The sequence below is a fragment of the Bubalus kerabau genome, chromosome 5 (genome assembly GCF_029407905.1).
Source record: "Bubalus kerabau isolate K-KA32 ecotype Philippines breed swamp buffalo chromosome 5, PCC_UOA_SB_1v2, whole genome shotgun sequence".
NCBI classification, from domain to species: Eukaryota; Metazoa; Chordata; class Mammalia; order Artiodactyla; family Bovidae; genus Bubalus; species Bubalus kerabau.
In genome coordinates, this window is record NC_073628.1 from 48,082,416 (window position 1) to 48,370,773 (window position 288,358).

A 288,358-nucleotide genomic window follows, 5' to 3' on the forward strand; every position below is an offset into this window, starting at 1 on the left:
TGTTCTTTTTTTTTTAACTTTACAATATTGTATTGGTTTTGCCATATATCAACATGACTCCGCCACAGGTATACACATGTTCTATGATAGATCTGATATTGTAGACTGAGAGTACCTGGGTGGTTCTTCTAGCATTAGCTGGATTTCCTCCTCCTCTCGTTTGGGCAAGGACATTTTTTAATTTTGAACAAGAAAATAAGAAACTCTCACTTTTGGGGGCCCTCAGTTGGGACAAAGAGCTTGACTTGGTCCATGTTATTGATCATCTTCAATTAGACTAGCATAGGCTTTTTCATAGCTTTAGGCAGCATTTCAAGCAAGATCTGCAAAGCTTTCTGAAGTCTAGATTCAGAACTGATACAGAAATCACATCTGCCACTTTCTTTTGGCCAAACCAAGTCTTGAGGACAGCTGGAGAATGGGGTGGAGCAATATATTCCAGTTCTTAGTGGAAGGAGTTTTAAAATCACATTTCAAAGGATTTCAATTATGAAAGGTTGTGGAGAATTTTAGCCATTCTTTTAATCCACCACAGAGTCCTTAATAGATGAAAATTTTCCAGAGTTCCTTCCTGACCAATATTTTAATTGAAATACTAAAGCTAAATTAGTATTCTGATAATTAGAAAAGACATCCAAAAATTATTTTATTAATTGGTCACTGAAAAATATGTTAGACTCTGGTGCAATTTTAATGGCTGGTTGTCACTATATCATATGTAAATGAATATAAACACCTCTGCCTCCAGAACCACATATGTTTGGTGGGTCATATCTGGATTTAAAACCAGTTATTAAACACAATAGTTTGAAAGAATAGTTATCATACTTTTCTGACTGTAAAAACTGTGTCTTTGGTGGAATAATTGGAAATTTGCAAAAGACACACTTTCACAAAGTTCTGTAGCTCTCATTAAATACATTAATAAGTTTTTAATTTTAATTTATATAACTATATAAAGATTCTTATGTATTTTATTTCACTGATTATATGAAGATATATTTATTAGACTTCAATGTTAATAAAATACATCACTCTAGAAGCTATTTAGGTTATTCTTTTTTATGTTCTGTGTTAACAGTTTTTTTATCTATACCTATTTATTTTGTTTCTATAATTTCAGTTTTTACTATCTCTACTTCATTCTCTTGTCTAATTGATTAATACTTTTTAATTAATAATTTTAAGAACTAATATTTAATAGTGGAGATCCTTCTATTTTTCTGATTTTATTTAATTTTTTTTCTGCATCGTGAGGCATGTGGGATCTTAGTTCACTAACCAGGGATGGAACCCATGCCTTCAGCTTTGAAAGCACAGAGGCTTAAATGTTGGAATTTTAGCTTATCCTTTTTTTGCAGATTTTGAAATCTCATTTTTCTCTTTTGGCCCATTAGTATTATGAGAATATTAAGGTTTTAATGGGAACACACACACATCAGAGTAACATCATACATAATAATCTCTATCTTCATATTTCAATTTACCAGTATGTCTTGGTGATCTTTCCATATCATTATAGACAAGCAGATTATGTTTCTTTTATTTACTGATATTTTTCAACATATGTGTGTACCAAAATGCATTTAACCAGTCTTACACTGATGCATATCTTTAGGTTTTATGGAACAAAACAAAGAGACATATGAAATCTCATCATTACCACACAGTGCAAGTTATACCCTCACATGGAACCTAAATTGTAACTGTAAGCACCATCACACTGAGAAAAGTATAAAAGACAAGGAGAAAAATAATTCAATACACCAAAATGTAGCAACTACAGTTCTTAGTTCTTACTTCTGTAGCTGATAGTGGAGCAAAATATTTATACAGATCTAGCTTGTGTTCTTCTTACCCTGGGCTGTTACCTCAGGGATTTTTCCTAAATGAAGTGAATTCAAACCTTCATCCCTAAAGAATCCAAATATTCAGTGAGGCTGTATTTTTGAGGGTTGCGAGTTTCCTAGTGACTATTTTTACTGAAAATAAAAGAGGAAATAAAGAAGAAATCTGGTTTTCCCAGGTGGCATTAGTGGTAAAGAATCCGCTTGCCAAAGCAGGAGACACAAGAGACCTGGGTTCAATTCCTGAGTCAGGAAGACACTCTAGAAGAGGAAATGGCAACCCACTCCAGTATTCTTGTCCGGAAAATCCCATAGACAGGAGAACTTGGCTGGCTACAGGCCATGGGGTTGCAAAAAGTCAGATGAGACTGAGTGTCTAAGCACAGACACAGAGCAGAAGCCCAGTGTCCCATCTGACTCCTAGATGTACGCGTTTATTCCTCCAGTGAAGCTGGTAGCCCACTTCCTATTGACACTCAAAATCGACTACTCTGACCACCTGTCTGCCCAAGTATAGTAACATGAAGAACAGAGAATAAAAAGACGGTAGAATCTGGATCTGCTGCAAAATTATATTAATCCAAGCCATACAAAACAGGAAGCCATATAGGTAAGGTAGTAAATGGGCCAAAGCTTATACAGTTATATTGACATGAAAATGGCTTTGTTTCTCTGAATCTTTACAATCCTGCTGCAGGCCTGGTTCTTACCATGTCTGCTTTTAGAGACATGAGATAAATTATTCCTTAAATGTTTGCAAAAAGCTGTTGTAATTCTTCACCTGTGACTTGAATTCAGAGGTCAAAGCTTAATACCTAATATCCATTGTGTAAATTCTTGACTGCAAGCACAAAAAGATAGTCCACCCCATAATAATGTTGATGACAATTGCCCCCTGAATGACTAAATGTTATAGCCAGTTAATCTCCCATGCCTTGACTTGTCTTCAACTCACACTTCATTCAAGTCGATACTGGTAATAGTTTGTGTAATAGTAATGGATCCGGTCCCATCACTTCATGGGAAATAGATGGGGAAACAGTGGAAACAGTGTCAGACTTTATTTTTTTGGGCTCCAAAATCACTGCAGATAGTGACTGCAGCCATGAAATTAAAAGACGCTTACTCCTGGGAAGGAAAGTTATGACCTTTCCTAGATAGCATATTCAAAAGCAGAGACATTACTTTGCCAACAAAGGTTCGTTTAGTCAAGGCTATGGTTTTTCCAGTGGTCATGTATGGATGTGAGAGTTGGACTATGAAGAAAGCTGAGTGCCGAAGAATTGATGGTTTTGAACTGTGGTGTTGGAGAAGACGCTTGAGAGTCCCTTGGACTGCAAGGAGATCCAACCAGTCCATTCTGAAGGAGATCAGCCCTGGGATTTCTTTGGAAGGAATGATGCTAAAGCTGAAACTCCAGTACTTCGGCCACCTCATGCGAAGAGCTGACTCATTGGAAAAGACTCTGATGCTGGGAGGGATTGGGGGCCGGAAGAGAAGGGGATGACAGAGGGTGAGATGGCTGAGAGGATGAGATGGCTGGATGGAATCACTGACTCAATGGACGTGAGTCTGGGTGAACTCCAGGAGTTGGTGATGGACAGGAAGGCCTGGCGTGCTGCGATTCATGGGGTCGCAAAGAGTCGGACACGACTGAGCGACTGAACTGAATGCTAAGGCAAACTTAGACAGTACATTAAAAACAGAGACATCATTTTGCCAGCCAAAATCTATATAGTCAAAGCTACGGTTTCTCCAGTAATCATGTACAAATGAGAGTTGGACCATAAAGAAGGCTGAGTGCCAAAGAATTGATGCTTCCGAACTGTGGTGTTGGAGAAGACTCTTGAGAGCTCCTTGGGCAGCAAGGAGATCAAACCAGTTGCTCCCAAAGAAATCAACTCTGAATATTCATTGGAAGGACTGATGATGAAGCTGAAGCTCCAACACTTTGACTACCTGATGCAAAGAGGTGACTCACTGGAAATGACCCTGATACTGGGAAAGGTTGAGGGCAAGAGAAGAAGGGAGCAACAGAGGATGAGATGGTCTGATGACATTACCCACTTGATGGACATGAGTTTGAGCAAACTCAAGGAGATAGTGATGGATAGGGAATCCTGGCGAGCTGCAGTTTCTGGGGTTCCTAAGAGCTACACATGACTTAGCAACTGAACCACAACAAATGACTAGCCAAGAATTGCCTGTGGTCCATTTTTCCTTTTCAAAAAGATCATCCCTGTTCCTATCAAAATGAGAATAACTAAATTTTAGAATACTTTGAGGATTTGTTTCCTGAGACCAATTGAGTTTTAATGACTGTTTTAGATAGGGTACAGGTAGGAAACAGAAAACAAGCATATTTCAAAGGGTTTTTATATGATCTATGATTTTATATATCTGTATAATTCTTATTTATTATTTATTTCACTATTCCAACTAGGTCTAGAAGTGATCACAATAACAGTTCCTTATATAAATTAAAATCCTTCAATGTTTTCACACTTGGCATGATGCTAGATTTGGGAATAAGACATTGTGTATATGTATGTGTGTGTGTATATATATATATACATACATATACACATCACTAATATACTGTAATCTTAAGAAATTTACCCATTCATTTATACTGAGATACATATTTAGTGGTATATTTTATTCAATTAAATGCTCTATGTATTTGCTTGATTTTAACAGTTTTGTTTAAAGTACATGTATTTATTTATCTGACTTTTACATTGAGAAGCAATGTAAAAGTCACTAGGGCTTCTCTGGTGGCTGAAATGGTGAAGAGTCTGCCTTCAGTGCAGGAGGCCTGAGTTCGATCCCTGGGTCAGGAAGATCCTCTGGAGAAGGGAATGGCAACCCACTCCAGTATTCTTGCCTGGGAAGTCCCATGGACAGAGGAGCCTGGCAGGCTACAGACTATGTGTTCACAAAAAGTCGGACATAACGGAATGACTAATTTTTTTTTTCCACGTGATTATACTATATACCATAAATTGATTAATGTTACATCATTCTTATTTTCCAAGAACAGTATAGATTTATATTTACCATCTTCTTTGACTAAATACTGAACTGGAACATTTTGCTCATTCGTTAGTTAGTTGATTTCAAGGGTTTTGATTTATTATGAATTTATGCTTTTACTACATCTTTGGTCCACAGATTTATACTTTGGAAATTTAAGAAAATAAGAAATGGAAATATAAGTTGTCTTACAGCATCATTTCATGAGAAATAGATGGGGAAACAGTGGAAACAGTGTCAGACTTTATTTTTTTGGGGGGCTCCAAAATCACTGCAGATGGTGACTGTAGCCATGAAATTAAAAGACACTTACTCCTTGGAAGAAAAGTTATGACCAACCTAGATAGCATATTCAAAAGCAGAGACATTACTTTGCCAACAAAGGTCCGTCTAGTCAAGGCTATGGTTTTTCCTGTGGTCATGTATGGATGTGAGAGTTGGACTGTGAAGAAGGCTGAGCACTGAAGAATTGATGGTTTTGAACTGTGGTGTTGGAGAAGACTCTTGAGAGTCCCTTGGACTGTGAGGAGATCCAACCAGTCCATTCTAAAGGAGATCAGCCCTGGGTGTTCTTTGGAAGGAATGATGCTAAAGCTGAAACTCCAGTACTTTGGCCACCTCATGCGAAGAGTTGACTCATCGGAAGAGACTCTGATGCTGGGAGGGATTGGGGGCAGGAGGAAAAGGGGACGACAGAGGGCGAGATGGCTGGATGGCATCACCGACTCGATGGACGTGAGTTTGAGTGAACTCCGGGAGTTGGTGAGGGACAGGGAGGCCTGGGGTGCTGCAATTCATGGGGTCACAGAGTCGGACACGACTGAGTGACTGAACTGAACTGAACTGAGAGCTAGATTATTATTTTATTTTATATAAGTTTCAGGAAGAATTAATAAACTCTTTCCACCAGGTGTAACTCAGTTGATACTCTCCTACACTCTCCTAATATATAATTTTAACCACCACCATAGTCTTTAGAAAAGGTACTAAAGAAAATATTCAAATATATATTTCATAATTTTGTGTATTAAATCTGTGATTCCATGTATATATAAAAGTGTTATATAGGCAAATATATAAATTGAATATGTTTCAATAAAGTATATACACATGTTTTTATATATTGGCATGTGTATATATCTTCTGTTGTCTCGCACACTCTTCTGCAATAACTGGTTTTATTTCCCTTTTTATTTGCTGTAATCTTTTTTATGTACATCCATATTATGTTATGTTGTGCATAAAATTTCAGTAAAACTGCATTTTACTTTTTTATGTTGTTCTCCATTACCAAATGTTCCTTTTATTTCTATATATCTTTTTCTGCCTTAAATTAAACCTCAAATTTGAATGAATATTTTACAAGGAGATTTTTAGAGACGATTTTTATGCAATTTGTGTTATATGACACCATTTTGAGTATCACATTTCCTCCCTATCCCACAGATAACTTATCAAGAGACACTTAAGATTCATATTCCTTTTCTGTTTACTTTAGTGTGTCCTGTTTCTTTGGAATATGTAACAATAATGATACATTATAGGATGAGGACACATAGGATTCAGATTGTTTCTTTCAAATTCATCTCTCCCAAGAGTGTGTGAATTTTAAGAGAGCAAGAACTCTATTTACTCTGTCCAGAAGGCAGATGTCTCTAGCTCTGTGCCTGACACATAATTGATATTTAATAACTATAAAATGAATGAAGTGAGGCCAGAATCATATTTAAAAGCTAGATAACTTTTAGCATTTAATCCTTCAGTGGGCTATTTTGATGTAAGTATGGTATTTAATTCCTTAGTTTAGCATCTAGAAAATCATACCTTCTACTCATTATTGAATAAAGTCCAAATAATTTTCATTGTATGGACTCTAAGGCCTTTACATAGTCTGGCCCTTACATGCTACTTCATGTCATATGTTACTACTTTCCTCCTCTACCTCTAGGCATTAATTACCTACCACCTCCAGTTCATTAAATATTCCATTCTCCCTCCAAACATAGAATATTTGCATACACTTTGTCTTCTGCAAGTAAGCAATCATAATTGCTAGTCACTAAGCCATGTCTGACTCTTTAAAACACCATGGACTGTAGTCCACCAGGATCCTCTCTTCATGGAAATTTCCAGGCAAGAATAGTGGAGTGGGTTGCCATCTCCTCCAGGGGATCTTTTGGAACCAGGGATACAACCCTTATTCTCCAACCCATGTCCCCCATGCCTTCTGCATTGAAGGAAAGTTTTCGCTCCAGGGAAGTCCCAGGATCCTCTGTCCATGGGATTCTTCAGGCAAGTATACTGGAATGGGTTGCCATTCTCTTCATCAGAGGACCTTCCCCACCCAAAGATCAAACCCGTGTCTCTTATGTCTCCTACGTTGGCAAGCAGGTTCTTTACCACTAGTGCCACCAGCAAAGCCCAAACTCCTCTTCATAGTTGTCTGTTGTTGTTCAGTCAGTCAGTCAACACGACTCTTTGTGACCCCATTTATTGCAGCCTGCCAAGCTTCCCTGTCCATCACCATCTCCTGGAGTTTGCTCAAATTCATGTCCATTGAGTCATGGATACCATCCAACCATCCTCTGCCATCCCCTTCTCCTCCTGCCTTCAATCTTTCCTAGCATCAGTCTTTTCCAGTGAGTCTGCTCTTTGCATTAGGTGGCCAAAGTATTGTAGCTTCACAGTCAGCATTAATCCTTCCAGTGAATATTCAGAGTTGATTTCCTTTAGGATTGACTGGTTTGATCTTCTTGTTGTCCAAGAGAGTCTCAAGAGTCTTCTCCAACACCACAGTTTGGAAGCATCAATGCTTTGGTGCTCAGCCATCTTCACGGTCCAACTATCATATCCGTACATGATTACTGGAAAAACCATAGCTTTAACTAGATGGACCTGAAAGAGTCATTTCCTAGGCAGATTGATAAGAACTTTAGGGGTCCCCAAGGAGAGAGGGGTCTGGAATTCTCAAGGAGGAAGAAAGGACAAACTTTTTTTCATCTACATTCCTTAGGATTATATAACAATAATGTATCCTGCCAAGGACAGTCTCTGGATTAAACCTTCTGGCTAATCCTGTTATCTTAAAATGTAAATTATGGAAGTAGGTCTGGTGAGGTCTTTACAAGGATTCAGATCAGATAAGATCAGATCAGTTGCTCAGTCGTGCCCAAATCTTTGCGACCCCATGAATCTCAGCATGCCTGGCCTCCCTGTCCATCACCAACTCCGGGAGTTCACTGAGACTCATGTCCATCGAGTCAGTGATGTCATCCAGCCATCTCGCCCTCTGTCGTCCCCTTTTCCTCCTGCCCCCAATCCCTCCCAGCATCAGAGTCTTTTCCAATGAGTCAACTCTTGGCATGAGGTGGCCAAAGTACTGGAGTTTCAGCTTTAGCATCATTCCTTCCAAAGAAATCCCAGGGCTGATCTCCTTCAGAATGGACTGGTTGGATCTCTTGCAGCCCAAGAGACTCTCAAGAGTCTTCTCCAACACCACAGTTCAACAGCATCAATTCTTCGGCGCTCAGCCTTCTACACAGTCCAACTCTCATATCCATACATGACCACAGGAAAAACCATAGCCTTGACTAGATAGACCTTTGTTGACAAAGTAATGTCTCTGCTTTTGAATATGCTATCTAGGTTGGTCATAACTTTCCTTCCAAGGAGTAAGCGTCTTTTAATTTCATGGCTGCAGTCACCATCTGTAGTGATTTTGGAGCCCAGAAAAATAAAGTCTGACACTGTTTCCACTGTTTCCCCATCTATTTCCCATGAAGTGGTGGGACTAGATGCCATGATCTTCGTTTTCTGAATGTTGAGCTTTAAGCCAACTTTTTCACTCTCTACTTTCACCTTCATGAAGAGGCTTTTTAGTTCCTCTTCACTTTCTGCCATAAGGGTGGTGTCATCTTCATATCTGAGGTTATTGATATTTCTCCCGGCAATCTTGATTCCAGGTTGTGTTTCTTCCAGTCCAGCATATCTCATGATGTACTCTGCATATAAGTTAAATAAACAGGGTGACAATATACAGCCTTGACGAACTCCTTTTCCTATTTGGAACCAGTCTATTGTTCCATGTCTAGTTCTAACTGTTGCTTCCTGACCTGCATACAAATTTCTCAAGAGGCAGATCAGGTGTTCTGGTATTTCCATCTCTTTCAGAATTTCCCACAGTTTATTGTGATCCACACAGTCAAAGGCTTTGGCATAGTCAATAAAGCAGAAATAGATGCTTTTCTGGAACTCTCTTGCTTTTTCCATGATCCAGTGGATGTTGGCAATTTGATCTCTGGTTCCTCTGCCTTTTCTCAAACCAGCTTGAACATCTGGAAGTTCACGGTTCACATATTGCTGAAGCCTGGCTTGGAGAATTTTGAGCATTGCTTTACTAGCATGTGAGATGAGTGCAATTGTGCGGTAGTTTGAGCATTCTTTGGCATTTCCTTTCTTTGGGATTGGAATGAAAACTGACCTTTTCCAGTCCTGTGGCCCCTGCTGAGTTTTACAAATTTGCTGGCATACTGAGTGCAGCACTTTCACAGCATCATCTTTCAGGATTTGAAATAGCTCAACTGGAATTCCATCACCTCCACTAGCTTTGTTCATAGTGATGCTTTCTAAGGCCCACTTGACTTCACATTCCAGGATGTCTGGCTCTAGGTCAGTGATCACACCATCATGATTATCTGGGTCGTGAAGATCTTTTTTGTACAGTTTTTCTGTGTATTCTTGCCATCTCTTCTTAATATCTTCTGCTTCTGTTAGGTCCATACCATTTCTGTCCTTTACCGAGCTCATCTTTGCATGAAATGTTCCTTTGGTATCTCTGATTTTCTTGAAGAGATCCCTAGTCTTTCCCATTCTGTTGTTTTCCTCTATTTCTTTGCATTGATCGCTGAGGAAGGCTTTCTTATCTCTTCTTGCTATTCTTTGGAACTCTGCATTCAGATGCTTATATCTTTCCTTTTCTCCTTTGCTTTTCACTTCTCTTCTCTTCACAGCTATTTGTAAGGCCTCCATAGACAGCCATTTTGCTTTTTTGCATCTTTTCCATGGGGATGGTCTTGAGCCCTGTCTCGTGTACAATGTCATGAACCTCATTCCATAGTTCATCAGGCAGTCTATCTATCAGATCTAGGCCCTTAAATCTATTTGTCACTTCCACTGTATAATCATAAGGGAATTGATTTAGGTCATACCTGAATGGTCTAGTGGTTTTCCCTACTTTCTTCAATTTAAGTCTGAATTTGGCAATAAGGAGTTCATGGTCTGAGCCACAGTCAGCTCCTGGTCTTGTTTTTGCTGACTGTATAGAGCTTCTCCATCTTTGGCTGCAAAGAATATAATCAATCTGATTTCGGTGTTGACCATCTGGTGTTCATGTATAGAGTCTTCTCTTGTGTTGTTGGAAGAGGGTGTTTGTTATGACCAGTGCATTTTCTTGGCAAAACTCTATTAGTCTTTGCCCTGCTTCATTCCGTATTCCAAGGCCAAATTTGCATGTTACTCCAGGTGTTTCTTGACTTCCTACTTTTGCATTCCAGTCCCCTATAATGAAAAGGACATCTTTTTTGGGTGTTAGTTCTAGAATGTCTTGTAGGTCTTCATAGAACCATTCAACTTCAGCTTCTTCAACGTTACTGGTTGGGTCATAGTCTTGGATTACTGTGATATTGAATGGTTTGCCTTGGAAACGAACAGAGATCCTTCTTTCGTTTTTGAGATTGCATCCAAGTACTGCATTTCAGACTCTTTTGTTGACCATGATGGCCACTCCATTTCTTCTGAGGGATTCCTGCCCGCAGTAGTAGATATAATAGTCATCTGAGTTAAATTCACCCATTCCAGTCCATTTCAGTTCGCTGATTCCTAGCATGTCGACATTCACTCTTGACATCTCTTGTTTGACCACTTCCAATTTTCCTTGATTCATGGACCTGACATTCCAGGTTCCTATGCAATATTGCTCTTTACAGCATTGGACCTTGCTTCTATCACCAGTCACATCCACAGCTGGGTATTGTTTTTGCTTTGGCTCCATCCCTTCATTCTTTCTAGAGTTATTTCTCCACTGATCTCCAGTAGCATATTGGGCACCTACTGACCTGGGGAGTTTCTCTTTCAGTATCCTATCATTTTGCCTTTTCATACTATTCATGGGGTTCTCAAGGCAAGAATACTGAAGTGGTTTGCCATTCCCTTCTCCAGGGGACCACATTCTGTCAAATCTCTCCACCATGACCCTCCCGTCTTGGGTTGCCCCACGGGCATGGCTTAGTTTCATTGAGTTAGACAAGGCTGTGTTCCTAGTGTGACTAGATTGACTAGTTTTCTGTGAGTATGGTTTCAGTGTGTCTGCCCTCTTATGCCCTCTTGCAACACCTACCGTCTTACTTGGGTTTCTCTTACCTTGGGCGTACGGTATCTCTTCATGGCTGTCCAGCAAAGCGCAGCCATTGCTCCTTACCTTGGATGAGGGGTATCTCCTCACTGCCGCCCTTCCTGACCTTCAACGTGGGATAGCTCCTCTAGACCCTCCTGCACCCACGCAGCCACAGCTCCTTGGATGTGGGGTTGGTCCTCTCTGCCACCGCCCCTGGCCTCAGTCGTGGGGTTGCTCCTCCCCGACACCACCCTTGGCCTTGGATTGGGGCATGGGGTATCTCCTCCCAGCTGCTGCCCCTGACCTTGGGACCTCAGACGTGGGGTAACTCCCTTTGGCCGCCACCCTTCAGGCATGGTGTCCTCCCGGCTTCTGCCCCTGACCTCGGACGTGGGGTGGCTCCTCTTGGCCATGCTTTGGCATGCCCGTCACAGCCACCTGCGACTTACAAGGATTATATAACAATAATGTATCCTGCCTGAGGACAGTCTCTGGATTAAACCTTCTGGCTAATCCTGTTATCTTAAAATTTAAATTATGGGAGTAGGTCTGTTGAGGTCTTTACAAACTCCAGACATTCTTTTGATTCATTGGAGAGTATATAACTCCACTGCTAACACTAGCAAGGGGGTACACTTTCTGCCCCCTTCTGATGCCTATGTCAGAAGCTTTCTCTATCTCCTTTATACTTTAATAAAACTTTATTACACAAAAGCTCTGAGCAATCAAGCCTCATCTCTGGCCCTGGATTGAATTCTCCTCCAGAGGCCAAGAATCCTGGCATCTTTTAGTGGTTCAGCAACAACCTTTCAGACCTTTGTTGGTAAAGAAACGTCTCTGCTTTTTAATTCACTGTCTAGGTTTGTCATAGTTTTCCTTCCAAGGAGCAAACATCTTTTAATTTTATGGCTGCAATCACCATCTGCTGGGATTTTGGAGCTGAGATAAATAAAGTCTGTCACTGTTTCCATTGTTTCCCCATCTTTTTGCCATGAAGTGATGGGAGCAGAAGCCATGATCTTTGTTTTTGGAATATTGAGTTTTAGGCCAACTTTTTCACTCTCCTCTTTCACCTTCATCAAGAGGCTCTTCAGTTCCTCTCTGCTTTCTGCCATAAAGATGGTGTCATTTGTGTATCTGAGCTGAAATTCAACTTCCTTAGGGGCTTGTTTCCTGATAATTCATGTTAGGTCTTGTTTCTCTGTTATAGTAGTAGTCCATCAACATACTTATTTTAGGTTGCAAATGTGTGTTTGAATTGATATTTGAGTGGCGTCTAGAATGGGCTTCCTTGGCAGGTCAGACAGTAAAGAATCTGCCTATAATGTGGTAGACCTGAGTTCAATACCAGTCAGGAAGATCCTCTAGAGAATGGCTCTCCACTCCAGTATTCTTGCATGGAGAATTCAATGGACAAGAGGAGTCTGGTGGGCTACAGCCCATAGGGTCACAAAGAGTAAGACATGACTGGGTGACTAACACTTTCACTTTCAATGTCTGTAAGATAAACCTCCCTTAGACAGATACTATGTCCAAATAGAACCTAGTATTGCATTGATAGTTAATAAATGTTTGTTGGATAAAGAAGAGAATGAGTGGGTGCTTGCTTAATTATTTGTTCTCATCTATAGTTTCTCCCACGTATATCTTTTCCTTATACATAACAGATTTGGCTCACCAAGCCAGTTGTTTTTCTGTCACTCCTATGCTTAGGATGGTGTTTACTGTTCTAATATGATGATCCTGCTCTCTCAAGCCCACACGCCTTTCATATTCTTTATATTTCTGTGTGTATTATATACTTTAGACATTAGAAAACAGTTTCTTGGCTAAAATGGTGGACTTTCAGCCATTCACATAAGGAAGAATTTTCATCATTATCAAAAAGTGAATCTTCAAGGATTAACTCTTTAGATTTTCTTTCTTATTTCACAAAACTCTAGATTCTCTGTTGATCAATTTTGTAGTTATTTATCTTGCGAATTTGAGGCTTTTGTCAGTCAATCAATGTAACAACTCCAGATTTGCCCATGAGGTCAATTATCTCCAGATTCATCACAAAGATTCATGTAAACATGTTACTTTTCTCTTTATGATCATTTCCCATCACACACACACAAAAAATTCCAAACTCTTGGCACAGTATTTTTGTGTTACATTAAATGGCCTTTGAAAAATATTCAAGTCTTTTGCTTGCTAATTTATCACTTATGACATTTATGAAATGCACGTATACAGCAAAATTTGAAAACGTGCTATGTTCTTGAAACTGTTCTAACAGTCTCGGTAGGGCAGTGAATAAAACAGACAAAAAAATTATATGCTCATGCAACTTACATACTAGTTGAGTGTGAAGGGTGAAAAAAGAAGGAAATGTATAATGTGCTGGAAGATAGTAACTAATAAAACAAGGAAGAAAGCAAGAAGTCCCAGGAAGGGAGATGCAAGTTTGTTGTGGACAAGAAAGGGCCCTCTGACACAATGGAATGATAACCTGGATGAAATAAGATCTCTAGTTTTTCAGGTGACTAACCTCAAATGATCCTTGAAGAATCAGCTTTTTAAATTATGGCTTTATCTGGGTATACACCAGTAGTGGGATTGCTGGGTCACATGGCATTTCTCAATTATAATTAAGGAATTATAATTCAAAAAGACACATGTACCCCACTGTTCATTGAAGCACTATTTATAATAGCCAGGACCCAGATACAACTTAAATGCCCATCAACAGAAGAATAGATAAAGAAGATGGAGTACATACACACAATGGGATACTACTCACTCATAAAAAGGACTGAAATTGGGTCATTTGTAGACATGTGAAAGGACCTAGAGACTGTCATACAAAGTGAAGTAACTCAGAAAGAGAAAAGCAAATCAGATTCCACATTAATACATATTTGTGGAATCTGAAAAAAATTCATATAGATAATCTTATTTGAAAAATAGAGACACAGACTTAGAGAACAAATGTAATGATAACAAGAGGGATAGGGAGGTGGGATGAATTGAGAGATTGGGATTGACATATATACACTGTTAATACTATGTATAAAATAGATAACTAATGAGAACCTATTGTATAGCACAGAGAACTCTTTCAGTGCTTTGTGGGGACCTAAGTAGGAAGGGAATCCAAAACCGAGGAGGTACATGTACATGTATAGCTGAGTCATTTTGCTGTACAGTAGAAACTATACAACATTATAAAGCAACTATACTCCAACAAAATTTTTTAAAAATAAAATAATCAGCTTTTATTTTTGGCTAGAACAAGACACGGAGAAAGCAATGGCACCCCACTCCAGTACTTTTGCCTAGAAAATCCCATGGACGGAGGAGCCTGATAGGCTGCAGTCCACAGGATCGCTAGAGTCGGGCACGACTGAGCGACTTCACTTTCACTTTTCACTTGCATGCATTGGAGAAGGAAATGGCAACCCACTCCAGTGTTCTTGCCTGGAGAATCTCAGGGATGGGAAGCTTGGTGGGCTGCTGTCTATGGGGTCGCACAGGGTCAGACACGACTAAAGTGACGCAGCAGCAGCAGAGCAAGACACAAGCTTCCCCAGTGGCTCAGCAGTAACAAATATGCCTGCCAAGACAGGAGATGCAGGTTTGATCCCTGGGTCAGGAAGAGCCTCTGGAGAAGGAAATGGCAACCCACTCCAATATTCTTGCCTGGAGAATCCCATGAACAGAGGAGCCTTGTGGGCTACAGTCCATGAGGTCACAAAAGAGTTGGACCCAACTTAGCAACTAAGCAATAATGAGAAGAAGACATGAATGAATGACACACACCTCGTTCCTTTCATGACAATTATGGGTTTGGTTTACCATCTATGTTTTTGCATACATTCTGTGTTTATAACTCTCATATCACTTGCCTGGTAAATTAAAAATATTTCTGTACATGTCAGTACATGTACAGTACATGTACATCTATTAAACTGTCAATATTTCAAGGAAAAAGACCAATAAAAATTTAAATTTATATATTATTCTTAGTAAATATGCTCAGTAAATATTTGTTGAATTGATTTGAAAATCAGTTGGACTGGGACTTTTATAAACTAATCCATAATTATATTATTATAGTGAAAGCATTTTTCTCCTGGCCTTAGTTTCTCCTTTAAAAAATGAGAGATATTGTCAGTTTTATGGGTGTTTAGAAGAAAAAAATGGTAAAATTCAGCCGTTAAATAAAATGATACTATTTTCTAGGATGGCCCCCAAATTGCCTTTATGAAAAGTAAAACCTCTCCGAGGAAATCACTAGATAGTTTCTTCGTATTATTGTTCCTTTTATAGTGACTATGAAATTGGTTGTATTTCCAGATCAGTGAGCCCAGCAGCAGTACAAAAATAAGTGTTAGTTCGAATTTTACTCACCAAAGCTAACAATGTTGATGGTTTATTTATTTATTAAAAATTCACACCCTTGGAGTCCTGTTTTGGGTATGCTGCTGCTAAGTCGCTTCAGTCCTGTCCGACTCTGTGCGACCCCATAGACGGCAGCCCACCAGGCTCCCCCGTCCCTAGGATTCTCCAGGCAAGAACACTGGAGAGGGTTGCCATTTCCTTTTCCAATGCATGAAAGGGAAAAGTGAAAGTGAAGTCGCTCAGTCCTGTCCGACTCTTTGCAACCCCGTGGTCTGCAGCCTACCAGGCTCCTCCGTCCATGGGATTTTCCAGGCAAGAGTACTGGAGTGGGGGTGCCATTGCCTTATAGCTGAGTAATTCCTATGAGACCTGTCCCCCTTTCAAATAACAGCTATAAAATCTGGGAGGCAATAGACAACCACCTACATGCTGTGAAGTGTGAACAACATCAAGCTGGTCAGTAAGGGAGGAGACACATAGAAAAAGTGAACCAGAAAGGTGAATTATCAATTCCTATGTCTTTTAGCCAGAGGGTAACCTGCAGTAAATGCTACTCTGGCCATGAAACTTCAATAGGAAAAGTTCAAGACAATCAGTGCTGAAGAAAAGCAAGAGGAGAATCCCAGAAAGGAAGTACACAGAAATCCCAGAAAGGATAACACTGAGTTCTCTGTGTAAATTTTTTTTAGTCTCTGCCCCCTGTGCTAGTGCTATGAGCAATCTTCAGCTAAAGACAAAATTATCCAAGCAGGTAAAAGCAAAAAAGTCCACTCCCAGATATATCATAAAAAGAAAGTGGAAGGAAAAAAAAAAGAAAACTTTAAAAGAAGTTATATAAGGATAACATCATTCCATATAGGGGGAATAATTTTTGAGTGAATGCTGACATTATCAAAAATATGTAGTCCAGAAGGCATTGGAAAGATCATTAAAGTCTTGGAAGGAATTAATTATCAAGCCACAGTTTCATAGGGAGCAAATATATCTATTGACACTGAAAATGGAATAGATTAATTTTCATATAAAGTGCAATATAGAGACTTCATTTCTATTGGATCAGCACTATAGAAACTGCTGAAGGAAGTACTTCAGGCTGGAAATGAGGAGAATCAGAAATGGGAAATGTTTCATAAACATGTTTTCTTTCTTAGTTCTTTAAACTATATAAGATTGTCTGAAGCAGAAAGGATTGTGCTTTCTTTTCATGTTTATAATGTATATCAGTATAGTAAAATTCTAGTAAAAATGAGGACAGTAGATAAAGATCTATGCTAATAAAATGTTAACAGATATTTAATTAAGTAATGCAATATTAACAACAAAGAGACTCTGAAAAGTTAGGGATAAAAGAGATCACCCCAGATTGGACAGACACTGAGAATGTTTCCAGATTTCCAGAGAAAAAGTTGTAGCAGACTATTTGAAGAAAAAAAATGAGTTTGGATTCTTTGCAGATATCAAGAGGAGCCATTTGACTTTACATGCATCACACTTCCTTCTAGAGGACACAACTTAGAGACAAGAGAAAGAGATTCTTGAACCTGTGATTTCTTCCTCAGGACGAATATATATATGTGAGTGAGTTGGCTTTCACGTCTATACAGGATGCTGCCAAAGGGGATCATTTCTCTTAACCAATCCAGAATATTGAAACATGGGCTACATAACTGGAGGGCAGGTGTATGCCTAGAAGATCTTAGAAGCGTCAAAATCTCTACCAGTCCCATGGGAAGTATTTCTCTCCTGAGGTCAATTAGTAAAGACTGGAAGAGGTGGCTGATACCTCAAATATAATCAGCATTGCGACACTTCAAAGACATGAGATAAAATCAGGGGAATATGATACAAAAGGAACAAAATTTCCCAGTAACTAACCTCATAGAGTTGTTGTTCAGCCACTAAGTCATGTTCAACTCTTTGCAACCAAAAGTACTGTAGCATGCCAGGCTGCTCTGTAGTTCACAGTGTCCCAGAGTTTGCCCAGATTCATTTGCATTGAATCGGTGCTGCTATCTAATCATCTTATACTCTGCTGCCCCCCTCTCCTTTTGCCTTCAATCTTTCCCAGAATCAGGGCCTTTTGCAATGAGTTGGCTCTTTGCATGAGGTGGCCAAAGATTTGGAGCTTAAGCTTCAGCAACAGTCCTTCCAGTGAATATTCAGGGTTGATTTCCTTTATGAAAGGTTTGAACTCCTTAGAGTCCAAGGGATTCTTGAGAATCTTCAACAGCATCACAATTTTGAAAGCATCAATTCTTTGGGGCTTAGCCTTCTGTATGAGCCAACTTTCACATCCATATATGAAAGAAAGACATACACATCCATACATACTGGAAAGAAATCATAGCTTTAACTAGAATATTGGCAAAGTGATCTCTCTGTTTTTTAATATGCTGTCTAGGTTTGTCATAGTATTCCTTCTGAGGAGCAAGTGTCTTTTAATTTCATGGCTTCACTCAAGGTCCGCAGTGATTTTGGAGCCCAAGAAAATAAAATCTGTCACTGCTTCCATTTTTTCCCAATCAATTTGCTATCAAGTGATGGGACTGGACACTAAGATCATGGCTTCTGGTCCCATCACTTCATGGCAATAGATGGGGAAATGGTGGAAACAGTGTCAGAATTTATTTTGGGGGGGATCCAAGATCACTGCAGATGGTAACTACAGCCATGAAATTAAAAGACGCTTACTCCTTGGAAGGAAAGTTATGACCAACCTAGAGAGCATATTCAAAAGCAGAGACATTACTTTGCCAACAAAGGTCCGTCTCGTCAAGGCTATGGTTTTTCCAGTGGTCATGTATAGATGTGAGAGTTGGACTGTGAAGAAAGCTGAGTGCCGAAGAATTGATGCTTTTGAACTGTGATGTTGGAGAAGACTCTTGAGAGTCCCTTGGACTGCAAGGAGATCCAACCAGTCTATCCTAAAGGAGATCAGTCCTGGGTGTTCATTGGAAGGACTGATGCTGAAGCTGAAACTCCAATACTTTGGCCACCTCATGAGAAGAACTGACTCATTGGAAAAGACCCTGATGCTAGGAAGGATCGGGGGCAGGAGGAGAAGGGGACGACAGAGGATGAGATAGATGATGCTGGATGGCATCACCTACTCGATGGACATGAGTTTGAGTAAACTCCGGGAGGTGATGATGGACAGGGAGGCCTGGCGTGCTGCAGTTCATAGGGTCGCAAAGAGTTGGACACGACTGAGCGACTGAACTGAACTGAACTGATGGGACTGGATGCCATGGTCTTAGCTTTTTTAATGTCGAGTTTCAAGCCAGCTTTTTCACTCTCCTGCTTCACAAGAGGCTCATTAATTCCTCTTCACTTTCTTCCATTAGAATAGCATTATCTGCATATCTGATATTGTTGATATTTCTTCTGGCAATCTTAACTCCAGTTTCTGATTCATTCAACCCAGCATTTTGCACGATGTACTCTGCATAGAATTTAAATGAACAGGGTGACATTATAAAGCCCTGTCATATTCCCTCCCCAATTTTGAGCCAGTCCATTTTCCCCTGCCTGGTTCTAACTATTGCCTCTTGACCATTATACAGGTTTCTCAGAAGACATGTAAGGTTGTCTGTCACTCCAATCACCTTAAGAATTTTCCACAGTTTTTTGTGATCCACATGATCAAAAGGTTTAGGATAGTCAATGAAGCATATGTAGACATTTTTCTGGAACTCCCTTGCCTTCTCCATGACCAAATGAATGTTGGCAATTTGATCTCTGATTCCTCTGTCTCTTCAAAACCCAGCTTGTACATCTGGAAGTTCTCAGTTGACGAACCACTGAAGTGTAGCTTGAAGGATTTTGAGAATAACCTAAGAAAGCATGTGAAATTAGAAGAATTGTATGGTAGTTTGAACATTCTTTTGCATTGCTCTTCTTTGAGATTGGAATGAAAACTGAGCTTTTCCAATCTGTGGCCACTGCTGTATTTTCCAAATTTGCTGACATTGAATGAAGCATTTTAACAGCATCATCTTTTAGGATTTTAAATACCTCAGCTGGAATTCCATTACTTTCACTAGCTTTGTTCATAGTAATACTTCCTAAAGTCCACTTGCTGTAACACTCCAGGATGTCTGGCTCTAGGTGAGTGACCACACCATTGTGATTATCTCGGTCATTAAGATCTTTCTGTATAGTTCTTCTGTGTATTCTTGTCACCTCTTAGGGTTAGAGATCTGCAATTTACCTAATAAAAAAATTCAAAATAGCTATATGAAGGAAACTCGATGAGTTATGCAACCCACATACAAATGCACACACATACAACAAGACAATTCAAAAAAGATCAGAAAAGCTATATATGATCAAAATGAAAAGTTTAACAGAAGTATTGAAATCATTTAAAAAATCAAATGGATATTCTGCTGCTGAAGAAACAATGAATGAAATGAAAACTGCAGTAGAGATCATCAACAGCATATTGATCAAACAGAAGGAAGAATCTGTGAGACTGAAGACAGAAACTTGAAATTAGTCTCCTTGACACAGCTAAAGAAAGAATAAAAAGGAGAAAAGAAAGCTTACATGATCCATGGGATAACATCGAAAGAACACATATGTAAATTATTGGAGTTCCAGAGGAGGTGATTAAAAAAAAAAAAAAAAGAAAGAAAAGAAAGAAATGGGAGGATAGAACAGAAATTTTTTTTACAGAAACAATAGCTAGAAGTTTTCAAATTTGGGTGAAGATTTAGATACCAAATATCATTAAACTCATAGAGCATCAAAGAAAGTCAGTTTAAAGATATATTTTCTACAATATATTAAAACTAAAAGTTTTAAAGATGATATATGACAACTAACTACTATGTACTGTTAGTGAAAACAAAATGGAACAAAGACTTTGTTTAAGGTCTATTTTTTGTTGCTGTTGCTTGCTTTTTTTCCCCTTTAAAAACATTGAATATACATCTACCAAATGACCTAGCAAATCTATGTATTTGCCCAGGAATAATGAAAAATATGTTTACAAAGTATTTGTACAAGAATTTTCACAAAAGCTTTATTCAGAAAAGCCTGAAACTAGGCCCAGCCTAAGTAGCCATTTATAGGAAAATTACTTAAACTCTAGTATATTCATCTACTGGAAATCTAATCAGCCATAAAAAGGAATGAAATACTGATATATGCAGGAATACAGATAAATCTCAATTATTTAGCTGTTTTTAAGCTACCTTATCCAACATTACACACTCTGCTATTCCATTTTTATGAAATTTTACTAAAGGAAAAATCTTCCCTGGTGCCTCAGTTGTTAAAGAGACTACCTGCAATGCGGGAGACCAGGGTTCAATCCCTGGGTTGGGAAGATCCCTTGGAGAAGGAAACGGCAACCAACTCCAGTACTCTTACCTGGAAAATCCCATGGATGGAGCATCCTGGTGGGCTATGGTCCATGGGGTCGCGAAGAGTCAGGCATGATTGAGTGACTTTCACACACACAAGGAAAAATAATTTTTGGTGGGGGAAAATCTAATTATCTCCAGCTTCTCAGGGAAGAAGGGAAGAGGGCCCTGATTTACTTTGAAGTATTTGTCTAGAGGTCATCAGAGGGCAGACACACTGAAACCATAATCACAGAAAACTAGCCAATCTGATCACATGGACCACAGCCTTGTCTAACTCAATGAAACTAAGCCATGCCATGTGGGGCCACCCAAGACAGATGGTCATGGTGGAGAGGTCTGACGGAATGTGGTCCACTTGAGAAGGGAATGGCAAACCACTTCAGTATTTTAGCCTTGAGAACCCCATGAACAGTATGAAAAGGCAAAAAGATAGGACACTGAAAGATGAACTCTCCAGGTCAGTAGATGCCCAATATGCTACTGGAGATCAGTGGAGAAATAACTCTAGAAAGAATGAAGGGATGGAGCCAAAGCAAAAACAATACCCAGTTGTGGATGTGACTGTTGATAGAAGCAAGGTCGGATGCTGTAAAGAACAATAAAATAGAAACCTGGAATGTAAAGTCCATGAATCAAGGCAAATTGGAAGTGGTCAAACAGGAGATGGTAAGAGTGAACGTTGACATTCTAGGAATCAGCGAACTAAGGTGGACTGGAATGGGTGATTTAACTCAGATGACTGTTATATCCACTACTGTGGGCCAGAATCCCTTAGAAGAAATGGAGTAGCCATCATGGTCAACAAGAGTCCGAAATGCAGTACTTGGATGCAATCTCAAAAATGACACAATGATCTCTGTTCATTTCCAAGGCAAACCATTCAAAATCACAGTAATCCAAGCCTATGCCCCAACCAGTAATGCTGAAGAAGCTGAAGTTGAATGGTTCTATAAAGACCTACAAGACCTTTTAGAACTAACACCCCAAAAAGATGTCCTTTTCATTATAGGGGACTGGAATGCAAAAGTAGGTATCAGGAAACACCTAGAGTAACAGGCAAATTTGGCCTTTGAGTACAGAATGAAGCAGGGAAAAGGCTAATAGAGTTTTGCCAGGAGAACACACTGGTCATAACAAACACCGTCTTCCAACAACACAAGAGAAGACTCTACACATAGACATCACCAGATAGTCAACACCAAAATCAGATTGATTATATTCTTTGCAGCCAAAGATGGAAAAGCTCTATACAGTCAACAAAAACAAGACCGGGAGCTGACTGTGGGTCAGATCATGAACTCCTTATTGCCAAATTCAGACTGAAACTGAAGAAAGTAGGAAAAACCACTAGACCACTCAGGTATGACCTAAATCAAATCCCTTATGATTATACAGTGGAAGTGACAAATATATTTAAGGGTCTAGATCTGATACAGTGCCTGATAAACTATGGATGGAGGTTCATGACATTGTAGAGGAGACAGGGATCAAGACCATCCCCATGGAAAAGAAATGCAAAAAAGCAAAAAGACTGTCTGAGGAGGCCTTACAAATAGCTGTGAAAACAAGAGAAGAGAAAAGCAGAGGAGAAAAGGAAAGATATTCCCATCTGAATGCAGAGTTCGAAAGACTAGCAAGAAAAGATAAAAAAGCCTTCCTCAGCGATCAATGCAAAGAAATAGAGGAAAACAACAGAATGGGAAAGACTAGAAATCTCTTCAAGAAAATTAGAGATACCAAAGGAATATTTCATGCAAAGAGGGGCTCAATAAAGGACAGAAATGGTATGGACCTAACAGAAGCAGAAGATATTAAGAAGAGGTGGCAAGAAAACACAGAAGAACTGTACAAAAAAGAGCTTCACCCAGATAACCATGATGGTGTGAACACTCACCTAGAGCCAGGACATCCTGGAACGTGAAGTCAAGTGGGTCTTAGGAAGCATCACTACGAACAAAGCTAGTGGAGGTGATGGAATTCCAGTTGAGCTATTTCAAATCCTGAAAGATGATGCTGTGAAAGTGCTGCACTCAATATGCCAGCAAATTTGGAAAACTCAGCAGTGGACACAGGAATGGAAAAGGTCAGTTTTCATTCCAATTCTAAAGAAAGGCAATGCCAAAGAATGCTCAAACTGCTGCACAATTGCACTCATTTCATATGCTAGTAAAGTAATGCTCAAAATTTTCCAAGCCAGGCTTCAGCAATACATGAACTGTGAACTTCCTGACATTTAAGCTGGTTTTAGAAAAGGCAGAGGAACCAGAGATCAAATTGCCAACATCCTCTGGATCATCAAAAAAGCAAGAGAGTTCTAGAAAAACATCTATTTCTGCCTTATTAACTATGCCAAAGCCTTTGACTATGTGGATCACAATAAATTGTGGAAAATTCTTAAAGAGATGGGAATACCAGACCATCTGACTACTCTCTTGAGAAACCTGTATAAAGGTCAGGAAGCAACAATTAGACCTGGAAATGGAACAATAGACTGGTTCCAAATAGGAAAAGGAATACATCAAGGCTGTATATTGTCACTCTGCTTATTTAATTTATATGCAGAGTACATCATGAGATATTCTGGGCTGGGAGGAGCACAAGCTGGAATCAAGATTGCTGGGAGAAATATCAATAACTTCAGATATGTAGATGACACCACCCTATGGCAGAAAGTGAAGAGGAACTAAAAAGCCTCTTCATGAAAGTGAAGGAAGAGAGTGAAAAAGTTGGCTTAAAGCTCGACATTCAGAAAACGAAGATCATGGCATCTGGTCCCATCACTTCATGGCCAATAGATGGGGAAACAGTGGAAAGAGTATCAGACTTTATTTTGGGGGGCTCAAAATCACTACAGATGGTGATTGCAGCCATGAAATTAAAAGATGCACTCCTTGTTAGGAAAGTTATGACCAACCTAGATAGCATATTCAAAAGCAGGGACATTACTTTGCCAACAAAGGTCCATCTAGTCAAAGCTATGGTTTTTTCCAGGAGTCATGTATGTACGTGAGAGTTGGACTGTGAAGAAAGCTGAGCACTGAAGAATTGATGCTTTTGAACTGTGGTGTTGGAGAAGATGCTTGAGATTCCCTTGGAGTGGAAGAAAATCCAACCAGTCCATCCTAAAGGAAATCAGTCCTACGTTTTCATTGGAAGGACTGATGCTGAAGCTGAAACTCCAATACTTTGGCCACCTCATGCAAAGAGTGGACTCATTGGAAAAGACTCTAATGCTGGGAAGGATTGGGGGCAGAAGGAGAAGGGGACGACAGAGTATGAGAAGGCTGGATGGGTTTGGGTAGACTCTGGGAGTTGGTGATGGACAGAGAAGCCTGGCGTGTTGCAATTCATGTGGTCACAAAGAGTCGGACACGACTGAGCAAATGAACTGAACTGATAGTTTAAATACTACCATGATGACCAATTTCAACTACAAATTTAATGTTGCCAAATACAGAATTGAGAAGAGGTGTACATATTTTTGTAGGTCAGTTTGAGTGTTTTCTAGAACACTATGTAACAGAAGTTAGTCTTCCAGAAGATGATATTAGTCTGTATCTTGATAGGAGTTTGAGTTTCACAGTGGTAGGTATTTCAAAAAACTTAAACAGCTACACTTGGTGCATATCAATTTATGCCAATTTACATTAAAAGAAATTTTAAGCAAATCTGGAACTGTAACTAATGATGATTAAGCAAAAACATTTAGTGTGGATTCTACTGATGTCTGTAATTTTCTTTGAAATAAATGAATTGATGGATAGATAAAAGGATGGATATGTGAATAAACATGAGATAAAAGATGTATAATAATATCTATGACAGTATCTAGATTGTGATTGCATGAGTGTTCATTCTAAACTTCATTCAATTCTATCATACATTTGAAAATACTATAGCAAAATAGAAGAAAAATACCTTCCTTCTCTATTTACTTCAAGCTTTATTTTCAGTAGTAATAAATTCTACTAAACATATTATCTTGTGTTACAAAGGTTCCGCTATTTCATTTGAAGACAAGATGATTTTGTGTGTATAATAATTATTTTTATTTATTCTGGAAATTTTATTTTTCTACATCTTTCTTTGTGAAAGTGAAAGTGAAGTCGCTCAGTCATTTCTGAACTCTTTGTGACCCCATGGACTGTAACCTACCAGGCTCCTCCGTCCATGGGATTCTCCAGGCAAGAATACTGGAGTGGGTTGCCATTTCCTTCTTCAGGGGATCTTCCCGACCCAGGGATTGAACCTGGGTCTCCCACCTTGCAGGTAGATGCTTTAACCTCTGAGCCACCAGGGAAGCCCCAAAGCCCCATCTTTCTTTGTACTGAGTATTAAAAAAAAAAAAGTATAGATTCTCATCTTACCAATAAGTATAAAACTAGTCAACATCACTGCCTTATTAAAAAGTCTTTATTAACTTTTCATAATCTAATAAATTAATTTTAACCACATAAATGTTACTCAGCTGTTAGTTTTTTATTGTTGCTGTAACAAATTTCCATGAAGTTAGTTTCCTAACACATCATAAATTTATGGTCTTACAGTTTTGTAGGTCAGACTTTAATGTGGGTCTCACTGGGTTAAACTCAAGGTATCAGTAGGAGGGTGTTCATTTCTGGAAGCTTTGAAGGAATATCTACTCCATTGCCCTTTCTAAGTTATTTAAGAGGCTGCCTGCATTCCTGGGCTCAAAGTTCTCTTCTTCATTTTCAAAGCCAGGAACATCACATCTCTCCCTTATCCTATCAAGAATTCTTGAGATTTGATTGTACCCATCCAGCTAATCCAGGCTAATCTGTCAATCTCAAGATACATACTTTTAGTAATATCTGCAAAATCATTTTTCCTGTTAAGAGACTATGTTGTAGACATCTTTGGGAGTCATTTTTCTGCCTACCCTACCTTCCATGATTAGTTAAAATTATTGGTCCCTTTATCATATTTAACCTTCATATCATTATGTTCCAACTGAATCAGATAATTTGCTAAGCACCCCCTGACCAATCTTGAGTCTTTTGGGCCTTTCATTTTCCTTACCTGTTCACAAACCATCTCTGCTAGTAATGTTTACATCAGTGTATGATGTATTACCTTCAATGGCAGCAAACTGGAATGTCTTCCCTTTGAGAAAAGACACAAAGGTAATGTTTCATTAATGTTTTTATCAATTTGGATAAGGTAGCTCATTTCTTATATGCCCTGCCTTGCATCTTCTTCTAGCACTAAGGCAACTTTGCATTAGTTACAGAACAAGATTTTCCTTCCAACATTTCTGCAGCTTGATGTTGATTGTATAATTCTGATGTTAAAATAACCTGTTTTTTCTTATTTGAGTCAACCACAGTAGGCACTCAAAACATGTTAGTTGATTTGAATTAGGTTGAATTAAAAAATACACGTGGAACATATGTTGTGTGCAAGGTTAGATACAAGGTCTGCAAGGAAATTTGAACTATGTCGGCACTGAGGCTTATAATGAAATACAGGGGAAAGAGAATTCTAAAAATAATTAAAAATATAAGGTAGCATATGCTTTATTGCAAATGAATGGTATAAACAATAAGTGCTAAAGAGTTATGATAGCCAGGATTTGAAACATCTGTGATTGATTTTTTATGACTTTGACCTAACTCAACTGTACTGAAAAAATATATATATTCTTTCTAATTCAGAGCAGCTGTCCATCTATAGTTAAGTCACATAGTAAGAATGCCCTGGACTGAGCAATGAAGCCACATTAAAATAATATTTGCAAGAATTGTTTTTCATCATTTTCACAATAAGAAGTAGTTTATGGGAAAGTGTGAAGAAAAGAAGAGAGATACGAGGTAGGTGAAAGAGAAAACAAGGAAGAGAGTGATGAAGAAAGTGAAAGTGAAGTCGCTCAGTCGTGTCCAACTCTTTGCGACCCCATGGACTGTAGCCTATCAAGTTCTTCTGTCCATGGGATTTTCCAGGCAATAGTACTGGAGTGGATTGCCATTTCCTTCTCCAGGGAATCTTCCCAACCCAGGGATCAAACCCAGGTCTCCCACATTGCAGAAAGACACTTTACCATCTGAGCCACCGGGGAAGTCCAGAGTGATAAAGAGGGAAACCCTAAAGACCAGATGGGTTGTACACTGACATGAAATCTAATATCCTTTAGAAGCTTGATATGATTATAATTCTGTGATAAAATAGTAATCTTGTGCTTTGGAATACTGTCCCGATTTAAAAACAATAAGAAACATTTCCTGTTGCTGAAATTATATGGAGAACCAAAAACAAAAGAAAATGAAAAGCACTTATTCTCAATTTGACCACAGAATGTAATTAAATATTATAATTTGCTACAAGTTTCTGTGTGGTAATTTCTATATTCACTTAAATGCTGAATATTTCAACATTTAAAAATTAAAAAAAAAATAGAAGATTTGAGAATCATGATGCTTTTCTAGTGAATGATTATAATAATACTGAATATGCAATCTATTTATGGAAAAAGGAATTCAAAATTTATTATCTTTTTAATTCTGAAGTTAAAAGAGAGAAGAGATTCCCACATATTTCATGAGTACTATTTCATGTAAAAACAGATGGACGTTATTAGCCAGAAGTCCATTTTTTTCTGGCTCTCAAATTTAAATTTTAAATATTGATTGCTTTCACTTTATCTATCTATCCCAAAAGACACAGTATGGGTTTGGATTGTTGACCTCTGCAGCATATAGATCTTGCTAAAAATAATCTTCTATTACTTCTAAGTTTCTTCCCACCTTCATTTATTTTAATATGTTAAATATACATATGGCAAATGTCATGTGTATTTAATAATGGCAATTATGAATAACAAAGTTTCAAAGCCTTTTTATTTTGGCATGAAGTCACAACCCAATCTCCTCTTCTAAATTTTCATTTAATTTCCATATTAACTAAATTTTAAGTTAACATATCAAAAATATGGGAACTGAGGAGCAATACAGTATTCTCATAAATAATGTTCACAAAATTGAGCAATTTCTTTATATACTTTCCTGGTGGCTCATAGAGTAAATAATCTGCCTGCAATGCTGGAGACCCAGGTTCATCCCCTGCAGAAGGGAATGGCTACTCACTGCAGTATTGTCACCTGGAGAATTCCATGGAGAGAAGAAGCTGGTGGGCTACAGTCCATGGGGTGGCAGCATTGGACATGACTGATTGACTAACATGTTCACTACAAGATGACTATATTTTGTAATAATTTGGTTATCTAAAAATTAACTCCTTACCCTAAATAACCAGAGGAAAAAAAATATATATATATATACATGTGATAGCATGCAATATTATCCCAGCCTTGCCAAAGTATCAGAGGAATATTGTTCTTCAAAAAGAAAGGCTTTCTATCTGTCTTTTTTCTGTGCTCTCTGCTTGAATTTACCTCATCACCAATCTACAACACTAACTGTATCAGATTTGGAAATGAAAGTTTTATTTATTTTGTACTCACCACATGTGAATAACTTTAATACTCAAATTTATTTTAAACTATGAATTGCATTCTTTTTATATCATATGTTTTACTATTAACAGGTATATAAGGACATCTCTGCATTATCAAGCCCTATCAAAAATTTTTGTTAAGCATTTACATTTATTGCTTTTAAACATGTTACTGAAACACTCAGTTTAGCTCAGTCATTCAGTCACGTCTGAATCTTTATACCCCATGGACTGCAGCACAACAGGCTTCGCTGTTCATCACCAACTCTGGAAGCTTGCTCAAACTCATGTCCATCAAGTCGGTGATGCCATCCAACCATCTCATCCTCTGTCATCCCCTTCTCCTCTTATCTTCAGTCTTTCCCAGCATCAGGGTCTTTTCTAAAGAGTCAGTTCTGCACATCAGGTGGCCAACGTACTGGAGCTTCAGCTTCAAAATCAGGCCTTCGAGTGAATATTCAGGACTGATTTCCTTTAGGATTCCCTGGTTTGATCTTGCAGTCCAACAGACTATCAGGAGCCTTCTCCAACACCACAGTTCAAAAGCATCAATTCTCTATGGTTCAGTTCTCACATCCATATATGATGACTGAAAAAAGCATAGCTTTGACTAGACGGACATTTGTTGGCAAATAATGTCTCTGCTTTTTAGTAAGCTGTCTAGCTTTGTCATAGCTTTTCTTCCAAGGAGCAAGCATCTCTTAATTTCATGACTGCAGTCACCATTGCAGTGATTTTGGAGCCCCCCAAAATAAAGTCGGTCACTGTTTCCATTGTTTCCCCATCTATTTGCCATGAAGTGATGGGGCCAGGTGCCATGATCTTTTTTTGTTGTTGTTCATTTGTTTGCTTTTTGAATGTTGAGTTTTAAGCCAACTTTTTCACTCTCCTCTTTCACTTTCATCAAGATGCTCTTTATTTCTTCTTTAGAAAGCCAGAAAGGCATCAGGGTGGTGCGATCTGCATATCTGAGGTTATTGATATTTCTCCCAGCAACCTTGATTCCAGCTTGTGCTTCATCCAGAGAAGCATTTGTCATGTGTACTCTGCATATAAGTTAAATAAGCAGGGTGTCAATATCCAGTCTTGATGTACTCCTTTCCCAATTTTGAACCACTGAGCTATTGAAAAAGAAGTGCTGAATTATTCTCCTCCTTTTACCTTGAAGAAATTATTTCACAAATATCTAAAAACACTTTGATATTTAGTCAGAAAAGCAGATGTGTATGTGGAAGAAAAAGAGGTGGTAAGATATAAATATACTAAAAATTGCATTTCCCAACAATTAGAAACTGAAGCCTATAAATAACCAAATGAATAAATAGAAAGTTTAAGTACGTCAGCTGACTTTTGCTCAATATTTCAAATACTGTAATAAATCTTTATATGATAAATATTCCACTGAGCTACTGCATTGCATCTTAGAGAATTAATTTCTCTGAAAAAGTGAGGTGTGCTGACTTAACAACTCAGTCGCTAAATTGTGTCTGACTCTTTGTAACCCATGGTCTGTAGCCCGCCAGGATCCTCTGTCCTTGGGATTTTCCAGGCAAGAACATTGGAGTGGGTTGAGATATCCTCCTCCAGGAGATCTTCCTGACCCAGGGATGAAGCCTGCATCTCAATATCTCCTACATTGGCAGACACAGTCTTTACCACTGAGCCACCTGGGAACCCCATAAAAAGTGAAATAGCCATTTGGAAACCAAATTTAGTTTGGTCTAGATATTTTTGTTTTGGTTTTAATACTTGCAAAAGTACAAGATTAGTGTTGTGATCAAACTATTTTTAATCCAAAGAACCTAACAAAAGCTGTGAATTCTTGATTTTAACCCTCAGGTTGACTGATTGTGTTGATGCAGTCATTAATCCCCAAGACACAAATCTTGAAGAGCTCCTGACCTTTCCTGTATATCAGACAACTCAGGAACTCTTGATTCTCAAAAATACACTAGAAAAGAAATAGTGTAAAGGCTTCACACTCCTGGAGGCAAGATTGCTAATTAAGTTCTCAATTTGAGATAAGTTTACTTCCTACTGGGATGATAAGGTCATTTCCTACTGAGTGAAATCTATAGAATAAACATGTGAATATAACTTGATTCCAAGGAACTTTGGTAACTTGATATTTCTATAGAAAAAGGTTTTTTCAACCCCTATTTAATTGCTATTTCAACTCTATTTTTGTTCAAGAATCTTAAACACCACCATCTAAACTAAAAGAAAATAAAAAAGAACTATCAAAATGCCTGGTTTTCTCAGGATGTTGTATTTGTCATGATACAGCACACATGTGTTTTGCATTAAAGCCCTGACTGTCACTGTGTTACAGCTGGGACAGATTTTGTGTAGACACAGTTAAGGATTACTCATTTACCTTAAACTGTATTAAGTTCCTTCTTTTCCTCTAGACAAGGTTTCTTTTCCAAGACAGGATTTAGAGAAGGTGGGATTATGGTTCGCTAGGCTGTGCGATTAGCAGCTAAAACAAGAAGAAACAGATGATTTTGCACAACATGCAAAATGGACTTTTCCTGGGGATGGATATACTTGTGGAGAATTACATGAATATTTGGTGCTGACTTGTTGAGCTCCCAGAAAGATGAATTTACAGTCTTAGCACAGTGCCTATGCTCTGTCTTAATGGATTTCAAAGAAGAAAATATATATTGAGGCAGGAAGCATTTTAGGAGGTGACTAGAATGTAACATGTATACGATCTACAATGTGGTAAAAAAGATATGGAGTATAAAAAGGGGAAGGAAGGCAGAGTTTCCCTGGTCACTCATCTATAATCAATGACCAGGTATATGCTAAATTTTTGACACAATTATAAAGCAAAATTTGACACTGTTTCATATTTTTATTAGGCCCAGGATAAATAAGTTTGGTATAAGCATTTACTCTAAAAGCTCTTTGCTACATGCATTTTGGGGATGTGATTTTTATTCCAAACTTTTGATCTGTCAGTGTACTCTAGAATGGTGACCACCTAATAGGGCTGTTATTAAGACTTCAATTAGCCTAAACCTGTGTATAGTAGACTTCAAATAAATTCTGTCCTTTCCTCCATTATCTTAATGATGTCTGTAAACAAATGCAGACAGAGGGATTCTCCATGTGTATAGGAATGTTAGAATTTGAGGGAGAGAGCAATTGGCTAACAGTGGTTCTTAAACATTATATAAACTTTATATATTTAGAATATATAATATTTAGAGATCCTTAAAGTGAAAAAAAAAGACTAAACTAAAATTAAGCTGAATTCCTTCTTAGCTGCTATGAGAATACACAGAAAATACAATAATTTTGAAGAAAGCTAAGTGCCTACTCTCCCTCAACTTCTGCAGGCTATTTTGGAAAGGAAAATCATATTATATGTGTGAACTACAAATTGGCACCTACCAAGAGCATTGAGAAGGCAATGGCAACCCACTCCAGTACTCTTGCCTGGAAAATCCCATGGACAGAGGAGCCTGGTAGGCTGCAGTCCATGGGGTCGCTGAGGGTCGGACACGACTGAGCGCCTTCACTTTCACTTTTTGCTTTCATGCATTGGAGAAGGAAATGGCAACCTACTCCAGTGTTCTTGCCTGGAGAATTCCAGGGACGGGGGAGCCTGGTGGGCTGCCGTCTATGGGGTCGCACAGAGTCGGACACGATTGAAGCAACTTAGCAGCAGCAGCAGCAGCAAGAGCATTGTCATGATCGAACAGCAAAGGCATTTGCCATCTGCCTCTACAGAGATTGAACCCCATGCTGCTATAGCTGTTGACCTTCAGCACCCCCTGAGGGAGTTCAGGGTGGAGTGAGGCACTCTGTGCTCCAGGGAATCTGGTTGGACAGGTCTTTAGATAGTTGGAGCAGATTTTAGGGTCTCAATCCTTGCATCTCCTCAATATCTAGAGAAGCACTAAATTCCTTCATGGTGACATCAGATCTTCATGACTAACAAAAAAACCTTTTGTAAAATGAGTGCTTCATGGTACTGAACTCCCCTTCACCAAACTTTATGTGTTGACTTTCCCCCACTGCCGCTTTGGAGCAGTCTCTCAGCTATCTGAGATGCTGCCTCCCAGATTGCAATCCTCATTTTGCCCCAAATAAAACTTAACTCGCAACTCTCAAGTTGTGCATCTTTTTTAGTCAACATATGTTTGCTAAACAAACAAACAAACAAACAAAAAAAACAGCGAGACTTCCGGTTCCACTCCAACGGGTAAAGAGCTTGAATATTGTCACTCCCATTAGTACAATAAGGAAAAACTGGACACAATAAAAGTCAACAGATTCTGCTGGAGCCATCAGAAAACTTAAGTTTTACTATTAGTACAAATCACCCTTTCAAACTCTGGAGACACAGGCTAACAGAGTCATGACTGAGCTCTTCTTGTTTAAAAGACAAGCTGTGGAAGCCAGGGACTGGTAGCAGTAGTTATAAAGTAATTTGTATGAGTTCCTAGGGGCTAACTGTAGACTAATTTGAGGATAAGAAACTTCTGTGGGTTGCAATCTTTGAGGATGCCAACATTTTCATTGGCGTCATCTCAAAAACACCCACCAGGTTCTCATGGTCAAAGTCTAGAAAGATCACTCCTGATTCTAGCAAGGTGAGGAAAAAAGTAACCATTTTGAAATATGCCCTGAGCATTGGTCTCTTACAAAGGCCTCCTCTCAGTGGAAGACTATGACAGCCTTTTCCCTGCCTGGGGAAAGTGCATTGTTTCAACTTGATTCTTCTATGTATCTGCCCTGCTGCAACTAAAGAGAAGATGAAGAACTCAACAAACAAAAAACATCTGTAGATTTCACATCTCAGGATATGAGTTCACTAAATGACTAAGATTTAATTATTAAATTACTGAATGCTTTTTCTCCCATATATCTTATCAACATATGACTATGAATCCAGTATAGCAGTATCTTACAACTGAAATATCTAAAAGACAGTCTCTATCTGAGAATGATTTCTTAGAGAAACCCAAAGGCCACAAGAGAGAAGACAGGACACTAAAGGAATTATGGGCTTCCCTGGTGGCTCAGATGGTAAAGAATTTGCCTGCAGTGCAAGACCCCGAGTTTGATCATTGGGCCAGGAAGATCCCCTGAAGAAGGGAATGGCAACCCACTTCAGTATCCTTGCCTGGGGAATTCCATGGACAGAGGAACCTAGTGGGCTACAGTCCATGGCGTCATAAAGAGTCAGACAAAACTGAATGACTAACACAGTAAAGGAATTCTAAACCTCTGAAAACTACAACTATAGTAAACATTAGACACAAGACACAAATCAACTCCTAAGTGGATCAGAAGATATTTACAATAAAGGCCTGTTACCACAGTTCCTATGATCTAATACAGTGTATCCACCTTTCAACAAGAAGTCAGTCACAGAATGCTAGCTGGAAATCCCAAAATGTTAGAGATTAAACAGTATACTTGTAAGTAATCCACTGGTCAATATGGAAGTTTCAAGAAAAAAGAGTAATTTGAAACTGAATGAAAATGAAAATATGATTTATCAATATTTATGAGATATAGTAAAAGAAGAGGGCCATTTTAAAATTATTTTTGATTATTTAATTCATGTATTAGAAAAGGGGAAAGATCTAAAAGTTGATAACTTAAGTCTTCATCTAGAAAACTAGAAGAACAAATTAAATCCCAAATAAGTGAAGATGGTGATTGCAGCCATGAAATTAAAAGACGCTTACTCCTTGGGAGGAAAGTTATGACCAATCTAGATATCATATTGAAAAGCAGAGACATTACTTTGCCAACAAAGGTCTGTCTAGTTAAGGCTATGGTTTTTCCAGGAGTCATGTATGGATGTGAGAGTTGGACTATAAAGAAAGCTGAGCACCAAAGAATTGATGCTTTTGAACTGTGGTGTTGGAGAAGACTCTTGAGAGTCCCTTGGACTGCAAGGAGATCCAACCAGTCCATTCTAAAGGAGATCAGTCCCGGGTGTTCTTTGGAAGGACTGATGCTAAAGTTGAAACTCCAGTACTTTGGCCACCTCATGTGAAGAGTTGACTCATTGGAAAAGACTCTGATGCTGGGAAGGATTGGGGGCAGGAGGAGAAGGGGACAACAGAGGATGAGATGGCTGGATGGCATCACCAACTCGATGGACGTGAGTCTGAGTGAACTTCGGGAGTTGGTGATGGACAGGGAGGCCTGGTGTGCTGCGATTCATTGTGTTGCAAAGAGTCAGACACAACTGAGCAACTGAACTGAAAAGAAGTGAAGGAAAAGAAGTAATAAAAATTCAGGCAGAAATCAATGTAATTGAAAATAGGAATTGACAAAAGCAAAACAAAGACAGGTTCTTTGAAAAAGTTAATGAATTGATGTCTCTACTCAGCCTTAAACAAGAATAAAGGGAGTGATCACTAAAAAACAATGTCATACATGCCAAAGCGGGTCATTAAGGCCTCAAAACCATGACCAATAAACTGTGGGAACTTTTTAGGCCCAACCATAGGCAATTGCCTATGGTACAGTCGGCAGTCCTCATGGCAGAAAGGTGCCCCTCCACACTGACATGGTATATAGCCAATGCATTGCAGTCTCAGAAGGGAAGTGCAGTCAAGGACAGGCTGCCCTGGCTTGCTGTTCTCTATTGTGTATTTATTCCCTAGCTTAGATGCCTCATTTTATAGTCTACATTTTCAAAGGTCTTCAGTTGAGGACTTTCTCAGGTTGCCTATCAAAATGCCCATATTCACTCTTACCATTATGGGGAATTAGACTTGAAGACATTCTTCTTCACTCTGACTCGGTATTCAGTACTTTTTCTGTTCCGAGCCTCCCTATGGCCCTTCTCCCCCAATTCCCCTGGCCCACAATACTACAGAAGGCTTTGGTGCTCCCTTAGCATTGAGGCAATTCCCACATGCACACCAACCCCCCCCCTTACCCTTAATTAGTACCATTCCAAGGGGAAAATAGGAAGGGGTGTGGAGAAGAGTTAGTGTTTCTTTGGTTTAACCCCTTGCCTAAACTAACAGAGTTAGTGACCAAAGGTTTGACCTTAAGTTTCATTTTGGCTTGTTGTCTTAAATGAGTACTCTGCCCCTTGACAGGTCAGCTCTCTGAGTCCAGCTAGCTCCTGACAGTGGTAGCTAGTGAAAACAGGAGTAGTAAAAGGGTAATAAAGAAAGTCTATGAACTACTCTGTAACCCAAAATTTGATAACTTAGATTAAATGGACCAATTCCTAGAAGGACAAAACCTACTGAAACTCACAAAAGGAGAAATAATCTGAGTAGGCCTAATTTTTTAAAAAGATATGGAGTAATTAGTGACTATCCATAAAAGAAAATACTAACCACAGATGACTTGTGAATTCAACCACACATTTAAATAAGCTATGATATTAATTCTCCTCAATCTTTTCCAGAAAATATAAGCACAGGAAACTTTTTCTACTTTATTTTTTGAGGCCAGATTTACCCTAATATTAAAACCAGATTTACCCTATATTAAAACCATATATAAAAGCTACATACTAAAACCATTAAACACATTACAAGAAAGGAAAGCTATAAACCAATAAATCTTGAATGAATGCAGATTCAAAAATCCTCCACAGAATATTAGCAAATAGAAATCAACAATATACACTTTATGTTATGAGGATGGCACTTTACCTCTGTGGTCTTCTTCCTCCTCAGAAGTCAGAGCCACAGAATAATAAGAAAAGCATCAGCTAAATCCTAAATGAGTGGCATGCTACCAAATGGATGGCCACTGTTCCTCAAAACCATCAGAGTCATGCAAACTGAAGCAAATATGAGTAACTCTCACATCCAAAAGAAGTCCAGAGTTTCAAAACTACTTATAGTCTATTGTCTTAAAGTCCCCAAATTTCACTTCTACCACATTTTATCAGTCAAGCCACTCATTAATATCAGTCCAGATTGAAAAGGAAAGCAAATATTATTATATTTTTTTTTTTTTGCTCTGTGAAAGGTTAGTTTAAGAAGTTGAAAAGGCAAATCAGAATGAAGGAAAATATTTACAAATTACATAACTTACAACAGACTAGTATCTAGAATACAAAAATAATTATCACAACTCAATAGAAAACAAATTTAATTAGAAAACAATTAAAAGGCATAAATTCTTTTGTGGTACTAGAGGTGAGAGTGGAGGCAGTCAAGGGTATTACAAACTTCCAGTATAAGACAAACAAGTACTAAAGATATAATGTACAACATAAAAAATATAATTAATACTGCTGTGTGTTTTATATGAAAGGTGTTAAGAAAGTCAATCCTAAGAGTTTTCATCACAAAGAAAATATTACTTTTCTGTTTCTTTAGTTTTATATCTACATGAGATGATGGATATTCACTAAACTTATTGTGATAATGAAGTCATATATGTAAGTCAAATCATTATGCTATACACCTTCAACTTATACAGTGCTGTCAATTACTTCTCAATAAAATTGCAAGAAAGCAAAAAGAAGACATAACTCAAGGTACACATATAGCACATAAGCACATAAAAAACATTCAATATTATTAACCTTTAGGGAAATACAAATTAAAACCACAGTGAGATGCCACTACAATATCAGAATGACTAGATCAGAAAATGGTGACATCACCACATGCTGGGAAGGGTGCAGAGATACTGGATTTTTCATACATTGTTTGTGGGAATATAAACAGAGCAGTCACTCTGGAATCATTTTGGCAGTTTCTTTAAAAAGTAAATAAGCAAATATAAGATCACCTGAAGTTATACCCCTTGGCATTTATAAGAGAAAATTGAAAAAGTAGGTACGCACAAAAACTTGCACATTAATACTTGTAGCAGTTTCATTCATAATACCCAAGACCTGAAATCCACATAGACATCCTGCAACATGTGAATGGTTAAATAAATTGTTCTACATCCATAACACGGAAGAGTACTTAGAAAGAAAAAGAAAAAGAAACAAATTATTGCCAGGAGCCAGCATATTGCATATTGAGTGCAGCACTTTACACAGCACCATCTTTCAGGATCTGGAATAGCTCAACTAGAATTCTATCACTGCCAGGAGCCAGCGTGAGGCACTCCACCCATGACAAAGGTCATGAGGAAGGAGGCTCGGTATACGCAAAGGCAGGATCAAGCCTCAGGAGTCCCCCTGGAAATTCTCGAGCATCTACCCCCCAAACCAGAGTCTGCCTACTTTCTGCTTTGTGCTTTCACCTACACCTCTGACTTTATGGGGGGCTGTCTCCCACTACCTCTCTCTGAAAAGAGAGTTAGCTTACAGCTCCAGTTAATAATTCCTGGGTGTGACAGTGTTTCAACCTACAAACTCCTTTGGAAGTCCTCTAGCCTGCCTGAATAGGTTTTTCCGGCCACATGTGATTGTTCAGAGCCTCCCAACTGTGAGAGGCAGGAGATGTTCTAAACTGTCTAAACACAGGTTCTTTTGAGTAGTTAAAAGATTGATTAGAAATTCTATTGGTGAAGGGTTTTTCACTTATTGAGCCAATGTTTGCTGCTAAGTCTCCATACTCCTTACCTACTGTGTCCTTGGCAGTGTATTGATTGATATAATGGGTGTATAGAAATGTAAAATGCAGCTTTGTCCAATGCTTTTTTGGAGGCTGGTGCCTGACTTTGGAATAATCACCTTTAGAGAAAAATAAGTTTCTTAAAATGTTAACAGGCCTCCGGGCCAGAAGATGATGTAAATCACCTGAACTTTTGCATATGATAAGTGAAAGCCTGGCTTCGATTAGAACCAGGAACTGCTGTCCTTGCATGACTCCACCCCTTCCCCCATTATCCTCTATGCACAACTTAAGGTATAAAACTACTTTGGAAAATAAAGTATGCCCCTTTTTTGTTCACCGAAATTTGGTCTCCCCATGTCGTTCTTTCTTTCACCTTCTGGCTGAATTTTTCCTCTGAGGCGGGGAAGCTCGTCAAGCCTACTAATTTTGCCTGGGCTTCTAAGATCCGACCGGGGAGGGCTTAGTGTCTCCTCTCCTTCCGGAGAACGGGAGGACGCCTGAGGCCTTTGTAGGTGACGTTAATTCCCTGCTTTGGAATTTTATTCAGCCTCTTTTCTTCACTGAATTTTCCTACTGAGCTATCCTTATTTCAGCCGCTTTTCTCCACTGAATTTCCTTACTGAGCTATCCTCATTCTATTACTCTTTATATCTTTACTTAACGTTTAATTAAGCAGTTGTTTCCTGACCCTCTCCTACGCCGTCTCTCCTTCAAATACCCTGGATCAGCTGGGGCTGGACCCCGGCAAATTATTAAGACCTGTAACAACTTGGATGAACCTCTAGAGAATTACACTAGAAAAATAGGAGCCAATCCAAAAAAGCTGACATCCCATTTATATGAAATTCTTGAAATGACAAGCAGTCATGGCTATAAAACTAAGCCTCAAGGATCACGGTAGGGATGCCAGTCTCCTGTATTTTTACTGTGTTAGTGTCAATGCCCTAATTGTGCTATTGTATTAGAGTTTTGCATGATGTTGCCACTAGGGAAGCTGGGTAAACACCACATCAGCTCTCTGTAACTTTTTCTTTTCTCCTAACTTTTATTGTTCAGTTGCTATGTCATGTCCAACTCTTTGTGACCCCAAGGGCTGCAGCACTCCTTGACTATCTCCCAAAGTTTGTTCAAACTCAGGTCCTTTGAGTCAGTGATGCCATCCAAGCATCTCATCCTCTGTTGTCCCCTTCTCCTCCTGCCTTCAATCTTTCCCAAATCAGGCTCTTTCAATGAGTCAACTTTTTGCATCAGGTGGCAAAGTATTGGAGCTTCAGCATCGTTCCTTCCATTGAATATTCAGGGTTGATTTCCTTTAGGATGGATTGGTTTGATCACCTTATTTTGCTGTGCTATAATAGATATGTACAAATAAAAATTGTACACATTTAAGATGTACAATGTGATAATTTGATACACCTACATATTGCAAAATGATTACCACAAAGTTAAATAACACATCTGTCATCTCATATAGCTACTCTGTGTGTGTGTGTGTGTGTGTGTGTGTGTGTGTTGAAAACACTTAAGATGCAGTCTCTTAGCCAATTTCTAGTACACAACGCAGTGTTATCTAGAATTACTATGCTGCACGTTAGATCCTCAGATCGTACACACATTCTAGCTCCATATATATCTATAATGATCTGAATTCAACAAGTTTTCTAACCTAAATTTTATTAGCACCTTATCATTGTTGTATTGAGTCACTAAGTCACGTCAAACTCTTTTTGTGACCTCATGGACTGTAGCCTGCCAAGCTCCTGGGTCCGTGGGATTTCCAAGGCAAGAATACTAGAGCGGGTTGCCATTTCCTTCTCCACACGATCTTCACAACCCAGGGATTGAACCCCTGTCACCTGCATTGGCAGACAGATTCTTTACCATTGAATGACCAGGGAAGCCCTAGAAACTGATAGAGTTTATTCATCGCATAGCTTCATCGTTCCTCACCTCCCTCTCAGTGATAGACTGTTCCAGACCCTTCTTTCTCTACAGAGGATGTGGATGGCACTAGTGGTTTATTGATGGCTGCAGGTGCCACTTTGCTTTCCAGGGCAGATTGGAGAAGAATTTTCTGAAGCACATTTCTCCAATACCTGAGAGGCAAAAGGAATGATGAGATACCTGACACCATCTCCATTAGCAATGTTAGCCAGGTAAGCCTGCCACACCCTGGACTTCTCCAGACACAACTGCCTGGGAACCAAGAATAGCTTTCTGATCCTAGGCCAGCTAATCTTCTGCATGGCCTACAGGCTAGGATTATAGTTTTGCACTGAAAAAATACTCTGGTAAGTTTAATTATGACTCTAAATATTCTGTCCTGGGGCTTTTCTGATGTGACAGTAGGAGACAGGCAGGTGAAAACCTGCTTGATTACACAAAGGCAAGCTTGAAAGTGCAGGTAGCTAAAACTATCTAAGGAAATCCTTGACCAAGAGGGAAAGGAAGCTGATAAATCAATCCATGGTTCTTCTTATGGTATCTGAGATGGTATTTATAAAAGGTTTCTTATATACTCCTAATAAAGTTCTAGCAAAATTGAGCCTATATCCTCATGGCAGAGAAAAATTATTCCTTCTTTCATGATTCTCTCTGGTGTTTCAGAACTCAAAACCCTGAGATAATCTCCCATAGTCTCTAACTTTCAGAGAAACGCAGGTTAATGTGAATAGGTAACTCTTACCATTGCTTTCTATTTCAGCTTAAAGACAAATTTAATTAGAGAATCTATTGTGACCACATCCTCAAAATTCAAAGCAATTTTTTTCATTGAAGTCTTTCACAGTATACGCTTTACAGCTATAGCATTTATCTCAAAATTTAGTACCACTTTGTTGGATTGTGATATCTATGATGTCAGAAAACATTTTCTATTGTAAAGAAAATGTTATACATTCTCTCATCCTTACATCATCTGACATGTAAATAGGACTCAATAAATGTAAACAATGAATAAATAAGTTATATACAAGTAGAAAATAACAGAATGGAAATTACAGCAGAAGCCACTTATATCTGAAAAATTCAAAGTAATCTACAATGATCTCCAAATATAAACTTTAATTGAAAAAGCAGTATACTTACAATAGGTTAAAAAAATACAGGGCATATTTTATAAAGCAATATAAAATAATAATGTTCAAGAATTTCACTTCAGAAATATTGAAAGTGGCAAGAAACTATAAAATTCCTGAAACAAGAAACCTAAAGTGGGAAAGATGATCCATATCTATGTACATAGTTCTTTATGCGTGAACATGAATGACTAGTTAGAGCTAAAAGTGAAAGTGAAAGTTGCTCAGTTGTGTCCAACTCTTTGTGACCCCATGGATTATACAGTCCATGGAATTCTCCAGCCCAGAATACCGGAGTGGGTAGCCTTTCCCTCCTCCAGGGAAATCTTCCCAACCCAGAAATCAAACCCAGGTCTACCACAATGCAGGTGGATTCTTTACCAGCTGAGCCACCAGGAAAGCCCAGTTACAGCTAAAAGAGAAATCCAAGTGTAGGAGCACATGTACTGTGTCAACTTTATTAACACAAGACAAAGCCAGTCTTTAGATGACTAAACAGAAGTACAAGATAACAAAGAAATACTTAGGAATGTCTTGAAACTGGTGAGGAAATAAAAAAATCAATGAAGGAGAAAATATACACTGATGCATGTAGATTAATTCTTGGAAAGTTGGAAAAAAAGTGTATGAAAGATTTAAAAACAAAATAAATGAGAAAATAAGCACTGGCAAACTGCAGTATTGTATTTGAAAAAAAAATGGTGAAGTGTTTATTTATTTATAGTGTAGTTTAAAACAAAAATGAGAAGAAAAATTGAAGCATGCTCCAAAATAATGTTCAATGTTCCTAAAGGGTTGTGTTTGTGTGTAACATAAATGCAAATATAACAGAAATTAAAAAATATATATATAGATGAAAAATGATTTGTAAAAAGCAATCAAGTATATAAGCAGCTCAGATATGAAGTATAACATATCGGTTATGCGGAACTGCAAGAAAGAAACAAAGGGCACAGGGGTGAGAGCAGAATGCAAGGGAAAGCTGAAGTGAGAAATGAATGAAAAATATCACAGGAGGTCAAAATATTATAGAAAATGTGTTTCAAGCATAAAAAGGACCAGAGGTCACTCTGAAGAAGCCTACAGAGTAAAAATTATAAGAATAAATTATCGACCAATGAAATAGATACTGCTAAAATATTAAATTAATTCCTTGCTTCCTTGTCTCAGTTTTCGCAAAAAAAATAAGGGACAAATGCTAAGAACAGACATTAATTTCCCTTGGGAGAGAAAAGAAATATTACAGGAAATTGTGATCATGCCAGAACAGGTAATCAAAAATAATGGTTGAAACCACTCACATAAATAATATTTTTAAAAATCCAATAGTCAATAGCCAGGTATGTCTCACTTGTTTTATTGGGGAAATCCTGAAGAAAAACGTAATGAAAAAAGCAAGAGGAGAAATGAAGGGCAGAGTTCCTCTGCAGTCAGCCTTTTTCTGAGCCTTATGCTTAAGGGATACAACGTTTTTTGTTTTTTTCTTTTATTGGAAAGATAAGAGATCAGTAAAAGGAGCTCCTTTCTCTTGTGAAGTCCTCAATTCTACTCACATATCAAATCAGTCACAAGTAGTTGTAACACGGTTTATTATGCTGCTTACAAATATATATACCCTTGATTTTGGCATTGTGCAGTAAAGAAAGAATGCAAGGGCTGGCAGCCAGGGACGGGGGGCGCGGGGGAGGGGGGAGCATGACTAAGTATTTAATTATAAACAAGTAAATATATGTGTATTAAATAATAAATAAAATAAAATATCTTTCAAAAGTATAAATAACAAAGTAAAAAAAAAAAAGATTAGTCTATTTACTGCCTCTAAATACTTGTTGCACAAAATGAGGAAATATGCATGACTTCACTTAACACAGAGGTCTCACATGTTGTTATTCAGTCACCCAGTCATGTCCAAATCTGTGTGACCCTGTGGACTGCAAAACATGCCTCCTTGTCCCTTACTGTCTCCCAAAGTTTGCCCAAGTTCATGTCCATTGCTTCGGTGATGCCGTCCAGCCATCTCATCCTCTGACCCCCCCCTCTTCTCCTTCTGCCCTCAATCTTTCCCAGCATCAGGGACTTTCCCAATGAGTCAGCTGTTCACATTAGATGACCAAAATATAGGAATTTCCGCTTTAGCATCAGTCCTTCCAACGATTATTCAGGGTTGATTTCCCTTGAGATTGACCGGTTTGATCTCCTTGCTGTCCATGGGACTCTCAGGAGTCTTCTCCAGCCCCACAGTTTGAAGACATCAATTCTTTGGTGCTCTCCCTTCTTTATGGTCCAGCTTTCCTAACTGCATATGACCACTGGGAAGACCATAGCCTTGACTATACAGACCTTTGTCTACAGAGTAATGTCTCTGCTTTTCCACACACTGTCTAGGTTTGCCATAGCTTTCCTGCCAAGAAGTACTCATCTGATTTCATGGCTGCAGTCACCATCTGCAGTGATTTTAGAGCCCAAGAAGAGGAAATCTGTTACCTCTTCCAGCTTTTCTCCTTCTATTTGCCATGAAATAATGGTGGCCAGATGCCATGATCTTAGTTTTTTAATATTTAATTTTAAGCCAGCTCTTTCACTCTCCTCCTTCACCCTCATCAAGGGGCTCTTTAGTTCGTCTTTGCTTTGTGTCATTAGAGTGGTATCATCCACATATCTGAGGTTGTTGATGTTTCTCCCACCTGTCTTGATTCCAGCTTGTAACTCATCCAGCCGGGCATTTCTCATGATGTGTTCAGCATAGAGATCAAACAAACAGGGTGACAGCAGACAGCCCTGTCATGTTCCTTTCTCAATCTTGAGCTGATCAGGTGTTCCATACAGGCTTCTAACTGTTGCTTCTTGACCCACATACAGGTTTCTCAGGAGACAGGTAAGATGGTTTGGTATTCCCATCTCTCTAAGAGTTTTCCACAGTTTGTTATGATCCACACAGCCAGAAATCCTATGCCCAGAAGTAAATCTGAAACAAGAGAGGATAGATGTGACGGTGGAGTGTGAAGTTGGAACATAACCTGGATGTTTGGATTTGTAATGAAAGATGAAAATTTCTCTCCATTTCAAAACAGAAATAAGTTAATATTTGTATTTAATTACATAAGAAATTTACCTATGTAACCGACTGATAACTGGGTTCAAGATGGATTCAACATAATTAAATATATTGAATATATTCATTGAATTGAATATATTCATTCATCTACTCAGTACCTCCCTCAATAAATGTATGGCCTGCTGTATATAATCAATTTGCCAATCTAATGGACACAAGGACAAATAAGTGACAATCTCTAGCTTTAAAGAGTGTATGTGTTTGGAGGGATTCATACTTGTAAAAGAAATGTAGAGTAATTGCTTCTAAGTGGTATGAAGACTCCCTTATGGGATGTGTGAGACATAAATGGAAGGAAAGGGATAATAAGGTGATGTCAACTGATTTAAATTTATAAGAAGAGAAAAGCTCTGTAGTTGGAGATAGAGCTGGTTGGGATTTGTAAAGAATATTCCCAGCAGTGTGAAAATTATGGATAAAGCACAAGGAGCTATGCATCAGCATGGTGCCTTCTAAGCCCTAAAAGTATGTCAAGTTAAGTAGAAGAAGCAAGGAAGAGGTGATAAGGAGACTGAGAAGTGAATGACAGAGACAATCCTAGAGGGAAGTTTTTCCCTCCTTACTTTCACCTATATATTGCTTTCTTATTTGATGTTAAAAACAAAAGTAATGAATATTTTGTGGTCATTAGTTCTTCATGAAAAATATGCTCTGATATATTCATCCCAGAGAGCTCTTTGTGGTAAAAGCAAGAATTTCTGATATGATTTCTATTTTACTAAAACCAATTATTATAGCAAGAATCCAGCCTGTGACTTTTTTGAATAAGTGATCATGTTAATTTTATTAATAGTTAATGTAACCACCTTACAGATATATTGTTTTTGAGATGAATAGAAAGATAATGATTATTTTCTTTCTTAAACATGCTTTTCAGAGATAAGATTAAATAATGCATTCAAGATCAATGTTGAAGAAGAATTTTACAAGTAACGAGCTAAAACTTAGGACATCTAGAATACAAATGTTTAGCAAGGTACATCATCCTTTTCAACATTATAGTTAGTATCTGAATATTGATGATTATGCAAAATAGGTAGGCAACCCCAAAGAACATTCAGAATACTTGGAAGTTAAAGCAATTGGAATGAAAATAAACCACCAGAAGAAACAAGAAAAGAATAAAAGAGAGAGAAAGAAAAAAGAAAGAAAAGGGGCTTTTTAGTTGTTAAAGTTCATGTTTTGATTATTAATGGCCCTATATATTAAACTTTTGAATGAAATGACAAGTTCATGTAAGCCTTTTAAAAAATCAATAAATTGATAAATCTTGCTACACTGAAAAAAAGGGAACATATATGAATTAGTAATATCAGGAAAGAGAAAGTATAAAACACTAAAGATTCTACTCTATTAAAATATAGTATATAAATATTATGAACAGTTTTATGCCCACAAATTTATCAACTAGTATGAAAAGGACAAATTCCTTAACAGATACAAAAATCCAAAGCTCATCTAAGAAGACATTTAAAATTGGTACAGTCATCAATCTACTAAAGTAAGTGGTACCTTAGTTAAGTTTCCCTGACAAAGAAAATAAGCAGCCCAAATGGCATTCCTGCCAAATTCTACCAAAGACTTAATGACAAAATTAGCCCAATTATATGCAAAATTTTCTAAGACATAGGCGAGAACACTTTATAACTTGTTTTACAAGGCAATCATTATCCTGACACCAAAGATATTACAGAACAAAAATATTATAAGAAAAAGAGATATAGACCAATATGGCTCATCGGTATGGATACAAAAAATTTTCATTAAAATATTTGCAAATCCAATCCAGTAATGAATTAAAAGAATACCATACTACATCCAAGAGGGGGTAAGGATAGCTAACCAAGGAATGCAAGGCTGTTTAAACATTTTAAAATCAGTCAGTGTAATTTATCATAACAGACTAAAGAGAGAAGAAAGGACATGACCATCTAAAATATACAGAAAAAGGATTTGATAAAATATAACATCCATTCATGCTTAAAACCCATAGCAAACTTATAAGCAAACAAAACTTCCTAATTCTAGTAAAGCCTATCTACACAAAAATTATATTGCCAATAGTATATTTAATGGCTTTAAATGGCTTGCTTTTCTTTTAAAATTAGGAAAAAGGAAAGGATGTGCACTCAAACAGTCCTATTCAACGTCATAATAGATATCCTAGACAGAGCAAAAAGATGATAAAAATGAGTACATGTTGTGTAGACTGGAGTGGAAATAATTATATGACTTTATAGTCTACATAGAGTTTCCCAAAGAGTCTATAAAGATGAAAGTTAATAGAACTAAAAAGTGAAGTTAGCAAAAATGCAAGATACAATATCAACATGTAAAAATCAATCATATTTATATGCACTCAATGGGCAATTGAAAATCATTTTTCAAAGTAAAATTTGATTTAGCACCCAAACTATGAGATACACACACATCTTCAAAAATATATGCAAGTTTATTTGCTATAAAGTCTAAAATAGGATTGAGAGAAAACCTAAGAGAAGGTATATAAATGTAGACTCAGTAATGTAATAATCCAGGTCTATACATTCAGCAGGGCTTCCCAGGTGACACTTTAGGTAGAGAGCCTACCTGCTAATGTAGAAGTCTCAGGAGACACAAGTTCCATCTACACATCAGGAAGATCCTCTGGAGGAGGGCATGACAACCCACTGCAGTATTCTTGCCTGGAGAAACAGATGGACAGAGGAGCCTGGTGGGCTACAGACTACCAGGTTGCAAAGAGTCAGACACTAAACACACACACACACACACACACGCGCGCGCACACACACACACACACACATACACACACACACACACATACACAGACATACACGCACACACACACGCACACACACACACACACATGCGCACACACACACGCACACACACACGCACACACACACACACACACACACACACACACACACATATTAAGCAGATCCCAACCCAAATGCCAGCAGTGCTGTTGGTAGCAGTGGAAAAGCTACTTTTGAAAGCTGTTTGGAAATACAAAAGAATAAGAATATCCAAAGCATTCTGAAATAAGAACAAAGTTGCAAGATTTATATTACAGATTTGAAGACTTATAAAGCTATAGACAACATATTAAAAAGCAGAGACATGACTTTGCCAACAAAGGTCTGTCTAGTCAAGGTTATGATTTTTCTAGTGGTCATGTATGGGTGTGAGAGTTGGACTGTGAAGAAAGCTGAGCGCCAAAGAATTGATGCTTTTGAACTGTGGTGTTGGAGAAGACTCTTGAGAGTCCCTTGGACTGCAAGGAGATCCAACCAGTCCATCCTAAAGGAGATCAGTCCTGGAAGGACTGATGCTGAAGCTGAAATTCCAATACTTTGGCCACCCGATGCAAAGAACTAACTCATTTGAAAAGACCCCGATGCTGGGAAAGATTGAAGATGGGAAGAGAAGGGAACTACAGAGAATGAGATGGTTAGATGGTATCACCAACTCAATGGACATGAGTTTGGATAAACTCCGGGAGTTGGTGATGGACAGGGAGGCCTGGCGTGCTGTAGTCCATGGGGTCGCAAAGAGTTGGACACAATTGAGTGACTGAACTGAACTGAACTGAAAGCTATAGCAATCAAGAAACTGTAGTATAATTGAAAGAATAGGCCCTTAGATCAATAAAACAGAATTGAGGGCCCAGAAATAGACCCCCAAAATATTAAAATCATCAGGTAATTTTCAATAAAATTGTCAAGGTAATAAACAAAAAAATGATATTCTTTTCAACAAATGATAATGGAAAAATTGAACTGAATTAAAAGCTAAATATTAGAGGTTACCTTGTGCCACAAACAAAAACTAACTAAAAATGAACTGAAGTTACATGCAAATATCTAGAAAAATACAGAAAATGTGTCCTTTGGTAAGGCCAATTTTTTTTAATAGGACATAAAAATGCAAATGATAAAGAAACAATATATCATACTTTATCAAAATTAAAAATTGCTCCTTGTGCAAATATACTATTAAGAAAATTAAAAGACATCTGTATACTAGGAGAATATATTTACAAAACACATCTCTAACAGAGAACAACTCATAAAATATAAAAATCTTTCAGAAGTCAATAATAAGTAATCAAATTACTAAGAAAAAAGAGGACAAAAGATCTGAGGAGATATTTTTCTAGAGATTTATGGATGACAAACATATAAAATGATACTCAACATCATTAGTCATTAAGAAAATGTAAATGAAAATTGTAATGAATACTGCAAAACTATAATTTGAGATATAACTAAACACCTGTCAATATCAAGAGCTGGTGAGAATGTAGAGCAGTTGAAAGTGTCTCATATATTGCTAGTGAGATGCAAAACGATAGAGCTATTTTGGAAAATACTTCAGCAGTTTCTTATAAAGTTACCATATGATCCAGAAATACAACTTCTAGATATTTACGCAAGATAAGGAAAAACTTATGTCTACACAAAATCCTGTTCACAAACATTTACAGCAGATTATATGGTAGAGATTAAATTCATAATCTCCCCAAATGCAAAGCAATTAAAATGTCTACAATTGATAAGAAATATAATATGGTACATTAGACTTCCCTGATGGTATAATGGATAAAAAATCCGCCTGCCAATGCAGGGACACAGGCTCAGTCCCTGGGCCAGGAAGATCCCATATGCAGCAGAGCAATGAAGCCAGTCACCACTACTAAGCCTGCATGCTAGGGCCCACGAGCAGTTGCGGTAGTACTGCAGTTACTGGAGCCTGCACGCCTGGAGCCTGTGCTCCACAAGAGAAGCCACAGCTAGAGAGTAGCTACTACTCGTTGCAGCTAGAGAAAGCCCGTGAGCAGCCGCAAAGACACAGCATGGCCCAAAATAAATAAATAAGTACATAACTTTAGAAAAAGAGTATGGTGCATCTATAGAATGAAATTCTACTTGGCAATACAGCAGCATGGAAGAATCACAAAGATGTGGAAGGAAAGGAATTGTATAGTATGATGGCTACATTCTTGATTGTTCCATTTATAAGATACTCATGAAAAGGCAAAATCACAGGGACAGAAACCAGATCAGTCAGAGGCTGCTGCCAGGGAGAAAGGAATGATTATGATGATAAAGAGATATGAGGGAGATTTCAGTTTGACAGAAATATTCTTTGCCTTAGTTTTGGTAGTGTACTTGTGTGTTAGAGCATATAGAACTGTATTAGAGAGCCCTGTTAGAGAGTGTGTTAGGGTGGAGTTTATGGTGCTAAAAGGATAACTCAACCAAATTTTGTTAAAAAGATAAATGCTGAGTAAATACTGTAGAATAGAGATTATTGGCAATGCAGGGGCCTGCGAGCAGACTAGTTAGCCTGTTTTTAAATACTGGCCAAGCTATTTGTTGTATAGTAGATAATAATGCTGAAAAGTTGACACTGGCATTTTTGAAACTATTTCTAGGTGGGGCTTATAATTCTGTGAAACTGTAATATCAAGTCAAAAGTTACAAGGCCAAAAACTGATGGAATGTACCCAGTTCCTAGCTTCAGGAATATGATATTCACAACTAGTCTTTTCCCTTTTACTAGATAATAGTAAATTACTGGGAATTTTCACCTTCCAGAGCAAACACTTCAAGTCTCCAGCTTGTCAGCAGTTGAGCTTGAGTGCCTCACTGCTTTTTGCCAATGTATTTAAAAAACTGTGGGTTTGAAAAGTTGTATATGACTATAAAATTTTGAATTAAGGAATATATAAAGTCAAAATGATAAAAGATAACCAATCATCTCTCACCCTCAACCTTGCCTTCCAACAGAGATACTCCCCATAGTAATGGCAGAGTAATTAATCAGATAGCCATGTGATAGCAAATGTCATAGGAAAAGAAGCAACTTGTTTATGAATATCTTGAGTGTCAGATAATGAAATATTAGTTTTAGGTTCATTGATTAGATTTCAAGTGCAAAACACCATGGGAAAGATAAATTATTTGAATTCACACTTAGATGTAAGTTACTTGTCATATATTGTTTTCTTCCCTGAGAATATACTTTAAGATAGAATGACTATAAAGCACAAATCTACTGGGAGCTGGTAAGGGATCTGGTCATGATGAAGGCAGAAGTCTCAATTACCAGGGTCTTAAAGGCTTATAATGATGCTCTACTCATTTTAATATTGTGTTACAGTACAGCATTGTGCCTAGAATGCCTCTTTAAAACTAATAAACAATTATACATTGATACCTTAGTAAATGACAGGAAAAATGTCCACATTAAAAATTATCAGACTTAATTGGATTTCTTGCCTTTACTCTCCTCCTCCATTAGATCTTATTCCTACCTCCGTGGTTAGCACTACTGAACCCAGATTTTTAAAGTTATGATACTTCATGCATAATTCCCTCAGATCTACAGCATACCCTGTAACAGAATACAAAATTCTTCATTAATAGATAGCTGTATAATTTCCTGTATGTGTTTCACACTTTCAGCTCTTCCCACTTTAGTTCCCTTCCCCCACCCCGCTCCCCATCAACCACACAGATTTGTCCATATAGCCTTGTCAGGTTTCATTGCATACGTAACCAGGCCTTATTTACTTGTTTTTGCATCCATAATACAGCACACAGTGAGTCTTTTTCTGGAATGCATATCTCCCTTTTTTTCTGGTGAAACGGACTCCTCTGTAAGACACAGTTCAAAAGTTGCCTTCTGGGTAAAAAAAATTTATGCACCATATGGGCTTAAATTTCTGTTTTTGCTACCTTAATTCTTTGTTTGTAATAATGTTGTAATTCCTGTGGCATTTTCATGCACTAAATTATTTCTATTTCTTCTTTCTCCTTCACTAACAACATTTATATTTGCTTGTCTAAAGGGAGAATTTATGTCATATTAATCTCATAAATCTTACTAACATTGTATATATGGAACATGGTAGTTGCTAAATACATTATATTATATAGATTAAACTGAACAAACCATGTGTTTTGAGCACTTAGAGTAAATCTATTTTGAAATGGCAAGTAAGACTACTTTTGGAGTCATTAGTCACTACTATGTGTTATTAACTGGAAACTCTTCTGCATAAAAGATGTGGCAATTGTAACTTATCTAACATTAACTGTTCATTAGATCAGCTGTTCAGTTTATGTAACACTAAACCCAAGAAGAATATTTTTATCATCAGTATTTAGTTCTAGATTTCATGCTTTGTGACAGAAGATACCAAAACCTAGTCATATTTGTATCTTCAACACTTAGTTTTTTGCTGATAATGGAGACAATTAAATGTTTTCATATTTTAATTCAAAATATGGATAAATTGAATACATTTTTTAATGATATTTTCTAAAGCTGAGTCAACATAGACTTGAATGAATTCCAAGTCTTGCATTCTTACATGCTTTTCTAGTTCTAAGAGTATTCATATAATAGTTGTTTCAATTTTTCTTAAAAATTTAAGACAAAGTATAGTGATAGTATACAATAATATTTATGGTTAATTAATATGTATTATGATAATATGCATATGAATTAACCAATTGACCAAAAAACAAACCAATATCCTAGCTTCCAATCTTGCATTAAAAAGAAAATTATGACAAAGCATAAACCCAGATAAAATGAAGACAGCACAAATAACAGATAATCTGATATAAAATTTCTGAAATCACTCAACCAAAAAAACTGCCAAACTTTAGTAAATGTTTAAATTATGCTGCTGCTGATGCTAAGTTGCTTCAGTTGTGTCTGACTCTGTGTGACCCCAAAGATGGCAGCTCACCAGGCTCTTCTGTCCCTGGGATTCTCCAGGCAAGAACACTGGAGTGGGTTGCCATTTCCTTCTCCAATGCATGAAAGTGAAAAGTGAAAATGAAGTCGCTCAGTCCTGTTCGACTCCCAGTGACCCCATGGACTGCAATCCACCAGGCTCCTCCATCCATGGGATTTTCCAGGCAAGAGTACTGGAGTGGGGTGCCATTGCCTCCTCCTAAATTATGCTAGAAGTTGTCAAAATGTAATTTTTAAAAGTATAATAAAATCACCATTCTCATACAAATATAAATGTATATGTGTGTTTGTGTGTGTGTGGGTGTTTGCACTCAGTTGCTCAGTCGTATCCTACTCTTTGTGACCCCACGGACTGTCACCACCAGGCTCCTCTATTCATAGAATTTTGCAGACAAGAACACTGGAGGAGGTTGCCATTTCCTCCTCCAGGGGATCATCCAGACCCAGGGATCAAACCTGTGTCTCCTGCATTAGCAGGCAATTCTTTACCACTGTGCCACCTGAGAAGCTCATAGGAATGTATACTTGTCAAAAACATCATTTGATTCCATTAATTGATCAGAGGACAAGTAATATGATACAATTGGGTCAAAGGAGAATACAATGGACAGACACATGTGTAGGAATTCAGGAATACTAATTTACTTACTAGATGCTAAATCGGTTATTATCCACAGGGCAATAATCACATACTTTCATGCAGCAGTTTGTATTTCTATGAATGAATACCATCTGCTGTATTATCAGTTTTCTATAACTTTCAGTGTTGTAGTATATCACAAGATGATGAAAAGTGGACATAATCTGAAAGAATAGGCCACACAGGACACACAGAAATCTTTATTTGCCACTTAAAAACCATTCACATATTTTCTTGATAGAGAGGTCTATAATACTATCTCAATTAATGTGACATTTGTTATGATTTATGATTAAATAATGTATGCATATTCCTGAAAGATCAGGTATTACATGGCCACATATACATTGATGTGGATTTCAGGGACACTCATTTTAAGAAGGTTCAGAATATTTAAAGACAATTTTTGAGAGCTATTAGGGGAAGCTCTAAATTCTATGCCCCAATTGTACTTAAAAAAATTGTAATATTTTACATTTGATGTGATAACATTATGTGTAAAATCCTTAACAATGTGAAATCAATTTTGAAATAATTTTTAAACTAGAAAACATAGTTTACCATTACTCTGGAAAAAAGCAATTATTGTTTTCACAAGATCTTCTTATCTAAGATTTGAGATGTTCTTGCAAGTGCATTTATCACTTTTTGCAATATACATTGACAGGTGGCTGCTCTGTATGTGCTTAGAAATATTTTACTTGCTGTGTTTAAAAATAGGATTGGAAAGGAAGTGGTTCAAGATAATGAATTTGTTATGAAAAATGTTTCATATCTTAAATACAAACCGTTAACATATTTCCATCAATCTCAAGAGGGAAAAAAAAATCATGCTTGCAATAAAAGGAAAATTTAAGATTTGCCAAGAAGTATTGAACAGTATTGATGTAATTGCTTGGGAAAAGGGCCACTGAGTTTGAAAGCATTATTAAAAGAGCTGTAATGCTTGGGTGGAACCCAGCCCACCAGCTCAGCAGCTGCACATCTTGGATAATCTGTTGCTGATTATTAGTGATGGAACGCCAGGTATAATTAACGGTGCTCATTGTTAGGAATGCATGTATCAAATTCCAACAGCTTTTCTTTTTTTAAAAAAATAATTTGACATACAGCAGGCTATGACTTTCTTAAACCACTGATATTCATTAGAATTCAAAGAATGATGTGACAATAAATTGAGGCTATATTTAGACTCATTGTTTCCTGTCAAAGGACATAGCCACATTAAGTCCAGAGCCGGTTTTTTAGTTTTTGAGTTTTAACTAGCTTTGAAAAGATTTTCCAACATTTAAAAATCACATATTATTATCCTTATGTAATAGAGTGTCTTATTAAGCTGAAATAAAACAGATCAAATCTATGGGTGCCCTTCCCTTGTGGCTCAGTGGTAAATAATCTGCCTGCCAATGCAGGAGACAGAGGAGACATGGGTTTGATCCCCGGATTGGGAAGATCCCCTGGAGAAGAAAACAGCAACCTACTTCAGTATTCTTGCCTGGGGAATCCCATGGATAGAGGAGCCTGGTGGGCTACAGTCCATGGGTTCAAGACTGAGTGACTGAGTGCGCACACACACACACAGAATCCATGGGTAGCCTTAGAAGAAATGTTGATACAATGTTGATACACAGGGATGGAGATAAAAGGCTAAGGAATCCCTTGAGATTGGTTAGGGGGGAAGATTTCAATTCTTTCAGTACCTGAGGTTCCCATATATATCAAAGCAATAGAACTCTTATGAAAGTCAGATTGTATGGATGACTGACAATGCTTAGAGTAATAAAAGAAAGAAACAAAGAAAGAGCGTGTTTTGGGGGAAAACAACAGAGTGGATGACTTCCGAATGCAGCCCGACACACTTTTATTATAGTAGCCTAAGTACCCTGTTTACACTGTGAAAGTGAAATTTGCTCAGTTGAGTCCAACTCTTAGTGACCCCACAGACTGTACAGTCCATGGAATTCTCCAGGCCAGAATACCAGAGTGGGTAGCCATTCCCTTCTCCAGGGCATCTTCTCAACCCTGGGATCAGACCCAGGTCTCCCACATTACAGGAGGATTCTTTACCAGTTGAGGCTGTGTTTGATCCCTGGGTTGGAAAGATCCCCTGGAGAAGGGAACAGCTACTGACTCCAGTATTCTGGCCTGGTCACAAAGAGTTGGACAGGACTGAGTGACTTTCATTGTTTATACTACAGGAAAGAGAAAAAGCAGCACAATATAAATTGAGAGGCTCTCCACTTGTATCAGGATCAAACTGAACAATTCTGCTGTAAGATTCCTGATACCTGTGTGTGCAGAGAGATAAAAGAATACTGTCTCAAGTTAAGATTGGCCAAAGTGGAGAGTGTGGGAAAGTCTAAATACACTTGAGCAAGCATCAGCTCATCTGTAACATCTTTCCCAAAATGGGAGGTGGCCATGTAGGAGCGGTAAGACACTTGCCAACAAGGAAGGAACGGTAACAAGAACAATACATTCTCTTGGAACTATCCTAAGGCAGCAATACTGACTACAGCTGCCTTACAGAAGTAATGCGACTCATTTTACAAGAAAGAGCTTTGACTCTTTTGTATTCCAAGCAGCCGAAACTTTGAGTTAATGGCTACTCAGTCTCAATCTCCTCTTTGAAATAAGACAGTAGGCATACCATTATTATCAGAAGTAAATCAGCAGATATTTCTATGTAGAAACTGCATCTCATAAGGCTAGAAAAGAACAAGAACCAGAAACAATTGAAGACTAGTTTAAAACACCCTGTGGAGATTCCCAGAAGTACTTGAAGGAAATCTTTAAGGAAAAAGCTTTCTTAAATGAGTGATAAGAGCATGAAACTAATAAAGTTTATAAATTAAAGTTTAATATAGATTTGTCTTGACTTAGAGTCTGGTGAAGCCTAGTATATTCAGAGTATGTTTTAGCTACTTTTGAACATTTCAAAGAAAAACTATAGTCAACATTTTAACATTTATTTAAACATTTATTTAACACTTTGTTAAATTGTTTTAACAATTATTTTTGCCAAAATCTAAACCTCTGGAGACTAAGCTGTCCATTCTCTGAATGGACAAATAGATGGCTTACACTGGAAAATGCAAGTACACTCAGCTGCTCAATCAATAATAAAGTCTAATTGTCCATGGAATGCAATGCTACAGTACAAGAGAATATTTAAATGCTAGAACACTAGTTTAGCATAACATATGAGGAAAAAAGTGGACAGTGCTTTATCAAAGAAGGGGTATTGATTGATAGTGGTTTGTCATCTCACTGTAAGAAAATAGACAATTAAAAAAATATACAGAAAAAAAGTTGTTTACAGGCACTGGGCAACAATCATCACAGAATTTTAATTCTGGAGAGGAGAAAATGAAACAAACACTACAAATGTTCAGTTTTATGCAATGATTCACTTTCTCGAGTGTGTTACAGGGAGGAGAAACACAAGAAGAGCACAGGGATCTTGCTGGTAGGTAGACAGCTGAAAATGCTGAAATTTAGAGAACAAATATGGGAATGGAGAGATTACAGAGAAAGAGGATGGGTAATCTGCATAAGTTATGAGATGGTTAGATACTGAATTGTGCACTTTATGCAAGAAGAACCAGTATTGAAATACTGCTCACAAGAGTTGTGGATTGCTCAAGTCTACTCAATCAAAATGGAGAAACATCACTGTATATCCAAAAAATCTGATAGAGATCCTGTAGTGGTATGACCTGGAGAAGGGCATGGCAACCCACTCCAGTATTCTTGCCTGGAGAATGCCATGGACAGAGGAGGCTGGTGGGCTCCCAGTCCATGGGGTCACAGGAGTCGGACATGACTTAGCAGCTGAACCACCACCACCGCTAGTGGTATGAACTTAGTGGCAGGACCCAACTTGACCTAAAATAAAGGCTACTGGGAGCTGACCTAACAAACTAAAAAACAAGCCAGAAAAGCATTCACGCTAATCTGCAAGTAACAATCTGTTCCAATAAACTTCAATACTCTTTAAATAAAGGCAGCAAAATCCAGACTCTTAAAAATACAACTTTGACAATGTCTAAAATTCAGTAAGTTTTACTATATATAGGAAAAAAAAAAAGCAAGAAAATGTGAGCTATAAATGGAAGGAATTCAAATCAAGAGAAAGACATCCAGGAATGTCAAAGCTCTTGGAATTAGAGGCAAAATCTTAAAACAAACAAACAAAAACCTATGGTAATTGTGATAATGGTTTTAAGGAAAATATAAACTGAATGAAGGAAATAAAGATATAAAAAAGGAAATGAAACTCCAAGAGCTGAAAAATTAAATGTCCAAAGTGAAAAAAATACACTGGAAAGGGCTTGTGAGAAAAATGGGTGCTGAAAAAGAGAATACCAATGACCTTCAAGACATAGCAACAAGTAAACACATATAAACAAGTAACAACAACAGCAAAAATAAAGCCCTAAACAGAAGAAAGAAGATGAGGGGGAGAAGGAAATAGAATAAATGAACAGAACCTCATTTACAAGTAGCACAGTATGTGTAGTTAGATTTCCAGTACGGAAGATCCTAAAAAATATTTGAAGAAATAATCACTATTGTAGTCTCAAATTTGTTTTAAAAATTATAAACTCACAAAACCAGAATGCTCTTTGACTTCCGGGAATGGAAAAGAGAGAGGAAAATCTTCCCTGGTGACCCAGGGATAAAGAATCTGCCTGTAATGAAAAACCTGCAGGAGACATGCATTCTATCTCTGGGTCTGGAAGATCCCCTGAAGAAGGGCATAGCAACCCACTCCAGTATTCTTGCCTGGAGAATCTCATGGACAGAGGAGTCTGGTGGGCTACAGTTCAAAGGGTTGCCAAATTGGACATGACTGAAATGAATTAGCAAGCATGAATGCAAAAAGAAAGGAAACCACATTGATCATATTATAATCAAGTTGATGAAATTCATTAAAGAGAGAAAATCATTGAAGGAGTTAATGAAAAACAAGACATTACATCTTTACATACAGGGATACAAAGATAAGAGTAATCTCACATCTTGACAAAAACTATATAAACCATAAGACCGTGAAATGGCATCTCATGATAGCATGTGGATTAGTTCTGCTAAATGGGTCAGAAGGGATAGTAGATTTATTCCTGAAGACCTGTTCATATTATCATGGGGAAAATATGTTACTTTCTTAGCATTCTATAAATAATATGACAAATATAGACAGATATAGACACCCATATAGACACGAGTGGAGTGTATATCATGGAAATAAAATTTCCCATCTTTAATCCTGACTGCTGCTGCTGCTGCTGCTAAGTCGCTTCAGTCGTGTCCAACTCTGTGCGACCCCATAGACAGCAGCCCACTAGGCACCTCCGTCCCTGGGATTCTCCAGGTAAGAACAATGGAGTGGGTTGCCATTTCCTTCTCCAATGCGTGAAAGTGAAAAGTGAAAGTGAAGTCGCTCAGTCGTGCCCGACTCTTAGCGACCCCATGGACTGCAGCCTACCAGGCTCCTCCGTCCATGGGATTCTCCAGGCAAGAGTACTGGAGTGGGGGTGCCATTGCCTTCTCCTGACTATAGCACACTAAAGTCAAGGTATGTCAAAGTACATGACCTTCTCAAGCGAAGATGCTCTAAGTCTTCTTCAGTCCTTATTATTCAATTTTGATTCTTAAGAAAATACAAAAGAAATTAGAACTGGAAAAATATATAGTATTACATGTCTTTTACATGGCATTTATCATTCAAGGAGGTAGGCCTTTTCACTAGGACACCGACAAGTCTGTTTTTGGAGAAAATATCAAACATTGCCTAAATATGCATCAGACCTCAAGGCAAGATGAAGAAGATGAAGGGATACCTCCTTTTTGCCATACTTAGTTTGCTGGATTTCACAGAAGGTATAATTCAATAATCATTTTAAGCACCTACTATATGCCTGGCAGTGCTTTAGGTATTTGAACAGGGCCATCATGAACAGAGGTGCATGCCCTGTACAAGGGCAGGTCGTCAAGATGACATATTGTAGCTGAAATCCCTGGTGAGATTTTTGTCAGCGGGGAAGAAGAGGTATGTTCTCTTATTCTTATCCTGAGTGCATCTATTTCAAATTTGCTTTTGTCCTGGGAGCGTCACCTCTTGCATTCACATAAAGACATGAAATGTGCTGCTAGTGACCTTGTTCACTATGGGTCAGTTAGTGTTTGAATCCATTGTAAATATTGTTTTGACACTCAGAAGATGAGTCTTTTTTAGTTTTTCTTACAAAGCCTGGAAACCTCGCTGTGCATATATTTTCAAGAAGGGTTTGTAACAGAGAAGTCATCTAACAGCATTAAGTATGATTAACACAGTACAAAACATTTGTCTATTTTTCCCCATTCTACATCCCAGAGCAATAATCAGTTAAGAGTCCCCCAAAAAGGCATTTACAAATGTCAAGAATTTGAAGGCTTTTTAAAAACTCAGGTCTGTACGTAGCAATAGAGGGAATTTTATAAGAATTCCTAAGACTCACTATGCATAGGGAATGCTATAGAGAATCCTATTTGGAAATATAGCCATGAAATTAAAAGACGCTTACTCCTTGGAAGGAAAGTTATGACCAACCTAGATAGCATATTCAAAAGCAGAGATGTTACTTTGCCAACAAAGGTCCGTCTAGTCAAGGCTATGGTTTTTCCAGTGAGAGTTGGACTGTGAATAAAGCTGAGCGCTGAAGATTTGATGCTTTTGAATTGTGGTGTTGGAGAAGACTCTTGAGAGTCTCTTGGATTGCAAGGAGATCCCACCAGTCCATTCTGAAGATCAGCCTTGGGTGTTCTTTGGAAGGAATGATGCTAAAGCTGAAACTCCAGTACTTTAGCCACCTCATGTGGAGTTGACTCATTGGAAAAGACTCTGATGCTGGGAGGGATTGGGGGCAGGAGGAGAAGGGGACGACAGAGAATGAGATGGCTGGATAGCATCACTGACTTGATGGACGTGAGTTTGAGTGAACTCCAGGAGATGGTGATGGACAGGGAGGCCTGGCGTGCTGCAATTCATGGGGTCACAAAGAGTCGGACAGGACTGAGCAACTGAACTGAACTGATATATATATATATACAATTTGGTAATTAGTGAAGACTTCATGTGGTCTGAAGTTTTATTAATATAAGAAGGAAGGGAACCAATGCAGGGAATCACGGGCCTGCCAAATCATTGGGTGATCTGGTTGGACAGAAATCAGGGGCCATGTCTGTCCTACTATGTTCAAGGGAATCGCATTGAAATTACCACCCAGAGATCAGGGGTAATTGCCGCTACTTCAGCCATATGCTTCATGGCTGCCATTTAAACCCATAAAAACTAGGAATGAAAACATGGAAAATTAAGTCTAGGTGACTCTGCTGTCCTTTATAAACCTTCTCACCCATGAAGATAGTTACTAAAAACAGGCTTTCGCCTCGCCTCCCTACTGCCTCAGGTCAGTGCATCTAGTTAGTAGATCTCATTCACATAGTCCTGAAATAGTCTGGGAAACAGTGACTTAAAAAAAAAATCTTTCCAGTTAGAAAAGGAGTGGAATATGATGGCCAGAACCCATTTCCAGTGGTCTACCACATTTTGTTTCCCTTATCAGGTAAGCTGAGGAACAGTGTAAAATAAAAAAGGCTGCAAAAGGGGTTCTGACATATGTCTCATCAATGTTGCTAAATGAATGGTTTTGACTTAGTCTTTCATATTCATTTTCATAGTTTTTTAATTAAACCCCATTTGAATATAAGCTATAGTCATCTGACTGCTTCTTGATCAGGACTGGCATTACTAGTCATATTCTTCATTTGTCTATAGTATTATTTTGCCTAGCCCTCCATTTAATTTTAAACTTATTAATAGATTTCTGCAGTAGGCTTTTCTACCTTCAGTCTATTCTGCATGAAACTGTCTGTTCTTTGGGCAGAGATAACACTGTGACCCTAACCACCTATGAAGGCTGCCTTTTCATGAGCTGCTACAATAAGATAACATGTTTTGCTTTGGTGGTTGGGCATGGGGGAAAATGAAAAAGGGCCTCCTAGAAAGGCTTGCCTGAAAAAACTGGCCAAGGATACCCAAAGCGGAGGCTTACTTTGTTTAATTTGATCCAACTTACTACAAAATTCCTAATTTGCAGTTTTAATCTCCTATAAATATAAAACATATACATTTAAAGATAATATTTCCTGCTAAAATATAATCCGTATTTTCTCATTGAGTCCTTTGAAAAGGGAGTATTCTGATGAAACAGAGTTTTACTAGGTTAAAAAGACAAACTATCCATAATGATGGAATTTTGAGAGAACCTATTAAGAAGTACATTTCTCAATAGGAGAATGTGAAGCACTGAATTCAGAGGTGAGTTGAGTCTAGGGCTCACCTGGAGGATGGCTTCCCTTTGTTCCCATCAGCAGTTAATTACTTCAAGGGCACTCTGTTCAGGCAAATAATTATAAGTCTCTCTTATGAAACTCCATAATAATTATTTGCATTCATTTCATCAGAGCAATACTTCTGCATTACCTAGGTCACCCCTTTAAGTACCAATATTAGATTAGAATTGAAATGATTAGATTAGATCTAATCATTGATTAGAAATGATTAGAAATCATTGATTAGAAATGAAATGTAAGAACTCTTAGATTTTGAGAAATATGTTTAGTGGGTAGTACTGTCCAACATTTTAAATGTTTTTGAATACCCATGATGCAAGAAACTAAGTTTAATCTACTTCCTCTTATAAACCTACTCTTTTCCATTTAGTTTTCTATAAGAAAATTGCTATTTCACATTTACTTCTAACAGTTTATGCTGATAGGGAAGACTACAGAGGCAGCAATTATATTTCGTGAACTGATTTCAAATGCAGCCTGATTTTCTCCTGTGCATTTCTGAAGTTGGGTCTATTCCTGAGCTAGCCAGTGTGTGTGTGTAGGGCATGTGGCTTGTCATTTTTATCTTCTCTCCTTTTTTTTTCTTTCAGTACATCATCAAAATTGTTTGATGCTGTTAATATTTTCCAGTGTCTAGACATAATGGTTCTCTGAAAATAGCTTTCAGAAACAACAACAATTGTTTTTCCATCAAACTAACTATGTTAAATTATACTTCTCACCCATCTCCACAGCTGAATCAGGTGGGGAGGGAGCTTCTGTGTTATGAAAAAGTTTTCTCTCACTTCACCACTGCCACTCAGGAAAATCCTGTGGACACAAGATAGCTTCTTAAATAAAACTTTCCTCTTGATCTAGAAAGGTCTCCAGCAATCAATAACATTAAAAAGAATGTTCTCTATAATCTAAGCTACACTGATGAACTGAAAAGTGTTAGTAGACTAGGCGGTTAGGAATTTTTCTAGAGATAGTCATTTACAAAGCAAATTAGGGCTACTTGTGTTTTTTTAAATATAAATTTATTTATTTTAATTGGAAGCTAATTACTTTACAATATTGTATTGGTTTTGCCATACATCAACATGAATCCGCCACGGGCGTACACATGTTCCCCATCCTGAACCCCCCTTCCATCTCCCTCCCCGTACCATCCCTCTGGGTTATCCCAGTGCACCAGCCCCGAGCATGTGTACTTGTGTTTTATTTACAATTGCAATGGAGGTGAGAAAATTGCCATGTAGAAAGAACCTGCTCTTGGGTTTGCTTCATCTGTTTAGATCCTCAAATCTTAGAGTAGTCCAGGGAAGTTACTTGCTTTAAGTAAATTATTCAAATTTCCAACTGTCCTAATTATCCTACTTATTGCAAAAGAAAACAAAATATTTGCTAGAGAATTGAATCCATAATCAAGCAATATACAATTCTTTATTCTCTTTTAATCTAGAACCATCTTCAAACTTGCTTTGTCTTTCATGATCATAGCATGTTTTGAAAAATCTTTAGTACCATTTTAGATTTGTAAAAGTTGTGAAGATAGGATAGAGATCACTCTTATTTGCCCTGCACCCAATTTTCTTTGCTCAGATCTTATATAAGTATAATACATTTGTCACAGCTAGTAAAGCCAAAATGTTTGTGTGCTCAGTCATGTCTGACTCTTTTTGACCCCATGGACTATAGCCCAGCAGGCTCCTTAGTCCATGGAATTCTCCAGGTGAGAGTAGTGGAGTGGGTTACCATTTCCAACTCCAGGGGATCTTCCCAACCCAGGGATCCAACCCACATCTCTTGCATCTCCTACATTGGCAGGCAGATTCTTTACCACTGAGCCACTTGGGAAGCCAGTAAAATAATACTGATACAATATGATTAACTAGAAGCTCAAACTTTATTAAGATTCCTTGTTTTTGTTTAATGATCTTTTTTCATCCCAGGACATGTTTAGTCAATGTGCCTCCTTTAGCTTCTCTAAATTATGACAGTTTCTGACTATCTTGTAGTCTGTGATGATCTTGATAGTTTTGAAAATAATGGTCTCATTTTGCAGAGTCCTTCATTTTGACTTTTTTTTTTTTTCTGATCACTTTATACTTCAGATCAGTTCAGTCTCTCAGTCATGTCTGTCTCTTTGTGACCCCATGGAATACAGCATGCCAGGCTTGCTGTGCATCACCAAATCCTGGGGCTTGCTCAAACTCATGTCCATTGAGTCAGTGATGCCATCCAACCACCAACTTTGTTGCTATTTTATTCATTTATTTTTGATTTTTGAGAAACATGAGGTAAATTACCATTACTGTGTAATGTCAAGGATATATATTACCAATATGAATTTTATATTCCAGGACTTCCCTCGTGGTCCAGTGCTTAATAATCCACCTAGCAATGCAGGGGACATGGCTCAATCCCTCTTTGGGGAACTGAAATCCCACTTGAGTGGCACAACTTAGCTCACAAGCAGCAACTACAGAGCCTACATGCTCTGAAAGCTGCAAATCACAGCCGGAGAGCCCATGCACCACAGCAAAGATCCCTCAAGCCCCAACAAGTTACGTTCCATCTCTCTGAGGAAACAGCATTTACATGCATTATTTGAAGTTCTGCTAGGGAAAAATTTGTCTCCACCCTGCCCATTTACTCATTTATATACTTATTTATTCAACAATTTGTTTATATTTCTACAAACTGATGAATATTTACTTTTACTTTACTTGCTAAGCTGCTGCTAAGTTGCTTCAGTCGTGTCCAACTCTGTGCGACCCCATAGATGGCAGCCCACCAGGCTCCCCCGTCCCTGGGATTCTCCAGGCAAGAACACTGGAGTGGGTTGCCATTTTCTTCTCCAATGCATGAAAGTGAAAAGTGAAAGTGAAGTCACTCAATCGTGTCCAACCCTCAGCGACCCCATGGACTGCAGCCCACCAGGCTCCTTCGTCCATGGGGTTTTCCAGGCAAGAGTACTGGAGTGGGATGCCATTGCCTTCTCCGTACTTTACTTAGACAGCATGTCAAAAAGTAGAGACATTACAGACAAAGGTCCATCTAGTCAAAGCTATGGTTTTTCCAGTAGTTATGTATGGATGTGAGAGTTGGACTATAAAGAAAGCTGAGCGATGAAAAATTGATGCCTTTGAACTGCGGTGTTGGAGAAGACTCTTGAGAGTCCCTTGGACTGCAAGGAGATCGAACCAGTCCATCCTAAAGGAAATCAGTCCTGAATTTTCATTGGAAGGACTGATGTTCAAGCTGAAGCCCAATACTTGGCCACTTGAAGTGAAGAACTGACTCATTGGAAAAGACCCTGATGCTGGGAAAGATTGAAGTGAGGAGGAGAAGGGGACAACAGAGGATGAGATAGTTGGATGGCATCACCAACCCAGTTGACATGAGTCTGAGCAGACTCTGGGAGTCAGTGATGTACAGAGAAGCCTGGCATGCTGCAGTCCATGGGGTTGCAAAGAGTCAGACACAACTGAACTGATTATCCAGAGCTACATTAACACAGCGACTGAACTGATTATCCGATGATACATTATTCCTTTTATTGCCCAAATGTTTCCACTTTTGGCTACTGGGAGCTCTGTTCATTGGCTCTTGTGTTTCTCCTGTACACCTGTATCATTATGAGTCTGGGGTTATTTATTTATTTTAGCACATCCTTATTTTCTGTAAGTAAAAGAAGCTCCAGACTTATCTTGACTATTTTCTGGTCCAGCACTAGAATCAATCATTTCTCCAAGGAGCCCTGTTTTTCCTGTTGTTGTTTGTCTGTGTGTTTTATTGAAAGTGGTGAACCTTGACATTTTTAAAGATTTAAGCCATCTTTTTTTGGCAGATTGACTCTAAATTTGGACTTAAATTCAAATCTATATTATATCCTCATGATTATATTCAGATTATACATTTTTGGTTACAGTATCAACCATGGAAGTGATGTTCTTCTTCAGCCATCATATCAGAAGGTGCATGATGTGATCTGTTCTATTATTGTTCATGCTAACTCTGATCACTTGGTTAAGTTAGTTTGTGCCAGATTGCTCCAGTAAGAGTCATTGCTGGGGGAGACACTTTGACATCATGCAAATTTGACATCATGCAAATATCGCATGGACTATAGCTCACCAAACTCCTCTGACCATGGAATTCTTCAGGCAAGAATACTGGAGAGTGTAGCCATTCCCTTCTCCAGGAAATCTTCCTTACCCAGGGATTGAACGCTGGTCTCCTGCATTGCAGGCAGATTCTTTACTGTCTGAGCCACCAGGGAAGCCCATAAATATCCTACATCTCATCAGACTTTTATCCCCTAATTTTTATATTTACTGATGATCTTTGCCTGAATGTATAATTACTATGTAGACTGACAAATTTGATTCCATATTTTCATTATTCCTTCCACATTTATTAGTTGTCTAGTTGACACTTGAGCATTTAAAACAGGTGTCCCCACTTATTAATCTATTTGCATATATCAGCATAGACTCATGACATTTTGTTCTCTTCAGTGGGTTATAATCATTGGCATCATTATATATGTGTGCTAAAATTGTCTTAGCTAATGAAAGTCGCTTCAATTGAGCATCATGTCCTTTTAAAGTTTCCTCCACATTCTTTGAGTATGACGTTTTCTTTATGGCACAAGAAGAAGTTGGAGCTCCATCCTGTAGCTTTCTGTTTCACCCTGGAATTATTCTTTATTCATGGAGCCCTGGTTACTTTTAGTGGAGAATGGTGTAAAGAAAGCAAGACCTGGGCAGCAGGTGTGTTCATTGTTCAGTTCAGTTCAGTCACTCAGTTGTGTCCGACTCTTTGCAACCCCATGGACTGCAGCACACCAGCCTTCCCCGTCCATCAGCAACTTCTGGAGCCTGCTCAAACTCATGTCCCTTGAGTCGGTAATGCCATCATTGCTAGTAGGATGTAGTTGTTTCTATGTTCTTTCAAAAGAGATAGGCTATGGAATCTATCTCTCTATATATAATTGCCCTTCTTTGCTTACTGAGATGCTATTTAGCCAATAATAAAGATAGAAAAATTATAGAATTAGAAAAATCACCATTTTTTCAACCTTATAGTAGTAATTGATTCAGGCAAGGTATATCAGTGAAATTTAAAATTAAGAGAAAATTCTGATTGCAAAAAGGATACATACATATACATACACACATAATACTATATAAGATACTGTATGCTCTGTATATGTGTTTGTATTTTTTTTAATTTTTTATTTATTTTATTTTTTAACTTTACAATATTGTATTGGTTTTGCCATATATCAACATGAATCCACCACAGGTATACACATGTTCCCCATCCTGAACCCTCCTCCCTCCCCATACCATCTCTCTGGGTCGTCCCAGTGCACCAGCCCCAAGCATCCGGTATCGTGCATCAAACCTGGACTGGCGACTCATTTCATATATGATATTATGCATGTTTCAATGCCATTCTCCTAAATCATCCCACCCTTTCCCTCTCCCACAGAGTCCAAAAGACTGTTCTATACATTAGTGTCTCTTTTGCTGTCTCGTATACAGGGTTATTGTTATCATCTTTCTAAATTCCATATATATGTGTTAGTATACTATATTGGTGTTTTTCTTTCTGGCTTACTTCACTCTGTTTGTATTTTAAATACCCACTTATTTATATTGAAAATTACAAATCATTTTAACTGGTTCAGCTTCATTTCAGTGTTACAGAATTTTTTCCACCTTTTCTCTCCACATCTGTCATTCTTTTATCCAACAAATAAATACCAGATTCCTTTATCCACAGTATATTTATTTATTTGCTCAGTCCTAGAATATACAGAGAGTGTTTCAGAAAACTTAACCACTGAGAAATCTAAATATTGAGAAAAACAAGCTTGCTAACAAAGTTTCCTACAACTACTATGCATTTAGCAGGAAGCTTTGTAAATGAACTACTGTGCTCAAATGCTACATCAGATCATTTCAGATCAGTCGCTCAGTCGTGTCTGACTCTTTGCGACCCCATGAATCGCAGCACGCCAGGCCTCCCTGTCCATCACCAACTCCCAGAGTTCACTCAGACTCACGTCCATCGAGTCAGTGATGCCATCCAGCCATCTCATCCTCTGTCGTCCCCTTCTCCTCCTGCCCCCAACCCCTCCCAGCATCAGAGTCTTTTCCAATGAGTCAACTCTTTGCATCAGGTGGCCAAAGTACTGGAGTTTCAGCTTTAGCATCATTCCTTCCAAAGAAATCCCAGGGCTGATCTCCTTCAGAATGGACTGGTTGGATCTCCTTGAAGTCCAAGGGACTCTCAAGAGTCTTCTCCAACACCACAGTTCAAAAGCATCAATTCTTTGGCACTCAGCCTTCTTCACAGTCCAACTCTCACTTTCCTTCAGTGTATTTACATTATTCATGTGAAATATAGTTAAGACCCTTTGTTCCTGTTTGTATTCCAAGTTTTAATTTTTCTGTGTTGATTTTAATGTTTGTTTTATGTACAGATCTTTTTGAAAATGATGCTATACTTAGCAAGTAATTTTAGTTTTAAATGTTCTTTTTGATCTAACGTACATATTGCTATCCTAGAATCAAAAACTTTAAAGTCAACTACAATTAACTGATGATATTAAATCTCAGGGGGAGATAAAGAAGAAATAGGCAATAGTTATAGCAAACACTTTAATAGCAAGCTTAAGTTTGGGATGTGTCCTACATATTTACTTGGGACAATGACTAAGAATTTTCTAGTTTTAAGGAGAAATGTTTATACAAGAAATTGGAATTTCAGTTATTAATTTAGATCTCTTCTGTTATATATTTTTAAAAATCATTAGAAATACAAAAAGTCTAAATCTATATGTGGAAAATGAGGACTAATACATTGCTTTTGCATAATTTCAAGTTTTAGGGGTAAGATTTTATAGAGTTACAATGGAAAAATCATTATTGTCTTCTTAAAATTTAAAATTATCTTCCACTCAAGAAAAGAAATATTTTAATGACCAAATAATTAAAGTTTATGTTCATTAATATATAACCTTCTGCAATCCAGAATACTAGACTCAGTATTACATGCATCATTTTGCCCCTGAGACTTTAATTTTTAAAGGAAAATAATACGTCCTATCTTTCCACTGAGAAAATAGTATGAACCCAGACCCAAATTGAAGCTTGTAGGATCAAAGTTAGATATTGTAGAAACTTTAATAGACTTTTAGAGAAAACTCCAATATAGTCCAGTCAAAAATATTTTCATTTTAGAGATAAGGAAAACAAGTCTTGGAGACTTTACATGGTTCAAAATACCAGATACAAGAGGATAAATCCATTGCTTAAACACCGTTATACCAAGTACCTAGATAGTGTGTGCCACTCATCTGTGCATTTACTGACATATTGTTAAACAGTAAAGGAAGCGCTGGAAGAGTTTACAGAGTCTACGTTTCTTGAGGTAACCATAATGAAACATCACACACACACACACACACACGTACTGGTGGCTCAGATGGTAAAATATCTGCCTGCGATACAGGAGACGTGGGTTCAGTCTCTGGGTGGGGAAGACCCCCTGGAGAAGGGCATGGCTACCCACTCCAGTATTCTTGCCTGGAGAATCCCATGGACAGAAGAGTTTGGCGGGCTGCAGTCCATAGGGTTGCAAAGAGTTGAACATAACTGATTGAATAACATACTTTCAAAGGAAGCATGGAAGAGTTTATAGAGTCTACATTTGAATGTAATGTAAAGTATAAACTAGGCTCTTAATATTTTTTATGAGATGCTGATTACAACAAACTATTAAAATAGGTTAAAATAGGTTATATTTATTTAAACACAATTCATAAAGCAACACTTGTTTTTCAAAATAGGAGCAGAGGCTGGGGAATGAATTAGCATTCTTTTTTAAAAAAGTTCTTATAAATTTTATTTGTTTTTATTCATTTTTAACAGAACAAAAAGAACTATGGAGAATCAATATCACTAACTTCATGTACTTTTGGAAACTTACTATGTCCCTGAGCATCTCCCTTTGGAAGTTGTGGGAGGTACACACCACCCAGCACCCTAGTGCTTACCCATAACATGATATTGAACTGCATGCATTCAGGAAAGGTGGCAGTTCTTCTAGGCTCAGCCTGTTGAAAGAAACTGCAATTGTTGATGCTGGATTTACACATGTAGACCTGAGACTGAAGAGAGAAGAGTCTTGCTGCTTTCAACTCTGTGTCTCAGTGCTCAGTTTGGAGAGCCAAACCAACAGCCGAGTGCCCAAGAACATCTATGAAGTGAATAAATGCACAAAGCATTTAACAAAACAAGTAGCACAGCTTCTTGAATTGCAAGTTCATCTAGCAACTTGGCATTTAATGACTCTTTTCTTTATTCCTCGTGGTTCTTGAAAGTATTTTTACTTGTCTCATAGTCTTTTTAAAAATTTTATTGACATATACTTGATTTAACATGTTGTGCTAATTTCTCTTATACACAAAAGTCATTCCGTAGTGTATATCACAGGCTTATCAGAGGATATGGACTATTCTTCCCTGTGCTTTACAACAGTAGCACAGCCATTTGCACGTACTAATTCCAAAGTCCCAGTCTCCTCCTTTTCATCTGGGCAACCGCAAGTCTCTTCTCTATGTCTGTGAGTAGGTTTCTGCTTCATAGATAAGTTCATTTGTGTTATATTTTTGATTCCATGTATAAGTGATATGATCAGTATTTGTCAGTCTCTTTCTGACTTACTGCACTTACTATGATAACTTTAGGTCCATCCGTGTTGCTGCAAATGACATTGTTTTATTCTTTTTCATGGCTGAATAGTATTCCATTGAATGTATACCACATCTTCTCTATCCATTCACTCACTGATGAACATTTAGATTGTTTTCATGTCTTTACTGTTCTGGATATTGTTACTATCAACAAAGGGGTGAATGTATCTTTTTGAATCATAGTTTTGTCTGGATATATGCCCAGGAATGGGGTTGCTGGTTCATATGACAACTCATTTTTTAGTTTCTTGAGGAATGTCTATATTGTTTTCTATGGTGGCTGCACCTCTCATAGTCTTAATATAACCATTTTTCTTATCATACACTCACTTCAGAATTAGGGTTCTCTAGCTTTCCTTTTAAAAACTAATTTGGTGCTTAACAGATAATTCATTGTTGCCTAATGGCCCATCTAGTCAAGGCTATGGTTTTTCCAGAGTTCATGTATGTATCTGACAGTTGGACTATAAAGAAAGCTGAGCACAGAGGGATTGATGCTTTTCAACTGTGGTGTTGGAGAAGACTCTTGAGAGTCCCTTGGAGTGCAAGGAGATCCAACCAGTCCATCCTAAAGGAGATTAGTCCTGGATGTTCATTGGAAGGACTGATGTTGAAGCTGAAACTCCAATACTCTGGCCACCTGATGAGGACAATTGACTCATTTGAAAAGACCCCTATGCTGGGAAAGATTGAGGGCAGGAGGAGAAAGGGGACAACAGAGGATGAGATGGTTGGATGGCATCACCGACTCGATGGACATGGGTTTGGGTGGACTCTGGGAGTTGGTGATGGACAGGGAGGCCTGGCGTACTGTGGTTCATGGGGTCACAAACAGTCAGACACGACTGAGCAACTGAAATGAACTGAATGTTCCCATGCCTCCATTTCATCATCTGTAAAATAGTGTTGCCTATAAATATAAATGAATATATATATATATATATATATATATATATATAGCTAAAGTTTTCAGTGTAGTACCTACAATATTTCTTCCTACCCTACTCATGGACATTTATATAGAGAACACTGTGCTTTAATAGTCAGTCTTAACTAAATATTTAGTTGTAAAGGGAAGGGCTTTTGAGATCTTCTTGATGTGATATACTGATGAGCCCATAAAATATCAAGCTAGAGAAGAAATAAGGTCAATAATACATTCATTTTAATAAAAGGAGAAAATTATAACTTTGTAAATTACAGACTTATTAACTTAGCTTTGCTATGGGATATCATAACAAACTTCACAATTTATAGGAAATGTAATAGGACCTCTGAGAGAATGCTCAGTTCAGTTCAGTTCAGTTGCTCAGTCATGTTTGAGTCTTTGCAACCCCATGAATCACAGCACACAAGGCCTCCTTGTCCATCACCAACTCCCGAGTTCACTCAAACTCATGTCCATTGAGTCGGTGATGCCATCCAAACATCTCATTGTCTGTCGTCCCCGTCTCCTCCTGCCCCCAATCCCTCCCAGCATCTGAGTCTTTTCCAATGAGTCAACTCTTCTCATGAGGGGACAAAAGTATTGGAGTTTCATTCAGCTTTTTTAGCATGAGTCCTTCCAATGAACACCAGGACTGATTTCCTTTAGATTGGACTGGTTGGATCTCCTTGCAGTCCAAGGGACTCTCAAGAGCCTTCTCCAACACCACAGTTCAAAAGCATCAATTCTTTGGTGCTCAACTTTCTTCACAGTCCAACTCTCACATCTATACATGACCACTGGAAAAACCATAGCCTTGACAGACCTTTGTTGGCAAAGTAATGTCTCTGCTTTTGAATATGCTATCTAGGTTGGTCATAACTTTCCTTCCAAGGAGTAAGCAACTTTTAATTTCATGGCTGCAATCACCATCTGCAGTGATTTTAGAGCCCAAAAAAATAAAGTCTGACACTGTTTCCACTGTTTCACCATCTATTGGCCATGAAGTGATGGGACCAGATGCCATGATCTTTGTTTTCTGAATGTTGAGCTTTAAGCCAACTTTTTCACTCTCCTCTTTCATTTTCCTCAAGAGGCTTTTTAGTTCCTCTTCACTTTCTGACATAAGGGTGGTGTCATCTGCATATCTGAGGTTATTGATATTTCTCCTGGCAATCTTGATTCCAGCTTGTGCTTTTTCCAGCCCAGCATTTCTCATGATGTACTCTGCATAGAAGTGAAATAAGCAAGGTGACAATATACAGCCTTGACGTACTCCTCCTTTTCCTATTTGGAACCAGTCTGTTGTTCCATGTCCAGTTCTAACTGTTGCTTCCTGACCTGCCTATTGGTTTCTCAAGAGGCAGGTCAGGTGGTCTGGTATTCCCATTTCTTTCAGAATTTTCCACAGTTGTTAATTTAAATAAAGATTCAAAAGTAAAATCTATGAAGAAATTCTAGTCATTATTTTAATGTTCCTGCCAATTGTTGCTTAACTCATTGCAAGAGCTTAATAAATAGTATTTTAAAAGGAGAGAGGGAAGGAGAAAAAGTCAGCAGGCCAGAGGAAGACTGAAGAAAGATTCTATGACATGGCTTAACAAGCCTTTAGCTATAGGGAATAATGTTTATTTAAATCACAGTAAAGCCAGAGGAATCAAACAAGGAAAGAATCAGCAATTTATCGGATATATTTTATCAGCCACTACACCAAACATAAGCTCAGTGTTACCCATTTAGGCTCTGTGCCACATCGATAGAACATCACTATGGCAACCAATGACACAACGAAAAATTTAAATCTTTATGGCAGTTTCTGGAGACAAAATATTACATTTTTAGCATTACACTCGACAACTCAAAAATACATAATTCTCATCTTGTCCTCGATGTAACTCACAAACACGGAAGCCTATCAAAGCCAGTCACCCTAAATACCAGATCCCTTCAAGTTGTTCACATACTCAGTCAACACAGACATTTTCTTTTCTTTTCATTCTAGATCAGTCTTTATTATACAGACCAACTTGACTTCCTTGTGGAATTACTTCATTAAAGTCTGGATTCCTCCTATGTGTCAGCTCAACAACAGGGATCCTTTCAAAATACATAAAAGTCCATTTGTCTCATTTATGTATTAACTTGTTTCTTTTGTATTTCCTGGCTATGATGGATATCCCAATAGAGAATTCATCTATCTGTTCCCTGCTTTATCTCCAAAATCTAGTACAATGTTTAGTATAATTTAAAAGATGTTTGTCAAGTGAAAAATTCAATTATCCTCTCTACCTTATTTTTGTTTTTTGCTTTCTACGCCAGGAAAGAAGGAAATGAAGATTCAGGGACACACTCAGAAACTAAAGTTCTTTTTCTTGGAAGGTTCTATGATGGGAAGAAGTGAGGGCAAGTCCCCAAGAAAATTGTAAACACCTTTTTTTATCAAAGAAACATATAAATAGGCATTGATTCAATTGGTGTTTTCTAATTAGTGATTAACACTATTCTCTGCACTTTCTGGGAGGTTATAAGTTTAGGAGAGTCAATATATACGTATCACTTTTTCTTACTAACATGAAAAATAACTATAAATGAAAGTAATTTGAGTTATTATTCTTGATTTCACAAGACAGTTTGTGCCAATGTCAGTTGAGCTATACACTCACCAGGGCTAGCGATGCTCACAGGTGGAGATTATTATAGACTAGAGTAGTCAGGGAAGCCAAATGGCACACGTGATTATCTCATTCTTCCATGCCAAATGCTACTCTGATGATGCTACAGAAAATATTTTATATTTATAACATGTTATTTAAAGTACTCTCTTCCATCACCATGTTTCTTATATTGTACACAAATTAATACTTGTTAATTAATGCTAATAACAGATGATAATGGTAATGAAGTACTATCTTCAAGCTCAAATCATTTATTCATCATTTAACAAATATGTAGTGGAATGTTGCATTATATGAGCCACTGTTCAAATATTTATTTCAAAGCAATGATGAAAATAGAATTAACCCCATCCTCATGAAGATCACATTCCCTTGGGTGAGATATTTAACAGAATAAAATAAAGAAATGCAAGATTATTATTTCTTATGCTATGATTTATGCAGGAAATAAACTGGTTAACAAGAAATAGAATACCTTGAAGTGGTTACTTTAGCAACACTAGTGTGTGATGTTACTCTTAAAAGAATTACATATGTTGATATCTGAAAATGAGGATGGACTAGCCTATAAACTGTTATGGGAGGGAATTTCTAGGTAAAAGAAGGATAAAAGCAAGCTTTTGGATGTAGAAAAAGGCTTAGTTGCTCTAGGGGAGGAAAAGAAGCTGATATGGTGAGAGAGAAATGATCCAGTTATAAAATGTGATGTCCGGGTAAGTAATGAGACATTGGATCACAATGGGACTTTGTAAATCATGGGAAAATATTAGGTTTAATTAAAAAAGCAATGTAATGAAGTTCTGGAGTTTTGTATCTAAATGAAACAACAAAGCAGCATAGTGTAATCAATGCTTTTGGAGATCATCTGGGCTGCTGGATAATGGATTCTAGTAATGACAGAGAGAAAATAGTGAGCATAGTTAGTTAGGAGATAATTGATTGTAAGAAACCAGACAGGATATGGGGCTTCCCTGATAGATCAGCTGGTAAAGAATCTGCCTGCAATGCAGGAGAGCTGAGTTTGATCCCAGGGTTGGGAAGATCCCCTGGAGGAGGGCATGGCAACCCATCCAATATTTTTACCTGGAGAATCCCCATGAACAGAGGAGCCTGGCAGGCTACAGTTCATGAGGTCACATAGAGTCAGACACGACTGAGTGACTGAGCACAGCACAGACGTGAGGTGACAGCTGCCTGGGCTAAGGTGAGGCATTGAGATAAGGCAGTAGTGACGACTTACAACTCTCATGACCCACCTGAGGCCAACTGGACCCAATAAGCTTGTTGGCTGCACAGTGAGATGGGTAAGGGTGTATAAAGGGGAAACCCTTGTCCACTATAGCAATATATTTTCAGACAAAGGAAAGGAAAAAGTGTAAGTCACTTCAAAACCCAAAGCAATGATTATTAGTGGGAGGTAGTTGGATTTTGAAGCAGTATTAGTAAATAGAAATTTATAATGAATTCAGAACATTTAACCACACACTGGCCTGCCTATAAGTATCTTATCAGACATTAATGTTCCATGAAACACATTTATAGAGAATAACAATAGTTCTGAGGTACAATAAGCAAATCGGCTTGCTTTCCTTTTCAAATTTAAGATGTTGTGAAGACAGTGTGGAATAGTTTTCTACCACAAGGGCAGACATTCTGCATGTCTGTAATACTAAGCTGTTAAGAAACTTAAGACATTTAATTAAGAGTTGTCTAAATATTTTTTTCACATACCAGAAAATACAATCTTGTTAATAATTTGTTGAATATGGAGTAAAGAGAATATTTTCTTCTCTTCAGTTAACTCTTACCACATACCTGTTATTGGTAAAATTTCAGTTAGTAAGTCTTAAGAAGTTACTTTGGAGAAGGCAATGGCACCCCACTCCAGTACTCTTGCCTGGAAAATCCCATGGACGGAGGAGCCTGGTAGGCTGCAGACCATGGGGTCGCGAAGAGTCGGACAAGACTGAGCAACTTCCCTTTCACTTTTCCCTTTCATGCAATGGAGAAGGAAATGGCAACCCATTCCAGTGTTCTTGCCTGGAGAATCCCAGGGACAGGGGAGCCTGGTGGGCCGCCGTCTATGGGGTCGCACAGAGTTGGACACAACTGAAGCTACTTAGCAGCAGCAAGAAGTTACTTCTTGCCACAAATTCTGCATAGGAAGTGCATTTTGTAAGCTTCTTTCTGATCTCACCTCATCTGAATACACAAAATCTCTTTGCCAATAGTCAAGATTGATGATCTATGTTAGAAGACACGGAATCCATACTTTCCTCCAACTCTACTCTGTTTAATGACTAGACTACATAATTCCTGCCCTATCTGTCTCTCAAGTTCATGTCAGTGATTACAGAGAGTGTAGAGAAAATATCAGAAATCCAGTGCTACAAAAATCGGCTCATGATTCTTGTCACCCAACAAGTGAGCCATTAGAGTCACCTTAAAATAAAAGAACATTTCATTGTTTCAACAGGAGACAGTGTGCTCTCCATGTGTCTGTGACTTTCTGCCAGTGTTGTGACACAATTAATCCAGAGACTTGAATCTAAACTTCCTCACAAATTCTAATTAACATGTACTCAATGCATTAAAGGCTGCCCAGGTAGCTCAGATAGTAAAGCATCTGCCTACAATGCAGGAGACCTGGGTTCATTCCCTGGGTCAGGAAGATCCCTTGGAGAAGGAAATGGCAACCCACTCCAGTATTTTTGCCTGGAGAATCTCATGGATGGAGGAGCTTGGTGGGCTACAGTCCATGGAGTCGCAAAGAGTCAGACACGACTGAGCGACTTCACTTCACTTCACTTCAATCCATTAAAGTTTCCATTCATTTTTTCATGTATTCATACATTAAACCTGTAAAGTAATAGGGACGATTTTGCAGTTTTTGAGAGCATAAAAGATCAAAAAAGAAAATGAATTTTCCCTGGACCATTCCCCACTCTCTTCCCCCCCCCCCCCACAAAAAGCTCTTGTTTTCCTATAAGGTAATTGATATCTGAATCTAATACAAACTATAAATACAATATTCGGTATGGAATATGAATATTTATCAATGAGGAAAAAACAAAACAATTTTTAAAATTAAAAGACTGACAAATACTATCGTGATAAAAAAAAAAAAACATAGAATGGTAACATGATATTTTCAGAAATTACTGCTTGACACACTTCTCTAATACATTTTTCCTGATTTTTTCCTGTTTATTTTTTTTTTTTTATCATTTATCCATATGGCAAATATTTCAAAGTTTCTCAGGAGTAAACTAAAAGATCATTCAAACTTTCCTTTAGCGTTTTGACCAAACTGGCTTATTGATATTTAAATATTTATTTGCCAAGGCAAAAAGGAAAGACTTTGTCTCAGCATTTCAGAAGTCTGGTAGGAGGTAGGTATTGTGAAACTAGCAAAAACGGGAATAAGAGTGGACATGTCGCATGGTTTAAACTTACAAAATAAAAAAAAAAAAAAACTGTATATGTACACAGTGGACAAAATCACATACCTTATGACAACTTAACTTTACAAGCTGGAAGGAATTACTATTTTCTTTATTTAATAGATCAGAACACTGGGGCTTAGAAATGTTAATTTGCCAATATGCACAAGATTACTACTGATACATGTGGAATTCATGTCCATGTTTCCTGACTGAAAAGCTCAGGCTCATCCACTCTACCATTATGTTGCTTCTTGATGTAGGTAATTAAAAGGAAGGGGAGGGGCATCTTATTTAGAAAGGAGTGAACTGAAGCACCCCATTTCTCATATTCAAATATTCATCTTTCTTTGGAGCTCACTGCCTATGCTTTTGTGCTGCAGTGAGGGTGAGACATCCGTGCCTTTCATGGCATCACTGGGCCATGCGTGTCCTCTTTGGTAGGCAAGACCGGATGTTTCCTATACTATTTCGACTACCGTTAGTTCTTTTTTCATATTCTGTCATTTTGATTTTTGATGCAGTGACTTTTATCTTTGACAGTAAGAACAAGTGTGTATTCTACAATCTCAAATGACCTAGATTCATATTTCTGGGAAGCTTGGCGTTTCCCAGGAGTATCTCTTTGATAGAAATGTAGTCCATTTAAAATACCTCTTTTATGTTTACTAATTGGCCACAGCCAGGGCTGTGCTAAATAACAACCACATTGCTTGAATTAAAAAAAAAAAAATCCATTTTGTCTTGGTGAGACAGAAATCCCTATATACACATGAATTAAATGTATAATAAACACAGAGAGGAAGAAAGTAATTTTTCAAGGAAGTAAACTCTGAAACTATTTTATACTTTTCAGGGGAATATTTTCATTAATCATAAACATTATATATCATTTCTCAAATCATTGTGTTTAGTTAATCTTATTTTCTTAAAGTCCTTTTAGGATATTTGAAGAGAGACTTTGAAGTCTCCTTTACAAAATGCTTACATTTTCCATTTCCTTATGTTTTAGCTTTTCTCATTTACTCTTGCATTTATAATTGATATTTTCCATGGCAATATCATTTAAAGCTGAATTTCTCTCTAGGGATTTATCTTCACTGACTACATAAGAGTCTTAAGTATTATATAAAACATTTTTCTATCAGTATTGTATAGACCTAAAAATATCTGAATGTTTTAGAGCTACTGAAATTTTGAGAATTTTCTCTTACTTAACAAGTAAGAGAAAATAGTTCAAGGAAAAGGATATTATTATTTAAACCAATATAGTGTACCATGAGTAACACTGTACAAGGCCAAAGTAAAAACTTGGTAAAAAAATTATAAAAATATCATATGAGCAGATGGAAGAAAGGGATTACTTGTTATTAACAATTTTATTCTGTTGGCAATAAACTTTATTAGCCATAGAAATTCGTTGATTAAAGGGGTTACCCTGTCAAACTTGCTATGTAGAAATTCAGTCAGAAAGAAGTTATAGCAAGAGGAAAACAGGGAGTGAATTGAGAAAATCAGTATGGAGCTTAGATGTTGTATGATGAAGACAAACACCTCAACCAGATAAAATGAAACATTTTGCTGAGCTCTTTCGGCTTGCTGACCTTGTCAGTACATTTATATCTTTCACTAAAATTTGGGTAATGTTCTACAATTGTTTCTTCAGTAATTTTTTTAAACCCCATTGTTGCATTTTGTACACTCTTGTATCTTGTACTGGCATTTCTTGGCTACCAAAGTCATGTTCATATTTTGTACATAAGAGGTCATAAATAATCCTGATTCCTTTAATTCATATAAAAATGTAATGTGAATAATATTGCTCTCATTTTTTAATATACTTGGTTTGGAAAACTAATTCTAGTGCTGACTGGCTATATTTTCCCAGTTGCATGAAATTTCTAAAACTTTTTCTCACAATTATAAAGTAGGAACACTCATACTTTTCTCAGAAAAATATATAAGGCATGTATGATAGTGATAGTTATATGAACTACCCTCTCTCTAATCATATATATATATATATATGATTAAATCTTAAATCAAATTTTAAAGTCACCATTAGGCCAAAACTTGACTCCTAATTCTGTATGATCTTTTCAGAGTATCAAGCTTCATTTTTACCTATTTAGATTTTTTTTTCAACTCTGGAAGAACCAACACTGAATTTTAATAGTTTCTGACATACTACTGGGCTTCCCAGGTGGTGCTACTGGTAAAGAATCCACCTTCCAATGCAGGAGACATAAGAGATGTGGGTTCGATCCCTGGGTCATCCAGTATTCTTGTCTAGAGAATCCCATGGACAGAAGAGCCTAGCAGACTACAATCTGTGGGGTCACAAAGAGTCAGACATAACTGAAGTGACTGAGCACGCACACACACACTACATACTACTATAATTTTAAGTTTAAAAATTCTATGACTCTCAATTACTTTAGTAAAGTAAGGTCAAATCATGTCTCCTTGCTGCTGGAATGGTAACTAAATTTAATACGTATAACATGGTGGAATATTCCTGGTACATAATAATGCTAGTTTACATTCTTGAATTTTCATATAAATCCTTAAAAACATTTGCAAAGTATTTTTCACCACCCTGTACTTCACTGAATATTTATTTTACCTGTGTTGTGATTCATATCACGTGATTCTTCAACCAGGGTTTATACCACACTATATTATGTTTGCCTGTAAGGCCAAATTATTTCCCAATTATGTGACTGGTTGTTGGAGCAAATAGGTGAGCAACACTCTAGGATTTCTTTTTCGTATAGATATTCTCTGTCAGATAGAGCATGTAACAGTGCTATTACGATAAACTCAGATTTGAGCTGACTATGCTTAAAACCAGTATATACAAATATGTTCTCCCTCTGGCAGAGTAATATGTATTAAAAGCAGGCCAAGCTGGGCATATCTCTTTCCATGTTCCAGTAGATGGGTATAGCATTTGAAAGATTTAAATGAATCCTCAGGAGCAATCATCTTCTAGGTAAAAGCTGTGTCTTCTTAATGTCCCTAAAAGTTTTCTCATTTCCCCCACCATCTAAAGAACAATTTACATTGAGATTAGGTTGATGCTGCCAGACAAGTCAGAGAGCATCTGAGGTTTTCATTTCAGGCTGTTTCTCTGAGTTAAACCGAGTGATATAGTTCGAGCTTCAGGTATAATCTGCTATTTTTTTCACTTAAGAGTACTTAAAAAATACAAAGGCCTAATATTTCTTTTCCTTATTTAAAACAGAAAGAAAATCTCAAATATAGATGTTAGCTTTCTTTGCCAGCAGAAAACCTTCACATTTAAAGTATCAACTTAAAAATAAGTCTTCCATATATATTTTAGTTCAAATTTTCAGTGTAAGAATATTTAATCCCCAAACATAGCTGCACCACTTTTAAACACTGTTATAACTTGGAAAATGCCAAAGATAAAACTAAACAAGCTGAATAATGATAATAATAGTGATGATAGCAGAAATGATGTGCTGTGCTGTGCACACTCAGTCGTATCTGACTTTTTGTGTCCCCATGGCCTATAGTTCAGGATCCTCTGTCCATGGAATGGACAGTGGAAATTGTGCATGATAACTTATCCAGGATCTATTGAGATCATATGAGAAAGTCAGACTTTTTCCTTAAGAAACACATTTAAGATATACATGCAAACGGCATGTGTAAAATATATTCATTACATAATACAGAAAAGTCTAAAGTTAGAAGAAATTTTCAGAAGATAGAGCATGCAAAGACTGAAGAAAGCAGGATTGTATAATTAGATACCTCTGTGTTCAAAAGTAACCCTAATATGTGCTGCTTTTTGGAAATTTAAGTAAGGAGATCAATTTCTCTGATCATAATTTGGCCCAAGATAAAGAGGAAGAGGAAGAAGAAAGGAAAATGGGGGAAAAGAAGCAGAAGAAGAAGGAGACAGAATATGATATTTAGCTTGAATGGTTGTTTTGAAATGTGATCATTTATAGGAAGTTGCGTGGTATAATAACTAGTACATAGAGATTAAATAGTATTTATTAAAATCACTTGCCACTATGTGGTTTAAGAAAATTATGTGAAGAAGATGGCATATAAATTTAACTGTACAGTGAATAGGATTTATACATGTAAAAATAGAAAAACAAAAGTTCTATAAGCAGACAGAAACAAGATAGTGAATGCTACAAAAAGAGTAAAGAAGTGAGTGAATTTATTCTGCTATTGTATCAAAGTGACAGTGAAGTCGCTAAAAGATTGCACTGGGACGACCCAGAGGGATGGTATGGGGAGGGAGGAGGGAGGAGGGTTCAGGATGGGGAACACATGTGTACCTGTGGTGGATTCATTTTGATATTTGGCAAAACTAATACAATTATGTAAAGTTTAAAAATAAAATAAAATAAAAAATAAATAAATAAATAAAAATTTAAAAAAAAATTACTTCTCACTCACCATTACCATTCCTGTCGGAAACTATCATGTGTATGTTGCCTATAATCATACTTATTTTTATACTTTATTATGAAATTGGTGAATATTTAACATGTATCACACTGAATAAATGACATTTATTAGAAAAAAAAAAGATTGGTATTAAGTGTTAAATCTGCAAAGGCGTATTGAGGTAAAATTATTTTTAACTTAAAAATGAGGATAAGGATTATAAAAAATGTTTTATATTAAAAAGTGGGGTTACAAAAATCTTCAATAAACTATTAGCAAACCAATATCAACAATACATTAAAGAATCATCCACCATGATCAAATGAGACTTAGTCCAGAGGTGCGGGGAAATCAATATCCACATATCAATCAGCATGATCCATCACATCAGCAAAATGCATAGCAAATTATGTGATCATCTTAGATGCAGAAAAAGCATTTGACAAAGCTCAGTATCCATTTATGAGAAAAGTCTTCAACAATGTGTGTAGAGAGGGAATATAAAGGTCATATATGACAAACCCACAGTTAACATAATTCTCAATGGAAAAAAAGCTGAAAGGTTTTCCTCCAAGATCAGGAACAAAGCAAAAATGCTCACTCTCACAACTTTTATTCAACATGATATTGAAAGTCCTAGCCAGGGCAATCAGACATGAGAAATAAACAAACAGCATCCAAACTGGAAAGAAAGAAAGAAATAAAACTGTCACTATTTGCAGATTGCATGATACTATACATAGAAAACCTTAAAGACTCTACCAAAAAAATCAGAACTAATAAATGAATTCAGTAAAGCTTCAGGATGAAAAATTGATATACAGAGACATACTATATCTTATATATAGTATATAGACATGCTGTATACTAACTGCAAACTATCAGAGAGAGAGAAATTAAAAACAGTCTCAATTAATACTGCATCAAAAGAGCAAAATGATAAAGCTAAATAAGGAGATAAAAGAGCTGTATTCTGAAAGTTATAAAACTTTAATGGAAGAAATTAAAGATAATACAAATAAATGGAGAGATATATCTGGTGCTGGAAGTAAGTCCAATGCTGTAAAGAATAATATTGTATAGGAACATGGAATGTTAGATCTATGAATCAAGGCAAATTGGAAGTGGTCAAGCAGGAAATGACAAGAGTGAACATCGAAATTTTAGGAATCAGCGAACTAAAATGGGCTGGAATAGGTGAATTTAACTCAGATGACCATTATATCTACTACTGTGGGCAAGAATCTCTTAGAAGAAATGGAGTAGCCCTTAGAGTCAACAAAAGAGTCCAAAATGCAGTACTTGCGTGCAATCTCAAAAATGACAGAATGATCTCTGTTCATTTCCAAGGCAAAGCATTCAATAACACAGTAATCCAAGTCTATGCCACAACCAGTAATCCTGAAGGAGCTGAAGATGAACATTTCTAAGAAGACCTATAAGACCTTCTAGAACTAACACACAAAAAAGATGTCCTTTTTATCACAGGGAACGGGAATGCAAAAATAGGAAGTCAAGAGATACCTGGAATAACAGACAAATTTGGCCTTAGAGTACACAATGAAACAGGGCAAAGGTTAAAACAGGACAAAGTTTTTCCAAGAGAAAGCACTAGTCATAGCAAACACCCTCTTCCAACAACACTAAAGACTCTACATATGGACATCACCAGATGGTCAATACCAAAATCAGATTGCTTATATTCTTTGCAGCCAAAAATGAAGAAGCTCTATACAGTCAGCACAAACAAGACTGGGAGCTGACTGTGGCTCAGATCATGAAATATTTATTGCCAAATTCAGACTTAAATTGAAGAAAGTAGGGAAAACCACTAGACCTCTCAGGTATGACCTAAATCAAATCCCTTATGATTACACAGTGGAAGTGAGAAATAGATCCAAGGGACTAGATCTGATAGACAGAATGCCTGATTAACTATGGACAGGTTCATGACATTATACAGGAGGCAGTGATTAAGACCAACCCTAAGAAAAGAAATTCAACAAGGCAAAATGGTATCCTGAGAATTAGACATGACTTAGCAACTGAACTGAACTGAACTGAGTGGCTGAAATGAAGTGAACCATACTCATAGAGGGAAGAATTAATATTGGTAACATTTCCATAATATCCAAAGTAATCTACAGATTCTGTGTCATCCCTATTAAAATAGCCATTATATATATATATATATATATATATATATATATATAGTCTTCCCTGGTGGCTCAGAGGTTAAAGTGTCTGCCTGCAATGTGGGAGACCTGGGTTGGATCCCTGGGTCGGGAAGATCCCCTGGAGAAGGAAATGGCAACCCACTCCAGTGTTCTTGCCTGGAGAATCCCATGGACAGGGGAGCCTGGTGGGCTACAGTCCATGGGGTCACAAAGAGTCAGACACAACTGAGTGACTTCACTTCTTCACCATATATATATATATATATATATATATATATATATATATATATGATGGTTTGATGCCATCACTGACTCAACAGACATGAACTTGGGCAAACTCCAGGAGATGGTGAAGGACAGGGAAGCCTGGCATGCTACAGTCCATGGGTTTGCATATTCCCATGCTCTGAATATGTGTTAGCGTCTCAGTCATGTCTGACTTTTTGGCCTCCATGGACTGTAGCCTGTCAGACTTCTCTGCCCATAGGATTCTCCAGGCAAGAATACTGGCGTGGGTAGCCATTCCCTTCTCCAGGGGATCTCTTTGACCCAGGGATCAAACCCAGGTCTCCCTTACCATGGGCAAATGCCTTGCCATCTGAGCCACTAGGGAAGATTAGAGGACAGTTTGAGCATAATGCATAGTTGTGTTTGCAGTCTCAGAAGTGAGAAACAATAGAAAAATTCAAAAACTGCATCCAACTAAACCAAACCAAATAGAAATACAGAATAAACCAGACAGAACAAAACCGAATAGGAATACAGGAAAACACATCTCACACATCTACCATGTTACTCAAGTTAACAAGTAGGCTATGAGTCACACCTACCTGCATCCACTGTTTGTAACTTTATAATCAGATAACCTTCCATCCACTACTTCACAATAACAATCTGCGGCAGTTAATGCTCACCTCTACAAGTAAACTTCAAGTGTTTTTCAAGTTAAAGTATCACATTTATAGTTATATATATTTTAAGTACTTAAACATATGTAAAATTGCATTATTCTTTTTTCCCTATATTTTTATATATTACTGATGATGTTCTTGAGTGTTTTCTTCATAAATCCTTTCTACACAACCCTTTGGTTTTTACTGAGTGATTTTGTGTAAAAGAATGCTTTAGAAATAACTATGTTGTTTTATAACTTTAAAAGATTTTATAGAAAATATTTTAATTTTGCCAGATTTTTTTGTATATTTAAAGCAATTCTAACTAAAATATCAGCAGAGTTTGTGTGCACATGCTTGTGCTGATATGTGTGTGTATGTAAATTAGAAAGCCATTATAAATTTATACAGTAATGCAAAGTTTTAAGGCCATGTCCAAAAAGAAAAAGCAGGAAGGCCACTGTGCATGGTGTCAACAGTTGTTACAAATCAGAAATAATTTCTGATTCAAAGAAAGAAATTACTTTGCATAGATAAAAGGCCAATATATCAGAATATAGGACCAAAAATTAACCCACACATATATCAATAATTGACATATGCTAAATACATTTTTTTTTAATCTATGAGAAAGAATAGGATTTTCAACAAGTAACACTGGAAAATTAATTATCCATTTGAAATAAAATGAAATGTATCCTTTCTTACACTATATACAAAAGTAAGTTCTCGACAATGAAAGTTTGAAATGTTGAAAACAAATACATGAAGCTTTTAGGTACAATAGTAAAATATCATTACATTCTCAGATATGAATCCGCTCTTTAAAAATACAGAAAGTACTAATTGTATTTATGAAGTTCATTCCACTACACTTACATTAAGAATGTTTTTGATCATTAAGAAAATTATGAATATATTAAAAAAGAATACAATTTGGAAGACCTATGATTTGGAATATCTATAACTGACAAAAAGTTAGTCTCGAGCATAAATGAAGAACTTTTACAAATCAGTAATTTAGAGACAAAAATAATTAGAAAAATGTGAGAAATGTTTAACTAGATATTTCACCAAATTATATTTATAACTTGTATTAATGAGAGCTCAAGTTTTTCAGTAATCAAGGAAAGACCAACTGAAATAACAATGAAATATCATTACATAACTAATTTATTGGAAAATTTAAAAATCCAATCAGTTCCAATTTTTAAAGTAATGGGAGCTCTCATATATTACTGCTCAGAAATTAAATTTTTACAACCACTTTCATGTAAAGTTTTTCATTACCTAGTAAATTTGAAGTTATTCACACTATTGACATATTTCAATTTACAATATAGCCCAGAGACAAGTAATAAAGGTAGACTATGTATAATAACTTTAAAAATATCATTATAAAGTTAAAATATCTATAATTATGATCTTAGTACATAGATAAGCACATCAATGCCACTGAAAGGGCAGTCCAGAGATAGACTAAAATATATTCCAAATTAGTGCATGTCAAAGATAATAAAACAGATAAGTTTCTATGACATATTCTTTAATACAATGGTTGTACAACTTGGAAACTGTCTTAAAAAATTAAATAGAAAGTAGTAAATTTAAAATACATAAAATTAATTTACATTGGAACATATATTGAAACTTAGCAGCCGATCCCTAACAGTATCAGAAAATAATGATAGTATTAATGAAAGAGCTCAAGTTGAAGATATTCTGTTTAATGTAACATGAAACGTGAATACAACAGATTAGAAAATTTATAATGAGTTTGAAAATGAAAGTGAAAGTGAAGTCGCTCAGTCGTGTCTGATTCTTTGAGACCCCATGGACTGTAGCCTATCAGGCTTCTCCGTCCATGGGATTTTCCAGGTAAGAATGCTGGAGTGGATTGCCATTTCCTTCTCCAGGGGATCTTCCCAACCCAGGAATCGAACCCCGGTCTCCCACATTGCGGGCAGATGCTTTACATATAATGAGTTTATAGCAGTGGAAAAAAATACATTTTTTACAAGGCAATTTTAAAATCAAAACACAAACAAACAGGACTGATAATGAAGCTGTAGCTCCAATACTTTGGCCACCGGATGCGAAGAACTGACTCATTAGAAAAGACCCTGATGCTGGGAAAGATTGAAGGCAGGAGGAGAAGGGGACAACAGATGATGAGATGGTTGGATGGCATCCCCAACTTGATGGACATGAGTTTGAGCAAGCTCTGGGAGTTGGTGATGGACAGGGAAGCCTGGGGTGCTGCAGTCCATGGGGTTGCAAAAAGTCAGACACGACTGAGTGACTGAACAAACAAATATGGGGGCAAAAACCATAATTCCTTACATGGAAAAAGAGATATGTGTATCCATGTGTCGGGAGACAGGAGAGTGTTAGTTGCTCAGTCATGTTCACCTGTTTGTGATTCCATGGGCTGTAGCCCACCAGGATCCTCAGTACATGGAATTCTCCAGGCAAGAATACTGGAATGGGTAGTCATTCCTTTCTCCAGGGGATCTTCCTGACCCAGGAATTGAACCATTCCAGGCAGATTCTTTACTGTCTGAGCCACCAGGGAAGCCCCATATGTGAGGAAATATGTATTACAATATTTATTAAAAATGAAATAACAGAAAGACAGGGAAAATATATAAAAAGAATTAACAGAAAAATAAATGTAAAGGTCCCTTAAACAACTGGAAAGATAATCAACCATTTCATAATAAAAGAAATCCAAATTTAAAACACTGAAAAACTTTTTAAATTTATTTAATTGGTAATGATCAAGCAGTTCTTAAAGTGCTATTAGGGTCATGTTAGGAAAAAAGATATTCTCATGCATATCTCATGGGAGTATAACAAAAACTAGTCAATATGTATAAAGGGAAACTTGACAATATTTATAAGTTATAAATGCATTCATTATTTGAAATACCAATTCCAGTTATAGATATGTGTCCTTTAGTGGTAATCACATGAATGAAATGACAATGGAATATTGTGGTAAAATGAAAAATTAGGAAATAATCAAGATGTCTGTCAATAAGAAACTGCTTAGTGTATACTATATTTATAATGTACAATTGTACAGCTGTAAAAACAAACGTATAAGTCCATATGAGACCACCTTCAAAATGTATTTTAAGTGAATAAGCAAAAGTGCAGAATGGTGAATTTAACACCCAGGAGTTTTTTTTTTAGAAAAATGAGATGTGTGTGTGTAGAGAAAGAGAGAGAATATATAAGAAATTATTTCACCAAGAATATTAAAATATTTAGAAAATTAGATGCTTTCAAAGAAGGAAACTGAGCTGCTGGTCCCTACAGTGGGAGGGGAAATTTTCATAATGCATTTTTCCTATTTTCTGAATTTTTTAATGATCATTTTGTCTATTAAGTAAATTTTTTGTTTATCAAATGCATAAAGAAAATGTAAAAGATGAAAGAAGAAGGAAGGAAAGAGAAGACTAACAGGAATAACAGAATAACAGCTAATATTAGCTTACAACCTCCAAAGTTGCCTGGGATAAATCTGAAACTAGCTTCCTACACAAGAGCAAGGAGAGACGAAAAAGGCAGATCACTCCAGATTGCTAGGTGGACAGTTTAATAAGAAAGGAACTACATGAAGTTTGTCGTGGGAGTCCTTAATATAAGTAGATCTCTGTATCAACCCCTCAGGAATCTTAAGAGTTTATATAGCGGTCTTAACAAAGTTCAGTCATATATTCAATCTTAATGCTCCCAGCAACATTGCACTCTTACAACTATGCCCTTAGGGTAGCTCCTAGTTCAGGAACAATGAGTAGAGGGAGGGGGCTGAAGAGTCTCTGATTGCCTGGAAACAGCTCACAAGTCAACATGTGGTCATGTCCTTTAGATGAAGTCCCTCAACAGAGGGAAGAGAGGAGGGAGGGAAAAGGCATGCATTTATAGCATCAAACCTATACTAGACAAGGACACTGCTGAAGCTAAATGTTTACTCAGATTAATATGATTTGATTTTGAACTATCATCCAGATAAATATACATGATTAAGGGTTTAAAGAATTTCATCTTGCATATGTAAAACAAAATCCCAACCGTATTTTGTAAACAGCTTTTCAGTTTACAAAATACTTGCATATGTGCTTATCTATTTAAGTAGTTACTGTTTTCTTCTACTTTTTAAAGATGATTAGTCAGACCTCAAAAATGTCAAGTGACACACAACGAAGCAGAGAAGTTAGTTATTAAATCTGTCTTCTAACTTTACATCTCATGCTCATTACAAGCTACCAAATTTTTCTAAATATATATATTAAAAAAAATTTCACCCTCTTTTCTCTCTCAAGTCCCCATGTTGTAATAATTTGGAGCAAACACTAGGCTGTATTACTGAATAAGAGAGTGAATAAGGGGAAGAATGCATGAAGGAAAAGAAAGAAGAAGTGTTAATTCAGGGGATTCAGAGAATGAAAAAATAAAAATAAAAGTATGTTAAGTGCAGGGAAAAATTTTAAACTTAAAAGTAAGTTTTTAGGGAGTGGTACAATCATTCTATGCTTCAAATAAGCCATCTCAAGCCTTAAAATGAATGAACACATTCATCCAGCCATTTTACTTTTACAGATTTTTCCTAAGAAAATAATGGAACAAATGTACAAAAATTGTATGTACCAATTACATGGGCTCCCCAGGTGGCTCAGCAGTAAAGTACTTGCCTGCAATGCAGAAGGCCCTGGGTTCAGTCTCTGAGTCAAGAAGATTTCCTGGAGAAGGAAATGTATTCTTCAGTCCAGTATTCTTGCCTAGAAAATCCCACAGACAGAGGAGCCTTGTGGGCTACAGTCCATGGGGTCACAAAGAGTCAGACACAACTTAGCAATTAAACAACAATTATATGTAATATACATATGTTACTTATAAAATAAACTGCAAGAGTATTTTAATAGAACAGATTAAAATTGATTCACTACCAAAGTAAAATATGTACAGGAAAAAAAATAGTTTTTTCCCTCTTTTCTTCTAGCCTGAACTTCCTTACACACTCATTAAAATATCCATCAAGGTCTCCACCAAGTTTATCTTTGTGTGGACTCCTTCAAAATGGGTGAGAGCTCATCATCAATAGTCTACTTAGTCTTTCAGTCCCTGAAAGTTTAATGCATTTGAACATCAGTGTTTATTCAGAGCTGGGTGCAAAACTCCCTTGGTAGCCCAAAGATTTAATTAGAATCAGTCACTGTATTTGAAAGCATCATGGCTCTCTTTTTTGAGCCTTTTTGAGATCAAAGTGTCCCTGGCCCCACTTTCAAGCTCACTGCTGAAAGACCTCACTATCAATTAAAGGATTCTCACTCCAAACCCACAAGAGCCCAATATTGTGCTCCTGAAGCATACATCTAAGGATATTCCTAAGACTTACAGGCTTAGTGTTCTAAAATAGCCACTCTTTCTGGCAGAATCATTTCCTCTCTATCTCCATCGGTAAATTGGAAAAAAATCCTCCTGATACTCAGAGTTATCAGAAACCTTAAAAAGAAAACCAACATTTTTGTGCAAGATAGAATGTCCTGTAATTGTGATTTAAGACTTTATCCTTCTAAGATCTTGGTCATAATGCTCTGTTTTTCTTATTTTCCCATCCTATCCTCTGCTTATAAATGCAACTTTTCTAAAGTAAAATTTCACATATTGTGTGATATCAGTACTGGAGATGGAAATGGCAACCCACTCCAGTATCCTTGCCTGGAGAATCCCATGGACAGAGGCGCCTGGCAGTACAGTCCATGGGGTCACAAAGAGTCAGACGTGACTGAAGTGACTTAGCATACATGTGCTAGCAGTACTCAGCAATGAGGACTACTGCTGGAGAGTAAATATAGAAGAAAGTTACAATGCTTATTCTTAAGGCAAGAACAAAATGTCAAATTCATGGTTGCAGATTACACAGATTTATATATTTTAAAAATGATCCATAAAATATATAAGATAAAGCTAATAGATTTTTTTGTTATTGCTATATGGTAGTCCAACTGGGGCTTTTTGCATACCTCTGTCACATAAGACTTTCAGATATAATAACAAACCCAACGGATTGCTAATTGAGAACTCAGTTCAATAACTACAAGGAATAGTAATACTGTAGAAAATTTTAAAAAGCAGTTTTTGTCCTTGGGAATTGTGAAAGTAACTAAGCTCGTTTGCTTCCATCTTTAAACTATTGTCTTACCTTGACAAATTGCACTGGGACCAACAGACACTATGTGATCAATGGGATTGAAATGAATGACATTCAATCACATCTTGCATTATTAGATGCACATTTTAATAAGATGAATGATGGCCTTGCAGTACAAGCAAGACATAAGAAATCATTTTTTCCCCCACAAATAGTCAATTTCTTGAAAAGAGAGGGCATACTAAGGAGCTGAAGTACCAACTCTTTGCTCTACTCTGCTTACATAAAAGCCATTTTACCTCCTCTGTGATACCAAGGGGTTCTTTTTTAATCTTACCCCTGTTAAGTCCCACTGGCAGAGGAAGGCAAACTAATGGTGTAAAAATTTGCTTTTTCTCATCAACATTTTAGTAACCTGAATCAAAGTGAGACTATTATTTGATTTTTTAAATATTTTTTCTTTTTTTAATTTTATAAATTTATTTATTTTAATTGGAGGTTAATCACTTTACAATATTGTATTGGTTTTGCCATACATCAACATGAATCCGCCACAGGTATACATGTGTTCCCCATCTTGAACCCCCCTCCCACCTCCCTCCCCGTACCATCCCTCTGGGTCCTCCCAGTGCACCAGCCCCAAGCATCCTGTATCCTGCATCGAACCTGGACTGGCGATTCATTTCATGTATGATATTATACATGTTTCAATGCCATTCTCCCATATTTAAGTGATTATTGAGTAATTTTGAATCCAAAAACCTGTGAAGCAAATTCTCAATTATAGATAAATCTATATCTATATCCATATTTAGATATCAAGAGAAAGAGGAGAGAAAGAAACAGAAAAAGATTTCACCATATTTTATTAGAAATAATAAGAAATTTGTCACATTTCTTTTATCATTACTCATTATTTGAACTAAAAGATTTATTCAAATTTAGACAATTAAATAAGAAATTCAACTTTTAAACGTTGCTTTACTTTTATTTCTTTCCTTAGAGAAAATACACATCAATAGCCAAAATGTCTGTTTCTTTACTTCATTCTCAGAGTCAGATAATGTGTCAATCGCATGATATTGTTTCAGTCTGCTAAATCTTATATAAAATAAATTCACTTTTCCTGCATAAAGAATATTACAACAGAGTAACTGAGGCTAAGTATTTTATGACTTTCATCAACTTGTGATGACAAAAATTCTCATTCCTGGTTATGTAAAACTCCTGGTATCAAAACCACAAATTTTACCTCTAAGGAATCAGTATCTTTCCTCAGTGGCTCTGTTGGGATTTGGAAGACAAGTTTAACAAATAAAAAAGGCATGCAATAAAATTCCATTAATTAGGAAGAAATCACTATGAAATGACTGGAATATTCAGATAGGCAAGATGTCTGATCAAATGCATAGCAATGAAGATTGGCTAAAGATAGGAAACTAGTCAAGAACTTAGACTTCATATCATTTTTTATTTGATTTTTATCTTTGAAGGTCCATTTCCCAAATTATTATTTTGAAAGTCAAGTTTCTCTCACATGAATTAAACTTCAGGACTTTTGCATTTTACAATTTCATAAAATTCTGGTTTTTTTCATCTATAAAAATATTACACTGGATACTATCATCAACTGGTGGTTTGATGCTATTTATGATTTTTATACAAATCAATTTAATTTTAGACACCAGTTCTTTCTAAATGCAGGGACTTCTAGTTTAGCCTAGCACTGAACTAATCCATTAAAATTTGTCAATGGGCTTATATTGGCTTCTGTGCTGGTCTAGTGGTAAAGAATCCACCTGCCCAGCAGATGACCTGGATTTGATCCCTGGTTTGGGGAGATATGCTGGAGGAGGAAATGGCAACCCATTCCAGTATTCTTGCCTAGGAAATCCCAAGGACGCAGAGCCTGAAAGGGTACAGTCCATAGAGTCACAAAAGAGCCAAACAAAATTTAGTGATTAACAACTACAAATGCTTTTGGAAGGATGCTAGTATCATGAAAAGTAGCAAAAAAGAAAATGGTTTATGTAATATATCAGAATTAACAAAGAGTTCAATACATTAGCACTATATTAAACAAGGTTAATATCAAATCACAATATAGGATAAACAAAACCTATCTTGACTAATAAAGTCTTACTCTTAGCCCAGCTTGGAGAAGGCAATGGCACCCCACTCCAGTACTCCTGCCTGGAAAATCCCATGGACGGAGGAGCCTGGAAGGCTGCAGTTCATGGGGTCGCTGAGGGTCGGACACGACTGAGCAATTTCACTTTCACGCATTGGAGAAGGAAATGGCAACCCACTCCAGTGTTCTTGCCTGGAGAATCCCAGGGATGGGGGAGCCTGGTGGGCTGCCGTCTATGGGGTCACACAGAGTCGGACAAGACTGAAGTGACTTAGCAGCAGCAGCAGCTGAGCCCAGCTCTATAGCAATAAAGATAAACATATATAGTCCCTAAATCTGTCAAGGTTTTATCAAAGTATATATAAATGAAAACTGAAAACTTGAGTCAAGAGTCCCCCAAAAGTATGTTACCAACCCTAAACCCAGCATGAAATATAACAGAAGAACTATAGTATTTAGTTAAAAAGTTGGGCTCTAGAGGTGAATCCTTGAGGTTTATAACCTAGTTTTACTACTTACTAAATATATGTGCCAAAACCTTTAACTGTGTGGATCACATTAAACTGTGGAAAATTCTGAAAGAGATGGGAATACCAGACCACCTGATCTGCCTCTTGAAAAATCTGTATGTAGGTCAGGAAGCAACAGTTAGAACCGGACATGGGACAACAGACTGCTTCCGAATAGGAAAAGGAGTACGTCAAGGCTGTATATTGTCACCCTGCTTATTTAACTTATATGAAGCTCTCAACATCATGAGAAATACTGGGCTGGATGAAACACAGCTGGAATCAAGATTGCCGGGAGAAATGTCAATAACCTCAGATATGCAGATGACACCACTCTTATGGCAGAAAGCTAAGAAGAACTAAAGAGCCTCTTGATGAAAGTAAAAGAGGAGAGTGAAAAAGTTGGCTTAAAGCTCAGCATTCAGAAAACACAGATTGTGGGATCCAGCCCCATCACTTCATGGCAAATAGATGGGGAAACAGTGGCAGACTTTATTTTTGGGGCTTCAAAATCACTGCAGATGGTGACTGCAGCCATGAAATTAAAAGTCTCTTACTCCTTGAAAGGAAAGTTATGACCAACTTAGCATATTCAAAAGCAGAGACATTACTTTGCCAACAAATGTCCGTCTAGTCAAGGCTATGGTTTTTCCAGTAGTCATGTATGGATATGAGAGTTGGACTATAAAGAAAGCTGAGAGCCGAAAAATTGATGCTTTTGAACTGTGTGTTGGAGAAGACTCTTGAGAGTCCCTTTGACTGCAAGGAGATCAACCAGTCCATCCTAAATGAGAACAGTCCTGAGTGTTCATTGATAGGACTATTGTTGAAGCTAAAACTCCAATACTTTGGCCACCTGATGTGAAGAACTGACATTTGAAAAGACCCTGATGCTGGGAAAGATTGAAGGCTGGAGGAGAAGGGGATGACAGAGGATGAGATGGTTGGATGGCATCACCAACTCAATGGACATGACTTTGCATATACTCTGGGAGTTGGTGATGGACAGAGAGTCCTGGCATGCAGCAGTCCATGGGGTCACAAAGAGTCAGACACGACTGAGTGACTGAACTGAACTGAACTGAACTGAAATATGTGTGAACTGTAGAACATTATTTAAATTCATTTTGGCCAAGTTTTCTCATTTTTAAAACGGATTGTATCAATCAGGATGCTAGTTGAACACAACATAACCCACTCTAGCTTACTAAAGCAGAAAGTTATTTCTAATTGTGACAGTTTCACCTTTTTTTCTTTTAATATTCATATTTATTTATTTATCTTTTATTTGTGGCTGTATCAGGTTTTAGCTGTGGTGGGGGGTGGGGGTGTTCACTGTGTCATGTGGGACCTTTCACTGTGGTGCACGGGTTTGCTCTAGTAGAAGCATGTAGGCTCCAGTGTGGGCTGTATAGTTGCAGCACTCACCCTCCAGTGAGCCCATAAATTCAGAAGTGGCAGTGTGCACAGAAAGGTGTTTGTTAAAGCAGGGCTCATAAAACGTTTTATCCTGAGCCAAAGAGTAAATATTTCAGACTGGTGGACCAGATGGTCTCTGTTGAAAACACCCAAGATTGACATTTTTACAAAAACAGCCATAGACAATATAAATAAATAGGTGTAACTATGTTCCAATAAATCTTTATTTACAAAAACAAGCATTGCCAACCTCTGTCTTTAGAACACAGTATGCAAATGCAACTCACAGAATCTTGAAGATTTCGGAGACATAGATAAAGAACCAGAGATGTGAAGCCAGTTTTAGTGGCAAAAATCACCAAATCACACTTTGATGGGCAATACCACTGCCCAGAGAAACCACAGCTTGCAGCCCAGGGCACTGAACACAGAAAGGACACTACTGCTATTAACAGAATCCCATCACTATTACTGCAATCTCTTTATTGTGCTCTATTGATTTGCCAGAAAAATGGATTCAATCTGATACTTCCTGATTTATATTACCCTCTTCTGAGAATGAATCTAAAGGAGAAAAGTAGACATATGATGTAAAGGAGGCTGGAAAAGTAAGTTTGGGGCTTCTACCTTAGTAAATCATGACCCATGATGGTGCTGAAATATATAATCGCCACAACGTAGTAAAGACTTCTCCTATCCTATCATGAAAAAGTGAAAGCGAAAGTCACTCAGTCATGTCGACCCTTTGCGACACCATGGACTGTAGTCCAGTGAATTCTCCAGACCAGAATACCAGAATGGGTAGCCTTTCCCTTCTCCAGGGGATCTTTCCAATCAGCAGATTCTTTACCAGCTGAGCCACAAGGGAAGCCCATATGGAAAAATATATATACCACATAGTATTGTTGTGATAAGTAAACATAATACAAATATATTTCAAAATAATGCCTGGTTTTCTTTCATTTCAAACTGGAGATTTCATACAGCATTTCTTGTAAGACAGGTCTAGTATTATGGAATCCCTAAGCTTTTGCTGTCTGGGAGTTTTTATCTTTTCTTCATATTTGAATCAGGACAGCTTTTCCAAGCATAATATTCTTGGTTATGAATTTACTCATTCATTCATTCATTAGTTTGTTTTTCTAGCACTTTGAATCTATCACCCCACTTCTTTCTTGGCAGTAAAGTTTCTGTTGAAAAATCCATTAATAGTCTTATGGGGGTTCCTTTGTATGTGACAATTTATTTTTCTCTTGCTTCTTTTAAAATTCTATCCTTGTCTCTGACTTTCATGGGAGAGAAATGAAGTGTCATCAGTTTAAGCAGACTATTATAAATAAAAGATATTTCATGGAATCCCCAAGGTAACCACACACATACACACACAAACACTCACACACATGCACACAAAATGCCAATAGATGGTATACAGAAGAAACAAGGGAACTAATACTAAAAGCTTGACAAAACACAAAAGACATCAGGAGGGGAAAAAACAGGCAAAAGGACTACAAGACTAACAGAGTACAATTAACAAAATGACAATAACAAATATTGCCCTATCAATAGTTAATTTACATTAAATGTAAATAGTTTAAACTTCCCAATCAAAAGACCTATATAGAGTGTCTGAGTACTTTTAAAAATAGACACAATTATATATTTTTATAAAAAGCCACTTTAGGCTTAAGCACACACATACACTGAAAACAAAGGGATATTAAATAGTCTATGTAAATAGAAACCAAGAGAAAGTATAGTTATATACTTTCTGATTCACTAATGTCAGAAAAATAAACTTTAATCAAGAGATAAGAAGGACATTGTATAATGATGAAAAGGCCAACTCACCGGGAAGATATAATCATTACAAATATATATATGCAGCCAACAATAGAGCCTTTTCATACTGTTCATGGGGTTCTCAGAGGGACAGATCATATTTTTGGGGGGCTTCAAAACAACTGCAGATGGTGACTGCAGCCATGAAATTGAAACACGTTTGCTCCTTGGAAGAAAAATTATGACCAACCAAGATGCATATTAAAAAGTAGAGACATTACTTTGCAAAAAAAGGTATGTCTAGTTAAAGTTATGTTTTTCCAGTAGTCATGTATGGATGTGAGAGTTGGACCATAAATAAAGCTGAGTGCTGAAGAACTGATGCTTTTGAACTGTGGTATTGGAAAAGACTCTTGAGAGTCCCTTGGACATTAAAGAAATCCAACCAGTCCATCCTAAAGGAAATCAATCCTGAATATTCATTGGAAGGACTGATGTTGAAACTGAAACTCCAATACTTTGGCCACCTGATGCAAAGAAGTGACTCATTGGAAAAGACCCTGATGCTGGGAAATATTGAAGGTGGGAGGAGAAGGGGACAACAGATGGTTGGATAGCATCACTGACTCAATGGACATGAGTTTGAGTAAACTCTGGGAATTGGTGATGGACAGGGAGGCCTGGTGTGATGCAGTCCATGGGGTTGCAAAGAGTTAGACACAACTGAGCAACCGAACTGAACTGAACAGTAGAGCATCTTTTTGTTGTTAAATCACTAAGTCCTGTCCAACTCTTTGAGACCCTATAGACTGTAGCCTGCCAGGCTCCTCTGTCCATGGGATTTCACAGGCAAGAATACTGGGGCTGGTTGTCATTCCATTCTCCAGGGGATCTTTCTGATACCAGGATTGAATCTGCATCTCCTTCATCTCCTACATTGGTAGTCAGATTCTTAACCACTGAGCCACCTGGGAAGTATTCTTTATGCAAAATCCTCAACAATCTAGTAAACCGAATCCATCAACACATTAAAAGAATCATACATCATGAGTAAGTAGGATTTCAAGCTTCCCAGGTAGCACTAGAGGAAAAGAACCCGCTTAGATCCCTGGGTCCAGGAGATCCTCTGGAGGAGGAAATGGTGACCTACACAACTATCTTTGCCTGGAGAATCCCATATACAGAGGAGCATAGCAGGTTATAGTCCATGGGGTTGCAAACAGTCAGACACAACTGAAGTGACTTAGCATGCACACATATATGCCTGAAATCAAAGCTGGTCTAAAATAAGAAAATTAACTAACATGACATCAACATAATAAAGGATAGAAAGCATATAAGCATCTCAATTAGTTCAGTTCAGTTCAGTAGCTCAGTCGTGTCCGACTCTTTGTGACCCCATGGACTGTATCATGGGACTCCTGTCCATCATTAACTCCTGGAGCTTACTCAAATTCATGTCTATAGAGTCAGTGGTGCCATCCAACCATCTCTTCCTCTGTCATCCCCTTACCCTCCTGCCCTCAATCTTTCCCAGCATCAGAGTCTTTTCACATGAGTCAGTTCTTCACATCAGGTGGTCAAAGTATTGGAGTTTCAGTTTCAACATCAGCCCTTCCAATGAGTATTCAGGACTGATTTCCTTTAGGATGGACTGGATGGATTTCTTTGCAGTCCAAGGGACTCTCAAGAGTCTTCTCCAACACCACAGTTCAAAAGCATCAATTCTTTGACACTCAGCTTTCTTTATAGTCCAACTCTCACATCCATACGTGACTACTGGAAAAACCACAGGTTTGATTAGACAGATCTTTGTTGGCAAAGTAATGTCTATGCTCTTGTGAGTCCCTTGGACTGCAAGGAGATCCAACCAGTCCATCCTAAAGAAGATCAATCCTAGGTGTTCCTTGGTATGACAGATGTTGAAGCTGAAACTCCAATACTTTGGTCACCTGATGCGGAGAGCTGACTCATTTGAAAAGACCCTGGTGCTGGGAAAGATTGAGGACAGGAGGAGAAGGGGATGACAGAGGATGAGATGGTTGGATGGCATCACCGACTCAACGGACATGGGTTTGGGTGAACTCCAGGAGTTGGGGATGGGCAGGGAGGCCTGGCAGACTGCAGTTCATGGGGTTGCAAAGAGTCGGACAGGACTAAGTGACTGAACTGAACTGAGATGAGTGCAATTATGTGGTAGTTTGAACATTCTTTGGCATTGCCTTTCTTTGAGATTGGAATGAAAACTGACCTTTTCCAGTCCTGTGGCCACTGCTGAGTTTTCCAAATTTGCTGGCATATTGAGTGTAGCACTTTCACAGCATCATCTTTTAGGATTTGAAATAACTCAACTGGAATTCCATCACCTCCACTAGCTTTGTTCATAGCGATGCTTTCTAAGGCCTGCTTGACTTCGCATTCCAGGATGTTTGGCTCTATGGTGATCACACCATCTTCATTTTCTGGGTTCCGATGGTCTTTTTTGTATAGTTCTTCCATGTATTCTTGCCACCTCTTCTTAATATCTTCTTTTTCTGCTAGGTCCATACATTTCTGTCCTTTATTGTGCCCATCTTTGCATGAAATGTTCCCTTGGGATCTCTAATTTTCTTAAGGAGATCTCTAGTCTTTCCCATTCTATTATTTTCCTCTATTTTTTTTTTTTTTTTTTTTTGCCTTGATCACTGAGGAAGACTTTCTTATCTCTCCTTGCTATTTGAAGCTCTGCATTCAAATGGGCATATATTTCCTTTTCTCCTTTGCCTTTAGCTTATCTTCCTTTCTCAGCTCTTGTAAGCCCTCTTCAGGCAACCATTTTGCCTTCTTGCATTTCTTTTTCTTGGGGATGGTCTTGATCACTGCCTCCTATACAATGTCACAAACCTCTGTCCATTGTTTTTCATATAAGAAAGCATATAAGCATCTCAATGGATGAAGAAAAAACATTTTACATAATTAACATCCTTTCATGATATAGCTCTCAACAAAATAAGAATGGAAAAATGTACCTGAACACAATAAAGGTCATATATGAAAAGGCCACAGCAAACATGATACTCATTGATGAAAATATTAAACCTTTCCAGTTACATTCAGGAACAAAGATGCTCATTCTTGCCAAATCTGTTCAACAGACTATTGAAAGACCTAGCCAGAAAAAATAGAGAAGGAAATGAAAACTCATTCAAATCAAAAAGAAAAAAATCAAACTTGTTCCTGTTTGCCATCAACAAGATTTAACACATAGAGAACATTAAGGGCTCCATTTTAAAAAGGGGGAAAAAAAAACCCACTGTTAGATATTAGATAAAGGGGGTAGTCCCAACATAGCAAAGAAATAGGACAGGGAGACTACTTTCTCCCCCACAAATTCATCAAAAGATCATTTGAATGCTGAGCAGCTTCCACAAAGCAATTTCTGAATGCTGGCGGAAGACATCAGGCACCCGGAAAGGCAGCTCATTCTCTTCAAAAGGAGATAGGACAAAATATAAAAGACAAAAAGATAGAGAAAAGAAGGACAGAGACCCGTCCTGGGGAGGGAGTCTTGAAGGAGGAGAGGTTTCCAAACAGTAGGAAACCCTCTCACAGGAGGGTCTGTGGGAGTTTTGGAATCTCAGAGGGCAACATAACCCGTAGGAAAACAAAACAAAACAAAACAGAAAACAACCACAGAATATGCACTTAACTGCAACTCCCAGAGAAGCAGCCCAGAGGGTTGCATCTGCCACCAGCAAGCGGGGGCTGAACAGGGAGGTGCAGGCTGCATTGCTTAAGGTAAGGATCAGGCCTGAATGCCCTGAGGATAATCTGAGGGAGCTAACATGAGATAGCAACCCAAAGTGTGAGATAGCCAGAGAGAAGAAAAAAAAGAGAGAGAGAGAAATTTCCTGTGAAAGGCTCTAATGAGCAGCCTGGCCTACTCATAGAACAAAGGACTGAGTGAATACCAGAGGAAAGCTAGCTAGCAGCAGACCAGCCCATCCCCCACTGGAGGCAGGGAGGCAGGTGGGCCACAGCCAGAGCCAGAAGGTGACGAGCAATCTCGGCCCCAGAGACATGAGCGGGCTCTCAGTTGCTAACCAAGACTTCTTGGGATCCTGGATGGTTGACATGCATCAGGAGGGTCACAGGCAGAGATCAGCTCCCCAGAGGAGACACATGGCACACCTGAGACGGTGCTCCCACAGCAAACCCAGGAAACGAAGCTGCCAGGACCTGGGAGGTGATCACATGTCAGTGATATTTGTTTGCAGTGTTCCTCCCTTCCCACAGCACAACCGAACAAGTGCCTAAATAAGTGACCACCTTCGCCCCCTTGTGTCAGGGCAAAAATTAGACACTGAAGAGACTTGCAAACAGAAGAAGCCAAAATAAACAAAGAAGAGAGAACTGCTCTGGAACTGACAGATTCAACAGGTTAAAACCCTGTAGTTAACTGACTAAGAATTGGAGGGGGCCTATAGAACTGTGGTGTTGGAGAAGACTCTTGAGAGTCCCTTGGACTGCAAGGAGATCCAACCAGTCCACTCTGAAGGAGATCAGCCCTGGGATTTCTTTGGAAGGAATGATGCTAAAGCTGAAACTCCAGTACTTTGGCCACCTCATGCGAAGAGTTGACTCATTGGAAAGACTGATGCTGGGAGGGATTGGGGGCAGGAGGAGAAGGGGACGACAGAGGATGAGATGGCTGGATGGCATCACTGACTCGATGGACGTGAGTCTGAGTGAACTCTGGGAGTTGGTGATGGACAGGAAGGCCTGGTGTGCTGCGATTCATGGGGTCGCAAAGAGTCGGACAAGACTGAGCGACTGAACTGACTGACTGACTGACTGACTGACTGATAGACCTTGAGAAGTACAAGCTGTAACAAGGAACTATCTGAACTGAAAACACACTGGCCACAACAGCTCCAGAGAAATTTCTAGATATATTTTTACTATTATCACTTTTTATTTTTTTTTAAGTTCTTTATTCCTCTTTCAATTTTCATTTTTTAAGATGGTAGAGGAGTAGGTGACATGGAGTTCATCTCTCTCCACGGATACATCAGGAATACAGCTTCAGACACAGAAGTGTATGCAGAACACCAGCTGAGAGTCACAGATTCTAGTCTGGTCCTTCTCCTGTGTGTTCTTGCCTCCAATGTCCACAACTATCAGAACGAGTGCATTTTCTTTTGTGGGAGCTTTCAGTGACCTTTTATATATCCCATATACACAGAGTCTGCTTAGTTGATTGTCTGGATTTAATCTGCACTAGAATCTGAGCTGCCCCCACAGCAGGTCCAGAGACCAGCACAGTGTTGGAGGGCATCCTAAGGAGGTGAGGTAGACTGTGACTCCCAGTGAGGGAAAGGACTCTGATAGCAGTGACTCAAGAAAAGCATTTACTATTCTTATTTTTGACTTGTTTTTTAGATTCTTTTGGATTTTTTCTTTTCCTTCCCCCCCACCCCACCGTTGTACTTGTCAATTTTATTGGCACTAAGAAATCCAATTATGCTTTTGCGGTTTTTTGTTTGTTTTCTTCTTCCTCATTCACGTTTTTCATTGTTATAAACCTGTTCCTCTACTTTGGGCTTTTGCAGTTCTGTGGGGTTTTCCTTTTCTTTTCTCGCTCTCTTTTTTTTAAATTTTAATTTTCATTTTTTTTAAACTATTATTATTTTTCTACATTTATTTCTTTCTTTTCCTACTGTTCTTTTCCCCTTGCAGTTAATCTTTAAGATATATAAATCTTCTTTATCTACCTTTATTTAATTTTGCATATCTATTCTTTCTCTCCTTTTCTCTCAACATATTTGTTAGTTTTATTTTCATTGATTTTTCTTTTTAATTCCCCAATTGGTACTTTGCTTTAGTTTCGTTTTCCAGTGTGTGCTTTAATTAGTTTTGTTCTGGGAGGTACAGTTTTTGGTTTCCTTTGTTCTCCAGGTCAATCTATTGTGCTTAATTTTTGTTGGACTGTTTTGATTTTGATATGGGTGTATATGTATATGCGTATATTCAAACTTTCTATTGCTGTTATAAATCTCTGCCTCTACCTTGGACTTTTGCTGTTCTGTGGAGTTTTCTTGTTTTCCCCTTTACTCTTTCTTCTTCCATTTTTTTTCTCATTTCTCTTTTAATAATTTTAATTTTTAAGCCTATTACATTTTCTCTACATTTATTCCCTTGTTTGCTTTTGCTATTGTTCTTTTCCCCATGCAGCTAATCTTTAATTTATATAAATATTCTTCATATACCTCTATTTAACTTTGCATATCTATTTTTTCTTTCTTTTCTTTATTTCCTTTCCTCTCAGCATATTTGCTAGTTTTGTTTTCATTGCTTTATTCCCCACTTGGCACCTTGCTTTTGTTTTGTTTCCAATTTGTGCTTAAGTTAGTTTTGTTCTTAACTGGTGAATATAAGTTTTGATTTCCTTTGTTCATCAGACAATCTATTATATTTTTGTTGGACTGTTTTCACTTTACTCATGGATGTATATGTATATGTATGTACTCCATTATTTTAATTATATTTTGCCTGATTTTTTAAATGCCATTTTTCTGGGGTTCATCTTTGGTTTCTCATTTTGGGATATTTGTTTTACTCTCCCTTAATGCCATAACAAACCACCTGTGGAATCTTTGTTCCTGACCAGAGATCAAACCCTAAGCCTTTGGAGTGGGAGCATTGACTCCAAGACCCTAGACTAACAGAGAACTAACCCTAGGGGGTATCAAATAGTGAGAACTCACACAAAGGAAACCACCTGCATACAAGACCTGGCATCATCCAACCACCAGTAACACCCTGTGCGGGATGCCTCATCTAAACAACAAACAAAACGAAAATACAAACCTATATATATGCATTAGTATACTGTATTGGTGTTTTTCTTTCTGGCTTACTTCACTCTGTATAATCGGCTCCAGTTTCATTCACCTCATTAGATTAAAAAAAAAAAAAAATACAAACCCAATCATCAGCAGACAGGAATACCACCTCACTCAGCCTTGCCCATTAGAGAAAAAACAAACAAACAAAAACTCAGTATAAATCTCACCCTATACAAAGCTCATCACAAACCACTGCATCAACCATATGAGGGCAGAAACCATAGGAGGGAAGAAAGAATTCAACCTTCTTCCAGGAAAGAATTCAACTTTCCTTGAAGCCTGGGAAAAGGAGACCTCAAACACAGTATTTTTTTTTTTTTTAATGAGAAGACATAGAAATACTGCACAAATGAAGGAACAAACTAGAAACACAGAAGTCCAAATAAATGAAGAGGAAATAGGAAAATTACCTGACAAATAATTCAGAATAATGACAGTAAAGATGATCAAGCACCTTGAAAACAAAATGGAGAAAATGCAAGAATCAATTAACAAAGACCTAAAAGAATTAAAGAATAAGCATACAGAGGCAAACAACACAATTACTGAAATTAAAAATACTCTAGAAGGAATCAATAGAAGAATATCTGAAGTAGAAGAATGAATTAGTGAGCTGGAATATAAAATGTTGGTAATAACTTCTGAAGAGCAGAATAAAGTAAAAAATAAAAAGGAAAATTGTTGAGGACAGTATCAGAGACCTCTGGTCCCAGAAGAAGAAGAGAAAAAGAAAGAGTATGAGAAAATTTTTGAAGAGAATATAGTTGAAAATTTCCCCAACATGGAAAAGGAAGTAGCCAATCAAGTCCAAGAAGCACAAGAGTCCCATACAGGATAAGCCCAAGGAGAAACACACCAAAACACATACAAATCAAAATAACAAAGACTACACACAAAGAAAGAATATTAAAAGCAGCAAGGGAGAAACAACAAGTAACATACATGGGAAATCCAATACACTTAACAGCTGATCTTTCAGAAGAAACTCTGCAGGCCAGAAGGGAATGGCAGGATATATTTAAAGTACTAAAAGGAAAAATTTACCACCAAGATTACTGTAACCAGCAAGGATCTCACTCAAAACTGATGGAGAAATAAAAAGCTTTTCAGACAAGCAAAAGTTAAGAGAATTCAGTAGCACCAAACCAGCTTTACAACAAACATTAAAGGGACTTATATAGTAAAGAAATACAATAGAAGAAAAAAAGATCTAAAAGATCAACCCCCCAAAATTAGAAAATGGCAATATATCAAGTAAATAGATTAACTGCTCCAACCAAAAGACATAGACTGGCTGAATGGATACAAAAAAAGACCCATATTTATGCTGTATACAAGAAACCCACTTCAGACCTCAAGACACATAAACTGAAAGTGAGAGGATGTAAAAATATATTCCATGAAAATGGGAAGCAAAAGAAAGCTGGAGTAGCAATCCTCATATCAGACAAAATAGACCTTAAAATAAAATAGATTGCAAGAGATAAGAAAGGACACTCCATAATGATCAAGGGATCAATCCGAGAGGAAGACATACAATTGTAAATATCTTTGCACCCAACATAGGAGAACCTCAGTACATAAGACAAACACAGACATAAAAGGAGAAATTGACAGTAACACAATAATAGTAGGAGACTTTAACATCCCACTCACACCAATGGACAGATCATCAAAACAGAAAATTAATAAGGAAACACAAGTATTACATGATACATTAAGTGAGATGGATCTCATTGATATCTTCAGGACATTCCACCCAGATGCAAAAGAATACACCTTCTTTTCAAGTGCACAAGGAACATTCTCCAAGATAGACCATGTCTTGGGTCACAAATCAAACTTCAGTAAATTTAAGAAAACTGCAATTGTATCAAGCATCTTCTCTGACCACAATGCTATGAGACTATATATATCAATTATAAGAAGAAGTAGCTGTAAAGAAAGCTGTAAAGCTGTAAGAAACACAAACACCTGGAGATTAAACAACACATTTCTAAATAACCAACAGGTTACTGAGGAAGTCAAAAGGGAAATCAAAGTTTCTAAAAAGAAATGACAATGAAAACACAACAACTCCAAAGCTATGGGATGCAGCAAAATCAGTTCTAAGAGGGAAGTTTGTAGCAATACAATCCTACCTCAAAAAAACAAGAAAAACATCGTATAGACAACCTAACTTTACACCTAAAGCGGCTGAAAAAATAAGAAGAAAAAAAACCCAAAATTAGTAGAAGGAAAAAATCATAAAAATCTGACCAGAAATAAATGAAAAAGAAATGAAAGAAACAATAGTAAAGATTAATAAAACCAAAGCCTGGTTCTTTGAGAATATAAACAAAATTGACAAACCCTTAGCGAGACTCATCAAGAAAAAAAGAAAGAAAAAGATAAGAGTCAAATCAACAAAATTAGAAATGAAAAAGGAGAGGTTACAACAGACAATGTAGAAATACAAAGAATTATAAGAGACTATTATGAATGACTATATGGCAATAAACTAGATAGCCTGGGAGAAATGGACAGATTCTCACAAAAGTTCAGTCTTCAAAGATGGAAACTTAAAGAAATAGAAATTATAAACAACCCAATTATAAGCACTGAAATTGTGATCAACAATCTCCTAAAAACAAAAGCTTATGAGCAGAGGGCTTCACAGGAGAATTCTATTAAACAATTAGGGAAGAACTAATGCCTATCCTTCTAAAAACTCGTTCAAAAAGTTGCAGAGGAAGGAACACTTCCAAATTCATTCTACAGGGCCACCATCACCCTGATACCAAAACCAGACAAAGACAACACATAGAAAATAAAACTACAGGCCAATATAACTGATGAACATAGATGCAAAAATCCTCAACAGAATTTTAGCAAACAGAATTCAGCAACACATCAAAAAGCTCACACACCATGATCAAGTTGGGTTTATTCCAGGGATGCAAGGATTCTTCAATATACAGAAATAAATCAATGTAATGCACCATATTAACAAACTGAAAGATAAAAACCATATGATCATCTAAATAGATGCAGAAAAAGCCTTTGACAAAATTAAGCACCTATGATTAAAACTCTTCAAAAACTGGGCACAGAAGGACTCCACCTCAACATGGTAAAGGCTGTATATAATAAGCCTACAGCAAACATTATTCTAAATGGTGAAAAACTGAAAGCATTACCCCTAAGATCAGTAGCAAGGCAAGGGTATCCACTTTCACCACTATTATTCAACATAGTTCTGGAAGTCCTAGCTACAGCAATCAGAGAATAAAAAGAAATAAAAGGAATCTAGATTAGAAAAGAAGCAGTAAAGCTCTCAGTTTGAAGATGACATGATACTGTACATAGAAAACTCTAAGATAGTATCAGAAAATTACTAGAGTTAATCAGTGAATTTAGCATAGTTGCAGGATACAAAATCAATATACAGAAATCACTTGCATTTCTACATACCAACAATGAAAAATAAGAAAGAGAAATTAAGTAATTAAGGAATCCCATTCACCTTTGCAACAAAAAGAATTAAACATCTAGTAAAAAACTTACCTAAGGAGACAAAAGAACTGTACACAGAAAATCATAAGACACTAATGAAAGAAATCAAAGATGACATAAAGAGAAAGATATTCCATGTTCCTGGATAGGAAGAATCAATATTGTGAATATGGCTATACTGCCGAATGCAATCTACAGATTTAATGTGATCCCTATCATATTGCCAATGGCATTTTTCACAGAACTAGACAAAAAATTTCACAATTCATATGGAAACACAAAAGACCCCGAAGAGTTAAAGCAGTCTTGAGAAAGAAAAAATGGAGCAGCAGGAACCAAGCTTCCTGACTTCAGGTTATACTACAAAGCTACAGTCATCAAGACAGTATGGTACTGGCACAAGAAAAGAAATCTAGACTAATGGAACAAGACAAAAAGCCCAGAAATAAACCCATGCCCCTATGGGTACCTTATTTTTTTTTTACAAAGGAGGCAAGAATATACAATGGGGCAAAGACAGCCTCTTCAATAAATGGTGCTGGGAAAACTGGACAGCTCCATGTAAAAGAATGAAATTAGAACATTTCCTAACACCTTACACAAAGATAAACTCAAAATGGATTAAAGACCTAAATGTAAGACCAGAAACTATAAAACTCTTAGAGGAAAACATAGGCATTACACTCTAAGACATAAATTAAAGCAAGATCCTCTATGACCCATCTCCTAGAGCAACAGAAATAAAAACAAATTTTAAAAAAGTGGGACCTGATTAAACTTAAAAGCTTTTGTACTGCAAAGGAAACTATAAGCAAGGTGAAAAGACAACCCTCAGAATGGGAGAAAATAATAGCAAATGAAACAACTGAAAAAGATTAATTTCCAGAATATACAAGCAGCTCATACAACTCAATACCAAAAAAAACCAAACAACCCAATCAAAAAGTGGGGAAAAGACCTAAATAGACATTTCTCTAAAGAAGACATACAGATGGCTAACAAATACATGAAAAGATGCTCAACATTGCTCATTATTAGAGAAATGTGAATCAAAACTACTGTGAGATATCACCTCACACCAGTCAGAGTGGCCCTCATCAAAAAGTCTACAAACAATAAATGCTGGAAAAGGTGTGGAGAAAAGGAAACACTCTTGCACTGTTGGTGGGAATGCAAATTGATACAGCCACTATGGGAGACGATATGGAGATTCCTTAAAATACTAGGAATAAAACCACCATATGACCCAAAAATCCCACTCATAGGCATATACCCTGAGGAAACCAAAATTGAAAAAGACACATGTATCCCATTGTCATTGCAGCACTATTTACAATAACTAGAAAATGGAAGCAACCTAGATGTCCATCAACAGATGAATGGATAAAGTGTGGTATAAATACACAATGGAATATTACTCAGCAATAAAAAGGAGCACATTTGAGTCAGCTCTAATGAGATGGATGAACTTAAAACCTATTATACAGAGTGAAGTGAGTCAGAAAGAGAAAGGTAAATACCGTATTCTAACACATATATACGAAATCTAGAAAAATGGTACTGAAGAATTTATTTCCAGAGCAGCAATGGAGAAATAGACATAGAGAATATACTTATGGAAATGGGGAGAGGGGAGGAGAGGGTGAAATGTATGGGAAGAGTAACATGGAAACTTACATTACCATATATAAAATAGATAGCCAATGGGAATTTGCTCTGTGGCTCAGGAAGCTCAAACAGGGGTTCTGTATCAAGCTAGAGGGCTGGGTTGGGAAGGGAGATGGGAGGGAGTTTCAAAAGGGAGGGGGTATATGTATACTTATGGCTGATTCATGTTGAGGTTTGACAGAAAACAGCACAATTCTGTAAAGCAATTATCCTTCAGTAAAAAATAAATAAATAAATAAAAATAAAAAGACATTATTTTTCAAGCAAATTTCACATATATATATATATTTATAATTTTTGTGACTGATTTTGTTTTGTATTTTTAATATTGTATTTCTGACAGTCTATCCTCTACTCTAGATTTTTAATCTTTGCTTTTTGGTATGTGTTATCATTTTTGTATCTTTAGGAATCTAATCTCCAGTACCCACTTTCACTTAGGGGTTGTGATTACTGGCTTGATTGCTCTCTCCCCTTCTCCTTTTGACTCTCCCTTTTCTCCCCCAGGTCAACTCTACCTCTTCTCTCCCCCTTCTCTTCCATACTTAACTCTGTGTATCTCTCTGGGTGTTCTGGGCTGTGGAGAGTACTTAGGTAACTGATTACTGGCTAGATTGCTCTCTTCCCTTAGACACCCCCTCTTCTCCTCCTTGTCACCTTTATCTCCCTCCTTCCTCTTCTCCTCTCATGTAACTCTGTGAACCTCTCTGGGTGTCCCTAGCTTTGGAGAATTATTTCACTATTAGCCTAGATGTTTTATCATCTGTGCTACATGGATGGAGAAGTCTTGAGGCTACTGTAAGAATAAGACTGAAAGCCAGAGGAGAAGGCTTAACTCCAAAACTTGAGAACATCAGAGAACTTCTGATTCCAGTGAACATTAATAGATAAGAGGCTCATACAAAATCCTCTATATGTAACCAAGCTCCACCCAAGAGAAAAAAAAGTTCCAGAGGAAGACATACAATGCTAATTCTCCAGCCAAGCAGATACACAGTCATGAGCATTAAAAGACAGGCTGCCCAAAGCAATGCCCCAAAACTCACTACTGGACACTTCATTGCACTTCAGAGAGAAGAGATCCAGCTCCACCCACCAGAACACAGATGCAAGCTGCCTAACCAGGAAACCTTGACAAGCCACTAGTCCAACCCCACCCACAGCGAGAAGGCTCCACAATAAAGAGGAACCACAAACTTCTAGCATACAATACAGAAAGGGCACCCCAAACACAGCAATCTAAACAAAATTCAGAGAAATATTCAGCAGGTAAATGAACATGATAAATGCCCGCCAAACCAAAGAAAAGAGGAAAAGATAGGGAGTCTACCTGAAAAAGAATTCAGAATAATGATAGTAAAGATGATCCAAAATCTTGAAAACAAAATGGAATTACAGATAAATAGACTAGAGACAAGGATTGAAAAAATGCAAAAAATGTTTAACAAGGACCTAGCAGAAATAAAGAACAGTCAATAATGAATAATGAAATAATTGAGATCAAAAGCACTCTGGAGGGAACCAATAGTAGAATAACTAAGGCAGAAGATAGGATAAGTGAGGTGAAAGATAGAATGGTGGAAATAAATGAAGCAGAGATGAAAAAGAATTAAATTAGAACAACCTCAGAGACCTCTGGGGCAAAGTTAAATGCCCCATCATTCGAATCATAGAGGGCCCAGAAGCAGAAGACAAAAAGAAAGGGCTTGAGAAAATACTTGAGGAGATAATAGTTGAAAACTTCCCTAAAATGGGGAAGGAAATGGCCACCCAAGTCCAAGAAAGCCAGAGAGTCCCAAGCAGGATAAATCTAAGGCAAAACACCCCAAGACATATATTAATCAAACTAAGATCAAACACAAAAAGCAAATATTAAAAGTAGCAAGGAAAAGGTAACAAATAACACACAAGGGGATCCCCACAAGGATAACAGCTGATCTTTCAATAGAAACTCGTCAAGCCAGAAGGGAATGGCAGAACATACTTAAAGTGATGAAAGAGAAAAACCTACAGCCAAGATTACTATACCCAGCAAGGATCTCATTCAAATATGAAGGAGAAATCAAAAGCTTTACAGGCAAGCAAGAACTGAGACAATTCAGCACCACCAAACCAACTCTCCAACAAATCTAAAGGATCTTCTCTAGACAGGAAACACAGAAAAGGTTTATAATCTCAAACCCCAAACAACAAAGTAAATTGCAACAGAAACATACATATCAATAATTACCTTAAATGTAAATGGATTGAATGCCCCAACCAAACACAAAGACTGGCTGAATGGATACAAAAACAAGACCCCTATATATGCTCTCTACAAGAGATCCAACTCAAACCAAGGGACACATATAGACTGAAAATGAAGGGCTGGAAAAAGATAGTTCATGCAAATAGAGACCAAAAGAAAGCAGGAGTAGCAATATTCATATCAGACAAAATAGACTTTGAAATAAAGGCTGTGAAAAGAGACAAAGAAAGACACTATATAGTGATCAAAGGATCAATCCAAGAAGAAGATATAACAAGTATAAATATATATTATACATATAAATATATAATTATAAATATATCCTGTGTTGTGCACCCAACACAGGAGCACTGCAATATGTAAGCCAAAAGCTAACAAGTATGAAAGGGGAAATTAACTGTAACACAAGAAGAATGGGAAACTTTAATACTCCACTCACTTCTATGCATAGATCAACCAAACAGAAAACTAGCAAGGACATACAAACTTTAAGTGATACGATGGACCAGTTAGACCTGTTTGATATCTATAGGACATTTCACCTCAAAACAATGAATTTCACCCTTTTATCAAGTGCACATGGATATTCTTTAGGATAGATCATATCCTGGGCTATAAATCTAGCCTTGGTAACTTCAAAAAAATTGAAATAATTTCAAGCATCTTTTCTGATCACAATGCAGTAAGATTAGCTGTCAACTACAGGGGAAAAAAAGTATTAAAAATTCAAAGATATGAAGGCTAAAGAGCACACTTCTGAATAACCAAAAAATCACAGAAGAAATAAAAAATTAAATCAAAATATGCATAGAAACAAATAAAAATACAACAACCCAAAACCTATGGGATTCAGTAAAAGCAGTGCTAAGGGGAAGGTTCATAGCAATACAAGCTTATCTCAGGAAACAAGAGAAAAATGAAATAAATAACCTAACTTTACACCTAAAGCAACTAGAAAAAGAATAAATTAAGAACCCCTGGGTTAGTAGAAGAAAGGAAATTTTAAAAATTATGGCAGAAATAAATGAAAAAGAAACAAAGGAGACTCTAGCAAAAATCAACAAACTAAAAGCTGGTTCTTTGAGAAATAAATAGAAAAACCATTAGCCAGACTCATCAAGAAAAAAAGGGAGAAGAATCAAATCAACAAAATTAGAAATGAAAATGGAGAAATCAAAACAGGCAACACAGAAATACAAAGGACTATAAAAGACTACTATCAGCAACTATATGACAATGAAATGGACGGCTTGGAAAAAATGGACAAATTCTTACAAAAGTATAACTTTCCAAAACTGAACCAGGAAGAAATAAAAAATCTTAACAGACCCATCAAAGCACAGGGATAGAAACTTATCAAAAATCTTCCAACAAACAAAAGTCCAGGACCAGATGGCTTCACAGGTGAAATCTACCAAAAATTTAGAAAAGAGCTAACACCTATCCTACTCAAACTCTAGTAGAAAATTTCAGAGAAAGGTAAGCTCCCAAACTCATTCTATGAGATCAGTTCAGTTCAGTTCAGTTGCTCAGTCATGTCTGACTCTTTGCGACCCCAGGCCTCCCTGTCCATCACCAACTCCCGGAGTTCACTCAAACTCACCTCCATCAAGTCGGTGATGCCATCCAGCCATCTCATTCTCTGTTGTCCCCTTCTCCTCCTGCCCCCAATCCCTCCCAGCATCAGTCTTTTCCAATGAGTCAATTCTTCTCATGAGGTGGCCAAAGTACTTGAGTTTCAGCTTTAGCATCATTCCTTCCAAAGAATACCCAGGACTGATCTCCTTTAGAATGAACTGGTTGTATCTCCTTGCAGTCCAAGGGACTCTCAAGAGTCTTCTCCAACACCACAGTTCAAAAGCATCAATTCTTCAGCGCTCAGCTTTCTTCACAGTCCAACTCTCACATGCATACATGACTCCGGTAAAAACCATAGCCTTGACTAGACGGACCTTTGTTGGCAAAGTAATGTCTCTGCTTTTGAATAACTTTCCTTCCAAGGAGTAAGTGTCTTTTAATTTCATGGCTTCAAGCACCATCTGCAGTGATTTTGGAGCCCCCCAAAATAAAGTCTGCCACTGTTTCCACTGTTTCCCCATCTATTTCCCATGAAGTGATGGGACCAGATGTCATGATCTTCGTTTTCTGAATGTTGAGCTTTAAGCCATCTTTTCCCTCTCCTCTTTCACTTTCATCAAGAGGCTTTTTAGTTCCTCTTCACTTTTTGCCATAAGGTTGGTGTCATCTGCATATCTGAGGTTATTGATATTTCTCCCGGCAATCTTGATTCCAGCTTGTGCTTCTTCCAGCCCAGCGTTTCTCATGATGTACTCTGCATAGAAGTTAAATAAACAGGGTGACAATACACAGCCTTGGCGTACTCCTTTTCCTATTTGGAACTAGTTGTTCCATGTCCGGTTCTAACTGTTGCTTCCTGATCTGCATATAGGTTTCTCAAGAGGTGGGTCAGGTGGTCTGATAGTCCCATCTCTTTCAGAATTTTCCACAGTTTATTGTGATCCACGCAGTCAAAGGCTTTGGCATAGTCAATAAAACAGAAATAGATGTTTTTCTGGAATTCTCTTGCTTTTTTGATGATCCAGCGGATGTTCTATGAGGTCACCATCACCCTAATACCAAAACCAGACAAAGATGCCGCACACGAAAAAAGAAAACTACAGGCCAATATCACTGATGAACATAGATGCAAAAATCCTTAACAAAATTCTAGCAAATAGAATCCAACAACATACTAAATAGTTAATTCATCATGACCAAGTGGGCTTTATTGCAGGGATGCAAGGACTCTTCAATATTCACAAGCAATGTAATACACCACAATAGCAAACTGAAAGATAGCAACCATATGATTATCTCAATAGATGCAGAAAGTCTTTGACAAAATTCAGCACCTATTTATGATAGAAACTCTCCAGAAAGCAGGTGTAGTAGGAACATAGCTCACCATAAGAAAAACCATTTATAATCAACCTACAACAAACAGTATCCTCAGTGGTGAAAAATTTAAAGCATTTCCCCTAAAGTCAGAAACAAGACAAGGGTGCCCACTCTCACCACTACTATTCAATATAGTTTTTGAAGTTTTAGCCACAGCAATCAGAGAAGAAAAAGAAATAAAAGGAATTCAGACTGGAAAATAACAAGTTAAACTCTCACTGTTTGCAAATGACATGATCCTCTACATAGAAAACCCTAAAGACACCACAAGAAATACTAAAGCTAATCAATGACTATAGTAGTATTGCAGGATATAAAATTAATACACAGAATTCCTTTGCATTCCTATACACTAATAATAAGAAACCAGAAAGAGAAATTAAGGATGCAACCCCATTCACCATTGCGATGAAAAGAATAAAATACTTAAGAATAAATCTACTTAAAGAAACAGAAGTCTTATATATAGAAAACTGTAAAACACTGATGAAAGAAATCAAAGATCAGACAAATAGATGGTGAAATATACCATGTTCATGGATCAGAAGAAGCAAGACAGTGAAAATGAGTATACTATCCAAAGCAATCTATACATTCAATGCAATACCTATCAAGCTACCAACAGTATTTTTCACAGAACTAGAACAAATAATTTCACAATTTATATGGAAATACAAAATAAACCTCAAATAGCCAAAACAATCTTGAGAAAGAAGAATGGAACTGGAGGAATCAACCTTCTTGAGGAAAGAAGAATGGAACTGGAGGAATCAATCTGCCTGTAGACCACACTACAAAGCTACAGTCATCAAAACAGTATGGTACTGGCACATAGACAAAAATATGGATCAATGGAACAAAATAGAAATAAATCCAGATAGAAATAAATCCCAGATATAAATCCATGCACCTATGGACACCTTATCTTTCACAAAGGAGGCAAAAATACACAATGGAGAAAGATAATCTCTTTAACAAGTGGTGGTGGGAAAACTAGTCAACCACCTTTAAAGAATGAAACTAGAACACTTATTAACACCATACACAAAAATAAATTCAAAATTGATTAAAGTTATAAATATAAGACCAGAAACTAATAAACCTCCTAGAGTAAAACATAGGCAAAACACTCTCTGACATAAATCACAGCAGGATCTTCTATGACCCACCTACCAGAGTAATGGAAATAAAAGCAAAAATAAACAAATGGGACCTAATTAAACTTAAAAGCTTTTGCACAACGAAGGAAACTATAAGCAAGGTGAAAAAACAGCTTTCAGAATGGGAGAAAATAATAGCAAATGACACAAATGACAAATAATTAATCTCAAAAATATACAAGCAATTCATTCAGCTCAATACCAGAAAAATAAACGACCCGATCAAAAAATGCGCCAAAGAACTAAACAGACATTTCTCCAAAGAAGACATACAGATGGCTAACAAACACATGAAAAGATGCTCAGCATCACTCATTATCAGAGAAATGCAAATCTAAACCACAGTGAGTTACCTTCTCATGCCAGTCATAATGTCTGCTATCAAAAAATCTACAAACAATAAATGTTGGAGAGGGTGTGAAGAAAAGGGAACCCTCTTATACTGTTGGTGGGAATGCAAACTAGTACAGCCACTATGGAGAATAGTGTGGAGATTCCTTAAAAAATTGGAAATAGAACTGCCGTATGACCCAGCAATCCCACTGCTGGGCACACACAGTGAAGAAACTAGAATTGAAAGAGACATGTGTACCCCAATGTTCATTGCAGCACTGTTTATAATAGCCAGGACATGGAAGAAACCTAGATGTCCATCAGCAGATGAATGGATAAGAAAGCAGTGGTACATATACACAATTGAGTATTACTCAGCCTTTAAAAAGAACACATTTGAATCAGTTCTAATGACATGGATGAAACTGGAGCCAATAGGCTCCAGAGTGAAGTAAGTCAGAAAGAAAAACACCAATACAGTATACTAACACATATATATGGAATTTAGAAAGATGGTAACAATGGACCTATATGAAAGATAGCAAAAGAGACACAGATTTAAAGAACAGACTTTGAACTCTGTAGGAGAAGTCAAGGGTGGGATGATTCGAGAGAATAGCATTGAAACGATATATTTCCATATATGAAATAGATCACCAGTCCAAGTTCAATGAATGAAACAGAGCACTCACAGCCACTGCACTGGATGACCCTGAGGGATGGGATGGAGAGTGAAGTGGGAGGGGAGATCGGGATGGGGGACACATGTACACCCATGGCAGATTCATGTCAATGTATGGCAAAACCACCACAATATTGTAATTAGCCTCCAATTAAAATAAATTAATTTTTAAAAAAGTAAAAAAAAAAAAAAGGAAATTATTAAATTCCCTAAAGGTGCAGAATACAAAGTTGAATAAAAAACAAATAGTTTTGTTTCTATACACTATGCACTATCTGAAAAAGAAATTAGGAAAACAATTCTATTTACAATAGCACCAAATATAATCATATACCTTGAAATTTACTAAGAATGTGAAAGACTGATATACTGATAATTATAAAACACTGATGATATAAATTAAAGATACAAGTGGAAAGACATTTTGTGTTCATAGATAGAAAATTTCATATTGTCAAATTGTCCATACTACCCGAAGTGATCTACCAGCTCAATGTAATCTCTAACTAAATCCCAACAGCATTTTTTAATAGAAATAGAGAAAAATCATTTTCAATTTACGTGGAGCCACAGAAGAACAGGAAGAGACATATCAATCCTGAGAAAAAAACAAAGCTAGAAGCAACATACTTATTGATTTAAAAATATATTACAAAGTTTCAGTAATCAAAGCAATGTAACACTACATAAAAATGGACATATAGACTAATGGTACAGATTAGAGAGTCCAAAAATAAAACCATGCATGTGCAGCCAACTTATCTTTGATAAGGCCGCCAAGAACACAATGGAGAAAGGATTGTCTTTTCAATAAATGGTCCAGGGAAAATTGGATATCTCTGTGCATGAAAGTGAAACTGGATCTCTACCTTATATTACGTACAAAAAATCAACTTGAAATGAATTAAAGATTTAAATGTAAGACCTTATATAATAAGAAATCATAGGGAAAATTTTCCTTGATGTTGTTCTCAACAATTATTTTTTGGCTATAACATCAAAAGCATAGGCAATAAAAGAAAAAAATAGACAAGTGAGATTTGTACAACATCATACCTGTAGTCAGCAGTAATGTACACCATTCCCTGGTGGCTCGGATGATAAAGAATCTGCCTGCAATACAGGAAACCCGGGTTCAATCCCTGAGTATGGAAAATTCCCTGGAGAAGAGAATGGTTACACACTCTAATATTCTTGCCTGGAAAATTCCATGGGCAGAGGAGCTTGGAGGGCTAGAGTCCACAGTATCACAAAAAGTCAGACACGACTGAGTGACTAACACACACACACACACACACACACACTTAAAAAATCATTAGGAGAGTAAACCTCGAGTTGTGTTCTTACTATAATAAAATAAAATTTGAAAATAAAACAATGCCTGGAATTTGGAGTTCACTAATTGTTAGATATTATTATCTAGAATTTTAAAAAATATTGTTTTTTTTTCTTTTAAATATTAGCATTTACTTTTTGTACTTTAATACAATGGCATCCCACTCCAGTACTCTTGCCTGGAAAATCCCATGGACAGAGGAGCCTGGTGGGCTGCAGTCCATGGGGTCTCGAAGAGTTGGACACGACTGAGCGACTTCACTTTGACTTTTCACTTGCATGCATTGGAGAAGGAAATGGCAACCCACTCCAGTGTTCTTGCCTGGAGAATCCCAGGGACGGGGGAGCCTGGTGGGCTGCCGTCTATGGAGTCGCACAAAGTCGGACACGACTGAAGCGACTTAGCAGCAGCAGCACCCTTTTCCTTTACTTTAACTTGTAATCTCTAATTATCACTCTGATTTCTCTACCAGCTCTTTTTGAAATTTATTTATTTATTTCACCTGGAAGATAATGGACGTTCTACAAAACTAGAGAGTTTTAGTTAGTTCATTTCCTCTTGCATCCCCTAGCAATAGTAGAGTCTCAGAAAGTGTTTTTGTAAGTATCAAAATATTCACCATATGCACAAGCCACAATGTTAAAATTTAGTATCAACTCAGTTTGCATCTATCAGTGAAAATTTAGCAAAATCATGATATTGCTGCAGTCTTCATCTTATTTTTAAGCCCCCTTAAATTAACTTGAAGGATACAAAAGTCTCACGTGCTACAATTTATGGGGTTTCAAAGAGTCAGACACTACTTAGTGATTAAATGACTGAACAACAAATCAAAAGGCAAGAGATGGCCTCCTTCATATAAGAATTATTGCATATTACTCACAGATAAAATTAAGTTCCTTCGAATGTCAATTCAAGATTCTTTTCCAAAATGCCATTTACTTCCATCCACTTTCACATTTGTCATAAAACACTTGAGAGGAATATTTGAAAATATATTGTTGTACTCCCCCTGATTATCTTTCCTTTATTTCTCACAGATGAATCTACAGATAGAAAGAAACATTTTCTTTTCAATCACAAAAGAGCAATACAATATTCTCTGAATATGTTCATTTCTCAACATCCTTTGAAGAGAACATATCACTTTCAACATCATGAAAAAGACTTTTTAGGGAAGGACAGGCTGGAAGGAGGGAGCAGAAGGATGCAACTGAGTGCTTCTGCAGAGAGGAAAAAGAAAACAGAAAGAGTAGTGAGAGTTAAAGGGTGCTTGCTGATCACGGCTTTCAACAGCTTTTTTCAAAACCTTTGGGGAAAGGTGGTCAGATTTCCAAACACCTAAGGGACAAGAAGACTACCTTGTGAATAGACATACTAGGCTATTTTTATTTATTTTTTGCTTTATATTTTTGTGAAAACCATTTCCTCCCAGCTGTAATTTTCAACATGAAAATCTTTGAAATTTCTGTCACAGCCCTTATTTTGATATAATGACACAACCAGGAAATTCTCAGTGATTCCTGTTACATATTAGCCTCTGTGATTCCAAATAATTTGACTTTCCCTAAACAGTAGATTTAAACCTTTTTTTTTTAATTCAAATGCTGTTTGAATGAAATAAAATAACTTCAAGTCTATTTGCAGCTTTCCTAAACAAGTTCAGATGAATTTCCATACCCCAAAATGACAGAGAAGCAATGTAGATTTCTCACTATATATGTTCAGAAGTAATCATAACAAAGACTGTATGAAGCCCAAAGTGGCAATTAAGATATGCAAATAAGAATCATATCTTTATTTTCATTTTGTATAAATTAAAGGGCCTGCCCATGCACTCACACAGCTTTGTATTATCACTGCTAGTACTCATAACCTTAATTCATCTCATTTAATTTATCTATTGCTTTATTCTTATTTCCTTGGGCATCACAATCATGAGCTCTGATTTCTCTGAAGTGCTGGTGATAGTTCTTAAATTTCTCTTCCCTGATTTCCTTCTGACACCCGTCCAAAGCCCAAGAACACTTAATCTAAAAAGGCCTTTGTTTGTTCATACATTTTCAACTCTATCTTTCAAAATTGTTAAAAATTTTTGCTAATTCTCTCCCAAATACCATATATTTCTTCACCCATTCTCCACAACTATTACTTTGGAAACACTGTATAAAATGAAAATACATGTTTTTATGCAAGCACATTTATTTCAAAATCAGAGGAATCAAAAGGACACTGAATACAAAACTAGAAAACCTGAGTTTGAAGTCCAAGCTTGCCATTTACTAAGAGATTGGACTTAATTTTCAAGACTCTCTAAATTGTATCCTACTCATCTGAAGCCTGGAAATGATAATAACTGTCCTCCCTGTGTGACAAGATTTCCATCAGCATCATATTGAGAAGTACGCAATAGTGGTCTTGCCCGTGCACAACAGAGTGGGAAGGAATCCTCTCTTCTTACATCATTGCATGAAATGAAGCTACTTCATGATGGATTGTTTTCACATATATTTGTAAATTTTAAGATTAAAATTACATATATTTGCATGTGTGCATGGACACACACACACATCTCTATCCATCATCTATCTGTACTTTTTTTTAAGAGAGAATAATTGTCAAGTATTTTCCCAGAAAGCTCACTTAATCATGTGTCTACATTTGCCAAGGTCTTATTTCTGCAATCCAGGACTGATTAGTTAAGATTTAATGTTATGGAAACCAAAGCAGTCACTCCAGTGGATGTTTCGGAAGTCTACTGTGCTTCAAAGTATGAGTTTTGGATCCTGAAATCCTGGGCCCAAAGGCATCTAGGATTTGACCTATAGAATTATCTCAAGCCATACATGTCCACTTTCTCCTATGTAACTTGAATTTAACATGAAATCTGTCAGCCATATTTCCAATATGCAAAAATTTTTTGAAATGAGATATATGAAGTCATACTTTATTGATTATGACAAGTCACACATTTGCTGTTCTAACAGAAATGTAAAGTGAGAATATACAATTAAAAATATATAGGCTGGCCTTATAGAAAAGATAACTTTGCTTAATAATTTGGGCAGAGAAAAACCTAATATTGAGAAAATTAAGGTACAGATATACATACATATATATTTTTGGCTTCACCATGCAGCTTTTACAATATTAGTCTCCCAACAAAGGATCGAAACTGAGCCCTTGGCAGTGGAAGTTCAGAGTCGTAACCACTGGACTGACAAGGAATTCCTAAAATATATGTATGTTTTCATGTTTGCACTTTGTCCCTGCAGCGAATAGAGGTGCTGACTCTGATCAGCTTATCAATTTGAAATACATTTTCTTCATTCCCTGGGATAGTGTTATTTCTGAAGCTTTTTGTCTTTTCCAAAGTCTGTATTGACATGATATGACTTTATCCAAGTGTTTTTGTCACTATGAGAACATTGGGTTTTATTCATGGAGCTATAACAAGCTTTTCCATAGGAGGAGGAAATGAAGGAATCGAGGTACATATTGAGTTAAACTGTAAAATCCAATACTATATAGCTCACAGCAGATGTGCAAGATGACTTTCAAGGGACAGGGTGTTTGCTCTGGCATAAAAAGATTCATTAACACATTTAACACAAATTTAAAGAAAAAATGTGTAACAAAAAGATTACTTGAAAACACAATAAAAGGGGAGGCATGGTCCTTGCCTGTATACAACTAGTGTCTAGGAGAGAAGCCACCATGGTTAAAGGTCTTTAATGATCCCAGCAGCCCACCCATCCCCACTGTGAGACTGCACAGTGTTATATTTAGAACAAACTCCTTGGAAGGAAAGTTATGACCAACCTAGACAGCATATTCAAAAGCAGAGACATTACTTTGTCAACAAAGGTCCGTCTAGTCAAGGCTATGGTTTTTCCAGTGGTCATGTATGGATGTGAAAGTTGGACTGTGAAGAAAGCTGACGCCGAAGAATTGGTGCTTTTGAACTGTGGTGTTGGAGAAGACTCTTGAGAGTCCCTTGGACTGCAAGGAGATCCAACCAGTCCATTCTGAAGGAGATCAACCCTGGGATTTCTTTGGAAGGAATGATGCTAAAGCTGAAACTCCAGTACTTTGGCCACGTCATGTGAAGAGTTGACTCATTGGAAAAGACTCTGATGCTGGGAGGGATTGGGGGCAGGAGGAGAAGGGGACGACAGAGGATGAGATGGCTGGATGGCATCACCGACTCAATGGACGTGAGTCTGAGTGAACTCCGGGATTGGTGATGGACAGGGAGGCCTGGCGTGCTGCGATTCATGGGGTCGCAAAGAGTCAGACATGACTGAGTGACTGAACTGAACTGAGCTGAATAATGAGTGATGTTGAGCATCTTTTCATGTGTTTATTAACCATCTGTATGTCTTCTTTGGAGAAATGTCTGTTTAGGGCTTTTGCCCACTTTTTGATTGGATTGTCTACTTTTCTGTTACTCAGCCATAAAAAGGAAGGCATTTGAATCAGTTCTAATGAGGTGGATGAACCTAAAGTTTATTATGCAGAGTGAAGTAAGTCAAAAAGAGGAAAGCAAATATCATATATTAATGGATATATATGAAATCTAGAAAGACAGTACTAACAAACCTATTTTCAAGGCAGTAATGAAGATGCAGACACAGAGAACAGACTCATACATGGGGTGGGGAAGGAAGGAAAGGGTGGGACAGATGGAGAGAGTAACAGGGAAGTATAAGTATCTTATTTATCCTTTTACCATGTAAAATACACAGCCACTGGAAATTTGCTGTATAACTCAGGAAACTCAAACTGGGGCTCTGGAACAACCTACAGGGGTGGGATGGGGTGGGAGGTGGGAGGGAGGTTCCAGAGAGAAGGGACTTGTGTATACCTATAGCTGATTCATGTTGATGTATGGCAGAAGCCAACACAATATTATAAAACAAATCTTTCAATTAAAAACAAACAAACAAACAAAAAAAACTGGAGTAGATTGTCCCACCCTTTCCTCCTCCAGGGGATCTTCCTGACCTAGGGATCAAACCTGCATCCCCAGCATCTGCTGTATTGCAAGTGGAGTCTTTACCAATGAGACACCGGGGAAGCCCAAGGAACTATTATCACTCTCGTTTTACTATTGAGCACATTAAGATTCAGAGGTGACTTAAATAATTTCTCTAGGGCTTCACAGCTAATAATTGTTCAAGTTGAGATTGCTGCTGCTACTGCTGCTGCTAAGTCACCTCAGTTGTGTCCGACTCTGTGTGACCCCATAGAGGGCAGCCCACCAGGCTCCCCTGTCCCTGGGATTCTCCAGGCAAGAACACTGGAGTGGGTTGCCATTTCCTTCTCCAATGCATGAAAGTGAAAAGCGAAAGTCAAGTCGCTCAGTCGTGTCTGACTCTTCGCGACCTCATGGACTGCAGCCTACCAGGCTCCTCCGTCCATGGGATTTTCCAGGCAAGAGTACTGGAGTCGGGTGCCATTGCCTTCTCCAAGTTGAGATTAGATAGCCCAATTAGAGAGCCTTTCCACTATATTGTATTATTTAAATTTTATCCAGTGTCACCTGTCATTCAGTCTTTGTATTCTCATTCCACATTCATAAAATGGTTCTATGTATAATGTTGGGCTTTTTAATGACTTTATTTTAGATGTTAGTATTCCAGGTTTTGTTTTGGCTTGTACCTAGTATAATTAATGGAGTAGCATTCTTGTTTGATATATCAGTTGTGTAGGCATGATTACTAGGAGGCTGATAGAGACAGATGGGTACATTCATTCTCAGTATGGTTCTAAACACCAGACACCAGACGAAGCTAGGTTTTAAGCCTGCATACTTACCAAACAAGATCTAATCATTTAATTGGGTCAAGTGATTTTTCAAGAGAGGAAATCTAGGTATAAAATTGAACTAAAAAAAAATGAGTTAATTGCTCAGACTTGAGTTAGAAAGAAAGGACAAAGAGAAATAAAGAGGCCTCAATAGACACAGCATGGAAGAAAAACTTGTCTGGAGACTGAATAAGATAGGTTATTTGTATGACATGCTCATTTTGGATTTATGTTTTGTTTAAGCCATCCATCCCTCTAACATAAAGGAGAACATTTTAATTGGTTCTCACTGAAATCCTATTAATTGATGCTGTTGTTGTTGTTTAGTCACTCAATCAAGTCCAACTCTTTACAACACCGTACACTACAGCAGACCAGGCTTCTGTGTCCTTCATCAACTCCCAAACCTGCTCAAACTCATGTGCATTGAGTAGGTGATGCCATCCAACCATCTTACCCTCTGTCCTCACCTTCTCTTCCTGCCCTCAGTCTTTCCCAGCATCAGGGTCTTTTCTAATGAGTCAGTTCTTCGCATCAAGTGGCCAAAGTATTGGAACTTCAGCATCAGTACTTCCAATAAATATTCAAGACTGATTCCCTTAGGATGGACTGGTTCAATCTCCTTGCAATCCAAGAACTCTCAAGAGTCTTCTTCAACACCACAGTTCAAAAGAATCAATTCTTCTGTGCTCAGCCTTCTTTATGGTACAAATCTCATATCCACACATGACTACTGGACAAACCATAGCATTGACTATATGGGCCTTTGTCAGCAAAGTAATGCCTCTGCTTTTTAATATGCTATCTAAGTTTGTCATAGCTTTTCTTATAAGGAGCAAGCGTCTTTTAATTACATGGCTGCAGTCACCATCTGCAGTGATTTTAGAGCCCCCCCCAAAAGTCTATCACCATTTCCATTGTTTTCCCATCTATTTGCCATGAAGTGATGGGACCGGATGCCATGGTCTTAGTTTTCTGAATGTTGAATTTTAAGCCAGTTTTTTCACTCTCCTCTTTCACTTTCATCGAGAGGCTCTTTAGTTCTTCTTCACTTTCTGCTATAAGGGTGGTGTCATCTGCATATCTTGGAGAAGGCAATGACAGCCCACTCCAGTACTCTTTCCTGGAAAATTCCATGGGCAGAGGAGCCTGGTAGGCTACAGTCCATGGGGTCGCTAATAGTCGGACACGACTGAGCGACTTCACTTTTTTCACTTTCATGCATTGGAGAAAGAGATGGCAACCCACTCCAGTGTTCTTTCCTGGAGAATCCCAGGGATGGGGGAGCCTGGTGGGCTGCCGTTTATGGGGTTGCACAGAGTCGGACATGACTGAAGTGATTTAGCAGCAGCAGCAGCATCTGCATATCTGAGGTTATTGATATTTCTCCTGGCAATCTTGATTCCAGCTGGTGCTTCATCCAGCCCAGTGTTTCTCATGATGTACCCTGCATATAAGTTAAATAAGCAGGGTGACAATATACAGTCTTGACATACTGCTTTCCCAAGTTTGAGCCAGTCAGTTGTTCCATGTCCAGTTCTGTTGCTTCTTGACCAGCATACTGGTTTCTCAGGAAGCAGATAATGTGATCTGGTATTCCCATCTATTTCAGGCTTTTCAGTTTGTTGTGATCCACACAGTCAAAGACTTTGGCATAGTCAATGAAGCAGAATAGATGTTTTTCTGGAATTCTCTTGCTTTTTTTATAACCCAATGGATGTTGGTAATTTGATCTCTGGTTCCTCTGCCTTTTCTAAATCCAGCTTAAATGTCTGGAAGTTCTTGGTTCACATACTACTGAAGCCTCCCTTGGAAAATTTTGAACATTACTTTGTTACTGTGTGAAATTAGTGCAATTGTGTGGAAGTTTGAACATTATCTGGCATTGCATTTCTTTGGGATTGCAGTGAAAACTGACTTTTTCCAGTCCTGTGGCCACTGCTGAGTTTTCCAAATTTGCTGGTATACTAAGTGCAGCACTTTCACAGCATCATCTTTTAGGATTTGAAAGAATTCAACTGGAATTCCATCACCTCCACTAGCTTTGTTCATAGCGATGCTTCCTAAGGCCCACTTGACTTCACATTCTGGGATGTCTGGCTCTAGGCAAGTGATCACACCATTGTGGTTTATTTGGGTCATTAAGATCTCTCTTGTATAGTTCTTCTGTGTATTCTTGCCACCTCTTCTTAGGTCCATACCATTTCTGTCCTTTATTGTGCCCATCTTTACATGAAATGTTCCCTTGGTATCTCTTATTTTCTTGAATCTCTAGTCTTTACCATTCTATTGTTTTCCTCTATTTCTTTGCATTGCTCACTTAGGAAGACTTTATCTCCCCTTGCTATTCTTTGGAACTCTGCATTCAAATGGGCATATCTTTACTTTTCTCTTTTGTCTTTCACTTCTCTTCTTTTCTCAGCTATTTGTAAGGCCTCCTCAGACAACCATTTTGCCTTTTTGCATTTCTTTTTCTTGGAGTTGGTCTTGATCACTGACTCCTGTACAATGACAGGAACCTCCATCCATAGTTCTTCAGGCACTCTGTCTATCAGATATAATCCCTTGAATCTATTTGTCACTTCCACTGTATATTAATTGTAAAGGGTTTGATTTAGGTCATACCTGAATGACCTAGTGGTTTTCCCTACTTTCTTCAATTACCCCTAAAATATAACAGTAAGCTCGTAAGAGATAGGAAACTGATAACTAGTAAAGCCTCAAAGTAAACCTTGCAGACTCATAGCAGTTCAAAATTAATCGGGAAGCACAATTTTTATTCCTGATACTACATCCCAGGATTTTTGGTGTGAGAGACAAGAACTAGACTCTGAGCAGAGATACAAGAGTCCTTCTAATGCCTCTCAGCCAAGAAAGACACCCTATTCTCTGCTTTAGTCCATGTATGTATATTCATCAATTCTCACTAGAATAGCAAGCCTGGTTAGGCTCTAATTAGTACATTCACAAGAATTCTCAAGGATTTTTCTTTCAGTTCTTGCATCTTATATTTTTAGTATATTAGCAATTAGAAACAAAAGGAAAAGTAGTGTAAACAACAAAATAAATTCTATGAGTAATATATACTTGAAAAGCAATGGCTTATCACTTTTGATATTAAGCAGTGAACCATTAAAGGAAGCTGATGATCTAGAGATACTTGGAATTGTTTCAATATCAGGAAAGAAAAGAGGAAGGGAACATTTACTCTCCCCTGAATGGAAATAAGATCACAGGGTAATGTACTCAGAATTTGCAGAAAAATAAACTCTTCTTGTATGTTACCATGATAGACTCCATTACTCATTATAGTAATCACGTTATTTTGATGGGTTTGGGAATAATGGATTAGGAGAGGGAACTCTTTTTATAATATTGTGAAATATCTTTGTGTTTACATGGGGGGCATCTATATATTAAACAAGAAAGCTGATTTTCATGACCTGTTTGGGGTATCACATCACCTACAAAAATGCCATAAAGTCAATGAAAGTGAAAGTGAAGTCGCTCAGTCGTGTCCGACTCTTTGCAACCCATGGACTGTAGCCCACCAAGCTCCTCCATCCATGGGATTCTCCAGGAAAGAATACTGGAGTGGGTTGCCATTTCCTTCTCAATAGAGCAGCACAAAATTAAATGCTGTATAACAATAAACCATGGTGTCAGAAGATATTTTAAGTTCTAATTCTGTTACTAATATGACATAACATTGCATAAGTAACACCATCATATTTTTTCCATGTGGAAAATATTACACTTCATAACAACGTATAAGTCTAGAGGAAGAAAACATCTCTTTCAGAATCCATTAGGGTATATAAGGAACTCCGAAAAAGAAAAACTCATAGAACAAGGGAATAAAAATGATCTTAATTCTAAGATTTTATGATTATAAAAACTCAGCTAGCAGATGTTTTTAAAGGGACATATGTGTGTGCATATGTATATGTATATGTGTATATACATGCTTAGGGCTCTAAAACAGTGTCTTTAGAATGGATAATCTAAAAGATAAAGGACACAATTTTTAGAAATTGCCTGAGAAGATATTTATTTGGATATTTACTCATTTTAGAAGAGGTTCACTAATGTGCTTAACAATTTTTGTTTCAATTATTATTATATAGTCATAGCATTAGTATTTTCAAGAGAGTAAAGTGAGCAAGTAGCTTAGAATGCAGCTGTATTCATTTGCATTCATTTTAAAAGGTAGAACACTTCAGGTTTTTACATGGAACAGATGACCTAAAACTTCATTTTTAACTGTGTGTTCATGCCTGTCTTTTCCACATGCGTAGGTTAGACCCTACTGCAAGTACAGTACCAAACTGCAAGGCATATATCAGAAAATTTCGAAGTGTAATAGGCACTGTGATACAGTTTTCACTTGCAAATAGCCTGTTTTGAAATTAACCAAGGCATGAACAAGCCTGTTGTCTTAAGGTAAAATTCACACCAGTTAAAAAAAGAATGAATCGAGTCTAGTGCTTTATTACGTTCCTCTAGATACCTTTAAACATGATGAAAGGCTTTTCCACACATAAGTTCAAGTCTCAGGCAGTTTTCTGTTGAAAGAGTAATTTATTTTTGATTATTCACTTACTAAAACAAATGCATTTGAAACACAGAGGAGATATGGATCAGCTCTCTGCAGTATCATTGGAATGGATATTTACCAGACATTCCAATCATAAAAAAAAAATCCAAGTCCTTTGTTCTGAGTATGATAATGGGAAGTTGATTCTATTTTTTTTTTTTCCCCAGCTGAAATCGGCAAGTAGCAGCTCAGATGAGAAAAATAAGTCACTTTTCAAATTTAATAGTAAGCCCACAGTGCAGAGCACTATAACCCAAACAGTAGTTTACCTTTAGGCCCATTTTACATTTATCCTGGTATATGATTTCTATCAGACTCTGAGCCTAATGGCCAGGCATAATGCGTATCTGAAAATGCATGTGGAAAACAGTTTTTAAAAATGATTACTGTGTATTTTAATAGGTTGAAAGCTCCAGAGAAGCAAGACAAATATATGAAAGCTCCTAGCCTGAGCAAGTAGGTCTTAATGGGATGAGTAGAGAAATGTATAATGCTAATGAGATTAATTTGGAGAAGTAGCCTGTCTCTTCCCCTTAACTTCCAGTATCTACATTGTAAGATACGTGTGTGTAAAAGTCGTTTAGTCAGCTTTGATTCTTTGTAACCCCATGAACTATAGCCCACCAGGCTCCTCTGTCCATGGAATTCTCCAGGCAAGAATACTGGAGTGGGTTGCCATTCTTTTCTCTAGGGGATTTTCCAGATGCAGGAATCCAACCTAGGTCTCCCACTTTGCAGCAGATTCTTTATCATCTGAGCCACCTGGAAAGACCCACATTGTAAGATAGTTCTTTACTAAGGAGACAAGTTCTTTTTTTTTAATATAAATTTATTTATTTTAATCGGAGTCTAATTGCTTTACAATATTGTATAGGAGACAACTTCTTATAGAAAGAAGGTATAGAGGTGAATGTTGCCATAATAGTCCTACTTTATCTTAGCGCTTGATTTTAAATTGTTTCTCAGTGCTTTATATCTCATAATTTTCATATTAAAAATTCTGCCTCAGGTTGCTTGTAAGAATTTATAGACAGAATGCAGATAAACCACCTGAAACAATATGGCACTGAATAGATACTCCTTCAATCTTGACTTCTGCCATCCATTCACTCCTCTCTACTTTGAAATTTCCAGAAGGTACCACAATTTTTCTGCTGTGGCCTTTCTGGAGTGAGGCATATAGTTCCTTGCCTTATATATTCAGCACCAATAGTGGGCCTATTATTCTCTGTTAGATCCATAAAGCTGGTGCCAATAGAACATACTTTGTGAAAGTGTATGAACACATATAAATATAATAAAATTATCACCTTGCACACTTAAACTTATGCAATGTTGTATGTCTATTATATCTCCACAGAGCCATCAAAAATAACCCAGAATTCACAGTTGGATTAGTCTTTATTATCCAATTTAGAAATACATAATTGATTATTGAAATGTCCAGGCATTTTGTGAGAAGCAAAACTTAACTTTTAATAACATACTTGCCTACAATATGACCTTATCAAACAGCATGGACACTTGCAAATTCCTGGATGATTAGGTAAAATACATGGACATAATGTATGAAGATGGGAGAAAAAAATAGACAAACTTGATACCTAACATAGAGAATTATGAGTCCAATTGGAAGTCCTCATAATGCCACCATGTACATCTTAATTTTTATAGTCCCTGTAAAAGTAGACCTTATTATTACCTCATTCAAAAAATGAGGCTCTTGAGTCTCAGATAATATAAATCTTTCCAGTTTTAATGAGAAATAATTGCCATACTGTATAAGTGTATAAGTTTAATATGTAAATATAAGGTATACAGCATGATGGTTTGAGATACATATATTGTGAAATGATTATACTAGTTTTAGTTAAGAACCACACAATGGAGTATTACTCAGCCATTAAAAAGAATACATTTGAATAAGTTCTAATGAGGTAGATGAAACTGGAGCCTATTATACAAAGTGAAGTAAGCCAGAAAGAAAAACACCAATACAGTATACTAATGTATATATATGGAATTTAGAAAGATGGTAACAATAACCCTGTATACGAGACAGCAAAAGAGACACTGATGTATAGAACAGTTTTTTGGACTCTGTGGGAGAGGGAGAGTGTGGGAAGATTTGGGAGAATGGCATTGAAACATGTATAATATCATGTATGAAACGAGTTGTCAGTCCAGGTTCGACGCACGATACTGGATGCTTAGGGCTGGTGCACTGGGATGACCCAGAGAGATGGTATGGGCAGGGAGAAGGAAGGAGGGTTCACGATGGGGAACACATGTATACCTGTGGCAGATTCATTTTGATATATGGCAAAACCAATACAATATTGTAAAGTTTAAAAATAAAATAAAATTAAAAAAATAAAATAAAAAAGAAAAACTACTCTTGTTATGAGAACTCTCGGTATCTACTCTCTTAATAGTGTTATCTATAGTCATTACATTGTACATCACATTCCTAATCCTCCTTATAACTGGAAATTTATGCCTTTTGACTATCTTCCTCTGAATTTCAGTATTTTTATCAGGTCACATGCATAAAAAGTTTGGAATCAAAGTATTTTTCCATAATTCTCTGTTCTTTGAAACTAGTCCATAAATAAAAGGTTAAATAATTTTAAAAGTTAACTTTATCTCTCAGTGTCTTCTGTGACAGCTACATTAACAACTGCATGTTCAAAAAGAATCTTACAAGGCCTCGTGCATGAAAGGAAGGGACGAACGCTATCCTCTGAGGTCTAACATTAGCTTGACTATGGAAATTTTAGGCTGTACTTTTATACCCTGCATAGCAGAAAAGATAAGAAAGCATAAATAGTTCCAGCTTTGAAAGCTAGACTCAGGGGACTTTGTATGCTTTTTACCTATCCAAGCACACACTTTCTTATACTTTATGTCTATATATGATTTTTTTAATGTTTTTTTGTCTTCCATTTTCTGTTAAGGAAACCTCTATTTGTCCTCATTTAGTAGTGACTAAAATGACATAATCGAGATAGAGTCTTTCCTGTTTCTACCAGACTGTTATTAAGAAAAAAAGTCCTGCTCTGTTACACTAATATTTTACCATATTTTATTATAGTATTTTTTATGTTGCAATCTAGTTGATGGTGTGTTTGTATGTCTGCTTTTCTACTTTATTTGGATCAACTTGAGAAATAATTTTGCAACATGTAATACAATTTCTAAGATTTAATTTTGCTAAGATAGCAAAACAATCATGATATGTTATATAAAACATACAGAATTTAGACAGGGAACAGTCTAAAATATAATTATAATCACTGAGTAATATTTGTATGATGTTTTTCTTTTTGCTTACCCGTTTTACTAATATTTTGTAATTGCTTATATTACTTGCATAGTGAAAGTGAAAGTTCAGATGCTTATATTATTTTAATAACTGATAAAATTCTGTATGAAAACCCATAGCCTGCTTTACCTCATTAACTCTAAACATAAGGAATAAACAAGATCCTTGACACAATGTAAGAGAAGTAATGAATAGAAACAGGTGTCTAGGTGAGAAAAAATTAGATCTTGCCTAAGGTTAAAGAATAATTGAAATCACTGAATAACGGATTGAATAACTGAGCCTATTCAATGAGACAGAAATTACTATTTGCTTTTTATATTAAAGATGAACACACTTATAGTTCATGATGACTAACTGCTCTCCACCTCTGTGGAAGACTGAATTGAAAGAAAGCAAAAATGAAGCAAGAAAGCAACAAGGCAGAAAAGGAAGGAAGGAAGAAAGAAAGGAAACTCAAGGGATATATATAATATCTAAGGAAGACTTTTCTGACAGTGGAAACTATTAAGTACTGTACCAGATTACTAATGGAATGAAGAAGTATTTATTCATTTAAAACTGGCCTGTAATAATTTTCAAATTGGCATGTATGCAGACAGGAGTATGCTGAAGGTGACTTTTAAATGTCCTTTGCAATGCTTTGCTTTTGTGGTATGATAGATTTTGTAGAATAACACCTATTTCTCAAATGACACTAAGTGACTTATTCGAGACTTTCCAGAAGCCAAAAAGCCCTATCCCCAGTGCTCTACTGACATGTATTTTTTATTTTCTAAATCTCCAAGGTGGAAAACAGATTTCTTAAATGTAGACACTGGGGTTTTAGCAATCATTTAAAGCTCTTATGTTTTGAATTCCCAACTCAGATCAAATTCATTTTATGCTCTACTGAATACGTATCATCTCTGAGAAGCAATTTTTCCTCTTTAAAATCTAACTTTTCCTCTTCCTGTCTTCCACTATGATTTCCCATACTGGAAAGCTCAGTTTTAGTGAAGGTCTATGTTAGCCTCTTGTTTCTCATTAACTTAGACCATGACAGTGAATGTCCTGTCACTGATGGCAGAGAAAATCAAGAAGGTGAAAATCAATTAGATGGTCTAGAAGATTTCCTATCTCAAATTTACTTCATGCTGCCCCTGTTGTTTGTTTTTCTTCCTTTGATTAAGTATCAACCAAAATGAAATTAAAATTAAAAGATGCTTACTCCTTGGAAGAAAAGTTATGACCAATCTAGATAGCATATTGAAAAGCAGAGACATTACTTTGCCAACTAAGGTCCGTCTAGTCAAGACTATGGTTTTTCCAGTGGTCATGTATGGATGTGAGAGTTGGACTGTGAAGAAAGCTGAGCACCAAAGAATTGATGCTTTTGAACTGTGGTGTTGGAGAAGACTCTTGAGAGTCCCTTGGACTGCAAGGAGATCCAACCAGTCCACTCTGAAGGAGATCAGCCCTGAGATTTCTTTGGAAGGAATGATGCTAAAGCTGAAGCTCCAGTACTTTGGCCACCTCATGTGAAGAGTTGACTCATTGGAAAAGACTCTGATGCTGGAAGGGATTGGGGGCAGGAGAAGAAAGGGACGACAGAGGATAAGATGGCTGGATGGCATCACTGACTCGACGTGATGTCTGAGTGAACTCCAGGAGTTGGAGATGGACAGGGAGGCCTGGTGTGCTACGATTCATGGGGTCACAAAGAGTCAGACACAACTGAGCGACTGAACTGAACTGACTGACTGAAGATGAAATTGTTGATACTATTCTCAATTTAATTAACATTGCCTTGATTGATTAACATACAATTGCATTTTTTTCTAATTTGCCATTTAAGAAAACATGTATCAAAAACCCTTAAGAAGACATTTTTTCTTGGCTCAATGATAACATTCTTCTGTTAGTTACCTTTGTTGTTTCAGAATCACTTCAATATGAAATACTTGGAAGAAAATAATTTTTTAAATAGTAAAGAAAATATTATTATATTTGTTTCAAAGAAAAATTCTTGATGACTTTCCTGGTGATCCAGTGGTTAAGAATCCACCTTCCCATGCAGGGGATGCAGGTTTGATCACTGGCCAGTGAACTAAGATCCTGCATGCCTCAGGGCAACTAAACCTACAAAGCACATTAATGAGAAACACTCATGCCACAACTGAGAACCCGAGCACTGCAAGGAAGAGCCTGAGCGCTGCCGCGAAGACTTGACACGGCCAAATTAATTACTTAATATCCAGTTCAGTTCAGGTGTTCAGTCGTGTCCAACTCTTTGCGACCCCATGGACTGCAGCACGGCAGGCCTCCCTGTCCATCATCAACTCCCAGAGCTTGCTCAAACTCATATCCATCGAGTCAGTGACACCATCCAAACATCTCATCCTCTGTCATCCCCTTCTCCTCCTGCCTTCAGTCTTTCCCAGCATCAGGGTATTTTCCAATGAGTCAGCTCTTCACATCAGGTGGCCAAAGTATTGGAGTCTCAGCTTCAGCATCAGTCCTTCCAATGTATATTCAGGACTGATTTCCTTTAGGATGGACTGGCTGGATCTCCTTGCTGTCCAAGGGACTCTCAAGAGTCTTCTCCAGCACCACAGTTCAAAAGCATCAGTTCTTCGGTGCTCAGCTTTCTTTATAGTCCAACTCTCAACATCCATACATGACTACTGGAAAAACCATAGCCTTGACTAGATGGACCTTTTTTGGCAAAGTAATGTCTCTGCATTTTAAAATTCTCTCTAGATTGGTCATAGCTTTTCTTTAGAAGTACACATCTTTTAATTTCATGGCTGCAGTCACCATCTGCAGTGATTTTGGAGCCCCCTAAAATAAAGTCTGTCGCTGTTTCCATTGTTTCCCCATCTGTTTGCCGTGAAGTGATGGGACAGAAACAGAAAAATAAAATGTTTTAAATTTCTGTCAATCTAAAAGTAGATAATGTAATTATTTTATTCCTGTAGTATTTTCCATCTTGAAAAAAGATACCTTGCCATATTTCTTCAAGGTGAGATAGAAAAAGACACAGAGGGATTATGTTCTTGAAGTTCAATCCATAAATCACAGCTTTAATAGAAATCACCCATTCATTCACAATGTTTACTCCTTTAAGAACTCATCTCTCTGGAATTAATATATTATTATGCTTTTATTACATCTACTTATTTTCTAAATTCACATGGCTTATGCAGAAAATCATTTGACCAAACTAGCAGTCATCAGAGCACTGGCATTTCTTGAATAAAATTTTTTGAAAAGTGCCAGGCACTATGCTAGGCAATAAAGATACATTAGTGAAAAATACAGCCAAGGAGGTATGAATCAGGATTACAGCCAAGGAGGTGTGAATCAGGTATACAGCCAAGGAGGTGTGAATCAGGATTATAGCTAAGGAGGTGTGAATCAGGTGTACAGCCAGGGAGGTGCGAATCAGGATTATAGCCAAGGAGGTGCGAATCAGGATTATAGCCAAGGAGGTGTGAATCAGGTATATAGCCAAGGAGGTGTGAATCAGGATTATAGCCAAGGAGGTGTGAATCAGGTGTACAGCCAAGGAGGTGTGAATCAGGTGTACAGCCAAGGAGGTGTGAATCAGGTATACAGCCTAGGAGGTGTGAATCAGGATTATAGCCAAGGAGGTGTGAATCAGGTGTATAGCCAGGGAGGTGTGAATCAGGTATTCAGCCAGGGAGGTGAGAATCAGGTGTACAGCCAGGGGAGGTGCGAATCAGGTGTACAGCCAGGGAGGTGCAAATCAGGTATACAAACAAGAAGGTATGAATCAGATATACAAACATGCTGCCTGTTAAGTCACTTCACTTATGTCCAAATTTTTGCTACCCAATGGACCATAACCTGCAGGTTTCTCTATATATGAGGGTTCTCCAAGCAAGAATACTGGAGTGGGTAGCCATGCCTTCTTCCAGGGGATCTTCATGACCCAGGGATTGAACCTATGCCTCTTGTCTCTCGCACTGGCACACAGGTTCTTTACCACTAGCGCCACCTGGGAAGCCCATACAAAGCATAGGAATAAGAAACCATAATAAGAGGAATAAGACTGGGGTGCAATATGACTTTATGGAGCACCTAGAAGAGAGGAAAATGTATATTTAGGGGATGTCCTTAGAGTAGGGAAAAAAATTACTGAGACATGAAAAATGAATAAGAGCAAATAATGCAAAAAAGGTAAAGGAGTTGGGGCAGGCTAGTGAAACTCCATAGACACAGCCAAAGAGTGTGAAGGAAAACTGCAGGTGGTTGTGTGAGTGTGTAATGTTGGTCACTGGACCAGTATCATTGGCATCACCTGGGGACAGTGTGTTAGACATGCACATTCCCAGCTCCATTCCAAATCAAATGAATAAAAACCCTTGGAATGGAACCTGGTGTCTTTGATTTAACATAACCTTCCTCTGACTGTAATGCCAGGTAAAGTGTGAGAACCATGTAAGAAAAGTTGAAATTAAATAATACAGAATACTCAAAAGTGGCTAAAGATTATCCTTGAAAAATAAAAGATAAGAATCTGAAAAATCATGACCTCATTCTATCTCATGAGGACAAGGATGACTCCAGAAAATTTGTAAGGAGGAGAGTGACAGCCTTTCATGCCCATCAGTTCCTTCAAGGGGCTTTTCCTGATCTGCCTTACCTGAAGCAGCCCATGGGCCACTGTTTGTCATACTGCAAGTTTATTTGTGTCATATCATTTTTCACTTCCTTATACTTTCTTTATTTTTGTTTGTTTGTGTCTGTCTTCTTTTCCTGAAATGTAAGGTTCTTTGGTGGCAAAGCCATTTTGCCTGTCATGTTCTGTATTGAATTTCCAATGCTTAGAACATTGCTTTGTATATAGTAAACACTCTTTAAATGTTTCCTGAATGAAAAAAATCAATGCATAAGTCACTGGATATAGAGATGAGAAAGAAAGACCCAGGTCCTGATCTCATGGAGCTTACTTTCTGGTTTATAGGACTAAATTTGCATTTATATCGCATGTAAATTGTTGTAGGGTGACTGACGGGAAAACTGGAGACAGGAAAACTAATTTGGAAACTGTTGCCGCCATGAATGTCAGAGGTTACTGTGACCTGTAATAGACAAATGCCAATGGGGATGGAAAGAAATGCTATGCTATGCTAAGACACAGAAGTGTCCAACTCTGTGAGACCCCATAGACGGCAGCCCAACAGGCTCCCCAGTTCCTGGGATTCTCCAGGCAAGAACACTGGAATAGGTTGCCATTTCCTTTTCCAATGCATGAAAGTGAAAAGTGAAAGTGAAGTCGCTCAGTCGAGTCCGTCCCTCAGCGACCCCATGGACTGCAGCCCACCAGGTTCCCCCTTCCATGGGATTTTCCACTGGAGTGAGGTGCCATTGCCTTCTCCATAGAAAGAAATAGATAAATTCAAAACACATTTAGGAGATAGAATCAGGAGTCTTCTGTGATTGATAAAATGTAAGAGGAAAGAGTCAAGGTATAAAGGATTGGATTCTGGCTTAGGCCACTGAAAGACAGAATCTGCTTTGTGGAGAGATGGAACAGAGAAGAGGCAAGCAAGGTTGCAAATACTGTAGGTGAAATACTTATACTAAATATTTATTGTGAATAAACACACATGTGTACATTTATTTGATAATAAGATCATGCTGGTGAAATTGCATATAACAACCACACACATTTCTTAACAGACAAATTGATCAACTGGATGCTGAAAGCATTAAATTCAAATTATTCAATGAGCTCATTCACTGACAAAAAAAGGATATTTGATCCCCAAGAATTGTACACTTGTGTATCTTTTACATAGAAAATTATGGCATACTAGAAAATATTTTCATTACTCAATATTTTAAAATAATTGCCTCCATGTACATGGGACTAAATGAAGAATTGGGAGAATTTGCCAACTATCCTATTGTCTAAATTTAGATATTACTAAACTAGATTCCTTGACTTGAATGTGTATGCTTAGTCGCTCAGTCATGTCCAACTCTTTACAACCCCATGGACTATTGCCTGCCAGGCTCCTCTGTCCATAGGGATTCTTCAGGCAAGAATACTGGAGTGGGTTGCCATGCCCTCCTCCAGGGGATCCTCCCAACTCAGGGACTGAATCAAGGTTTCCTGCATTGCAGGCAGATTCTTTTATTGTCTGAGCCCCCTTTATTACAGTGAGAGCCTTAAGCCTTAAGAAGGCAGAGGAAACAGATTGATACCATTATGATTGCAGTTATACAATCCCTTATATTCACATAATAGTTTACAATTTTGAAAACATTTTCACATTAGTGTGACTTACCTAAGGCTTCCAGTACCTCTGGAGTTGATTAGGATTTATCTCTATCTGAACAGTTAAGAGATATGAGATTCTTAGAAATTTTACAGTTTTCTTGAGATTACATCTTTAGAAAGTGGAATAGACAACATTCACCTGATACTTCTGCCAACAAGGTCAGAATTCATTTCAAGGCAAAGTTAAAGGGAAAAAAAGTAACATAAATGTGACAATGTGTGTATATACAAAGATGTGGTTTCTGAAAGAAACTGTATGGGCATCTGAAATCATGCACTGAACGAGGTGTACTGCAAGGGAGCTGTGGTTAAAAAAAAGCTTTCATAGAAGTACTTCTAAGAAGGACACTGCAGAGGCAGTTCTGACAGTGAAAGAATCTTTCTTTGCCAGATACTGAGTGATCATGGGACACCATTATCCTACCAGAGGAGCTAGTAGAAGCTGCGAACTTGAACATCTGAAGCAAAGTTAATGCCAGTAGAACCTGCCATGGCTGAAAAGCTGACAGGCAGCGGCTGAAATGATCATTAAAGAAATCATTACAAGCTGGAGAGGCTGAAGAAAACTGTAGGAAAACCCCATCTGTGGCAGAAGGCCCCAGTGAGAGCAGACAGAGTTGCAGGCAAAGGAAGCCTCATTTCCTACCACCCCTGCCTTACTCAGCGCCCCAGTGAAAGCGTCCGTTTCAAGCAGAAGAGAAGCATCCTCTCTGTTTCTCAGAGTGAAAGTGGAGTTCATCAGTCTATTGTTAAGTCTGTCAGGAAAGAGTATTAACAATGACCTGCAATGTGTTGAGAGAGGTTCAAAGACCTTTATTTTCTGCAGGAGGAGCCTGAAAATTCAGAACCCAGGGCGTTGGGTAACTGGACCGAGCCTTAGAACATGCAGGCCTTCAAAATACACATTTGCAAGCCCTAAGACCTTAGATTCTGTTTCCTAAATAATAAAGGAAGGAGTAGGTGACACCAGGCTTATTTTCAAGCAATCTGAAAAGCCTTAAAGATCTCAAGGTGCCCCAGGAATCAATTTCCAGGCATGAGTTGAGGCCAGCGCATACAGGGCCAACATTGCCCCTTCCACTCAAAGCTGATGAGTTCTGCTGTATGTCTGTGGAGACTGTGCATATGACTTGGTTTGAAGTTTATTTCCTTTGGCTATAAGATTTAAAAATATGTAGACTGGCTCACCTCAAACTCTTCTAACTTGAAAACCTGCATTCCGTAGCAAAAACACTAATCTGCTTTCTTGCTCTGTTTCTGAAATGTTCCAAGTTCAGAATGCTGGTCCATTCTTCTGTATTTTATCCCTTCCTCTCTTCACAACACCCCCATTCTTTCCTTCTTTCTCTCTCTCTTTCTTTCTTTCTTCCCAGTCCTCAGACTTTCCCAGCCCCTGTAAATTCTATCATGATTTCTTGATTTTACATTTCCTTGGCATTTGTCTGTCATTCCAAAATCTACTTCAGGTTTGCAGGGAAATCCTCCAGCTGGAAAAATAAGCTTCCTGCTCTGGTCCGTCCTGTTTCTAATCTGCTGCTGTTGTAAGAAATTCCCTTTGGGGATTTCTTTACTTCCTATTGCTTTGCCATTTTTTTTTTTTTTTTTTTTTGCTATAAACCTCACAAATATTAATCTCTCCTGGTCGCCTTTTCCCTTAATGCATAACTTTTTTTTTTTTTTTTTTAGTTTAAAATTCCTGCCAGTACTTTTCACACTTCATCATGTCTCCAGGAATACTGGCCCTAGGTCAAAGCCAGAGGCTGCAACTTGACAAAGTATGTTGCAAGGTGGTTTTTCCTCCACACTGTCTGCAGCTGCCATCTTCTCTCAAGTCCCCCAACTGCAAATTAGCCAGTGTGTGCATGGGATCATGGGATTTTGTAATTCCTACTTATTCAACAAAGAAAAAGAAAATGACAGCTTTTTTCCTCTATGTCTAGGAAAATAATTAACCTATACGCTATATTCTTTACTGATTTCCTTTGATGGGATTCTGATTCATAAAATCAGAAATCATGGTAGAGGAGTTGAAAAGTCTCTTTGCTGGAGGAAAATGGCTATAAGAATTGTATATTGTTCTTTAAAGAAAAACTGATCTGCTCTACTACTATTAGCTGATATTTACATTTGCCTTTGGATGAATAAGGTAATTGTAGTGACTCCTGGTGGAGAAGGCAATGGCACCCCACTCCAGTACTCTTGCCTGGAAAATCCCATGGATGGAGGAGCCTGGAAGGCTGCAGTCCATGGGGTCGCTGAGGGTCGGACACGACTGAGCGACTTCACTTTCTCTTTTCACTTTCATGCATTGGAGAAGAAGAACCCACTCCAGCGTTCTTGCCTGGAGAAACCCAGGGACGGGGGAGCCTGGTGGGCTGCCGTCTATGGGGTCTCATAGAGTCGGACACGACTGAAGTGACTTAGCAGCTGAGCAGCAGTGACTCCTGGCAAAGAGAAATACAGCTCTCTTTATTTCAATGAAAAGCAATCTAAATTTCCTCTAGCCTATTTTCAGTTAAAAAGAAGTTAAAAGCAGTTTTCTATATTCTAGACACTGTGTTCTCTTAGCATACAAGTTGGAATCAATGGTGAAATCACTGATATTTAGGGAATGAGCTTTTTTGTTTGTTTTTTTACAAACTTATATGGAATAAACTTTAGATATTGCTGGATTTAGAATATAATTGACATTCCACTTCCTTTATGAGTAAAAATAGAGCCATTAGAGTCTGGAATAGTCAATCCATTATCTGCTTAGGATTTAGATCAACTACTTAGGTTTTTCTAAGCGTTCCATTTTTCTGGCACTTTGCCATAATCAATCATTCTTAAAACAAGCTTGCCATAAGTTTTGACAAGGGGACTTGAGTTTAACATATTCTCATCTCAGAAATGCTGTGAGTTTAAAAATAATTGTTTAGTTACTACTATATGCTGACATGTAGAAAGTAACTGGAATGCAATAGAAAACAATATAGATATCATTGCATACTCATAAATTGATAAGATAACAAATGAATAACTACAAAACATGTGCTCTAAGTTTTATGGATTTTCTAATGTCTCTTTCTAGTATTTGGGAAAGAAAAAAATGAAATAAAATTGTGCTTATTAGCTTTTATCCATGAGTATGGAAAATATAGTCTTTTAGAATTTGAAGAGCTAGATATATGTTCAACTTTAGAAACAGTGTAGAATTTGAAAGGTGTTCTACTCTGTATCGAAAGCTGAACATATATCTAGGTCTTCAAATTCTAAAAGACTATATGTAATATCTAGTCTTAAAGACATATGAAACATGAACAGTTAACACTTTCTAACCTATTATTTTTGTTTTCATCAGGCCATCATTTGGGATAAAGTAATTAATGGAAGTAGGTAGGAAGTAGAATGGGACCCAGGCTGAGCAGCTGTATCCAATCTCCAGCTGAACGTTCAAGATAAGATACTAGCAGGAAGATGGGATCCCAATTGGGTGGAAGGCAAGCCGACCACAATTCTTGTGATCAAGAGGATTTCCCAGCCCAGTACATACCCAGAGAAGGTCCTTAGTGTAGGGAAGAGCCAACAGAGGAAGGAAACACCAACCATAATACGTTCTGCAACGTCCTAGACGCCTTCACAGTGGAATCCATCTTGGCTGAGAGATGTGTGCACCTACCAGGAAGCACCCTGAGTCAGGCCAAATATGGGCACAAGCTAGACGATTGGTGAAAGACGACCCAGGAGACTGCCCCTATGTAAGCAACCCAAACCACCCCTATCGGGTGCAACTCACTCAGGGTTCACCTGTATGTTCTTCCACATATACTGTGCTTACAATAAATGCTTGATCTCTTTCAGTTTAGTTTAGTTTTTTCAGTTTAGTTTCTTTACTAAATTGTCTCTTCAAAGAAGACAAGGACCAAGCTCCTGCTTCCAGTCACAGTACACTCAAATTCAGAAGATTCTTATGAAGTAAAAATCAGTTATAAATTACATCCTGCTCCCATTTAAACTGATGCATATAAAAATATGTATAACCTTCAGTGAAAACTATATATTCAGAGGAAATTTACATGAAAATTGTGTGCACAGAAATGGATAGATGATAGATAGAAAGAATGCTAATGGACAGAGAAATGTACTTAATGTGATTTTTGTACTGAAAACACATGAGAGAAATGCTTATATTATAAACTGAAATATTTTGATACTTTTATCCTTACCATATAATCAAATTGCCATAATGATTCAATGGTCTTAAATTATTCAGTGAGATGACTACAGGATCACAGCAAATGGGCAAGGGCCTTTCTGTTACTATGCTTTAGCTCTCATGACTCTCATCAGGTAAAGTGATTATCATCTCCATCAACCACGTCTTTCTGACAGTGGGAGGGAGACATATCTCTCTGAGCTGCTATAGGAATGGGCTTCCCTGGGAGCTCAAAATCTGCCTGCAATACAGGAGACCCCAGTTCAATTCCTGGGTCAGGAAGAGTCCCTGGAAAAATAATACACTACCCACTCCAGTATTCTTGGGCTTCCCTGGTGGCTCAGACAATAAAGAATCTGCCTGTAATGTGGAAGAACTGGGTTCAGTTCCTGGGTGGATCCCCTGGAGGAGGGCACGGCAACCCACTCCAGTAGTCTTGCCTGGAGAATCTCCATGGACAGAGGAGCCTGGTGGGTTGCAGTCCATGGTGTCACTAAGAGTTGGACATGACTGAGTGACTAAACACAGCACAGCACAATCAAGCTCATGCTTGGAAAAAGTGTATGTATTTCATAAGTGTATAGTGAGTCCACAAATCATACATATCTATGTCCACCACCACTTGAGGACCTTTGATTAGACAGCCAATTACACTCTTTTTAGGGAGAGAGAGTAGAGACTTGTATAATAAAAACTGTCCATGTGTACATGTGTGCTCAGTAGTGTCTGATTCTTGTGATCCCACGTATGATAGCCCACCAGGCTCCTCTGTCCATGGGATTTTCCAGGCAAGAATACTGGAGCGCATTGCCATTTCCTTCTCCAGGGGATCTTCCTTACACAGGTTTTGAACCCACATTTCCTGCATCTCTTAAAGTGTAGGCAGATTCTTTACTGCTGATCCCATGGAGCAAGTCCCATAAAACTGTTGAAAGCTGTATATAAAGCAGAGTGCTTTGGAAATTAAAAAAAAAAAAAGTTGGCTGAAACACTGTCAATTTAACCCCATATGTCTAAGCTTACCCATGACACTGCAGAGATCACACCTGGTTGTAAGATCTAAATAATAATAATAAACCAAAAGACAACATCTGGTTTCATTAAGTCTGGAAATAGGAGAGATATCTGGAGGCAGACATATATACATAATAATTTTTATAATATCACATTTGGAGAGACTAAATTTCACTGTAAACCTAACCTAATATTTTACTTTCCTAGCCTTCTTAGTCATGATAAGCACTGGATGCTTACCAAACTTTGTTCTTACTCTACAGACTTTGAAGTTCATTTGATTTATGTCATATAACAATATATAATATGTCATATACAAATATTTCATAATCTTGTAACATGAACACAAGATTTTCAGACTTATAAAAGATACAGCATGTCAGACACTGAGGTATCAGAAAGTATTCTTAGGGTTGACATCAGAACCATCTTCTAGGAAGGCAATGAAGCTTCATATGGGCATATAATCTTGTGACACAAATTGAGATTTGTTGATATATGCTTCCTAATGCATTTTCTTCTTGTCATAATTCTCATAACATGTAATAAGGCACAGAATAAAATGTAAGTGTTTTGTTAAAACATTCTCTCGTATATAGTGTTAGGTCCTGGACGTATATGCTGGCAATTAGAGAAGCAATAGTTGAGTGGGAAATGTACATGCACTATAATATAAACACGCAGATATACATGATGAAAAGAATGGTTTAATTGACAGAGCAATAAAAAGTACACTATGAAAGATTAATAACAAGATTAAAGTAAAAAGACGCATGAAAATGAAAATCTACTGCTGTATCCACTGAAGATTTCAAGTCCAAAAGAAAAAAGTAACCCACACAAGTTTGAAAAGATAAATCTTCAAAATATGCAAAAATAAACTTTATAAGATGACTTTAATGTTTCAAATTAATTCATTAAGTACGTGATCAGCTTTATAAAAGAAGAAATCTTACATTTCTCATTTAAAAATTGATGTTTTCCTCCATGGGGTCCATCACCTTATTCAGCCATCTATCTCAGTGAACACTTATTTTGTCTGAGTTTTGTTCTAAAGGAACAACAGTAAACAAAGCTCAAGCTCTAAAACAGGAAATGGAGCCCTAGTCAAGTGAGCAAGTAAATATTTTTTTTAAGTTTCTCATAAACACAGAATCGTTGAAATAAAGTGGGATGCTGTGAAGGTTGTGGAAACTTACTGCAAGAGGAGCAAAGAAGGTCCCTGAGAAAGTGACATTTGACTTGAGACGTGAATGACCGGAAGGGAGTGTGATGAGACTGTCTGAAAGAGGGGGAAGGCAGCGGTGAGACCTAAGACCCTGAAGCAAATGTGTCGGCATGTTTGAGGAAGACACAGAGGACTAGCGTTGGAGTGCAGAGAACAGGTAAGCGGTCCCTGCTGGCAGTAAGGAAGTTTGTTGTTCAGTTGCTTGGTCATGTCTGACTCTCCGACTTTTCTTTAAAGAAGTTAGGAGAAGCTAGTTCTCAATAGGGTCCGAGAAGACCCTGGTATAGATTTTATGGGGTTTTTGTTGCTTTGTTTGTTTGTTTTATTTCCTAATCCAGCATAAAAATATCAGAGCGTTTTAGGCCAATGCCATGTCCTAATTCATGTCTTAAATAAGATGATTTTAGCTACTGGAGTGTAGACTGGAGTTCAGAGAAGAGGGAGGCCCGTCAGGAGGCCTGTGATGAAAAGACTAGCTAGCAGTTTGGATCAGTAATACCAATAATCTAAACAAGGGTAGTAGGATACAGATGGAGAGAAGTGAGTCATGAAAAATGCATTTGACAGGTCAGCTGCTGAGGGAGGGGGACTTGAAGAAAAGAGAAGCAAAGGATCATTTCTTGGTTTGGGGGAACACCCAGGTGAATGTTTGTGAGATTTGCTGATCTGAGGACTAGGTGGAGGAAAGGAGGGACCATTAAGAGTTCTGTCTGAGATGTTAACTAAAAGACTATCTGTTTCTAAACAGGTACTAAGAAAAGGTGTAAGAAAGGAAATCTTAAAGGAGATGTTTATGAGTAAGAACAGGACTCATTCATCATATCTTTTTTGAAAAAAAAAAAAAAAAGGTGATGATTCTCCATAAAACATTCATTTAAAAAAGATTTCTGTTTAGACACAGATATTCAACTAGCATCTACATGAATGGGAGAAATTCTTTACCTTAAATTCCTGAAAATGAAATGAGCTATTTCTAAAACATCTATACTACTATGTTTTCTAATTCTATGACAACCAGATAATTTAAAATAATATAATATATCAGCAGAATCAAGTGCAATGCTTTACTTTTTTTTTTTTGAGAACGGTGACAGGAATATTTTTGGTATGCAAAGGATTTCTCATTTATGGCAATCTAAGTATATACTTTATATTGAAGAATAATAGAAAGATTTCCTAAAATACAAACTCTTCTTGGCATAAAATTTTATTATTTAATGTATTGAGCAAAATTTTATGAAGAGCAGCTTATAAATATTTTAAAGTGACTTCTCTCTATTTGCATTGAGTGCTTTTCATAATATTTTCTCACTCAATGATTCAACTTCAATAACACACTTGATGTTAAATGGTTGCATGATAATGATGAATTTTAACATAATCTCATTTTACACACTTGAATTTGTCAAATGTTTTTTTCCCTTTATTAAAGTATTTTTCCTTCTGATTATATCCTCATGGGAAAATGTTAAAGAAATGCCTTTCTATTTATTGTATAATAATTTATATTTTTGACTGTGAAATCACAAGACTGTTTTGAGCTCTTCTTTCCTTCTGGAAATACGTATGGCTAAATCTCACTCAGTCCAAGATGACATATAGTTCTACTTGCATACATGTGTGTGTGCTAAGTCACTTCAGTTGTGTCCAACTCTTTGCAGCTCTAGGGACTGTAGCCCGCCATTCTCTTCTGTCTATGGGATTCTCCAGGCAAGAACACTAGAATGGATTGCTATGCCCTCCTCCAGGAGATCTTCCCAACCCAGAGACTGGACCTGGGTCTCCTGCTTTGAGGTGGATTCTTTACAACTGGGCCATCTAGGAAGCCCTTATTTATTTACAAAGGTCTCTAAAAGAAATCAGGAGTGAAGGTGTTTGATTCCTTCACTGATTTCAGTACATTTCATTAAATATAATAGAAATCCCATGTTCCAGTGGTTGCACAAATGCACCCTTTTGAAGGAAATATATAGTAGCTCTTTTTGTATAAGAGAATCTACCTGGCTTAATGATCTTTACAAAATGGTGCCATATGTGAACATACTTGACTCACACTGCATAACTTGACTTTCCAAGGCATTTTTGCAGGAAAGAAATTAGAGCTCCCTGAATAATCAGTTGCATTTGAAAGTTATATAAAGACATTTAATGAATTTAGACATGAGTTATTTTCAATACTATTTTATTTTGAGTTTATCTTGGGAAGATAAAATAATGATGTGAATGAACCAGAATTATCTACACATGAAGGAGTGTATGTCTTTACTTGATGAGTGGCAAATAGTTTTCAAGATTCAGAAAATAATAAATTTTATTATAACCTTGCAGTGTTTGCTAATTTGTCTTTATGTCATGGTTATGCTAATTTGTTTTATCTCATGTTTTATATTTAGTTGTCAACATTTTTTCCCCTGACACAATCAACATACTATATGCATGTGTGTGTATTAATAAGTAGTTGTTGATATCTATTTAATAATAAATAAAAATATCAGACATACTGCAAGTTACAAAGTAAAAAGTTTAAAAGGTAATCAATTTTACTATTTTAACTTAACCCCCTCTGGTTGTTTACTTAATACAAGTGGTCTAACTCTGCGCTTGTTTAACTCAGGTCTTGGCAAACTCACATTTTTATAGACCACAACTACCACACGAGTCATTGGAATTTATTTTTGTGTTCATTAAATTTCAGGTATAGTTGTAAGCAATTGTTAGCTAACACATAAAAAATTCACTTACTATGTTGTTGTTAGAAATATTTTCTCATTATTAAGTTAAATCACACTATACATTGAACATTTTTTAAAAATAAGCAAAATAAGACAATATGAAAGCTTTAAGTAAAATTTACAAACAAAATTCTGCTTATAACATATATATATTTATAATTTTTGTAAATAATAGCCCATGTTATTAAACATTAATCTACAATAAATTGAATGATTATATTCCATCTCATTTTATGGAAGAATAAACCTTTAATTTTAGATATGTAAATTGTTTCTATTTTTCAGTCTTTAGGCTTTGCTGCAATGAATAGCCTTGTATCTACATCCCTGCCCATATTCATGATTTTTTCTCATGATTAATCTTAAGGTGGCCGTGGGTTGTCAAATACTTAAGATTTTTGAAATTTATTATCAAATTGCCCTTTTGAAAGTTTGTACCAAATTACAGTCCTGTCAGCATTATATGAAAGTAACTATTTTTATGGTATTACATTTAATAAATTAAAAATGCTCAAGCAAACTTGAAAATAGACTAAAATTCAGTCAAATTTTATCAAGTTCTATTCAGTCAAGCAGGCATATATTTGTAGCTTCAAAGAAATATGGCTCATCTTTTTCTCTTCTGTTTAAGAAATTAAACTGTAACCCTTCAATAATGAACATATATATGTACACATAATATATTTTACTTATTTCTCTGAATTTGGTAGCCTATAAAATACAGTTTTGTGGTGTATCACATGTCCTCAATTTTCTATTGCAGCAGGAGGCATCAGATATTATCCTTAGTTTGAGGAAATCAATTTCTATTCTCTAGGGAATAATAATTTATAATACTGTACATTCATCGTCATTCATGTTTTGTTAGATATTTCTGATTCTGTTTCTTAAAAATCCACAGTAGGAAAGCTTGCCAAGTTCTTCAATGCACTGGGTTTCAGCCTATAGTATGATGTAACATCAATATATTATCAACAATGCACTGGGTTTCAGCCTATAGTATGATGTAACATCAATATATTATCAACTACTTCTGATTTAATGATTTTAAGATAATGTCAACCTTTATGTTCATTTGTTGAGAAATTTAGAATTTAGCAATTAGAGAACCAAAGTTTTCCTTATTCTATAGATGTGGTGGCTAGAATAATTTGCATGCAATATAACATAGAGTTGGAAATAATTCTGTGGGTCATCCACTCCAGTTTCTGAACCAATGATAGTATCTTTCCAACAGATAGTAATTTGTTTTGTTTTACTTGGTTTTGTTTTCAAAGTGAAACAGCCTGTTTCACTGTTAGGTAGCACAGACATATCTTCCTCACATTGTACCTAAACTTGCTTCCTTTTTACAACTCACCCATTAGATCATTTCATTTTCTCTTCCATTTGATAGGATTTTAGGTATTTTAAAATGCCACGGCCAATATCCTCTTCTGTTTTTCTTTTCAGACATATTATCTTCATTTCCTTGTGCTCCTTCTCACATGATATGCTTTCTCAGTTCTTTTACTAGATCACCTTCTTGTGCAAAGTTTGTTTTAATAGAGGCCGCATTAACAGAGGCACTGCAATGAGAAAGTAGGCGATCTGGATCCACTGTGTTTGTGTTGAGTGGACACTTTCTGCAGTGTTATCTTCAAGCCTGAACACAGCACTTCTAGCTGGAATGTATCTAGTAGAGCGTTGTCTGCAAAAACCCTGAGTAAATACAGTACCTTGTATTATCTTCATTGCCAAATAATTAAGGGGCTCAAGTGGTAAAGAATCCAACTGCTAATGCAAAAGCCATGTTCGATGGAGACACATGTTCAATCACTGGGTCGGGAAGATCCCTTGGAGGAGGAAATGGCCACTCACTTCAGTATTCTTGCTTGGAAAATTCCATGGAGAGAGGAACCTATTGGGCTACAGTCCTTGGGTCGCAAAGAGTCAGACACGACTGAAGTGACTAAGTACACATAAGCACGCCAGTTAATTAACAAGACCCTTCATAGGCAAGACATGTCTCTATAACTTAACTTGCTATGTAAAATGCATACAGAAATAATGAATGCAATATTTAGAATGTGAAAGTGAAAGTGTTAGTCATTCAGTCCTGCCTGACTCTTTTCAACCCATGGACTGTAGCCCACCAGGCTCTTCTGTTCATGGAATTTTCCAGGTAAAAATACTGGAGTGGGTAGCCATTCCCTTCTCCAGGGGATCTTTCCAACCCAGGAATTGAACCCATGTCTCCTGCATTATGGGCAGATTCTTTACTATCTGAGCCACCAGGGAAAGCCCATATTTATGAATATACATCAATATAATTGAGAAATATTTGTCTAATGTAAAAAATGTTACTCCACAAAAGTAAGTAAATGATTGAACCCAGTCAATTGAATTTCAGTAATCAATTCTTCTTTTAAGTCTTAGCATTTTACAAGTACTAAGGTGGAAAGATAAATATTTAAGACATTAGGAGCTCTAAACTGTGAACTTTAAATAATTTAAAATGTACTCTTCTTGTTAAAAAATTAAAAAAAAAAAAGGTAGTTTATCAAGGCAGTCTCTTCTCCAATGTACATCTGTAAACTTAATGCCAGACAAGCCTGCCTAAAACCCTTCCCCAACTTTTATACCTCTCCTCTAAAAGATTATAATGGTCAATGGGTCACCAGTAACTACTGGATAAAATCTGAAAAACTTCATTTTGGTCAAATTAAGGTTATGAACATAAATAAGATTGCTAATTTTCTGACCTTAAAAAGGGAGTTTATGCCATGGCTGATCCATGTCGACGTGTGGCAGGGGCCACCACAGTGTGGTGAAGTGATTGTCCTCCAATTAAAACAAATACATATATGTTTTTAAAGGGGGTTTATCTTAGATAGTGCTGGTGAGTTCAATGTAATCCTAGGGTCCTTAAGTGTAGATGGGAAAGACAGAACAGAAGAAGTAGTCAGAGGGAGATGAGGCTACTGAAGGAAATCACAGTTGATACCACAGAACTGGCTTTGAAGGTGGAGAAGGGACCATGAGCCACAGAATGCAAGTAGCCTCTAGAAACTGGAAAAGGCAAGGGAATGAATTCACCTCTAGGCCTTCAATAAGGAATACAGCAATATGGTGGCTGATTTATTCCAGTGACACCCTTGTCAGTCTTACAAGCTAGTGAACTGAAAATAATAAATTGGTGTTGCATTTAACCACCAAGAGTGTGGTCATTTTTAGGATAGCCATGTAAAACTAACACACAGGAGAAAACAGTAGACCCAGTGATAGTTGTTTCTGTTATTGTCATTATTTTGGTTTTTTATTCCTTGGCTATGCCAAACTCTTTTCCACCAGCGGCCTGTGAGTATATTGTTCCCTCTTTTTGGAAGGCTCTACGGCACCACAACCAAACCCCCTCATACATACACACGTTTCCCATGGCTAGCTCTCTGTCCTGTTTTAGAGTAGGTTTATATATCACTTCCTCTGAAAGGTATTCCTTGAAAGTGGAATTAAATTTCTTTATTGTATTATTTTCAGCTTAAATACACTGTTTCCTTTACACACACCACTTATCAGCATTAGCAATTTTATTAAATAAATAATAAAATTGCTAATGCTGACCTTGTTTAATTAAGTTTTATATGTTTTTTTCTTTCATCACTTTGCCAAAACAAACAAAAAAATCACTGAAGGTAGGGGAGTCATATCTTTCTTATGTTACTGTTGTAATCTCAACACACTTAACAGTATCTGGTATATATTAATTAGCTAACAAGTATATCTTGAATTAACTAATCAGTCAATGGTAGTCAAGATATATTATAAGATAAACATTTGAGATAAGAAGATTTTACATTTTTCTTGGCTAGAAGTGAGGAAGGACTCAACTAAGGTCTTGAAAATAAGACAGCCACGGAAAGGCAGGTTTTAGAAATAACTGAGACTAACAAGAATGATAGAAACAGTGAAAGTGGCTTCTAGAAAGTTATTGAATGAGAAGATTCTACAGCATGAAGTAAAAAACTATGCTTGGTGAAACCGGAATAAACTGGAAAAGAAGATAATGTGTCTAACTGTGTACATATTGAGTTTTAAAAATGTATGTAGTTGTCTGAGCTACAGTCGATCAGTCGTGCCCAACTCTTTGTGACATGAAGAGTTACACGGACTGTAGCCTGCCAGGCTGCTGTGTCCATGGAATTCTCCAGGCAAGAATACTGGAGTGGGTTGCCATTTCTTTCTCCAATATAGTTTTCTAAGGAGAGTCAAACAGATATATAGATTTCTAAATCTGAAAGTCAGAAAGAAGTCATAGTTAGACAGTGATTTGGAATTTGTTTACCTATATGCCTGGGGCTTTCCTTGTAGCTCAGTTGGTAAAAAAATTTCCTTGCAATGCAGGAGACCTGGGTTTGATTCCTGGATTGGGAATATCTCCTGGCAAAGGAAATGGCAACCCACTCCAGTATTCTTGCCTAGAAATCCCATGGACAGAGGAGCCTAGCAGGTTATAGTCCAAGGAGTTGCAAGAGTCAGACATGACTTAGGAACTAAACCACCACCACCATGCTCAGTCTCAGTTGTGTCCGACTCTTTGTAGCCCCATCGGCCTATCCCACTGGGCTCCCCTGTCCATGAGGTTTCCCAGACAAGAATACTGGTGTGGATTGCTATTTCCTCCTCCAAGGGATCTTCCCGACCTAGGGATTGAACCCCTGACTCCCGTGTCTCCTACTTTGGCAGGCAGATATTTTACCACTGAGTTATCTGGGAAACACTTTTTCACCTATGGATGATTATTAAAATCTTTAAAGTAATTTAAGATCTTCCAGTAAGGATATGTAAGCAGAAAGAATGGAGGGTAAGAAGGACTCCAGTGTACTTAGGAAGAGATGGAAACAGAAAAGCTTAAAAAATAAACATGAGAAATTATGATTAGCATAATACTGCTCTGAAGGTCAAGAGAGACAAGGGTTTAAAGACTGAGGCAGTAGTTAACTAAAAACCATATGGCTGAAAAGTTATCTAATACTGTTTTATTATATAATAAAATAGAAAAACAATCACATATTTTCTCTCAAACTTTCCTGGGTTTAGAAACAATCCTGATATTTGGTGACTGTGTTTTCTTTTTCTTTCTTTCTTTCTTTTTTTGATGGAGACAGATTGGAGACTTGGGAACAAACATAAAGGCATAGTAATACTTGTTTTATCTCATGGCTTTACATTGCCCTCTAGTTACAAGTAATGTAATCATGATAGATATATAATAGGAATATTTTGCCATGTAAAATAATATCATAATAAGTAATTCTGATGACTTTATTCAGTTCAGTTCAGTCGCTCAGTCGTGTCTGACTCTTTGCGACCTCATGGATCGCAGCACGCCAGGCCTCCCTGTCCATCACCGACTCCCAGAGTTTATCCAAATTCATGTCCATTGCGTCAGTGATCCCATCCAACCATCTCATCCTCTGTCGTCCCTGCCCTCAATCTTTCCCAGCATCAGGGTCTTTTCAAATGAGTCAGCTCTTCGCATCAGGTGGCCAAAGTATTGAAGTTTCAGCTTCAACATCAGTCCTTCCAATGCCTTTATATAGAGATGTAATTCCTGCACATTTTCAATCTTGAAAATCTATATAAATCTTATGGTCACTAAAGAGTAGCCTTTGCCATATGCTTTGCTTCCTTGTCACCTAAGATTTAGACCTGCTATTTGAGTTCTTGTATTTTCTGTTTGGGGCCCTGTTTATTTGAGGGCTTAGGAATAGTAATTTCTCCCTAGCTTTGGCCTTATTGAAGGGAACCTTTCAGATCCATTAAATGAAATTAATGTCTTTCCTCAAAGATCTCCAAACAAAATGAAAACAAAGCAAACTCTGCCACTATAGCTGAAAATAGAGGGGAAAACTTCTTTCTTTACTCTTTCTTCTTAATATCTAAATCCTATCATAACTTTTCAGACAAGACACATAAGAAAATCTGAACACTTAGTACATTTTTAGTATGAACACTTTTAATAGGCAACTGTGTTAAGAGGCAAGAAGGGGACATTTTCTTTAGAATTCAAATGCCAGGGCCCAATTTCAGGTTTTGTGATAACCCCAGTAGTGCTCTGATTGATATAAATTACTGGTACAGGGCAGCGAGTGACTGGTAGCAGCTGGGTTCAAGCTTTGACTGAGCTGCAGAGTCCAATCTGTTATCCAGTGATAACAAATTGACCTTTCAAAGAACAAATTGACCCTTGACCTGATGCTATCTCATGGCCTGATTCATTCCTTGCAGATTCATGTGGCCAGAGTCATTATGAGTGACATCACAGTCCAGGTCAAGAGGCTTTTGTCAAATAATTCTGTTGGAAATTACCTAGGAGGTCTAATATTCCTGACTTACATAGAAGCAGTTCATTTAATGTTAGATTTTTCAGCTCCCTTTCCTGGCTGAAGATTATCATTAGGTTTAACTTTAATGGGTATTTTAAGTAATAATGAGACCTAGTGTTCTTTTAGAAGGTCTTTCAGAGAGTTCCTTTCTCCTCCACTTTTGTCCCCCTAAGACATGATGGACTATTGCCTGGATTTCTCTTCAGTGTGCCGCTGCTGAAGCACACTGTGCCGTGTGCTGTGGGTTGAGCACGAGTCTGGATGTTAACCTGGAATATTCTACACTGGCATCATTTCAGCACACACATAGATTATCACCACTGTTTCCTCCAATCCCCTCCAGTCTGTCCTGCCTGTCATTTCTGTGTACCTGCCCTTGGCGCAAGTGGTAAAGAACCTGCCTGCCCGTGCAGGACATGCAGAAGATGCCCCCTTCATCCCTGGGTCAGGAACGTCCTCTGAAGGAGGAAATGGCAACCCACTCCAGCATTCTTGCCTGGAGAATCCCATGGACAGAGGAGCCTGGTGGGCTACCGTCCTTTGGGTGGCAAAGAGTCGGACCCGACTGAAGCAACTTAGCAGGCACGCATGTCTAAAGGTGCAGATTCCATGGAAGCTCTTCCTTATAAAAACTCCCTGCATCACGTAGTCCTTAGCATTGTGAATCATATACAGTACACACTCAGGTACTTTTAGGTTCAGTTACTAATGATCAATTAATGATCTAAACACATGGAAACATTGAAATATATTACAATATTAAATTAGTCCAAGGCTTTTACAGCTGACTTCAGAATACTGCAGATCCAGTTTAACCATTTCAAGCCACAAAATTTCTTTGTAAGAAGAAATATTGAATATTATTTAATTTCCTGACAAATGTAAACTTCTTCATTATGTCACTGCCAAATGACTGATTAGATTCAGGGAAAACACAAACAACAGAAAGGGTTCCAACTTCCACTGATACACTATTTCCCTAAAACTAGATGGTGTGCATTTTCTAAAAAATGTTTTCTGTTACTCAGCCCCCTAGTAAGTTTTCCCCAGAATTTGAAAATCTAACCAAATACCTATTACAAAGACACAAATTGCTAAGATCCATCAAAAGAAAATTAGCTTTTGCAAACCTCATAGTAGAAAAAAATTAAAATCATGCATTGCTTTCTGCTTTGTAGAAAACTTAAAGAGGAGTTTCTCATAAATAGGAAAAATTAACATTGTGATAGAGACAGAAAATCAGATCCTCTTTACAAGGATATAAATATGAAAAAAATAGATGTGTCTGGTGAATAATTTTATTTCTACTCTATAAAGCTACCAAATAAATATGTACTTATAATAATATTTGAAAAAAATCAAGATTCTCACTACTTCCTCATATTCCTTGAATATCTGTGAATTCTTTCTACATGGATGTATTGGAGAGAGGAATGACGACTATGTCCTTTACATGATTCTATATTTTAATTCTTATAGAGCCTTTTGATATGGGATACAGTTATCATCTTCTTGTTAACTATAAGGAAACAGAGCCTTTAGCAAATTTGGTAGATTGCTACTGGCTATAGGCTTTGCAGGTGGTGCTGGTAGTAGAGAACCCATCTGCCTATGCAGGAGACATAAGAGACATGGGTTTGATTCCTGGGTCCAGAAGACCCCCTAGAGGAGGGCACAGACCCACTCCAGGATGCTTGCCTGGAGAATCCCACAGACAGAGGAGCCTGGCGGGGTCACAAAGAGTCGGACACGACTGAAGCATCTTAGCACACACACAGCTATTAAGTGATGAAGCTAAGAAGTAGACCTGATAAATTGTAATTGAGGCTCTAGGTCTGTGCTTTATTAATTAATTACTCAGCTACAACACTTATTTATGCTGAGGAATCAGGCTTAAGTGGCTCAATTAATCTAACAATGAAGGACATCACAGTTGCTATGTGTAATAATATTAATTTAGTTTGGAAATCTTGACTTCAAGATTTCAATGTGCTTCAAACTATATTTGCCAATTTAATGAATAAAAATACACGAAGTCTAGTTTAATTTGAATTTAAGGTAAATAGTCCATATTCTAGCATAAGTATGTCCCATGCAATATTTGGTATATATTTCTATTTAAAAAATATTAACAAGGAGCCTTGTGTTTTACTTGGAAATGCTACATCAAAATGAGTATGTCTCATAAGCAGCTGGACATGAGCTCCAATGGCTTGGGAGGAACTACAGTTAGAAACATAAACTTGGGAGCCATCAATAGTATTAAATATTACATGTGTAAAGAGCTACTGCTGCTGACAAGCCATGTGCTAGGTGCTGCAGAAAAGTGAGAACTGAAATCATGAATCAAAACATGTAATCAAAGCAAAAAAGCAGTTAGAGGAACACGGATATTTGGAAAACATTTTTATGGGGTCAGATATGGCCACAGAGTCAGATGAAGAAGAAAAGATGTAAGGCTCAAAGGATAACTCTGTTGATGTGTAAAATCCAGGGAACGTATTGGTAAAAGTCAAGTACCACGTGATACTAATGAGAATGAGACTCAAGAGAAGATCCTTATATTTGGAGTTTCTCTCTCATGATAGCCTGTTGCCGGGAGACACTACCTCATTGTACAACTGTGACAAGATTATTCCAACAACATTAAGCACAGGTTTGGCTTTTTTTTTTTTTTTTTCTGTCCTTAGGTAGAACAACCTTGGGATCCTATATCTTAATATATAGATGGAGAACTGTAGAAAGTAAAGGACACAGATCAAATGATTTAAAGACAATTATCTCACCAGCAAATATGTAATGTAACTTTTTTTTTGTTTTTAATGCAAAAAGATAAATATTAAGAAAAATTAGTAAAAGTTAAAGAAGGCACATTGATTATGAGGTGAAGAAACCTAACATTTATCTGTTATGGTACTCTATTGCTACATGAACTGTGAACTATCAGATGTTCAAGCTGGTTTTAGAAAAGGCAGAGGAACCAGAGATCAAATTGCCAACATCCTCTGGACCACGGAAAAAGCAAGAGAGTTCCAGAAACACATCTATTTCTGCTTTATTGACTATGCTAAAGCCTTTGACTGTGTGGATCACAATAAACTGTGGAAAATTCTGAAAGAGATGGGAATACCAGACCATCAGACCTGCCTCTTCAGAAGCATATATGCAGGTCAGGAAGCAACAGTTAGAACTGGACATGGAACAACAGACTGGTTCCAAATAGAAAAAGGAGTACGTCAAGGCTGTATATTGTCACCCTGCTTTTTTAACTTATATTCAGAGTACATCACGAGAAACGCTGAGCCAGAAGAAACACAAGCTGGAATCAAGATTGCCAGGAGAAATATCAGTAACCTCAGATATGCAGATGACACCACCCTTATGGCAGAAAGTGAAGAGGAACTAAAAAGCCTCTTGATGAAAGTGAAAGTGGAGAGTGAAAAAGTTGGCTTAAAACTCAACATTCAGAAAACTGAGACCATGGCATCTGGTCCCATCACTTCATGGGAAATAGATGGGGAAACAGTGGAAACAGTGTCAGACTTTATTTTTTGGGGCTCTAAAATCACTGCAGATGGAGATTGCAGCTGTGAATTAAAAGACACTTACTCCTTGGAAGGAAAGTTATGACCAACCTAGATAGCATATTCAAAAGCAGAGACATTACTTTGCCAACAAAGGTCTGTCTAGTCAAGGCTATGGTTTTTCCTGTGGTCATGTATGGATGCGAGAGTTGGACTGTGAGGAAAGCTGAGCACCGAAAAATTGATGCTTTTGAACTGTGGTGTTGGAGAAGACTCTTGAGATTCCCTTGGACTGCAAGGAGATCCAACCAGTCCTTCCTAAAGGAGATCAGTCCTGGGTGTTCATTGGAAGGACTGATGCTGAAGCTGAAATTCCAATACTTTGGCCACCTTATGTGAAGAGTTGACTCATTGGAAAAGACTCTGATGCTGGGAGGGATTGGGGCAAGAGGAGAAGGGGATGACAGAGGATGAGATGGCTGGATGGCATCACTGACTCGATGGACATGAGTTTGGGTAAACTCTGGTAGTTGGTGATGGACAGGGAGGCCTGGCGTGCTGCGATTCATGGGGTTGCAAAGAGTCAGACACGACTGAGCAACTGAATTGAACTGATTGCTACTCTGCAAATTTCCATAAATAAAGAGACTTAAGACCACTCCCTTTTGTCATCTCACAACTTTCTATTGGTTGCAAGTCCTGCATGGCTCAACTGAGTTCTCTGCCTAGGGTCTCACACTGAAGCAGTATCACACCTGGGCTCTTTTACAGAAGATCTGGGGTGGAAAATCTACTTCTGAGCTCACTGAGATTGTGGTTTAATTCAGTTCCTTGTGCTTATAGACTGTAATCCTCATTTCCTGGCTATTGGCCAGTGCTCCTGTCATCTCCTACAGATCCCCTGCTAGTCCCTGCCAAGGATGTTTTCAAAAAATTGTAGCTGATAATGTTGAATTGTCAGTTGAATCTCCTTTATGCTTCATCTCCCTTTGATTTCCTCCTCTGCTACACGCTAGAGAAAACTCTGTGAGTCAAATGACTTGGTACTTTATTTAAGTCTGCAAGATCCTTCACAGCAATAGTGACATCAACATTTATTGACTAACCAGAACATAGGATCTGGAGGATTGTTGAGTTCTTTAGAATTTGCTTATCATATTACCCATCCTGTTTTAATTATCTAGAATTAAAAGGAACCCTGCAACAAAAAGTGGAAGTCTGTCAAGCACTGTGTTAAGCACCTGAAAAACATTATTTTCTGTAATTTTTGCAATATCTCTAAGAGGTAATTATTGCTATTTTCAGGTAGAGAAAATTTAGCTCAAAATGTTTACATAATTTACCCACATCATGCAGCTTTTCAGGTAACTGTCAACCCAAATCTTTGACAGTTAAGTAACACTATACATTCACAAAAATTCCAGTCATTTTCACAATTCCAGTAGAATTCATTCCCAAATTTCTAATTCTGAGCCATGAATTATAATAAGAGGTAAACTATAGTAAAACTCAATTTCAAATTTTTTTCTTCTTTGCACAGTAGTAACACCAGATGAACATTATAATACTGGATACCTTTTGGTAATTTTCACTTTAACATCTCTAGTTCAGTTCAGTTCAGTTCAGTTCAGTCGCTCAGTCGTGTCCGACACTTTGTGACCCCATGAATTGCAGCATGCCAGGCCTCCCTGTCCATCACCAACTCCCAGAGTACACTCAGAGTCACGTCCATCGAGTCAGTGATGCCATCCAGCCATCTCATCCTCTGTCGTCCCCTTCTCCTCCTGCCCCCAGTCCCTCCCGGCATCAGAGTCTTTTCCAATGAGTCAACTCCTCACATGAGGTGGCCAAGGTACTGGAGTTTCAGCTTCAGCATCATTCCCTCCAAAGAAATCCCAGGGCAGATCTCCTTCAGAATGGACTGGTTGGATCTCCTTGCAGTCCAAGGGACTCTTTAGAGTCTTCTCCAACACCACAGTTCAAAAGCATCAATTCTTCGGTGCTCAGCCTTCTTCATAGTCCAACTCTCACATCCATATATGACCACAGGAAAAACCATAGCCTTTCCTAGATGGACCTTTCTTGGCAAAGTAATGTCTCTGTTTTTCAATATGCTATCTAGGTTGGTCATAACTTTCCTCCCAAGGAGTAGGTGTCTTTTAATTTCATGGCTGCAGTCACCATCTGCAGTGATTTTGGAGCCCAGAAAAATAAAGTCTGACACTGTTTCCACTGTTTCCCCATCTATTTCCCATGAAGTGATGGGACCGGATGCCATGATCTTCGTTTTCTGAATGTTGAGCTTTAAGCCAACTTTTTCACTCTCCACTTTCACTTTCATCAAGAGGCTATTGAGTTCCCCTTCACTTTCTGTCATAAGGGTGGTGTCATCTGCATATCTGAGGTTATTGATATTTCTCCCGGCAATCTTGATTCCAGCTTGTGTTTCTTCCAGTCCAGCATTTCTCATGATGTACTCTGCATATAAGTTAAATAGGCAGGGTGACAATATACAGCCTTGATGTACTCCTTTTTCTATTTGGAACCAGTCTGTTGTTCCATGTCCAGTTCTAACTGTTGCTTCCTGACCTGCATACAGATTTCTCAAGAGGCAGGTCAGATGGTCTGGTATTCCCATCTCTTGAAGAATTTTCCACAGTTTATTGTGATCCACACAGTCAAAGGCTTTGGCATAGTCAATAAAGCAGAAATAGATGTTTTTCTGGAACTCTCTTGCTTTTTCCTTGATCCAGCGGATGTTGGCAATTTGATCTCTGGTTCCTCTGCCTTTTCTAAAACCAGCTTGAACATCTGGAAGTTCACGGTTCATGTATTGGAATGAAAATGGACTTTTTCCAGTCCTCTGGCCACTTCTGAGTTTTCCAAATTTCCTGGTATATTGAGTGCAGCACTTTCACAGCATCATCTTTCAGGATTTGAAATAGCTCAACTGGAATTCCATCACATCCACTAGCTTTGTTCGTAGTGATGCTTTCTAAGGCCCACTGGACTTCACATTCCAGGATGTCTGGCTCTAGGTCAGTGATCACACCATCGTGATTATCTGGGTCGTGAAGATTCTTTTTTGTACAGTTCTTCTGTGTATTCTATTCTCTTCTTAATATCTTCTGCTTCTGTTAGGTCCATACCATTTCTGTCCTTTATTGAGCTCATCTTTGCGTGAAATATTCCCTTGGTATCTCTAATTTTCTTGAAGAGATCTCTAGTCTTTCCCATTCTGTTGTTTTCCTCTATTTCTTTGCATTGATCACTGAAGAAGGCTTTCTTATCTCTTCTTGCTATTCTTTGGAACTCTGCATTCACATGCTTATATCATTCCTTTTTTCCTTTGCTTTTTGCTTCTCTTCTTTTCACAGCTATTTGTAAGGCCTCCCCAGACAGCCATTTTGCTTTTTTGCATTTGTTTCCATGGGAATGGTCTTGATCCCTGTCTCCTGTACAATGTCACGAACCTCAGTCCATAGTTCATCAGGCACTCTATGTATCAGATCTAGACCCTTAAATCTATTTCTCACTTCCATTATATAATCATAAGGGATTTTATGTAGGTCATACCTGAATGGTCTAGTGATTTTCCCTACTTTCTTCAATTTCAGTCTGAATTTGGCAATAAGGAGTTCATGGTCTGAGCCACAGTCAGCTCCTGGTCTTGATTTTGCTGACTGTATGGAGCTTCTCCATCTTTGGCTGCAAAGAATATAATCAGTCTGATTTCGGTGTTGACCATCTAGTGATGTCCATGTGTAGAGTTTTCTCTTATGTTGTTGGAAGAGGGTGTTTGCTATGACTAGTGCATTTTATTGGCAAAACTCTATTAGTCTTTGCTCTGCTTCATTCCATATTCCAAGGCCAAATTTGCCTGTTATTCCAGATGTTTCTTGACTTCCTACTTTTGCATTCCAGTCCCCTATAATGAAAAGGACATCTTTTTTGGGTGTTAGTTCTAAAAGGTCTTGTAGGTCTTCATAGAACCATTCCACTTCAGCTTCTTCAGCGTTACTGGTTGGGGCATAGACTTGGATTGCTGTGATATTGAATGGTTTGCCTTGGAAACGAACAGAGATCCTTCTGTCGTTTTTGAGATTGAATCCAAGTACTGCATTTCAGACTCTTTTGTTGACCATGATGGCTACTCCATTTCTTCTGAGGGGTTCCTGCCCACAGTAGTAGATATAATGGTCGTCTAAGTTAAATTCACCCATTCTAGTCCATTTTAGTTTGCTGATTCCTAGAATGTCGACATTCACTCTTGCCATCTCTTGTTTGACCATTTCCAATTTGCCTTGATTCATGGACCTGACATTCCAGGTTCCTATGCAATATTGCTCTTTATAGCATCGGATCTTGCTCCTATCACCAGTCACATCCACAGCTGTGTATTGTTTTTGCTTTGGCTCCATCACTTCATTTAACATCTTTAAGTCAATACTAATTCCATGTGAAGGCAGGGTCTTTGTTCAATAAAACAGCCAGGTTAGATTTACCTGGAAGTTTCAGGGTGGGTTTTAGTAATATTTGTTGGGAAGGGGGAGAGGATTTAACTTAGAAAGTCATGCTGTTGTCATGAGAGATTATAAAAAAAAATGAACACCAGAAACTGTATATTAATGGACCATATATATTAAGTAGAGCTTTCCAGGTGGTTCAATGTAAAGAATCAGTCTGCCAATGCAAGAGATGTGGGTTCAATCCCTGTGTCAGGAAGATCCCCTGGAGAAGCAAATGACAACCCACTGCAATATTCATGCCTGGGAAATCCCATGGACACAGGATCCTTGTGGGCTAAAGTCTATGGGGGTCTCAAAAAGAGTCAGACAGGACTAAGCAACTAAACAACATAAACAAATATTTGAGTAAGTTAATTCCAATATTCTTATGTCTTGAAAATTTCATGTGAAGTGCCATAGTAGCTGACATGGCTCGTCAAGTAATATCTGGTTACAATATACCCAAGGCATTCTTCAACAATAAAGAATGGAGCTAGATCATGTGAAGTATCCACTTACACAGTCTATAATTTAACTTAGAGAAGACAGGGAATGGTTGATAAACTAATCATTACTTTTTCAGTTCAGTTCAGTTCAGTCGCTCAGTCGTGTCTGACTCTTTGCGATCCCATGAATCGCAGCACTCCAGGCCTCCCAGTCCATCAACAACTCCCGGAGTTCACTCAGACTCACGTCCATCGAGTCAGTGATGCCATCCAGCCATCTCAACCTCTGCTGTCCCCTTTTCCTCCTGCCCTCAATCCCTCCCAGCATCAGAGTCTTTTCCAATGAGTCAACTCTTTGCATGAGGTGGCCAAAGTACTGGAGTTTCAGCTTTAGCATCATTCCTTCCAAAGAAATCCCAGGGCTGATCTCCTTCAGAATGGACTGGTTGAATCTCCTTGAAGTCCAATGGACTCACAAGAGTCTTCTCCAACACCACAGTTCAAAAGCATCAATTCTTCATTACTTTTTGGGGTTATACATTTTATAGTATTGGTTCTCACATAAGTTAAGATATTTATAAGTATGTTTTATATTCAAGACATGGCTTTGCCATTTCAATAAAACCCACAGAACCTATAAAATGTAACATAGGTGTGCTAGTGATTAATTACAATATTACAAAGTCTTTATTTGTCTGAAGAATTAAGTAAAAATGAAAGATTCATTAAGAATCCCAATTTCTTGGACAAATTCTTAGAAAAGTACAACTTTCCAAAACTGGACCAGGAAGAAATAGAAAATCTTAACAGACCCATCACAAGCATGGAAATTGAAACTGTAATCAAAAATCTTCCAGCAAACAAAAGCCCAGGTCCAGACGGCTTCACAGCTGAATTCTACCAAAAATTTAGAGAAGAGCTAACACCTATCCTATTCAAACTCTTCCAGAAAATTACAGAGGAAGGTAAACTTCCAAACTCATTCTATGAGGCCACCATCACCCTAATACCAAAACCTGACAGATCCCACAAAAAAAGAAAACTACAGGCCAATATCACTGATGAATATAGATGCAAAAATCCTTAACAAAATTTTAGCAATCAGAATCCAACAACACATTAAAAAGATCATTCACCATGACCAAGTGGGCTTTATCCCAGGGATGCAAGGATTCTTCAAAATCCGCAAATCAATCAATGTAATACACCACATTAACAAATTGAAAAATAAAAACCATATGATTATCTCAATAGATGCAGAGAAAGCCTTTGACAAAATTCAACATCCATTTATGATAAAAACTCTCCAGAAAGCAAGAATAGAAGGAACATACCTCAACATAATCAAAGCTATATATGACAAACCCACAGCAAACATTATCCTCAATGGTGAAAAATTGAAAGCATTTCCTCTAAAGTCAGGAACAAGAAAAGGGTGCCCACTTTCACCATTACTATTCAACATAGTTTTGGAAGTTTTGGCCACAGCAATCAGAGCAGAAAAAGAAATAAAAGGAATCCAAATTGAAAAAGAAGAAGTAAAACTCTCACTGTTTGCAGATGACATGATCCTCTACATAGAAAACCCTAAAGACTCCACCAAAAAATTACTAGAACTAATCAATGACTATAGTAAAGTTGCAGGATATAAAATCAACACACAGAAATCCCTTGCATCCCTATACACTAATAATGAGAAAACAGAAAGAGAAATTAAGGAAACAATTCCATTCACCATTGCAATGGAAAGAATAAAATACTTAAGAAACTAAAGACCTGTATATAGAAAACTATAAAACACTGGTGAAAGAAATCAAAGAGGACACTAATAGATGGAGAAATATACCATGTTCATGGATTGGAAGAATCAATATAGTGAAAATGAGTATACTACCCAAAGCAATTTATAGATTCAATGCAATCCCTATCAAGCTACCAACAGTATTCTTCACAGAGCTAGAACAAATAATTTCACAATTTGTATGGAAATACAAAAAACCTCAAATAGCCAAAGCAATCTTGAGAAAGAAGAATGGAACTGGAGGAATCAACCTACCTGACTTCAGGCTCTATTACAAAGCCACAGTCATCAAGACAGTATGGTACTGGCACAAAGACAGATATATAGATCAATGGAACAAAATAGAAAGCCCAGAGATAAACCCACGCACCTATGTACACCTTATCTTTGACAAAGGAGGCAAGAATATACAATGGATTAAAGACAATCTCTTTAACAAGTGGTGCTGGGAAAACTGGTCAACCACTTGTAAAAGAATGAAACTAGAACACTTTCTAACACCATACACAAAAATAAACTCAAAATGGATTAAAGATCTAAACATAAGACCAGAAACTATAAAACTCCTAGAGGAGAACATAGGCAAAACACTCTCTGACATACATCACAGCAGGATCCTCTATGACCCACCTCCCAGAATATTGGAAATAAAAGCAAAAATAAACAAATGGGACCTAATTAAACTTAAAAGCTTTTGCACAACAAAGGAAACTATAAGCAAGGTGAAAAGACAGCCTTCAGAATGGGAGAAAATAATAGCAAATGAAGCAACTGACAAACAACTAATCTCAAAAGTATACAAGCAACTCCTGCAGCTCAATTCCAGAAAAATAAACGACCCAATCAAAAAATGGGCCAAAGAACTAAATAGACATTTCTCCAAAGAAGACATACAGATGGCTAACAAACACATGAAAAGATGCTCAACATCACTCATTATCAGAGAAATGCAAATCAAAACCACTATGAGGTACCATTTCACGCCAGTCAGAATGGCTGCGATCCAAAAGTCTACAAGCAATAAATGCTGGAGAGGGTGTGGAGAAAAGGGAACCCTCTTACACTGTTGATGGGAATGCAAACTAGTACAGCCACTATGGAGAACAGCGTGGAGATTCCTTAAAAAAACTGGAAATAGAACTGCCTTATGATCCAGCAATCCCACTGCTGGGCATACACACTGAGGAAACCAGAATTGAAAGAGACACGTGTACCCCAATGTTCATCGCAGCACTGTTTATAATAGCCAGGACACGGAAGCAACCTAGATGTCCATCAACAGATGAATGGCTAAGAAAGCAGTGGTACATATACACGATGGAGTATTACTCAGTCATTAAAAAGAATACATTTGAATCAGTTCTAATGAGATGGATGAAACTGGAGCTGATTATACAGAGTGAAGTAAGCCAGAAAGAAAAACACCAATACAGTACACTAATGCATATATATGGAATTTAGAAAGATGGTAACAATAACCCTGTATACGAGACAGCAAAAGAGACACTGATGTATAGAACAGTCTTTTGGACTCTGTGGGAGAGGGAGAGGGTGGGATGATTTGGGAAAATGGCATTGAAATACATATAATATCACATATGGAATGAGTCGCCAGTCCAGGTTTGATGCACTATACTGGATGCTTGGGGCTGGTGCACTGGGATGACCCAGAGGGATGGTATGGGGAGGGAGGAGGGAGGAGGGTTCACGATGGGGAACACATGTATACCTGTGGCGGATTCATTTCAATATTTGGCAAAACCAATACAATATTGTAAAGTTTAAAAATAAAATAAAATTTAAAAAAAAAGAAAAGAAACAAAAAATAAGGGCAAGGGAAAAAAAAAAAAAAAGAATCCCAATTTCCATTCTATTTTGACAAAAGTAAAATGCTGATCACTGTTATCATTAATATAATAACTAACGATTACTGATTGTGTATGATGTAACAGACTCAAGACTGAAAATTGTGTGGGTGTGTTTATCCTGTAAACCTCATGTTCACTGTAAAAGATCAGTGTTGTTAACATTTCCGTTTTACAGCTGAGAGAACTGAAGCTAAAAACATTTAAGTATCTTCCTCAAGTTACATAGCAAGCAAAGAGTGGAGTTAATTTCAAATCCACAATTTGATTTCTGTTAACAATGTGTAGTATTCCATCTTTCGCTTAGCAGATGTGCCCTGTCACAATTATTGTTTTTATCAATATTTACAACTCAGAGAAGAGAGTTTGAAAAAACATACATATATATGTGCTCAGATTATTTAGATGTAGGTATACTTCTGCATTTCTATATTCTGCTTACTGCTCATGTAAGATATTAGGTACTGACTTTAAGGTATCAAAAGTAAGTCTGCTGCACTATAATTAGTCTACCATTAATAACAGCATAAATAAGGAATGTTGTTCAGTGAATTAGTATAAATAAATCAGAGATGTGTAGGCAGTAGGTAATTATCTTCATAGACTATTATGTAACATTAATAATAGAATGCTCATTGTTTACAAAGATTAATAAACTAACTCTAACTTGCCTCAGCAAACATTTATTGAGCAATCCCAGTGTGTTAGGCTCTGTCAAGGTTTACCAACACTAGTGGAACTAAACATCTCTTAGGAGGATAAATGTTCATAAATTATTTTGAATACTGGGCAAAAGTAAAATATATGACTGAAGAAAGAGTGTTGAGTTTCAGGTGAATTTATTGGGGGAGGCATAGCAAACATGATAGTATATCTGATAGATCTTGAAGGATTTCAACAGTTGATAAAGAACATTCCTGGCAGAGGGAAAAGTCCACGCAAAAGCACAGCAGTAAGTTAAGTTCAATTTATTCATAAATAATAAATAGTTTCCTTTTTTGTGGGGAAATCTGAGACATTATAAAGCTTAAAGAATCATATTAGATAAAACTGAAGATAGCCTCAAATATTAGAATTTGAACTTTTCGTATATTCTTCTATATAATGGGAATATACGAAATTCTTTTCCAGTGTGAAAGTTTGGTGAGCAGATGAATGTTTTGTAAAGTTAAATCCAGACAATACCTGGAGAAAAGATTGAAGAAAAATTGAATATACAAAGATTAGTTAATAGGGATTGGAAAGTATCATTTATTATCCATGTGATCCACACAGCTATTATCTGTCTACTTACAGATGAGGAGATGGAGACTCAGACAGATTAAGGTACATGCCCACTATTGGAGGAAATGAAGCCAGTTTGAATCAGTATTTCCTGAATTCTAGTTCTGTTTTCAGATTACACTGATATTACACTCTCCTCAAATACTCATTTTCATAATTTCAAACAACTGTTTAATGTCTGGACAGCTTAACAGCTGTATTAGAACATGCTGTGAGGTGGTGATGGCGATGCTCTAAGGACCCCGGGGTACTCAGATTCTGTGCTGCTGCATTCAATTTCTCCACATGAGCTTCCTCAAAGAGGGAGTCATTGGCAAGTAAGTGTGGTCAAATGACAATCAAATTATTGCTTAGTTTTTTTATTGTTTATTAGTGCCATTATTTTATTACTTCCATTTTTTTTTTTCATTTCTGAAATATAACGGTTTCCATATTTCTTCAGGTAGCAGAGTACCTAGAGAAACACTGTATCATTGAAATGCCGATCTTTTGGCACCTGATGTGAAGGACTGACTCATTTGTAATGACCCTGATGCTGAGGAAGGTTGAAGTCAGGAGAAGGGGATGATAGAGGATGAGATGGTTGGATGGTATCACCAATTCAGTGGAAAAGAGTTTGAGTAAGCTCCGGGGGTCGGTGAAGGACAGGGAGGTCTGGTATGCTATAGTCCATGGGATCACAAAGAATCAGACACGACTGAGTGACTGAACTGAACTGAATATTATGTGTGCCATTATATTATGACTCATGTACCACTATTATGTACAATAAACACTGCACCAATAAATAATGTACCATTATATTATGAATATTGTAACACATATTAAACTTAAACCTAATTTAACTCTCAAATAAGAGAGTACATGAAAGTGAAAAGGTTAGTTGCTCAATCGTGTCCGACTTTTCAACCCCATGGACAGCCCACCAGGCTCCACTGTCCATGGAATTCTCCAGGCAAGAATACTGGGGTGGGTTGCCATTCTCTTCTCCAGGGGATTTCCTAACGCAGAGATTGAAGTCAGGTCTCCTGAAATGAAGGCGTATTCTTTACCACTGAGCCACCAGAGAAGCATCTAGAGTACATCAGATCAGATCAGATTAGTTGCTCAGTCGTGTCTGACTCTTTGCGACCCCATGAATCGCAGCACACCAGGCCTCCCTGTCCATCACCAACTCCCGGAGTTCACTCAGACTCACGTCCATCGAGTCAGTGATGCCATCCAGCCATCTCATCCTCTGCTGTCCCTTTCTCCTCCTGCTCCCAATCCCTCCCAGCATCAGTCTTTTCCAACGAGTCAACTCTTCGCATGGGGTGGCCAAAGTACTAGAGTTTCAGCTTTAGCATCATTCCTTCCAAAGAAATCCCAGGGCTGAACTCCTTCAGAATGGACTGGTTGGATCTCCTTGCAGTCCAACGGACTCTCAAGAGTCTTCTCCAACACCACAGTTCAAAAGCATCAATTCTTTGGTGCTCAGCCTTCTTCACAGTCCAACTCTCACATCCATGCATGATGACAGGAAAAACCATAGCCTTGACTAGATGGACCTTTGTTGGCAAAGTAATGTCTCTGCTTTTCAATATGCTATCGAGGTTGGTCATAACTTTCCTCCCAAGGAGTAAGCGTCTTATAATTCATGGCTGCACTCATCATCTGCAGTGATTTTGGAGCACAGAAAAATAAAGTCTGACACTGTTTCCACTGTTTCCCCATCTATTTCCCATGAAGTGATGGGACCGGATGCCATGATCTTCGTTTTCTGAAGGTTGAGTTTAAGCCAGCTTTTTCACTCTCCACTTTCACTTTCATCAAGAGGCTTTTGAGTTCCTCTTCACTTTCTGCCATAAGGGTGGTGTCATCTACATATCTGAGGTTATTGATATTTCTCCCAGAAATCTTCATTCCAGCTTGTGTTTCTTCCAGTCCAGTGTTTCTCATGATGTACTCTGCATATAAGTTAAATAAACAGGGTGACAATATACAGCCTTGACGAACTCCTTTTCCTACTTGGAACCAGTCTGTTGTTCCATGTCCAGTTCCATGTCCATGTTGCTTCCTGACTTGCATACAAATTTCTCAAGAGGCTGGTCAGGTGGTCCGGTATTCCCATCTCTTTCAGAATTTCCCACAATTTATTGTGATCCATACAGTCAAAGGCTTTGGCATAGTCAATAAAGCAGAAATAGATGTTTTTCTGGGACTCTCTTGCTTTTTCGATGATCCAGCGGATGTTGGCAATTTGATCTCTGGTTCCTCTGCCTTTTCTAAAACCAGCTTGAACATCAGGAAGTTCACGGTTCACATATTGCTGAAGCCTGCCTTGGAGAATTTTGAGCATTACTTTACTAGCGTGTGAGATGAGTGCAATTGTGCGGTAGTTTGAGCATTCTTTGGCATTGCCTTTCTTTGGGATTGGAATGAAAACTGACCTTTTCCTGTCCTGTGGCCACTGCTGAGTTTTCCAAATGTGCTGGCATATTGAGTGAAGCACTTTCACAGCATCATCTTTCAGGATTTGGAATAGCTCAACTGGAATGCCATCACCTCCACTAGCTTTGTTCGTAGTGATGCTTTCTAAGGCCCACTTGACTTCACATTCCAGGATGTCTGGCTCTAGGTCAGTGATCACACCATCGTGATTATCTGGGTCATGAAGATCTTTTTTGTATAGTTCTTCTGTGTATTCTTGCCACCTCTTCTTAATATCTTCTGCTTCTGTTAGGTCCATACCATTTCTGTCCTTTATCGAGCCCATCTTTGCATGAAATGTTCCTTTGGTATCTCTGATTTTCTTGAAGACATCTCTAGTCTTTCCCATTCTGTTGTTTTCCTCTATTTCTTTGCATTGATCTCTGAAGAAGGCTTTCTTATCTCTTCTTGCTATTCTTTGGAACTCTGCATTCAAATGGGTATATCTTTCCTTTTCTCCTTTGCTTTTCGCTTCTCTTCTTTTCACAGCTATTTGTAAGGCCTCCCCAGACAGCCATTTTGCTTTTTTTGCATTTCTTTTCCATGGGAATGGTCTTGATCCCTGTCTCCTGTACAATGTCACGAACCTCAGTCCATAGTCCATCAGGCACTCTATCTATCAGATCTAAGCCCTTAAATCTATTTCTCATTTCCACTGTAAAATCATAAGGGATTTGATGTAGGTCATACCTGAATGGTCTAGTGGTTTTCCCTACTTTCTTCAATTTCAGTCTGAATTTGGTAATAAGGAGTTCATGGTCTGAGCCACAGTCAGCTCCTGGTCTTGTTTTTGCTGACTGTATGGAGCTTCTCCATCTTTGGCTGCAAAGAATATAATCAATCTGATTTCAGTTAGGGTTAGTAGTTGGGCTTAATCTAATAACTTCATAAGGTAGATTCTAATGTAGATAAGCAGTTCAGTTCAGTTCAGTTCAGTCACGCAGTCGTGTGCGACTCTTTGCGACCCCATGAATCACAGCATGCCAGGCCTCTCTGTCCATCACCAACTCCCAGAGTTCACTCAAACTCATACCCATTGAGTCGGTGATGCCATCGAGACATCTCATCCTCTGTTGTCCCCTTCTCCTTCTGCTCCTAATCCCTCCCAGCATCAGGGTCTTTTCCAATGAGTCAACTCTTTGCATGAGGTGGCCAAAGTACTGGAGTTTCAGCTTTAGCATCATTCCTTCCAAAGAACACCCAGGACTGATCTCCTTTAGAATGGACTGGTTGGATTTCCATGCAGTAAGGGACTCTCAAGAGTCTTTTCCAACACCACAGTTTAAAACATCAATTCTTCGGTGCTCAGCTTTCTTCACAGTCCAACTCTCGCATCCATACATGACCACTGAAAAAAACCCTAGCCTTGACTAGACAAACCTTTGTTGGCAAAGTAATGTCTCTGCTTTTGAATATGGTATCTAGGTTAGTCATAACTTTCCTTCCAAGGAATAAGCGTCTTTTAATCTAATGGCTGCAATCATCATCTGTAGTGATTTTGGAGCCCAAAAAAATAGTCTGACACTGTTTCCACTGTTTTCCCATCTATTGGCCATGAAGTGATGAGACCAGATGCCATGATCTTAGTTTTCTGAATGTTGAGTGTTAAGCCAACTTTTTCACTCTCCTCTTTCACTTTCATCAAGAGGCTTTTTAGTTCCTATTCACTTTCTGCCATAAGAATGGTGTCATCTACATATCTGAGGTTATTTATATTTCTCCTGGCAACCTTGATTCCAACTTGTGCTTCTTCCAGCCCAGAATTTCTCATGATGTACTCTGCATATAAGTTAAATAAGCAGGGTGACAATATACAGCCTTGACGTACTCCTTTTCCTATTTGGAACCAGTCTGTTGTTTCCTGTCCAGTTCTAATAGGCTTCTCAAGAGGCAGGTCAGGTATTCCCATCTCTTTCAGTGTTTATTGTTTATTCCACAGTTTATTGTGATCCACACAGTCAAAGACTTTGGCATAGTCAATAAAGCAGAAATAGATGTTTTTCTAGAACTCTCTTGCTTTTTCCATGATCCAGCAGATGCTGGCAATTTGATCTCTGGTTCCTCTGCCTTTTCTAAAACCAGCTTGAACATCTGGAAGTTCACGGTTCACATATTGCTGAAGCCTGGCTTGGAGAATTTTGAGCATTACTTTACTAGTGTGTGAGATGAGTGCAATTGTGTGATAGTTTGAACATTCTTTGGCATTGCCTTTCTTTGGGATTGGAATGAAAACTGACCTTTTCCTGTCCTGTGGCCACTGCTGAGTTTTCCAAATGTGCTGGCATATTGAGTGAAGCACTTTCACAGCATCATCTTTCAGGATTTGGAATAGCTCAACTGGAATTCCATCACCTCCACTAGCTTTGTTCGTAGTGTTAGTAGCACATAACAAATGTTTAACAAAATGTATTAATGGGAGCAGAGTGTCACTGAACATTTAAAAAGCCATTATTTGGTAAATATGGATATGACCATCATTAAATTGGTGTAGCAAAACTACTTCATTCTCTCACAAAACTAGTGTCCCACCAGACCATAATGTGAGAGACTTTTCATAATATCCTATAGGAGAAAAGAAGACTTACCTTCTGAAATTTTTCTTGAAAATGAAACTGTTAGCTTCTTAGTTTGGACTCACTCTTTGTGACCCTATGAATTGTAGCCCGCCAGACTCCTCTGTCCATGGCATTTCCCAGGCAAGAATACTGGAATGGATTGCCATTCCCTTTTCCAGGGGATCTTCCCGACCCAGGGTTTGAACTTGGTCTCCAACATTTCAGGCAGATTCATTGCTGTCTGAGATAGTTTTATCAACTTAATTTCTTAGTTTATGATATAAACAGTAATCTCCTAAAGATCATTCATTTGTCTGTGTTAATTAGTTTAGAAAATGTTGTTGCTATTGTTTATTCACTAAGTCGTGCCTGACTCTTTGTGACTGCATGGACTATAGCTTGCCAGACTTTTTGTCTATGAGATTTCCCAAGCTATAATACTGGAGTGAGTTGCCATTTCCTCCTCCAGGGGATCTTTCTGGCTCCGAGACAAAACCTGCCTCCCTTGCCTTGGCAGACTGATTCTTTACTGCTGAGCCACCAGGGAAACACCTAAGGATATGTTGAAACTATTTAAATTATAAAAACCTGATTTGTGTATAACATTGAAGACACCCAAGTTCATGAAGTAAGCTCCAAAAGTGGAATAGCTAAAAAGAAGGAAATTTGAATGAAAGACATAAGCATGCATATTCAGAAAAAAATATTTCTATTATACTTGGATTATTAGACTGTAAAATGTTGATGACATTGTAATGTTGATTCAGATACAGATTTCCAAGGGTTGATGCACTTACATCCATTTAAAAACAAAATTGATGGCTGGAATAAACAGCATTGCAAATATTATCAGAAATTTCTGAATCTCAGATTCTTTATGTGATCCAGGAGATGCTACATTTTGTTTATCTAAAAACTAATCCCTGGAACAAGATAGCCAGTGATTGAAAAAAAGAAAAGAAAAACTTCAGTTAATAAGCATACAAATGCAGACTTTGGTGCTGAGGCCAAGGATACCTGAGAACTGCTGAGATCTTGGCTGGCTTGTGGTTTACCAGGCAGCCATCATTTTCCCTGTTGTGTGGAAAGATGGTACAATGACCTGCAGAAGCTGTATCACACTGAAAAAGACCCTCGGCCACTACAAGAAAAGCTTTGAATTGGATTCATGTCTAAACTTCTGCCTTCTCTCTCAAGCTGAATTCCTCCAACATTAAAGCAACTACTATTTGCTTTGTAAATAGTAACTTACAAAGCAGCTGTTGTCAACCAGACAGGTAACCAGCGTGACACAGTTTACCTTTGAATTGTTCAAAGGTAAAAACCAAACATAAAACAAAAAGAAAACAAAAACCTTCTAAGACAGTTAAGAGTGAACACAAGAAATAGGGGGAATGTTTTCAGAAGTGGCTGAGGATCAGTGACTGCAGAGTCAGGATAAGGCACGTTAGAGTGTGTGCGCCAGTCAACCAAGAGAAGGAACCACCCACGGAGCAGACCAAGAATCAAAACCCAAGTTCTAGAGATCGTGGCGGTTGCAGCTTTGGTGAAACTTGTTAGTCTGAAAGAAGTTTAATTTGTCTTTTAAGAACAGATGTCTCTTAGGAGTCCAGTGTCTGAAGGCAATGGAATAATCCTGACTCACTGGGCCACTCTAAGTATGTCTGTTTAGCAATCAGCAAATGCTTCCCAAAGGGGTGATGGCAGAGGCAGTGGAAAGAAAATAGGCTGGAAGCTGCAGAGGGTGTGGGGAGATGGGGAAGGTGGACGCCACGACCCTTTTGGCAAGAAACAGGCAGTACAAATTAAAGCTTAAAATGTTAAAATGCACAAGTCCCTGGTGCCAGCATTCCCACTCTGGGATATATAAGCTTCAGAAATGAAAGCTAAGTATTAATAGTATGCATACAAGGCTACTGATTGCAGTGTTGTGTGCATGACCGAGAAACTGGAAACAACCAGTCTCTCGGTACAGGGATGGCTGAATGTGTGATGGGCATCTGTCCACTGCCAGCTCATCACCATCTGTCCCTTTCTTTGCTAACAGAAATTAAATTTCCTTTAGGTATCCGTTCTCCAGGAAAGGGGACCTATAGGCCCAACCTCAGGGGAAAATCCATAATGGTCTAGAGTGAAATAGATTTGAAATCTGTGGCTCCACCCTGGTCCCTCCACTGCCAAGCCATATGAGCTGCATGTCACTCCATCTACCTAGGCCCTATGTTCTCAGTTGGAAAGGGCTCATTCATTTGCCCCATCTACCCGTTGTTTAGTTGCTAAGTCTTGTCCTACCCCATGGACTCTAGCCCACCAGGCTCCTCTGTCCATGAGATTTTCCAGGCAAGAATACTGGAGTGGGTTGCCATTTCCTTCTCCAAATTGAGAAAATAGAAGTATATATTACTTCACTAGATAGTGGCAAAGAGAAATTGACTTGTGAAATCTCGTCTTCGAGCTATTGCACTCAATCAAAAATAGCTTAGGCTAAGTGCTTCTTAAATGCACCTTAACTTATTGGGTACTTGCCTTTATATTGCAAAACCTCTCAGCCCACTTGAGTTGCATTCAAGCAGAGTCAAAGGAAAACTTGGGGCTTTTAACTCAAAAGTCATTGAAATCAGATAAGAAATGTATCAGCTGGCCGATCTTTCCTGCTACTGCATCGACACCAACCAGTCTCATGCACTTCAGTCACAGGAATGATTTTGTGACATCTTCATACTGGGATGTTTTCCAAAGTTTCGAGCCCCACTTCAACATTTCTTATAATGAACATTTTCCAATATCCCCAAACCAGGAAACATTGATTTTACTAGAATTAAGTAAAAAAGTATCCGAATCTAGAAATTATGTGATAAGGACAATTAGAATGGGAAGTTTAAATACAAATGTTCCTCTGTTTCCATTATAGTCAAACTAAGAGTTCTTATATTTTCCTTAAGAAGCAAGATACTTACAAGGTATCTGCCAACTTCAGATATCTGAAGTACGATGGGGATATAACCAAAAATAGAAGCTTTGGAGATGCAACTGCTTCATTTGCTGAGATGAGAAAACTACAACTTACAAAGTCATAAAATATATCCATGGCTGGACAATTACTTAGTGTTGGAAGAGTATAAAATCAAATTCATTGTTTTCTTTGTTATTTAGGGATGGATTAAATTTATGATTTGCTTTACTGGGGAGAAGTTCCAGTGGGCCATCAAAAATATCAGTCTACCTTCCACAGTCCTAACTGAAGCTTTCTTTGCCTCTCATCTGGACTGGTTTAACAGTCTGCAAGCAGATGTTCTGCCTCTAATTTCTATGCCACCTGATATTACCTGTGTAAGCTTTCAGATCAATTTTCTAAGGCACAAACCTGATGACATCATCACTCCCTGCTTAAAATCCTTCCATCATATCTTAAAACTTACCCTCAACTGGTAAACGGTTCAGGCTCACTTCTAAAACCCTCTACAGTTCTGTCTTTTGTATCTCCTATATCTAGCCATATCTACTGCAACATTATCATGTGGGCTATCAACTCTAAGAAAATAATTATAACTCAATTTTTTTTCTGGTATACAAAATCTGCAGAAGTGACAAACACTGGAAGCAGTAATGGTTCTCAAAAAGCGGGAGCCCTAAGGCGGTGATGACTAGGAGAGAAAGTCACAATATATCCTTGGCCAGGACAGCTGCTCACACAAAGTCTGTCTGCTCTTTAGGTGTCAGTTTGCCGATCTTCAGTGTTGCTGCATAAACTTGGCTGGCTAGTGCCTTTTCTCAGCCCTCTTCTGCACTGAAGCATTCTGCCTCAGCTGTGCTAGCTTTTAGTGGGCTCACCACACTTGCTTCAGTTGGAAACTTGATGCAAAAAGTTTGCCCATATCCTAAACCATTTGTTTTAGAAGTTGCAGACCAAGCAGTGCTTATATTATGAATCATGCCCAGGAAATTATTCCTGGAAAATAATAGTTTATCGAATACATATAAACAAATGATATGCAGAGAGAGTTGGCATATATCTAGACCACAGTTGCAGAGGAAGTTAAATGAAAGGGAAATAGTCAATGGTTTGTTAGTGGTAACAGTGGTGGCGATTTAGTCATTAAGTCGAGTCCAACGCTTGTGGCTCCATGGATTGTAGCCTGCCTGCTCCCTGGGGTTTACCAGGAAAGAATACTGAAGTGGGTAATTATTTCCTTCTCAGATGATCGTCCCAACCCAGTGATTAAACCCTGGTCTCCTGCACTGCAGGTGGATTCTTTACCAACTGAGCCACCAGGAACCCAAGAAAGTAACATTACTTCTCTATTCATATTATGTGCAGGTTGACTGAGAAGTCCCTGGCTAATTGTCTTGAACAATGAATCAACTAACTGAGAATATTAATTCATTATTTTTTAACTAAAACTTATAGAGTATCTCCCAAATGTCAGAGGCTGTGCTAGGCACAAAAATAGAGGTGATTAAAATCTAACCCTGTCTCTCAAGACCTTGAAATTTTAGGAAGAAAAACAGTAAGTAGATTATGATTCAACGTGATATGTCAGAAAGTAGAGAACTGTATAGAATACTGTGAGAACCAAAGAGATGTTAACTGCATGGGAAGTCAGAAAAGGGTTCACAGAGAAGGCAACGTTTTATTCCAGCCCTTTGTAACTGGGCATAGTGAAAAATAATGAGAGATAGAGATGAAGAGAAGGGCAGGAATAGAATAAAGATATGCCAGTCCTAGACAGTACCACAGTGAAGATGGTGAAGGACATGGGAGATGAAGGACAGGGAAGCCTGGCATGCTGCAGTCTATGGGGTTGTGAAGAATCAGACATGACTGAGTGACTGAACAACAGCAGAGACTAATGACCAAAGCACTAGGCTAAGAGCATGCCTAGTTTCCTTAGGCACACAATTGGTTCTCAGATTCAAATAGAGCATGCTGCTTCTCAGTGTAAACTGAAATTCTGGGTAACTTACTTGTTTTGTTTTTTTTTATGAAACATCTGTATTGTGTGAAAAAGCTTGTGCTTCCAGGTAGCACTAGGGGTAAAGAACCTGCCTGCCAGTGTAGGAGATATAAGAGACTTGGGTTCAATCCCTGAGTAGGGAGGATCCTCTAGAGGAGAGCATGGCAACCCACTCCAGTTGCCATGAGAAAATCCCACAGACAGAGGAGCCTGACAGGCTAGAGTCCATGGGGTCACAAAGAGTCAGACACGACTGAAGTGACTGAACACGTACACACACACCATGAAAAATCTTCCAAATCAGGCTCCAGTCAGTCAGTCCTGTATCTCTCCTTCCATATTTTGCAGATGCCTATGTGAACAAGTGCCTTGTTTCCCAAGCAGAGAGGACTGTCTCTGTCTTCTCTGCACTCAAGGGGGGTGCTTCACACCTAGATGCCATCGCTCTAGTACTGTTCTGGCTTGCCTTACTCCAACTGGAAAATTCTTGTCACTCAACTAATGAGTCTCTTGGGATAAATCCATTCCTGCCACTGGGCAAAATAGCGGCCTCTTTTAAACATGTACCTATCGTAAAATGAGTTAATTAAGTTGTTTCTAGCTTTCATATTTGTGAGCTTCTTTGGATTTGCAAGTTTCTGAATTTAGAGGACCCTTAGAGAAGACTCAAGAGGAATTCTTCATTACACCAAAATAAGAGGCAAGGTTTGAGCTGGTTGACTCATGTGCAGAATCAAATACTAGAGAATGTTTTAATTAGAGATATTAAAACACTGGCACACATAGGTTCATATAATATGTAGAGCCTGAAACCAAGTATATATATTTAATATGATAAAAAAAACATTTAATTTTTATTTAAAGTTTTTGAATAGGTGATATGCTTAGATTGTTTTAAAAATATGTAAAATAAGATATAATGAAGAAGGCTACTCCCTCTTTTGTTTTACTTCCACTCAATCTCCCCCTTTCTCTTTATGAAGGAAGTACATTTTTGTATTTATTTTTTTATATTCTTCCAATGTTTCTTTATTCCGGTATCAGTTCAGTTCAGTTCAGTTCAGTCGCTCAGTAGTGTCCGACTCTTCGTGACCCCATGAATCGCAGCACGCCAGGCCTCCCTGTCCATCACCAACTCCCGGAGTTCACTCAGACTCATGTCTATCAAGTCAGTGATGCCATCCAGCCATCTCATCCTCCGTCCTCCCCTTCTCCTCCTGCCCCCAATCCCTCCCAGCATCAGAGTCTTTTCCAATGAGTCAACTCTTTGCATGAGGTGGCCAAAGTACTGAAGTTTCAGCCTTAGCATCATTCCTTCCAAAGAAATCCCAGGGCTGATCTCCTTTAGGATGGACTGGTTGGATCTCCTTGCAGTCCAAGGGACTCTCAAGAGTCTTCTCCAACACCACAGTTCAAAAGCATCGATTCTTCGGTGCTCAGCCTTCTTCACAGTCCAACTCTCACATCCATACATGACCACAGGAAAAACCATAGCCTTGACTAGACGGACCTTTGTTGACAAAGTAATGTCTCTGCTTTGAATATGCTATCTAGGTTGGTCATAACTTTCCTTCCAAGGAGTAAGCATCTTTTAATTTCATGGCTGCAATCACCATCTGCAGTGATTTTGGAGCTCCCAAAAAGAAAGTCTGACACTGTTTCCACTGTTTCCCCATCTATTTCCCATGAAGTGATGGGACCGGACGCCATGATTCCGGTATAAACAAATACTAATACCTGCCACATGTGTTTTATATTTCACCCTTTCCTATACTAAGAGTGGTATAACATAAAAAGTGCTTTTTTAAAAAAAGAGATTCTTTTTTTTTTTTTTTAATTAGTAATGTATCCTGGATTTTTTTTTTTTTTCTGTATTGGTTACATTATATAGCAGACTTAGTGGCTCAGAAGGTAATGAATCCTCCTGCAATGCAGGAGACCCAGGTCTGATCCCTGGGTTGGGAATATCCCCTGGAGAAGGGAATGGCTACCCACTCCAGTATTTTTGCCTGGAGAATTCCAAGGACAGCGGAGGCTGGAGAGCTACAGTCCAAGGGGTTGCAAAGAGTCAGACATGAGCAATCAACACTTTGACTTTCACTTTACCTTACATGGCAAAAGGTAAAATTTTCTCTCTTTCTAGTTGTTTCAGAGTTTTTGTCATAAAAACTATTGAGCTTTTCCAAATTTTTTTCCTAAATCAAACTTATTATGGTGTTTTTTTTTATCATTCCATTATTTTGCTGTTTTACCTTGATTTTCTTATGGTGATCCACTCTTGCATTCCTAGAATAAATCTCAAGTGGACATAGTGAATACTCTTTCTTATATGCTGCTAGATTAAATTTGCTAAATTCTGTCTATACTTTTTGTATCTATAGTCACATGGGATATTGGAATATGATTTTATTTTCTTGTGATGCCATTACCTGGCTTTGATATCAGAGTAATGATAGATTCATAGAATGAGATAGGAAATGTTTGTTCCCCCTGAAATATTTTTGAAAAGCCTGAGAAGGTTTGCTATTAATTCCTTAAATGTTAATGGAATTCACCAGTGATAATCTGCTCCAGGCCTTTTCTTTGTTGGGAGATCCTTAACTACTCCTTAAATGTTTCTTCTTTATCGGTCATCTGAAATGTCATATTTCTTCTTGAGTTTGTTTATGTGATTTGTGTGTTTCAAGGAATCTGCTTCTCAGTAAATTAATTTGTCTGGCAAAAACTGCTCACAGTAGTCTCTAATAATCCTTTTATCTCTTTAAGAGCATTAGTGATGTCATCAGTATGATTTTTTATTTTAGTTATTTTCACCTTATCTTTTTAGCCTGATCTATCTAAGTACTTGCCAAGGTTGTTGATCTCAATAAACCAGCTTTTGTTTCCATTTGTTTTTTTTTTTTTTTGTATTTTTTTTCCTTTTCTCCACTTTATTTCTGCTCTAATCTTTATTATGTCTTTCTTCTATTAACTCTTGGTTTATTTGGCTCTTATTTTCCTAGTTTCTTATGTTATAAAGTAGTTTGAATAGTCTCTGGCATTACCCTTCTTTGGGACTGGAATGAAAACTGAAATTTGCAGTCTTGTGGCCACAGCTGATTTCCCAAATTTGCTGACATATTGAGTGCAGCATTTTAGCAGCATCACCTTTTAGGGTTTTAAAATAAGCCACTTGGAATTTCATCATTTCCACTAGCCTTGTTTGTAATAATGCTGAGCGACTGAACTGAACTGAACTGAAGGCTCACTTGACTTCACACTCCAGGATGTCTGGCTCTAGGTGAATGACGACACCATTCTGATTATCTGGGTCACTAAGACTTTTTTTTTTTGTATAGTTCTGTGTATTCTTGTCACCTCTTCTTAACCTGTTCTGCTTCTTTTAGGTCATCACCAATTTTGCATGTTAGTAAGTTTATCCTCAAAATCCTTCAAGCTAGGCTTTGGCAGTATGTGAACCAAGAACTTCCATATCTATAAGCTGGGTTTAGAAAAGGCAGAGGAACCAGATATCAAATTGCCAACATTTGTTGGATCATAGAAAAAATAAGGGAATTCCAGAAAAAAACATTTATATCTGCTTCATTGACTACACTAAGTTCTTTTACTGTGTGGATCACAACAAGCTGTGAAAAATTATGTACTCTGCATAGAAGTTAAATAAGCAGGATGACAATATACAGCCTTGACATACTCATTTACCTATTTGGAACCAGCCTGTTGTTCCATGTCCAGTTCTAACTGTTGCTTCCTGACCTGAATATAGGCTTCTCAAGAGGCAGGTCAGGTGGTCTGATATTCCCATCTCTTTAAGAATTTTTCACAGGCTGCAACCAGGAAATTAAATTAAAAAAAAAAAAATGTTTGCTCCTTGAAAGGAAAGTTATGACCAACCTAGACAACATGTTAAAAAGCAGAGACATAACTTTGCCAACAAAGGTCCATATAGTAAAAGCCATGTTTTTTTCAGTAGTCATGTATGGATATGAGAGTTGGGCCATAAAGAAGACTGAGCACTGAAGAACTGATACATTTGAACTGTGGTTCTGGAGAAGACTTTTGAGAGTCTCTTGAACTGCAAGGAAGTCAAACCCATCAATCCTAAAAGAAATCAACCCCGAATATTAACTGGAAGGATGGATGCTGAAGCTGAAGCTCCAATACTTGGGCCACCTGATGTGAAGAGCCGACCCATTGGAAAAGACCCTGATGTTAGGAAAGATTGAGAGCAGGAGGAGAAGAAGACAATATAGAATTAAATGGTTGGATAGTGTCACCAACTCAAATTTGAGCAAACTCTTGGAGATAGTGAAGGACAGGGAAGCCTGGTGTGCTGCAGTCCAGAGCGTCACAAAGAGCCGACGTGACTTAGCAACCAAACAACACCAGCAAGTTAGCTAGGACTCCACTCCCTCTCAGAAGTTTTCCTAACTTAGGAGGACCTAAATTGGCCCAAAGGCCCTCTGCTAATGACCCCCCAGAGTATATATTTTCTGTTCCTTGAGATTTGTATGAGTCCCTTAAGATGTGTTTCTGTCTCTGTCTTGGGGACATTTCAACTTTTCACGTCTTACTTTTTTTTCTTAATTTTTCTTCTCACACCTTCACAACTACAGCCAGTTTATCCATGGTCCTAATAAAAGCAGTTTCTTCTTTCTCATAGCACCCTAGGTCTCTTTTATTTCTCTTTCCGCATTTGGCAACAAGATTCATGGACTTCTCTGTGCTCTGTAGCAATTACTCTGGGTTCAAAATTAACTTCCTTATTCATCTAGGTGTTCAAAGACCCTCAAATGTCTGCCACTCATAGAACCCTCTCACATTACAGTGTACTTTGGTGACCATCTGGTATTATTTCAATATAGTTTCTTGAATTCCCAGTACCCTTAGTTCAAGTAGTTAACAAGGTGTTGAATTGGATGTGACATTACTCTCTGCAGGAAGAGAGCTTTTGGCAGATATTAACCATTTTATATTTTCTCCATGTCTTTGTATTTCTTTATCAGAATGCAATAAAACCAAGGCACAATTAGAAAGGAGAAATTGATAGATTTGATAACAAAAACATTTTAGCTTTATTATTTGCCAACAGACTTGAGGACATTGTTCTAAACAGATACATAAGCATAGAACATTCTTGAAGCACAAAACTTTTAACATAACATTCTATACAGCAGTAAAAAATTGAAAACATCCTGAAAATTATGAAAGACTATTTTATAATATAGGAAAGAACTTATGATATGCAGATGGTGATTGCAGCTATGAGATTAAAAGATGCTTACTCCTTGGAAGGAAAGTTATGACCAACCTAGATAGCATATTCAAAAGCAGAGACATTACTTTGCCAACAAAGGTGCGTCTAGTCAAGGCTATGGGTTTTCCAGTGGTCACATATGGATGTGAGAGTTGGACTGTGAAGAAAGCTGAGTGCTGAAGAATTGATGCTTTTGAACTGTGGTGTTGGAGAAGACTCTTGAGAGTCTCTTGGACTGCAAGGAGATCCAACAAGTCCATTCTAAAGGAGATCAGTCCAGGGTGTTCTTTGGAAGGAATGAAGAGTTGACTCATTGGAAAAGACTCTGATGCTGGGAGGGATTGGGGGCAGGAGGAGAAGGGGACGACAGAGGATGAGATGGCTGGATGGCATCACCAACTCGATGGACGTGAGTTTGAGTGAACTCCAGGAGTTGGTGATGGACAGGGAGGCCTGGTGTGCTGCGATTCATGGGGTCACAAAGAGTCAGACAAGACTGAGCGACTGAAATGAACTGACCTGAACTGAATGGAAAACAAAATCATGTGGATAATATTCTCACAATTTTATTAAATGTATATATACCTCCAGTAATATATAAAAGCAACAGTGAAAATGACTTGAAATGACACATGATTTTTTTATTTTTTCCTCTGCACTTTATTCTGTAAAAGTTTTATAAGTTTTACACTTAAAACTGTGAAAAATATTGTGTAGAAAAACCCTGAAATTACTTTGAGACTAATTTTTAAAATACTGTCATCATACACACTACTAAATATGACTGATATCCTAGGTAGAATCAGAAAACAAAAGCTATTTAGAGTCACTTTTTAATTTTTTATTTTAGTCAAAAGCATAGAGGGCTAGAGGGAAAGCACTGATTTTCATGTTCTGCGTTTAGCTCGTGTATTGTGAACATATGCATTTGAGAATGCAGAAATGACTATAGGGATGTGGAAATGGGTATATAAAACATGCCTGTTTTATACCTGAGGTAGATATATGATTTCCTTCCTGTTCTTGGTATATTTCCTTTCATTCGTATAGTGTCTAAGGATGGAAGTTCATTGAAAGTTATTGCTCAAAGTCATATGCACCCTTAGGTGTTATAAAGAGAGGCAGAGCAGGCAGCAGATTGCAGATGCAAAGAAAAGCCACATAAAAGAGCAAAATGCATGATTATGGTGTGCTGCGTAAAAGACTGAGCAGAAAATTGCATCTGGAGAAAGGCAACCTGAAGATGATATAGAAAGAACAAGCCCATGAGTTCAGTTGACTGTAAAATATAAAGTTGTAAAGTGAAGGTTACACAAGAGCTTAACAATTTAACTTCAGAATCAAATAAAATGAGGGTGATGTGTTACATTTTCTAAAGGATTTATGTTTATCATCTTTCTCTGTGTTTATGTGAGAATATTTCAAACTGCAAACAACAGTTTCAGCATCTCTACGGGAGACCATTGCACTTAGGAGCCGTGCTGAAGATACCTGTTGGAAATACAAAATATAATCAATGCAAAAAGCTCAGTACAGTAGAGTAGGAAATAATAGATGAAACAGGAATTTTCCTTAAAAAAAAAATCTCTAGATGATTTTTTTAAGGGACCAAGATTTCAGCAGAAATTTTTCATCCCAGACACTTAGCAAGTTTTTAACGGAAACTGTGATATTCAGCAATGATCCTGAACATGCCATAAAGGTAAACTCCTCCTCTCATAAAAAGTGCAAGCCTCCTTGTACTATAACTTATGATGATACTGCAGTACAGGTCAACTTCTATGTACAGAGTTCAGTAGCTTGGATATGAGTGTTATTGCATATGAAAAAAATTTAATGGCTATTATAAAGAAATATGCTTTAAACAATGCTCTGAATATTGCCTGTAGTGTATTCAGGTCAATTTCCTGCTGGTTTCCAGTTTCAGGACAATTTCCTGGAGGTTTCAAATTTTTAGCACTTTCCAGATACCATTTCTTTGAGCAAGGAGAGAAATGGAGGAGAAAAATGGTTCTTATTACAAGAGCAATCATGAATGCTCAGCTACAATTGAAAAGCGTAGCATGAAACAAGACTCTGATTGCATCAAAGCATGGTAAGATTTATGTGTTGCTGAGGCTCTTAGCTAAGTACTCGATGCAGTATCATGACATATTTTACTGTCTTGTAAATTACATGATTTACAACATAAGCTTTCTGTCAGCACAATTTTTATTTATTGACTACAGTGTGAGAAATGTCACAGGAGGCAAAAGTCATCCACAACAAATAATGATTACATTTTTCGAAAATGATACAAGTGTTGGCTCTTGGCTGATCGGTGGCGCTAAGATGCTTCTTATAGCAGTTTCTGTCTTAACCTTTTAAATAGATAAATAAGGTCAATTTCATTCTTTCTTCTCTCTTTTGAAGCAACTAGGATAATTCCTTTTTTCACCCATTCGCCTTCCCAGGTGTTCACAAGAGGTTTCTATCTACTTGCAATGCACAACAGATTAGGTTACTTTATATCACAATGTATTGTAAGTGTTACTTACTAGTCAGAGAGATGCTGGGGTGCTGGCCTCTTACCTTCATAACTCTGAAAGGCAGCATTTCATAAAGAAAGGGACCCTGGGCTAGTGAACAGCCAATCAGAGTTTTCCAACCACTCTTGCCAGTAATATTCTGCCTGGTCTTGACAAGTCTCTTACGATTCTCAAGCCTCATTTTTCTAATCTGTAGAGTGAGAGCATTTGTCTAGACCACCTCTAAGGTCCCTGACTGTCCTAAAATCTTTGATTTCAATTAAATTTATTTGTTTCTATTGCTTATCAATAGGGTAGACAAGAGAATATTATGTTTTTTTAATTCTAATTTGCACTTCAAGAATACTTTTATTGCCATAAGAAAGCTTTCCTTTTGAGCAAAATCAAAGTGCCATATCCCTATTAGTTAGTTATTATTTATAAGGGATAATATACAGTAAAAAGAAAAGATAAAGAATAATTGTAAATATTCAAATTTGGTTTAGAATACTATCACCTTTTGATTTGTTGACACTGCAAAGAAAAAGGAAGAGAGAAAATTAAGAACCTCTTGTACCAGGCTGAACTGGTTTTACAGTCTCAGAATGTGACATTGTAGTTGTTCAAAGCAGATTTTCTCATTTGACATAAAATACTTGAAGACTAGAAACTCCTCTTTTTTCTTTCTTTGTCCTTCTTTAAATATATGCTTCTATTAAAACAACAGCAGCAAATGAACAGACCAAAAAAAGAGAGAAAAAAATATTATGGAGAAAGCACAGGAATAGCAATACCAAAGCTCAGCTACGGGTGGTTATTAGAGCAAGCAGGGCTCTGCTAGGTCTGACACCCAAGATTTTGAAAACTGTGCTTATTACACCAGTTTTGGATCTGGGTGATTTGTGTTAATCATCAGTCTTTTGTGCTTCAGAAGGTGCACATTCTGAAAATGAGAAGATCATCTGCTTCATTAAGACATATCATGGCTTCAAAAGTTCTCTTTTTTTTTTTTAATGGGCTAATGAATTGCACTGTACCACAGTTTTGAAACAAGTAGCATATTTAGGATTTGATGGTAATAGACATCAAAATAATGTCACTGAAAGGAATCCTTGTGGAAAGGGGTTTATCTTTGTATGATTTTAACTCTTCTCAAAACTCACCTGATTGCTGTTGTTTCCGCCTTAGTATCTGGTAAAAGTAGTCTGTCTAGTGTTTGGTAAAATAAATACATAAATCCATTCATCAACTTGTGCCTGGGGAAAACACATGGGCATCCAAGCACTTATTCTTTTTTTTTTTTGCTGGTTAAAACATACAACTTTATTGATGAAACACAAGATTAACAGATGTAAACCAATACAAAAGTATAATTTATTTGTGGTTAGTTTGCTGTCAGTTTAAGTAAAGAGTAAAAATATCTCAATCTAGGTAGCAAGCATTTATTCTTTAACAAGTTTGTGACTTGTACATCCCAGTCCAAGACCCAATTTAGCGTGTACTCTTAGAGGAATTTTTTTTTTTTTGTCTTCATTCTTTTCAATTCTTTCCTCTTATTCTCTCTTAAATTCATTTAAATAAATCTTTAGCTCCCATTCCTCCATCAAAACTACTCTTATCAAGCTTCATATTTTTCTTCCAAGCTCCATATTTTCTAATGGCTAGCTCTCTGTGCTCTTCTTATTTAGACAGAACCATAAGAAACATAATATTTGGCCATTTTAGTACAGTTTAGTACAGTTTTATACTAACAGACCTGCTGTGCTGTGCTCAGTTGTGTCCAGCTCTTTCTGACCCCATGGACTATAGCCCACTAGCTTCCTCCATCCGTGGGATTCTCCAGGCAAGAATATTGAAGTGAGTTGCTGTGCCTTCCTGCAGGGGATCTTCCTGAAACAGGGATCAAACCTGTGCCTCCTATGGCTCTTGCATTGCAGGTTGATTCTTTATCGCTGAGCCATCAGAGAAACCCATCTTGTGCCCACAATAATGGTAATTTTTTATACTTTAATCTTGCTAACCTATCGGAAACTTTTTATTTGGTTGTACCCCTCACTTTCTTGAAATGTTTTCTTCACTTTGCTTCCAAACCACTCAATCATCCTGTTTTTTCTCCTGCCTCACTGCCCTCCATCTCAGTCTTCTCATCAACTTCTCCCAGTCTCTCCAACCTGAAATCATTGTATTCCCAAGACTCAAACCTTAATTGGGATTTATTCTCTATTTGCATGCGTTCCCTTGGTGATCTTATCTGGTCTTGTGACTTTAAATATCATAGCTATACTGATGATTCCCACTCCAGCTCTCTCCCCATAGTCTATATTTGTACATGCAACTGAGGAATCTACTTGAATTTTAACTGGTATGCCAAATTAACATGCTAACATGCAAATTAATAATTGCAGATCAACTATTTTGCAATTGAAGTGCAGTCGATTTACAATGCCATGGTCGTTTCAGGTGTGCAGCAATGATTCAATTATATGTACATATATATACCTATTTTTTCAGATTCTTATCCCTTATAAACTGTTAAAAAACATTGTGTATCGTTCCCTGTTCTATGCAATAGGTCCTTGTTTTTTATCTATTTTATATGTGATAGTGTGGATCTGTTAATCCAACATTCCAAATTTATCATTCCTTCCTTTCCCCTTTGCTAACCATAGTTTTGTTTTCTATGTCTGTGAGTCTCTTTCTGTTTTGTATATAAGTTTGACTGTACCATTTTTTTTTTAACCTGCCCCACATTCCTACTTCAGTTTATTTTTTTTAATGTAAATTTATTTATTTTAATTGGAGGAGGGTGGGATGATTTGGGATAATGGCATTGTATCATTTTTTTATATTCCACATATAAGTGATATCATATGATATTTGTTTTTTCTCTTCTCTGACATACTTAGTATAATCATTTCTAGGTCCATCCATGTTGCTGCCAATGGCATTATTTCATCCTTTTTATGGCTGAGTAATATTCCATTGTGTATATCCATTCTTCATCCATTTATCTGTCCCTGAACATTTAGGTTGCTTCCATGTCTTGGCTATTTAAACAGTGCTACAAAAGTACTTCCTGTAGCTCAAAGGGTAAAGAAACTGCCTGTGATGCAGGAGACCAGCGTTTGATCCCTGGGTTGGGAAGTTCCTCTGGAGAAGGGAATGGCAATCCACTCCAGTATTCTTGCCTGGAGAATCCCATAGACAGAGAAGTCTGGCGGGCCACAGTCTGTGGGGTCTCAAAGAGTCGAACACAACTGAGCGATTAACACACACACACAATGAACATTGGGGTGTGTGTATCTTTTCAAATTATGATTTTCTCTGGATATATGCCCAGGAGTGGGATTGCTGGATCATATGGTAGCTCTATTTTTAGTTTTTTAAGGAACCTAGATATTTCTCTCCATAGTGGTTTTACCAATTTAAATTCTCACCATTAATGTAGGAGGGTACTGTTTTCTCTATATCCTCTCCAGCATTTATCATTTGTAGGTTTTTGATGATGTCCATTCTGACAAGTGTGAGATGATGCCTCATTGTAGTTTTGATTTTCATTGAACTGTGGTGTTGGAGAAGACTCCTTTTTTTAAAATATTTTTACATTAAGCCACTATTTATTTATTTATTTTTCTTTTAAATAGAATTCTATTTTTGTGTTCCAGGATGTGGAACAGTTGATTTTGAATTTATTTTTTTTTATTTAATTTAATTTTTTTTTTTTTTTTTTTTTTTTTTTTTTTTTTAGAGTCCCTTGGACTGCAAGGAGATCCAACCAGTCCATTCTGAAGGAGATCAGCCCTGGGATTTCTTTGGAAGGAATGATGCTAAGGCTGAAACTCCAGTACTTTGGCCACCTAATGCAAAGAGTTGACTCATTGGAAAAGACTCTGATGCTGGGAGGGATTGGAGGCAGGAGGAGAAGGGGACGGCAGAGAATGAGATGGCTGGATGGCATCACTGACTCGATGGACATGAGTCTGAATGAACTCCGGGAGCTGGTGATGGACAGGGAGGCCTGGCGTGCTGCGATTCATGGGGTCGCAAAGAGTCGGACAGGACTGAGCGACTGAACTGAACTGAATAGTGATGTTGAGCATCTCTTCATGTACATTTTGGCCATCCGTAAGTCTTCCTTGGAGAAATGTCTATTTAGACCTTCTGCACATCCAAATATTTTTATTTTTTTGTTCTGATCCCCTACCCAAGCTACTGAAGCCACTTTTTCTTGTATCTGTTTTCCACCTTAACATCTTCCTAGTTTCCCCAAGTCATCTTTCTGGCTTCTCAAGTCAAATTCTTCAGACTAACACTCACCTCTATTACTCATCTCTTAATTTCCCAATTTATATTCAGTCCATCAGCAAATGCAAAACTGTATTTTCAGAATATATCCAGAATATGATTACTCTTTATCAGCTTTCCTGATTTTTCTCTGATCTTCGTCACTGTTATGTTTCTTTTGTATTATTTAATCATCTAGATTGGGCTCCTCTTTCCTACAATTTCTTCTTTTAATTTTCCTCAACACCACAGTCATGGTGATTCGGTATCAGTGTGAATCAGATCATCTTTGTCCAGAGCACTTCAGGGGTTTTTGTCCCCATCATTTATGTTGTAGATCTTTTGTTATAAAGCCTTACATTGCTGAAGGCATACCTGATAAGTCTCTTTAGCCTTCTGATCTCAGCTCATAATCTTCAAAGCAACTGCTACACAATAGTTATGAGTATTTACTTACGTCATGTTCTATCTCCTAACTAGGCAACTGATTCCCAAATTGGATATATAGCAGAGTCATCAAGGCAGCATGTACAACACCTGGATGTTAATCCAACTTACAGTGTCCAAAATTAACCTCAGGACCTTGACATTATAGTCTTTACCCATTATTGTCACATAACTTACAGGTAAGTCACATAACTTGAAGTCCTGCTCCCATGACCTGCTCCCTTACCTCCGTCAGGTATGACCAAATACCACCTTTACACTAAGGTCCCCTTTGCTACCCTCTTACATATTCACCCTTCTCCATACATACATCCCCCATTGCTATGCCATGCTTTATATAGCCCTTATCATTATCACAATACAGATGTACCAAAGAGTATGCTTTTATTTTTGTTTGTATCCCACTATAATAGATGGTGTAGAAGCCTTGTCCACAATTTCTCAGCTCTCCCCATTCCTGTCCAAGCCTACAGCATCTTACTGGGAGCACCTGCAGCTCTTTCCTGAAGATTTTCTTTCAACCCCGCATGGCCAGCAGTTGTGGGAGTTGGTAGTGTATGTGTGTGTATGTGTCTGCGTGTGCTCAGTCACTCAGTAATATCCAACTCTTTTGTGACCCCATGGACCGTACCCACCAGGCTCTTCTGTCCATGGAATTTTCCAGGCAAGAATAAATACTCCAGCATCTGTGGGTAGGATAACACACATCAACATTCTATACCATCTCCCAGAAATCCTCCTGGGAACCCACCTCAGTTGCCTTCGATAGTAGCCTACCCCACACCAGGCTTCCATATATCCCTTGCCTCACTCCCCCATTCTCCTACAAGTACCTCCTGAAATGATCTCCCAAGTAAACTACTTTACTCGGAGTGTGCTTCTGAGGAAATCCACTCTAGGATATATCCCAAGAGCATGTCCTCCTTTAAAGGAGAAGGATTTTTAGTCTGTTTTGTTTTACTGATTTATCTCCAATGACTAAAGGGGAGCCTGGCTCATAGCAGAGATTTCAAAGTATTTGTTGGATCAATGATTCCCTATTTCCAAATATCATTTGATCCTACTTTCACCACAGTCAGGGCAAGATTTTGCAATCACCTAGTTCACAAATCGGAGAAGGCAATGGCACCCCACTCCAGTACTTTTGCCTGGAAAGTCCCATGGACGGAGGAGCCTGGTAGGCTGCAGTCCATGGGGTCGCTAGAGTCAGACACGACTGAGCGACTTCACTTTCACTTTTCACTTTCATGCGTTGGAGAAGGAAATGGCAACCCACTCCAGTGTTCTCATGTGGAGAATCCCAGGGAAGGGAAGCCTGGTGGGCTGCCATCTATGGGGTCACAGAATCGGACATGACTGAAGCAATGCAGCAGCAGCAGCAGCAGCAGTTCACAAATAATCAGTTCATATAAAAAAGCATTTCCTACGTGTCTCAACTGCCAGTACTTCTGGGGCATGTTAAGTTTTGGAAAATGTGAAAATTTTGTAGAATTGGTAGATTGAGGAAAAAAGGAGAAATTTATTTTTAAAAAAGAACAAGAGTTTCTTACAATAATGGTTTTCAAACTTGATTGCACAGCAGAATCACCTTGTTGTCAATTTACAAATTTCTGATTCTGGATTTTAGTCTTCCTGGGTCTAGATTCCATTGTTCTGGCTTAGGGAGCATTATATTTTTAATGTTTTCTTCATGATCGTAATGGATAATCAAGTTTGGGAAGCATTTGCTTAACTAAAGGATGCAATTCTAAGTAATCAAGTACATAAACAGTATGATATTTCAGAAGAGAAATATAAATGCCTAAATTTTCAAATATATTTTAAAAAGCATCAAAAACATTACTTTAAAAAACTAAAATTTATAAACAGTGCTGCGATGAACATTGGGGTACACGTGTCTCTTTCAATTCTGGTTTCCTCAGTGAGTATGCCCAGCAGTGGGATTGCTGGGTCGTATGGCAGTTCTATTCCCAGTTTTTTAAGGAATCTCCACACTCTTCTCCATAGTGGCTGTACTAGTTTGCATTCCCACCAACAGTGTAAGAGGGTTCCCTTTTCTCCACATCCTCTCCAGCATTTATTGCTTGTAGACTTTTGGATCGCAGCCATTCTGACTGGCATGAAATGGTACCTCACTGTGGTTTTGTTTTGCATTTCTCTGATAATGAGTGATGTTGAGCATCTTTTCATGTGTTTGTTAGCCATCTGTATGTCTTCTTTGGAGAAATGTCTATTTAGTTCTTTGGCCCATTTTTTGATTGGGTCGTTTATTTTTCTGGAATTGAGCTGCAGGAGTTGCTTGTATATTTTTGAGATTAGTTGTTTGTCAATTGCTTCATTTGCTATTATTTTCTCCCATTCTGAATATGGTAACGACAACCCTGTATGCGAGACAGCAAAAGAGACACAGATGTATAGAACAGTCTTTTGGACTCTGTGGGAGAGGAAGGGGGGGATGATTTGGGAGAATGGCATTAAAACATGTATAATATCTTATAAGAAATGAATCACCAGTCCAGGTTCGATGCAGGATACAGGAAGCTTGGAGCTGGTGTACTGGGATGACCCAGAAGGATGGTCTGGGGAGGGAGGTGGGAGGGATGTTTAGGATGGGGAACACGTGTACACCCGTGGCAGATTCATGTTGATATATGGCAAAACCAATACAATATTGTAAAGTAAAAAAAAAATAATAATAATAAAAAAATTAAAAAAAAAAACAAAATAAATAAATAAATAAATATACTAAAATTTAAGATGCCTATGGAAGTAATGTTTTCATTATATGAAATGTTTATTATCCTTCTATAAATTTGAAATTACTTTTACTTTTGTGTAAGAAGGAAAATCTGGAGCTAATAAGTACATGTATGAAGGGAACGGTTAACTTTCATTTAAGTTAATGCATTGAACACCCATACAGATACAGTAGAAAGAACACCACTGTAATTTTTTGAAGAGTCCAAGGACTTTATTTATTTTTTTTTCAGAATTATGGATGATAGAGTTTCAAGTTTCTTTCTGCCCAATATAAATGAAAAAAATCAAGTATACATTATATATATTATATATGAATCATATGGTTGGTATATGTTTCATCACTAGTACTTACTGTTTTAAATATTAAGATATTTGCCTTTTTCTTTTTTTAAAAGGAAAAAAAATTTCCCCAAATCATCCCACCCTCTCCCTCTCCAGATATATGGCAAAACCAATACAATATCGTAAAGTTAAAAAATAAAAGAAAAAAAAAGATAAAGATATAATTTTATCTTCTCTTGATATTTCCAGTATAATTTGTTGTTGCTGTTTCGTGGCTAAGTTGTATCCAACTCTTTTGGGACCCCATAGACTGTAGCCTGGCTCCTCTGTCCATGGGATTTCCCGGGCAGAATACTGGAGTGGGTTGCCATTCTGACCTATGGATCGAACCTGCATCTCCTACATTGACAGGCAGATTCTTTACCCCTGAGCCACCAGGAAGCCCTCCAGTGTAATTTTCCACACTTTAAATGAAGTGGACTAGAAAACCATCTGTCGCTGGAATTAAATGAATGCTCCTACAGAAGCAATAAAGTCTTCAATCCTTGAGTTTCCTCCTTGTCACATTAAAAAATAAATAAATAAAAACAATGCTCAGTCAGCCCAGTAGTGACCCTTAGGAAAGACTGTGTTTTCAATCCTAATTATATATATAAAAAATACATCAATAAACTGATTTAGGGAGTTTCTCTAATGAGGCAAACAAGTTATGTTCTAGTATCAAAGGGCACTCGTTTCCTAGGAGAAGAAGGACTTCAGGCCTTCCTGTGTCTTTCTTTTGACCGATAGAAGCTGAGTCTGTATAAAAAGAAACAAGATTACTTGAACTAAAGAAGGAAATTTCTGTTTCTCCTTCTTTCTCTCCTCACTCTGGCAGGAAAATTAGTGGGGCTTATAAGAGGGAGTTAAAGACTTGTAAGAAACTGAGACTCCATTCTTAAAGAACAGGTGCACAGACTTGCTCACTCCCAGTCTCAGCATGGAAGCAGGAGACACAGGAGATGTGGGTTCAATTCCCAGGTAAGGAAGATCCCCTGGAGAAGAGCATGGCAACCCACTCCAGTGTTCTTCCTGGAGAATCCCATGGACACAAGCTTGGCGGGCTACAGTCCATAGGGTTGCAAACAGTCAGAAACAATTGAGGTGACTTAGCACAGCACTCATATGATCTGGTTTAACCTTAATCACCACTTTAAACATCCTATCACAAAACACAGTCACATTTGGAGGGACTAAGGATTAGGATTTCAATACATAAAATTTAAAGAAATACAATTCAGCCCCTAACATGTGCTACTTTAAAAAAAATTTACAACATAATTCCAAACTCCATAATCAACACATTAAAGCCAATTAACGCACTCATGGAGAGTATACAGTTCTCATTCCTCATGTTTTCACCTGTATTGTCAGTCATTCAATTTTCTGACTCTTTCTCATGTGGATTGTTGAAATCCTTAGCTAGAAACAACCAAGGAATGGCCTATGTGTCCATACACTTTTTTTTCTTTTGTTTTACACATTTCTGCTATCATGTTTCTTGAATCCAATTATAATTTATGATAGAATATTATGTCTTTGTTTCACACCTGGCCACTCTGTTGTAGATTGTATATATTAGCAACTGTTCAAAGTCCATTTTAAATTTAATGTTTATCACCTATACTACTGAGGAATTTTTGTTTGTTTTACAATATCCTGCATGATACTGACTTCTCTTTATTTACTGTCAAGAAAAGGCTGTCATGCCAGTTACATTTCTGTGCTATTCTTTATATTCATAATCACTCAGCTACCTTTGTACTCTGCGTGTGTTTCAAATTTATCATCCTGTCTTTTTGTGGCACACATAATGTTCAGATTGCTTCCCAGCTAAACAGAAAACCATTCTGAAGGCATACATCTACTCTTAGACTTTTTGTGTAAGACTATAAAGTAGACTCTCTGATTATAGATTTGAATTGTTTTATTATTTGCATCATTATGGTCACAAATATTGTGTACCTCCATGTGATCTGCAAACAATGTCTTTGGTGTTCTCTTTTCAAAACTAAACTTTTTCTAGGCTTGATAGGAAATTACTTTCAGACTTCTCAATATCTCTACTTTTCTCCCTAAGATCTCATATTTATACAATTATCAGTGTATTCTTGAAGACAAATCCCTTGCTTTCAACCGACTGACCATATTCATGTCAACATCTTATCATCTCTTATTTGGACACTTGTAAAAATTTCCTATCAGAATTCCCAACAATATGCTCATATCTATTTTTCTCCATCATCTTCACTGCTGACAAAACTATCTTTAAAAAAAAGTATGGCTACATTATGTTCCAGCATTAACATTTCTTTGACTCTGCACTTGAATGAATTCCAATGTAAGATATTTCCATCTGGCATCAAATTTTTTCTCCATATCCAACTTCAAACACCTCTCTCTCCTTATCTTAAGTCACATGGGAAACATTTCTGGCTTCCATAACACAACATGACTTTTGAAATAATATGCTTACTTTAAAAAATCCACTTACAGAAATTATTCTTCTGAGAAATCCATATCCATTCTTCAAGACTCAAATCAAATATCACCTTACTATGTAAGCTCGAGGAAAATTAAATCCTGCCTTCTCTGTGCTTTCACAGTGTTTTATTCCTCTCTAATATTTATTGCATCAGATCTAAATTGTATCTTTACTTGTCTTGTGTCTGTAACTTATCTTATGTTTTTCCAAGAAAAAGACCATGCTGTGCAGTTCACACAGTAGGTACTCAGTGAGCATTGAATGAATGGGTAATGAGATCAAACTACTATAAAATAAAGCCACATTTCTCTCTATTAAGTACTGGAGTCTTAGAAGGTACTTGTCTTTTCATTTATATTATATTGTAGCTAATTCTAATTCTAATTCAGAATTGATAAGGCTGCTTCTTAATTATTGGTAGATCTATATGAGGATATTCTCTTTGCTAGCAATCATATAAAAACATAAAAAAATTAAAAACACTTTCCATTATTTTATGGTTGGTTTAGTGAAAAACATTAATGCTGGAAGACTTAGGAAGCAGCTTCTTGGGATCTCACAGCTTATTTTCCTAATGAACCAACTATTTCTGCACATAGTCACATTAGATAGTTAACAGAAACACATGGTGTATAAAATTCAAAAAACATCTATGTCTATCAGGCAACATCCAAAAATTGAAATAGTGGCTCAGATGGTAAAGAATCTGAAAACAATGCAGGAGACCCAGGTTCAATCCTTGGGTTGGAAAGATCTCCTGGAGAAGGGAATGGCTACCCACTTCAGTATTCCCACTTGGAGAATCCCCATGGACCATGGAGCCTGGTGGGCTACAGTTCATGGGTCTCAAAGAGTCAGCATGATTGAGAGACTAACATTTTTACCTTTTACTTTAAAAAAAAAACCTACTTATATCCTAAGAAAAAGAAATACAGTAATTCAATTGTGAAAAATTGGATCAAATATGAAATAGTTTTAAAAAAGAAATTGGGGAAAGTATGTCAACTCACAAAGGTATAGCAATTCATTGAGTCTATGAATGATGAAAAATGCAGATTTATTGTCAGCTACAAAGCAAGTACTTTAGTGATGTCATGAAGGTGTAGCTTTAGTTTTCATCCTGCTAAGAAATGACCATGTAAATTCAGGAATTTATTGCTGTTATACAGGAAAGTATAACTTTCTTACTTCTGAACACTTTTTTCTTCCTGCTGACTCAGTGCTATTTATTAGCCACAAAGTTACAATTTTGCAAAGCTGGAATTTGATTAGTTCTATTTGACAGATAACTCATTGAGGGGGGAAAACTATAATATATAAGGCTAACCATTTGTGAAAGCACGAAATTATGGAAATTGGATACATCTTACTGATCAGTAGAAAGCTAAGTGAACTCCTGAAAAGAGCCATAAACATTTATGACTCATTTTAAGGCAGTAGTTTCCAGACCTTGTGATCCATGAACTGCTTAAAGATTCTTTTCAAGGATTAATCAAAAGATAGATACAAGAGTCTGACAAATTATGATACAAATAATCACCTCTATTATTGGTTAAACTGGTGATTCCAGAGAATATGACTTTATGACAGTTAACTGAGTTGACTTCATCCATGAACAAGATAGACTTCCCTGTTCCAACCAGGGGCAGTGTGAATCAGTCTTCCCCTTTTGAGAGACTATACCTTCAAAATCACAGCACAAAATAACTGAGTGTATTTTTTTTTTCCTTTTAATGTTCCTGGGATGTGTAGGGATGTTTACTGAGGATGAGTGATTCTCAAACAGAGATGAAGAGGCATCCCCAGTTTCTCCCCAATAAAGTCTCAAAAGAAATTGCTCCTTCTTTCCTGGGTAGAGAATCAGAGAGATCAGTAGTGGTACTCTAGGGAGGATCTTCCACGTAGTACAGATAGAAAAGTGGAAGATGGGTGTTCTACACTACCACTTACTTTTTCTGTTCCTATATAAAGATACTGAAAATGACAGTCAGCTCTGATATCACTTAAGGATTACTGAAAGAGGGAGCCTGGTATCTGGTTCCTGAATTGCCCTCTTGGACTTCCCCAGATTCTGCAGACCTATCGTTTATTATTCATTGTCACATACACCATGCTGGCCTCGTCTGCTCACATCCGAGTCCCCACCTGCATATTGGTTCACCTTGAAACTGAAACTGTTAGTCACTCAGTCGTGTCCAACTCTTTGTGACCCCGTGGACTGTAGCCCACCAGGCTCCTCTGACATGGAATTCTCCAGGCAAGAATACTGAAGTGGGTTGCCGTTCCCTTCTCCAGGGGATCTTCCCGACCCAGGGATTGAACCCGAGTCTTCCACATTGCAGGCAGACTCTTTACTGACTGAGCCACCAGGAGTCACCTGGAGTTCCCCATGACCATAAATCCTAAATCAAATCTAGTAGTTTTCAAACACTGTGTGATGAAGGGTAAGGATTTTGTAAAATTTCAGTTTATAGCTTATGATTAATTTTGTGAAATGCAATGGAAATGAATTACTATAAAAATGACCAAATGCTTGAATGTCATGTAAATTTCAAATTACTTTGTTGTTGTTCAGTAGCTAAGTCGTGTCCGATTCTTTGTAACCCAATGGACTGCAGCATGCCAGGCTTCCCGTTCTTCACCATCTCCCAGAGTTAGCTCAAACTCATGTCTGTGGAGTTGGTGATGCCATCCAACCATTTCATCCTCTGTTGTTTCTTTCTCCACCTGCCTTCAAACTTTAATTGTTTCTACATACTTTAGTTTCCGCCCTTCAATAGGTCTATTCCAGTGCTGAGTCTCAAACTTTGAATCAGCCTTGAATACCTAAGATAAATCCCACTTGGAAATAATTCTTTTTATACATTGATGAATTCAATTTGCTAAATTTTTTAGGATTTTTGCATCTGTGTTCATTAGAGATATTGGTATGTTATTTTTCTTTCTTCTAATAATTTTATCTGGTTTTGGTATTAGCGTAATGCTGGTCTCATAGATTGCTGGGAGAAATATCAATATCCTCAGATATGCAGATGACACCACCCTTATGGCAGAAAGTGAAGAGGAACTAAAAAGCCTCTTGATGAAAGTGAAAGTAGAGAGTGAAAAAGTTGGCTTAAAGCTCAACATTCAGAAAACGAAGATCATGGCATCTGGTCCCATCACTTCATGGGAAATAGATGGGGAAACAGTGGAAACAGTGTCAGACTTTCTTTTTCTGGGCTCCAAAATCACTACAGATGGTGACTGCAGCCATGAAATTAAAAGGCACTTACTCCTTGGAAGGAAAGTTATGACCAACCTAGATAGCATATTCAAAAGCAGAGACATTACTTTGCCAACAAAGGTCCGTCTAGTCAAGGCTATGGTTTTTCCTGTGGTCATGTATGGATGTGAGAGTTGGACTGTGAAGAAGGCTGAGCGCCGAAGAATTGATGCTTTTGAACTGTGGTGTTGGAGAAGATTTTTGAGAGTCCCTTGGACTGCAAGGAGATCCAATCAGTCCATTCTGAAGGAGATCAGCCCTGGGATTTCTTTGGAAGGAATGATGCTAAAGCTGAAACTGCAGTACTTTGGCCACCTGATGTGAAGAGTTGACTCATTGGAAAAGACACTGATGCTGGGAGGGATTGGGGGCAGGAGGAGAAGGGGACGACAGAGGATGAGATGGCTGGGTGGCATCACTGACTCGATGGACGTGAGTCTGAGTGAACTCTGGGAGTTGGTGATGGTCAGGGAGGCCTGGCGTGCTGCGATTCATGGGGTCGAAAAGAGTTGGACATGACTGAGCAACTGATCTGATCTGATCTGGTCTTATAGAATCAATTAGAGTATTCCTTCTGCTTTCATTTTATGAAAGAAATTTTGTAGAGATCTGGTGCAACTTCTTCCTTAAATATCTAGTAGAGTTTATTAATGAACCCATCTGGCCTGGTGCTTTCTGTTTTTGAAAGTTAGTTACTGTGTATTCAATTTCTTTACTAGATGTGAGCCTATTAAGATTGTCTACTTCTTGTGTGAATTTTGCCAGATATATCTTTCAATGAATTGATACGTTTCATCCAGGTATCAAATTTTTAGTCATAGAGTTGTTCATAGTATTCTTCTAATACTTTTTTAATGTCTCTGGGATCTGTAGAGTTGTTTCTTTTTCATTTCTGATATTAGTAATCTGTGTTTTTTTTTTTTAATTTTTTAGCTAGTCTGGTTAGAGGCTTATAGATTCTATTGATCTTTTCAAAAGATGAGCTTTTGAGATCATTAACTTTCTTTATTGATTTTATGTTTTGAGTTCATTGATTTTTATTCTAATCTGTATTATTTTTCCTCTTTTGCTTGCTGTTTGGATTTAATTTACCCTAGTTTCCTCCGTTGGAAACTTAGATTATTGATTTTAGACCTCTCTTCTTGGCACACGTATTCAATAAATTTTCCTCTAAGCACTACTTTTGATGCATCCCATAAATTTTTTGACAAATCATATTTTCAGTTTCATTCAATTCACATACTTCAAAATTTCTATTCAAGTTTCTTCTATGAACTATTTGTTATTTACAAGCGTTTTGTATTTTGGCTTTTCTACCATGTATTTTCATTTTTAGTTTAATTCCATCATAATCTGAGAGCAGATATTAAGTTGCCTATTTTTAAACTTTATTTAAGTGTACTTTCTGGCCCAGAATGTGATCATCTTAGGGAATGTTTCACATAACATTGATTTAAAAAATACATATTTTCTGCAGTTGTTAGATGAAGCAGTCTATACATGTTCGGTTGAGATCCTATGGACTTTAACTCATCAGGCTCCTCTGTCCATGGGATTTTCCAGGCAAGAATACTGGAGTGAGTTGCCATTTCCTACTCCAGAGGATCTTCCGAACCCAGGGATCAAACTCACACCCCTTGCGTCTCCTGCATTGGCAGGCAGATTCTTTATCACTGTGCCACCTGGAAAGCACTGCTAAGCTTAACTGTGTCCTTACTGATTTTCTGCCTGCTGAATTCACCCGTTTTGGTAAAGGGATATTGAAGTCTCTGATTACAATGATAGATTCATCTATTTCTCCTTGCATTTCTGTTAGCTTCTACTTCATGTACTTTGATATTCTGCTATTAGGCAAATATACATTAAAGATTTTTAGGTAAATACTCATTACAAATTTTTGTGTTTTCTTGGAGAATTGATCCCTTTTCATTATACAATCTGCAAGTAAGTTGTGAGTCTCTATATTTGCCTAGGGATCTCTACAATTTTGTGAGTAATAGTTTTCCTTGATACTATAAGACTTTCCCTTATGGATAAGAAGAGTTGTTGAATTTTTTTTTTCTCTCTCTCTTTTTTAAAGTTTGTTCAGCTTTCTACTTGTTGTTAGGACAGAGTGATGACTTTCAAGCTTGTGGCTAAGTGCTAAAGAATCTGTCTGCTAGTGTAGGAGACTCAGTTTAGGATCCTTCTGTTGGGAAGATGCCCTGGAGAAGGAAATGGCAACCCACTCAAGTATTCTTGCCTGGAAAACTCAGGACAGAGGAGCTTAGAAGGCTACAGTCCATGGGGTTGCAAAGAGTTGGACATGACTTAATGACTAAACAATGACAACCTGACACAAAGACATTTTTTAATTAAAAAACAGAGAAAGTTGGACACACAGAGGTTTAAAAATAAAACAATAAAAGAAACATCGAGTTAACAAGTAACGATTACAGGAAGCAACTATTAATCCTACACCTCAAGATACAAAGTGAAGAGTTTAGGTGGAGTTATCAGAACCTAGAAATTTAGAGGAAAGATTAAATTTTGTACATTTGGATTCAAACTTCTATTGCTGGTACGTGTCACAAAACTCAATGATTCTCACTCGGAAATTGCCCTAAGAAGCAGTGACGGGCCCAGAGTGCAAGGGAAATAGATCTTGTATTGCCAGAGTGCTACTGAAAGAAATGGTTAAAAAAAGAAATAAATACAAAGGATTCTGTCCTTTTTAGTAAGTTCTTACTTTATGCTCCCATGATGATTAAATACATACTCATGATTTAAGCTACTACTTGTGAACTGGTAACTGCCAAAAAAAAAAAAAAAAAAAATCAGTGAAATGGTTATCCCTTCAAAATGTCATGCATAAACCTCCTAGTGACATCTCACACTGAATGCCTCACAAAGTCCCTCAATCTTTAGAAGGTCCAAGTTAAACCTAAATAAATCATTATCCTCTTTCCCTCAACCACATTGAACTTTACACACATTCTTCCTCTTGAACCCTTATCTTAATGAAAGATAAAACTGTATCTAGTGTATTAAACTAGAAACTAGAAATCATCTACTCTCCTCCTCCTTTATTATCCCAAGAACTAATCTAATCATGTTCAGCAACCCGTAGATCTTTGGTTTAGATATCTAGTCCCCTTATTTCCCTCCACACTTATCATGTTCTGCCAAGTTTACTGTCACAACTTTCCATGGGCTCCCCGGTGGTCTAGCGGTTAGGATTCTGCACTCTCACTGCCAAGACCTGGGCTTGATTCCAGGTGATTCAAAGGGAAACCTTTCTTCATACCTCTGTTGTTGTTGTTCGGTCACTCAGTCACGTCCAGCTCTTTGTGACTCCATGGACTGCAGCATGCCAGGCTTCCCTGGCCTTCACGCATCTCTCAGAGATTGCTCAAATTCATGTCCATTGAATCGATGATGCCATCCAAACATCTTGTTCTCCATTGTCCCCTTCTCCTCCTGCCTTCAATCTTTTCCAGCATCAGGGTCTTTTCTCATGAGTCGGCTCTTTGCATCAGGTGGCCAAAGTATTGGAGCTTCAGCTTCAGCATGGGTCCTTCCAATGAATATTCAAGGTTGATTTCCTTTAGATTTGACTCCTTTGATCTCCTTGCAGTTCAAGGGACTCTCAAGAATCTTCTCCAAACCACAGTTCAAAGGTATCAATTCTTCAGTATCAGCATTTTTTTATTGCCCAGCTATCACATCCATACATGACTACTGGAAAAACCATAACTTTGACTATATGAACCTTTGTAGACAAATAATGTCTCTGCTTTACTAGAGGCAACACTAGAGGTATGTTTTGCTTTTTTCTTTTTTGTATGAAAAGTCAAAAACATACCTCTTATGTGGCCTATTGAAAATCTTTACTACTCAAAGCTACCAGACTGATCATTCTAATTTCACAATGTTTGCTTTACTTCAAATCTATCAGTGACCTACCACCACGAGCTTAAGTTAAGATGTCATCTCCTTGGTGTAATTTATAGTTTCACTTTCTGGCCTGTGCACGTATTTCCAATTTAATTACTGTTTATCCACATGTCTAATTTCCCTAAGCTGATTTTCTTCTTCCATGTGTTATGTTTTTCCTCTGTTTATGGTATTACTTTTGTAATCAGTATCCCACACAGGTTAAAAAAACTTGTCTTCAAGACCAGGTGGAGTTCATACTATCAGAGATGTTTTTATGATGTTTTGGTAATAAACTATATATAAAACTTATTATTTTAGCCATTTCTACATGTTCAGTTCAGTGACATTAAGTACATCTACATGATCTATCTCCAGTACATTTTTATCTTCCCAAATTGAAACTTTGTACCTAGTAAAATTAACTCCTCATTCTCTGGACCCAGCTCATGGCAAAAACCATTCTCCTTTCTGTGTGTATGAATTTGATCAGGTTAGGCACCTCACAGAAGTGGGAACACATATTATTTGTCCTTTTCTAACGGACATACTTCACTTAGCATAAGGTTCACCCTTTTTGCAGCATGTGTCAGAATTCCTTTTATAATGCTGAATAATCATGTAGATTATTTCTAGCTGTTTGTTATTGCTAATAATTCTGCTATAAATACAGGTGTGTAAATACCTGCTTGGGTCTCTGCTTTAACTTTTTGTATACATAACCAGAAGTAGAATTTCTACTAACTATTTTAAATATCATATGTTATTTTAAATACTATTTTAAATATCATATGCTATTTTTAATTTTTTAAGGAACTCCTACACTGTTTTCTATAGCTGCACCGTCATGCATTCTGACCAGCAATGTACAAAAGTCCTAATTTGTCCACATCCTTGTTAACACTTTGTAATTTACTTTGTTTTTTGTTTTTTTTTTTGATGCTAGCCATCCTAATGTGTGTGGAGAGGTATATTCCCTAAGGATATTGTACATCTTTTCATGTGCTTATTGACCATTTGTATGCCTTCTTCAGAGAAAAGGTTATTCAACTACTTTGCTCATTTATAATCTGGTTTCTGCTGCACCTGAGTTGTAGGAATTATTTATATATTCTGTATATTACTCCTTAATCAGATATGTGATTTGCAAATACTTCTATTCATTCTGTGGAGCGCTTTTCACTCTGTTTTTAAATATCCTCTGATAAACAAAAATTTTAGATTCTGAAGTAGTTCAGTTTATCTTTTTTTTTTCCTTTGTTCCTGTTCTTTTGGTGTCATCCAAGAAATCCATGCAGATCTTCAATAATTAGCAGGGCAAGTTCTGAGACCTGACATCAGCCCAGGGTAAAGGCAAACATTTTTTTCAAGCCTTTGAGCATGTGTTCTTCCTGGGCCTTAATATGCGCCGTTAACCAGCTCCCTGGTATACACAGCTACATTTAAATGTCTTAACTTCCCTTGAATTCTCATCCTGCTCCTTCTTGGGACCTGAGCGGTTCTGTTGTATTACCCACTGAATAGTCTCTTGCCCCAGGCATGTGCAAGTCTTTGGCCCTCCTAAGAGATTTTCCTAAATTATACCTTCAGCTCCTGGAGTCTTTTCCCAGATTGACATCTAATCTGTGCCACATTTGGCCCTAAGCTACAAAACACAGAGACCAATCAGGAGCCCTCCAAACAGGTTAGCACCCTGCAAATTTGGCTCCTTCTGCTCTCTCCAGGTTTCATAAGGTAGCCTGGATGTGTTGCTGCTTCTCTCAACACACCCTGTGCCCTGCAGGGGAAGGAATGGGGCAAGGGTGAGCAAAAATGCTGCAGAATTTTCCACCTCTCTGAGTGTGATTCTTTCTTGATTGAGTGCTCACTTGGCTACTGCAGTTTGCTGACTGATTTTCAGAGCTCTATGAAGTTACATTAATCAGTCTGTAGTTGTTTATTTGACATTCCATGAAGCAAAAAGAGCCTGGGACTTCCTATTCTACCATCTTGCTCCAGATTCTATCAGTGTTTTTAATATCTGCATCTACAATGTCCAGGACCATAGAGAACAAATAACTGTCAGATAAAGGGTAAAAATGTTGGAAATGTGTAGTACCAGGACTAGAGTAACTGATCCATTGGATATTTGCTTCTCTGTAGATTGTCATGATGCCCAAGTTTCATAATGAAATCTCATTTAATATCATTTATCACAATTTTACTGCCAATCTCTAGTAGCTCAGACTGTAAAGAATCTGCCTGCAATGCAGGAGACCTGAGTTCAACCTCTGGGTTGGGAAGATTCCCCTGGAGAAGGAAATGGCAACTCACTCAGTATTCCTGTCTGGAAAATTCCACGGAGAGAGGACCCTGGAAGGTTACAGTCCATGGGGTTACAAAGAGTCGGACACAGCTAAGCAACTAACACTTTCCCTTTCATCATGATTTTTACCAAGAACACAGCTCACATCGTGACAAATGATTGCTATTGACAAGATTTTCCATAAGCATTCCAAAGCTCAGAGTGCTAGTGAAGAGACTTCTTTTGTTTAGAATGTTTTAACAGATATAGCCTTGGTCATCTAACAGAATATTAAGTTTCATGGCCAAAAAGAGGTGTGTGTAGGTATTTTCAGTCCACTGCCTTCCTTTCCCCAAATAAAAATAATATTGGCAGCTGCCTATTTCACTTATGGATTAATGTGTTTGTGGAAATGGGAGAGAGGTAGATACAGAGATTCATTTAAATTATAAATACAAATAAAATTACAGATAAAGATGCTTTCTTCTCTTCTTGCCCTCCCAGAATCAGAGAATATGATGCCATGTGTATAATCAGTGTTGTCCTTTGCCGCTCAAAACAGAAAGCTGTGGAAATAATGGTAGATGTCCCTTAACTGTCTGGGACTAACTTGGGAAAATCAATCTGAAAATAGGAAGATGCAACTCTGAATGGAAAGGATGTTGTTCATGGACCATTACTTCTTACAAGCATTACAATCTTCATATTCGTCCACGAGGCTCACAGTTCAGTAGTGATTTTTAATCTCGGCTGATTGGAGCCAAGAGGAGCAATTGGGAAACTAATTGGATCAATGTAAATAGTCAGCACTATATAATTCACCCATAGGAAAAAAGGAAATACAGAATTCCTAAGCCCACTGCTCCTCAAATACACTATTTTCATTCTCTGTTACCTATGTTATGAGTTGATGATGAGTAATAATTTATCATATATGTGTGTGCACACACATATATATCATGTAGCATGATTTTTATATTGTATACATTTATGTGTATATATTATATACATATACATAAAGTATATGTATATAAAGTATATGTATATATATACTTAATATACATATATTTTAAATGCATCAGTATATGAAATACAAAGTGAATATAGGCAATATAAAAATATTTTACAGTCAGTTTAATAGGCATACAACAATTTGAATGGACACTGACATTGTGTTTAAGAATGGTTATAGAGGATTCCTGTAAACTAATTGCTATTCCTTTAAATAACAGATCTTTCTTAGGAAGCTTGAAGACGGAGAAGGGAGACATAAGTGACTTGGGTCAATAGGATGGAAACATTTTACTATTATTGAAGCATGCACTGAGAAACTGAATGCTGGCAGAATCTTTAGACCTATATCACAATTTGTTCCTCTTGATACCATCATATGTAAAAGTAAAAACACCCAGTATATAAATAGAGTGTTATATTGTATATTTTATAACAACTTACTCAGTTGGCAAATAGACTTTATGATTCTTATGTTAAAGATAGAGAAACTGAGAGTCAGTAAGGTGAAACTATTTGCTTGAGATAACAAAGTTTTAATGATTTATATTTTATTATAAGGCTGAAGTTATAGGGAACACCCTTCCTGTGTATATATGCATCATGGGTAAATCTGTTAATCATTAAGTCAGTCAAGAATTGGTTAAGTCAGTCAAGACTTAGTCAGAAAGACCTAATTTAGCAAAATTATCACTGAACTAAGAATCAAGAAATCTAGACTCTAGCTCATCTGTGTTACATATTACCTGCTTAATTGTGATTATATCTTTTGACTTCTTTGAAACTTGGCTTCAGTTTTTACCCAGATGATTGTATTTGATTTCATCATAATCCTTATTATTTATAAAGGAATTCCAAGATAGTGAGAATGCAAAGCTTTACCTCTTAAAGAAATCAATTTAGAAGAATATCTTTCCCCAACCCCTGAAATGAAAATACAGGACCAAAAGGGTGTTCTCATCAAGATTTGAGAACCTGACACAAAGGAATAGTGTTGTACAAGAGACTATTTTTAATGCCATCAATGGCACACTTAAAAGTTGAGTGACATGGTGGACTGTGCTTGGATTCAACAGGGTCCAGGACCATTGCACCCAATGCCTAGGGTTGAAAGCTGTAGACAGTGCCACAATAATGTCCTTGGGTGTTTGTTCACGTGGCAAGGTTAAGCCCACCTAGTTTCTGCCTGAACCTATCTCCAGCCTTTTAATTAATTCCACGTGCTACTTGACACCATTTCACAGAACTAGTTTTTGTTAAGTTGAAGAGAAATCTGTGCACTGTGAGCAATTAACAAGGGATTAATCTCCAAAATAAACAAACAGCTCATGCAGCTCATTATCAGAAAACAAAACAAATACCAAACAAAAAATTAGCAGATGATCTAAACAGGTATTTCTCCGAAGACATATAGGTGGTCATAAAGCATATAAAAAGATGCTCAATATCACTATTTACTGGAGAAATGCATAGCAAAAGTGCAATGAGGTATCACCTCACTCCAATCAGAATGGCCATGATCAAAGTATCAACAAGCAATAAATTCTGGAGAGGATGTGGAGAAAAGGGAACACTCCTGCACTGTTGGTGGAAATGCAATTTTGTACGGTCACTATGGAGAACAGTATGGATGTTCCTACAAAAAGCTAAAAATAGAGTTACCACATGATTCAGAAATCCCTCTCCAGACCATATATCCAGAGAAAACTATAATTCACAAGTATGCATACACCCAGATGTTCATTTTGGCACGATTTACCATAGCCGGGACATGGTAGCAACCTAAATGTCCATTGGAATGGATAAAGATGTGGTACTTGGATGCTTCTCAGCTGTCTCAGTGGTACAGAATCTGCCAGCCAATGCGGGAGATGCAAGAGACGCGGATTTGATCCCTGGATTGGGAAGATCCCCTGGAGAAGGAAATGGCAACCCATTCCAGTTTCCTTGTCTCGAAAATTCCATGGAAAGAGGAGACTGTCGAGCTGCAGCCCATGCGGTCTCAAAGAGTCAGACATGACTGAGCGCGTGAGCACTGTCACGTGCATACAATGAAATATTACTCAGCCATAAAAGGAAGGGACTTCCCCAGTGGCTCAGTGGTAAAGAATCCACCTGGAATGCAAGAGATGCAGGAAGCGGTTTGTTTCCTGAGTTGGGAAGACCACTTGGAGGAGGAAATGGCAACTTGCTCCAGTATTCTTTCTGGGAAAATCCCATGGACAGTGGAGCCTGGCAGGCTACAGTGCACGGGGTCACAGAGAAGCAGATATGACTGCGTGACAGAGACTGCATGCACATGCTGAAATTAACGATATGTATGCACCTAGAATTTTTTCAGGTGTTAGTATCAGAGCTTGAAATATTGGGTGGCTTTCAATTATTTATTTCGTTTGGTTGCCTGAAGTTTGCTCAGTGTTATTCCACACTGAATACATTTGAATCCAATTGTCTCTTCATAAAAGTTGTGGTAAGGAACTAATTCAACATATATTTATTACATGTCTTCTGTATCTAGCACTCTTTTAGATGCTGGCTAAATTTCAGTGAACAAAACAATCATTTCTGCCCTCATGGAGCTTAGAATTCTGTGGATAGAGACAAACAATAAATAGACTTAGAATTGTTGAGCAGTGGTAAATCCCATGAAAGTGAAAATGCTAGTTGCTCAGTCGTGTCCAACTCTCTGTGACCCCATGGAGTGTAGCCACCAGGTGCCTCTGTCCATGGCTTCTCCAGGCAAGAACACTGGAGTGGGTTACCATTTCCTTCACCAAGGGATCTTACCAACCCAGGGATTGAACCCAGATCTCCTGCATTACAGACAGACTCTTCACCAACTAAGCCACCAGGGTCTACAGTAAAAAGTCAAAACTGGTTAGAGGATTAGGGACTTCAGGTTAAAGGATTAACTTTATCTCATTATACCTTTGAAAAAGTATCCCAGAAGTCCCTAAAGTTCTCCCTTCCTATTGAAATAATAAAAAATCAATGCATTTTGAAATTATTACATTATTGAAATTACAAAAGCAATGCCATTTCTTTAAGGGGATCACAGAACTTATTGTCACCAAACATATCTGAAAGATTCAGGAATACGGATATTTGATTATGATCAGAGCAAGAGGTCAGTGATCATGGAGGATGGTAGGCAGTGATTTAAACTTAATCAAATGGTATTTAAAAGTATGGTTGCTATTACAGACATGGCCTTTTTTGGGGGGGAAAAAATCACATGATCTCTGACACATGGGGCATTTTTTTCTCTACAATAACAAAGAACATTTAACAAGTTCAGTTGACAGAATACGCAGTCTTTTTCTGATCCTTTGCTACAATTTTACTGACAGAGATATTTACCACTTCACCATTCAGGGAGCATCATTGTCTAGAATCACATTGATTTATCATGCATGGACATGAGTTTGAGCAAACTCCAAGAGATGGTGAAGGACAGGGAAGCCTAGAGTGCTGCAGTTCATGGGGTAACAAAGAGTTGGACACGACTTAGTGACTAAGCAACAACAACAACTAGAAAGCAGAAAGTAGAATGCTAAAGGTTTGGGTAAAACTGATACACCTGGAGGATAAGAATGAGTTACATATGCACTATATATAAGAAGTTGTCAGAGTGTTTTCTGGATGTACAATAGCATGTAGAATGAGGTAGATGTTGGTGGTGGTTCAGCTATATCCTAATTAGCTTCAGGTGGCCTCATCTTCAGCTTATGTGTGGGTGGGCTGCCAATAGCTTTCCAGTGTACCTTACTCTTGAGAATTTGCTCCCATTACTTGGAAGTCTTCTTAGCACAACCTATCACTGAGGCGGTTGAGAACTGCCCTGAGGTTGCGCTGACCCTGGGCCGGCCTACAGCCAATGACTGATTGATATGGAGGCATGAAGGTCAGCCCCATTGCCTCCATGTGACACAGCTCTCCACTGTCATTAATGTCCAATCCAAAGGTACACCTGAAGTGAAGTCACTCCTTTCTTGATTTTGCTTTCCACACACCTTCAATAAATCATCTACACAAGAATCCCTACCTATCTCAGGCTCACTTATGGGAAACCAGATCTTAGAAAGTCATATGGGGATTCAGCATACAAAGCAAATAGCAATTTCCAATCTTCAACTGAAATTTATGTTGACAGTACCCAATTTGCTAGTCTGTGACTGCTGAGAAATATACTTCAGAAAAACTTTCTTCCACATAGATTAAAATATTTTTAGTTAAATCTTTTAAAACTATATAATATCAATATGTGATGAAAAACACTTTTACATATATTACTCCAATTGACCCTTACAATAACTCTGAAACACTGAAGTGGCAAATACTAGGAACAATATTTATTCATGATAAAATTAAGAAATTAAGGTTTTAAAAGTCTAGGTGTCTTGCCTAAGATTACATCTAAGGTCAGTGTCAGAATCATAGGTAAATTATAGGTTTTTGTTTCCTGAGCAAAGTATTCATCATTCTGTATCTAGCTTTCTTCCAGGTTATCATTTACTGTATAAAATGTAGTTAAGCAGAACGTTTTGGTAAACACACATTCATACACACATGTACCTTCCTGCAGTAGATCTGTGATCTGCTTATTCACACACACAGTCAAGTAAAGATGTCACAACTATGCAGTTTATAGCACAACTATGTATACATTTATAAGACTACTGCCAACACAATTCATTTCCTGAATGAATAACTGGGATCATTTTCATGTCTCTGAAGTTATCCTTAAAATGTATGTCTACCTTGAAAGGTTTATCTTGCCAAAGCTTCTCTATTAGGAGTGAAAATACATGTATTCCAATCTTCATGCTGATTCTTTAATAAAAGTACAGCAAAAGAGACACTGATGTATAGAACAGTCTTATGGACTCTGTGAGAGAGGGAGAGGGTGGGAAGATTTGGGAGAATGGCATTGAAACATGTAAAATATCATGTATGAAACGAGTTGCCAGTCCAGGTTCGATGCACGATACTGGATGCTTGGGGCTGGTGCACTGGGACGACCCAGAGGGATGGAATAGGGAGGGAGGAGGGAGGAGGGTTCAGGATGGGGAACACATGTATACCTGTGGTGGATTCATTTTGATATTTGGCAAAACTAATACAATTATGTAAAGTTTAAAAATAAAATAAAATTAAAAAAAAATCACCATCACTGTAGGTAAATAGATGCAAAAATCTCATTTTCATTGTAGAAAGAATTATATTCCTATAAGAAAAAAAAATAAATAAAACCAGCTTAAAAAAAATTACAGATAAATTCAAGTTTTCACAGATGGTTATGTAATTGCCAAGATTGAAAAGAGTGGCCTGATCAATCCTCCACTGATTTATCTTGTATTTCCAGGTTTTTTAAGCTTAAATCCTAAATTTTGAATCAATGGAAATGAAAAGGCTTCTTCCATCAATGACAATTCTAAAGTAGAAGGAAGGAAAGGCATGCAATTGTTGGGGGCTTTCAGTGCTCAATAAACTGTTTAAGATATTTCATTTATGATAAAAATGTGTTTTTCTCCCAGCTAGTGAGTGAATAATTGATTTTCCTTTTTAAAGACTAAACGAAGTCCCTGTGGCAAAATATTTTTTAAAGAAAATATTACATCTACTCAACTTTCTTACAGAATATGGGTGATATAGAGTATATTGCGTTTCATCTTTTTGGGCTCACATGAAATTGGCAAACACATGAAGGAACCAAATGCAAGGATGTTGAGGACTTTTTTGGATAACGTGGTTTTTCTATCACAGAGGCCACATATCCTCTTCTACCTGGACCATCACTTACAAGTTTAATGATGCTTTCCATAGGGCAACTTCAAGCAGTTATTAAAATGGTTGTCAACTTCACCTAGCTATACTTGCCTTGCAGGGGTGACAGGCCACATCAAGTAAGTAGAAGTTAAGCATTTATTTATAAAGATCTGGGCCGACATCAATATTTTCAATAACTTGTGTGAGTTGGACTTTTTGCCGCAGGTGAATGGATGTTGATTCTATTCTAATATAAATAAGATATAAATCTCAGTGTTCTCTTCAAAAATGTTGATACTGAATACAGAGCCAATGACAGCCACAACTGTATCTGGTGAAAGAAAGATATCTTACTAAAGTATTTCTTGGTTGTTGTTTGTTGTTTAGTCATTAAATTGTGTCAACTCTTTTGTGACCCCATGGATTGTAGCTCACCAAGCCCCTCTGTCCCTGGGATTCTCCAGGCAAGAATACTGGAGTGGGGTTGCCATTCCCTTTCCCAATGTTTCTAGGTTACAAGTTGCCAAACAATCCTATTAGTTAAAAGCAAAAGACAAAATTTGCATGCAAGGGAGAGATTTTAGATTTGTGCATAGTTAGAAAAGTACCTAAAACTATCAAATGTATCTCATCTGTTTGTTTGTTATCAATTGTTTAGTCATTTGGGGAGGTTGAATGAAAGGCATAATCTTAAATCAAAGTACTTTAACAACTGTAATATTATTTCTACTACCTAGTGCATAGTTTAAAGGCCCAAAACAAGCATTATTCATGGATAAAATACTGATATTTTTAGTAACCAATTAGGAATGGAAATCAAATGTTTCCAAAGAGGTCAGGCATGTTCTGGGTACCTCATTTGAAAATATAATTTTGCCCTAAGTCAACTTCCCCAGTTCAAAAAGGAGGCTGAGATGAGACTCAAATTTAAGACAGAAGTTTATACTGGCTCTTCTGGGGTTAACACAGGCCCCACTGTCCTCCTTACCTAAAATGTTTCTAACTCTTGGTGAGCTGTGACAGATAAAACCAGTCAGTTCTAAAGGAAATCAACACTGAATACTCACTGGAAGGACTGATGCTGAAGCTCCAATACTTTGGCCACCTGATGTGAAGAGCCAACTCAACGGAAAGCCTCTGATGCTGGGAAAGATTGAAGGCAGGAGGAGAAGGGGATGACAGAGGATGAAATGGTTGGATAACATCACCGACTAAACAGACATGAGTTTGAGCAAGATCCAGGAGATGGTGAAGGATAGGGAAGCCTGGCATGCTGCATGCAGTCCATGGGGTCACAAAGAGCTGGACATGATTTAGTGACTGAACAAAACAATGACAAAAGTTCAGCTCACTATTTGCAGAGAGGCACTTGATGTGGAAGTAAAGAGATAGATGACCAAGACTATGGAGAGAAGATTATGGAAATATTAGTTGACCTCAGGACAAATGTTTCTTCCTCTTAAAGGACAGGAGTGGCCTAGAAAATACAAGTGAACAGGCAGCTCTTATTTGGCTAGAAGTACTGCCTCTGTTCTCAATCACACTAGTCTGGGTCAAACAAGACATAACTACCCCACCAGCAACCTCCCTGTGCTTAACCCAAGAATATAGTCCAGGCTGCTGCCAAGACCACATGTGTTGGTGATTTCTCAACAAACTCCTTAGAGGCCTACGAATCTTTTCATTTTTCCAACCTATATTACATTCCCATAAAACCAACCTGAAACTGAGAGGAAAGAGAAAATAAAACTCACCTACACCTGGAATTTCTGTTGAATCCCAGTGTGTCAATATATTTGCATTCTAAGGTTCTAACATAGGAAGGCCTATTGTTTTAAGATGGAGTCAGAGAAAAATATTTCGTTAACTTGCACCTCAATTTACTAGATTAAAATCAGAAATATTTTTTTCAGCAGGTGAAAAATTTATCCAAAATATGTTTATGTCTCTATTCTAAATAATCATATTTTGCTTAGGATTTAGGCTTGCTTAGTGGCTCAGTGGTAAATAATCTGTCTGCAATGCAAGAGACTGGGGTTTGATCCCTGGGTTGGGAACATACCCTGGAGAGGGAAAGACAATCCACTCTGCAGTCCATAGGGTCACAAAGAGTTGGACATGACTCAGCAACCGAACAACAGCAACCAGTATTTTTGCCTGGAGAATTCCATGGACAGAGGAGCCTGGCAGCTATAGTCCATGGGGTTGCAAAGAGTCTGACACAACTCAACAACTAACACGCACATGTACACATAAGGATTTAATGACAAGGATCCACTTTCAATTCTAAATTGAATTGTATAACTAAATTTCTCTATATGTGTGCTTAGTGTGTGATTTTTTAAAAGATAGCTGTCAGGTTTGCCTGCTGAGAATTTATTTTTTGGAGTATAGCATGCTTATATTATTATAAGTTGAGTTCTTAAAATATTTTTATGATTATAATTAAAATTTATTGTGCTTCAAATTCAATGCTGAACTCCCCTCAACGCTAGATGAGGGCCCTCTCTGCTGCAGCGTATGGAGAGAAATCTAACCTTCAGTCTTGAGCCTCGAAAGGGTATTTGACACCCTTTAGGCAACTCAAGATGAATAGGAGGGTGCAATGGAAGGTGGTGGAGGTTGGTGGGCGGGTGTTGGGAGGATGGTGGTTGGATGGTGGGAGGATGGTAGGAAGGTGGTGTGGGGGTGGTGGGAGGGTGAAGGGACGGTGGTGGGGGGGTGGCAGGGTGGTGGGAGGATGGTGGGATGGTTGTGGGCGGGTTGTGGGCAGGTGTTGGGAGGGTGGTGGGAGAGTGGTGGGTGGGTGGTGGGAGGATCCTGGGAGAATGGTGGAAGGGTGGTGGGACGGTTGAGGGAGGGTGATGAGCAGGTGGTGGGTGGTTGGTGGGAGGGTGGTGGTCAGGTGGTGGGAGTGTGGTGGGAAGATGGTGGGAGGGTGGTGGGCGGGTGGTGGGAGGGTGTTGCTAGGATTGTGGGAGGGTGTTCGGAGGTTTGTGGGAGGGAGGTGGGAGGGTGGTGGGAAGATGGTTGGCATGTGGTGGGAGGGTGTTGGGAGGGTGGTGGGAGGGTGGTGGGAGGATGGTGGGCGTGTGGTGGGAGGATCCTGGGCGGGTGGTGGGCGGGTGGTGGGTGGGTCCTTGGAGGATGGTGGGAGGGTGGTGGGAGGGTGGTGGGTGGATCCTAGGAGAATGTTGGGAGGGTGGTGGGAGGATCCTGGGCGGGTGATGGGCGGGTGGTAGGTGGGTGGTGGGTGGGTCCTGGGAGGGTGATGGGAGGGTGGTGGGCATGTGGTGGGAGGGTGGTGGGAGGATACTGGGCAGGTGGTGGGCGGGTGGTGGGTGGGTCCTGGGAGGATGGTGAGAGGGTGGTGGGAGGATCCCAGGCAGGTGGTGGGCGAGTGGTGGGAAGGTGTGGGGAAGATTGTGGGAGGGTGGTGGGAAGGTGGTGGTAGAGTGGTGGGAGGATGGTGGATGGTTGGTGAGAGGGTGGTGGGAAGGTGGTGGGAGAGTGGTGGGAAGGTCATGGGTGGGTCGTGGGCGGGTGGTGGGAGGATGGTGGGAGGGTCGTGGGCGGGTCATGGGAAGGTGGTGGGAGGGTGGTGGGATGGTGGTAGGAGGGTGGTGAGAGGATGGTGTGAGCGTGGTGTGAAGGTGATGGGAAGGTAGTGAGAGGGTCCTGGGAGGATGGTGGGAGGGTGGTGGGCGGGTGGTGGGCGGATGGTGGGCAGGTGTTAGACAGGTGGTGTTAGCACGGAGGGTGGGTGGTAGGAGTGTGGTGGGAGGGTCCTGGGATGATGGAGGGAGGGTGGTGGGAGGGTGGTGGGAGTGTCCTGGGAGGATGGTGGGAGGGTGGTGAGAGGATGGTGGGCGTGTGGTGGGAGGGTGGTGGGAAGGTTCTGGGAGGGTTGTGGGCGGGTGGTAGGCGGGTGGTGGGCGGGTGGTGGGAGGGTTGTGGGAGGGTGGTGGGAAGGGGATGGGAGGGTGCATGGGAGGTTGGTGGGAGGATTGTGGGAGGGTATTGGGAGGGTGGTGGGAGGGTGGTGGCAAGGTGAATGGAGGATGGATATACAGTGTATGCAGGTATATCTTCAGGGAGCTACTGGTCTGGAACAAGGAGGACCCCAGAACTGCACAGTACACAATGAATTGGTCCAAGGCAATGGCACCCCAGTACTCCAGTACTGGCACTCCAGTACTCTTGCCTGGAAAATCCCATGGACGGAGGAGCCGGGTGGACTGTGGTCCATGGGGTTGCTAAGAGTTGGACACAACTGAACGACTTCACTTTCACTTTTCACTTTCATGAATTGGAGAAGGAAATGGCAACTCACTCCAGTGTTCTTGCCTGGAGAATCCCAGGGACGGTGGAGCCTGATGGGCTGCCGTCTGTGGGGTCGCACAGAGTCGGACAGGACTGAAGCGACTTAGCAGCAGCAGCAGCAGCAGCACAGCTCTGTAGTATTAGCATCTGGCTGACCACCACTGGGATTCCCGCCTGGCCGGGTGGAGGTGGGGTTTTTGGAAGAGGGAGGAGGGGATCTGAACCTGGGGGCCCATAAGCACATCCCTTCGTGGCCTGTGTCTGTTTCCCCATTCCTAGCAGCCCCTTCTCTGGAGCTGAGTTCATGGCTTGAGGGCTGAGGATGGTAGACCCACCAAGAGGCGTGCCTCCTCCTGCTTCCGCCAATTCTCCTCCTCAGCCTTGATCACCTCCTGCTTCTTCATATCCTGTCCCTGTTCAAACCTGCCAGTCAGGTCCCTGGGTGGTTTGATGGCGTACTTCTTAGGGGGTGCCTTTTCCTCCTCCTTGACACTCTGTCAAGAGAAAAGAGGAAAAGGATTGGCAGCCACCCACACTCTTGCCCCCGGAGTCTGCAGGGTCTCTGACCCCAAACACAGAAAGAGCCTCAGCTGCAGATCTGTGACTGTGGGCATGTCCTCCCATTTCCCTAACCTCAGCATCTTCTGCAAAATTCAGTGAGAACCTTTCCCCCAGGCTTGATCTGCCAAATGCAGACAGGCCAGTGCCTGTATGAGTTGCCCATCCAGGCCAGAGCTCAGGAGGTGTGACTTCTGTTCTTCATCCCCCACGGCCTAGACTAGCTACAATCTGGTTCTGATTTAGAAAATGGGGCAAATTGTCAGGAATCAGATTTTCCAGGTTTTACCACTGCAGGGCTTCACATGTTGACTTGAAGTGAGAGTTTCCTGGGCTTGGAAAAAGAACAAAGCCTCTCTGTGTGTGTGTGTGTGTGTGCGTGCATGTGTGCATGAGTGTGTGTACACAAATGTGTGCTAGGTGGCCAGAAAAATGTCGGAAAAGAAACCACAGAAGCTGCAGAATGGGGAGAATCTCCTGGATTTGCTTCTCCTGGGTTTGAATCTCTTGGGTTGCTTCCGGCCGCAACCTGTGAACAACCACCTCCCCTCAAAGCGAGATGAGGCCCTTTTCCAGAGCAGTGTCTCTAGAGAAACCCCATGTTCCCTCTTGAAATGAAAAAGGGTACTTGACACCCTTGATGCAACTCAGGAAGGTCCCCAAGATACCCGTCCCCACTAGAGAGGAACCCCGAGTTTCACGCCACAACCTAAGAAGAGCCCCGTTTTCCCCCTCCTCTAATTGAGATGAGGGTCGATTCCCCCGCTTCATCAGGAAAGGAATCCTGCTGTGCCATCGGCCCTCAGGAGGAGGTCGGTCTCCCCTTGAAACTCAAGCACATCCCCAGGAGTCGTGCCTCAATTCGAAAAGACCCCGATTTCTCCATCCACTCCAGATAAGCCTGATTCCCCTGCATGGACTTGATTGGAACCCAGAGGATAGACTCAAAACACGAAGGGAGGGGTTCCTCGAGAACTGTGGAACCTTGAGAAAAAGCCCCAGACCCCTATGTCCCCTCGACAGGAAGCCTGACACCTCTTTGAAACCTCGAGAGGGAAGCGGAGTTCCATGTCTCCACACGAGACGAGGCCTGAGAGCCCTGTTGAAACTCCATAGGAACCCCGAGATCCATGTCAGAACTGGAGAGGAACCCTGAGGTTCCGGCCTCAACTCGAGATGAGGCCGTATGCCCCTGCACTGACTGCAGAGGAATCCCGAGAGGCCCCTCGCAACTCGAATGGAGACTTGACTTTCCTGAAGCAACAGGAGCGGGTTTGAGGTCCCCATCGCAAGTCAAGAGGGACCCCAAGTTTCTTGCCGCGACTTGAGAAACCCCAAGAGATTCTACCCTCAACGTGAGATGAGGGCCCTCTCCACTGCAGCGTCTCGAGAGAAATCCCACCTTCCGTCTTGAGCCTCGAAAGGGTACTTGACACCCTTTAGGCAACTCAAGAAGATGAATGGGAGGGTGCAATGGAGGGTAATGGGAGGATGGTGTGAGGGTGGTGAGGGAGTGGTGGGAGGTTGGTGGGTGGGTGGGGGGTGGTGGGAGGTTGGTGGGTGGGTGGTGGGTGGGTGGTGGGGTGGGGGGTGGTGGGAAGGTGGTGGGGGGGTGGTGAGGAGGTGGCGGGAGGGTGGCGGGAGGTTGGTGGAGTTTGATATTTAACATTTTAAGTCATGTCGTGACACTATTTTAAGTGAAATCATGAAATATATGGCATTTTCAGGAATATAACAAATAAAGGCTAGATAACAATGTCACCCTGTGCTATAATATTACAAACTCTTATCTTCTTTTTTAAGTGTAGGAAGGTGTGACGTGAAAGTCGCTCAGTCATGTCTGATTCTTTGCAACCCCGTGGACTACAGTCCACAGAATTCTCCAGGCCAGAATACTGGAGAGGGTAGCCTTTACCTTCTCCAGGGGATCTTCCCAACCCAGGGATAGAACCATGTCTCCCACATTGTAGGCAGATTCTTTACCAGTTGAGCCACCAGGGAAGCCCCAAGATGGTGTGGTGGGGAGTTTGTATTTCATCACTTACAAGCAACATTGCAACTGACCTCTTTAAGCTTCAGTTTTTGCATCTGTAAATGCAACTCATCTTCACCCCTCTGAAAGGTTAAAGCAGGAAACAGTATTAGAAAATGTTGGCAGAGTGCATAAACAATGTCCAATAAAATGTAACTATTTTTATTAAATTTAGTAACATTTGAGGACTCAGAAATTGAATTTAAGAAGAAAGTAAATAATTACTGAAAGCATACTAGTAGACACTTCACATGTTAACTTAAATTAATCCCCACAGCAAATCCATGAAATAGAATTACTAACACAGTGTTATATGAGAAAACCAAGATCAAAGAGATTAAATAATTTATCCACTAAGTGTGCTTGATTTAAAAACATGTTTTTTCCCCACAATTATACCATGTTGAGCTGCACCTGTACACCATCCAACTTGGTGCATGGCACTTAAAAAGTTTGATATTTAACATTTTAAGTCATGTGTCGACTTGTCCATTGTGGAGAATATCTGGATTGCATTGGTTGCCTAATAATCATTCCCCTTGCTAATAAAATTTTTATTTTCTTTTGAGAGAGTCTTCTGTCTTATTAATGATAGAAATATGATTCCAGAATCAACTTCTTGATATGGAAGAAAAGGAGACAAATCCTCCTCTCCCAGAGCCTCTAGCCAGCGGGCAGGCACATAGTCTAAACTCTGACCATTCTGAGACTTTGAATCTTTAGCTGAGGTCCATGTTCAGATTAGAAGTTTCTTAATCACCTCAGAGGCAATGGCTCTGAAGCAGCTATTGCTCTCCCTGCTTTCTATTTTTGTCATTGCAGAGTTCTTCTTCAGCCCCGGCCCTCTGTTGATTTTGTGTTCATTCTTTCACAACCGACAGGTTCTCTTGTGCATTTAGTTAGTCGTGCCAGACTCTGCAACCCCATGGGTTGTAGCCCGCCAGGCTCCTCTGCCCATGGAATTCCCCAGGCAAGAATAGTGGAGCGGGCTGCCATTCCCTTCTCCAGGGGATCTCTCTGACCCATGGGTTGAACCCAGGTCTCGCCCACTGCAGGCAGATTATTTACCATTTGAGCCACCAGGGAAATCCCTACAGGTTCTCTTAGCCAATCTCTTTATCTTGCTTGTGGTCCAGATTCCTAATTAACGTGCATGTACTTCTCATGCTTGTCTGTTTCTATTTCTACACCTAGAGAACCAGTACAGAACAGTGTTTTAGAACACAAAATTTGCAGCCAACCTCCATGGGTTCAAATGCCACCTCTGCTGATTACTCATTTCTTCATTTGTGTCTACCTCAGAGGGCTATTAAGAGAATTAAAGCAATTATTTGTAAGGTTCTTAAAGCAGCATCTGGTACATTTTACTCTTTATGTCTGTGTTTCGTATCATAGTTCACTTGGGTTCCTATTGTGAAAGAATCAACATTTAACACTAAAATTTTGAATCTTAAGAAGCATTTTTATAATTCTCCTATCCTCCATTTGTTTATTCCAAAAATTCAGACCCTTCCAAGCTGGAGAAAAGACAAGTGCAGGCTAAACCCCTGTCTTGCTGAAGGATTTGTAGAAGGGCAGTGTACCGATCTCACAAATGTGGCACTGACGTTACTTCTTGGCCTTAGTGACCCATTTGAGCCGGTCCCATCTCCCACTTACACAGATGCAATAACATGAATCTGGCACCTCTCCCCACTCCATTAGAGCAACGTGCACTGTGCTGGGTTTATCTGGTAGTCGTTGCAGAAGCCCTTTTTTCCTGAACTAGCAGGTCTGAGGTCTGTAACTGCTGCTTTGTTGAGCCTCTAGCAGACCATCCCCTTCACAGGCACTGTGTCGGCACACTCAGAGGAGGCCACAGTGTGGACCCTGCTCTCTGCCCTGCCTGTCAGGAAAAAGAACAGGATGACTTTACCATGACCTTGTTGGGTTTTAAGGTTCCCAGACAGAGAGTTAGTACCGCATTTTGACTTTAGCCTCAGACCATATATGCTGTGCCCCGTGGGATGAGCGTTGCTATGTGTCGGGGCAGCAGGCATCAATTGCAAGAACTGCAGAGCCTGAATCCCATTTCCTTCCTTGTCTGTTCTTTTATATATCAGCTTCTACGCATCAACTGCTCATTGTAAACAGTGATTTCCCTTTTTGTTCATTCTTCTACTTACCCATGTATATAGTTTTAATTGGTCTTCCTTTGGGTCAGAATTTCCCTTCACTCTGTTGCTGTTCTATTGTATATTGCCATGAGAGTTCTGTTCAGGGAAGCTTTGTAGGCTAAAACATATAACATATAGTATTAGGAAGGTAGCATGCTCTAGTCTCACTTTTCCAGTCATCAAGATATTTATTTTTTATAAGGCTCTTATTTAAAACTATTGAAACTGTTTCTAGGGTTCCTAAGTTAGATATTAAATGCCTGTTAACAGACAGTAAAGGAGCATCCACTTAAGATGCATGGCACACAGAAGCATTTAAATGAGTATTTGTTGAAAGAAACAGTGACTGAACTTGCTCCTTCCTCTCAGACGCACATCAGAATGTGAAATAGTCAAAGAAGTCCTTAAGCCATTCTCGTGTTTGTTCTGACTGTATACCTAAACTATGTTATCATTACCACTAGAAATAGATACAAGATGGGATGCTAATTGCATGAAAATAACTATTAAGTTTGAACAAAGCAAACGGTAGACATTAACAGTATTTATTAATAGGTCTCTGCCTTCATGATGAAATAAGGCGAGGGAAATTGCAAGGTGAAGTATTATTCAGCTGCAAGGAAGTCATTTATCATTTTTAGTTAAGAACTTAGACTGTCAAACTCGATAAATGAAATAGTCCATTGATATAACTACAATTGCTGATGCATAGCTTCAATATATAATGCCTAATTAGATGTACTCAATTAAATTATTTCTATGTAAACTGTTTGTGTTTCATAGAATGCACAGTGGAATTTTTGAAGCCGCTCAAGATTGTTTCAGATTACTCATGGGCTTTTTGCTGCAACCTAAATTTCCAAAGGAAAATTGGTAAACACTGAGGACTTCAAAAATGAACTTTGCCTCGTGGAAGACAGTATTAGGTGTTCTATAAATCTTACAGTGATATTGCATCTAAGCACTTTCCAGGAGATAACAAAGACGGTATACCTTGGGATGCAGCATTTATTCCTTTTCAAGCAGTGACCTTTACCATGCATTTTCAGCATGACCAGTGTCTTTTAAAACTGCCCAGTGTCACATATAAATCCTTTTCTCTGCATTGTATTCTGAACAAGGAGATGGCAGGAATATTCAGCATTAATTCATAAACATGGACCTTGTGGTTTAAATCCTAATGGAGTAAATGAGTGGTGATTATGGGTGTTGTTATTTTATAAGTCTCTTTTTCTATGAATTTGATGGATTTCCCCAGTACAAATTCAAGTGTCATACATAAGACTGGTTTATCTTTCAATAACCTGGTTTATAACTTAAAAACTACCCTTTTTATAACTGGATTTCCACTCACAAACTCCAGAGAAACTGCTCTGAAATCTGAATAGGTGACTTAAAGGGGGAAGAAAACTGAAGAAGAGAGTAAAAGAAAAGTCTATGCAATTTTTTACTCATTCACTGTAGAACATGAATTCATTTCATATCTTTAAGGCAATTCGTATGAGGCATGGGTACACTCAGGATAAAAAGTTCTATTTGTGAACCTGATGTGGCTTAGTGATTGTCCACCCTTGTAAACAAAAAATCTCAAAAAAAGCTAACAGAAACTTTATTACTACTCATGTACAGATCATTTTATGCCTAATGAAAATAAGGTCAAAGATAAAACCCCAGACATCACAAGTCAAATCTAAGGGAAATTGTTTATCTGGTGACATATGGTCCAAATAACAGTTGAAATTCAATTGTTTATGAGGCTTTCAGGGCCAAATGATCATTTAGATTATACAAATTAAATACAAGGCATTTGATTTCACACATAAACCAGTCATCATTCATAAAATATTTTCCTGATCAAAATATATTATGAACTTTTTATTAGTATTGCTTAAATATAGTATGGGATTTGTAAAATGCAATTATAATATTAAATCATATGATTAATTCTGCATATTGTGAGCAGCAAGATAGATTAATATGTAAAAATAAGTATGACATTTTTCTATACAGAGCACTAAGTGTAAAAGCAAGATGGTGAAGCAGAAAATGTCAAAATATCTAAATTCAAATCTTTATTGTTCTTGTTGTTGTTGTTTAGTCACTCAGTCCTGTCCGACTCTCTTGGACACTGTGCATTATAGTTCTCCAGGCTCCTCTGTCTATGGGATTTCCCAGGTCAGAATACTGGAGTGGGTCACCATGCCCTCCTCCAGGGCCTCCTCCCCACCCAGGGATTGAAGCCATGTCTTTTACATCTCCTCCATTGGCAGGCAGATTCTTTACCACTGTGCCATCTGGGAAGCCCTAAATTGAAATCTAGTTGATACTTATTAGCTTCATTTACTCTGAGCCCTAGGTCCATATTTTTAAAATAAGAAGTGTAATATTTCCAATCACAGTGTTGTTAGGAGTATATAAGACAGTATATGTGAAAGCAGAATGCTTATAGAAGATTCTCAGATTTTTTAATTTACTTGAATTTCTTTGGGATTATCCCTGTCATATGAAGTCCAAGTGTTCAGTTCCCATAAGGTAAGATATCCACAGCTTTTAATATTAGAAATCAGAAGCCTCCTTGTTTGTTATGCCAATGAAAAGAGGTCCAAATACACTAGTTAGTTCTCTTAAAGAAGGAATGCAAAAGAATTTGTTGTAGGAAGGAACATGTTAAAGCACCTGTGATCCAGTAAATTCTAGCTCCAACTAAATAAAATTCTAAGGTAGTCTTTTACCTGCAAAATGTTTTGTTGTTTACAGATCTCAAGCTAAGGCAAAATATGATCTCTGCAAAGTGGAACTCAAAAAATCATCACAAGAAAGAACACAGAGTAAAGGTAATTTTGATAAGATTACAAGAAAAATCAATGAAATCTAGCCAAGTCTAGCTCCTGTGGCAATGCTATAGTTATCATACTTAATCATTTTAATATTTTTTATTGACTCAACAGACTGTGTCTGTTCTTTACTACATTTCTGGCAGACAGTCCACATTTTTTTCAGACCATCAATAATTATTCTAAAGTTTTTAAATATGAAAAGTTTTTGCTTTGTGCTATGTTAACTGAGGCCCTAAACTAAATGATTAAGAAAAATTCCCCTTAATTCATGCCTCAAGATCAAAATCCAGTATGAACAAATCTCTTTCACTGTTATAAAAGTACAACCTCGGTCTTTCATCTCAAGTGAGACTCAGGAGGTATCTCCCCCAAAGCACCCTGTTTGTGCCCAGGCCAAACCTAAGGACCACAAGTCATTTATATGTACCTTATGGAGCAGGAACAAGCAGCACAATCAGTCTAAATGAGAAGTCAGCAATGAACAACAATTCCATGGATGGCAGGAGGCCTGGGTCAGTTACTGATGAGTTTTATAGAACCCAGATATACTGCCACTTATATAGGCCATTTTCATTATCGACAGAATTTTAGGCAACATGGAGAGGCATAAAACAATCCTTGTTTGTAAGGAGTCATAATCTATGTTGATAATAAACATCTTTAGTGAAGCCAAAATTAAAAAAATAAAGAAAATGGAAAAAGCAATTTTAAAATTTCGTAATATATTATGAAGTCATTTGTACCTTTAACATATATTTGAATGCCTACCCTTTTCTAGGCAGTAAGTACAATTTAAAAGCTAGCAGAGTGTTTAGCTATAGAAATATATTTTTGATATAGATATTGGAAGTAATCTCTGTGCTATATTTAGATGTAAGAATTATATCTAAATAGCATCTCTGAACTTAAAAAATGTAAAAAGAAAGTGCAAAGTATTCTATAAACAAATTCAAGGGAGATTTATGAATGAAAGATAGTGGTAACTTATACCCGCTTCAGTGTATTGGGTAATTATGCTAATGGATAACATTTATTGAGTATTCACTGTGTCTCAGGCATTGGCCTAGTCACTTTTATATGAATTAATTTATTTAACTCACATAATAATATTTTGAGATAGATGCTATTTACACCATTTTAACCAGTGAAGAAATGGATATAAATATGTGAAATAACTTTCTTAGGTTGAACAGCTCATAAATAGCAAAGTTGGGGCTAGAATTCAGAGAATAGGGCATCAGAGCTGAGTCATAGCCGCTAGATATACTGATTTCCTCTCAAATAAGTAGAAGTTGTAAGGAAAGTTTCTTATTTATTGAATCCAATATACTTTTTAAACTGTCATAGGAAAATACTGCTTCATTTGGCTTGTCTATTATGCTTTGATGATCAATTCAGTCCATACTCTCTTCCATGTTCCCATACCAGTAACTACAGCACACACCTTAAATTAGATGTGGCATATAGAACTAAAGCTTGCATTAGTTCAGATCATTTGTCTTCATAAGACACTATTCCAGTAAAAGTGGAGGAAGTTGAGAGAGGTGTGCAGCTGCTGGAAAGTGTACAGAGAGGGCGGGGAATGAAAATCACAGAGAAAAGGAGACAAAAGCATCTGAACTGTGAAATGGCCTGAGCATTGTTAGCGCCAGAATCTTGTAAAAGGTAGCAGCAAGAGCTGTATCTACCCTCTTTTATTTTTAATCAATAATTGTGCTCTATGAAAGTTTATGTAAATTATTAACTTATACACATACATATACATTTACACACACATATAAGAGTAGGCAGAGAGAACTAGTTTTTTCTTTTTACCTTTTTAAAATAGCAACATATTTTCTTTAATGCCATATCATTTATTAATATTATAGCCTAACATGCATGCTGGAAGAAAATGAATAGCTGTTACCCACCTATAATTTGCTTAGAAGCTATTTTTAGCCATTGTCTTAAGAGTTTGAACGTACAGTTAATGGCATCTGAGCTAGTAGTGATTTGCAATATATACAGATGAACGGACATATGTATGTGGAGGGTGAATCATAGTTCGTGATAACACCTGAACTGCATTTTTACAGAGGCATTAAAAAAAGGAAACAGTCATACTGCAATAGCTCAGTCAGTAAAGAATCTGCCTGCAATGCGAGAGACCCAGGTTCGATTCCTGGGTTGGGAAGATCTCCTGGAGAAGGAGATGGCAAGCCACTCCAGTATTCTTGCCTGGAAAACCCCATGGACAGAGGAGCCTGGCGGGCTGCAGTCCATGGGGTCACAAGAGTCGGACCCGACTTTGCGACTAAACCACCAAACCATAAGCATGTGTGAGATTCTAGATAATAGGAAATGAGAGTGCTTGCTTTCTTGACTAAGGAACCAGAAACAAGGGCTAAGAAGTTCCAACTCTGGCATGATAGCACGTGGAGTTCCACTGACCCACTCTCAGTGGTTTTACAGCAAGTGAGGAAATATTTATTCAAGATATTATACTAAAACTTGCTAGGAACTGCCAGAATTAATGCATTTGAATAAAGACCCATACCTTCCTCCCCCTTTCCAGCTGTGCTTAGTCTCTCAGGCATATCCTACTCTTTGCAAACCTATGGACTGTAGCCCACCAAGCTCCTCTGTCTGTGGAATTCTCCAGGCAAGAATACTGGAGTGGGTTGGCATGCCCTTCTCCAGGGGATCATCCCAACCCAGGGACGGAACCTGGTCTCCCACACTGCAGGTGGATTCTTTACTGTCTGAGCCAACAGGGAAGCCCTTTGCAGCTAGTAATACTTGAATTGACTAAAGCCAAGATCATAGGGCTGGATTCATCTTCCCCAGGATCCCATTCAGAAGGTTATTTTTCTGGGAGGAGCAGAATGTCAGCTTTTCTCAACCAGCTTGCAGCTCCCTCTTACTGAGGATGTTTTCTGAGCATAGCTGAGAACTGGAGAGACTCCCTTCTGTCACTCAGCCTGCGCTTATTAAAAAGATGTTCGGCCTGAGCGTGCTGAGCCTCCTGGGGCCCCAATCTCCTGCGGTGGACATTCTAAATTCAAGAGAGGCAGGTTAGGGAGACCTGGAGGCACTGCCCATGTCCATCAGGCACAGAGCTCCTGCTTAGAGACAAACAGGCCATTGTCCTGTCAACTGAAAAGTATAGTCACAACCTGAAAACAGAGACCTATTTTTTTTGGCGGGGATGTGTAGGACTCCAGGCCTGGGAGATAGCATCTCAGTAGCTCAGAGAAAGCTGCTCCAAGGAGCAGGCAGTTTGAAAATGAAAGATCAGATCTGAAATTAAGGAACATACCATTCTTTGTGTAAGAAGATGCAAGCCTCCTGCTCACTGAAGTCATCCCTCTCATATGCGTCTCAGCTATCTGGAACCAATCTTGTTTCCTCATTCACCTTAAGGAATATCAGATGGCTGCTTCTTACTTTCAAACCTCCACCCCCCAAACACAGTTCCTCAGCAATCACTGCTGGGGGTGGGTGGGTGATGGCATCCGCTGGATCACAGTTTTGGGAGCCCTCATTGGTGGCTCAGTGGGTAAAGAATCTGCCAATGCAGGAGACACAGGAGTCACAGGTTTAATCCCTGGGTTGGGAAGATTCTCTGGAAATGGGCATGGCAGTCCACTCCAGTATTCTTTCCTGGGAAAGCCCATGGATGGAGGAGCCTGGTGGGCTACAGTCCATGGGGTCACAAAGAGTCGGACATGACTGAAGCGACTGAGCACACATGCATTCACATTTGGAGACCAGAAATTGCTGGTGGCTGTCATATTTCTTGTTTATTGATATGGTAGGAGATATTTTCATCTCACAGTCCCTTTCCCCAACTCCAGCACCATGACTATAGAATACTGAGCTTCAAATTCCCTACCCAAAGGAATTGACTGTTTTACAATAAATTGTTGAGAAGATCAAGCCTAAGGACACTCTCTAAAACAGTGGAAGTTGTGACAAAAAGCAGCAGGGAGGAGATGATTGGAATAGAAGGTAAACTATACACAAGCTGATTTTTCAGGGGAAAATGGAGAAAGATAGTTAGGAAGAGCCTTTGTGGGGGTCAGAAAAAAATCTCCATTGGCTCAGAAGCTGTTTTTTAAGGAGATGAACTTTGTTCTGATTACTCTGTGATTCAGTTTGTCCCCCCAGGAAAGTGCTGAAAACAATAGAGCAATCACTTGGCAGTTTTCTCTCTCTTTAGTTCCTAACTTGTGTCTGACTCTTGCGACCCCACGAAATTAGCCTGCCAGGCTTCTCTGACTGGATTCTTCAGGCAAAAATACTAGAGTGGGTTGCCATTTCCTAGGAGCTTAAGATCTGAGTGTAGTTCAGTTCAGTTCAGTCACTCAGTCGTGTCTGACTCTTTGGGACCCCATGGACTGCAGCTCTCCAGGCCTCCCTGTCCATCGCCAACTCCCGGAGCTTACCCAAACTCATGTCCATCAAGTCAGTGATGCCATCCAACCATCTCATCCTCTGTCGTCCCCTTCTCCTCCTGCCCTCAATCTTTCCCAGCATCAGGGTCTTTTCCAATGATTCATTTCTTTGTGTCAGGTGGCCAAAGTATTGGAGTTTCAGCTTCAACATCAGGCATTCCAATGAATAGTCAGGACTGATTTCCTTTAAGATGAACTGGTTTATCTCCTTGCAGTCCAAGGGACTCTCAAGAGTCTTCTCCAACACCACAGTTCAAAAGCGTCAATTCTTCTGCGCTCAGCCTTCTTCACACTCCAACTCTCACATCCCTACATGACTACTGGAAAAACCATAGCCTTGACTAGACGGACCTTTGTTGGCAAAGTAATGTCTCTGCTTTTTAATATGCTGTCTAGGTTGGTCATAACTTTCCTTCCAAGGAGCAAGCGTTTTTTAATTTCATGGCTGCAGTCACCATCTGCAGTGATTTTGGAGCCCCCCCAAAATAAAGTCTCCCACTGTTTCCATGGTTTCCCCATCTATTTGCCATGAAATGTAGTTAGAGAAACTGAAAGAAAGTTGTATCAAAATCACTTTAATCCAAGGGTGACTTTGGAAATACCCAGAGCTAGGCCCTCTGAGAAGCAATCCAAGGTTTAACTATATTGAATCTTCTCAATATCATTTTATAATTCCTTTTATTTGGGTCTTCTTTAGTTTTTCTCAACAATCCTTAACATAATTTTTTTAATTTATTTATTTTTTAATTGAAGGATAATTGCTTTACAGAATTTTGTTGTTTTTTATCAAACCTCAACATGAATCAGCCATAGGTATATACATATATCCCCTCTCCTTTGAAACTCCCTCCCTTCTCCCTACCCATCCCACCCCTCTAGGTTGATGCAGAGCCCCTGTTTGAGCTTCCTGAGCCATACTGCAAATTCCCATTGGCTATCTATTTTACATAAGGTAATGTAACTTTCCATGTTACTCTTTCCATATGTCTCGCCCTCTCCTCCCCTCTCCCCATGTCCATAAGTCTGTTACATATGTCTGTTTCTCTATTGCTTCCCTGTAAATAAAACTTCTGTATGACTGCTATGAGGAAGACTGTGAGCATTAGACAATAATCTGATAACGTGTATTTGCTCTGCACTGACATTTGATGTGTCCTATCTTTTTGCTTTTTCATACTGTTCATGGGGTTCTCAAGGACAGAAATGGTATGGACCTAACACAAGCAGAAGATATTAAGAAGTTCAGTTCAGTTCACTTCAGTCGCATCCAGCTCTTTGCGACCCCATGAATGCCAGGCCTCCCTGTCCATCACCAACTCCCGGAGTTCAGCCAAACCCACGTCCAGTGAGTCGGTGATGCCATTTTAAGAAGAGGTGGCAAGAATACACAGACAAACTATGCAAAAAAGGTATTCACTACCCAGATAACCACGATGGTGTCATCACTCACCTAGAGCCAGACATCCTGGAATGTGAAGTCAAGTGGGCCTTAAGCTAGTGGAGGTGATGGAATTCCAGTGAGCTATTTCAAATCCTAAAAGATGATGCTGTGAAAGTGCTGCACTCAATATGCCAGCAAATTTGGAAAACTCAGCAGTGGCTACAGGATTGGAAAGGTCAGTTTTCACTCCAATCCCAAAGAAAGGCAACACCAAAGAATGCTCAAACTACCACACAATTACACTCATTTCATACGCTAGCAAAGTAATGCTCAAAATTCTCCAAGCCAGTTTTAACAGTGCATGAACCGTGAATTTCCAGATGTTCAAGCTGGATTTAGAAACGGCAGAGGAAGCAGAGATCAAATTGCCAACATCTGTTGGATCATTGAAAAAGCAAGAGAATTCCAGAAAAAAAAAACATCTACTTCTGCTTTATGACTATGCCAAAGCCTTTGACTGTGTGGATCACAAAAAACTGTGGAAAATTCTTCAAGGGATGGGAATACAAAGACCACCTGACCTGCCTCCTGAGAAATGTGTACGCAGGTCAGGAAGCAACAGTTAGAACTGGACATGGAACTGTTGCACAAATCAGTACTTTGGGAAACCAAGAACCACACTTGAAGAATTGGTGAACCAGGTTTATTATGCCAATGGGCTCAGAGGTGTGAACGCTTCAAGCTCTGAGCCCCAAACAAAGGAGGTTACAGGATTTGTATACATGGACAGGCATGATTCAGCAGGTTTGTGGGTTTGCAGGGGCTAGGGTGATTGCAAAGAGCAGGACAAAAGTGGGTGAGATAAGCTCCAGTTCCTAGTATTGTGAGTCCCCACTTTCTGAGACCTAGGTGATCTAGACTTTGCAAGGAACAAGCTGAGTTACAGAGGCAGAAGGAGCAGGAGGTTATATAAAAATTTTAACTTTTCTTCTTCATTCCCCCATCTTGATGCATATATCACTCATTTTAGAAAGTATCATCTCATGTTTTGGTAGGACATTCAGAATTCCCCATTGTTTAGGGGGCTATGTTGAGCTATTACCATTTGTAATTTTATGGATTTAATCCAAGAGGTTATGAACTGGGTAATTATATTGAGAATACAAGGGCCAAACAAGAGTACCACAAAAACCATGAACAGAGGAACTGGTAAAGGGAGAAGCCACGATGCCCAGCTCCAGATACTGCTCCAATTACCCCAGAAATTAGCTAGTTTCTCTCTCCTTTTTATTATTTGTTCCCTTAGCTGTTGGGATGTCCTGTTGACATCCAGTCAGTATGAAAAAGTAGGAACAGTATGAAACAACAACAACAACAAAAAAGTCAGTCATGTCCCTGACTATTTCTGATTGGTTTACATAAAAGCGTCATTCTTCACTCAAGAAGAGGCAGAGTACCCCCTTTTCAGTGGTCAGTAGGTCTAGTCCTCTCCTGTTCTGTAAAACCACCTCAGCCAGGGTGTCTAGTTGGTCCTGTAATGAAAAGCACAGCAATAATACCGATTAGGGATAGAGACCAGGGTTGACAATGAAAACCCATTGATATTGATTGATAGCCGGATCCTCAAGCTTCCTCCGTGTGTTGACCAGCCAGCTGCCAGAGTGTTGCTGGAGCAGGGCTTAGTATTCTTCAGGTGACGGCTGTTGTCTTTGGAACTGGACCTTGAGGAGGCTTTTGGAGTCCCAAACTGCTTTTCAGGGGTCCTCATCACAGGAAGCTGCTGCCTTCTTGACTCTGGGGTGGTAGATCCAAGGGATGTCTGTAACTTTATCAGCAGTAGGGGTTCTCAGGATGACCATGTGAGGACCTGTCCAAATTGGCTGAAATGGTTCCTTTTTTCAATCTTTAACCCATATCTCATCTCCTGGCTGATAGGGATGAACCCAGTTGTTCAAGGGAATGGGTGTTCTTTCTAAGGTTTCTCAGGGGATATGGTGGAAGACTTTCCCAGGACCTGGAGATGTTGGGACATCTCCAGGTCAGCTAGTTGCTGGTGGCCTCCCTTGAGCTTTTCTATCACTGGGGTGGTCTCCCATATAAGATCTCAAAGGGAGAATAGCCTGAGGACCCTGGGGTGCATTTATGGAGGGAGGTGAGAATCCATAGGATGATAAGGCAACTTGTTCCAGCATTGTCTGGGTGTTGGCCGGGGGATATTCTTGTCATACTACTACTTGGAGAAACAAACTTAACAAGGAAGTTAAAGATACATGGCCCAAAGATTAAATGAAGTAGAAAAACTGCTTGGGGGCTAGTCAGGAGAACTAGGTCCAGACATTGGCTCATGACATTAGTGTTTCTCTAGGTATGAGAAGATGCAAGATTTTGGACTCATAAAAATCTTTACCTGAGAACATCTCACTATCTGAAGGCCTGTTTTTCTGGGTTTTTCCCAGAGCACAGAGTGCCTTATTCTTTGTGTCCACCCTAAACTCCTTTCAAGGGGTGGTGAACGTCAACATCTTATAGAGGTCATGATTTAATCTTTGTAGAGGCAGCCGGCAAGGGCCAACTTCCAGTCAGCAGGGCCCCTTCATAGTCATATTTGACCATGTTTGGGGGCATTTTATGGTCAGTGTGTCCTGCGGTACTGAGAAGGCCCATTCCCAGGTCTAACAAAGATCCATTGACAGGCCACTCAATGTGTTATCACTAGACCAGGCCTTGTAAGTAAGCAAGTCTCTGGACCATACCTGTCTTACTAGCCTCTTGTTCCAGGAAAATACTTCCCCCTGTTGCCTCCTCTCATATCTGCTGCTGCTGCTAAGTCCCTTCAGTCGTGTCCAACTCTGTGCGACCCCATAGACGGCAGCCCACCAGGCTCCTCCATCCATGAGATTTTCCAGGCAAGAGTACTGGAGTGGGGTGCCATTGCCTTCTCTGCCTCTCATATCTAGACTTACATTATTACAATTATTGAGCTCACATGGTAATGTAAGAAATAATCTTCTAAAACAAGCTACATAGAAAATAATATAGCTAGCTGTTATTAGTTGGAGAAGGCAATGGCACACTACTCCAGTACTCTTGCCTAGAAAATCTCATGGACGGAGGAGCTTGGTAGGCTGCAGTCCATGGGGTCGCTACTAGTCGGACATGACTGAGCGACTTCACTTTCACTTTCACACATTGGAAAAGGAAATGGCAACCCACTCCAGTGTTCTTGCCTGGAGAATCCCAGAGATGGCGGATTCTGGTCGGCTGCCATCTATGGGGTCGCACAGAGTCAGACACGACTGAAGCGACTTAGCAGCAGCAGCAGCAGCTGTTATTAGTAAGGTTACAAACAAGAATTTATGTCAAGAGCTTTCATTGGGTATAGCCCAGTATACCCTAGGTCATCTGACTCAGTTAAATGATTATAGCCAAGTGTTAATCTCCTGGGTGTACTTCATGGAGCATCTGAGATTTATCCAAAGATTGGTTACTGAGATAAACTTTAGAAAAAACCTTAGAGTATCTTTTTTAATAACTTAATTAAACCTTTTAGCAATATAATAACAAGAAACTATCTCAGAAGTGAGTTTTAGTAAGCATAGAAACTTAATTAGCAAAACTAGAATTTAATATTCAGTGAAACATACTTTTTTATTTTTTGAGAGCTCATTGTGAGGGCATTAACACTGTAGCTAGGGAAGGCTTTTAACCCATCAAATGAAAATGAAGTCTGTCAGGGAGCTGGGAAAAGCCAAGTGGCCATCTTGGATTTCCCATAGCCCTGGCTCTTTGATTTTTAGCTGTTTATCCATTTTTAATTTCTTGATTTAGGAGCAGACTATTGCCATGTTTTAAGGACATCAGGATAGCAAAAGTCTTACCATGAGGGATTACTTCTTGTAGAAGCAGAATGAGCTTTGTCTACATGTACCATAATCTTACATAATGTTTATTTACTTTACCAAAGTAACAGAAAAGTTTAAAAATAAATATAAATCACTTAAAGGCAAAGAAATTCATAATCTGTATCGAAAGCTTCATTCTAAGACAACTTTGTTCTCTAAACATAGAGAAGACCAAATTCCAGTCTGGTACCAGCTTACTATTAATAACAAAGTTTGTTTATCAGTTAATTTATAAAGTCTTTTCCATAAAGCTTGAATAACCAGCAGTATTCTTCTGAAGGCATGAGAGTAAAACCACAGAAGGCATGTTTAAAATCTGATTCTATTGCAATTAACAAAGAAACCTGATCATTGTTGTGATATGTAACACTTTAATATGAAAACTAGAATTATAATTGACCATATTTTATCAGGACATATCAGATCTATATAAGTTTTACATAATATTAGGATATCAATAGCCAGCAAATTTGGAAAACTCAGCAGTGACCAAAAGACTGGAAAAGGTCAGTTTTCATTCCAATCCCAAAGAAAGGCAATGTCAAAGAATGCTCAAACTACCGCACAATTGCACTCATCTCACACGCTAGTAAAGTAATGCTCAAAATTCTCCAAGCCAGGCTTCAGCAATATGTGAACCGTGAACTTCCTGATGTTCAAGCTGGTTTTAGAAAAGGCAGAGGATCCAGAGATCAAATTGCCAACATCCGCTGGATCATGGAAAAAGCAAGAGAGTTCCAGAAAAACATCTATTTCTGCTTTATTGACTATGCCAAAGCCTTTGACTGTGTGGATCACAATAAACTGTGGAGAATTCTGAAAGAGATGGGAATACCAGACCACCTGATCTGCCTCTTGAGAAATTTGTATGCAGGTCAGGAAGCAACAGTTAGAACTGGACATGGAACAACAGACTGGTTCCAAATAGGAAAAGGAGTTCGTCAAGGCTGTATATTGTCACCCTGTTTATTTAACTTATATGCAGAGTACATCATGAGAAACACTGGACTGGAAGAAGCACAAGCTGGAATCAAGATTGCCGGGAGAAATATCAATAACCTCAGATATGCAGATGACACCACCCTTATGGCAGAAAGTGAAGAGGAACTCAAAAGCCTCTTGATGAAAGTGAAAGTGGAGAGTGAAAAAGTTGGCTTAAAGCTCAACATTCAGAAAACGAAGGTCATGGCATCCAGTCCCACCACTTCATGGGAAATAGATGGGGAAACAGTGGAAACAGTGTCAGACTTTCTTTTTCTGGGCTCCAAAATCACTACAGATGGTGACTGCAGCCATGAAATTAAAAGACGCTTACTCCTTGGAAGGAAAGTTATGACCAACCTAGATAGCATATTCAAAAGCAGAGACATCACTTTGCCAACAAAGGTCCGTCTAGTCAAGGCTATGGTTTTTCCTGTGGTCATGTATGGATGTGAGAGTTGGACTGTGAAGAAGGCTGAGCACCGAAAAATTGATGCTTTTGAACTGTGGTGCTGGAGAAGACTCTTGAGAGTCCCTTGGACTGCAAGAAGATCCAACCAGTCCATTCTGAAGGAGATCAGCCCTGGGATTTCTTTGGAAGGAATGATGCTAAAGCTGAAACTCCAGTACTTTGGCCACCTCATGCGAAGAGTTGACTCATTGGAAAAGACTCTGATGCTGGCAGGGATTGGGGGCAGGAGGAGAAGAGGACGACAGAAGATGAGATGGCTGGATGGCATCACTGACTCGATGGATTTGAGTCTGAGTGAACTCTGGGAGTTGGTGATGGACAGGGAGGCCTAGCGTGCTGCTATTCATGGGGTGGCAAAGAGTCAGACATGACTGAGCGACTGATCTGATCTGATCTGATTAGTAACATCAACCAGTATACATCAACCAATACAGTATAACCTGAAAAGATCTATCACCGCTTTAACAGTACTTCCCATGTAATTTAACACATCCAATGAATCCAGATAGCTTAATAGCTCTTTGGGATGTCTCAGGGGCCCACTGAAGTATCCCAAAGTTAGCTAGAAATCAAGTTATTTAGGAAGTTTTGTTGATAAATATCACAAGGGTTTATAACACTCAATCAGGTTTATAACACTCAATCAGTGATTCAAATAAGTCACTGTGAAATAATAGCTATTTACTTAGCAAAGATAGCAAAAGATTTCAAAGGTAAATATAGAACAGATCAATTAAGAGGTAAAGAAATTTAAATCTATTACTAAAAGCAGTTTAACATCTGAAGAAAGCATGTCCTTTTAACAGAAAAAGGCTGAATTTAAGTTTTTGTACCAGCTTACTTTAAACTCATTTGGGGAAACTTAGCTAAATTTATTTTAAACTTAGTCCTAACCATGCGCAAAACTGTTTTTTCAGGGTCCACTTTTCACAAGCTTTTTAAGCACTCTTTGTAACAGCCACCTGTAAGTCAGACCTACTCTGTTTTCCCTTTATAAAATGTGATTTTATTTTTTATATCTTCTCTATTAAAAACATACATCCTACTTCCTTATTAGATAAGCAAATAAACATTAATATTAGATATTTAATATTGAATATTTCCAAGTTTACATAAATCTGAATTTTATTTAGTTTAATTTTTCTTATATTTAGAATTGTTTGATATGCAAGCGCTTACTTTTCTTTAGGCTTATTAAATTAGAACTCATTTACAACTTAAACAATATTATCAAAAAAAAGAAAAGACATACACTGAGACATACATAAATCCAGACAGACAGACTGTCAGAGATTTTATGGCTTTCTGTTTGAGATTTAAAATATCTCTTTGGCCCCTTTTTTTTCTTTGCTTGAATATCTAATTTGCCCAAGGCTGAGGTCTTACGCAAAATTGGCTGTGTATTTCAAGGGCATGGAAAGGGTTAACTTCAAGCATTTTCCTAGGCAAGTCTTTTAACAAGCCAGTTGTTTTTAATTGCATATGCAAAAAAAAATTGGTTTTGCAGTTTCCAAAAAGAAAAATTTCTCTCACTCCATTCAAAGGGTTAACTTCAAGCTTTTTCCTAGGCAAGTCTTTTAACAAGCCAGTTGTTTTTAGTTGCATATGCAAAAAAGAATTGGTTTTGCAGTTTCCGAAAAGAAAAATGTCTCTCACTCCATTCAATCAGCAATCACTCACTCACAATCACTCAGAGGCTATCACAACATTCCCTTCTCCAGAGTCCCCAAGTTTCCTTAACTGTTGCTCCCTTCCTGGGAGCTCCAGGAGGTTATCAGTCACGATGCTTCCCTTCTCCTGAGTCCGCAGGTTTCCTTAACTGCTGCTCCCTTCCTGGGAGCTCCAATGAGGAGATCAGCCTCCTCTTCTACCCGTTGGGGTAAGACCTGACTGGGGACTGGACCCGGGGCCTTACCTGATCCTGTGGCCATTCCTGGTGAGTTGGTCCACCCCTCCAGTGAGTCCAGCTGGGGTTCGGCCGTCCAGAGAGTCAGAACACCAGTGTGAAAGAGAACCGGAACACCGTCAGGTGGTGCGCCTCCTCGCTCATCTCGGGGTTCCTTTGTTCCAGCCCCGCCGAGCCACCAGTCCGGCAGCTCAAGCGACGGATGTGATTGCAATCTCGCTGGGGCCTCCAGAAATGTTGCAGAAACCAGAACCTGAGAAACCAAGCATCACACTTGGAGAATTGGAGGACGCAGGTTTATTATGTTGGCGGGCCCAGAGGACTTAACATTCCAAGCTCTGAGCCCGGAACAAAGGGGTTACAGAGTTTTGATGCACGGACAGGCATGATTAAGTGTGTTTGCAGATTTTCAGGGGCTAGGGCAATTGCGAGTGGACTGAGCGGCTTCGCTTTCACTTTTCACTTTCAGGCATTGGAGAAGGAAATGGCAACCCACTCCAGTGTTCTTGCCTGGAGAATCCCAGGGACAGGAGAGCCTGGTGGGCTGCCGTCTGGGGGGTCGCTCAGAGTCGGACACGACTGAAGTGACTTAGCAGCAGCAGGGCAATTGCAAAGAGCAGGACAAGGGTGAGTAAGATAAGTTCCAGGTCCTAGGATTATGAGTCCCCACTTTCTGAGACCTAGGTGATCTAGACTTTGCAAGGAGCAAGCTGAGTTACAGAGGCAGAAGGAGCAGGAGGTTATATAAGAATTCTAACTTTTCCTCTTCAGAACAACAGACAGGTTTCAAATCGGGAAAGGAGTATGTCAAGGCTGTATATTGTCACCCTGCTTATTTAACTTACATGCAGAGTACATCATATGAAATGCCAGGCTGGATGAAGCACAAGCTGGAATCAAGATTGCTGGAAGAAATATCAATAACCTCAGATATGCAGATGACACCACCCTTATGGCAGAAAGCAAAGAAGAACTAAAGAGCCTTTTGATGAAAGTGAAAGAGGAGAGTGAAAAAGTTGGCTTAAAATTCAACATTCAAAAAACTAAGATCATGGCATCTGGTGCCATCACTTCATGGAAAATAGATGGAGAAACAATGGAAACACTGAGAGACATTATTTTGGGGGGCTCAAAAATCACTGCAAATGGTGACTGTAGCCATGAAATTAAAAGACACTTGCTCCTTGGAAGAAAAGCTATGACCAACCTAGACAGCATATTACAAAGCAGACACATTACTTTGCCAACAAAGGCCCATCTAATCAAAGCTATGGCTGTTCCAGTGGTCATGTATGGATGTGAGAGTTGGACTATAAAGAAAGCTGAGCATCAAAGAATCGATGCTTTTGAAGTGTGGTGTTGGAGAAGACTCTTGAGAGTCCCTTGGACTGAAAGGAGATTCAACCAGTTTATCCTAAAAGAAATCAGTCCTGAATATTCATTGGAATGCCTGATACTGAAGTTGAAACTCCAATACTTTGGCTACCTGATGTGAAGAACTGATTCATTGGAAAAGATCCTGGTGCTGGGAAAGATTGAAGGTGGTGGGAGAAGGGGACAACAGAGGATCAGATGGTTGGATGGCATGACTGACTCTATGGACATGAGTTTGAGTGAGCCCTGGGAGTTGGTAATGGACAGGGAAACCTGGTGTGCTGCAGTCCATGGGGTTGCCAAGAGTCAGACACGACTGAGGGACTGAACTGGACTGAACTGAACTTACACTTGATGGCGCTAGTGGTAAAGACTCCGCCGGCCAATGCAGGAAAGTCCAGTGTTTGATCCCTGGGTCAGGAAGATCCCCTGGAGAAGGGCATGACAACCCACTCCAGTATTCTTGCCTGGAGAATCCTGTGCAGAAGGGAACCTGGTGGATTACAGTCCACAGAGTCTCAAAGAGTCCAACACAATTGAGGCAACTCTTTAGCACATAGCAAAGTACTTGGCTCATTTTGAAAGTGAAGTGTTAGTTGGACACTCAGTTGTGTCCAACTATTTGCAACCCCATGGACTGTAACCTCCAGGCTCCTCTGTCCATGGAATTCTCCAAACAGAAATACTGGAGGGTTGCCATTTCCTTCTCCAAGGTTGCTTATACTAAGTAACTAATATTCATTTGTTGACTGATTTGATTTCTCAAAGATATTGAGTTTTCACTGTATACCACAAACTGGATGTTGTATATTTGCTACATTTAATCCTTGAAATATTATGTAGGTATACTACTGGGGCTTCCCTTTTGTTTCAGATGGTAAAGAATTCACCTGCAATGCAGGAGACCCTGGCTCCATGCCTGTGCTGGGAAGATCCCTTGGAGAAGGGAATGGCTACCCACTCCAGTGTTCTTGCCTGCAGAATTCCATGGACAGAGGAGGCTGGTGGGCCACAGTCCATGGGGTTGCAAAGAGTTGGACACGACTGAGCAAATAGCACCACTTCACTTTCACTCATACTATTATATGCATGTGCTGTATTCAGAAGCTCAGACATGTCTGACTGTTTGCAAACCCATGGACTGTAGCCCGCCAGGCTCCTCTCTGCATGGAGTTCTCCAGGCAAGAATACTGGAGTGGGTTGCCATTTCCTGATCCAGGGGTTGAATCTGTATGTCTTGACTATCCTGCTTTAGCAGACAGATTCTTTACCACTAGCACCACCCATTACATGAATAAATTACGTAATACATTAGTTAACATGAAATAGATATCACTGTCTTACTCCCTTTCCATAAAAGTGAACAAAATACACCTCTTTTTAAAAAATATTTATTTATTTATTGGTTGCAATGGGTCTCCATTAAAGTCCATGGGCTTCTCACTGTGGGGATTTCTCTTCCTGCAGAGCACAGGTCCAGGCCCGTGGGCTTCAGTAGTAGCAGCACACAGGCTTGGTGCTTTGTGGAATGTGGAATCTTTCTGGACCATGGACTGAACCCGTTTACCTTGCACTGGCTGGTGGATTCTTATTCACTCGGCCACCAGGGAAGTCCAACAAGCACACCATTTTTCTAAATGAGCTTTCAGGCATATCCATATGACAGATAATGTGCTCATTGAGTGTGGAGGAAGAGAAGCACTTGGGGCAGGAATGAGTGGTGTGTGTGAGTGAGTGTGTGTATGTATCTGTGTGTTCAGTCTTTCAGTCCTGTCTGACTCTGTGTGATCTTATGGACAGTTGCCTGCCAGGCTCCTCTGTCCATGGGATTTTCCAGGCAAGAATACTGGAGTGGGTTGCCATTTCCTTCTCCAGGGGATCTTCCTGACCCAAGGATCGAACTCGCCTCTCCTGTGTCTCCCGCATTGCAGATTGATTCTTTTACTGCTAAGCCACCAAGGAAGCCCAGGAATGAGTGGTGATTCCTGTTTATTCTCAGCAGCTTTTCTGAAGAAAACTACTTCGCATATCTGCTTGACACTAAAATGTGGAAGTAAAGCTATAAAGACGGCATGTCATATTTTATTTTATGCAAAGTTTATAGTTATCATTCTTTTATGGTCTTGAATAGTTACATTAAAAGAAAAATCTGATTGAAGAGTCTTTAAATTTCAGTAACATAGTTCCACTTATCAGAAACAAAATGTTTATGATACAATTGATTAGTATACTTGCATTATAGTTTAAAGAAGCTTTATGTTTAAATGTAATATACAGAACTTGCTAATGGTGTCAACAAAATGAACTGTGCATAATTCATGTTTATATTCTTAAGCTAATATACAGACTGAAGCTATGCAGTAAACCCTTTAAAATAATTATGAAAATCTCTGCAATTTCCACTTTATGAAAAATATCTCCATTCCATATCATATATTTCTCCATGGCTGAAAAATGCACTCTTTATTTTCTTTTAAAAAATACTTTCTATCATACTATTTATTGAGATAAAGAATTTGTCATGTGTAAAACATGAAATAAAATGAAATCCTTATGTCAAGGAGTTTTAAAATGGAGCCAGGAGACCAAAAGGATCTAAGGTACATCCTCACCAGGCAGAATCATGAATTTTTGAAATGGGCCAAAACACAAATATTTCATGGGCTCTACGAGAACACTATTGTCAAGGCAATCGATTTTTACCTTCCTCTAGTGATAGCCTTAGTCATCAATCATGTTTTGCTAGCCAAGACTAACTTCTATTTCCAACTCCAATTAATTTTTTAAAATATACATCTCCTTTATTTGCCTTTAAAAGCCCCTGAATTTTACTTCCCATTTAAGACACTCTTTGGGTCACTATCTGATTCTGTAAGTCCCAAATTACAATTATTCTATTCCAAATAAATGATTTTTGTTTGAGTGTTGCCTTCTGGGTTTGCCTAGGTTGACATACTCTGTGTTGGACGTGGGACCTGAGGCAATCGCACTGCTGGAGTCTCCTGGAGCCTGGAGACTGGAGTCTCCTGGAGCCTGGGGACTGGAGTCTCCTGGAGCCTGGGGACTGGAGTCTCCTGGAGCCTGGGGACTGGAGTCTCCTGGAGCCTGGGGACTGGAGTCTCCTGGAGCCTGGGGACTGGAGTCTCCTGGAGCCTGGGGACTGGAGTCTCCTGGAGTCTGGGGACTGGAGTCTCCTGGAGCCTGGGGACTGGAGTCTCCTGGAGTCTGGGGACTGGAGTCTCCTGGAGCGGTGTATGAGACTTTTGCACTCACAGTGTTGGTGCATGGCAGCTCCCCTCACCATGAGTCCTCTCAAGCACCGATACCCCCCTTCTGTTTGAAGGAGTCACCTTTCTCTGAGACAAGGTACAGTTGTGTTGGTCCAGAGCCATCGCTGCTGGCAGGCTTCTCCTCAGCAGAACTTTCCCTGCTTGATGAGCACTCTACTTTTTTTTTTTTTTCATTACCACTGGAAGGGTTTCCCTGCTTGCTAAGTATCAACCTACTCTTTTCTGTGTGTGCATTTTTCCACATCATTGGACTGTCTTTTCCTAAGTCTCCTCTAGAGACTCCTACCTCAAGGATTCTAGCTAGTTTTGTACTGAGGAATCACAGTCTTTCTCTTTTAAATTTTGGTCCTAGTGGACTGAAAATACCTACCATAGACAATTTAAGACTGAACAAATTGAATGAGATCTTTAATTTCTAAAGAGTCGAGTACCACTTTGACACACTTGTAAATATCTGCAAAGATGGCAAAATCTTACTGAGCATGTTTCATGTCCTGACATCTTGACTTGGTAACCATCAGGTTGAGGGTGCCAAAATATGGCTGGACAGAAATGTGTACTGAACATTTGCAATTAAGTTCCTACAAAACTGCTGCCAACCCTCCAGTGATTACAATGGCCATGATTAAGAATGTTCCAGTCGGATTAAAATCATTCACACATAATATATTCAGTTCAGTCACTAGGTCATGTTCGACTCTTCGTGACTCCATGGACTGCAGCACCCCAGGCTTCCCTGTCCATCACCAATTCTCAGAACTTGCACAAACTCATCCATCGAGTCAGTGATGCTATCCAACCATCTCATTCTCTGTTGTCCCCTTCTCCTCCTGCCCTCAATCTTTCTCAGCATCAGGGTTTTTTCCAATGAGCCAGCTCTTTGCATCAGGTGGCCAAAGTATTGGAGCTTCATCTTCAGCATCAGTCCTTCCAATGAACATTCAGGACTGATTTCCTTTAGGATTGACTGGTTAGACTCTCAAGAGTCTCCTCCAACACTGCAGTTCAAAAGTATCAATTCTTTGGCACTCAGCTTTCTTTATAGTCCAACTTTTACATCCATACATGACTCCTGGAAAAACCATAGCTTTGACTAAATGGACTTTTGTTGGCCAAGTAATATCTCTGATTTTTAATATACTGTCTAGGCTGGTCATAACTTTCCTTCAAACGTGTAAGCATCATTTAATTTCATGGCTGCAGTCACCATCTGCAGTGATTTTGGAACCCCCCTAAAATAAAGTCTGTCACTGTTTTCATTGTTTCCCCATCTATTTGCCATGAACTGATGAAACCGGATGTCATGATTTTCGTTTTCTGAATGTTGAGCTTCAAGCCAACTTTTTCACTCTCCTCTTTCACTTTCATCAAGAGGCCTTTTAGTTCCTTTTCACCTTCTGCCATAAGGGTGGTGTCATCTGCATATCTGAGGTTATTGATATTTCTCCCGGCAATCTTGATTCCAGCTTGTGCTTCTTCCAGCCCAGCGTTTCTCATGATGTACTCTGCATAGAAGTTAAATAAGCAGGGTGACAATATATAGCCTTGACATACTCCTTTTCCTATTTGGAACCAGTGTGTTGTTCCATGTCCAGTTCTAACTGTTGCTTCCTGACTTGCATATAGGCTTCTCAAGAGGCAGGTCAGGTGGTTTGGTATTCCCATCTCTTTCAGAATTTTCCATAGTTTATTGTGATCCACACAGTCAAATGCTTTGGCATAGTCAATAGAGTAGAAATAGATGTTTTTCTGGAACTCTTGCTCTTTTGATGATCCAGTGGATATCGGCAATTTGATCTCTGGTTCCTCTGCCTTTTCTAAAACCAGCTTGAACATCAGGAAGTTCACAGTTCACATATTGCTGAAGCCTGGCTTGGAGAATTTTGAGCATTACTTTACTAGTGTGTGAGATGAGTGCAATTGTGTGGTAGTTTGAGCATTCTTTGGCATTGCCTTTCTTTGGGATTGGAATGAAAACTGACCTTTTCTAGTCCTGTGGCCACTGCTGAGTTTTCCAAATGTGCTGGCATATTGAGTGTAGCACTTTCACAGCATCATCTTTCAGGATTTGAAAGAGCTCAACTGGAATTCCATCACCTCCACTAGCTTTGTTCATAGTGATGCTTTCTAAGGCCACTTGACTTTGCATTCCAGATGTCTGGCTCTAGGTGAGTGATCACACCATTGTGATTATCTTGGTCATGAAGATCTTTTTTGTATAGTTCTTCTGTGTATTCTTGCCACCTCTTCTTAATATCTTCTTCTGTTAGGTCCATACCATTTCTGTCCTTTATCAAGCCCATCTTTGCATGAAATGTTCCCTTGGTATCTCTAATTTTCTTGAAGAGATCTCTAGTCTTTCCCATTCTGTTGTTTTCCTCTATTTCTTTGCATTGATCGCTGAGGAAGGCTTTCTTATCTCTTCTTGCTATTCTTTGGAACTCTTATATCTTTCCTTTTCTCCTTTGCTTTTCACTTCTCTTCTTTTTCACAGTTATTTGTAAATAAATGTCAAATTTGTAAACTCCTTTTTCTGCATCTATTGAGGTGATCATTCTGTTTTTGATTTTTTGTTGTTGCTCTCACGGTGCATTACATAGATTGATTTGTATATGTTGAATCATCCTTGTTAGCTTGGAATAAATCTCACTTGCTCATGATGTAGGATTTTTTCATGTGTTGTTGGACTTCATTTGCTAATACTTTCTAAAAATTTTTGTACCTATATTCATGAAAGATATTGCCCTATCATTTTCTTTTTTTGATGGTGTCTTTGTCTTATTTTGATATCAGTGTGATGGTGGTTTCAAGGAATATCTTTGGTAGTATTCCCTCCTATTCCATCTTTTGGAATAGTTGGAGAAGAATAGGTATAAATTATTTTATGTATCCTTGGTAGAATGTGCTTATGAATCCATCTGGCCCTGGAATTTTGCTTGTAGGGAGATTTTTTTTTTTTTAAACAGACTCTTTTTCACATCTAGTGATCTGTCTTTTCAAATTATCTATTTCTTCTTGATTCAGTTTTGGTGGGCTGATGTTTTCTTAGGTCAGTCTCCCAAGATATACAAATAAAAACAAAAACAAATAAGTGCTACCTAATTGAGCTTACAAGCTTTTGCCGAGCAAAGGAAACCATAAAAAAAGACAACCTATGAAATGGGAAAAATATTTCCAACTCAAGAGGAAACAAACCACCCAAGCAAAAAAAAAAATGTGGAGAAGATCTTAATAGTCATTTTTCCAGAGAAGACATATCTATAGCCAGTAGGCACATGAAAAGACACTCACCATCACTAATTATTTGAGAAATGCACATTTAAACTACAGTGGGGTTACTACCTCACACTGGTCAGAATGCCCATGATTAAAAGGTCTACAAATAACAAGTGCCAGAGAGGGTGTGGAGAAAAGGGAAACCTCCTATACTGGCAGTGGGAGTGTAAGTTGGTGCTGCTGCTGCTGCTAAGTCAGTTCAGTTGTGTCCAACTCTGTGCGACCCCATAGACAGCAGCCCAACGGGCTCCCCGGTTCCTGAGATTCTCCAGGCAAGAACACTGGAGTGGGTTGCCATTTCCTTCTCCAATGCATGAAAGTGAAAAGTGAAAGTGAAGTCGCTCAGTCGTGTCCGACTCTTAGCGACCCCATGGACTGCAGCCTACCCGGCTCCTCCATCCATGGGATTTTCCAGGCAAGAGTACTGGAGTGGGTTTCCATTGCCTTCTCCGGTAAGTTGGTGCAGCCACTGTCAAAAAAAATTATGAAAGTTCCTCAGAAAACTAAAAATAGAATTACCATATTATCCAGCAATCCAACATCTGGGTATATAGCCAGTTCAGTTCAGTCTAGGTATATAGCCAGACAAAACTATAATCCAAAAAGATACATGCACCCCTGTGTTCATAGCAGCACTATTCACAATAGCCAAAACATGGAAAATTAAAATGTCCTTTGACAGATGAATGGATAAAGACATGGTACATATGTACAATGGAATACAACTTGTTCATAAAAAAGAACAACATGAATGCAACTAGAGATTATCATACTAAGTGAAGTAAGTCAGAAAGAGAAAGACAAATACCATATAATATCACTTATATGTGGAATCCAAAATACAGTCAAAATGAACCTATTTACAAAACAGAAAGAGACTCACAGACCTAGAGATAAGACTTGTGGTTGCCGAGGGGAAGGGGAGGAGAGGGATGAACTGGGAATGGACATTGATAGATGGATACTCCTGCACTGACAATTGATAAACAACAAGGTCCTCCTGTATAGTACTGGGAAGTATATCCAGTCTACTTGGAGAAACCATAATGAAAAAGAATATTTGAAAAAGAATGAATGTATGTGCAAAATTTAGTCATGATTTTGTAAAATGTGAGACTGACACAACATTGTAAATGAGCCATACTTAAATTAAAAAAAAAAATGTTCTATGAAAAAAAAAAAAAAACTGCCTTTTTCTCTGTTAGTTCTCCAAAGTGAAATTAGACAGCTTAATATAAACTATAGAAAAGTTGTCATAGTAGCTCATATTTATACAATCTCTGTACTGTTGCTGTATGGACCATTCAGAAAGTTTACCAATATATCTGATGACATCATCTGGGGCATTAAAATTGCAAACCAGGAAAATGCGTCAGATTGCTCCTGCCTGCCCTCACTCCATCTGAAGATATTTCAAGCCTGACATATAGAAATCTCAACTGACAGCTTGAGGACTTAGATATTGGGTTTGTAATTTGCTCCAAGCATTAATTTCTGTTTTTCTTTTGCTTCCCTCAGTGTTTGATAAACTGATAAGTAACCATAGTTTTGTTATACTATATAATATGTCACTTGTTAAAAAAAAAATCCAGTCTTGGGCTGGCAAAGATTCAGTCTTTAACTGCATTATCACATCTTTGGCTTTTTCAGAATAATATATGTCTATAAGAGACAAAAAAATCATCTTTGGCTTCCTAGAAGTCGTTTGTCAAGTTCTGCCAGTAACAAACTGCAAAGTGAAAGAGAATTGTTCATTTATATTTAATGATAGTTAATGCCCTAATAGAAGTTCCAAAGACTCTCTGTTCCCCATTCTGTGTATTTTCACTTCCTAGTCAGCAAAATGGCATAATAGTATATCTATTTCATAAGATTGTTATTAGGGTTAAATGTTAATATAAATGGGGCATTTAGTAACATATAAGGAATATAGTGAAAGTCACTCAGTTGTGTCTGACTCTTTGTGATCCTATGGACTACACAGTCCATGGAATTCTCCAGGCTAGAATACTGGAGAGGGTCTTCTTTCCCTTCTCCAGGGGATCTTCCCAACCCAGGGATTGAACCCAGGTCTCCCACATTGCAGGCAGATTCTTTACCAGCTAGCCACCAGGGATGCCCAAGGAATATAATAACTGATATCTATATGTGAGCCATAATTAATTGTGCTCTGTACTTTTATGTATGTACATACTTTATGTACTTATGCTACTCGTACTTTTTATGCTATTGCTTACTCAGATCTTCTCCAGGACTGCTACAACTGTCAAGGTCGCTCACTGGTTGGAATGATAAATAAGGCTTATTTATCTAGGTGGCTTGATGAAGTTCTCAGTTGGGAAAAATGCCTGCCGATCACTTCTTGGCTGCCTCTTAACTGCTCAGATGTGGCCTAACCCTCATGATACTGACTTCTGTGGGACATGACTTTCTGGGACAAATCCATCCCAGAGGCATGAGACAAAGCAAACTTAAAATGGATCAAACTTAAAATGGATATTTTCAGAGAAAACAATGTTGACCAAATGAGGGAAATATGAAATGTGAAATAAAATGGTGTATGTATGTCAAAAGATTTAAGAACCATTAAAAGGGTGGACCTTATCCACATTTTCATCAGGTGGAGCCATAAATTTTGAAATGGGCCAAAATAGAAATATTCTGAGGCCTCTGAGAGAACATCTGCAACATCTAATGGTTTAGGGTTCAGTCAGTTCAATTCAGTCCCTCAGTTGTGTCTGAATCTTTGTGACCTCATGGACTTCAGGACGCTAGGCCTCCCTGTCCTTCACCAACTCCCAGAGTTTACTCAAATTCATGTCCATCGAGTTGGTGATACCATCCAACCATCTCATCCTCCTGATGTCCCCTTCTCCTCCTGCCCTCAATCTTTCCTAGCATCAGGGTTTTATAAAATGAGCCAGTTCTTCACATCAGGTGGCCAAAGTATTGGAGCTTCAGCTTCAGCATCAGTCCTTCCAGTGAATATTCAGGACCGATTTCCTCTAGGATTCACTGGTTGGATCTCTTTTCAGTCCAAGGGACTCTCAAGAGTCCTCCAACACCACAATTTAAAAGCATCAATTCTTCCACACTCTGTTTTCTTTCCAACTCTCAGGTCCATATATGTCTACTGTAAAAACCATAGCTTTGACTAGATGGACCTTTGTCAACAAAGTAATGTCTCTGCTTTTTAATATGCTGTCCAGGTTGGTCATAGCTTTTCCTCCAAGGAGCAAGCGTCTTTTAATTTCATGGCTGCAGTCACCATCTGCAGTGATTTTGGAGCCCAAGAAAATAAAGTCTCTCATTGTTTCTATTGTTCCCCCATCTATTTGCCATGAAGTGTTGGGACCAGATGCCATGATCTTAGTTTTATGAATGATGAGTTTTAATCCAACTATTTCACTCTCCTCTTTCAGTTTCATCAAGAGACTCTTTAGTTCTTCTTTGCTTTCTGCCATATGGGTGGTGTCATCTGAATATCTGAGGTTATTGATATTTCTACCGGCAATCTTGATTCCAGCTTGTGCTTCTTCCAGCCCAGCGTTTCTCATGGTGTACTCTGCATATAAGTTAAATAAGCAGGGTGACAGTATACAGCTTTGACGTACTCCTTTTCTGATTTGGAACCAATCTGTTGTTTCATGTCCAGTTCTAATTGTTGCTTCTTGACTTGCATACAGATTTCTCAGGAAGCAGGTCAGATGGTTTGGTATTCCCATCTCTTGAAGAGTTTTCCACAGTTTTTGTGATCTACACAGTCAAAGGCTTTGGCATAGTCAGTAATCCTTACTTTAACTCCCTCTAGTGTCAGTTTTCAGAGAAGGCAATGGCAACCTACTACAATACTCTTGCCTGGAAAATCCCATGGATGGAGGGGCCTGGTGGGCTGCAGTCTATGGGGTCACTAAGAGTCGAATACGACTAAGCGTCTTCACTTTCACTTTTCACTTTCATGCATTGGAGAAGGAAATGGCAAGCCAGTCCAGCGTTCTTGTCTGGAGAATCCCAGGGACGGGGGAGCCTGGTGGGCTGCCATCTATGGGGTCGCATAGAGTTGGACACGACTGAAGCGACTTAGCAGCAGCAGCAGTATCAGTTTTATGGATCTTCCCTTGTTGCTTACTTGGTAAATAATCTGCCTGCAATGCAGGAGACCCAGGTTCGATTCTTTGGTTGGGAAGATCCACTGAAGAAGGAAATGGCAACCCACTCCAGTTTTCTTGCCTGGAGAATCCCATGAACAGAGGAGCCTGGCAGGCTATAGGCCATGGGGTCGCAAGAGTCAGACATGACTTAGTGACTAAACCACCACCAGTGACAGTTTAAGCAATGAATCATGTTTTGCCAAGAGGGACTGGGCTACCTTAGTGGCTCCGATCATGAAGAATCTGACTGCAGTGCAAGAGACCCAGGGATTGACCCAATGGCTACCCTCTCCACTATTCTTGCTTGGAGAATCCCACGGACAGAGGAGCCTGGCAGGCTGCAGTCCACAGGGTCATGAGAGTTGGACAGGACTTAGTGACTAAACCACCACCAACTTCTGCTTCCAACTACAATTTAAATATGCTCCAACATAAATGCTTTGTAATGCAAACCTCCGTCTTAACCTTTAAAAGCCCCTTCCTTTTGCTCTTTGGTGCAACAGGGTTTGGGTTTATATATGAACCTGGCAGAAAGTGAAGAGGAACTAAAAAGCCTCTTGATGAAAGTGAAAGAGGAGAGTGAAAAGTTGGCTTAAAGCTCAACATTCATAAAACGAAGATCATGGCATCTGGTCCCATCACTTGATGGGAAATAGATGGGGAAACAGTGGAAACACTGTCAGACTTTATTTTGGGGGGCTCCAAAATCACTGCAGATGGTGACTGCAGCCATGAAATTAACAGACGCTTACTCCTTGGAAGGAAAGTTATGACCAACCTCGATAGCATATTAAAAAGCAGAGACATTACTTTGCCAACAAAGGTCCATCTAGTCAAGGCTATGGTTTTTCCAGGGGTCATGTATGGATGTGAGAGTTGAACTGTGAAGAAAGCTGAGCACTGAAGAATTTATGCTTTTGAACTGTGGTGTTGGAGAAGACTCCTGAGAGTCCCTTGGACTGCAAGGAGATCCAACCAGTCCATTCTGAAGGAGATCAGCCATGGGATTTCTTTGGAAGGAATGATGCTAAAGCTGAAATTCCAGTACTTTGGCCACCTCACGCGAAGAGTTGACTCATTGGAAAAGACCCTGATGCTGGGAGGGATTGGGGGCAGGAGGTGAAGGGGATGACAGAGGATGAGATGGCTGGATGGCATCACTGACTCGATGGATGTGACTTTGAATGAACTCCGGGAGTTGGTGATGGACAGGGAGGCCTGGCATGCTGTGATTTATGGGTCGCAAAGAGTCGGACACGACTGAGCCACTGAACTGAACTGATGAACCTGTATGGCCTGATCTTCAATTATTTGACCAAATAAATGTTTTTTGTTTGAGTCTTGCCCTCTAGGTTGTTTTTTGTTGACACACAGTTTAATGACAATATGTAATAGTAGAAAGGAAACAAATTTCTAAACCAGACCATTTGGCTTTAAATCCCTTCAATCACTAGTTCCGGAAGAAGAAAATGGCAACCCACTTCAGTATTCTTGCCTCTTGGACAGAGGAGCCTGGTGGGCTATAGTCCATGGGATTGCAAAAGATTCAGACAGAATTTACCTTTAAACAACACAAAAGTAAATTTCTAGCAATTTGGGCTCTGTGGATGTACTTGGACACTAATACTAACATGTAGTTTGTTGTGAAAAGAAAAGATACAAAGTGAATTCATTCAGTAAGTATTCAGTAAAGTGTAGCTGTTATTATTCTCAGAATAATTCCAAATACACTCTCTGGCTTAGGTTTCCAGAAATAAAGCTTTTTAGTACAGACAGTATATTCAAGGCACTTAGGGATAAAGTAGCACAAATTATTATCATTATTACAATTATAACTCATTTTTAAAAGAGTCCTCAGATAGATCACTTTTATAATGTTTCCTATATGCCAGCTTACTTTATGCTTTTCCAAACCATACTCTCTCTCCCATTCAAGCAATTATCCCACCAACTTTCTACCTTTTGTTATTCAAACTATTCTTAAAAACTGACAACTTTCACAAGATATTTTCAGAAGAATAGGAAGCTACTGGTAATGCACTTCTCACCTCCTTTGCAAAGATATATCATCGAGGATGCAGATTTAACAGTTAAGTTTTCCATGCAGTTTGATTTGAACTTTTAGGGTATTTAAATGTGTCATTTGATAAAATAATTTTTCCTAGAATTAATAGCCCACTCTGCTTTCAATATTTAAATTTATAAATTTGAGTGATGGTATGTAATTTTTTGATATCAACTGCATTTGTAATTAATTTCATAATGGGGATCCCTATTTTATACTTGCTCTGTAGGAAAAACTCAATTGTTCTTATCAAAGATTTCACTTTGTCTTCAGTTCAGTTCAGTTCAGTCGCTCAGTCTTGTCTGACTCTTTGCGACCCATGAATAGCATCACGCCAGGCCTCCCTGTCCATCACCAACTCCCGGAGTTCACTCAAACTCACGTCCATCGAGTCAGTGATGCCATCCAGCCATCTCATCTTCTGTCGTCCCCTTCTCCCCCCGGCCCCAATCCCTCCCAGCATCAGAGTCTTTTCCAATAAGTCAACTCTTCGCATGAGGTGGCCATAGTACTGGAGCTTCAACTTCAGCATCATTCCCTCCAAAGAACACTCAGGGGTGATCTCTTTTAGAATGGACTGGTTGGATCTCCTTGCAGTTCAAGGGACTCTCAGGAGTCTTCTCCAACACCACAGTTCAAAAGCATAAATTCTTCAGCGCTCAGCCTTCTTCACAGTCCAACTCTCACATCCATACATGACCACTGGAAAAACCATAGCCTTGACTAGATGGACCTTTGTTGGCAAAGTAATGTCTCTGCTTTTCAATATGCTATCTAGGTTGGTCATAACTTTTCTTCCAAGGAGTAAGCATCTTTTAATCTCATGGCTGCAGTCACCATCTGCAGTGATTTTGGAGCCCAAAAAAATAAAGTCTGACACTGTTTCCACTGTTTGCCCATCTATTTCCCATGAAGTCTTAGTAAAATATTAAAGCTCTTGATGGTTACACTTCATTATTTGACAACAAAGAGGGGATTAGGGAAGAGAGAAATGAATTTTCCAAAAAGCTCTTTTTCATCAATGTTCACCATAATACTTTCTATTCATAACTTTCTGTCTGATTCTTTGAAATGATGACAGTTTTATACTCCATTGTATCCACAAACTGAAATTCACGAATATGTCATATTGCCTATTCACTCTTTTCATATTATTCTATTATATAATAATTAAGGTCTATTTCCTGAAGCACTTCTAAGCTAGCATTCCTTTTTTTTACTATTTGAGAATATAACAACATATTTCTATCAAAACATTTGTATTTATCAAATGTTAAACCACAGCATGATAAAGATATCAATATGTTCCATCCAAAACCAGATGCATTAAGCATTATTTGATATAAAGTTGACTATTATGTTGCATTTTGTTAAAAAAATGTAATAATTATTAAGTATACTCGGGGATGTCTATAAAAATCATAATTAAGATAGAACCTCAACATTTTGAAATGCATTTAAAATATTTTTATCTTTTTTCTTTTCTTTTGAAGCTACACTTTAAAGCATTTAAATATCACACATGAAAATGAGTCATAAATTGGCATGGATCCAATAGCCAGTCTATACATCAGGTAACTGAGCCAGGACAGCTGGACCAGCACAAAAGGAAGGGACAAATCTCAGCAGAAGGCTTGGCAATGTACAGAGGAACATTGCCCAAAGATAATGATGCAATGAGACAGAGGAGGTAAGAAATGTTCTTGTTTGATTCAAGCATCATCTTCTGTCAGCAATTCGTTTGAGGGTCCAAGTTACCTTAATAAATGTTTGCCAATGTTAAAGATTTGGCTTTCTTGACTAGATGTCTGAAAAGATTTTTTATGGTAGCTATAAGGCCTGGAAGAATCCACTTGCAATGAAGGAGAGGCAAGAGACCAGGTTCCCTGGATCTCTAGGTCAGGAAGATCCCCTGCAGGAGGAAATGGCAATTTATTCAGGTATTCTTGCCTTGTTCCATGAACAGAGGAGCCTGGCGGGCTGCAGTTCATGGGGCTGCAAATAATCGGATGAGACCGAGCACAGCATGTAGCACAAGGCCTGGGTAAGATTTTTTTTTTTTTTAATTGTGGTCCTTATCAAGATTATCTGTGGTGGTTTATAATCTCTTGAATGGCTGGAAATTGCTGCTTTACTGGTTGTGTAATCTCTAATGACATATTTCAAACAAATAACTTTTCAGGAGGGTCTTTAGAGGTCTTGATCCTAACTTGAACATTTACTTTTTTCTTTCCTGAAAAGACACATAGGGCAACAATGAGGGGTGTCATTGTTCTAAAATATTTATTTAACTGAAATCACTGTATTAGTGCACCGTTCCATCAAATCTGTTATGTTCTTCCCAAGACACACACTGAACAAAGAAAAGCAATAATTATTTATCAATTTGTAAAACCCTTTGTAAAACGTGTAGGGTCCTTTCAAGATACTACTGACTTCAGATTTGACAAACTTTTCTAAGCTTTCAAATGTTATGATAAAAAAAATGACTGAGTGAATTTAATGCAGCCTTTCAGTCTATGATAAAACACCACAGATTATTGTGAGAGCATGTGTTTGCACACCTGTGTGAATTTTCATGTTTGGATATTCTGTTTGCTATAGCGTGAATTCGATTACAGGGCAAATAGGTAAGTGATCTAACGTACTTGATAACTTGGTGAATGTATATAATTCTATTTATAATTTTGTGTAGGTTAATCATTATTTTCAAGTTATACTAATATTGTAAGTGTGGATAATTGTAATAAACTTAGAAATACATAAGATACTAAAGGAAATTAACACAAATTTTTTACTTATTTGTAGCAAAAATTGATTTTCGTCAAAGAAAATCCTACCCAAATAAATGGTAAAATTTTATAACAAGAATATAATCCGTACCCTGATAAAAGATTATCATTGCTGACTACCTGACTAACCTTAGAATACGGTTTATAATCTTGATTTTTCTCTCAGAAAAGATCTGTCAGAAAGACAGAAAAGATGTGTCAGAAGTAAGAGTCACAAGATCAAATTATCCAAGTAGTGATGGTTGATTATGAAGATAGACATAAATTAAAGAAACAAAGGAGATCATGACAGCAGCCACACAGCTAGATCTTAAGTAAAACAGTAGGATGAATCCCTGCCTCTCAACACATACCAGGAAAGACCATGAATATTGTGGTGCTATCTTGTATGTCATCCATAAAAAAAAAGATATCTGCTCTTCCTTATTCTCAAGACTGTCATTCAAAGGACAGTGTTCTCAGTACTCTGCTATTCTACTTTAATTTCTTCTTTTATTTTCTATATCTTCTTCTACAATGACTGCCATTCTTTAAAAATAATCTCTATATCTCTGGTCTGTCTGAAATTTGAACTCCTACACGAGTAAGACACTTATTAGTTCAATCAGTCATCATTCAGTATAGAACTCACTATAGAAATAAGGTACAGTAAGTAAGGTTATCTCAAAAATTAGAAGCTTTCCACTTTTTCTAACCGTTAGGTGCATGGCTTTTGTTAGAGTGATCTATTGGTCAATAACTTGAGGCTCATGAAGTATAATCATGTGATGCAAAATTAGATCAATTTTTCTTAGGTGTCAATAGCAGCAACTACTTTCATTAGAAGGAAATTAGAAATCCATTCTGAAGGAGATCAGCCCTGGGATTTCTTTGGAAGGCATGATGCTAAAGCTGAAACTCCAGTACTTTGGCCACCTCATGCGAAGAGTTGACTCATTGGAAAAGACTCTGATGCTGGGAGGGATTGCGGCCAGGAGGAGAAGGGGACGACAGAGGATGAGATGGCTGGATGGCATCACTGACTCGATGGATGTGAGTCTGAGTGAACTCCGGGAGTTGGTGATGGACAGGGAGGCCTGGCATGCTGTGATTTATGGGTCGCAAAGAGTCGGACACGACTGAGCGACTAAACTGAACTGAACTGAACTGAGAGATCCAGAAGACACTTAAGAGCTTTCTCAACTTCTCTCTGTGTACCAACGAAGCTCACATATACTTGTTCTTTTCCACACTTGCATTGTTCCTTGTATACACATAAAACAAAAAAATATTGTGTCTATATAGCAAGCATTGAACTAAATATTGAAGATAATAGCACTAAAGAGAATTAGCCCATTCCTTACCCTCACAACGTGTACACTCTAGTGGGAAGGACTGGTATACAGCTAGTAAGACAGTTGATTATTAAAATTATTCTACATTTTATGTTAGATATACATAATATTTGGAGAGTATACAAAAGGAAGAAGAAAGATTTTTGTGTGGAAGAAATTTTTTTTAAGGTGAGTTTTGAAGAGCTATAGGGGTTGGGTAAGGAATGAAATTTTTGAGTGAGGTCAATAGGAGCAAAGACCCTAAACAAGAAAGGACAGTTGTTACATCAAAGTCATTGAGAAACAAAGTAAAGATCATGATGAGAAAGGCAGAGTGCACATGTAGGTATTGTGTGTTTGGAAGTGTGTACAAAATGCTGATATGAAAGAAATTAAGTAGTCAGAAGACTGAGCACACTGAACATGCCATTTAGATGATGCAAATGATTTTGGATTTTTAAACTACTAGTAACGCCTTTAGATAATTTCAAGCAAGAAGAAGATATGAACAGGTTTATACTTAAAAAATCAAAATAAGAAAAATTAGAATTGATGAAATTCTATTATCTAATCAACAATTCATATTCAGATAATCCCAATAACATTTTTAGAGGTATTTTCCCCCTATAACTGTGATTTAACCAAGGATCACACATTGCAGTTAGTTTCAGTATCTTATTTCCCCTGAATTTGGAATAGTTCTTTATCCTTTATTTGGTTAATTTTGCTTTTGTTTTTTTCTGATTTTCATGTTTTTGAAAAAGATTAGAATGTCCCTCAGTTTGGGTTCATCTGATGTTTGCCCATGTTTAGTTTCAGGTAATTTATTTTTGTCAGAAATGCCACAGTCATGATGTTTTCTTCTATTTTTTTTTAATATATTTCTTTTTTTTTTTAATTTCAGAGCTTTATTGTATTGCTCTAAAGGAACATCTGGATGGTTATACAATGTTCTTTCTCATTCAGTTTTTTTTTTTTTTTTTTACATTACAATATTGTATTGGTTTTGCCATACATTGATATGAATCAGCCACAGGTGTACACGTGTTCCCCATCCTGAACCCCCCTCCCACCTCCTGCCCCATCCCATCCCTCTGGGTCGTCCCAGTGCACCAGCCCCAAGTACCCTGTCTCATGCATTGAACCTGGACTGGCAATTTGTTTCATATATATTATACAGGTTTCAGTGCCATTCTCCCAAATCATCCCACCCTCTCCCTCTCCCACAGAGTCCATAAGACTGTTCTATACGTCTGTGTCTCTTTTGCTGTCTCTCATACAGCATTGTCATTACCATCTTTCTAAATTCCATATATATGTGTTAGTATACTGTATTGGTGTTTGTCAGAAGACATATGCCATTGATTTACTATTGGTGATGGTAATGTCAGAGAACAAATAACTATATAAGTAAAAGTAACAGAAAATTACATATAGATGTATATATTTACAACCTATTTATCATTTTTAATCCACTCCATAGATCCATATTTCCACTGTGAGGAACTTCCTTATGCTTTTCTTGTAAAACAGACTTCCTGGGGACTTAGTTTTCCTTTTCCTGAGATTATCTATACCTTGCATATATTTATGAAGGATATTTAGACTGGATAAAAATTCTTATTTCATAGGATTTTTTTGTTTGTTTTTTTCTTTTCACACTCTAAAGATGTTCTTACCTTATGCTTTGGCTTCCAGTGTCTCTGATAAGAAGTCAGATTTTAATTGTATCATTTTTTCCCTGTGTATACTATATAAATTGTTTTTCTCTGGCTATTCTCTGGATATTTCTTTATCTTTCATTTTTATTAGTTTGACTGTAATAGATGTAAATGTGATTTTTGCTGGATTTATCTTGCTTGACATTTACTGAGACTCTTGAATTATAAGTGTGTGTATGAGTGTGAATCAAATATTCTTATCTTTCTTCCAATCACATCTACATTATACTGTTGGTTATGTTCTTCCAAGCCTTGAGACTACTTTTTTTTTCCATTAAATTTATCTGTTTTTCACGTTGAGTGATTGAAATGAACACCTCTAGTTATTTTTGAATACTTAAAGAAAATGCCATGTTACCTGAAATCTATTATGATGTATTGTCTGTGACATGTAACATTATATTCTATATCATCATGAAACAGATAAAATATATTATTACCAATTCAACCTTAATATACGATTGATTGCAAAATGCATTCCAACTTTAGAGATATTAAAATCTGAGGAAAAAAACCTCTCCTGGAACTGAGGGAAGTCTGTATTTTATAAAAATTATTTTAAAAGTAGTAAAATGGGTAAATCATTTTCTCCTTCTTCCCTACAGAATACTAATTTGTTCCATAAATTATAATTATGCAGCCTTGTATAAGAGGAAGCTGATTTTCATTATCCTAAATTAACCATGATAATTTCATCTCCTTTTTCACTGACTGACTGAATGACCCAGGTTTAATCCAGTCAATGAAAGGCATTTGTCTAGGGCTTGCTACTGATTTGGGTGCTGCCTTTTGCTAAGCTGAACCAATCAAATGCAAGGAAAGACTAGTTTTAGATAGGAGAAGGAATTTTCATATCAGCTGGATATAATTAAGGAATTATGTTGCAGTCACCAGCTAGTTTGCAAATCAGAAGGGAAGCCAGACTGAGGACCAAATCAACACACAAAGAAGACAGAGAAACAGAGTCTGTACCCTGAGCAGACCAATGCCTGGAGACCACTATACATTTAGGTTACTTGCCAATATACTTCCTTACGTTTTATGTCAGTATGATTTAGAATTTTTATATCTGTATCTGAAAGCACCCTAGACCATATACTGTCCAAGCCAAAGCCCAGCACCTCTTGTCTGAAGGTTCATTTACTCCTGAAATTTTAAATTAATAACTATCCTCTTACTTTGTCTTCTTAGAAATTGGATCTATCCTTTGATTTCCCAATAACCACACATTGTTCAGTTCAGTTCAGGCGCTCAGTTGTGTCCTACTCTTTGAGACCCCATGGACTGCAGCACACCAGGCCTTGCTGGCCATCACCAACTCCCGGAGTTTACTCTAACTTATGTTCATTGAGTCAGTGATGCCATCCAAACATCTCATCCTCTGTCGTCCCCTTCTCCTCCCACCTTCAATCTTTCCCAGTATCAGGGTCTTTCCAGTGAGTCAGCTCTTCACATCAGTTGGCCAAAGTATTGGAGTTTCAGCTTTAGCATCAGTCCTTCCAATGAATATTCAGGACTGATATCCTTTAGGATGGACTGGTTAGATCTCCTTGCAGTCCAAGGGACTCTCAAGAGTCTTCTCCAACCCACACCCTGACCTCACCCCAAATTTGTTGCTGCCTCTCTCTCTCATTCCTCCAGCTAATTTCCCATGACTCCGGCTGACCTATTTTCTTTCTTTATCTCTGCCCACTGTTGACAGTTTGCAAGTGCTCTTCCTGGGATGTGGCCTAGATAGGATGGTTCAACTGAAGTTCTTTTCTATATGCAGGCAATAAACCATGCTAATTATAAAGAGAATAAATCCAGGTGAAGCATAGCAGTGTAATCTCATAGTTGCTTTTCCTTTTTCAAGGAATCCAGCAATTAAATGTACCCTTTGTCAGAATTGTCCCTTTGATGTTATCCTTTTAGGAGTTTCAGAAAATACTTAACAGTATTAAAGTTTCTTATTCTAAACTTTATACTATCTTTTCAATCCACAATTTCTTTCATGACTAACGGACATTTAAGTTTCACTTTTCTGTTTAATTCTACATTGTCATGATATTTCAACATCTTATGTTCACAATTTGTTTTCTTTTAAGAATGAACATGTAGTCTTATCATCTGTGTTTTCAAGAAGAGAAAATCGTATTTTAAAGGATATAGTTTCCATTGTTTTCTAGTAACATATCCAACATCTATCATATTTATTTATTTATTTCTCACTATCATGTTTAAAGGGCTTCCCCAGTTGCTCAGCTAGTAAAGAACCCACCTGCCAATGCGGGTGACCCAAGAGAATTGGGTTTGATACCTGGGTTGAGAACATCCCCTGGAGAAGGAAGTGGCAACCCACTCCAGTATTCTTGCCTGGGAAACCTGATAGACAGAGGAGCCTGGTGGGCTACAGTCCATGGGGGCACAAAGAGTTGAATACAACTGAGCATGCACACGCCCCATGTATAAAGGAATAGCTATTTTACTTAAGCAAAAAAGGGAAGCTACCTGACAAATCTGCATCTACTGATTGATTTGGCTTTATCTACTTTTCAGGGAGGATCAAAGCAGAGAGAAAAGAAGGAATAAGCCTAAAATGTTATGGATTATAATATAAATTATATATATATGTGATTATAATATAAACTATGATATAGATATATTTATTTATAATATAGATATATTACAGATATAGATATAATATAGATTACAGATATCAGATCAGATCAGATCAGTCACTCAGTCATGTCCGACTCTTTGCGACCCCATGAATCGCAGCACGCCAGGCTTCCCTGTCCATCACCAACTCCCAGAGTTCACTGAGACGCATGTCCATCGAGTCAGTGATGTCATCCAGCCATCTCATCCTCTGTCGTCCCCTTAGCCTCCTGCCCCTAATCCCTCCCAGCATCAGAGTCTTTTCCAATGAGTCAACTCTTCACATGAGATGGTCAAAGTACTGGAGTTTCAGCTTTAGCATTATTCCCTCCAAAGAAATCCCAGGGCTGATCTCCTTCAGAATGGACTGGTTGGATCTCCTTACAGTCCAAGGGACTCTCAAGAGTCTTCTCCAACACCACAGTTCAAAAGCATCAATTCTTCAGCACTCAGCCTTCTTCACAGTCCAACTCTCACATCCATACATGACCACTGGAAAAACCATAGCCTTGACTAGACGGACCTTTGTTGGCAAAGTAATGTCTCTGCTTTTGAATATGCTGTCTAGGTTGGTCATAACTTTCCTTCCAAGGAGTAAGCGTCTTTTAATTTCATGGCTGCAGTCACCATCTGCAGTGATTTTGGAGCCCAGAAAAAGAAAGTCTGACACTGTTTCCACTGTTTCCCCATCTATTTCCCATGAAGTGGTGGGACCGGATGCCATGATCTTCGTTTTCTGAATGTTGAGCTTTAAGCCAACTTTTTCACTCTCCACTTTCACTTTCATCAAGAGGCTTTTGAGTTCTTCTTCACTTTCTGCCATAAGGGTGGTGTCATCTGCATATCTGAGGTTATTGATATTTCTCCCGGCAATCTTGATTCCAGCTTGTGTTTCTTCCAGTCCAGTGTTTCTCATGATGTACTCTGCATATAAGTTAAATAAACAGGGTGACAATATACAGCCTTGATGAACTCCTTTTCCTATTTGGAACCAGTCAGTTGTTCCATGTCCAGTTCTAACTGTTGCTTCCTGACCTGCATACAAATTTCTCAAGAGGCAGGTCAGATGGTCTGGTATTCCCATCTCTTTCAGAATTTTCCACAGTTTATTGTGATCCACACAGTCAAAGGCTTTGGCATAGTCAATAAAGCAGAAATAGATGTTTTTCTGGAACTCTCTTGCTTTTTCCATGATCCAGTGGATGTTGGCAATTTGATCTCTGGTTCCTCTGCCTTTTCTAAAACCAGCTTGAACATCAGGAAGTTCATGGTTCACATATTGCTGAAGCCTGGCTTGGAGAATTTTTGTATCTATAATATAGAAGATTATAATATAAATATAAAAGGGAAAGTTCTCAGGTATAAATGAAATATATTTTCCAATAATTTATTTTAAATTTTACCTTAATTGTTTTTCTGTAAGGTCTGCACCCTCTTTTCTATTTGCCAAACAGAGTGTTAGGGGTAACAGAGGGAGATGGGTTATTGAGGGGTCTCTGGTCTTCACTTACATTCAATCTACCCTGAAGATGTTAGCATCTCTCAGATCTGTCTTACCCATCTCCTGTTCCAAACACTCAGGGACACTGCTGTATTCCTCCCCCTACACTATGTATGCCTTCCTCTAGGAATGTGGGCCTGTGTTTATTTTATGTGTGTTATTGAGTGTGATGGAAGGCAGTTTGGGGTGGCATATGGGAGAGGAAAGAGGGAGAGAAAATGTGCTGTTTTCCTAAAGTACTCCATAGACAAGAGAATTGTAACATTGTACTATTTCCTCTTAAAATAGGCACACAAGTCAATTTTAATGGCAGAACTGAACTCAATAAACTTCACTGCCGTTCATATTTCTTAACCTTGAACAAGAGCCACAGACTCTGGTGTCTTCACCTCCATAGTCTATATTCTCACAACATCCTTTTTATGACATAAATGTATAACCCAACTTATTTAAGGCATAAAATATTTTAAAACACAGGCTTTCGAAATTTGTAATTTTTTATTACCTCAATGCTGTCCTTGACATACATTTCAAATGGCTACCTATTGGAAGAATCAATATAGTGAAAATGAGTATACTACCCAAAGCAATTTATAGATTCAATGCAATCCCTATGAAGCTACCAATGGTATTCTTCACAGAGCTAGAGCAAATAATTTCACAATTTGTATGGAAATACAAAAAACCTCGAATAGCCATAGCAATCTTGAGAAAGAAGAATGGAACTGGAGGAATCAATCTACCTGACTTCAGGCTCTACTACAAAGCTACAGTCATCAAGACAGTATGGTACTGGCACAAAGACAGAAATATAGATCAATGGAACAAAATAGAAAGCCCAGAGATAAATCCACGCACATATGGACACCTTATCTTTGACAAAGGCAGCAAGAATATACAATGGATTAAAGACAATCTCTTTAACAAATGGTGCTGGGAAATCTGGTCAACCACTTGTAAAAGAATGAAACTAGAGCACTTTCTAACACCATACACAAAAATAAACTCAAAATGGATTAAAGATCTAAATGTAAGACCAGAAACTATAAAACTCTAGAGGAGAACATAGGCAAAACACTCTCCGACATACATCACAGCAGGATCCTCTATGACCCACCTCCCAGAATATTGGAAATAAAAGCAAAAATAAACAAATGGACCTAATTAAACTTAAAAGCTTCTGCATATCAAAGGAAGCTATAAGCAAGGTGAAAAGACAGCCTTCAGAATGGGAGAAAATAATAGCAAAGGAAGCAACTCACAAACAACTAATCTCAAAAATATACAAGCAACTCCTACAGCTCAATTCCAGAAAAATAAATGACCCAATCAAAAAATGGGCCAAAGAACTAAATAGACATTTCTCCAAAGAAGACATACGGATGGCTAACAAACACATGAAAAGATGCTCAACATCACTCATTATCAGAGAAATGCAAATCAAAACCACTATGAGGTACCATTTCACGCCAGTCAGAATGGCTGCGATCCAAAAGTCTACAAACAATAAATGCTGGAGAGGGTGTGGAGAAAAGGGAACCCTCTTACACTGTTGGTGGGAATGCAAACTAGTACAGCCACTATGGAGAACAGTGTGGAGATTCCTTAAAAAACTGGAAATAGAACTGCCTTATGACCCAGCAATCCCACTACTGGGCATACACACTGAGGAAACCAGAAGGGAAAGAGACACGTGTACCCCAATGTTCATGGCAGCACTGTTTATAATAGCCAGGACATGGAAGCAACCTAGATGTCCATCAGCAGATGAATGGATAAGAAAGCTGTGGTACATATACACAATGGAGTATTACTCAGCCATTAAAAAGAATACATTTGAATCAGTTCTAATGAGGTGGATGAAACTGGAGCCTATTATACAGAGTGAAGTAAGCCAGAAAGAAAAACACCAATACAGTATACTAACGCATATATATGAATTTTAGAAAGATGGTAACAATAACCCTGTGTACGAGACAGCAAAAGAGACACTGATGTATAGAACAGTCTTATGGACTCTGTGGGAGAGGGAGAGGGTGGGATTATTTGGGAGAATGGCATTGAAATACATATAATATCATATATGGAACGAGTTGCCAGTCCAGGTTTGATGCACGATACTGGATGCTTGGGGCTGGTGCACTGGGACTACCCAGAGGGATGGTATGGGGAGGGAGGAAGGAGGAGGGTTCAGGTTGGGGAACACATGTATACCTGTGGCGGATTCATTTCGAGATTTTTCAAAACCAATACAATATTGTAAAGTTTAAAAATAAAATAAAATTAAAAAAAAATTAAAATTAAAAAAAATTTTTTTAAAGTGTTCTAAATATTCTGTTTTTCTTATGTGCAATCCCTTTCCTGGAACAATAAACTTAAAAATGGCTTAGCTGTTACCTGTATGGGACGATGGGGTCAGAAAAGAAATTTCAAAAAATATATAGTTGATTATTGTAGCCTGTACCAATCTCCAGCTGGTCTCTCCACTCTCATTATTTCTGCCTGGAGTAACTTTCTTGTACCCATATATTTAAACAAAAACACCTATGATTACCATATTATCTTCCTAAAATAACATTCTAGTCCAGTTATCCAATTGCTCCTCTGTTCTCTATTTTCTAGAGAACAAACCCCCAAATTTTTTGTTTGTTATTCAGATACTAAAATATATCATTGCAAATTTCATTTACATCCTAGTTTTTATAAATTGTCTAGAAGTAAATATTTACACCCTCAGCAGGCTGTTTGCCCTTTTTCTCCATCTGTATAAAAGTTCTTAATCTTGAAAATCCCTCAGGTTTTTCTTCCCTGATGCCTTCTTGAACCATACCAGAAACAATAGCTTCGATTGCCTAAACGACAAGTCTATAGTTGTAGTCTATATTTCCATTGTTTGTATTCTTACAGTTTATGAAAATAATTGTCTAAACCACATGTCCTAGGTCTGCTCTCTTCTCTCTGCTGATTGCATGCTTTGTTCTGAGTAGCCACTTGAATTAGGGCTTCCCAGGTGGCTCTGGTTGTAATGAACCCGCCTGCCAATTCATGAGATATAAGAGACATGAGTTTGATCCCTGGGTCCGGAAGAACCCCCGGAGTAGGGTCAACCCACTCCAGTAATCTTACCTGGAAAATTCCATGGACAGAGGAGCCTTGTGGGCTACAGTCCACAGGATAGCAAAGAGTCAGACGTGACTGAAGCGATTCGGCACGCACGCAGCCACGTGAATAGCTGGTGCTCAATACATTTGTCTAACACCTCGGCAAGTTTATTACAGTAAAACAAGAGAAAACCTTTCCACTTTAGTTTCCTAATTGTTCTGGCCATTCAGTCAGTCTTTTAAGATACATAATTCTACTTTCAATCAGAGATAAATATTTGAATACAGAACAAAGAATTTATAACTATTCACACCATTGTTTCATTTGCTATGCCAATCATCAACAACAAAAAATCAAAAAATAAACATGAGAAAAAATATACCTTAACCCTTGAGAGCTTCTAAAAAAACCAACAATAAATAGTAATTATGCATCTAAAACTGAGTATAAATCATCTGGAACTGATCACTTCTGGTCTGAAAAAAGAAACTTTTAAAGGTACAGTTTTTTCAATGTCCCTTAAATATGAAGATGAAAAAGCTCACTTAAGTCTATTTTTTATGTCTTCTGTAGCACAACTGAAGGCCAGAATACTCCAGAGGATCTTCCCAAGCCAGGGGTCAAACCCAGGTCTCCTGCATTGCAGGCGGATTCTTTACCAGCTGAGTCACAAGGAAAGTCCAAGACTACTGGAGTGGGTAGCCTATCCTGTCTCCAGTGGAGCTTCCTGACCCAGGAACCAATCCAGGGTCTCCTGCATTGCAGGTGGATTCTTTATCAACTGAGCTATCAGGGAAGCCCAATAATTGCAATTATGCATCTAAAACTGAGTATAAATCATCTGGAACTAATATCACTTCTGGTCTGAAAAAAGAAACTTTTAAAGGTACAGTTTTTTCAATGTCCCTTAAATATGAAGATGAAAAAGTTCATTTAAGTCTATTTTTTATGTCTTCTGTAGCACAACTGAAGAATACAATGATGAATATTGAAGCGAGAGAATGTGCCCATAACTACGTTAAATTAGTCAAAATATCTGCCGAGGATGAGATATTTACCTTCTCTTTGGTGCTTCTATTTAATCTCTAATTCACGTGCAATGATACTAAAGCAATAATAACAAAAGCCAATCTTAGAACTGGTATTTTAAGTTTAAAATACATTGTGCTACCAGGTATTCATGGTTATTAATAAAATACTAATTGAATTTCATGTAGCAATTCATCATTTGTATATTCTGTTACATGTATATGTAACAAGTTTTGTTCTTTTTGGACCTAATATTACTGACTCCAAAGGTCAAACTCAGAAAAGAGTCACATACATTAATAACTGTGGAAAGTATAAGATTTTTTTTCTTATAGCAGACACAAGTATGCAAAATATTCAGAAATACTTAGACTAATTTCAAATATGTTAATTAATATACAATAATATGCTCAAGTTATGTCCGCTATTTGAAGTTTGTAAATATGAACTTTATGATTGCTGGCTAGAATATGTAGATTGAAGTCAGACCTACCTAATCATTGCAGTAACATACCTTTGTATCATAAAACCAATATACAGGGATAGAATTCAATTTGAATAAGTTAAATTGGAGTTCCTTAAGAATATTCAAAAGGAGATAGTAACCAAGCATAGGAAGAATTCTGATATTTATGCAACAAAAAGTCACTAAGAATGATGGATATGTGCATGGACCAAGTGCAGAAACCAGAAGCCATCCTCTTTTAGACACACTTCACTTCTAATCCAGAAGTGTGTACACAGAGAAAAGTGAATATTTATATGTGCATATATTAGTGTATAAAATTGTTGCTTGATTCCTCTCTGAGAACCACGAAACAGAACGGTCTCTTAAGGTAATTAGCTGGGACAATAAACAAAAACCAAAAAATCTGCAAAGGTAGATGTCCAAAGCTATGTATAAGCTTTTTGGAAGCTATGTATAAGATCGTTCTCTTGGTCAAAAGAAAATGTTTGAAGTTTACTAATCTCTCTTGTGACAGTTTTGTTTCATTATCGGATATCGCTTTGGTTAAAATCAGAGTTAAAATCAGTTATTCTAGAGTAACAAGCCTCACAAACCTAGCTTAAAAACTCTCCTTAATAATGCTCACAAGTGGTGTGACCTTAGGAAATGTTTGTGTACACACACACACATACACATCTCCAATTCCTTTGTTATGTTCCTGAAATCTATCCTCTATATACATTCGTTCAGTGATCCTCAGGAAAATATATATGTATTTTTTAAAATGGTAGCCTGTTTAATTGAAGTTGAGTGGTAGAAGTTACTATGAATAGGAACAGTCATATCTGTTTAAAGAATTAACCTGTATGCTGCTACTGCTAAGTCACTTCAGTTGTGTCTGACTCTGTACGACCCCATGGATGACAGACCACAAGGCTCCTCCGTCCCTGGGATTCTCCAGGCAAGAACACTGGAGTGGGTTGCCATTTCCTTCTCCAATGCATGAAAGTGAAAAGTGAAAGTGAAGTCGCTCAGTCGTGTCCGACTCTTCACAATCTCATGGACTGCAGCCTACCAGGCTCCTCTATCCATGGGATTTTCCAGGCAAGAGTACTAGAGTGGGGTGCCATTACCTTCTCCAATTAACCTGTATAAAAGACTATAAAATCTTAAACAATGGAGGGGTATAAGGAATTGAAATAAGTTAATTTCACTGAGGCATTCAAATTGTATTTAATAAGAGTGTGCTTTAGATGACTTCTGAATTTTACTCAATGCAAGTTTTTAAAAGTTCACCCCATTCCTGACTTCAGTAAAGTAATAGGCATTGGATGGAGTTAAGGTTTCTAAAGGGGCCCTTTACTAATCATTCTTACTCTAGATCCAATTAATGTCTCATTTTCCCTTGAAGACAATCAGGAAAAAGACCTCTTCGTCAAATATTTATCTTATTATATAGGACAATTTTTCTCCTTTTTATTAGCTCTTGACCGTAGTTTGGTTGTTAATTAATTCATTGCTTTCATGCACATATTTTAATATTTACAATGAATGGTATATGATTTGCAATCCACTCGTGTAGAAATGAGTCCAGTCATTGCCTCATCTGATTATCAGAGTAATGCCATGATATAATCAGGCTGTCATTGCAATCTTCATTTTACTGATAAAAGGCAATAAGGGGCAGACAGCTGTCTTGATTTCCCAAAGATCACATGATGAATCAGTGATGTGACTAAGGGAGCTCAGAACCCCTAAGGGTACTCTTTCACAGTAATATCTAGGTCCAGGTTATGAATATGAAGATGAATTTAAATTGTTCCCTCTGGGCCTTATTCTCCACTCTGGAGTATTTGGGTTTCGGATAATCTGTTGAACTCTTCTGGAAATGATTATATATGGCACCAAGAGGCTATAAAATATAGTACTGCATCTCTCTGCTACCATCTCCATATATCACAATTACTGTTGTTTACCTAGTATTTTCTTTCAAAACAAACAAACAAAAAAAAAACTAGTCTCCTCTATGAAATATTCAAGGTATTAACAATTATATATATATAAATATATGTCAGTATAGGAATATTAGGGTAACTAAAGCAAAAATTCTAATTCGATTGCTTATTACTACTCTGCTGGGGTCGCGAGGAGTCGGACACGACTGAGCGACTTCACTTTCACTTTTGGCTTTCATGCACTGGAGAAGGAAAGGGCAACCCACTCCAGTGTTCTTGCCTGGAGAATCCCAGGGACGGGCGAGCCTGGTGGGCTTCTGTCTATGGACCTGCACAGAGTCGGACATGACTGAAGAGACTTAGCAGCAGCAGCAGCACTGTGCTTCTGGAAAATAATTTGAGCTTCCTAAATTTCCGTTTTCATATACTATTTTAAAAATACAATATCCTTTTTGTGGATTATTTAGATTATAAGTAATACATGTCAGGTGCCTGGAACATAAAAGGTTCTGCTTAAAATGATGCTAGTTTTATTAAGTTTCTTTCTTCTATCTGTTGTTCTTACCCTACTTATAATAATTACCTATTTCCTGCAATTTAAAAACAAATGTTGCATATTAACTCATATAGGTGGACTCTAGAAAAATGGCACGTATGATATTATTTGCAAAACATATAAAGAAACACAGGTGGAGAGAACAAACCTATGGACACCAAGTGGGGAGATGAGAGATGAGATGGATTGGGAGATTGGTGTCGACATATACACACTGTTGATACTATGTGTAAAATACCTAACTAATGGGAACCTACTGTATAGATCAGAGAACTCTTACTCAGGGCTTTGTGGTGACCTATATAGGAAGGAAATACAAAAAAGAGTAGGATACATGTACATGTATAGTCGATTCACTTTGCTGTACAGAGGAAACTAATGCAACATTGTAAAGCAACTATACTCCAATAAAAATTTAAAAAATAAAGCAATTTTTCCTTTTCACAAAAAATAAAATAAAAAATAAAAGCTTCCCAACCTGGCTTTTCTTTCACGTCTTCTTTCTCCTCAATGTATTCTATAAAATGTCTTTTAAAATTCCATCACATTATACATGCTCTATTTTTTTCTCCTTTACTTTAGAGTAAACATAAATTTCTTATTTTCGTACCTAAGATATTTAATGAGGGCTTCCCTCATAGCTCAGTTGGTAAAGAATCTGCCTGCAATGCAGGAGACCCCAGTTCAATTCCTGGGTAGGGAAGATATGCTGCAGAAGAGATAGGCTACCCACTCCAGTATTCTTGGGCTTCCCTTGTGGCTCAGCTGGTAAAGAATCTGCCCACAATGTGGGAGACCTGGGTTTGATCCCTGGATTGGGAAGATCCCCTGGAGAAGGGAAAGGCTACCCACTCCAGTGTTCTGGCCTGGAGAATCCCATGCAGGATATAATCCATAGGGACACAGAGGCTGATGCAACTGAGTGACTTTCACTTTCAAGATATTTAATAATATTACCTTCCTCTAAATACCAGACTTATCAATACCTTCAACCCTGCACATAGCTTCCTTTTTAATCCAGTGGATCTTCTCACATTTCTGTTTTTCTCAATTCTTTTTCAAATAATCCTCTAGTTGTAAAGTATGTTCTAAATGATAGCAGAGTAACAGCTCCTTTACCTGTCTTCCTCTTCAGAAGTGTCTTGAACATTCACGGCCTTTTAATCTTGCACAAAATTTAAGACTCAAATCATCAAGATCCAAAAATAACACTGTTGGAATTGTTAACTGGAATGAAATTTACAGATTGAATGAATCATTTCTCTATACTATTAATTCCGGTTATTCATAATGTCCCTGTTTATTAAGTCTTTTTAAATATACCTTAATACAATGAAATGTTTTTCTCATAAAGTCCTATAAATATGTTTTGTTAAATATTCTTAGATGTTCTGTTTCTGTTGTATACAATATCTTTTTAATATTGACCTGTTTGCTATTAGTGTAGAGAAATTAATTTTTGTATTTTAATCATATATCCAGCCAGCTTTCTAAATGCTTTTTACTATCTTCAATAATATATCTGTAGATTATTTTAGCTTTCTTAATTAAATGATTATAACATCTGCAAGTATCATTAGATTGTATCAGTTCAGTTCAGTCACTCAGTCGTGTCTGACTCTGTGTGAACCCATGGACTGTAGCACACCAGGCCTCCCTGTCCATCACCAACTCCCGGAGTTCACTCAAACTCATGTCCATCTAGTCGGTGATGCCATCCAACCATCTCACCCTCTCTCATCCCCTTCTCCTCCTGCCTTCAGTCTTTTCCAGCATGAGGGTCTTTTCAAATGAGTCAGTTCTTTGCATCATGTGGCCAAGCTCCAACATATTGGAGCTTCAGCTTTAGCATCAGTCCTTCCAATGAATATTCAGGACTGATTTCCTTTAGGATGGACTGGTTGGATCTCCTTGCAGTCCAAGGGACTCTCAAGAGTCTTCTCCAACAAAAGCATCAAGAGTTCAAAAGCGTCAATTCTTTGGTGCTCAGCTTTCTTTATAGTCCAACTCTCACATCCATATATGACTACAGAAAAAGACAGATTAGAATGTATATCCTTCTTCCAATTCTTATACTTTCAATCATAGTCTAAGGCTCCCCAGCACAGTGTTGGACAGAATGTTGATAGCATTTGTCTTAGGAAGGGTTAACCCAGGAATACAAGTAATTTATTTGTGGAGAAAATCCCATGGAAGAGGAGTAGGAGACTGATGAGAGTAAAATATATAAGGAGAGAAAGCCAATACAAGGGTGAGTCATTGATTGATCACCTCTGTGATAAAGGAGGCTGGACTATCATCAAGATTATATGAGATGCTGTGAAGATTACACCTCACAATCGTTAACTTGAGAGAAGAGAGGAGCATTTAGGTCTGGTTCCTGCCCCTCTTTGATCAAGAATTATCCATGAATCATTGATCTCTCATTCCCCCAGGGTGCATATACATGGATGCCCATTAAATTTTCATGATTCTTTCAAGTCACAGAGTAAGGAAAATCATGAGACAGAAAGTGAAAAAGTCTGGGGTAACTGAGGCAATGTGCTTGGCAGTTTATACCCACATGCAGCTGATTGCCATAATGACAGAGTAAAGTGGAGTCAAGAGAACATGAGGCATGACCTCAGTGTCTAATACAACCAGCATCTTCTCTTAAAGGAAGCAATCTCAATGCTTCTTCTCATTTAGGATGATGTTTGCTCAAGTTTTCTTGTACCTTTTATCATATTAAAAAGCCCCCTTATATTCTTAATTTATTAATAATCTTCATCACAAATGATTATCACATTGAAAATAGATTTTCTGCATACGTAGGAATAATCATATGATTTTTTTTTACTTTTAAATAATTTAATTTGTCAGATTAAATTTCTAGATTGTCTAATATTAAATCACCCTTGCATACCTGGGATAAAATCAGTACAGTCACAGTGAATTATGTTTTGTTTATACATTTGGGGGTTTATTTCTTAATATTTTCTTTAGACCTTTTTTTTCCAATCTATAGTTATGTCCTTTCTTGTATAGTTTTGTCTAGTTTTTATATAGGATTGCTAATTGCCTCATAGGTGCCACTGAAGTGCATTCTCATTTCCCTTTTATTGTAAGAGATTGAATACACTTGGCATGATGTTTTTGAAAATTTGCAGCAAGTTATGTCCAATTTTTCTGGCCTTAATGTTTTGTTTGTGGGAATATTTTAAATTTGTGTTTCCATTGCATTGATACTTATAGAATTATTCCTGCTATTTTTCTTCTTGATAAACTTCTAATAAGATACACTTTCCTAAGAATATTTATCCCATTCAATTTTTTCCAAATGATTGGCAAAACTGTTGTCACATTACCCCTAGCGAAGTGTGTTTTATTACTGTGCATGCATGTGTGCAGTCACATCAGTTGTGTCCCCATGGGCTGCGGCCCACCGGCCTCTTTGCGGCCTCATGGACTACAGCCTGCCAGACTCCTCCGTCCATGGGATTCTCCAGGCAAGAATCCTGGGATGGGTTGCCATGCCCTCCTCCAAGGGACCTTCCCCACCCAGGGATCAAACTCAGGTCTCTTCTGTCTCCTGAACTGGCAGGCAGGTTATTTACCACTAAGCATCACTTGGGAAGCCCCTTTTATTACTGGCCTTATTCATTTATGTCTTTTTGTTTTCTTCTTGTTCTATCTTAACAAAAATAGGACTCCCTTTTAAATCTGTTTTTTCAAATGCATTGTTAATCTCAGTGGTATTTTGGTTTAAATTTTGGTGAATTTTACTCTGCTTTTACTATCTTTGTCTAATTTCTTTAAGGTTAGTCCTTTTTTTTTTTTTCCTTTTCTAATTTATTATGATAAGCCCTTCACTCATAAATTTGGAGGTTTTCTTATTTTCTAGTAAAAGTAATTAGAGTATGTATTTCCCTTAAAGTATATTGCTGTATCCTGCAAATTTTGATATATAGTGTTTTCATTATAATTTAATTCCAGTATTATTATAATTTCTTATGATATCAAGACCTTTTTAGCAATATGTTTTCACACTTTCCAATTATATGGGATTTTACAATTTATATTACATCATTAACTTTGAACTTAATTATGCTATGATCTAAGATTTTCATCTTTATATGTCTTTGAAGTTTTTTGAGAGTTTCTCATACAGCCTGAGAAATTTTACTTGTGTGCTTGTAGAATGTCTCTTCACTGATTACTTTATGGAGAAGCTTTTTTATTATGTTCTATAAAGCTTCTATAAAGCCCCATGTTTATTTAGATTCCTTAAATTTAAAAACTCTGCCTGCAGTGCAGGAGATCTGAGTTCTATCCTTGGGTCAGGAAGATCCCCTGGAGAAGGAAATGGCTACCCACACCAGTATTCTTGCCTGGAGAATTCTGTAGACAGAGGAGCCTGGTAGGCTATAGTCCATGAGGTTCAAAAGAGTCAGCTATAACTGAGCAACTAACACACACACACACACACAGACACTACCCAACCATCAATAAACAAGTGCTGAAACTACAACTGAAATTGTAGATTTATCCATTTCTCCCCGTATTTTCCTCAATTTATACTTCATTTATTTTGAGGTTATTTCATATATGCATGCTTTATTATAATAAGCTATGTGTTTTTGGCAAACTGAGATTGAATTAATTGAATTAATTTATTATTTCAATTATTATATTATTAATAATTAACATATGCATGCTTTATTATAATAAGCTATGTGTTTTTGGCAAACTGAGATTGAATTAATTGAATTGAATTAATTTATTATTTCAATTATTATATTATTAATAATTAATATATGCATGCTTGATTATAATAAGCTATGTGTTCTTGGCAAACTGAAATTGGATTAAATAATAAAACTCTCTGCCTCAATAATTTTGTCTTAATTTTATATAATAGTAATATAACTATTTCTTTGTGTTAATATCTGTATGAAATGTCTTTAATTCTGCTTTTTCCAAAAAAATATAATTTTTGTTTATATTTATGTTCTAGGTGGAGAAGGCAATGGCACCCCACTCCAGTACTCTTGCCTGGAGAGTCCCATGGATGGAGGGGCCTGGTAGGCTGCAGTCCATGGGGTCGCGAAGAGTCAGACATGACTGAGCGGTTTCACTTTCACTTTTCACTTTCATGCATTGGAGAAGGAAATGGCAACCCACTCCATTGTTCTTGCCTGGAGAATCCCAGGGACGGGGGAGCCTGGTAGGCTGCCGTCTATGGGGTCGCACAGAGTCGGACACAACTGAAGTGACTTAGCAGTAGCATGTTCTAGGTAACTTTTGTTGTTCTCCACAATCTGTCAGAATTCGTCTTTGAAGCAAATAGCATTTTCCATATGTATCTATTACAATTATTGATTTATCTAAACTTGTAACTATCATCTTATATAGCGTGCATCATTTGTCTCTGACTCTTTGCAACACTGTGAACTGTAGCCCGCCAGGCTTTTCTGTCCATAGGATTTTCCAGGGAAGAATACTTATTTTTGCACTAGGTCCCATTTCTACAACACTTACTTTGTCAACTTTTCTTATAAATTGAAGTATGGTTGGTTTACAATGTTGTGTTAGTTTCCAGTGTACAGCAAAATGATTCATTTATATATAAAATATGTATATTTTATATATAAATATAAATATTATATATATATAAATATATATATATTTTATATATAAATGAATCATACATTTGATCATGAATCATATAAATGAATATACGTACATATACATATTCTTTTCAGATTCCATTCCCTTATAGATTATTGCAATATATTGAGTGTAATTCCTTGTGCTACTCAGTAGGTCTGTGTTGGTTATCTATTTTACATACAGCAGTGTGTAAATATTAGTCCCAATTCCTAATATCTCTCGTCCCATCTTCTTTGGTAACTATGTTTGTTTTCTATGTCTGTGAGCCTATTCCTGTTTCGTAAATAAGTTCATTTGTATCGTTTTTTTTAGATTCCATGTATAAGTGATAGCATGTATTTATTTTTCTCTATCTCTTACTTTGTTTTGTATGATAATCTCTAAGTCCTTCCATACATCATTGATTTTTAATGTTTTCTTTTTTAAATTCCAATAATTTCTACCCTACTTTGACCTCAGCAGTTGTGGACTGCCTCCTGTTCCCCGACAATACCCTCCACACACCAGTTTAAAACCTTCAGTCTCCCCAGGGCTTTGTCACTCTTTTCTCCATCTTCCCTACTCAGATTCCTCTGGAGCCCGACTCAAGGAAAAAAGACAATAGTCATGCTAGTTCAATCTCCTAGTCAGAACTTGAACTCATATTCATTCTTCATGGAGATTTGTGGCAAACCCACTCCAGTATTGTTGCCTGGAGAACTCCATGAACGGACGAGCCTGGTGGGCTACAGCCCATGGGGTCGCAGAGAGTCAGACACGGCTGAGCAACTAACAGGCTGTCCTCTGTCTAGCAGGAGAACATTTACATTTCCTGTTCCCCATTGCCCAAAAGTAGTGACTCTGAATCCCAGTTAGATCTAAGACCTTTTGAGCAGATGCATATAAGAAATCCAATTAATCTCAATTATGACTATCAGCAGGTAATGTCTTGATGAATTTATCATTCTCATTCTACTAATTTGTTACTTAGCATATTCAATCTTCTAAGTGTCCAGACTACAGTCTTTGCATTTATGAATAATTGTATTCCCAATCAAATTGATAGGATTATATATTTTTATTTACATAATTGTATATGACATATAATTCTATATTTACATTTATATAGTCATACACACACATTCGGTGTTCTACTAGATTATAATCTTCAAGTGGCCACAGATTTTTGCTTTCTTCTGCACTGGACTGTGCTATACCCAAGGGGAAGAGGGCAAGAGGAGGGAGTGGGCAACCTCCATCAGCAGAATTACTTTAGCACTATTATTGTTTAAAATTTCCAGCACATGATGATGATAAAAAACAGACTTTTAGTTGGTTTTATTATTGTTTTAAAATTCTCTACTGACAATGCATCCATTATTGCTTGCATTCACCTTTTACCACTGGTTCCTGGTACATCACAGACGCCCTATAAATGTTTATTGACTGAATGAATAAATAAGTCTAAAGTGCTCCATGAATACCTGATAAAAGGATACCTGATGGGAGGATGGTTAGACAGACAGAGGAGAGAGTAAATGAATAAGTGTATTCTCGCCTGCAGAAGTAAATGAGTGAACTCCTTCAACATATTTTGCATTGTTCTTTAGACTTTGGAATTCTGATGTCTGATCCCATGAGCAGGGTAAAGACATACTCTAGTAAGAGAAAAAAAAAAAATCTCTAAACAAGATAGTCCATAGGAAACTGACCCCTTCCAACCTAGAAGTAAGATCAAAGCATCAGCACAAAGTGAATACAGACAAAAGACACAGAAGGAAAAAAAATTAATATCCATTCAAAAAAAGTAGTAAAAGGCAATAGGAAAGGCAAACCCTATGTCTGAATACACATAGGAATAAAATCACATATATTTTTTTTCCTTCAACAAGAAAGAAAGCACATAAAAGAGAATAAAAGGTAAGGGCAAATGTTATAAATAGCAATAAAAATAGGAAAATGAAAGCAAGGGAAATGGAATACCATGGTGAAGCAGAGGAAGAAATAGAATCCTCAAGGAAGGAATAAAGCAAGCTAGCAAAGAAACAGATTGTAAGCCTCTGATTGTATTTCATTTATAACTGTTCTTACATTTTATTTTATTTCCCTGGCAGGAGTCCCACATCTTTTTACGTCCGAAGGAAGGGGGTGGCAGAAAAATGTTGCTCTGGGGACTAAAGATTTATTGCCTTGTACACTTAGTGTTAGGCTGATTTTTTTTCTTTAAATTACATGCCACTGTCATGTTCAAAATAAAAGCTTAAGATGGACTGCGTGCCATGTCTCTCTGTAAAGACCGTTTTTATTGAGTGAAAAACTAATGCAAACTTGGTTTTATTTTAAGCAAATCAGAAACCACTGAAGTGATACCAGCTTCTATACTCTTTTCATTTTGTCTTAACTGTGCCTCCATTGAATGATACGGAACGCTGATCTCTTCAGTAAGCAAAACACTCCGTGGTTAATGTGCAAACACAACCATGGAAAGGCTAGGTTTTGAATTCAGATGGACTTGAATTTATGTCTCTGACCTTGGGCAAGTGACTTAAATTATCTAGCCTTCAATTTCCTTAGGTGCAAAAAGGTATAGTCCTAAAAGCATTTCCCTCATTATGGTTGTTATGAGGATTAACATTATAATGTAAAGTTCTTAGCACAGTAACTGGTAGACACTTAGAGTAATGAGTACTTATTATTATTATTAGGATAATAAATTTCTTTACCATTCTAAACTCTGCTTCAAGAAAAATTAATTGAATCTTAATTTTTGTTTTAAGTTACATTCAGGGACTTCTGTAGTGGTCCAGTGGTTAAAACTCTAGCTTCTACTGTATGGGGTATGGGTTTCACCCTTGGTCAGGGAACTAAGATCCCACATGCCATGCGGCAAAAAAAAAAAAAAAAAAAAAAAAATTACATTCAGAGGTAAACCAGCCAACAAAAGGAAAAATACAAATAACCACTTTATCTATTTTTAATAGCTCATTGACTCAAAAGGTATATTGTTTGTATATACTTATTTTGTTGCCTATATATAGTTTATTGAGTTACATTTGCCATTAATTTCTATGGTGGCTCAGTGGGAAAGAATTCGCCTGCAATGCAGGAGGCACAGGATATGTGGGTTTGATCCCTGAGTCGGGAAGTTCCCCTGGAGAAGGAAATGGCAACCATTCCAATATTCTTGCCTGGGAAATTCCATGGACAGAGGAGCCTGGTAGCTACAGCCCATGGGGTCACAAAAGAATGGAACGTGACTAAGCATGCATGCACAATATTTGCCATACAACATTTAATAGTTCCAGATATACACCATGGTGATTCAGTATCTGTATATACTGCAAAACACGCACCACAGGAAGTATAGTTAACATTTATCACCATACCCACTTACACACTTTTGTCTATATTCTCATTGCTTATATTCCTGATGATCTGGCACTGTGGGCCTTCATCCTGGAGACACTGCCCAGGGCTTAACAAATCCTAAACATGGCAAATAATTCTCCTGAGACTGTATCTTTGATATTAAACTACCCAACCAAGAGCCCACATCTTTAACCACTCTCTTTATTAAACTCTTACGCATCAGGCTGACATTTCTCCTGTCCTAAATCACCCAGGACTATGTATCGGGCACTCTGATCTTTCCCATGTGGCTCTGGGTTGTATGCTGTGCCTTCTATTTCTAAGAATCTGTAAATACAAACGTCTTCCTTTCAATTATTTCCACATCTTTGTTTTATTATTACATGATTTAAAAAAATCCCAGTTCAGTTCAGTTCAGTCAGTCGTGTCCTACTCTTTGCTACCCCATGAATCACAGCATGCCAGGCCTCCCTGTCCATCACCAACTCCCGGAGTTCACTCAAACTCATTTCCATCCAGTCGGTGATGGCATCCAGCCATCTCATCCTCTGTCGTCCCCTTCTCCTCCTGCCCCCAGTCCCCAGCATCAGGGTCTTTTCCAATGAGTCAACTCTTCACATGACATGGCCAAAGTATTGGAGTTTCAGCTTTAACATCAGTCCTTCCAATGAACAACCAGGACTGGTCTCCTTTAAGATGGACTGGTTGGATCTCTTTGCAGTCCAAGGGACGCTCAAGAGTCTTCTCCAACACCACAGTTCAAAAGCATCAATTCTTTGGCATTCAGCTTTCTTCAAAGTCCAACTCTCACATCCATACATGACCACAGGAAAAACCATAGCCTTGACTAGACGGACCTTTGTTGGCAAAGTAATGTCTCTGCTTTTGAATATGCTATCTAGGTTGGTCATAACTTTCCTTCCAAGGAGTAAGCATCTTTAAAATTTCATGGCTGCAGTCACCATCTGCAGTGATTTTGGAGCCCAAAAAAATAAAGTCTGACAATGTTTTCACTGTTTCCCCATCTACTTGCCATGAAGTGGTGGGACCAGATGCCATGATCTTTGTTTTCTGAATGTTGAGTTTTAAGCCAACTTGTTCACTCTCCACTTTCACTTTCATCAAGAGGCTTTTGAGTTCCTCTTCACTTTCTGCCATAAGGGTGGTGTCATCTGCATATCTGAGGTTATTGATATTTCTCCCAGAAATTTTGATTCCAGCTTGTGCTTCTTCCAGCTCAGCGTTTCTCATGATATACTCTGCATATAATTTAAATAAGCAGGGTGACAATATACAGCCTTGATGTACTCCTTTTCCTATTTGGAACCAGCCTGTTGTTCCATGTCCAGTTCTAACTGTTGCTTCCTGACCTGCATATAGGTTTCTCAAGAGGCAGGTCAGGTGGTCTGGTATTCCCATCTCTTTCAGAATTTTCCACAGTGTATTGTGATTCACACAAAGACTTTGGCATAGTCAATAAAGCAGAAATAGATGTTTTTCTGGAACTCTCTTGCTTTTTCAATGATCCAGCAGATGTTGGCAATTTGAACAAATCCCAGGTACCTTTTAACACAGAAGGAAAGATAAAGTTGACATGCTCTCATTCAGATGAGAATTCTACCACCATTGTTCTCAAACCTCACCTATTCTGAAATCATCCTGTCTTTTAGCACCTTCGGCTCATCTGATTACAGGTCTTGTATTCATTCTCAGTCACTAAGTTGCATCTGAGTCATTGAGACCCCATGGACTGTATCCCTCCAGGCTCCTCTGTCCCTGGGATTTTCCAGGCAAGAACACTGGAGTGGGTTGCCATGCCCTCCTGCAGGAGACCTTCCCAACCCAGGGATGGAACCCAGGTCTCCTACGTCTCCTGCACTGGCAGGCGGGCTCTCTACCACTGAGACGCCAGGGAAGCCCAGTAGCTACTAACCCTGAGAGCCCTGGCTCAGTTTGCTTAGTAACCTCTGCGCCCTGGCTCAGAGACATCTTTCACACAGAACCTGTGAGTTCCTATGAGAACCTCAATGAGTTCCTCTGCTACTTAATGCTTCTTTAAGTCTGCTGACAATTTTTTTATTTTAATTCTCATTTCTAGAAACTTCACCTCTATTTAAGTCACCTGGTGAAAAAGCTTCAACTCAAAGCATTTACAGCCTTAATCAGATCTCAAGCTCTGGGACCGGAATAACAACCTCTATACTACATCTTTAATTCATATCACTTCAAGTTAGCCTTCCTTTTACACTTTGAATGACTTGTCTCTCAATTTATTACTTTCCTTGTAGTAAATAACACATCTCTATTTTGACTACATATTTCTTTTTATCCACCTGAACATCATGATCAGCCATGTTATACTGATCCCAGAACCTCAAAACCGCAGAATTTTCTCTCCTAGAATTTTTCTATCAGTCTTGACGTACTACAGGCTTCATTACTTCCCACTTAATTTTCACTTCTGAGTTGCTACACATTTATAGAGTTTATTGACCTAATTCGGGCCAAATCAAATAAAAGCAACCAGCTTAAATGAATTCTCCCATAACAGTAATTACTTAATCATTTATTGTTAGCTCTTTCATTTATTCTGCATGGTAACTGGCTCATAACTTTTCTGTAATTTCTAATACTCCAAACTAACTTGCTCCTTTACCTTCAGCAGCTATTCTTATCTCATCTATTAAGGATGATGTTCTAATATTATTGTTTTTAATTAAAATTTTATATATATACATATATATATATTATCCTATTCTTCCACAGTCTCAAAACCCATATTCTACTTTAATTTTTTCCTCCACCCTCTATGAGACCTGTGTATCGCTAAGACTCTTTCATCAAGTGATAAAAACCCAATTTAGGCAGTAGTAAGAATGCATAGATTTATTTCAATAAAAACCCACAGGTGAAAATGGCTTTAGGAATTGTCAGACCCGGGGACTAAATGTTGCTGTGAGGATACTATTTCACCCACATTTTCCTCCTGTGCATTCTGCTGCATTGACTTCCTTTTCAGTCACCAGATAGAGGACCTAACAGACTCCAAAATCATTTCAAATCATCACCAGATCTAAGGGAATAATGAGTCCATGTCTCCTTTTTGTTTATAGCACAAACAAAACCCCAAGAATTGAATGTAAATGTCTCTTATATGGTAGATTTTGGTTCAGGTACCACTCCTCAACCCTTGGTACACAGAAGAAACAGAAAACCTATACCAAAAAAAAAAAAACAAAATCTTCAGCACCCAGATAACCACTATAGTGTGATCACTCACCTAGAGACAGATATTCTGGAATGCAAAGTCAAGTGGACCTTAGGCAGCATCACTACAAACAAAGCTAGTGGAGGTGATGGAATTCCAGTTGAGCTATTCCAAATCCTGAAAGATGATGCTATGAAAGTGCTGCACTCAATATGCCAGCAAATTTGGAAAACTCAGCAGTGGCCACAGGACTGGAAAAGGTCAGTTTTCATTCCAATCCCAAAGAAAGGCAATGCCAAAGAATGCTCAAACTACTGCACAAATGCATTCATCTCACATTCTCCAAACCAGGCTTCAACAGTATGTGAACCGTGAACTTCCAGATGTTCAAGCTGGATTTAGAAAAGGCAGAGGAACCAGAGAACAAATTGCCAACATCCATTGGGTCCTTGAAAAAGCAAGACAGTTCCAGAAATGACTATGCCAAAGCCTTAGTTAAAGAGGAGAGTGAAAAAGTTGACTTAAAACTCAACATTCAGAAAACTAAAATCATGGCATGCGATCCCATCACTTCATGGCAATTAGATGGGGAAACAATGGAAACAGTGAGAGACTTTATTTTGGGGGGGCTCCAAAATCACTGCAGATGGTGACTGCAGCCATGAAATTAAAAGTCGCTTGCTCTTTGGAAGAAAAGCTATGACCAACATAGACAGCATAAAAAAAGCATAGACATTACTTTGCCAACAAAGGTCCATCTAGTCAAAGCTATGGCTTTTCCAGTAGTCATGTATGGATGTGAGAATTGGACTGTAAAGAAAGCTGAGTGAAGAAGAATTGATGCTTTTGAACTGGTGTGTTGGTGAAGACCCTTAAGAGTCCCTTGGACAGCTAGGAGATCCAACCAGTGAATCCTAAAGAAATCAGTACTGAAAAGAAGGACTGATCCTGAAGCTGAAACTCCAATACTTTGGCCAACTGATGGAAGAATTGACTCATTTGTAAAGACCCTGATGCTGGGAAAGATTGAAGGGAAGAGGGGAAGGGGACAACAGAGGCATGAGAAGGTTGGATGTCATCACCCACTCTATGGACATGAATTTGAATAAGCTTTGGGAGTTGGTGATGGACAGGGAAGCCTGGTGTGCTGCAGTCCATGGTGTCAGAAAGTGTCTGACACAACTGAGCAACTAAACTGAACTGAACCACTCCTAAAGCGATTCCCAGGTGGCTCAGTGGGCAAAGAATCCACCTGTAATGCTGGAGATGCAGGAGATGTGGATTTGATCCCTGGGTTGGGAAGATCCCCTGAAGAAGGGCATGGAAACCCACCCCAGTATTCTTGCCTGGAGAATCCCATGGACCGAGGAGCCTGGTGGGTTACAGTCCATGAGGTTGCAAAGAGTCAAACACAATTGAAGCAACAGAGCACAAAAGCGTGCACTCCTAAATATATCTCTCTCACTAATTAGGAGTGATTGGATGATGACATGTGGATCCTGCTCACCTGAATTAGGGAAGGCAAATGAAGATCCCCTGCAGAAGGAAATGGCATCTCACTCTAATATTCTTGCCTGGAGAATCCCACAGACAGAGTAGCCTGGCAAGCTATAGTCCATGTGGTTGCAAGATCTGGACATGACTTAGTGGCTAAACCACCATCACCAAGGAATGAAGGGGATATGAAATGAGCTCCCTTATAATCATAAAGACCAAGAAGGAAAGGGTAGATTTTCAAGCTGAAATTGGGAAAGAAGTGGGTCAAACACGACTCTATGGCCAAAAGACAAAAAGTTAACCAAGATACTTGACTCTGTCCATTTCTTCCCCTCTCTGAGTGGACTTTGACCTTTTCCTTGAGCATGTATGTGTGTGTGTGCATGCTCAGTCACTCGGTAGCGTCCGACTCATTGCAGCCCCATGGACTGTAGCCTGCCAGACTCCACTGTCCGTGAAATTTCTAGGCAAGAATACTGGAGTAGGTTTCTGTTTCCTCCTCCAAGGGATCTTGCTAATCCAGAGATCGAAGAACCCACATCTATTTCATCTCCTGCATCAGCAAGCGGATTCTTTACCACTGCACCACCGAAAAGGACCTCATTTATACCAAAAAAAAAAAAAAAAAAGAATCAGACTCTGCCTCTCTTTGACTTCCCTTTGTAATATAATCCTTTCTTTTACCTTAAAGGTTTTTGCAGACGTTGTCAATGTCATTGTCTCCATTTTTGTACCACTAATGTGTCTCTTATCGATTACCTTGTGATTTCTTTGTTCTTCAATATAAACTGTTATTATCAGGTTTTATTAATAAATTCATTCTTACCATTTCAAGAAGGCTAATTTATAAAGGAATGCTTTCCATTTTGGCTTTATGATTACACCTACCTCTTGAAATTCTGGCTTTTCTTAGCCACATTGAAATACTTGCCTCCCTAACAGATATTTGATGGCTGTTCATATCTCTCTTATTAGCATCTTTTTTACCTTTCAAAACTTAAAAAGTAAGAAATCATGTAGGGGAAACTTTTTCCTCTTTTCCAAATATAGTCTTTTCATCTTTTCTCTACAACTTCAGATATTATTTTTCTGTTAAAAACCAATGCCCTCGTTATCTATCTTGTCTGTCGTGCTCTCCATCTAACCCTCCAAATTTGCAAATACCCTTCAATGTGTACTTTCTTAATGTCTCTGCCATGTCACGCTCAACTTGTGCTCCAACAAAATTTATCAGATTATCCCCGAAGACAGTTTGATTTTCTCTGTTACTATTGGTGATGTTATTGTCATCTTGGTTACATAGGTTACAGTTTAATCACATAACCCAGGATGCAACATATTTTTTGAAATAACAAGCACTCAAAAATATTTGCTAAATTGAATTTTTTTTGTTTGTTTCAATTTTTTCTTGAAGTATAGTTGCTTTACAATATTGCATTAGTTTCAAGTGTGTAACAAAAGTGACTTGTTATACATACACATATATGTATACAAATTACTTTAAAATTCTTTTCAGTGATAGTTTATTATATGATATTGAATATAGTTCCTTGTGTTATACAGTAGGTCCTTGTTATCTATTTTATACATAGCAGTGTGCTTCTGTTACCCTCATACTCCCAATTCATCCCTCCTTCCACTTCCCCTTGGGAAACCATTAATTTGTTTCCTATGTCTGTGAGTTTCTGTATTGTAAACAAGTTTTAAGTTGAATTCTTGATTGTACACTTTTAATATCCCTACATCAATTATTTTGTCATTTCATACATTCTGTGGCTGAAATATTTATATTTATTACTATTGCTCCATTCCATATCTACTTCTATATTTCCAGATACCTCATACCTCAGTTCCACAATTTATTACATAGTCTCCAGCCTCATTTTTCTCACCATTTCCAAACTTTACAGCTAGATTAGTTTTTAAAGAAATTAGGTTATAATTATGAAATTCCCCCTACCCAAAAAATCTTGTACAATTAAAAACCTTCAATTGTATAACTCATCATATAAAATTTAGTCAAAATATCCTAATATTTCTCAAACCTTATGTTCCCTAAGTATTTGGCCTTTCTTTGTTTTCTTTTCTTAGATAACCAAGAGTGGAAACTTTGTCTTCAAATTGGAGAATTTTGTTCATACATCTGAGGAATAAAATGCAGCCTGCCATTTCAGTAAACAAGCTATGTCACTATCATCAGCGATTGCAGCCTGCCAGTGGTGACTTCATGAGCCCAGAGGGAACTCAGGAAGGAAACAAAGAATACCTACCATCAGACTGCAGCCACTCCTGAAGGTGAGTCCTGAAGAAACTCGGAATGCGCAGACACAATAGCTGAGGTGCATATCCAAAGAAGGATTTCTGTGAACCCAGACTCTTACATCTTCCCATAGATAGAAAGTGCTAAATTCCTTGAGGCATCTAGTTTTGTTTTTTTTTAACTAACAGTAATCTCTTTTTTCCTACTACCTGCCCTTCATTGCAAAATTCCTTTTTTTCTTTTGCATTTTTTTTGAATTATTATTTTTTTAATTTTATTTTTAAACTTTACATAATTGTATTAGTTTTGCCAAGTACCAAAATGAATCCGCCACAGGTATACATGTGTTCCCCATCCTGAACCCTCCTCCCTCCTCCCTCCCCATTCCATCCCTCTGGGTCATCCCAGTGCACCAGCCCCAAGCATCCAGTATCGTGCATCGAACCTGGACTGGCAACTCGTTTCATACATGATATTTTACATGTTTCAATGCCATTCTCCCAAATCTTCCCACCCTCTCCCTCTCTCACATTGCAAAATTCCTATACATCCTAGCTACCTCCCTCAGTTCCTCAGAGTAGTTTCTCTAGGTGAAGTCCTCGGTATGATGTCCTCATTATGTCTGCCAAATAAAATATATAATTCTCAAGTTTTAGGTTGTGCATTTATTTTTCAGTCGACACCTTGTTCTAGGTATTTTTGTACATGTGTTATCTACTCTCCTTAAATACTATCCTTTTGAGGGCAGAGGCCATTTCTGATTCATCATCCTATCCCCCATAGTATCTGTCTTAAGGCCTCAAGGAAAGGAGCTTGTTAGTATGTACAGGATAAACTTTATATGCATAATTTCAAACACTCCCATTTTGTAGTATCATTGTTTTGATTTAGAAAGTTGTTTATGTTTTACTAAAAGTATTATTATTAAATAATGTTGTAATGACTGCCTGATATTTTGTTTCATTTTCATCCTTAATTCATTTAGCCATTTTTCAATTTCCCCAGAGAAATTTTGGAAAGAAAAATGATATCCATTATTATAATGTCATATGGGACTTGCCCATTTCTGTCTATAGAGATTTATTTTTTCCTTATGCAGCAATTAGGGAGAGAAGCACACATAATCCTGTTGCTTAGGTGAAGTACTAGTCTAGAGATCTCAGGCTAGCAGTTTGATTACAGGACTCAGAAGTCTCCAGCCACGCAGTATGGTTAGTAAGTGTCTCTGGGATACTGACAATGAGGTGAAAGTGAAGCTGTTAGTCCCTTAGTGGCTTCTGACCCCATGAACTGTAGCTCCCCCAGGCTCCTCTGTCTATGGAATTCTCCAGACATGAATACTGGAATGGGTATTCCCCTTCTCCAAGGGGTCTTCCTGACCCAGAGATCGAACCCAGGCCTCTTTCATTGCAGGCAGATCCTTTACTATCTGAGCCACGAGGGAAGCCCTCACATGGTAAAACTCAGTTGCCTCATCTTCAGTTACACAAATTGGGCTGCTTTCTATTCTGCTTGCTCCACCAAGAAGCATTTGCTTCTTGAAACCTTAAGTAACCACATTCTGAGAAAGGGGCCCCAGAGGTGTTCTTTAAGAAAGACTTCACACAGGACCTGAGAGCACCCCAAAGCTGTACCAACCCAGGAATTACCCACAGGCCGTTTTTCTCACAGGCGTTCTGTTTCCTGCAGTAGTTAAAAAGAAGACAGTATGTGAAGTCCTGAGGGCTTAATTATGAGGCGTGATGGAGTTTCAGGGTTGAGACTATGAATGAGAGGAAGTGAAAAACAGAAAGAGCTGCATAAATAAAAATGTTTTGTTTTGTGGGAATAGCCATTTATCAGGCCAGTATAGACTTTCTTTAGGGATACCCCAGAGATCCTTAAAGGGATAGTAAGAGCATGGCAGCAGGAAGTCCTGGGCACAGAAAGACATGTCATTCTGGGAATATGGTGGGAGTAAAATCCCTGTCCAGACCCTCCCCTTCTCTTACTTTTTCAAATATGTCTTGAAAATCAGATTCTCAGGATGCCAGTAAAGATACTGATACAGGAAAGATTCCAGACACATACTTCAACAGGAAAGTAAATCAAGGCTAGGGAAGCAGTCTGATTTCAGAGCCCGCATGTTGATGAGATCAAGGTCCTCCTGTTCTGGTAGGTTGTGAGCTGCATCTGTCAGATTTACGCTTTATCCATCTTTATACACACAGTGCCTGCCACAGAGTAGATATCAATGCATGTTTTTTATACGATAATGTGAACAAAAATGAATGAATAAATGAGTGATTTGCTCAGGGTCTGATAGGACTTAAGTTACATAGAGTTGCATTTAGAAGAGCTATGAAATGAAACAGTAGAAGGCCAGACCACAGTTTTGTTCCCTATTTTTCTGCAAAAAAAAAAAAAAAAAAAATCAACATTCATTCTTAGATAAAAAGAGGTAAAGGAAGTTTAGAAAGCAAGCTAAAAATAGTCCAAAATTTCTTAAAACAACACTTTAATTATCTTAGCTCACTAATTAATAAGTTGAAAAAATGAGGAGTTTATATTACATGTGAAAAATACCAAACCCTCAGAACTCTCATGCTGTATGCCACAGTTATATCACTAACAATAAATTTGCAATGGCTTTAACTTTATCAAGATATTTTTTCAGTTCTATTTCATATATACAAAGGAGTATAACTGTATTATAGAAAACATGTAAATAATAAAGCATATGACTACCTATCTTCACCCCTACTTTAGAAATAAAACATCATATCTGAAGTCTTTGTATTCATCTTCATAGCTGTTTCCATGATGCATTCTCCTCCTTCTCCAACAGAGGTAACAATGTGACAATATCCTAAGTGTCATGTTTACTATTTCTTTATTTTTATTTAGAGTTTTTTATGTGAGTGTGAGTCTATGTATACATTTGTGTACATTTCATGTATTGGATGACTCATATGTATCTTATCTATATGTATCTTATGTATCTGTATATCTATACATATACTTATGCAAGATTTTGAATCTTGCATAAAAATAATTACATAGTACTGATTCTTCTGTGAAATGATTTTTCACATTCAAATGTTTTAGGGAAATTCTGTGATGATCAAGTATAAATCCAACGTTTTTTCATTTTCTCTGTTTCATCATAGTCCATGTGTTTATGTATCATTATTTATCATTGTTCTCAATTGTTCATTTGCTTTGATTCTGGTGTTATGAAGATTATCATATCCCTTTAGGCAGCCACCTGCTTTGGGGCTTGCTTACTTCTTTGATTTACACTTTCCTTATATCTTTGACTCCTAATGATTTCCTTTATTGTCTTATCTCTTCTTTCATGCACTACAGTTATTCATTTTAAATTCTATTTTGTATATGTTTTATAGTCGCAAAATCTTATCAACCTACTGCCTAGTATATTACTGTAGATGAGAGTGCTTGCGTGTGTGCTCAGTCATGTATGACTCTGAGACCCCATGGACTGTAGCCCTCCAGGCTCCTCTATCCAGGGGATTCCCTAGGCAAGAACTGTAGAGGGTTGCCATTTCCTCCTCCAGTAGATCTTCCAGACCCCGGGATTGAACCCATGTCTCTCGTGTCTCCAGCGTTGGCAGGCGGGTTCTTTACTGCTTCATCACGAGGAGTAGATTTTTCTTTAAAACTGTAAAACCAAAATTTTCTTTTTCTATTTATGTAGTTCATCTTTGCAAACAAATATATAACACACATATATTCATATTTTTTTAATTATAAATTAATCCAAATTATTGGATATCCATTGAAATATTTTTATAAAGTTGCTCATATTTCCCTTGTATATGTATTTTGATACAATCAAAAAGACAAAAATAACAAACTTTGAGAGATTATTAGTTTATGATTAATTCATTTAATTTTTTTTTCTTTAATGGAAAAAAGATTTGTAAAGTGTTGCATTTGTTGAAAATTTGGTAGAAAGTGATGGCAGAAGAGATATAGGAGGATAGTGAAAAGAGGTTATTCTAAGGATAGGGTATTTGAGTGGAGATCTAGGTGTCAAGGAATTAATGAGGTGGAAATCTAAAGGAAGTATACTTCAGACTGTTCTAGTATGTTTAATGATCTAATCACCTCCCAAAGGCCCCATTTCCAAATGCCATTATGTCAGAAGTTAGGACTTATATGAATTTTGAGGGGACACAAATATTTAAACCATAACACAGGTAGAGAGAGAAGCAAAGACCTTCATGTGAGTAGAGATCAGGATATTAGAAAAGTTGCTCTGTTTTCTTGAGTATAGTCATTGAGAGAAAGAATGGGATGATTAAATGAAAGGTTCTCTTAAGTCAGCAAAAACTAGATCATATACTACATGGAGGTAAATAGAAATGCATTTACAGGGACTTCTCTGGTGGTCCAGTGGTTGAGAATCTGCCTCCCAAAGCAGGGAAAGTGGGTTTGATTTCTCTCTCTTTCGGGGAACTAAGATCCCACATGGCATGGGGCAACTGAGCCTGCGCACTGCAACTACTGAGGCTGTGCATTCTAGAGCCTGTGCTCTGCATCAGGAGGAGACCTTGACCTCAACTAGAGAAAGCCAGCACGCTGCAGTGAGGACCCAGCCCAACAACAACAACAAAAGAATTGCATCTCCACTCCAGTGTTCTTGCCTGAAGAGTCCCATGGACAGAGGAGCCTGGCGGGCTACAGTCCATTGGGTCACAAAGAGCTGGACAGGACTGAAGTGACGTAGCACACACACATTGCATAGCCTATCTTTGACTTTAAATCTCTACTTTTTGTGCACACATGACATCTATTTCCCAGTTCTCAATGATAAAATTTCTTCCACTCAAGAACTCTAGTCTTTATATTTTGGTTTCTAGACAGATCTCTAGAAATAGCAACTCTTTTACTTTTCTTCTGAGTCCCTCTCTTGCATTTTTTATATGCCAGATGAAAATATTGCCAGATGAAATTGAGAATGATGTTACTTAGAAAATTTGATAACTTGGACAAATCTTCAATTTGGAGCATGGGGGCAGAAAATTATATAGCAATACTCCCACTGTCACAGCTGACATCTATTGATTTGGCATATCAGGATAGTTCTCTGCTGAAGTGTGATTTAAGAAAAAAAATCCACCTTTTATATAGATACTGTTAAGTGCTTGACAGTTGTCAGAATAAAGATATATTATCAAAAGAAACATAATTTAAGCAATAATTCCAAATATAATAACTAGGCTGTCTAAAAGCTTTAGGATCTTCAAATTTGTTTTGTATGTTCTATTTTCATATTCTTTGTCATCTTGTTTAGTTGATAACAGACATGTGGGAAGGCAGACACTAGACTGCATGTGTAGGAGGACAGAATCTCAGGGGATTCATTAAGCCTAAGATTTCTTCATGTCCTAATAGAATAATTTTGAAGCTGAAAATTATCTAATATTTTGAACAAAGTCAGTCTTCTAGCTCATTTTATGAAGAATTGCATTAGGAGAGGAATATGATACCCAACAGGTAGTATCTGAAATCCCAGGGTGGAGGCATGCGCAGTTTTTCAAAGTATATCCAAAATTGTGGTTGTTTCAATTTGGTTTCAGGACTTCCCAGGTGGCACAATGGTAAAGAATCAGCCTGCCAAACAGAAAATGCAGGAGACACAGGTTCATTTCCTGGGTCAGGAAAATCCCCTGGGGTAGGAAATGACAATCCTTTCCAGTATTCTTACCTGTAAAACTCCATGGACAGAGGAACCTGACAGGCTACATGCCATGCTATAGCAAAGTGTTGGATACAACCGAGTGACTGAGCACAC

The 288,358-nt window shown here is 38.2% G+C and overlaps 1 long non-coding RNA gene across 1 annotated transcript; it reads right to left on the reverse strand.

Moving 5' to 3' along the window:
- Positions 1 to 99,370: 99,370 nt before the first annotated feature.
- LOC129653854 (uncharacterized) lies at positions 99,371 to 235,627 on the reverse strand. The gene is made up of 3 exons (XR_008715241.1): positions 235,390 to 235,627; positions 116,834 to 116,937; positions 99,371 to 99,493 (listed from the first exon to the last, which is right to left on the reverse strand). It is a non-coding gene; the product is annotated as an uncharacterized LOC129653854 (long non-coding RNA).
- Between the last annotated feature and the right edge of the window lie 52,731 nt (positions 235,628 to 288,358).